General features: G+C 43.3%; 1 long non-coding RNA gene across 6 annotated transcripts; it reads left to right on the top strand.

Moving 5' to 3' along the window:
* Positions 1-48,827: 48,827 nt before the first annotated feature.
* LOC129646490 (uncharacterized) lies at positions 48,828-241,228 on the top strand. 6 transcript variants are annotated; one of them, XR_008711984.1, is made up of 5 exons: positions 48,828-49,544; positions 49,682-49,800; positions 199,224-199,348; positions 233,064-233,156; positions 234,882-235,350. It is a non-coding gene; the product is annotated as an uncharacterized LOC129646490 (long non-coding RNA). The 6 variants fall into 6 exon arrangements; XR_008711985.1 differs by lacking the exons at positions 233,064-233,156; positions 234,882-235,350 and adding an exon at positions 237,787-238,185 and having other exon boundaries at positions 48,833-49,544; XR_008711983.1 differs by lacking the exon at positions 234,882-235,350 and having other exon boundaries at positions 48,833-49,544; positions 233,064-234,835.
* The last annotated feature ends 47,130 nt before the right edge of the window (positions 241,229-288,358 follow it).

The following is a 288,358-nucleotide window of genomic DNA, read 5'->3' as shown; positions in this document are numbered from 1 at the left end:
GTCTGACACTGTTTCCACTGTTTCCCCATCTATTTGCCATGAAGTGATGGGACCAGATGCCATGATCTTCGTTTTCTGAATGTTGAGCTTTAAGCCAACTTTTTCCCTCTCCTCTTTCCCTCTCATCAAGAGGCTTTTGAGTTCCTCTTCACTTTCTGCCATAAGGGTGGTGTCATCTGCATATCTGAGGTTATTGACATTTCTCCTGGCAATCTTGATTCCAGCTTGTGCTTCTTCCAGCCCACTGTTTCTCATGATGTACTCTGCATAGAAGTTAAATAAGCAGGGTGACAATATACAGCCTTGACGTACTCCTTTTCCTATTTGGAACCAGTCTGTTGTTCCATGTCCAGTTCTAACTGTTGCTTCCTGGCCTGCATACAGGTTTCTCAAGAGGCACATCTATAATTTGTTTGTATCAACCTCTTGAGTCATTGATCTGAGCTGCACTGAGTCACTTTCTTTACTTACTCTGCTTTTTACATCTTTTCTTATATTTTAATTTTTGTTTCCTATTTTATTAAACAGGGGCTTCCCTGGTGGCTCAGAAGGTAAAGCGTCTGCCTGCAATTCGGGAGGAAAACCCTGTCTTACAATTATGAAAGTTTGGGGGAAAGCACATGTATTTGCCTCCGGACATTTCAGTCATACACAGACCCAGTAATTATGATGCAGGCTCTCTCTGAAGACTGCATCTGATGTTTGTCAGATGCTCAGTGCATGAGCTTACCACACTCAAATGTGAGACAGTTGGAGGTTGCAAATCAGGAGATAACAGCGAACAGATCCCTAGTCTATTCTTGGGTTTCATTTGGCTCTGAGAACTATTTATGTCTTATTGCCATATTCAGGTGTGTTTTTAAATATATAAAATAATGCATAATAGGTTTTGTTTTCCAATGAGTGAGGAAAGCCATTAAATGCTGGCAACAAATCAGCTTTTTTTTTTTTTTTGAACTCTTTACGCTATGGTTCAGTCTTAAAAATATCTGGATGCCTTATCCTTCACATGACCATGCAGGGTCAGACTGTCTAAAATAGGGACTGTATCAATGAGATATGTTCTGCAGCAAGTCATTTGAAATCATAGAAATGGTCATGAAGAAATTACTGCTTATTTTTAGATATTTATTTTACTTTTACAAAATAACAATTTTATTTGTTTTACTTTTACTTTATTTAAATTATTCCCCCCCCCCCCCCCTTCTCCACCCTCTGCCTCTGACAACAATCAATCTGTCCTCTCTATCTATGAGCTTGGCTTAAACTTTAAAAAGATTTTTTTTTTTTTAGATTCTACCTGTAAGAGACATCATATAGTATTTGTCTCTCTCTCTCTCTGACTTATTTCACTTAGCATAATGTCCTTAAGATCCATCCATGAAGAAATTACTTTTATCGCATCTCTCATTTCAAAATCTTCCTCATGAATAATCAACATTACCTATCAGTGACTAGTATCTATCAGTAACTATCAGTGTCTATCAGTATCTGTCAGTGTTATTATCTATCAGTGACCACAATTTCATCATGTTTCCAGTTTTCACCATTTCCTTTGTTGTGGGCTCTGTAATGTCCACCACCCAGGTCCCCTCTCCAGGAAAGACAGACTTGTTCCCCATCCCCTACCCCTCCTAGTTCCTGGGAGTATGACTGGGAGAGTGCTCCCAGCCAGCAGCCCTCTTTGAGGATGCTTCTGCTAAAGTAAAAGGCCCAATCCAAGGTCCTGTCTCCTTCCAGGAGCTGACAGATCAGTGAGGGGATAGACAGGCCCCAACACCTTACCTTCAGCTTGAGACAACTTTGAAAGGTTGTCCCAGCCTCAGAACTCTCCATAGGGGTTGGCATAGGACTGGATCACAGCTCAAATTCTCCCTCCTTCATCCTGCTTTCTTTCTCTATTTTTCATTAGTGTTGATTCTAAGAGTAAGTCCTAATAAATGTCCTGAATGTTAACATCTCTCTCAAATTTGTTTCCTGGAGAATCCAACCTGTGATAGCTGATGCCAGAAGAGGTAGGAGGAAGCAGTCACTGGGCTGGGAGTTTGAGTCTAGAGCACATGCTGCCTGATGGCAATGAGGGCCTCATCACTGGAGGTAGGGGGAGTGTAGATAGGCCCTGGCTCAGTGTGGCAACTCTTACCGTGGTTAACTGCCATGATACGTGGGTGGGAGACAGCGTGACAGCTCGTGCAGTGTATTAGGCTTTGGAGCAATATGTGGGAAATGGTGACTTTAAGGACAGTGAAGTTTGGTGGCTATAGGCTGTATATAGGCTATAGGCTATAGGCTATGGGCTTTATACTCCATTTTGGGAAAAAGAACTTAAGTCTGAGAGTGACTAACTGATAGTTAAAAATATAAATGTGAATCCAGAGGGCCTCCTTAGTAGCATATGAAAGGCCTGCATCATCTTCAGCAGGAGAGAAAGCTGAGGTTCAGGCCCGGGATTTAATTGTAAGAGTAGCTGAGCTCTAAATGAGGGTCTCTTGAGAGTCCCTTGGTTAGCATGGAGGACAAACCAGTCCATCCTAAAGGAAATCAACCCTGAATATTCACTGGAAGGACTGACGCTGAAGATGAAGCTCCAATACTTTGGCCGCCTGATGTGAAGAGCTGAATCATTGGATAAGACCCTGTTGCTGGGAAAAACTGAGGGCAGGAGGAGAAGGGGATGACAGAGGATAAGATGATTGGGTGACATCACTGACTTGATGGACATGAGTTTGAGCAAACTCCAGGAGATAGTGAAGGACAGGGAATCCTGGTGTGCTGCAGTCCATGGGGCCGCAGTGTCAGACACAACTTTGCTACTGAATGACAACAAACAAACAGAAAGTTAAGCTTCCTAAGGTTACAAGGTTAAGGCTTTGGTTGGGAAAGAATAGGATAGGGGCTGGGGGGCATCTGGGTTCCTGCATCCAAATATCTTGGCTCTGGGATTCAGACCCTCTGAACCTGCACAGGTGGCATGTCTCCTTGCAAGCACTGATGCTTCCCACTTGCCTGAAGAGGATGCAGAGACCTCCCCTGTAAGACAACATGTGTCTCTTTCTTCCTCTTTTTTTCTATCCATGAAGCCAATGTCTAGGGCTCAGTCACAATATAACTGAGCTGAGGACATGAGGTGCCTGCCCAGGGAGGGAGCTGCAGGACGTAGTCAACTTGTAACCAGCGGAACCCAGGAGAGAATTGAATTCTGAGGGTCCAGTGCTGGGGAGGGGGCAGAATATACACTCGATAAATGAGAGTTTATTGATACGAGAGCACTCTTCTGAGATACAGAATTTAATACCCTGGTAAAGATACCTAGGAAATGGTACAAACATGCTGCTAGGATGGCTCTTAGACACATGGGGAAAGTGGTGATCTACACCAACTGAAGCAGGAATTGCAGAAATTCCAGATGGTGGAAGAAGAAAAGGCTGAGAAGTGGTCACATGATAGGAGATATACTGCCTGTTCTTCGGAGGAGCCAAGAGGACACACCATTGACCAAAGCAATAAGGAATGTGTTGTAGAGAGGGCACCAGTGTTACTTAGAAGCTCAGTGGTGCTTGTGTTCTGTATTCTAGGCCTGACAGAGGAGATGCTGTTACAGAACTGGTTTCACAGATGGTACAAGGGTCAAAGGAACCCCAAACATTAGAGCCCGCTGGCACTGTGTTACTGTTAGCAGCCAGGTGAGGACAATTACAATGAGCACCAAGATTGAATGGCATCTAAGGGGGCCTCACCTACAGATTGCTCTAAAGATAGTTAACCATGCTGGGTTTTCTTAGGGGCAAAATAGATGGGCAGCTCATAAGTGTACTACTTTAAAGAAATCATGGGTGGATGATCAGGAGGCTGAGAGTCATTGTTCCAATAAAAATTCATGATCCCTTGCCTAGTTTCGAATGTGAGTCAATTTTTAAACCAGGCACATGCACCTCTAGTGGAGGGAGAGTTCAGATCCCCTCTCCATGTATTCAGGAATGATTTGTCCCAGGCCTGCCTCAGAGGGGCCCATGGTCACTTACTCTGGTAGCTTTACACTGGGAAAAGGGAAATATCCAAACATTTTCAAGGACTGTTGAACACAGAGTCAGAGTTGCCGCTGTTACCTGGGAAGTATGAGAGCTAGGTGATAAATGGGGTCCTGGTCCCTGTCCGGCTCACGGTGACTTCCCTAGATCTGTGGACACACTCAGTGATCATTTCCCAGTCCTTGAATAGGTCATTGGCACAATCCTCACACTGGATTCATGTGGTTGTGGGAAGATCAAATGGCAGGTCCTGAAATGACCTCTCTTCACCCTGCCCACCAATAAGACAGAAAATTAAAAATACTACATCCTGAGGGGTAAGAGCAGATATTACTACCACCCTTAAAGACTCCAGGTGGAAGTCCCCATCATATCACATATAGTACACCTGTCTGGCACCGGAACCCCACAGATGGATCCTGAAAAATGACAGTGGACCACTGCAAACTTAACCAATTAGTAGTCGCAAATGCAATTTCTGTATCAAACTGATTAGCGTGGCCTCGGGTATATGATACGTGCTCATTGCTCTGGCTAAGGCTTTCCTTTTCACCCTATTAGGAAAGAGGATCAGAAATAACTTGCCTTGACTTGGAAAGGACAAGAACATTTATTCGTGGTTTTATCCCATTAATTCTCCTGTCTTCTGTCATAAAATAGTCTAGTTTGGACATCCCATGGAATATCACATATGCTAATCAGATCAGGTAAAACTCACCTTGGTAAAGCACATACACTTCCAAGGTGGGAGATAAACACTACAAAGATTCAGAGACCCACCACATCAGTAACATATTTAGAGGCTTCTACTTCTCTGGGGTGGGTCAGGATATCCCCTCAAAAGTAAAGGACAACTGATTACATCATGAGCCTCCAGGCACCAAGAAGGAAACTAATGCACGACTCTTGGTAGGCTTCTTCTGATTCTGGAGACTGCTTATTCCAAACCTGGGGGTCCTGCTCTAGTTCAAATAGTGAACTATATCATATAGTGAACTATAGTCAAGGCTGTCAGCTCTGACCGGTGCCCGGAGCAGAAAAGAATTCTGTGGCCATTAGAGGCTTGGGCTATATGACCAGGTAAGGCCCATGGTACTGGTGGTATCGATGGTGGGAAAAGATTCCTTGTGGAGTTTATGGCAGTAGGAGAGTTACAGTATCAACACTTAGGTTTCTGTAACAAGGCAATGCTGTCTGCAGTGAGATTTATGTGTCTTCTGAAAAATAGTCTGTGGATTCTAGCAGAAAGACAGTCAGCAAGTTGATTGTATCTCAGTAAAAAAAGAGTCCTGTAGATAGAGGTGATGTTGCACAACATTGTAAATGCATCCAATGCCACTGCATTATGCGCCTAAAATGGTTAAAACGGCAAGTTTCATATTATATATACTTTTTATCATGATTTTTAAAAGACCCATAATATAATATATCAAAACCCAATGACTTTGTATACTATAAGTGGGTGAACTCTATGGAATATGAATCATATCTCAATAAAGCTGTTTTTTAAAAAAAAGATTTTGGGGGGAGAAAGTCATAAAGCATGTCTCTTTGCATACATGTGCCCCACACCAGAACTGAATTTTGTCCATATATAAAGTGAAAATGTCTGCACGGAGATGATACCAGCTTTCTCACACATTACATTCGGTTGACATTTTGCAACATTTACTGATGTTCTTTGATAAAGAAAATTTCCTGATAGTTCTGCTTTCTTTCCAAGTGTAATATTTATCATTCCCTTTGTAGCTGGTTTTAACCAACTTTTGGCAGTAGTGAAGCATATACCTCCTTTTCTATAAGGAGTGAATCCTTTATGATGCCTCTGGTAGTTTTGGCTACTTCATCGCTTTGAGCAATACAATTCATCAGGTGTGTACTGGGAAACACAGTGTTTGCACTTGTTCTGGAAAAACCTTATTATTCTATCAGAGAAGTCATTGTACTTTGTTGGAAAATAGCACTGAAGCTTTCATGGCTTCCTACTGTTACTGGAAAACATTTTTTATAAAAGAGGCCACCCTGGAGGTCTAGAGGAACATGTAGCACCAGTCGAATACAATTCGATTTTCAGGTATTTTTTTCTGGTCAAACTTCCTATTCTTGACTTACAGACTTAGATTTCTCTTAACTTGATCATCACAATCATATTTTCACTTCTCCTAGCACGTACTGCATCACCTCCCTTCGTTTGTCCTTAAGATGTTAAGATGTTATCCTGAGTCATGGTATTTGCATATTTAAGATGTTATCCTGACTCATGGAATGTGCATGACAATTTTCATCACCACCACTTTTGAGCCAGTGATCCATTTTTGGGGTCAATTATGGATAATCATAATAGTTGCAACTAAAAATACAAATTCAGTAAGCAAAAACAATGACATGTTAGCTGAGACAAAATCCACACCATGCAACTGAATATTGGCGGAGATGAACAGATGGGTTGCTGGGGTAACCCAGGCTCTGAAAATCCCATTTTGAGCAACCACACCTGTTTTTTTTCTCTCTTTTCTTCCTTTCTTTCCTTGTTAGTCATAGTTGAACTCCTCAGTTGCCTTCTTCCTCTTCTAGCCTTTCCCTTGCTCCTCTGTTTCCTTTTTGAGAGTTATGGCATTAAAATGGCAAGAGACATTGGAAATATTTAAGTCTGATGACTCCAGGAAGCTGAAGTCTAGAGAAATACAATGAATCAACCAGTCAAAGGGACCAGACCTAGTCCCCTGGCTCCTCTGCCTCAAGGCCAGCTGTTTCCATTTGCCTTGGAACCACTTAACGAGAAGAGCTTCTCTCCTTAAGCTCTTCTTTCTGGTCCTCTCTTGGACAGAGGATGAGATGGTTGGGTGGCATCACTGACTCAGCAGACATGAGTTTGAGTAAGCTCCGGGAGTTGGTGATGGACAGGGAAGCCTGGCATGCCGCAGTCCAGGGGGGTGTAAAGAGTTGGACAGGACTGAGCGACTGAACTGAACTGAACTGATCTTGGTGCTGACAGTGGTTGGACTCACAGTGATTAAGGTGGTTTGTTATCAGGGTGAAGGAAGCAGAGGCTTAATGGAGTCAAAGCTTCCCTCTTTTGTTTCCTCTAACTCTGTGCCCAATGAATAGTCACTAATTCAGTCTCTGCATTTTCCCTCCTAAAATATCCACCAAAATTACACACTCCTTTCTGTACTGTACCATTGCCTTAGTTCATGCTGTCATTATCTTTCTCCTGTACTATTTCAATGCCTCTTTTCTAATTTCTCTGCCTTTAAGAATTACTTCTCCCCTTCAAGGCCCAAACCCAAGTATTCATCCATTTATCCATTCCACTGCTGCCAGAATGGTCTCATATTCATCTCTATTCTTTGGTGATTCTTAAATCCCTGCAAGATAAAGTTCAATCTTTGCTCGAGGCACTTGGCAGACAAGTCTCTCTGTGGTCTGGCCCCTGCCCTTCTGTCATCTTATCCCCATTACTCTATATATTAGTCATGCTAAGTTATGATATTAGCAAACAACTTCAAATTCTCAGTGGATTATAACACAACAAAGATTTATTTCTTATTTATACAAGGTCTGTTGTAAGTTTGGATGATTCTCCAGAGGAACTATTCTCCATGCAGTAACTCAGAGATCCAGGCTACTTTAACATGTGACATTTCCATTTCACCGCATTTCCTCCATGATTGTCATGGAGGAGAAAGAGAGACCTGGAAGGTGGCCATGAACTCTCTGAGATTCATCTTGGAAGTCCATTTGCCCGAGTTTGTCACTTAGCTGCAAAGGGCCTGGGAAATGCAGGGAATGTTTGGTGATCACTACTGTTTCTATCATGGTCCCTCTTTGCAATTCAGTTCAGTTGTTCAGTCATGTCTGACTCTTTGCGACATGACCCCATGGACTGCAGCATGCCAGGCTTCCCTGTCCATCACCAACCTGTGATGCTTGCTCAGACTGATGTCTGTTGAGTCGGTGATGCCATCCAAACATCTCATCCTCTGTTGTATCCTTCTCCTCCTGCCTTCAATCTTTCCCAGCATCAGGGTCTTTCCAGTGAGTCAGTTCTTTGCATCAAGTGGCCAAAGTATTGGAGTTTCAGCTTCAGCATCAGTCCTTCCAATGAATAATCAGGGCTGATTTCATTTATGATTGACTGGTTTGACCTCCTTGTAGTCCAAAGGACTCTCAAGAGTCTTCTCCAACACCACAGTTCAAAAGCATCAATTCTTCAGCACTCAGCTTTCTTTATGGTCCAACTCTCACATCCATACATGACTACTGGAAAAAACATAGCTTTGACTAGATGGAGTTTTGTTGGCAAAGTAATGTCTCTGCTTTTTAATATGTTGTCTAGGTTGGGCATAGCTTTTCTTCTAAAGATCAAGCGTCTTTTAATTTCATGGCTGCAGCAATCATCTGCAGTGATTTTGGAGCCCCCCCAAAATAAAGTCTGTCACTATTTCCATTGTTTCTCCATCTATTTGCCATGAAATGATGGGACCAGATGCCATGATCTTCGTTTTCTGAATGCTGAGTTTTAAGCCAGCTTTTTCCACTCTCCTCTTTCACTTTCATCAAGAGGCTCTTTAGTTCCTTTGAATTTTCTGCCATAAACATGTCTTCTGTGTATCTGAGGTTACTGATATTTCTCCTGGCAATCTTGATTCCAGCTTGTGCTTCATCTAGCTTGGCATTTGGCATGATATACTCTGCATATAAGTTAAATAAGCAGGGTGACAATATACAACCTTAACATATTCCTTTCCCTATTTAGAACCAGTCTGTTGTTCCATGTCTAGTTCTAACTGTTGCTTCTTGAACTGCATACAGATTTCTCAGGAGTCAGGTAAGGTGGTCAGGTAAGGTGGTCTGGTATTTTTATCTCTTTAAGAATTTTCCACAGTTTGGGGTGATCCACACAGTCAAAGGCTTTGATGTAGTCAATAAAGCAGAAGTAGATGTTTTTTGGGAACTCTCTTGTTTTTCTATGAGCCAACCGATGCTGGCAATTTGATCTCTGGTTCCTTTGCCTTTTCTAAATCCAGCTTCAACATTTGGAAGTTTATGGTTCACATAATGTTGAAGCCTGGCTTGGGGAATTTTGAGCATTACTTTGCCAGCATGTGAGATGAGTGCACTTGAGCGGTAGTTTGAACATCCTTTGGCATTGCCTTTGTTTAGGATTGGAATGAAAACTGACCTTTTCCAGTCCTGTGGCCACTGCTGAGTTGTCCAAATTTGCTGGCATATTGATTGCAGCACCTTAACCGCATCATCTTTTAGGATTTGAAATAGCTCAACTGGAATTCCATCACCCTCACTGGCTTTGTTGGTAGTGATGCTTCCTAAGGCCCACTTGACTTCGAATTCCAGGATGTCTGGCTCTAGGTGAGTGATCACACCATCATGGTTATCTGGGTCATGAGGATCTTTTTTGTATAGTTTTTCAGTGTATTGTTGCCACCTCTTCTTAATATCTTCTGCTTCTGTTTGGTCCATACCATTTCTGTCCCTTGGTATCCCTAATTTTCTTAAAGAGATCTGTAGTCTTCCCCCTTCTATTGTTTTCCTTTATTTCTTTTCATGGATCACTGAGGAAGGCTTTCTTATCTCTCCGTGCTATTCTTTGGAACTCTGCATTCAAATGGGTATATCTTTCCTTTTCTCCTTTGCTTTTCACTTCTCTTCTTTTCTCAGCTATTTGTAAGGCCTCAGACAACCATTTTGCCTTTTTGCATTTCTTTTTCTTGCGGGGGATGGTCTTGATCATTCGCAATTGGAGCTCTGGAAATATCTGACTTCTTTTCCCCTGACTACAAACTCTTCCAGAGAGTTGGGTCTTTACATCAGGTGGCCAAAGTATTGGAACCTAAGCTTCAGCTTCAGTCCTTCCAATGAATATTCAGGATTGATTTCCTTTAGTATTGACTAGTTTGATTTCCTTACAGTCCAATAGACTCTCAAGAGTCTTCTCCAACACCACAATTCAAAAGCATCAGTTCTTCAGCATTCAGCTTTCTTTATAATCCAACTCTCACATCCATAGATGACTACTGGAAAAACCATAGCTTTGACCAGACAGACCTTTGTTGGCAAAGAGATGTCTCTGCCATAGCTTTTTTCCCAAGGAGCAAGCGTCTTTTAATTGCATGGCTGCAGTCACCATCCTCAGTGATTATGAGTTTGAGCAAACACCGGGAGATAGCGAAGGACAGGGAAGCCTGGTGTGCTGCAGGTCATGGGGTCACAGAGATTTGGACACGACTTAGTGACTGAGCAACACCACCACCAAACTGTTTTAAAGCTTCCATGTCTTTCTGAGACATTCAGCCTAGAATATCCTCCTTGCTGATCTGACAAACTCCTTAAACCTATGTCTCTATTTCTTCAAAGAATCCATGCCTGAATTTCCCAGGCCAAATTAGTGGTTTCTTTTCCAATGCCCCCAGTACATCTTGTAGTACTTCCATCACAGTTCTTTTTATACTGTTATAATCATTTTCCTGGTTGTTTCCCTTTAGATACAAGTCTCTTTTGGATAGCAAAAGTATATTTTCATCTTAAGATGTTGAACTTTAACACAGTGGTACACAGAGACTCTTCATTTCCGTGGTTGAATATATAAATGTACAAAATAAATTAAAGACATACTAAAAAACTATCTAGTTTTTTGTTATGTTCCATCCCCACCACCACTACCTTAGCCAGGAAACCACCTTCTCTTGCCCAGACAATTACAGAGGCTCTTTCTAATATTCCTCTCACATTTATGCCCCTGTCCAGTCATCCAATCCATTCTGTACTCAGCAACCACATTATCATGAAACATGAATCAGAGTGGGATTTCCTATTTCCTTAGAATAAAATCTAAGCATGCAGATTCCTTCCCATGACCCCCTGCTTGCCAATCTGGCTCCAGTTCACTCTCTTATCCTGTGGCTCCCACACTGGCCTCCACTTTTTCCCTGAACACACTAAGGTTTTTCTTTCTCCAGTACTTTCTTAGGGCTGGTTACTGTGCCTGGAATGCCCCTACATCCTCTTCTCTCTTGGTTAGTTCTTTCTCGGTTTTTAGCTTAAATATCACTTTTCTAGCAGTAACAATTGTTTTGATTGCGAGTGAGAAAATCCCACTCAGACTACCTAAAATATTATAATAAAAAGAATTTGTGCACGTGTGTGCCAAGTTGTTTTAGTCATGTCCGATTCTTTGTGACCCGATGGACTGTAGCCCACCAGGCTCCTGTGTCCATGGGATTCTCCGGGCAAGAATACTGGGGTGAGTTGCCATGCTCTCCTCCAGGGGATCTTCCTGACCCAGGGATCCAACCCTCGTCTCTTATGTTTCCTGCATTGGCAGGCGGGTTCTTTACCACTAGCACCACTTGGGAAGTCTCCTATATCTAATAAGTCCAGAAATAGTTCTGGCTTCAAGAAAGGCTTAACCTATGTCACTGAAGACTGTTTCTCTCACTAACTGTACAGATGCTCTTTCCTCATGATCACAAAATGTCTGTCACTGTTTCAGACTTACATCCTCATACCACAATCTCCAGGAGAAGAGAGAGGGTCTCTTCTGGTGGTTCCTGCTCAAGTCCAAGGATTCAGTTTCTCTCATTGGACTAAACTGTGTCACACACCCTTGTCTAAATCAATCACCTTGGGAGGGACATGAAGGTAGGGAAAGGATTAGACTTGTTTAAACCAGTCAGGACCTTTATTTGGAACTGAGGGTGGGACCCCATATGATCTAATAGCATGGCTGCATATGGGAGAGAGCTGAAATTTCAAGAATTACACAGAGTACTTTTGCTGGGAAAAGTAGGAAATTCACTTCAGAATACCACAGCATCGACAACAAGTCCATTACACGTTCTCAGAGGAGCCTTCACGGCCCACCCCCATCTAAGGAAGTCCCTTTGTTATCTTCTATCACTGAACACTATGTACTTCCCTCAGAGCACCTGCCACTGTTTGTACTATTTATTTTGTTTTTTACTTGTTTATAATCTGAATCTCACACTAGGCTCTAACTTTATAAGAGCAGATGCCATGTCTGAATTGCTTACCTAGGGCTAGAATATACTAGAAAATTCAAGAAACATCTTATTAATGAGAGAAAAATGAACCCTTTTTTTCTTTTCCAATTTAGCCCTGTTTTTTTTTTTTTAACCAGGAGATACAGGAGAGGAGGGGTTGGAAGGATAAGAGTGGCTGTGAGCACTGTGAGTGTTAATTTGGCCTTTCTTTGTCTAGAAGCTTAGTCCTCTGTCCCTTCCAATAATCCCTCAGATTCTGCATCCCAAGGCCTTTGCTTATTAACCCACCTGCTCCTGGCAGTCTGGTAATTTGATGTTTCTTTTTTTTTTGAAACCTACCTTGAATTCGTGTCTTAATAGAAGTCTTGACTTTAAAAAAGAGTTAGTTAAATTATGTTTTTCCAGAGAAGGCAGGAACCAAGTATTCTCTCTCTGTGTTTTCCTAACTCCTACAAATGTAATGGGTGTGTTTTACTGAGTGAAAATTCGATCTCCTTCATGGTGGTTCAGAAGGTAAAGAATCTGCCTGCAACGCAGGAGACCTGGGTTTGATCCCTGGGTTGGGAAGATCACCTAGCGAAAGGGAATGGCTACCCACTCCAGTAATCTTGCCTGGAGAATTCCATGGACAGAGTAGCCTGGCAGGCTACAGTTCATGGGGTCACAAAGAGTCGGACACAACTGAGTACTAACACTTTCACTTTTTTCACTTTCATGGAAATTGAGACTGAAGTCAATGCCAGGTAGTAGAAAGGAAAGTTGGGAGTGAGTCAGGAAAGAGAAAAAATTGCAGGGGAAGAATAAAATTTGGTAAGCAGTGCAGTGGGAAGTCTTTTGGGAAAAAGGGACATAGTTGAAGGAAGGAAAGTTAGAATAAACTTGGGAAATGGAGTAAAAACTCACAAAATAGAAATAGAGCCAGAGGAATATTCCTTCCTTCTTACATTTATTCATTTATTGGTCAACACTTAATTAGTATGCGCCAGACACTCTTCTGGGAGTGTCTGAAGATAGAGGGGTGACCAAAGCATTCCAGTCTTTGCCATCACAGAATGCATATTCTAGTGAGAACAAATAGACAGTAAACAAATAAGCAGATAAACACTACGGGTTCCTGGACACAAATGTCAGACTGAAAACACATATCTCGTTTTACTCCTTTCTGAGACGTCACAGAATGAAATAAACCCCCTTTTTACTTATTTTTTTTTGTGGCCATGCCATGTGGCATATGGGATGTTAGTTTCCCATTTAAGTGATTGAACCTGCGCCCCCCGCAGTAGAAGCATGGAGTCTTAACCACTGAGTGGCCGGGAAGTGCAAGGCATTTTTTTAAAGGCATAGATATTCATGGATGAGGAAATAAGGAAAGGAGGTTATAGGACTAAGCATGGGAGCTAAAAGGCAAACCTGAGAAAGTCGCATGCTCAGTGGGTAAAGGAGAAAGCTGAGAACCAACTTGGTTTACACTAGTCACCTCCCAAAGTGTGGGCAATGGGTGTGTCAGGGTGTCTGGAATGGTGTGTGTGTATGTAGAAGACAGAAGATAAAATAAAGAGGATCAGTTCGGAGCATCTTCTTTTCTACACAGAGGAGAGCTGGGTACCTCTGGCAGAAGACTGGGGCTCTAGTCCCTGGAGCAGACTGCCTGAGCAGCAGAGGACAGCAAACTGCCCGGACTCAAACAGGGGATTAAGTGAGTGCATGTGTACTGCGCGCTGAGGCCCTCTCTCCTTGTGAGTGGGGCAGCCAGGCCTATGTGCTCCAGCAGGGGTTTGGAGAAGTTTTCTCTGGAGAGTCTGACTATCTCAAGAAAGACCTGAAGACAGTGATGTTGGAGTTTTCCAATCAAAGTGTGCGGTCTGATCGTAGTATGTAGTGAAACTCTTTAGTCAGCAAGTCCCACCTGTGCACACAGAGCTTCCAATCAGCAGTTTAGTTCCCTGATCCTCAGAGGAGCAGATGGCCAAGGATTACCAGACATCTGAGGAAAAGTTCTAATAAGAAAGACCAAACAAAAGCCAAATGTGCAGGAAAAAACAACTTGGAGGAAACAGACTGTGCAGGGAGAAGAAAACCTGTAAGACAGAGGCAGAGGGAGGGAGAAAATTCTCAATGAATATTCAGAGAGATAAAAGATACTGCAACCCTGAGAAAAGAACAGAATGCTGTATAAAAAGTAATATTCAGAGAAAAAAGAGCTGTTGGAAATTGAAAATGTGATGGCAAAGGTGAAAACCACAGTAGAATAACTGGAGACTTGAAGAAACCTCTTAAGAACTAGAATAAAAAGACAAAGAGGTGGATATTATAGGAGAGAAAAGATAAAAAATTAGAAAAGTAGCCCAGGAGGTCCATATAATAGGGATTTCAGAAAGAGAGAAAAAAGACACAAGGGAGAGGAGGATTGTCAAAGAAAGAATTCAATAGACATTGCTAGAATTAAAAAAATACGAGTTTCCAGATTGAAAAGGCCACCAAGTGCCCATTACAATTGCAAAATGGATGAAAAGAGTCTTACACTTATATTGTCATGAACTTTCAGAACACTAAGCCAGAGAAGGAGCTTGAAGCTTCCAGACAGCAAAAATACATCACTTACAAAAGATCATTAATCAGTGCGGTTTCTGTTGAGAAAACTTTGGGAGCTGAAACACAGAGGTGCAATGCCTTCAGAATTCTGAAGAAAAATCATTTCTGAGCTAAAATTCTACTTCCAGACAAATTATCTGGGTTGTAAGGCTAGAACAGAAGCCTTTTCAGATTACAGATTCTTAAAAATAATGTGTCTTTCATGCAGCCTTTCTTAGGAAGCGTTTGCAGCATGTGCTCCACCAAAACAACAGAATAAACCAAGAAGAATAAAGATATCAGGGTCAGGAAAGAGAATATGACTAGAATGATAGTGAAGAGAAATTTCAAGAAGTCATCTGTGTTGCAGATACACAGGGAAACCATTTAGATGGACCATGGGGCTTCCCTGGTGGCTCAGATGGTAAAGTGTCTGCCCACAAGGCAGGAGACCCGGGTTCGATCCCTGGGTTGGGAATATCCCCTGGAGAAGGAAATAGCAACCCACTCCAGTATTCTTGCCTGGAGAATCCCATGGACAGAGGACCCTGGTAGGCTACAGTCCATGGGGTCACAAAGAGTTGGACATGACTAAGCGAATTCACTTCACTCACTATGTCACAAGATGAAGGGAGGAAAGTACTTCAAGAAACAGGCAACTCATGATGTTTGGTTGTTATTACTGATGTAAACAGAACAAAAGAAACAATAAAACAGGAAACTACACAGGTAGTAACTCCAGGAAAAACAGAGATAATTGGAAAGAAAAAGTAATAATATAACACTGCATGATTCAAGGCTTCCTAGGTGGTGCTGGTGGTAAAGAATCCACCTGCCAATGCTGGATATACAAGAGAAGTGGGTTTGATCCAAGGGTCGGGAAGATCCCCCGGAGGAGGAGGAAATGGCAACCCACTCCAGTATTCTTGTCTGGAGGATCTCCATGGATAGAGGAGCCTGGTGGGCCATAGTCCACAGGGTTGCACAGAGTTGGACATGACTGGAGCGTGCACGTGCACACACACATGATTCAAGCATTTGCATAGTTACATAATTCACTGTTGACCTATCCCAAAGTAGTATATATTAGGGGGAAAGAGACAGAAAGTATGTGGCATGTGGTAAGGGAAGAGGAAAGAGAGAAGCTAATTTCTCACCTCCCATGAAGTGAAGTGAAAGTCGATCAGTTGTGTCCGGCTCTTTGTGACCCCATGGACTATACAGCAGATGAAATTCTCCAGGCCAGAATACTGGAGTGGGTAGTTGTTCCCTTCTCCAGGAGATCTTCCCAATGCAGGGATCGAACTCAGATCTCCCGCATTCTAGGCGGATTCTTTACCAGCTGAGCCACCAGAGAAGCCCTCACCTTCCATAGTGGAAATCCATAGACAATGCTGAAATGTGTTTTTAAGTTTTTAATTAATTTATTTTTTGTTTTGTTTTTGTATTACTTTAAAAAATTGAAGTTTAATTGATTTGTAATATTTTCTGAAAGAGATGGGAATACCAGACCACCTGACCTGCCTCTTGAGAAATCTGTATGCAGGTCAGGAAGCAACAGTTAGAACTGGACATGGAACAACAGACTGGTTCCAGATAGGAAAAGGAGTACATCAAGGCTGTATATTGTCACCCTGCTTATTTAACTTCTATGCAGAGTTCAGTTCAGTTCACTTGCTCAGTCGTGTCCAACTCTTTGCGACCCCATGAACTGCAGCATGCCAGGCCTCCCTGTCCATCACCAACTCCTGAAGTCCACCCAAACCCATGTCCATCAAGTCGGTGATGCCATCCAACCATCTCATCCTCTGTTGTCCCCTTCTCCTCCTGCCCTCAATCTTTCCCAGCATCAGAGTCTTTTCAAATGAGTCAGCTCTTAGCATCAGGGGGCCAAAGTATTGGAGTTGCAGCTTCAACATCAGTCCTACCAATAAACACCCAGGACTGATCTCCTTTAGGATGGATTGGTTGCATCTCCTTGCAGTCCAAGGGACCCTCAAGAGTCTTCTCCAACACCACAATTCAAAAGCGTCAATTCTTTGGTGCTCAGCTTTCTTCAGAGTCCAACTCTCACATCCATACATGACCACTGGAAAAACCATAGCCTTGACTAGTCGGCAAAGTAATGTCTCTGCTTTTTAATATGCTGTCTAGGTTGGTCATAACTTTCCTTCCAAGGAGTAAGCGTCTTTTAATTTCATGGCTGCAGTCACCATCTGCAGTGATTTTGGAGCCCCAAAAATAAAGTCTGACACTGTTTCCACTGTTTCCCCATCTATTTGCCATGAAGTGATGGACCAGATGCCATGATCTTTGTTTTCTTAATGTTGAGCTTTAAGCCAACTATTTCACTCTCCTCTTTCACTTTCATCAAGAGGCTCTTTAGTTCTTCACTTTCTGCCATAAGGGTGGTGTCATCTGCATATCTGAGGTTATTGATATTTCTCCTGGCAATTTTGATTCCAGTTTGTGCTTCCTCCAGCCCAGGATTTCTCGTGATGTACTCTGCATATAAGTTAAATAAGCAGGGTGACAATATACAGCCTTGACGTACTCCTTTTCCTATTTGGAACCAGTCTGTCATTCCATGTCCAGTTCTGACTGTTGCTTCCTGACCTGCATACAGGTTTCTCAAGAGGCAGGTCAGGTGATCTGGTATTCCAATCTCTTTCAGAATTTTCCACAGCATCATGAGAAACACTGGGCTGGATGAAGCACAAGCTGGAATCAAGGCTGCAGGGAGAAATATCAATAACCTCAGATATGTAGATGACACCACCCTTATGGCAGAAAGTGAAGAAGAACTAAAGAGTTTCTTGATGAAAGTGAAAGAGGAGAGTGAAAAAGTTGGCTTAAAGCCCAACATTCAGAAAATTAAGATCATGGCATCTGGTCCTATCACTTCATGGCAAATAGATTTGGAAACAGTGGCTGACTTTATTTTTTGGGCTCCAAAATCACTGCAGATGGTGACTGCAGCCATGAAATTAAAAGACACTTACTCCTTGGAAGGAAAGTTATGACCAACCTAGACAGCATATTAAAAAGCAGAGACATTACTTTGTCAACAAAGGTCCATCTAGTCAAGGCTATGGTTTTTCCAGTAGTCATGTATGGATGGGAGAGTTGGACTATAAAGAAAGCTGAGTGCTGAAGAATTGATGCTTTTGAACTGTGGTGTTGGAGAAGGCTCTTGAGAGTCCCTTGGACTGCAAGGAGATCCAACCAGTCCATCCTAGAGGAAATCAGTCCTGGGTGTTCATTGGAAGGACTGATGTTGAAGCTGAAACTTCAATACTTTGGCTACCTGATGCGAAGAGCTGACTCATTTGAAAGCACCCTGATGCTGGGGAAAGATTGAGGGCAGGAGGAGAAGGGGACATCACAGGATAAGATGGTTGGATGCCATCACTGCCTCAATGGAGATGAGTTTGAGTAGACTCTGGGAGTTGGTGATGGACAGGGAAGCCTTGCGTGCCGTGGTCCATGGGGTCGTGAAGAGTCAGACATGATTGAGCAACTGAACTGAACTGAATATTTTTTTTAGTTTCAGGTATACAACACAGTGATTCAGTTTTTTTATAGATATATTCCATTATAGATTTTACAGGACACTGGATATAATTCCCTGTTGCTGTACAGTAGATCCTTGTTGCTAATCTATTTTACATATAGTAGTTTGTGTATGTTAATCTTGTACTCCTAATTTGTCCTTCCCCTTCTCCCTCTCCCCTTTGGTATCCAAAATTTGTGTTCTATGTCTGTGAGTCTGTTTCTGTTTTGCTATAGACATTTATATTATTTTTTAGATTCTACATATAATAATATCATATAGTATTTACCTTTCTCTGTCTGACATTTCACTAAGTATAATATTCTCTAGAGCCATCTACATTGTTGCAAATGGCAATACTTCATTCTTTTTTTTGACTGAGTAGTATTCCATTGTATATATGGACCATATCTTTTTAATCCATTCATCTGTTGATGGAGACTAGGTTGCTTCCATGTCTTGTCTATTGTAAACAGTGCTGCAATGAACACTGAACATTGGATGTATGTATTTTTTTGAATTAGAGTTTTCATTTTTTCCAGATATGTACCTGGGACTGAAATTGCTAGACCATACCTTTAGTTTTTTAAGGCATTTTCCTACTGTTTTCTATAATGTCTGTACCAATTTCCATTCCCACCAACAGTGTACAAGGGTTCCCTTCTCTCTATGCCCTTTCTAGCATTTATTGTTTGTATACTTTTTGAGGACAGCCATTGACCAGTGTGAGGTACTTCATTGTGGTTTTGATTTGCATTTCTCTAATGATGATCTAATAATGTTGAACATCTTTTCAGGTTCCTATTAGTCATCTGTTTGGAATAATGTCTGTTTGGATCTTCTGCCCATTTTTTGATCGAATTTTTTAAAAAATATTGAGTTGTATAAGCTGTTTATGTATTTTTGGATATTAACCTTGTGTCAGTTAATTATGCATTGTTTGCAAATATTTTCTCCCATTCTGTAGGTTGTCTTTTCATTTTGTTGTTATTTTCCTTTGCTGTGAAAAGATTTTATTAATAAATTTAATTAAGTCCAATTTGTTACTTTTTAAAAATAGATTTTAAAAATAGCAGTTGTTAAAGTTGTTGAAGGTGATGGGCTTGGGTAGGGACTGTGGAAGGGTAGGAAACCTGCTCTTCACAGTAAGCTTTGTAGATCTTGTTGATTATTTCATTCTGTGCACAATTAACAGTGAAAAAGAATAAGACCAAAAGAAATAAAAAGAAAAATACTAGAAAGAAATACAGCAGAATGTTAACTATCTCTGGGTTTATAGTAATGGATTTTTTTATTGTCTTATTTGTACTTTTTCATATTTTCTGCAGTCTCTGGAATGAACATGGCTTAGTTTTTAAATTATGAAACATATATTTTAGGTTGAGGAGAGAAAAAATTATAATGGAAAGAACCAGTTTTGATAGGGGGACTTGAGAAGGCTTCACTGATGGTGACATTGGCCATATGTTTGAGGGGGTAACAATGTGGATACTCAGAGGAAGAGCATTCCAGAAAGATGTGCAAAGGTCCATGTGCTTGAACATGCTTGGTGCCTGTGAGGAACAGGATGGAGGCCAGGTGTGTGATAAGTGTAGAGGGTGAGAGACAATGACATCAGAGTAAGAGCTTGGGGCCAGACCCTGTGGAATCTTGTGGAGCTTGTTAAAGACTTCAGAGATTATCCTGACCACTAAGGGAAGCTGTCAGAGTTTTAAGGAGAAAAGCAGCATGATTTGATTTGCATTTTAACAGGATCACTGTGGCTGCTGTTTCTTCTGCTCTGTGTGTGTGTGTGTGTGTGTGTGTGTGTGTGTTGGGAGAGGAGGGGATGGGCAGGGGGAGCGGGGAGAAGGGAGGTGGCAAGAGTAGAAAATGGGAGACCACTTAGGAGGCTTTTGCTATAGCTCAGATTAAAGGTGCTTCAGGGTTAATGTTCAAAAAGTTTTAGTTTCCTTTTATCAGCAGAAACCATTTTCAAAGGAAATCTTGTGCTGGTCTTTCATTTATAAAACATTAAAGTGGAGTATAAAAGCAAAGGTGCTTCAGTTGAAGTAGGAAGTGGGGGGTCCAAGGCTCCCCTTCCCACTTCATCTTTGCCTGCTCATCCTGGTAATCCCTGGGAGGTGGCCATTTGAAAGCTCTGACTCACTAGCTCCTTCCTTTTACAGAAGAGATCCAGTACAGGGAGGAGTTGGACGAGGAGTGAGGTTGGGTAGAAGATCTTCTCAACTGGGATTTGTGCTGCAGGAAAAGGTAGGGAGGTAGGGAAAAAAGGCCTGCACCGCACCCCTGTTGGGGAGAGCAATCCCCGGCGTCTTCCCTCCAGCGCAAGGCACTTCCCATCGCACTGGCCTGTAGCCACGTGTAGTATGTCAGGTTTCTGCTGTCTAGCTCTGTGCCCCTGTCTTTTCCCCAGGGGGACTTTCTTTACCCAAATTGAATCCATAAGAAAAGCTAGGGTGGGGGTCTGGGACAAGTAAGAAAAGTGGGTGAGGAAATGGGTGAGGATTTTCTGTAGGGGAGTCTTGGTTCTTAGAGCTTAGAGCCACGGTGTCCTGGTAAATGGATTTAATGACATCAACATGATGTCATTGAACACTAAGTAGGGACATTGTACATCACTGTGCAGTTTTCCCACCACATAGATACGATAGATATAGCAATCTCACAGCTTAGAGTATAGTAAACTGAACTAGCTTAATTAGAATATGACAAGCTTTGAGTCTTTATTACCTTTACTTTTGATTTAACTTTTTAATAGCTTGTTCAACAATTGGGTGGCATCATTTCTGAAAAGTTAGCACTCAACTTTCATGATCCAGTTTGAGCCAGCACCCCACGGCCTGACATCTCAAAAAACCCCTCTGAACTTTGAGTAAAAAACTTCAGTCTGTAAACAAACAGTAGTATATCCATAGAGAGGAAAACCATTCAGGAATAAAAAGGAATGAACTACCAATACACCAAAATCTCAAGTGATTCTTTCAGCTGCTATGCTACTTCTAAGATCAGATCAGATCAGTCGCTCAGTTGTGTCCGACTCTTTGCGACCCCATGAATCGCAGCCATCTCATCCTCTGTCGTCCCCTTCTCCTCTTGCCCCCAATCCCTCCCAGCATCAGAGTCTTTTCCAATGAGTCAGCTCTTCGCATGAGGTGGCCAAAGTACTGGAGTTTCAGCTTTAGCATCATTCCTTCCAAAGAAATCCCAGAAGCCTGTATTAAAGGTTACATCATGTATGACTCCACCCTTCTGATAGACTTGAAAGATAAAGCTGTCGTGATGGAGAACAGATCAGTGGTTTCCAGGGTTAGGGGTGGCAGGAGGGAGTGACAGTAAAGGGGTGATGTGAGCCAGATTTGGGGGATGATGGAACCATTCTATGTCCTGATTTGGTAAAGGTTACATGACTCCATTACAGGTGCTTCGTTGGTGGCTCAGATGGTAAAGAATCTGTCTGCAATGTAGCAGACCCCGGTTTGATCCCTGGGTCTGTAAGTTTCCTCTAGAGGAGGAAATGGCAACCCACTCCAGTATTCTTGTCTTGTGAATTCCATGGACAGAGGAGTCTGTCAGGCTACAGTCCACTGGGTTGCAAAGACAGACATGACTGAGAAACGCATACTTTCACTCACTATCACATGAATATATATATGCATTAAAATTTATGGAACTGTACAAAAAAGTCAATTTTGCTGTATGATAATTTAAAATAAGAAAGAAAAGTCAACATACTGTTTAAACATAATAACAAAAACAGAGTTCCAGTCTAAATTGATCAAGTCATTCTACCATTTTGAGCCTCCTTAGAGTCTGATGCGAAATGAAAGGCCTAGACAGGAGCTGCAGGTGCCAATTCCTATGAGAGGGATGATGGATAATGTAAATGGATACCAGTAGGGAGTGGTGGCGAGTGTGGAGAACTAGTGAGTTTCCATCCACCCGAATGGAGGAGCTCCAACTTCTGTCTCAGCTGACAGCTACCATGATGGATTATGCACTTAATCTGTCTGATCTTTTGAATTTCAAGATAAGTGAGGACTCTGGATTTTTAAAAGCTGAAATTTCCTTATTTGTAAGGATTACCAGAACCCAACAGAACATGTCTGTGAATCATAATCAGCTGAGAGGCTGCCAGTTTACAGCCACTGGATAGAATGCTTTCTACCATCCTTTTGAACACTCTGGGCCAGGACTGTACATCCTGATAAGCAGTTTCTTTGTCAAGAGATTGCATCAGAGATTTGAAGTAACTTTGAAGTTTCTTGCACCACTGAATGTAAAATTAAGCTCTGCTTTGCCCCATTTAGAAGTTGTGCAATTCGAGTACTAAGTGTTATTGTGGTTGTCAGAATCCACGCATGGGGAAGGGAGTCTAGTGCTGATGGGGACTCAAATGGCTCTGCTCTCCTCTTGGCAGCCATGTGGGAGTGACTGCAAATGTGTCATCTAGTCTGTTACAGATCATAGCCCCCCATAAATGGGCCTGACTTCTCTGCACACATTACCAATTTTGTGATGATGAGTGAGAATTGAGTTCATCTTTCATCCTCATTGCCAGACCATGATTGATGTGCTTGCACTCTCTGGTTTATCCTTGTCGTGCACGTAGCATGGGAAGGTCCATGATAGAGGGCTAGAAAATGGCACTGCGGTAGGGGGCAATATGCTCCTAGAGCAGGAAGCCAGGGAAATGGAGTGCAGATGTACTGAGTAGGACTGATGAGCTCAGGAGTTGGAGGGCCTTGTCTCCAGGGGCTGGAAGAATGGCATGTCTCTCCCACTGTACAACTGTGTTATATAGCTGCGTTGCACACCAAGAGAAGAGCCCCATTTGGGAGTCTGTGGAGGCAGGGCTAGGACTGGAAAGGGCCTGGAAAGGGGCTTGCCTGAAGGTACTTTGGTTCTCAGGGCTGCATCCCCAGGAAGCCTAGACCCCAGCTGAAGGAGGGTGATAGGAAGAAATCTGTAGATACAGGAGTCTGACTCCTGAGGCCTCAGATCCCATGAAAGGGAACTGGACCTTTTCTTGCTAGTGAATGTGGCAGCCAGAAATTTTGCCCAACATGGCTTCCCCTCCTGCTTCATCAAACAATCAAAACTTGTTTTTCAGAGAGAACTTATTTCATGTTATTTGGGAGGAAAAGTGATCTTCCTTTCAGAGAAGGGCATATAACCAGACCTCTCTAATCAGAGCACCAATTCCCTTAGCTTCATTATTAGTTCAGGGATGGACTTGTGATTCCAGCTGGTATAATCTTGAGTTCTTCCTGGTCCTTGTACTATAACTAAACAGAAAGAGGGACTTTTCTCTGTGAGTATTAGTTATAAGAATGATATAACCTAGAGCATCTTGTAACCATATGGAAGAGTCTATGAAAGGAAAATTTAAATGATAAATACATTTAAATGGTCTTGATGCTATTGACTGAGGTCCTGGATATAGCCCTACCTGAAGTCCACATTGGAACTTTATAGTGACATGCATTGCTTTCTTCCTTCTGTCCTGTCTTTACTCTTCTTTTTCTTCTTATCTTGAGCTAGTTTGTGCTCAGTTTCTATCATTTGCAACCCCAAAGTCCTGATTACTATGTCTCCTTATATATGCACTGAATGCAAAACAGATTGACACCACTTATTGAATATATTAATAGAAAATTAAATATTATATGAATATAAGATTTAGTTTATTTAATCAATGAATGTACACTAGATGCCAAAACTATGCGAGATACTAGGTAGGGATCTTATTATGAACAAGACAGATAGTATGTATTAGGTATTTTATGACTAAACATTCAAATAATTCATCCGACTATGTGCTAGGATAGTGCTATAGGATATGTGCTAGGATAATGCTATGATAAAAAAGGGACCAAGACAGATACAATTCTTTCCCTCATGAATTGTAACACTCTGCTTCAGTTTCCTCATCTGTACAATGGATATAATGCTTGTCCATACTTCCCAAGGTTGTTGTGATGAGATATGTAAAATGCTTAGAATAATATTTGGCATATGGCCAATGTCCAGTGAATGGTAGACTGTAATTTTTTTTTAAGTTTATTTATTTGCTTGGCAGCACCAGGTCTTAGGTGTAGCACCCGGGATCTTCCATCTTCCTTGTGGTGTGTGGGATCTTAGTTGTAGCATGCCAACTGTTAGTTGTGCCTGTGGGATCTAGTTCCCTGCCTGGGGATAGAACCCTAGGTCCCCTTCATTGGAAGCATGGAGTTTTAGCTACTGGACCACCAGGGAAGTTTCTAGGCTGTAGTTTCTAGTACCAAATTTTTTGAATATTCAAGGGTCCTTTTCTCTCTCTTAAGTTTGTTTTATTTTCTACTGCAATGAGAAGTAGTTCTGGAGGTCAGATAGAAATGTTTCAGTTCAGTTCAGTCGCTCACTCATGTATGACTCTGTGACCCCATGGACTGCAGCACACCAGGCTTCCCTAAGCCTACTCAAACTCATGTCCATTGAGTCGGTGATGCCATCCAACCATCTCATCCTCTGTCGTTCCCTTCTCCTCCTGCCTTCAGCTTCAGTATTGAAGCTGAAACTCCAATATTTTGGGCACCTAATGCAAAGAACTGACTCATTGGAAAAGACCCTGATGCTAGGAAAGATTGAAGGGAAAGAAATGGTTCATATCCTGCTTTTTCCAGTAACTAGCTTAAAGACTTTGGGCAAATCACTTAATTTCTTTGGGTTTCGATTTACTCATCTATAAAATATAAAGTGGAATAATACCTTCCTTGAGAAGCCACACAGCAGGTAGTTAATTATTATCATTATTAATCCATCCACAGACATATAATGAAAACATTGCTCGAGAAAAATTATCTCAGGGGAAGTAGTAATAACTATTATTATTTTTATAAATAACATTCAGAATCACTACCTAGTGACTTCTCATACTTTTCACCAAAATTCTTCTGGGAACAGAGAAAGGAAAATGATCCTGAGGGTGGGAGTCTGTGAGCGGGTCATGACCCAAAGTGGCCTCCTGCAAATGAGGAATCAGTTTATCTAAATTTATAGTTTTTTTGCATTGCAGTGTGTGATCAATTTAGGCCTTTTTTTTAACATGAAGATGTTCTGAATTACCTACTAGTTAAATTGCTTCCTGATATGTCAGTAGAAAACGACTTGTTTATCTTGTGGCTTCGTATGCACCCCTCATCCCATTCCCATACACCAGTCACTACTACCCAGGGTGGGGATCTGTGTCCCCAGTTTGAGAAGCACAACCTCAGAGAGCCCTCTGAGTGCCAGTGGGCATGGAAGTGATGTCCTTCTCAATGCTGTGTCACAAAGGAGTGCTCCCCCAAGACACCCACAGCACTGGGGTGGAAACAGGGGTGAGTGGACTCAGGTCAGCCTCTCCCTGCCTGATTTAGTTCATTTGTGCTAGAAACAACCTATACCATGGAATTCTATTGCCAAGATAAAAGTCAGGATAAAGATGTAGAAAAGTACATCACTTGGGCCAATAAATTCCTAAGGAATGTCCCTCCCCCACTAGACTCTCCCAGAAAGATGCTAGCAAAGAGAGACCCAGACACCGCAAACCAGGCACAAGAGTCAATAGATGGAGGAGAAGGGGACAAGAGAGCCAACAAGGAAGGCAGCACAATTATTGAGAGTGAATTGCATGCAGCCGGGAAATTGGGGTGATGAAACACTTTAGAATTGGGCACCCCACAGTCTTTTAATATGATCAGGATGGGAAGTATGAGCATCGAATTTGCTAGAGTTGACCTGGAGCTGCCTGCATGGGCCATATGGTTTCTCTGACCCATAAAAGTCACCAAGTGAGGAAGTAATTTATTGCTGGAGATCACTGTCTGTACCAGAATATCCTGGTGTGTTCGCTTCATTGTTTCCTTAATAAGGGAATGGGACAGGAGTGAGCAGGGAGGGGTGGGGGTGGGGAGCCAAGAGAAGAGCTTTGGGTTGTTTCTAACAGGCTGAGTTGGTGGGGGAGGAGGAGGGAAATTGGGAAGCCTGATGCTTCTGCTGCTTGGTTCACAGGGGTTTTTCCAACTGGGCGATTCGGTAGATTGTAAGAGAGGGAGACCTGGGAACATGGAGAGGAAAAAGGGGTCAGGAACTTCAAATGCTTAATTTGGCCATTGTGCAGTTTGAAGGGAGGACATTTCATAAATGGCAAATCATTCCAGAGCCCGGGGAAAGAGGCAGTGCCTTATAATGAATTGGTGCCCTAAAGGAGAGGACTGTTTCCTCCCCCGCACACTGCACATGGAGAAACATCAACACACTAGCTGCTGATAATCTTTCAGTGGAACCTGGAATTCCGGTCAGTGAATCCTTTGCTGGGGTGTTTACCCTGTTTAACAATGAGCTTCATACAAAGGCTCCGGAGCTGAGCTACAAGACCAGGCAGCAGGCAGCCCTGAAAGTCTGCTGGTACAGTTGCAAGTCTTCTTCTTCTTTTTTTAATAGCCCCAGGCTTCTCAGCAGCAATTATTTCAGTGATTGCATCCTGGGTTTCTTACCTCAGTCTTATCTGAAGATGTTATCGGATGAATTTGAAATAGGAACATTGCTCCAACTCCTTGTCTGATCTGCTTCTGCTTTTAGTATTGAAACACACGTACTGACAACGCCAAACACTTTTGACTTTCTGTTTTTCAGGCTGTGTGGAAACAGATTCTGCCAAATTCCTACCTGGGCATTAAAAAAGCTCTCAGAGTATCCTTGACTAGGCCTGGTAATTTTAGCTATCACATGGGCTAAGTGAACCCTGGGGTCATTGGTCAGCCTTTTAGTAAGTAGGAGTTTAAGAGTTAGGCCTAGTTAAAATGTGTCTAAATACTACCTCTGAATGAATATTTCACCTGGGCCTTTAGAGCGCACTCACTCCATAAGGCCTCTGTCTCCTCTCAGACTGAGTCATACCAGCCACATTTTCTTAGGCCCCTGCCCTGGAATTGTTCCAGTTTCAGGTATTTGAAGAACTGTGTACCTCTTGGAAGAGTTTGTATCTGGAAAGGAGGAGATAGAAATCTGGAGAAGAATACAAACTCCAGTCGTGTTCTTAAATGGCAATCATTTGTCCTCTGAGGGTGGTCTGGGGAGGAGGAACGCAGAAGAGAGAGAAGGGGGTGGGTGTGCTCTGTCCTGTGTGCCTGTTTTAGCCTTTGCAAAAGTACAACCTTAACCTTCTCAATGAAATTGTTTTGCTTTATGAAAAGTTCAGGGGCTGTTGGGTCAGGTGATTCAGCTTTAAATTGAAGCTATATTACTGTCTAGCTGTGTGTCTTTGGGCAATCTCTTAACCTCTCTGAGCCTTAGATTCCTAAGCATAAAAGCAGATCCCTTAATACTTCCTTTCAATGGGCTGTTGTGAAGATCAAGATCTGGATGAACCAGGGATCATGAGTAGTCCAGCAGAGAGTTTCCCTCTTTCTTCCGTAATTACAAGAAGCACTGAGGCCCCGCTCATTTAATCTAGCATCCCTCAATTCAAATTCATGTCCCTGAAACTTTCTTAACATTGTTCTTTCTGTGGATAAACTTCCAGGGCTTCCATTAATAAAACAAATATAGTCTTTAGAAAGCATATCATCCATTAACATGTTAGCTTGAATTGGTTTAGGGACTAGCTAGATTGATGATGACAAAGAAGGAGAAACACAACAGGGTTATGGAAATAAACTGATGGATTTTTCAGGGCAGGGAGTTCAGGGAAGCAGATAGTAGGGAGAGACTCAGGGAAGTGTTGAGTAGAGAGGGAGAAATTGAAAAAGAATCAAGAACCACGAGAAGATGGGAAGGGAGTACAGAGGAGGCCGTGGTAGGCATAGTGTGGTTATTAGGCTGTTAGCCCCAGATAGGAGGGATTGTTTCTCCTGAGATACAGAGGAGGGGAGAAAGCAAGGGGGCCTGAGGTGTAGAATCCAGGGAAAGAGAAGGAGACTGGCAGAACTGGTTCAGTGGGTTAGAGGGTAGAAGGTGAAGCTTTGGAGCCAAGTAGGCATAGATGTATTCCCTGTCTGGGACACTAGCCATCTGATCCTGAGCACTCCATGTATATCCAATGATATGTCAGTTACTACATATTTAAAAGGGATGATATCTAATTGGGAGCGCTGACTCAGTGAAATACTGCAGAGTGCCCAAAACATGTAGGCTCTCAATAGACCACCCGCTGCATATCATTGTCATCTTCATCCTCATTGTCTGCTGACAGTGGGGACTTTGGGTGGCCTAGTACTTGAGGAGAGGGACCAATGTATGGAGAGCCACTGTGGGACAGTAGTAGTAAGAGGCAGTAAGGACTCAGTGGAAGTGAAACAGAATGGACCAAGAGTGGACGAAGCTCATGAAGCCCGGTGATGTCCATTAATGTCCCCAGCCCTAGGACCAGAACTAGAGAACCAGAACAAGGTGAGGGGGATCTGGGACTGGGGCCTGGCCTAAGTCCTGGCCTTCAGACCTAGTAGATGATTAGGGAGACAGGGAACAGTTTGCTCCTGTGATCTGTACTGTCGACAGTTTTGCACAAGGGGAAGGCAGAAGGGTTGAGTCCAGAGAGGTCTTGGTGATGGTGCAGAGCTGACACCATGGTGGAGTGGAAGGATGCTGTCAAGAGGCAGAGGCCTCAGCTGGGCACTCATCAGGGAAGCAGCCTGGAAATACTAATGTGAAATAAAGCCCTGATGCAGGGACAGCAGCGTCAAGAGGTCTGATGTATTGTCAATAGGGGTGTTACAGTCTGGAGAATCTTTGGGTGCCCAGAAACAAATCCTTGGGTGCATTTGTCTAAGAATGAAGAACTGTGCTATGAGGAGGGTCAGTAGTCAAGAAAAGCCATGAAGTGAGGACATGGCCTTGCTAGAGCTGCAAGTCCACTAGCGAGAGGGATGTGCTTTGATGGGGGCTTGGAGGGCAAGCTCTTGAGCTGAGATATGCATATGGTGTTTGGTTTGCATATTCTTTTTTAAAAAGGCTGAGACAACATTTACAAAGTTTTATGAAAAAAAACACCACCACCTTGATTTCTGACTTTTGTAGAAAAGTAGGATTATCTGACAATCCTGTGTGCGTATTATGATATGTTAATACTTCACTCTTCCCATTAGAAGCAGGGGTGATTTTTCAGGTTGTCATATTCCTCACCATTTCCTGTTAATCCCCAACAGATTAAGTGTCATTTGTTATTTGTTCTTGAACTGTTCTTTGGTTTCTCTCTGGAAGGGAAGTTTATTATGTGCATATAGAAATATGCACCTGGAGGTATTGAATTTGTGACCTTGATTTGAAACAAGGGCTGAACCAATGAAGCTAGGTCTTGGTCCCTTGGCAGAAGAGGGACCCTAATTGTGCCATGAGCCATGACCATAGTGACAGGTAGAGAAGGGACACAGGGAGACAGAAGTCATGGGTCAGAAGGGACTAAAAGAGAGTGAGGTAGAAGTTACTCAGTCATGTCTGACTCTTTGTGACCCCATGGACTATACAGTCCATGGAATTCTCCAGGCCAGAATACTAGAGTGGGTAGCCTTTTCCTTCTCCAGGGGATCTTCCCAACTCAGGAATCAAACCCAGGTCTCCTGCATTGCAGGTGGATTCTTTACCAGCTGAGCCACAAGGGAAGCCCAAGAATACTGGAGTGGGTAGTCTATCCCTACCCAGCAGATATTCCCAACCCAGGAAATTAACCAGGGTCTCCTGCATTGCAGGCAGATTCTTTCCCAATTGAGCTATCAGGGAAGCCACTGAAAGAGGGTGAAGAAATGTTGCAAAATGAAGAAACCACTGTTCCTAGGGCTACTTGCTCGAATCCCTTGAGAATCTTGTTCATTCAAGGTGTTGTATCTAGCTTTGCCCTGAGGGCTGAGCCAATGAGACTAATGGCTTTGTGGCAGATCCTTCCAGTACCTGTCCTGTGGGAGGGCTGTAAGACCCCCCACTTATCTACTTCCTTCCTTTAAGAACTTACCTTCTACTACAGAAGCTTAAAATGTCAGATTTTCCATTTTCCAGTCTTCGCTGCAACTAAGGCTTGGGCAGGGTATTATTAATAGCTTGCTTAGGCTACTATAACAGAATACCAGAGACTATGTGGCTTATTCTCACAGTTCTGAAGGCTGGGAAGTCCATGATCATGGTACTGGTAGATTTGATGTTTGGTGATTGTAAAACCAAGTCCCCCTAAAACCATGTTCCCTTACTTACTTTGTGTTTAGACTCTCTATCCAAAACTCTATTTCCTTTCTTGTCCCACCCTCATTCCCCTCAGGATTGAGGAATATTAAAGAAAAAGGGGGATTGAAACTGAGCAGGATTCTGTGGGACCTTTCAGGTACAATAGGCTTTCTCTGTTCCTCATTTCTTGTCTACAGGAAAACAGGCTTTGGTCTCCTAGATCTTCCTTGAGTTCCAAAAAGCCATCTCAAGCAGTTAACGATTAGGGCAATAAAGTCAGAGGATTCCTAGTTCCTCCTGAAGGCCGTAGGTAACAATCTGATGCACATCTTTGAGTTGTTCTGTAAAATATGAGACCCCCATTCAAGTGGAAGTTAGCGACTGTGTTAGGACCACAAGCACATATACCCCAGACTGGCTGGAACCAGAAAGTTGAGATTTCTGAAATAGTACCCTGTTACCTCACCACCAACCAATCAGAAGAAGGTTCAGGAACTGATCTGGCATCCTATGACCCTCTCTCCTATGATGGTATTTAAAAACCCTTGCCTGAGATCCATCAAGAGTTCAGGTTTTTTTGTGCATGAGCTGCCCCTTCTCCTTATTTGGTGCCCTGAAGATAAATCCTTACTTTGCTGCCAGCTCCCACAACAGAGTTTGGCTTTCTGCACTAGGGGCACATGTCTGGTAACAAGGACCTCCTTCCTCACGGACAGCACCCTCTTGCTATGTCTTCCCATGGTGGATGGGACTAGAGGACTTTCTCAGGCCTTTTTCGTAAGAGTAATGATTCCAAACATGAGGGTTCTGCCTGCATGACTTAATCATCTTCTGAAGGGCCCCACCTCCTAGTACCATGATATGGGCGTTGGAATTTGAGGAAAATACAGACATTCAATCTATAGCAGGCATATGGTTCAGTCACATGGCCAGTGGAGCTTGAGGGGAAGTTTCCTTGGGCAGGGGGGCTTTGGGGAAAGATTTTCTTCCCTAATAAAGCATGGCTCATGAGAGAAAGCATTCATTTTCTTTAACTAGATGTTAATGTATTCTGTCTGAATGCCTGAACCATGACACTCATCTTGTGTCTGAGAGGACAAACTGAAAGTTCTTGTAAAGTGGAAAGTTGCCAGGAGCCTGGGTCCTTGATGACATTTTTGAAGCACTTAAGCAGTCTTGTACCATTTATCTTTGGAATTTTTTATATGTAGTAATACATTTTTTGGTCACCATTAAAAAAAAATTATTTATTTGACTGTGGTGGGTCTTGGTTCTGGCATGTGAGATCTTTCGTTGTAGCATGCAAACTCTTAGTTGCCGTTTTGTGGGATCTAGTTCCCTAAGCGGGGATTGAGCTCAGACTCCCTGCATTAGGAGCATTAAGTCTTAGTTACTGCACATCAGAGGAGTGCCTAGGCTACTTTTGATTGGATATGTTTTTATTTGCAGCCAAAAGCATTCTACTGGATAGAAAATGGACTTTTTAATGGGTTATATAGGCCAGAAGCTGGGCTTTTTAAAGGGGGTTTATGCCAGTGAGCTGGGAATATGCCAGAAACTGGAAAACACAGTGCATTTTCCTAGTGGATCTGTGAACTTGATGATAGCTTAGACGGCATTTTCATATGAAGACAAACTTGGATAATATTGGTATAGGGTTTAAAATTCATAAATAAAACAGGAGTCTTGAGACTTTTTCCGGGCAAAGATCCTAGGAGCTTGAGATATTTTATGATGTAAGTATACAGTTTCTTTTTCTATTGGATGCAAGACATAAGATAATTCAAATTAAACGGCAGTTGGAGGGATTAAGTTAGACACAAGGAAGGATTGTGTCTATTGTGATTATTAAAAAAGATTCTAAATTGGAAACACAATAGGACAATGGAATGTCAGAGCTTTGGATGTTTTCTTGAGGAGAGCATTGTGGTTTCAAATGAAGGTTTGCCTGGACTTGTTTTCTCAGCTTTCTGGGTCCCTGTCAATGTCTTGCCATTGTTTTGTATTTGTGAAGAATAATGATTTTTTTTCCTTAGGTGATGACTGTATTCCAGACCCTCCAATGTTTCTTTGGTGATTTATCCTTTGTTTTAATTCAATGTGCTACTCAAAATGCTGCCCTGGAGTTTTCCTCTAAGTAATTAATGTGAATGAAAGCAGAAAATTGCCAGGAGTCAGCCAAATGTTGAGACAGATTGTAAATACCTGAAAGTATTTAAGCATTTCCGATAGGAAGGATACTGTAAATTTTACATGCAAGGGCTCTGCATCAAAGTCTAAATCCCAGCTTTTCTTCCCACTTTGAGACTTCGACAAAGTCAGCACAAAGGATCTACTGTTTCCACAGGCATTTACATCACCACTCTATCTTGTTATTCCTGACTTCTTGCCAATCATATTGAGAATTTCTCCAGGGGAGCAAAGCAGAATAACCAAACCAGCTTTGCCTCCTTGACAGTGAAGAATAGAAAGAAAAGCCTGTCTTCCAAAGACAGGCTTTTCTTTCCTTTTTCTTCTTTATTTTAGCTGTATGTTTTAACTCGACATTCTGCCTTTGACAACCCCAGGAGTCCAAGCTGATGAAAGGCTGAGTTAATTTTCTCTTCCACAGCTCAACCTCACATTAATTTTTTTTTTTTTCTTAAACAGGGATTTTGGAGGGGTGTTGATTTAGGGATTAGCCCTAACAGACTTCTCCTCTGGGTTATAAACCCATAGTCTAGGGTTATAAACTGTATCACTAGACTGAGGGCGTGGTTACTCCCTTGGGTTCTGTCAGCAGTGGCGGGCATGATGGATGACAACTTGGGGGTGAAAGGAGGGCTGAGAAGGTCTGACAATTGCATTCCAGGGGCATCAGCTCCCCCTTTGAAAGAAGGTTTATCTTGTGCCAGCATGTTTCTCTGGACCAGACCTGCTCTGCTTCAGTAAATCTCTACTTCAGTCTTCAGCCTCTGGGCAAACTAGAGTGATCCTCCCTCCATTACCCACTCATTCAGTCTTTCAACAAATTGATTAAACATCTACTCATTACTGCAGTGTCAGAAAGCTAACATTCTGAGGACTTTCTACTCCCTTTCTCAAGAGGAGGAGTGGACTAGAGTGGTTAAGAGCAGGGAGTCTAAAGCCTGATTGCTTGGGGTTGAATCTTGGCTAGCTGAATGACCTTGGCTGAGTTCCTCAACCTTGGCAGGTCCTGGGTAGTAGCATTCCACCAGCTTCTTGTGAAGAGTGAGTAAAGTGTGGCATCCTCAGAGCTCAGCCTGGGAGGACAAAGCAAGCTAGCGGATGGTCATTGTTAGAATCCTTGTCATGTGTTCAGAAACGGACAAACATGGTGGCCTTCTCCTGGATCTCTTCTCCTTTCTTGGACATTTTCATGCCTTTTCTCCTTCTTGAGCCCTCTTTTTCCCACCTCAGCGATTCACCAAGTGAATAGCCAATGCCATCCAGGAGCTCTGCGCTGTGCTCAATGCTGTGGGGTGACAAATGACTTTATGTCACCAGGCCTCCTACAGGGTCTCATGTTTGAAGGGACATACGTAATGCCAGACTGGACCTGATATATGCTGATTTGTGTGCTAACCAGGAGTGGGGAGCTGTGGGTGGGGTGGTCAGCATGTCAGGAAGCGGGTCAAGAGGGGCTGGCTCCCCTCTAGTTGGCCATAGTACCTTGGGTAAGTCATTGACCCTCTTGGGCCTCACTTTCCCCATCTGTAAAACGAGAGGGTTGGTCAACCGTTTTCAAAATTTTTAGACCAGGACCCACAGTAAAAAGTGTCCATAATTTTACATCGTGATCCTCAGGATTACATCTATAACTAAAACAAAATTTTATAAAACAGAAATTACTCTTTCTATGTGGAATTCTCTGTTTTTCTGTCTTTAAAAATGCTGGTCATAACCCTTTATATTGACTTCCTGACCCTCTCATGGTTCAGTTTGAACAACACTGGACTAGATGATCCCCCAGGGTCCTTTCAGCCTGTACTTTCTATAATTTTGGATCTACATGGGCTGTATGGATTTAAGAGAAGAAAGAATAATTAATTTCCCAGGGTAATGACTGGCTAGAGCCCAGCTGGATCAATTTAAAAGAAATTACATATATGATTGGCTCCCATTCCAGTTTTCTGGAAGTCAAAGACATGGTCTGGAGGAAGAGAAGAAGCTAATTGTGGAGAATCATTTACTGGCATGGGGGGTGGGGAGTGAGGCTGTGAAGAGTTACCATGTGCCCTGCTCATCTGAACTGGGGTTTTGTTTTTGGAAAGAGAAGAAAGAATCGTTGTCATCCAAGTTTGCTCCTGCTCTCTAGAGTATGGGAATTCTGGAAGGAATCTACTCTCTTCAGGGGAAAAAAGCCAGCTTGTTTTAATCCCTAAATGGATACAGTCCTGTGAATTAGGGGACTTGGGAGAAAGACTTCCCTGCCTGTGTAAATGTTTGTTTTTGACCTAATGTGTTTGTCCATTTGCTTGACTGCTCAGGAGATAGTCATCTAGAAACACAAGCTTCAGGAGAAACTTAAAAAGCGACCAAAACAAATAAAACCCACCACCCCAACCCCCCAGACAAAAAAGCAACCTGCAACCTCCCACGTCAACATCCTCAGCCTCTCTTTAGTTCATTATTTGTAGAGAAAACTCACATCCCAGTGGGCCCTTTGGGAGCATGCTCTGTATTAGGGCTTACAAACACCCAGACATTTCAGTGACACACCTTTATGTTATCCTGAATCAAATCAATTAGAAGACTTCTTTTCTGTCTCTGTTGCAGGTGGCTTTCTTTGGCTCTTTGCACCCTAAGGAAATGTGTGGAACTTCCAATGACTTCTTTCTGAGATCAAATGCCCTTTTTAACATTTTGAGACTTTCAAAGTGCTTCCCTCAGTGCAGACTGAAGCCTGATCAACACCTGCAGAGACAGGCCCTTTGGGGAAAGATCAGCTGGCAGCCTCATGGGTGCAGATTTTGACTGGAAGAAGTAAACCTGCTTTTCTGTCCTTGTCTGGTTTAGATTTTGGTTAGGAACACTGGGATCTGAGTCAGCGGGTTGGGCAAGTTTCTGAGCCCCCCATGCCTCTATAAAATTAATAATAATATTACATTTATAGGATTACATTAAATATTGCATATCAGATTGTTTAGAACCACGTGGTAAGTTACTCAGTAAAGAGTAATCACTAGTTCTATATACACATTATCCCAGGAAGAAGGTGGAAAATTCTAAGATGGAGATGGAGAGAATGAACTAAAAGAGGTACCACTGGCCTTAGGTCAGATTGCAAGTCCAGAAGGTTGGAACCAAGTTGGTGTTTGGGGTTTCTGACCCAGCCCATCCATCTGGTGCATGAGAGGGGGGCAGCCAGGTAGTCCTGGTGTAAAGGGGATGAGAATAGGGTTTTGGGAAATGGAGATAGAGACACCAACCCTGCAGTGCTGCTAAAAAGATGAGCAAATCAGTGGATACAGCATTTGATTGGAACTTGGCACATAGTAGGGACTGGATAAACAGTGCCCATATTAATAGCCTTCCTTTCCCGCAGCTGGGCCCCTTCCTCAGAAGTTTCTGAATTCAGAACCTTCCTCAAGGTAAGGAAATGGCAGCTTGCTTGAATACAATGGTCTTTTTAAGGCTGCTCAGATGTTTATCTTATTCCAATATTTACCCTATTGAGTAGGATTTGGGGGTGGCTTACTTTTTATTGCTCTGGGGAGTGAGTGAGGTTTCATGGTGCTAAGTTGAATATCAACTTTTAAGTGAGAAATGTATAGAACTGAGAGGAAAACCCTCTTCTGACTGGGGGAGGAAAGGCTCTGGTAAAATCTGGCCTGGATTCTGCTCCACAGAACACTGTGGGGCCAAGGAGCCCAGGGGAATAACTGGAAGGTGTTAAGTTTGGTTCAAGCATCTGCAGAGGTTTAGCAGGAACCTTGTCCAGGTCTGGGGCCAGGAGCACCTGGGAAGTTCTAGCATCTGACTGCCTATCAGCAATGGTGCCTTGTCCCGAGCCCAGAGCAGCTGTGGACTGAGCCAGAGGTCTCATCCCCCTACCCTCAGGTGGCTCTAGGTCTGGCTAGCCTATGTTAAATCCTATATCGTTATTATTATTATTATTTTTCCATTTTGGCTGAAACCACCCATCAGGAAATAGAACTTATGATAAACAGCTTCTTCAAAGGAGCAGGACAGTGGCCAAATGAGCCTACACTGTGAGTGTTCTATATGTTCAGTCATCAATACTTCCTTTTGGGACAGAAGACTTTATAGTATCCTTCAGAACCACTACCAAAAGTTTTCCCTTCAGTAAAGACTCAAGACAACAGGTGTGTATTCAGAATATCCAAAGGTTTTGAGTGTTTCTTCTTTTCCAGGATTGTCAAGCAATGATATATTTTTATTCAGTTAATTTTCTCTCTCAATAGTTCTATAAAATAGGGCTTTACAGATGAAGAAACTGAGGCACATCAAGGTTAGGTCACTTTGGGGTTAAATAAATAATGAGTGATGGAGCCAGAGTCTGAAAGTGCGTCTGCTCACCTCCCAGAATGGTAGTCCCACTGGAGCAGTTCTTGGAAGCTAAGCTTCTGTGGGTGTGCAGAGGTGGTGGGCTTTATTTCCCTCAGTAAGCTTCCATTAGATCAGAGAGTGGGGACTGGCCAGATGAGGTGAAAGGATAAAGTATTGCTTGTAAGATTAGGTTTTCGGTTCTAGCACACGCTGTCTATACAGTATAAACTAAAATCCTTTAGATCGCCAAGATGCTGGGAGGCAAGGAGGACACTCAGTCCCTTCCACCTGGCCTGAGCACTTTCATTTCTTCTCTTCAGTGGGTGAGGGAGCCATATAGAAGGGGTACAGGGAGAAAAGAGGGAGCTGTGTAAGACAGTGGGCATGTTTCTTGTCTGGACCTTTCCTGGGTGCTGAGGCTGTGTGAAATAGGAAAAATAGTAGCTGCCCATGAGTGGTTTTTTTTTTTGAGAAAAAAATTCTCAAAGCAAGTGCTTATGCGTTGTACCAGCAAGGCTCTCCTCCTACAGACTTCTATCTCAAAACATGAGAATTTCTGCCAATGATATTTATAGAAGTTTCCTTTCAGTACAAAATTTCTTTTTATTTAATACTTATTTATTTGGATATTTAATATTTATATATTTATTTAATACTTATTTATTTCTTTAGTTGCAGCTCATAGGATCTTTAGTTGTGGCATGTGGGATCTAGTTCCCTGACAGGGATTGAACCTGGGCCCCTCGGCACTGGGCGCATGGAGTCTTAGCCACTGGGCCACCAGGGAAGTCCCATCCCTTTAGCACAAATTTGCTTACTCATTTTCTTCAATCCATCCATGTCTACTGAGCACTGTCTATGTACCAGGCATTTCTCTAGAAGCTGCAGATACAGGGATTGGAAGATGGACAGATAAGGCAGCACTGATGATTTTACCATCAATACTATCGTCATTCAAACTATTAATTTTAACTGATAATTTTCTTCTGTTAATGTTATAATCTATACTGTGAGGGGAAACAACATTACTTTTGGGGTTTTCTATCATGCCGTTGCTTTTCAGAAAATAATTGAACTAGAACTACATAATTTTTTTCATTATCAAATTCTCCATTTAAATATGAGCTGAACTACTGTAGAGAAAAATCATTCTCCTTCCAAAACACAGCACCTGTAACTGAGATTATTTTAGAAGATCAAATTTTGGGCAAACATTCTGAAGTATTCCAGAAGCTTAGAATTATGCAAGAAGTTTGGAAAGTCTTCAGACATTGGAAAGTCAACAAAATGGGATATTTCTTTGCTGGGGTTGGTGATGACAGATTATTAGATACTTGCCCAGCTATTTTCAAACAATCCCCTAAAGCATCAAATAGAAGAATGATAATCATGTACTTAAAAAAACTTGAAAATTCTTATTTTCCCCCATCAGTTATTTATTAGATTATGTTTTCAGAGCTTTTATAAAAGCATCTTTTGGAACTTCAATGTTGCCAGCTTTTCACAGTGTTTTCTTTCCTTTTGCTTGCTTCTTCCAAAGTTTCATTTCTGGGGTAATATTACCACCATAGTATCTTGCCAACACATAACAGCAACAAAATTTCTGATGTAGTGAAAAATGTTACAAACAACATTAAAATTAAATCGATAGAGTAGGAGAAAATAGTACTACCTATGTCAATTAACAGGTCAGTAGCCATACAGACTGGTGGGCTGCCGTCTATAGGGTTGCACAGAGTCAGACACGACTGAAGTGACTTAGCAGCAGCAGCAGCAGCCATACTATGTAAAGAGCACCTATAAATCAATATGAATAGGGAAAATGTATAATAAAGTACAACATGATAAATATCATTAACACTGCTATATGACATATACAAAAGTCAAGAGAGCAAAATCTTGAGTTCTCATCACAAGGAAAAAAATATATTTTTTTCTATTTCTCTTTTTAAAATCTATATGACATGATAGCTGTTCCTTAAACTTACTGTGGTCATCATTTCATGATGTTAGTCAAATCATTATGCATTACACCTTAAACTTTCACAGTGCTGTATGTCAATTATATCACAACAAAACTGGAAGTGATATAAACCAATAAGGAAGAGACCCATCCAATAGAAAAATGGGCAAAAAATAAGAACAGAAAAAGAGACTCTTGCCTTTGATTCAGAATCTAGCAAGGGGGAAATACTGATTCTCAAGTGATAAATGCTATAAACAGAAACAGGTGCAGAGGAGTCACATCAACTGTGTGTTAGTCTCTGAAGTTCGATGGTAGCAAAAGCCAGCTGAGTAAAAATTACCCTTACTAGATCCCTTAAATCCCATATGTATAGTATACATGATTTTGTGTACACAAGCTTTTACTTCTTGGTGTTAAGGAAGTACTGCGACAGACTGCATGCCTACCTGCAGAGGTCTGGAGATTCAGCTGTTTCTCTCCTTAGAGATAATGGAGAGATCTAGGGCCCATTTGGGGCCTGTTAGGTTGAAGGTGCCCCAGGACCTCTGATTGGAACTGTCTAGCATAGAGCTGTGAACACGGACCCAGGCTTAGCTCAAAACTGGGGAGAGAAAGGCTGGACATGCAGTAAGAATAAATGGCTCCTATGTGTAGAAGGGCCTAGACAGGCAGTGAGGAGACATGATATCTTTTGCTAAGTCCTATGGCTAGCTCTTCCTGTGAACTCATTCAGTTCAGTTCAGTTCAGTCGCTAAGTCATGTCTGACTCTCTGCGACCCCATGAATCACAGCACGCCAGGCCTCCCTGTCCATCACCCACTCCTGGAGTTCACTCAAACTCATGTCCATCGAGTTGGTGATGCCATCCAGTCATCTTATCCTCTGTCGTCCCCTTCTTATCCTGCCTCCAATCCCTCCCAGAATCAGGATCTTTTCCAATGAGTCAACTCTTCACATGAGGTGGCCAAAGTACTGGAGTTTCAGCCTCAGCATCAGTCCTTCCAGTGAACACCCAGGACTGATCTCCTTTAGGATGGACTGGTTGGATCTCCTTGCAGTCCAAGGGACTCTCAAGAGTCTTCTCCAACACCACAGTTCAAAAGCATCAATTCTTTGGCGCTCAGCTTGCTTCACAGTCCAACTCGCACATCCATACATGACCACTGGAAAAACCATAGCCTTGACTAGATGGACCTTTGTTGGCAAAGTAATATCTCTGCTTTTCAATATGCTTTCTAGGTTGGTCATAACTTTCCTTCCAAGGAGTAAGCGTCTTTTAATTTCATGGCTGCAAATCACCATCTGCAGTGATTTTGGAGCCCCCCAAAATAAAGTCTGACACTGTTTCCACTGTTTCCCCATCTATTTCCCATGAAGTGATGGGACCGGATGTCATGATCTTCGTTTTCTGAATGTTGAGCTTTAAGCCAACTTTTTCACTCTCCTCTTTCACTTTCATCAAGAGGCTCTTTTAGTTCTTCTTCACTTTCTGCCATAAGAGTGTTGTCATCTGCATATCTGAGGTTATTGATATTTCTCCCAGCAGTCTTGATTCCAGCTTGTGCTTCCTCCAGCCCAGTGTTTCTCATCATGTACTCTGCATATAAGTTAAATAAGGAGAGTGACAATATACAGCCTTGACGTACTCCTTTTCCTATTTGGAACCAGTCTGTTGTTCCATGTCCAGTTCTAACTGTTGCTTCCTGACCTGCATACAGGTTTCTCAAGAGGCAGGTCAGGTGGTCTGGTATTCCCATCTCTTTCAGAATTTTCCACAGTTTATTGTGATCCATACAGTCAAAGGCTTTGGCATAGTCAATAAAGCAGAAATAGATGTTTTTCTGGAACTCTCTTCCTTTTTCGATGATCCAGCGGATGTTGGCAATTTGATCTCTGGTTCCTCTGCCTTTTCTAAAACCAGCTTGAACATCTGGAAGTTCATGGTTCACATATTGCTGAAGCCTAGCTTGGAGAATTTTGAGCATTACTTTACTAGTGTGTGAGATAAGTGCAATTGTGTGGTAGTTTGAGCTAAGGTGTTAATGACCTCATCAACATTGTTCTGTCTCTGAGAACAGAACTGCTGAGACTCCTGGGCATCTGACTCAAAGCAGGAGGCTCTGAAAGGGCTGAGAGATGACCTTGGAGGATGCCACTTGACTTCTTTTCTCTGAAGTGATAGTATGCCTACCCAGGGATTGGAGACCTTGGATGGCTGGAGTGAAGAGTGAGGGTAAGGAGGAAGGAAACACACCATGGCTCCCACCTGCTGCTTGTGTAGTGTGGCCTTCTTCAGGGACCCCGGGAATGGAAGTGGAGCACTCTCAAACTTTATTGTTCATAAAAATCATCTCAGAGGTTTATTAAACTTCATAATGATGGACTCTATTCTCAAAGACTTTGAATATGCATTAGTTTAGCCTAAGGTCCTGGAATTTTAATTTTAATCAACACTCCAAGTGCACCCCACTCCAGTACTCTTGCCTGGAAAATCCCATGGATGGAGGAGCCTGGTGGGCTGCAGTCCATGGGGTCGCTGAGAGTCGGACACGACTGAGCGACTTCTCTTTCACTTTTCACTTTCATGCATTGGAGAAGGAAATGGCAACCCACTCCAGTGTTCTTGCCTGGAGAATCCCAGGGATGGGGGAGCCTGGTGGGCTGCCATCTATGGGGTCGCACAGAGTTGCACATGACTGAAGTGACTTAGCAAGTGCTACTAATGCAGGATTCAAAGTGGCTTGAAGGTACATACAATATGGACACATGTTTAAAAATATAGGAAAGATAAAGATTAGACAATCGTTTGAGAAATATTGGCCTTAAAGACAGTTCAAAGGTTGGATGCCACCTGTGTGGGTGTTTAGTAATGGGTGCGGCTTTGTTGACAGTAGGTCTGGTGTTTACCTTCAGCTGCATTGAGAAACCTTAACAGAAATTGCATGAGAGTCAGTATCATGTCTGCTGAAGGTCTGTTGGGGAGCACCCAGCCTGCCACATCACAAAGCTTGCACTTTGGGGATCCAGGGAACGGAGTTCGTGGGAGACTGTGCTGGAAGACCTGTGCTTCTCTTCACTACTGGCTTGCTCTTGCCTGATGGAATATGGGAATCTCCTCCTAACTGATCAGTTGGTTTCCTGGACTGTTCTGTCTGGGAATCACGGCTGAACTGGTGGCTCATCTCAGCAACTACGGTTTGCACTGTGGAGCAAACCATAGTGATTGTGGGGTAACAATCACTACCCCCAATCCAGGCTTCGTGTTATTCTCTTACCTTTTGTTTTCCCTTCATTCTTTGGTACTATTTTTTTAAAATATTTTTTTAGGTAAAATTCATATAACATAAAATTCACCATTTTAAACATTTTAAAGCATACAACTCAGTGGCTTTTAGTACACTCGCAGTGTCGTGCAACCATCACTGGTATCTCATTACAGAATATTTTCATCACCCTAAAAAGAAAACCCCTTATCCATTAAGCAGTCACTTCCCACTTCCTCCCCACAAGCCTAGGCAACCACTGATCTGGGTACTATCTCTGTGGATTTTCCTATTTTGGACATTTCCTATAAATGGAATCGTATGATATGTGGCCATTTATGCCTGACTTCCTTCACTTAGCACAATGCTTTCAAGGTTCATCCATGTATCCATATTTCATTCCTCTTTATGGCTGCATAATACTCCATTTAAATGGGGGCTTCCCAGGTGGCTCAGCAGTAAAAGAATCTACCTGCCAGCGCAGATGTTGGAGATGCAGATTCGATCCCTGGGTGGAGAAGATCCCCTGGAGAAGGAAATGGCTACCCACTCCAGTATTCTTGCCTGGGAAATCCCATGGGCAGAAGAGCCTGGTGGGCCACAGTCCATGGGGTTGCAGAGAGTCAGACATTTTAATAGATACAGCAAATTTTGTAAATCCCATGGACGGAGGAGCCTGGTAGGCTGCAGTCCATGGGGTCGCTGAGGGTCTGACACAACTGAGCAACTTCACTTTCACTTTTCACTTTCATGCATTGGAGAAGGAAATGGCAACCCACTCCAGCGTCCTTGCCTGGAGAATCCCAGGGACGGGGGAGCCTGGTGGGCTGCCGTCTATGGGGTCGCACAGAGTTGCACATGACTGAATTGACTTAGCAGCAGTAGCAGCAGCAGCAGTTCTTTTTGTAATAAAACAGAACACAGGCAGTTGAAATTCATGTATGAATAGCTGCATATGTGATTCTGTACAATGATCAATAAAAATAAAATATTGTCTTCATTTCTGAGCTCAGATAATAATGTGTGGTTTCTAACTATTCAGCCAAGTATTAATCTATCATTTGGACCCAGTTCTGAGTCTCTCCTGGGTCCTCTACATCTCACTCAGAACTCGAGGCAGTTTGGGGATGGGATCCCATTGCCCTGGTGATAGCGCCTCACCTGAGCCACTGTTCCTCACCAGCACGGACACTTCTTCCTTCTCAGAGGCAGGAGCAAGAAAAGGGAACTGGATTGGACTGCTCTTCCCAAGTCCATTTTGCTCTTTACAGTGATGGATGGGTTTCAATTAACATGAGGTCATGGGCTATTAAGATGACTGCACAGTGTGTGGGGGAGAGTGAGTCACCTGTGTGCATGTGAAATGCCCATGGCTGTTTGGTAGAACCTGGGCTCCTGTGTGTGTTTTATTCTGGGGGTGGGTTTAAGAATGGGCAGCAGAGGTGTCATTGGAAATGAATGAGCTCCATGCAGGATAAAGATCACCTCTCTGCCTCCACCTTTACCCTTGTCCACACTCTCAGAACAAAACCACGTGAAAACAAGAGAGAAAAAAAGTGGTCAATTCTGGTTGTATTCTTGGAGATCTCACTTCAGCATAGCACCCTGAACCAGAGCTTGATGGTGGGAAATGGGGACAGGATCAGGCAGGGATAGGCAGTGGATGTCTCTTTAGGCCCGTGCCCAGTTCAGCCATACTCTGCCTGGTCGGTAGTTGTGGTGGGCAGCTGAGGAGCCAAGGAGATTCTGCCTGGCTGTCCTTAGCTGCTGCTGCTGACGGCTGGACATACCAAGAGAGAGTCAGGGTGTCAAGCTACTTTCTGAAAAAGAACACCTCAAACTTCAGCATCTGAAATCATTTTAAGATGTACAAGGATGGGCCAGTTCCTTGTGGCCTTTTTTAGGGGAGGAGGTGAACTAACTAATCTTTGAACTCCTACCAGAAAGGGTAGCTATGCAGCCCTATGATGAGGTCCCTCAGAGTCGCTCTGGAGATGCAGAATTCCAGGCTGACGGCATTGGGCAACTGGCTCTGGTGAGTGAGATTCGTGTTCTGGTCATCTTTGGGACTGTCTGGCCTAGTCGCATGCACCCCCATGGCCCCATCCTTCAACTTTGTGAACAGTGTAGTGGTGGAAGAAGAGGGGCCACGATCCTGGCTGGATTGGTTAGGTTGGGTCTCTGACCAAATGGGAGGTGTCAACACTTGGATATTTTAGAGGATTGAGCCAGAACATGGATGTTTCAGATCTGGGTTGCAGATCTCATGAGAAGTAAGGCAAGTTGAGTTAAAAACCTTTAGAGACAGCCATGTTCAAGTTCCAGAGAGCTCCAGAGTAAATGCCAAGTGTAAAGGTCCAGAAGCAGGCCTGAGGGTTAAAGTTTAGGATCACAGAGCCAAGACTTAGAGGGTTAGCAGCCAGGTAGGGAACGGAATAAGAATGCATGTGAGTGTGTGTGTGTGTGTGTGCGCGCGCGCGCACGCATGCCGGTGGGCACATGCACACATAGGGTGTTTGTGTGTGAGCACACATGTAGGCTGAATATGGTGCATATACGTGCGTGTAGGGTTGTATGTACAGAGTGTGCTGGATGTGTTCATGTGTTGAGACAGTGTGTAGATACGAATGTGAGTGTTGAGGCCCTAAGCACTTGTATAGATTTTGTGTGAGTTCAGAGGCCAGCAGGTGTGTGACGGTGATTGGGTTGTGGTTGGTGTGCTTGTTAACTTGTACTTCACATACAGCCAAGGTCAGCTGGGCTCAGTACCTTGCCTTCTGAGGGTGGCTGTTCTTCAAAGGCTGCTGGGAGTAGAGAATCTGGGGTTGCATTTAGAACTTTATAGGACTGCATTTCCTAAAATTAATGGAGTAGTGAAATCTACTGATGAAGGCAAGGAGAATTACTGGAACCTTAATAATAATTGTGTGCTGACAGTTCCTGGGGAAACATTTCTGCCTCTAACCTCCGACGACCAGTTTTTAGTTTCTGAGTTCATATGCTTTCAATGGGCTATAAATTTAAAGGCCACTCATAGGTCTAAATTGCATCTTCAACTCTTGGTGCCTCTGATGAAAGCACTTGGTGGTGGGGAGAGGGGAATCAGAGCCCCCTTAGGGTGGCAAGGGGACTGTGGAGCTGCAGATGAACTTGGGTGCGAATTAGGGGTGCTGAGTTCTGGATTAGACTCTGCTGGTGATCACGGACAGTAGATGCTTCTGGTCCTAGTGTCTCATCACTAAAACCAGGGTGTTGTCGGGAATGGATTCTCCAAACCCCCTGAAAGTGTGGCAGTGTCAGGATTGCCGGCCGATGACTGGCAGTGGTTTCAGACTGGAGGGGGGATTGCCCTCCCTCTAAAGGAGCACTCGAGCTTTCCCACCAGTTTGACAAGTAAAGCAATACGGGTTTCTGGGAAAAAAAAAAAAAAAAAAAAGATCAGTTGCTCCTAATGGACATGGCCCTTTACTTTCCTTGACCAATCAATACATGATCACAAAATCAATAATTTTCCACAGAAGTGTGTGTTTTTTGGTGTTTCAGACTGAGTTAAAAGACATAATAAAATCCGTTGGCATTTTCCACAGGCTGAATAGCTGCTGACCTACATAATAGTGGGTTGTGTACTCTGGGTTAGTAGTTATTCAACCTCACGCACCCTGCCAGGCAGGCACTATCCTCTAGCTTTTACAGATGAGAAGCAGAGGCTCTGAGAGTCTAAATCATGGAAATGGGTGTGTTTCATCCCTCTGCTGGTTTCTCTTTTAGATTCTCAAGGTCTTGGTTACAGAGCATCCTTTAAAAAAAAATTATGCATTCATGCACTTATTTGGCTGTGTGTGGGTCTTAGCTGTGGCATGTGGGATCTAATACTCTGACTAGGGGTGGAACCTGGGACCCCTGAACTGGAAACACAAGTCTTAACCATTGGACCACCAGGGAAGTCCCCAGAGCATCCCTTTCTTATTTAAAAATAGGCTTATGGGAAATGCACAGAATTTGAAGCAAATTCCCAACAGATTCCACGAACTGACAAAATCCAGTTCCTCTGCTAGCAGGAAAAATCCGTAGGCAAGCAGCAGTCCCACCAGCCAAACCAGGAGCTGGCTTCCTACATCCGTAGCCTGCTGGTGGTGGAGGCGCAGAACCTTGGGTGGGGGCTCCCTGGAGTGCGCCCAGTGGAACCTCTGGTTTCTGGTCACAGTAGCGTAGTGCTGATCTAGTGATGGGTGGGAGGACTGCAAGTCTCCAGCAAAGACCTTTTTACACATTTATTAATGAATTATTAAGCATGATGTTTAGAGATATCTTCCCGTTAAAGAATGATCCTCAAGTGCATGAAAAAGAGTCAGCGCCCCTCCCAAGCCCCTTTCAAAATCTTCCTCCCCACCAGCGTAGCTGTGGGGCTCTGTGCTCCAGACTGAAGGAGGTGTCCTGCTTAGACCGCCTCTCTTTGTTTTTCCCTCCGCACAAGTTAATTTTCCCAGGGTCATGTGGCGACACTTCACTATGGACACAGCATTTTCCTGCAAGATATTTTCTGAAACCACCAACAGCCTTTTGGTTTTCAGGGTCCTTATATAAAGAAATTTGCATTAAGAGCTCATTGGGCCCCCTCATTTCCATACGTGTTTGAAAGGGCAGGAGCTTGGGGAATGCAATGAGAAAAATGTGAAAGTGCTGGCTGGCGGTGCCTGCTCTGCAGAGATGTCCACGACTTGTAAAAAGTAGAAATTTAACTTCCAGTTACCTTAAATATGTTCTTGTGCAGTTATGGAGTGTAGGAAAAGAATAAATGCTGTTTCTTTGTTCTTACCTTTGCTGCTATGATGGTTATTCGCTTTTGATTGTTTAGAAGAAAACAAAGGTTTTTTTTTTTGGAATGGTTTTTCCTGGGGTGGCCCTAACAGGACATTAATTAAGAACCAGTAGAGAATGGAGTGGAATGTGTTCTAAGGAGTCAAAAATGCTTTGCAGTGAGCACCAGACGGAATTTGGTGCAGCGCCCTACAGGCAAGATTTCTTTGGGTTTATGATTCTGAAAAAAATGGGCCCATGGGTCAAATACAATTTTTTTTAGGGGTTGAGATTTTTCAGGCAATATCCACACAAAAAGCCTACATATATTCTATTACCAACACTTATCTAGGAATTATTTTTTTATTTTTTAAATTGTGGTGAAATATACATAACATCAAATTTAGCATCTTAATCACTTTAAGTATGCAATTCCGTGGCACTGAGTACATTCATACTGTTGGGCCCCCATCACTACCATTCACTGCCAGAACTCTTTCCAGCTTTCGAAGTTGAAACTTTGAAATACAATTATTTTTAACCAATTCTGTTTTATATTTGGAAATTAGGTTGGATCTGTTACATTTGCTGAGACCTATTGAAACACAAATGTGAGTATGTTTTGTGTTTCATATAGTAGATTGTAGAGTAATTACTGAGCCGCAAGTATACTCATTCCAAGTTTTAAAATGAACAAGAGAGAAAAGAAGGCAAGGAAGTATGCAACCATGTTCTTAAAAGGACCATGAAAAATCAGATGAAAATACATTTGAGGCATGAAGATTTATTTAGACTTGTTGAACCTGACTTAAACTGGGGTCTATGTTTAGAATTCTGAATATCTCTAATTGAAAATTGGTGTTTCCTTTAATTCCTAATATAGGTGGCAAACTACAGCATTAGCCAACCTGTGACTGTCACCAGTAGAAATCACAGCCATTTTCTTAGCACACTGAAATTACTTCAGTTATATCAAAATATGGTTTGTTTCACTACAAAATGATGGCAGTTACTAGATCAGTCCCTAGATTTTCAGTATTTTAATATATAGTAATATCTTGTCATCACTATGTGTTATTGTAAAAAATATTTTGATAACACTATTTCAATGCAGTTGATTTTCTTTTTATCCTGGGTATTTTACATCAAGCACTGAAAAACATTATTCTGAGAAGAGGTTCAGAGATTCCTTCAGCTTGCCCCAGGGTCCATGGCACGAGAAAGTGAAGAACCTGGGGCTTCATCCCTTCTTTGTCATCAGCGAGACTGGAGGGGCAGTGGGGGTGAAGGCACACGAGGGCAGGTGGCGTTTCCCTACCTCCATTCCCGGTACACATGCTGCTGCTCACGCCCCGTGGTTTGGGGCAGCTGACCCTCTCTGAGGCTGTGTGTTCTGGTGTCTAAAATAGCAATGACAGTAGTAAAAACTTTGTTGTTTTTAGGAGGTCCGACTGCATCTGCACGTGTAAAGTACTGAAAATGACTTCTGACTTTTCTTTCTTGCTAAGCTGCTGCTACTGCTGCTGCTAAGTCGCTTCAGTCATGTCCGACTCTGTGCAACCCCATAGAGGGCAGCCCACCAGGCTCCCCCGTCCCTGGGATTCTCCAGGCAAGAACACTATAGTGGGTTGCCATTTCCTTCTCCAATGTATGAAAGTGAAAAGTGAAAGTGAATTTGTTCAGTCATATCTGACTCTTAGCGACCGGATGGACTGCAGCCTACCAGGCTCCTCCATCCATGGGATTTTCCAGGCGAGAGTACTGGAGTGGGGTGCCATTGCCTTCTGATCTGCAAATTTCTAAGACATGAACTGGAAACCATTGTAATTGTGTATTTAGAAGGAACAGAACCTGTTTTCATTCCTTTAATCCATGTGTAAACACCATCCATCAGCTCTTCTATTGAAATCCTCCTTTTCTTTTTTTTTTTTTTTGCTGGTAACTTGAACCATCTATGCCAGTGGTTCTCAGAATGTGGTTTCTGGGCCAAGAACACAGGCATTACCTGGGAGCGAGTGACAAATGCACTTTTTCTGGCTCCACTGCAGATGTACTAAGACTCATACGTGATGACGGTGGGGCCCTGCAATCTACATTTACCAAATTTCCCAGGTGACTCTGCTGCTACTGCTGCTGCTGCTAAGTCGCTTCAGTTGTGTCCGACTCTGTGCGACCCCATAGACGGCAGCCCACCAGGCTCCCCTGTCCCTGGGATTCTCCAGGCAAGAACACTTGAGTGGGTTGCCATTTCCTTCTCCAGTGCATGAAAGTGAAAAGTGAAAGTGAAGTCACTGTGAAGTCGTGTCTGACTCCTAGCGACCGGATGGACGGCAGCCTACCAGGCTCCTCCGTCCATGGGTTTTTCCAGGCAAGAGTACTGGAGTGGGGTGCCATTGCCTTCTCTGCCCAGGTAACTCTACTACTCCTTAAAATGTGGAGTAAACCATCCCTCCTCCCACCGTTATCTCTGGAAATGAATCAGATTAGAGGCAGCTGATCTCCACGGCTTGATTAGCTACTTGCTCTTGATTGTACCTGCGATAATCTCAGTTTCTGACCCATCTTGGCTTTTGGACTTTCCAGCTTTTTTTGAAATCTGTCTTTGTGACTGAATAAATCTTACTCTTGGACTGGTTTTCTTCACCATGGCTCCAGGTAAATGTGACCCTCATTAGCAGGATTCCAACAGTGGAGGGGGAAGCTGGGAGGTTGGGGTATGGGGAGGTGGGTTGGATGATATACTTAGAGAGGGTAACTCATTCTCAGCTTGCTTGGTTTCACCTTTGCCCTAGGTATTCGTCTGAGGCCTCCTCCGTGCTCCAGTCTACCTGTGTGAGGCAGGCTCTGAAGCTTGAAATTGGCCACAGAGGGAGTATTGACACCATGGAAATTGCAAATGCTACAGTTCCAGGTATTTTTTTTGTTTGTTTCTTTGTTTTTTAGAGAGTCTGTTCATGAGCATACTTCTTGAATGCATGGTTTAAAACAACATTGTACTTACCAGTTCGTGTGTACTTAGGAATGTTATTCAACCTCTTAGCTATCAGTGTACAAAATTGAGGAATCATGTGTAGATAAGAGAATGGAAATTAACCATGATTCTACCTCTCAAACATAACCATGATTAATGTTTTGATGCGTTTCTTTTATGCTGTGCATTTTGCTTAAATATTTGAGATTATACAGTGGGGCATCCTTTTTCTTGCCCACCATCAATCATATCATAAGCATTTCCCTGTATGTTATTAAAATTATTGAAAACATCTTTTTTAATGACTACGTAACATACCGCCCTTGGGATTAAATACTTTACTTGGTCTGCTTTATAAATAATGGTGCAAGGTCCTTTTTCCTGCATTTTCATTGTTTTCTTAGATCATGTTCCCAGAAGAGAAATTACCAGATCAGCTTTTGAGGCTTAAGTACATAGTTTTAAATTGTTTTCCAAAATGTTTGTATTAGTTTATATTCCCTCCAATGAAGAGGGTGCAACTTCTTTTAATTACTGTATTAACCAAACTAAGAGCTCTGTTTTAACTTAGAAACCAGCATTTTGGCATGTTGCATTTGGATGTCTGTTTGTTGCCTGATAGTTTTAGAAGGAGATGACCAAATTTGGAATTTTCTTTAAAGGCATGCTATATATGCTTTAGTATATTCTCATTTCTCCCTTTTACTCCCCTTAAACAGAATAGAATTTAAGTGCCTTTCCATGCCATTTAATAGCCTCCTAAGCATCTCTTAAAATGCTTGCCCACTATTCTGTATATGGATGTACTTTTTAAAATTTAAGCCATCCCTTATGGTTGGACCCTTCTGCATCATGTGTTTTCCATTATTGTCAATAATGCCTTTTATCCACTGACTTCTGGGTTTTATAGCTAACAGCCTTATTTGGGAACAATTCAGGGAGAAGCTGACTCAATCGTAGAAGTTCCCAGCTGACCGACTCCAAGATGGATTCTTGTGCCTGGCCTTTGCACTTCTTTCCCCCTGACTATTCCCCTCTCTTTGTTTCACAGACCTATAACCGAGGGAAGCACTGGGCACTCCATCTTCCCCAGCTCACTCGGTCTTGCTCTTCATCTCGGGAGCCTCACAGGGCCAAAGGCTGAGATGATTCTAACTGCACCAGGCTGCCTCCTCTCCTTGTTTATTTAACATAATTAGGGGCACAGTTAGAGAGTAAGATAGTACTATGAGGATTAGACAAGAAGTGACAGTTACCTGCCTGCCTCCTGACACCCTCCAATGACCTATCATTTCTCAGAGGTAACCAGTTACACTTCTCTACTTCTTGAGATGCTTACTTGTATATTTTGATAACATGCTTATATAGCAATTTCCCCCCATTTTCCATTTTATCTATTGTTTGCCTACTATAGATTTATAGAGTATTCCAATAACTTGAAAGTGAAAGTCACTCAGTCGTGTCTGACTCTTTGCGGTCCCATGGACTATACAGCCCATGGAATTCTCCAGGCCAGAACACTGCAGTGGGTAGCCTTTCCCTTCTCTAGGGGATCTTCCCAACCCAGGGCTCAAACCCAGGTCTCCCGCATTGCAGGCAGATTCTTTACCAGCTGAGCTATCAGGGAAGCCCATGACTATATCCTAGAGTCTCCAGTTCCTTTCCATACAGTCTATTGATGTAGTTATACACCAGTTTTAGTTAGATCAACATTTGGGTTTTGTGTGTATGTGATTAACAGGTCTTTTTTTGGTAGTAAAATAGAGCAAACAATCAGAATTGTGTATGTGCGGTATTCAGTACACATAATAAAATTAAAGAAATTCAAAACTTGTATAAAACAAAACTCTGGAGAAAAAATATCATGCAGCTCAAGAGATACTCAAGTGGGAAAGTCCTCTCCATCCTTCACTGCTTGTGCTCTGTACCCAATAGAACTTATCACACTTACCAAAATAATACAGCTGTTTTAGTACTGGATATATATATATATATATTTTTTCATTTATATTATCCATTTTATTTATTTATTTTTTATTTTTTAAATTTTATTTTATTTTTAAACTTTACAAAATTGTATTAGTTTTGCCAAATATCAAAATGAATCTGCCACAGGTATACATGTGTTCCCCATCCTGAACCCTCCTCCCTCCTCTCTCCCCATACCATCCCTCTGGGTCGTCCCAGTGCACTAGCCCCAAGCATCCAGTATCGTGCATCGAACCTGGACTGGCAACTCGTTTCATACATGATATTTTACATCTTTCAATGCCATTCTCCCAAATCTTCCCACCCTCTTCCTCTCCCACAGAGTCCATAAGACTGTATTTAAGAGGAGTGTCAACATTGGTTTTTACATCACTATCACTAATATAGACATTGTTCACAGCGGAGTCAAACAGTGTACCAGAGCTGTTATTCCTTTTCTGTGAAACATTTTATTTTCCTTATAGTTAATAATAATTGACTTTTTGCTTTTCATTTGCATCTGTTACTAATATATATCTATAGTCTTTGCCAGAGTTTTAAAGTCCCTCTCAAGGTGGTCAAAACTGTTAGATAATGTTTCAGTCTTCCTAACCCTCTATTTACTTTCTCCTCAGCTATCCTGGGATTTCTCTTCATCATTATCTTTGTAATTTACTTAGCTTTTTCTCCTAAGTAGCTTTGCTATTTCCAGGATCCCTTGTCTTTTTCTCTCTTGGTTTATTTCAGGGGTGTCTTGGTAAATGTTTCATGACCACCTGGGGCTAGGGGACAGTTGAAAAGGGGAGGAAGCCCTGGTTTGTAGTGTTGTTGATTTCTGTGGTATCAGTATTCCCTCCACGGCTGATTTTAGCTTACTAATATAATATCACTAAACTTGATATATTAGTCAGGGTTCTTCAGAGTAACAGAAACAATAAGATACCTATCTATCTGTCAATCAATCAATCAATCATTAAGAGACTTATTATGAGGGATTGGCTCACCAGGTTACATGGGCTGAGAATTCTTCCAACCTGTAAGCTGGAGGGCCTAGAAAGCCAGTGGTTTAATTCTAGTCTGAGTATGAAGGCCTGAGAACCAGGGGAGCTGATGATATAAATCCCAGTCTGAGGGCAGAAGATCAATGTTCCAGTTCAGCAGGTAGCCAGGAAGTGAAAGGGGCAAATTTCTCCTTCCTCTGCCGTTTTTTGTTCTCAGGCCCTCTACAGGTTGTCCACCCACACTGGGGAGGACAAGACACTTTACTGAATTGAATCCTCCAACTGAAATATTAATTTCCTCTGGAAACACTCTTCTAGATACTCTCAGTAATGATGTCTGGGCAGACATCAGTTGCACAGCTTTGTTTAGGAATGGGAGGAGATGCTCCTGTGGGCCAGTAACAGCCTGCTCACAGCACGCCACTGGGCAGTCACCTTACTTCTGAAGCAGTGTCTCTTCTAAGAGCTTCCTGAGAAAGAGTACATGGAAAGTAGATGTTTCAAAAACTCTAAAAAAAATGACAATTTTACTCTGCTACTTCATTGACATAGTCTTAAAATCTAGGTGGGAAATGGTTTTTACTCAGAAACTGGGGGGTGTTTGTTTCCCGTGTTGCTGGAAAGAACTGCAGTGCTGTCCTGGGGCTAATCCTTTGTATGTATATTATTTTTCTTCTTTGAACACCTCTAGGATTTTCTCTTTATCCTTGTCAATAGAAAGTTTCATGATGGTGTGTCCCTAATCCCCAGTTGGTCTGTAGCCTTAGCAGATCCTTATCAATCAGTGAGCTCACACCTTTCAGTTTTGGGAAGCTTTATTTCTTTGATTTCCTCTCTTTTCTTTAGTTCTAATAGTTTATTGCTACCAACCCATCTCCCTCTACCTTCATGCATGCATGCTCAGTCATGTAACCCCATGGACTGCAACCCGCCAGGCTTCTCTGCCCATGGACTTTTCCAGGCAAGAATACTGGAGTGGGTTGCCATTTCCTTCTCCATGATTTCCTCTCTTTTCCTAGAACTCTGGTTTGCTGGATATTAGATCTCTTGTTTTGATTCTCTAATTTTCCTTTTCTTATTGTTGGAAAATCTTCTAGATTTTCTTTCTCAGCTGTTTCCTAGGCCTTCTGTGTAACACTAGCTGTTCCTGTCAGGGTGGTGGCACCTTGGATTTGGGGCCGTGTCCTATGTCTATGTCTCTTCTGGAGTGCCTGCCTGGCGCCACGCTTGACATGACGGAGGAGTAGAAATAGCGCAGGCTTTTCATCCAGGTAGATCTGATTTTGAATCATACAGAATGGACAAATCATTATTTTTTAAAATTAATTTTTATTGGAGTACGGTTGCTTATAATGTTGTGTTACTTTCTACTGTACAGCAAAGTGGATCAGCTATAGATATACGTGTTGTGTTCAGTCACCAAGTTGTGTCTGACTCTTTGTGATTCCCATGGACTGTAGCCCACCAGGCTCCTCTGTCCATGGGATTCTCCAGGCAAGAATACTGGAGTGGGTTGTCATGCCCTCCTCTAGGAGATCTTCCCGACCCAGGATGGAACCTGCATCTCACACATTGGCAGGTGGATTCTTTACCACTGAACTACCTGGGAAGCCCATTCATATATGTATATTCCCTCTTTTTTAGATTTCCTTCCCATTTAGGTCACCACAGTAGGTTTCCCTGAACTATAAGTAGGTTCTCATTAGTTATCTATTTTATACATGGTATCAGTAGTGTATATATGCCAATCCCAATTTTCCAATTCGTCCCCCACTTTCCGCTCTTGTTATCCATATGTTTACTCTCTACATCTATGTCTCTGTTTCTGTTTTGCAAATAAGATCATCTGTACCATTTTTCTAGATTCCATATATATGAATTAATATTATGATATTTTTTCTCTTTCTGACTTACTTCACTCTGTATGACAGTCTCTAGACCCATCCATGTCGCTACAGGTGACCCAATTTCATTCCTTTTAAGGTTGAATAATAGTCCTTTCCAAAGAAGACATACAATGGCTACAAACACACGAAAAGACACCCAACATCATTAATTATTAGAGAAATGCAAATCAAAACTACAATGAGGTACCCCCTCACTCCCATCAGAATAGCCATCATTAAACAATCTACAAACAATAAATGTTTCGAGAGGGTGTGGAGAGAAGGAAACCATCTTGCACAGTTGGTGGGAATGTAAATTGATACAGCCACTATGGAGAACAGTATGGAGATTCCTTAAAAAATGAAAAATAGAATTACCATATGACCCAGCAACCCCACTCATGGGCTTGTACCCACAGAAAACCATAATTCAAAAAGACACCCCCCTCCCCCGCCACCCGGTGTTCATTGCAGCACTGTTTACAGTAGCCAGGACTTGGAAGCAACCTAAATGGCCATCAACAAAGGAATGGGTAAAGAAGATGTGGTACATATATGCTATGGAAAAATCGTTTAACTTCTCTATTCTGACTTTTTCTGTTCAGAGCAAAAGGCACGTCACCCCATGGGGAGGGAGGCCAGAAGCCTGAGGGGAGTGGTCTACCAGGTCTGGTGAAAGGTCTACTGGACCCTCCCATTTTCCCACTCTCCCCTCAGCCTGCATTCCAAATAATGCATTGCATCTTAAAAATGGAAAATCTCAGAAGAGATTACATTTTATAGTACTCAGTGTCACAGTTAAGTAATTCCATCTGAATACAAGGAAGATTTTGATACTTAAATAGAAGTAGTGCTTTTCAATGATGAAATGAAATTGTCTTCTTCCAGCTACCTTCCACATCCAGTCTCCCTTGACCATAAGATTTGTTGAGCATTTACCAAGTGCCAGGCCTTGTTCTAAGTACTTAGCCTGTATTATTTATTTCTACATCAACCCAATGTGGTGGGTGGTATTGTCATTCCTATTTACAATTGAGGAACCAGAGGCTCAGACAGGCCTAGGGTTACACAGCCAGTAAATGTAGGGTTGGGACTGAAACCCTGAAATTAACTGTGGATTGTATGCTACGATGAAATCTTCTTGGAGAGTTCCATTCATGGATTTATCACTTGAGGTAAGCCGGGGCCCAGAGAAAGTCTTTGTAATGGGGATTTTGAGTATCCCAGGACCCAGCTCTCATGCTGGGAAAGGACGACAAATACGCTTAGCAGATGTCCCAGCCCAGGAGGGAGGAGGCTTCTTGGGGCCGACACCCTGTGCAGCTGTCCCTAAGGCCCGGCTGCCAGTCAAGCGACCTCAACCAGTAACACACAGTTTCACCTCAGCAGCCAGGCCCAGCTCCTGGCAGGCCTTGTTTAAACAGGCAGCTTGAAACAGCTGGGGCTGGCTCAGTGGAGCGTGTTGGAACCCGAGCAAGGATGCTCTGAGTGCAGGTGCCTGTCTCTGAATGTGCAATCATGCAAATCCAAGGACCAGATTGACATGCACTGAAGACCTGCTGTTCTGTTCCAATAACTCAACCATCTATTGCCAGAGTAGCCCAGACACTGGCAGTCTCGACTCCAAATCAAGTGAGCAGTCCTGGCGATGGAGGAAAGAAGTGTGGGGTGAATCACAATCAAGGCTCACTCCCTTTGGGCAGATAGCATCCAGGAAAGGCTCAGCCACCTTTCTGGGGAGTGACTGTCATCGGAAATGGTTTGGAAGATAGGAGGTGTTGCCAGAGGAGGTGAGGGAATCCCTTTGCTCGTAGGATCTTGGTGATCACCTGTTCTTCCCTCCTCTTTCTACAGAGGAATCACGTGAAAGCCAGAGAGGGTAAGGGACTTGCCCACAGGCACACAGCTCACCGGAGGGCTGGGCCTGCTGCTTCTGAGTACTGGTTTCCTGTGAGCCGTTCCACCCATCACACCGTCTCCTTCAGCTCACTGCTTTGAGCCTCAGGTCATAAGGGAGCCTGCCACCCTCCAGTGGCTCTTCCCTGAAGCCTCTTTGGGGGACTGGTGATCACAAAGTTGGTGCAGTGCAAAGAACTGAAGAGGTTGTTTTCAGCATGGGAAAGGGGAAGCTGAGGGCAGGTTGTGGCACAAATGTCTGGCACTGTCTCGGCTACAGAGTGGCTGGCAGCCCACAAGACTTGTCACCCACTCTCTCTAACACTGTGTTTTCATAGACTCGCAAGGAGCCTTCAGTTTTGATCTTGACTGTTAGGTTTGCTGGGTAAGTTAGGGCTCTCGGGTTGCCGGTAATAGAAAACAACTGTTGCTGATAAAAAGAGAGCCTGAGGAATCCTTTCTCTATCAGCAGAGAAGCATTCTCTTCTCTGGCCCATCTAGCCAACCATGACTGCCCTTCAGCCCAGGAGCCGTGTTACACAGACCTATGACTACTCCCCACTTTCCCCCACTATATAGGGCTGCCCTACCCTGGCCTCTAAAGTCCATGGAAAGGCTCTAGAGAAGAGTCTCATTAACCTAAAAGTGCCAGGATCTTGTTATTCCAATGCCACACAGGCCAGTATAAAGGGAACACTTGGGATGGTAGCTTTGAACCACTACTTCAGGAACTTACCTGCAATGGCATCTTTAAGCTCACCTGCGAATTAAGTCTATACACTTAAGCCACCACATTGTCCCTCTGAGCCAGGAAAACCAGCAGAGAGCTATTCTGACACCAGATGTGGTTACACAATTCCAATTTTTCACCCCACCCCCACTCTGTGTATCATATTCAGGAGAAATGGTAAACATTGTATTGGGCAGCCACACCCAGGCAGTTGGAGCTCTGTAAGGGTGAACACCTCGGATTTTAAAGTTCAAATGGTAGAAGGAAGACTCGAGAATGAGCATATATTTTCTATCTTGATCCAAGAAGCCCACAAATACGTTATAGTTCCAGTTTTATGTGGAAACTGACTCGTAGTCTCACAGTTCCAACTCTGAATTCAGGATGAGAGGATCTGATGGGTTCCCTGCGGGTCCAGTGTCTGTCGCTGGCCAGTCGTCAGAAGGGGCAGGGTCACAAGCACTGCTGTTGAAAGCCCACGCACATGTATTGTTTGGGAGAATGTTTTCAAAAGAAAAGGGGGTTTTGGACAGGCTGTACAGACAGACACCTGAGAGATATCTCTCATTGCCAAATATTCAGGTTAAATGGCTTATCTGTCACCAAGTATTCTATCTGGGTTTGGGGACTGTTAACCAGGTTTTTTTTTTCAAGGCAAGACCACCCTGTATTAAACCAGCCCCTCAGGTGCATGGAACCCAGGGTGTTTGGAATGGTGAGGGGAGCAGTGTCCTTGAAGCCATCTTCTAACAGCTCAGCATGGCAGGCTTTGGTCTAACCCCTTCTTTTTTTTACATGAGGAAACTGAGGTTCAGAGAAGACACATGCCCCCCTCAAGGTCAGCCCACCTCCAACTCTGTAAAGTGGGGAGGCTGGTAGAGCCACTTTGTCAACCCTTCACCAGCCCTTAGCACACTGTGGAAATGCTGACTGGATAAATATTGAAGTTCCGTGGCAAGATTTGTGGCCCTCAGAAGCATTCCTGTAACAACACCTAAGGAGGTTTTAATGATCTGTCTGTGGTGCATTGCTGAAGCATTCATTTTAGAGAAGGCCAAGGGGCTCAGACTATAATTCTGAAGCTAATTTCTCCCTGGACTCTCACGGCCTGGCAGCATGAATAAGAAGAATGCCTAGGATTGCGCCGACCCTTGATTCTTATCCTATTGACCTTGTGCAGCAGAAAGACAATGGGCTTGGTGTGACTTTTTACACCTGCTTCAAAATGTTGTTTCCTCATGCCATCTGCATCAACACGGAAGGACCTAGAGATGATCAAACTAAATGAAGTAAGTTGGACAGAGAAAGACAAATAACATATGATATCACTTATCTGTGAAATCTGAAACATCACACAAATGAACACATAAAAAACAAATTTGTGGTCACCAAAGGGGAATGGGGTGGAAGAGGGATAAATTAGGAGTTTGGGGTTAACAGATACAAACTATTATATATAAAATAGATAAGCAACAAGGCCCTACTGTATGGCACAGGTAACTATATTTGATATAATAAAACATTATGGGAAAGAATATGAAAAAGAATATGTATATATATATATATTGCATATATATAGCTGAATCACTTTGTTGTGCAGCAGAAATTAACACGACATTGTAAATCAACTATACTTCAATTTTATAAAGCCATAAAAGTTGAAAAAATGTTTCAGAGGGCGTGGAAGGAGGTAATGAGCAAATCTGCCATCAAGTGGGGCCTCTGCCTGCAAAATATCTTCCTGTAGTTCTTATGCTCTTAACCCTGAGATCAGAGTACTTCCAGGAACCAGTGGAGTATAGTATTGAGCTGGGGGTGGAGGTGGGAGTGGGCTGATGTGAAGAGGGGGCATGGTCATAGCTTCCTTGAGCCCACTATATCCCAGGTGACAGGGAAGCTAATGGATTAGGGAGGAGTGGATGAAAGGTAAGCCAGGGAAACTAGGTGAAGGAAGTGGGTATTCAAGTAAAAAGTGAAATGCATGGAAGCATGCCCAGCGTTTTGTCCATGCCCAACTGGATTAGGAACAGCTGATGAAAGCAAGTAGATTTAATGGGGTAGGGATGATGAATGGTGTCTTGCGGTAGGTCAGGAAATGACTTTGTTCAGGAGGAGTGAGTGGTACAAGAGGAAATCGAACTTAATTCTTATCTCCTTATGATGTTTTAGTTGTTTGACTTCTCTGTACACACCTGTAAAACCAGAAGACAAAGAGGTCTAAGGTTTAATGTGTTGTTTGCAAAGTAACTTGAGATATGAATGTCTTGAGTATGTGCTTCAGCACTGTCAAGGACTAGAGTTTTGTTTCTAGCCATTATTGTAATAAGCAGATGTCCTGTCAGTGTTCCTGGTGACTGGTTAAAAGTCACTGGCCAGTGAAATGAAAGTACAGTTTCTCCCCATCAGCTAAGTCCAATCATTTGCTGGCTTTGTAGGTCAGAGGTGAAGTTTCATTCACACCATGAACTTTATGATGTATCTTCTTTCTTTGGGGTCTTTATAGTGCTTTATTTGCATTACTCATCTTTGTATTTAATCATGTATGGTTTGGCATTGCTAGTTCACTGTAGTAGGATTTGAATTTTTCAGACTGCTCTGATATGGGGACTTGTGGCAGGCCTCCTCCCAAATCCCTCACTGAAATAATAAAAAAAAATCCAAAATATCTTTCCATTTACTCTTTTATATAGCAACTTTCTTTATGTGTAAGACTTGTTTTCAGTAAAGATTTTTAGGAGTTTGAAAAACCTTAGAGACTTAAAATCTAGTAGAGAAGGGAAGAGTAATGGGATCCATTGAATCGTATCAGAAGACAGCAATGGGAAATGGGAGACTGAAGAGGGCTTGGGGTATTGAGAAGCATCTTTGGAGGAGATGGAAGGTAAGCCAGGCCTCTAAGAATGACTCTGCTTTAAAAAAATAGAAGGAAGAACTTCTGAGTACAAAGACCTGACATGCAATGAATCAGAGGTGCAAATAAGCATGCTGTGTTTGTGGGAAGGTGAGGGAACTCAGAGAGTGGTACCAGCTGTCCTCATTCCCTTTAACTAACAGTGATAGAAAGAGGCTTCATCTACGCAGCAATGGGAGTGCCGCCTGGAGTGCCCTGCTGACAACAGTATTAAGGCCACAGTGCTCAGCAGGAGAGAATGCTGTCATTGATTAGTGATGTCTGCCATAGGTGCAGGAGGGGAGAGGAGTGATGTGTGTTTCAAGACTATGTCACATTTACCCTAAAAACTGACATATGTTCCAAAGAACTTCTGGCATGGGGATTTTCTTTGTTTTTCCCCTCTTGAATTTAAGTCAATGGATACTGAGAGTGAAGCCTGTAATTCTGAATAACATCTTGTTACATCTCTGCCAAGTACTCAAACCTAGCTGGACTGACTCCCCAGTTGTTTTTCAAGCTTCTCAGAGAAGCCAGGGTCCTTGTCTTTGCTGCTGGGTTATAGGAGAAAGAAGTCTTTTCAACTGAGCACAGATAACTTTGGTTCAAGAGAAGATGATTAAGACACTGAAAAGTCAAAGAGAATAGGGGAAATTATGACTGTGGACACTTGCTAATATTTATGTAAGTGTGTTATTACCTAATGTGGGGCACTGGTCCTATATTGCTTCATGTTCCCAAGCCTTATCTCAGTATCAAGGTTATAAGTCTGTCTTTTTGAGGTCAGAGAGAGTGCTTTCTTTCTGTTCTAACTTTATTTATTTATTTTCGGTTGGGCTGGGTCTTCTGGGTCTTCCTTGCTATGAGGGCTTTTCTCTCGCTGCAGAGTGGGAACTCTTTCCTAGTTGTGGTGCACAGGCTTCTCACTGTCATGGCTTCTCTTATTGCAGAGCATGAGCTCTAGGATCCACAGGCTTCAGTAGTTAGAGCTTTGGGGCTCTAGAGCAGAGTCTTAATAGTTGTTGCACACGAGCTTAGTTGCTCTGTGGCACGTGGGATCTTCCTGGATCAGGGATAGAACCCGTGTCTCCTGCATTGGCAGGCACTTTACCGCTGAGGCACTAGGAAAGCCCAGAGAGTGTGCTTTTTTTTATCTCAGGGGTTAGAGAGACAGAAAGTTGGTCTGTGTTCTTTGTGTCTCTATGGTGCTCTGCATATGGTGGACATAGTGTCCTTCAGAGTGTTAGAGGCTTATAAAATGAGTGTTAAACTCCTTTGAGAGTCCTGCTAATGACTTGTTCAATTTAAAGAAAAAGTAGAAAAGGGGTTCAAAGGGGAAGATTATAAAATTCAGCTGTGATGCTTGAGTCTGCACAACTGGCAGAACGTAACAATGTGCCATTCAAATTCGTCCTTTCCAGACTTTTTCTTTGGGTCTGAGCCTCCTTTCAATTCATATGATCCTCCCTTGAGGGTGGAGGAGGATTGTGTGGGGACAAAGAGAGGACTGACTGGATGAGGCACCTTCATAAATATTTGTCCTGGAGCCTGCAGAATGGCATTTTTCTGTTTGCATTAAAGTTGTCCAACGGGTATTTTCAAAGGATAGATTTCTGGAAAATTGGAGCCTCAAGGGTGACTTTTCAGGAAATTGGCTTTGATCTTTGATCTATTTAAGAAACTGCACACTGGTAGGAAGATTGCATCACCACAGCAACAGAGTAACCTGGCAATCATGATGAGAATGGTTGGGGGCAACTCCGCATCATGGCATTCACAGTGAAGCAATGTGGTATCATTTTGGAAGGAGCAGGGGCTGCGGAAGCCACATCAGTCAAAGAGAGCAAGTCAGACTTACAGAGTATGAAAGGGAAGTCCAGGTTAATCCAAGTGCAAGATGCCTTATGAAATTAGGAAATGGTTTCAGAAGTGCATACACCTTAAAATGAGATGGGCAATGACATCTATAGAATATTTATAGGTATCATCATCTGGATTTTAAGTTTTCCTGCAGCCTCTCAGATGATCAATATTTAAATCTTTATTGAAAGAGCACTATAGCAAATAGGATTAGGAAAACCCTCTTTACCTTCAGATTTTGCATTAGAGCTGTTTTCCCAGGGGGTTTGGGGTTTGGTGAGAGGGCTTGGACAGGCTGTCCTGCCCTAAGAATGTAGAGCTTAAGGGAGCACCGGTGCAGGAACTGCTCCCACCTGCTTTGGGTTTTGGATGAGAACTGTGAGACCGAAGTGACTAACTGGCTTGTTCATGTGCTTCAGTTACTGGCCAGATGAGGCTCAAGGCTCAGGATTCCTCCTCTAGGTCTGGGCTCTGCCCACCCCACCTCCATGACCTTTTGGTGGACAGGAGCTCATCTGACTTTGGCTCTTCTGAGTCTAGGGTAGAGCCCTTGCCACCTCTCTGCTCTGAAATGTAGCCCCACCAAGCTTGAGTTGCCCTGCAGTCTATACAATGAGGGCAGCATCAGGCAAGCTGCTTAGCTTGAACGAGAGTCAAGCATGGAAAGAGACCATGACTAAAATCAGTCTCAGGCTCCCTGTGATCAAGGTGCTGAATAACATGGAACCGCATCAGTGTTAGTAGCAGCACAGAGGCTAAGCATGTGGCTTCTGGGCAGGTTATTTAACTTCTTCATGCCTCAGTTTCCTCATGTGTAAAATGGTGTTAATAATGGTGTCTACCTTATTGGGCTCTCAAACATACATGAGCATGTGTGCATGTGTGCACACGTGCACACACACACACACATACTTTATAGTCCTTATAACGGTGCCTGGTACATATAAGCACATGAGAACACTTGCTAATACAATGTCAGCGTGTTGTTACCTAATGTGGGGCACTGGTCCTGTATTGCCTCATGTACCCAAGATTTATCTCTCAATCAAGGTTTCAGTAACTTGAGGTCAGGGGCTTTGTTCTTTTTATCTTAGAAAGTTATATGGGAACTGGGTTGGCTATTAGCATATGAGTTGTAATATGTCTTTCCAAATGGTTTGGATTCTTGAAGCTACATAGCTCATTTAACGCCTCTGATATGCATATAAATGAGGTATTATAATCACCCTCTGCAGGGGTGCTGTTGGGCCCCTTGACTCCTCCCCTCAGCCTGGGCCATCAGTCTCTCTCATGAGGGCTTCCTGCCTCAAGTGCTTGCCGAGTCTCCCAGGTCTCTTTCTTCCTTAAGATTTTCTCCTAAACCATGGAGGACTGTTAGGCCTGGAAATGCAGGAGGGTACATGCTTCCTTGACCGATGAGTGACAAGAGCTTCCTTCCTTTCTGAAGTTCAGCAGAGAGATGCTTTCTACACTAGGATCTCTTAAACTTGAATCATCCAGTGATATAATTTAAATGCAAATTCTGAGTCAGGAGGTATAGGGTGGGACAAGATTCTGCTTTTCTGACTTGCTCCCAGGTGATTCGGATGCTGCCAACCATGGACCACACTTACAGGGGGAAGTCTCTACAGGGTTTCCTTTGAAAGTCCCTAGTGGGTTAGAATCAGAATTGCCCATAGCAGGACCCAGCTCAATAGCATGCTCTTATTTGTCTTCCCTCTTTCCCTGTCTCACCATCTGTCTGTGGCTCCCTAGGGTCACCTTCCAAAGAAACCATCTGTTCTGCACCCAAGATTTTGCTCAGACTTGGGAGCACCCACAGAAGACACTGTCCTTTACAGACAACTCTCACTAACACAGGTCACACACAATTATTACAGAGGTGGGGCTTGGGTCTGAGTCTGATCCCTGTGCTCTATGTATTAATATTATACCCCTGTACCTTTGTACCATACTGTCTCTCCAGTAGTCTGTGACTGATTCGAGTTTTGATTTTAGCCACAGATAACTGAAAACCCAAATAACAATGGTTCGAACATAATAGGAATTCATTTTTCCTGTGTAAGGAGAAATCCTTAGATATTGAGTTGATGATGTTAATTTGGGCTCAGAGATTTTTAAAAAATTATTTTTAATTGAAGGATAATTGATTTACAATATTGTGTTGGTTTCTGCTATACATCAACATGAATGGGCTCAGAAATTTTAAGCTGAGGGCGCTATGAATCTCTTGGTCTTTCCCTCATGGTTGCAAAAGAGCTGCCATACCTCCTGCCACCATGTCTGCATTTCGGGAATGAGGAAGAACAAGACTGAGGGGCAAAAGGGTACATGCTAGGTGACAATGTCCTTTCTCTCCTTTAGGAATTTTCTTTGAAGCCCTACCTAAAAACTTCCACATATATTCCAAAGATTAGAACTTTCATGTGGCCACCACAGTTAATAAAAACTTTGAAAAAAGAGTAGTTTTTTAAAAAAAATTGATACGTTGCTGTCCCCAAACAATCAACGCTAGCCAGTCATGCCCCTGGGAAATTAATTGGGGGTTTCAGGAGTTTTTTTTGAAGGGCTCTGATAATTTTTCCAAAGCACTCTGGGTTAAGTTGGTTGTAGAGATGGAGGAGGTGATGGCAGAGGAGGCATAGCATTGTGTCCCTGGTCTAGGTACCTCACTCCCTGGTCCCATAGAAGGGTGTAGTGGGTCTGGAGTATTTTGGTGAGTGGGAATATGGTGTGGCTTTAACTTCGGATTATGTTGGCTTTCTCCTGAAGTATAAGAATTCAAATTCCGTTCACAACCCCTGGGACTAATTCGTCCCAAAGACCCCCATCTGGTTAACAGGAGGAATTCATATTCTTCTTATCAACAAATCTTCACCCTAATTCTAGTAGACTGATAACCCTCATAATAACCCTGGTCATCTTATATCAAGAGGGCATCTGCCTCCTCCCTGCCTGGGTTATGGCCAAACGATTTCTAACATTGACTCTCTGAGATAGACAGCTAGCTTCAGTCATTTCTCCCAGATCTATAGTTTCTCATCTCCCTACTCTACCCAGCATATACTTCTATCATGCTCTACCAGGCAGTTACTAGGTTCTTTAAGCAGGTGTCTTTTCTACTGGCTGGTGAGCATTTGTACTACTTTGTCTTAATTCTTATTCTTTCAAATGCCTAGAACAGTCAGCATAATACAGGGAGAGCAGTGATTTAACCCAGATCCCCTTTCTCCTGGAACTCTGAGTCTTTTCCTCAAAGCAGGGACTTATGAATTTTGTTGAATTCAATTAGTTATTCAAAGAATAGTAAAAAATTAATTATAGGAGGGTTCTGGGAGATATTTTTCTGCTGGACTTTGAAATCAGTTCTACTATTAAAATTCACAGTTTAAATGTAGGCAAATCAATCTACCTCTCTGTCCTCAGATTCTAATAATAATAATGTGAGTGTATTGAGTACTAATTATATGCCAAGTGCTGTTCTAAGAGCTATACATTTATTAATTCATTTCATTTCTTATCATTGAATTCTCACTAGGTATAAATGATTTAATACATGAAAAATGCTTAGTGTGACATTTGGTATATGGCAAGCCTTCGTATTTGTTAGAAACTGTTGTTATAATCAGTTCTCAATTCTTGCCCCAAATTAATGTTTGGATTTAAGGTCTGTTTTATTGAATAGTATCTTTTTTTTTTCTTTTTTCTTCTCCCCCTCCTTCCCCCTGTCCCTTCTCCTCCTCCCCTCCTCCTCTTCCTCCTTTTGTTCCTCTGTCTCCTCCTCCTTTTAAATTCAGAGCAGTATTTGACCATCCTCTAGGCTTTGAGCACCTCTGCGCCTCACTCTCTTTCAGCTACCCATGTTGATTCTTCTGGGCTGCTTGCTGCAAATTGCCCTCTTATTCTTTGTTGCATTCCTTCTCTGAAACCATTCTCTTCTCTTGGTGGTGGAGACAGAAAAGGAGTGGATTTTCTAGGCTTTTCAATGCCTTCTAAATTGTACTGATAGTATCTTTTCTTTTCATACTACTACCAATAAAAAAAAGAAAGAAAAAGAAAACCCATAAGTGGTGAGAGTTGGATAGAAGATGGCCATTATAATATGTTGTATTTGAAGTGTTTTATAGTTTACAAAGCCCTAGTTCCTACATCTTCTTGAGTCTTCCAGCAATTCTAGGTGGTCCTCATTGGAATCCTTGTGATATAATTTGCTCGTAAGTTTCAAAGTAGGTTTTTAAAGGATAGGAGAACTGCCTATCCACAGTCATCTGATGGATTCATAGTTTAGACCCAGTGACAAGCTTAAATATGGCCGCTGTGGGTAAGGAAGGCAGACTGTATCCTGAATGATGAACTTCCTGAGGGAAGGGATGATATCCCATACAGAGCATCCCCAGGGCTCAGATCAATAAATGCTTGTTCAATGCATAAGTCAATAAATGATGAGCAACAACTTTAACATTCCATTGTTTGAATGACCACAACTCAAATTATTCAAATTTCAAAAATTTAAACCTGTTTGGTTTTCAATGAGTTGCTCACTGTAGAGATAATCAATTTCTGACTTGGAGTCTCTCAAGTCTCCCTCTTGAGAGGGACCTAGAGGTATCTACGTTAGGGCAGGAAGAGAGGGTTTTAGGTGAAGGAAGCCTCTTATCTGGGGTCTTTGAAAATCTGGATGTCCTTTTCAAACTGTACGTACAAAGGACTTACCAAGAAGGAGTTTCTGACTATGAGACACTGGAATGGGGACCATTGAAGGTGACATGTGAAGCAATGGAGCCACGAATCTCCACACTGGAAATGGACCTTCCGGTTGGTCAACTTTGGATTTCTTTCCTTGTGTGTTGTTTCACGTTTGACCTAGCTTTCTGGACAGCTTCCTAATGGCTCTTACATTTGTGGGGGAGAAGTAAAGGGGAAAAGGAAGGTTATGGGACCCTTTTGAAATTCCATTGACAGTTATGTGCTCCTTCTAGAAAATGCATATACCCACATGCAGACAACTTTGCTCCCTAAATTAGAAGACGTGATTGCATACCTCCTGTCTCTCACTACACTTCCCAGAAAAAAGGATTGATTGGCCTTGTTTATGAGTATTCCTAACATGCTCCCTTTGTTCCTAGCTTTGTCCTCTTTCTGAGAGCAATTGTCACCCCATGGCCCAAATCAGTCTTTGTGTTCTCTGGGGCTGCCTTCAGGTCAGCATTTTGGTAGCGAGCTCCGGCAGCCACTGGGGAGGGCACAACGATCTTACCTTCAGGCTCCATTATCTGGGAAGCACCTATTGATTGCCTACTCTCTACACAACTGAATGTAGTCCTTAAGTTGGGCTATATGTCTTGAAACATAAAGAAAGAAGGTGTGACTGATGCTTGGAGCATTTGTGGAGGGAATTAAAAAGTCAGCTCTTAATAATTGGGGTAGGAGGGCCAGAAGCAGGGGGAATGTGATAGGAAGATTGATTATATCATGATTGATGGCTGATGACATCACCAAATTCTTTATTGACTTGTCCTTGGAGGAGATGATTAATCAAAGATACTTGAGTTCCATCAGATTGTTCCATCCTTTGGCCCTCTTTTTATTTCTGCTATAGTGATTTATCAGGTTATCTTGCTCATGTTGATTCCCAGAATTGAGTATTTTGGGCCAGTAGAGACAAGGCATGAAGTAAACTTTTGTTACTTACTGTCTGCTGGGTCTCTTGTACAAATTTCCCCACATGGGCTCTTTCTTCTTGAGCTATTGATTGGCTGCCTCTGACACATGCTCAGTGATTTTGGATTTCCTGAAGCTGAAAAGGGAGAAAGAAATAAAGAAGAGTCTTTGGTTGGGGCCTTCCTCAGAGATACTTGGTGCTGTCCCCTGAGTTCACTGTTCCGACTCTTGTTTACCTTTATAAAAATAACATGAAGAAAGTAGATGCATCAGTGGAGCCACCCACATCTGCAACGAAAGCTTATTTCTAGTGAAAATCATCATACCAGAATATTCACTCAAGCAGTACTTAGTAGGATCCACCATAGCAAGGGCTTGTGTTTTTTTAAGGAAACAAGCTGTTAAAAATGTTCACGATGAGCTTTTCATGCTGTGTGAAGAGCTCTTGGAGAGTTCTGCAGATGCTCCCAAGCTTCTTTCTGCCTGTCCATCTTACAGACACTTAAGGGTCCAAAGGCCTGTTGATTTATGCATAACCTCTAAACTTGAACTACTTCCTTGTGTTGGTGGAAACCTCTAACTTTCCTATTTTCTGGCATGTTTTCCAGGTTGCTTGCTTGCTTCACAGATAGCCATTGGTCAGTCAGGCGCTTTGAGTTTTTACTTTGCTATCATACAGTGGTAGAGATATCATGTTTCTGATTTTTAGTGGGTTTTTTATTTTTTTGCTAGTGTTACCTCAATACCCAAAATGGTCTCTAAAGTTTATTGAACCACCCAGGGTCAGAAATATGAGCTCAGCTCTTTGTTGGGCTTGACCTATTGACCCAGGAGAGCAGCTGGGGTGGTTCCTACAGCTGCCCTCGGCTCAAGGAGCCTTTTACCCAGAGGAGCTCCCTTTGATGGACTTCTCTGGGAGGAGGGATGTTCCTGAATGAATTCCCCTCTGAAGCCTCTCCTAGGCCTGGCAGAGAAAACAATGTGGAGGAGACAGAGCTGAAGGATGGCTTCACAAGAGCAACACAACAATGAGGAAGACTGCTTTGAAGTGACGTGAACCCCTGAACTTTAGGAGTGATTCTGCAGCGACTGGAGGGAAAAGATGGAGGAGCATGAACTCTTTCGGTTGTAGGAGAAAGACTGTCTCACGGCAGAGTAGAGCTTAGCACGCTTGTGTCTGGCTGACTGTGGGCCTTTGTTAGGAATCGCCCTGGTGAATCACCCAGTTGTCCAGCAACTTCAACCCCTGGCCCCTTCCCACCCCAAACACACACACACACACACACACACACACACACACACACCTCCTCTGAGCTCCATTCAAATGTCCACTAAAGCCCTTATCTGCGGATCACATTGTGCTGAGTTCATCTGGTTCCCTGGCCACTGAGCTCCTCCAAGAGAAGGACCCCCTGCCTCCTCCCTCTGTATCCCAGGGCCTGGCCTAACATGGAGCCCAGTAAACATGGGTCATCCCGCGTCCGCCCCCATCCAGTACTCTCTCACGGTATTGTTGATTCTCTTCACTTCTCTGTTTCTGCTGCTCTGTGAGCATTTAGGAGACCAGGGACCATTTTTCAATGCCTGTGTCTTCCCAAGACCTAGGGGAGTACCCCAGGCCTAGGAGGCTAAACACGATGTGGTGTTTGCAGAGTGTACATGAGGCATAGCCTGAACTGGGTGCTGGCCCCGACTTCCACCCACCATGGCTGACATCTGAGGGCAGTCATTCCACTGCCCTGAGCCTATAAAATCACCTTTCCTGTTCTAGAAGTTTCTATAAAAGTTTGAAATTCAGGAAGCTATTACAGATATCCCTGGTGGGGTGAACAATACAAACAGGTAAGAGTTAGAAGGCCTGGGTTCTGGTTCTGAGCTAATAGGCCGTGTGGCCTTGGATGAGCTGTAGAACACAGTGGCAATAATATCATGGTCTCTACCTCACAGTTTTTATTTTTTATATTTCTATTGACTCTTTTAAAGAAATGGAAAAGCAATATGTTCTTGTGGTAAGAAGTGACACAGGATAGAAGAAAACAGGGTAAAAGATCAGAGTTCTATCCTCCAACCCCAATCAACCTCCCTGGCACCCAGGCTCTCATTAGGATCTTCTGGGAACTCTGGCGAGAACACGACTTAACATGGAGATGAAGTGGTATGTAAGTGTGTTATGCTCACAGAGATGCCAAGTATTGTTGTTATTACTACTGCTGTTCATAGTAGTATTGGTAGTTGGAGACACAAGATTTATATTGGAGGATTCCAAAGTGAACTAGCTGGGAGGTAGGGTAAGTGCCTATAACAGCAATAATGTGAATCCTCAGATCTACTGCTAAACCTTTCCAGGTTAGGAAGCAGGAGGAATTGGTGTCAATTCAGTGTGGGGCTCAGAAGGCCTGTGACTGACCTCATTGTGTCCCTCCACGCTGCGGAACCGCTGGAGAGTGCCTTTTCCTCTGAGTCCCACTTCCTACTTCTGTAAAAATGAAAGTAATAAATGCATTCTCTTCAAGCACTGAGATAGGGATTAAATGAGTGAGTATACTTAAAGCACTTAGCACCTGGGCCAATATACAGTGAGAGCTAAATACCTGTGAGCTTATGGTCAGTGAATCCCTGAACAGATGGTCATAGGAGAGCTGCCCAGAAAGATCTTTGCTTTTAAACTGGGATTTGGTGCCTTGAATGGTTTGGCAAGTATTCCGAAAAAGAGATTCCAGGTTTCTTGCATTTGAAAACAGCCCTCCCTGGATCAGTAAGGATCCTCTTGGGGTTTTCGCATCTACTGTACTTGATCATCTCGCTCTCCTGCACAAGTTATCACCACGCATCATGGCCAGTGTGAAACCCAGTGAAAATTCGCTTCTTCAGCAAACAGACCTGCCACCTGCTCTGGGGAAAGTCAATGACCACCTTGCAAGATGACCTCTTCTATTTTTATTTTTTTATTTAAAGGAAGAAATTAAATTGACAAGTGGATAATGCCATATATCAGTGTGATTCTATTCCTAATTAATTTATTGGCTTTGGTTCATACAACATGGGTTTTCTTATTAAAATGTTCAGCTTGGAGGCATGCCTTCTGCTCCTTGAAGTTCCCATTAGGTTTACAAATGAGACTCTTGTCCTGAGTGATGTTTTCTGGGGAAGCCTTCCTGCCTTTTGTCTGCTCTCTATCAATCTCCCTGCTGTCACACTGCTGCTTGAAGTTTCAACTTTCCCCACTGTAGTTTAAAGAAGTCTCTTTCCCTTATGGTTTAGCTATCAGGGGGTGTAGTCTTTGCCTAGAATTCAGGGCTGGGGGCAGTTCAGAAAGATGGCAGGGGAGGGGTGGGCTCTGCACCCTTCCCAACGCCCTGGCAGGAGTCCTGTGCTATGGCATGATGAGGACACTGGGTGTTTGTTTATTCTTGGTTTCCAGGCTTCAGTGAGGATTATTATCACCTTGTTTCCTGTGGGCTTCCCTAGACCTCCTATCACTTCTGCCTGATGCCCACACCTTTCAGGTTTGTTTTGACATACACCATGTGTCTGGGGACACTGAAAACACTGGTTTGATCTAACTGGACCATCCCCCTCTTTTTTGATGAGACAGGGCTTACCAGAGCATAAGGGCTGGAGGCCTCTGGACCTCCTCAGCACTGTCGAAGCTGAGATTCCAAGAGTCAGTCTTGGCTGCAGCATCCATCCCAGTTTCTCCTTCTTGAGAATCTGCTCTTCAGTTAACAGCTAAGGGCCAGTTGGTTGCTGGCCTTCGGAGTCTGGTCTGTGGAAATTTTAAATGGACTGTGAAGTACGTTCCTTCTAAAGAATAAGGAACAAAGCCCAGAAACCCAGCTTTGTAACCACAGCGGCTTGTGGTGAACCTTTGGGCTGGTTGGACAGGGATGCAGGTGAGAACTTGGAGAGGGGCCTATTGAGGATGTTAGCCTGCATTTCTTGGAAGGTGAAGCACAGAAGCCTTAGAAAACAGTCCAGGTTTGGATGCCAAACAGGTGCCAGCTCCAAGCCTATCCCACAGCTGCCCTGGGACTACACCCAAAGGAACTGGCATTAAAATGTGTGGCTTAGGCAGTGCTCCCCAACCTTGGGGAGTGGTCACAGGTCTCTTTTAGAAAATGGTTAGAAGTTCTGGACCAGATTCCCAGGAATGTGCATCAGCTCACTCAACACTTGCATGAGAGATTTATTTCCATCTCGGGGAGGCCGCCTGGACCAAAGGGTCTAGGATCATGTCTTGAACACAAAATCCAGGACGCAGGTTGTTTCCTTGCCTCTGACACTGTCTCTGGCCCCTGTGGGCCGTGTCTGTGCACTGTGAGCAGTCCTGGTTAAACCCCAGAGCCAAATGGTCATCAGATACAGGGGCACCAAGTCACTTGGCACTGAGGAAAACTTGATACAGCCGTAAACATTTTATGTGGGTCTTTACCACTGTTATTTAATTAAGTGTCACATTACTGTGCGCCGGGAGAGCTGTACTGTACAGCTGGGTGACAGATGGATGGACCAGCCGCAGAAAGGGACCAGGAGAATATCAGTGTGTCTGAAAGAGCACCAGCTTGGAAATTGAACAGACGAGGGCCTGAAGCTTGGCTCTGTCCTGTAAGTGACCTGACCTCTTGGATCCTTACTTTTCTCACCTGCAAAATGGCATTAGTTTGATAGAAACTCCAGTAGGTGAAGATTCATGAGATGAGATGCAGAGTTCATGCCCGGAGCTCTCCTATAGGGTTTACATGGGAGTTCCTGACTTGCACGGGGCCTGTGACTCATGGTCCATGTGTTGTCCTGGTTTGGATGTCACTCCTGGCATAAGACTGGCATTTTTGCTTCATATAGCTCATTCACAGGTTTGTTCCTCCTTATTCAAGTTTCCCAGTTTCATATTCAAGGTTTGGCAATGCTAAGAAAATGCTAGCCTCACTAAACCAAGAGGATTTTGTAAATCCACTGGGGGCATGTGGGTTGGTGGACAAGAGAGGTGGGTGGGTGGGTCCATCCTCTATTTCTTTCCTGGAGTTTGTTGTAATCAGACCCTGGAAGATTCTGTGTGAGAGGAACTGGTAAAACCAACAGACCTGTGTAAGGATCGAACCCTGCCTTGCTATTTTCATGTGGTAAGCAGCTGAGCTTGAGGTATATAGGCACAACTCAGGAAATCCCCATTTTCAAGTACTTCTTCCTATTCTAGTGGATTCAGATACAAAGGTCAAAAGACATTCAGAGGTGAAAATGAAATTCATAAAACAGATAAAGTATTGGGTTTACATTTTATCTTATGAATAATAATTTTATGAATTTTATGAATAATCTTTATGAATAATAATAAAGGATTTCGGTGTCTAAAAGAATGTCTGTTTATATAATACATCCCTTATCATGGAGAAAAAAATACTTTGTTGAATCTTCCCTCATTGAGATATGAAATTCCTTTGTCTCTATCCAACTGTTGTTCATTTATCATCCGTCAGTTCATCTATCTATCCTTCCTTCCATCCATCCATCCATCCATTTGAATCTACTATAGTCAAGTTTTTCTGAGGACTGAAAATTGTAAGTACCATAGGTGTCCTTTTTGTAGAGCCAGGTTAGGGTTTCACTTAAGTTCTTTGGTTTTAGAGTCCAATAGACTGCTTTGGATTTATTTATTTGGGGCTTCCCTGTGTCTCAGATGGTAAAGAATCTGCCTATGATGCAGGAGACCTGAGTTTGATCCCTGGGTCAGGAAGATCCCCTGGAGAAGGGAATGGCTACCCACTCCTGTATTCTTGCCTGGAGAATTCCATGGACAGAGGAGCCTGGTGGGCTACAGTCCATGGGGTCACAAAGAATCAGATATGACTGAGTGACTAACACTTCACTTCAAAATCTCTATGTGTTCTTACGGTTTACAGATTTGTGATTTTTCGTGGATAATCTCTGTGATGAAAAGTCTTTATTTATCTATTTATTTTTGGCTATGCAGGATCTTTGTTGCTGCTTGTGGGCTTTCTCTGGTTGTAGCAAGTGGAGATTACTCTCTAGTTGTGGTGTGTGGGCTTCTCATTGTGGCTTCTCTTGTGCAGCAGGACCTCTAGGGCACAAAACTGCAGGCTTCAGTAGTTGCAGTATGCAGACTCAGTAATTGTGATTCACAGGCTTAGTTGCCCCATAGCATGTGGAATCTTCCTGGACCAGGGGTTGAACCTGTGTCCCCTGCATTGGCAGGTGGATTCTTATCCACTGGACCACAAGGGAAATCCTGCTTTGGATTTATAGCCCTACTCTTCTTTCCCTAACAAAGGAAATGTCAGTAGGTTGATTAACCTATTGAAGCACCAGTTTCCTCATCAGAAAAATGAGGGTAAGACTATCCTCTTGTTGAGGATCCAATGAAATAATAAACATGCAGTGTTTTGCATTGGTTGGGAATGTATGAAATCCTTATAAAAAATAACTGGCACAATGTGTGACTATAGTTCATGCTCATTAAATAGAATACAACTGCATAATGAAGAAAAAGTACTTCTGAAATGCTTAAGTATTATTTACCTTGCAAAAATTCAATGTAGGTGAAAGTTTTAGGCCTATGCCTCATCAGCATGCAAGTGACTCTTCATGCTTTGTGTGAGTGTGTGTGTAAATCAAGGAATATATAGCTTATGGGGCAAGATTTCTCTACGTGTTTATGGTGATAAATTCTATATCCGTTTAGATTCTCATGTGGGAAATTTAGAAGGTAATGTCTTCCTCCCCAACACTAGTTTTTTTTTTTTTTTTTTTTAATATATAAAGCCTTTGGGAATATGTATTTCTGTTGTATGGTCTTTGCTATGTGTGGTTCTTTATGTTGTTCTCGGTTGTACCATTCTTTGTAAAGAATTTTGTCTTCTGTGCCTGGAATGCTAATGATTATAGGTATTAACAATTCTTTGCTCCTAGTTATTAGTTGGATATTCTTTCTCAATATCCTTATTCCTATTATGATTTTACTCAGACTTTCCACATGCATCTTATAAAGTAATTTTGAAAACCCTTAGTATTCAGGCAAAGGTGAAAAAGGAAATTTGACTTTCAGGAAACAAGGGGGAAATTTTAATATCTTGATAAAGGAGACTCTGGAAGAGGCTCTGTCTTCAAACAAAACCGATTTGTGCTGGTATAATTGCTGCTGGAGGGAAGGGCCTAGCTCTCATACCAAATCTTTCCCATTTATTCTTACCAACTTGGTTCTGACAGATATTTTATTTCAAGTGTCTTTACAGCAAATCCTAAAGGCATATCTCAAGGATTATTTAATAACATCTGGAAGCCCAGACCAAAGAGATGATACAGGAAATAAAACAAAGCAAGGGAATGGAACAAGCCTGGGACAGGGCACCCCAGACCCTGATGAGGAGTGGATAATGGTGCTTTTAGCCTGACTGTGGGGAAAGGGATTAGGAGAAACAGCGAGGGAAGCAGACCACCCAGGCTGAGATGTGTTCATTCTTGTTTCACAATTTGAAGTGGAATGGAAATCCAAATTAATTTCTCAGGAGAGCATCAACTCCTTTGTGTAAGGCAGCAAACAGCCGGTCGGATGTGCTATATAAAACCCAATAGCAGCAACTTGATTCTGTGCCGAAGTTCCCAGCATGGGAAGGGAATGCCATGTCCCCAGCTCGTAGGCATGTTGATGAGAGGCAGAGCCAAAGACCATGGGGGTTGGGGCTGGCATCTACTGGGGTCTGTCTTTTCAGCCTCACTGATCAAAGTTACCTGGCCATGTCCTTTAAGTTATGGATGAGACAGGAAAGGGCCAGAGTTCAGGCTGAGGCATACTTGGCAGTGTTGGGAGGAGTTTAATTGGCAACTTTAAGGAATAACTATTCCCTTAGTATCATTGTGCAGGTGAAGATCAAGAGGATATTGGATGTATATGTTTAGCTGATTCACTTTGCTGTACAGTAGAAACTACACAACATTGTAAAGAAACTATACTCCAATAAAGATTAATTTACCATATGCCAGAATGTTGACACTATTCGTAATAACAAAAACATTGGGATTCACTTAAATGTCCATTAGGAGGAGACTGGATAAATGAATTGGGCTGCATTGATGCAATGGAATAATAGACATTGATGACAAAAGAATAACTAGAGCTAGAGTTGTGAGTAATGTTCAACTTTACAGTGCTGAGCCAAAGAACATCCCAAAGAAAATATGTGGTACAAAACCGTTAAATAAAGCTCAAGAAAATATAAAACAATACAATATATTATGTTTGGATATTTACATATGTTGTAAATATGTTTAAAAATTCATGGGAATGATAAAAACCTGATTTAGTTTAGTGATAATCTGTGGGTAGGGTTTGTCATCAGAAAGGAAGGGGGACATGTAAGGTGTCAAGTATATTGATGTCTTATCCCTTAAGGTAGGCAGTAGGTACACAAGTGTTATGTTCTATTACTATTTACAGGTTTTTGGCAAGTCTGAAATATTTCATGATAACTTATGTACCTCTTTACTATGCACATAGAATGTATTGAGAATCAGGAGGGAAGATTTGCTTGGGGAGGAAAATGGGTATGGGCGTGTGACAGGGAGAAAGTGAAGCTGTGTTTTGCAAGAATAGATGCTTCGTCCATGTTTGATGAATTAGCCGAGTCAGGAAGTAAGAGATAGTGAATGAGATGAAAGGAGTCTGAGGAGAAGCAAGTTTGGAGCCAGTGATGTGTGGAAAATAGCAGCATATGCAATAAAGCAAAGCAGGAAGATGAGTGAAATGGAGGGACGCTGGGACCCTGCTGTGAAAGCCAGCCAAATGCTCTGCTTCCTCTGCTCCAGAGGTTGGAAAGAGCTCTCACTGTTTTGGGAATTCCTGCTGCCAAAAAGTCATCTTCTAGTGTTGTCTATTGTAATAATGCCTTAGAGGGTTTCTTTTCCTTTTTAAAATATTTATTTATTTGGCTGCACTTGGCCTTAGATGCAGCATGTGGGATCTAGTTCCCTGACCAGGGATGGAATCCAGACTCCCTGCTTTGAAAGAGTTGAGTCTTAACCCCGGACTACCAGGGAAGTCCCTTAGATAGTTTCTTAAATTATTCTTGCAAAGAGAGAAGGAGAAAGAAAATGCATTTGAGTTTGTCCCTACAAGAAAGTAATCAAAAGATGAATGGTCCATGATGTATTAATGATGGGCACATGATGGGTTTTTGGGAGGCACACCATATGTCTTCATGATGATTATTTCTTTGCTGCGCTGATTTATTCTTGTGGACTCTGAGAACACAAGTTGGGCTTTTAGAGTTAGCAGGCAGGAAAATGTTCAGGAAAAAATATTTTTTTTCTTACCCAACTTAAAACTGGTTACTCAACAAAGTCCACTGTGCTTTGAGCTCCTTTGATGTGGCTCAATAGACACTGCAAACATATCAGGCAAATTCATTTTTAACGGCTCACAGAGGCCTTTGTGATTATCATCTAGTTGTTGTTCTAACCATTTGGACCGACCTCTATTGACCAATGTGGAATTAATCACGCGGAACAGAGCTCAGCTCTGTCCACTCCTTTTGTCAGAATGGAGTGAGCCCTGGACTCAAAGTATGTGGAATTATGGGGCTGACAAAGTTTCTGCCCCTGCTTCCTTTTTGGTATTTAATTTTCAAATTAATTTAGTTTGCCTTCTTCCTCCTCTCTTGCCTCTAGCCACCATGGCTCAAACTACTCAAGGTAGTTTCGAGGAAGGAAATGCAAAATAGCAAGAGGCAGTTCTGCTTGCTAATAGCCCAGGCCCTTTGCTTTCTAGGTTAGAAGGACTGCTTTGAGGGAAATGAAGTTCTGCCTCCCTAATGACATTGTTTAGTTTTGCATCCCATTTCAGCGGGAGGGTAAAGTGAACCAGATCTGTTTCCAGCCACTCTTGACTCTTTGATTCCAGAGCAGGGCATCCTCGACAGGGCTTTATATCCTGCTGGAACGTAAGGCTGTTTTAGGAAATCTGTGTTGGATTGAGAAAAAGTTGCAGCATAATGACAGTGACCAAACCATGTGCCCCAGATTTTCCTGAATGGTCCTCAATTCGTATAGTTTGAGCCTTTAATTAAGGCAGTTTATTTTGTGTGTGTTAACACAGAATTTGATAAAGGGAATATTTATGTGTGTATGAAATACATATGTATTTATAAATGATATATAAATAATATAAATAATTGAAAATATGTATTGCATACACATACACTCACATATACGTGATTTGTGGGTTTATTTGCATGAAGTCTTCTTTAGGATCTTGTGGCTTCAAAACGTGTGTTCTAGTAAGTGTTGTGGAAACAGCTAACTACTTGATTGACCTTCTACAAGTCATTTCCTGTCACCAGGTCTTCTCAGTTCCCCACGGCTCTGACACACAGTAGGATCTCGATAACTGTGCTGGCGAGAACTAAAGACGGGCCCTTTTCAGAGTCTTTGTCCTTTCTTCTCTCTCTGTGTGGGAAGTTCCATAGCCTTGTCCTTTGCACTGTCCCTATCTTCATACCTTGTGACCCGTCTGTGATCCTGTTTCCCTTGCTCATCTGCAGGAGACTAGAGGGCTGGGACAGGTCTCTACTTTTGCTATTCCATTGTTTAGCACAGTGCTAGGCAGGTAGAGAATAAAACAACAACAACAAAAATGACTGGAAGGAAATATACCAGAAAGATAACGATGGTTGAGATAATGGATAATATGTTATTCTTTATACTTTTTTCATGTTTTCTTTTAAAAATAAACATGAATATGTGCTATGTAGAGAATCCAAAATTTTTTTAAAAATAGTTTTTGTTTCCTTCAAGTTCTCAGGATTGGAGAGGAGAGGAACATGTTGAACAGATGTCCAGAGTAAAGGCTGTTGCAGCATATCCTCTGCTTCAGCTTCTGACATGCAGGGGCAGCTGACTCTTCCTCGGAGTCTCCCACAAACTGGCCCACACCCCTGTGACAGGCGGCCACATGGGCATCACAGCTGAGGGCTGAGTCTGCGGTGCGCTGTCCCCTTCCAGGGACTGATTTGTGCTGCGTCATGATAACCAAGCACAAATTGACATTTGTTTTGAATGTTTCATGTATGAAATGTCCCAGCAGTTAGATGGCACTCAGGGTTCTTAACCCCAGACTGTGCCCTCACTGGGGGCTGAGCTGAGCAATGGGCCAGATTTTGTGCTAGGTGTGACGATGAATCAGAAGAGTCAGGATGTGATTACTACCTTCTAGAAGGATGCTCTATTAATAATAGTTGGGCTTATAATTTGTATGCTTTAGAAGCTAGGCAACATCACAAGGCAGTGTTTATGCTTCAAATGAATGGTAAAAACAAAACAAAAACAAAACAAAAAACCTCAATGGGTCATAGGAGTTTCTAGGAGGGAGAGAGACTGACAGGTGGCCACATGGGCATCAGAATATATATATATATATGTGGTGTTTTGAGGAACTTACCTGGTGGTCCGGCGATTAAAACTTCACCTTGCCAATGCAGGGGACCCAGGCTCTATCCCTGATCGGGGAGCTAGTTCCCACATGCTACATGCAACTAAGATTTGGTGCTGCCAAATAATAAGTTAAAAGAAGAAGAATGGTGTTTTGAGATGGGATTTTGGAGGTCTCCACTGGTGGAGAAGAGGAGGTAGCCTCATAGAGAAGGAAATGGCTTGCAGAAAGGTAAGGAAGTAAGGTCAGCTCGTGTGTTTAGTTTTACGGGCTAACAGGAAAGTGAGTGGGTTTCTCTGGTGGCTCAGGCAGTAAAGAATCTGCCTGCAATACAGGTGACCAGGTTTAATCCCTGGGTCAGGAAGATCCCCTGGAGAATGGAATGACTACCTATTCCAGTATTCTTGCCTGGATAATTTCATGGACAGAGGAGCCTGGCGGGCTACAGTCCATGGGGTCATAAAGAGCTGGACACAATTGAGTGACTAACACTTTCATTTTTTTCAGGGAAGTGAGTGATGGGTGGGAATAGGGGAGAAAATGTGTATCTAGAATGAAAAGTGCTTAGTTAGGAAGACTGGGAATTTAGGATGGAGAGGTGGGGGATCAGCCAGGTCAGGGAGGGCTGTAAGAACAGGACAGTGATATACCTTGAACTGGGAGGTGGTAGGGAGCTATTGTGGCTCGCAGGGAAGAGGTCATGGAATGTAAAGCAGCCTAAAATGATTAAGAACATGAGCTCTGGATGATGTTGCCTGGGTGTGATGCTTGGTCCCAAGTTGTGTTACCTATCTGAGACTCAGTTTCCTCATGTGTAAAATTGATATGGTGATGGCTTCTTCTCATAGAATTGCTCTGAGGATAAAGGAGATAATCTATGTAAAATATTTATTTAAAAAATTTTAAATTTTATATTAGAATATAATTATTTGTCAATAGTGTGTTTGTTTCAGATGTACAGCAAAATGATTCTGTTATGCATATACATATAACTGTTCTTCTTCAGATTCTTTTCCCATGTAGGTTACAGAGTACTGAGTAGAGTTCCCTGTGCTATATAACAAGTCCTTGTTAATTATCTATTTTATACACATGTAAATATTTAGCACTTTGCCTGGCACATTGTATGAGCCTAAAAATGATCTGTTATATGTAAATTAATATTAATACAATACTTATTTCATTAGCATGGTAAAATGGTAGTGAGTTTGAGAAGCCAAATATTAAAAACAACTAGAACTTGTTCTATTAAGGGGTGGAGCTTGAGAATACTTCAGGAAAGTCCCACTCCAACCTCACAGTTTGGCTCTATTTACTGTCACTTAGCTTTTGTGAAATATTTACACTGGTACGTTACTCTGCTATAATTTTTGTTCGTTATCCTCCCAAGCTTGGTGAGGAAGATTAGTTCGTTTATCTTATATTGCAGAAGATACACATAGATATAAACATGATGACATTTAGTTACAACATCTCTTCCGTTAGTATTTACCACCGTTATCAACCAGAGCTTCTCTAGGTGAAAGTGAGGGGTGGGAGTGGTGATCAGGCTATTTATTCTTCCCTCTGAAGAAGAAAGTAGTAAAAAACGAGAGAGAACCAGGATGATTTTTTTCTCAGCCAAACTTAACACCTCAGCCTTGAAGAAGATTCAGAGTGACGAGAATTGCTAAAACAGAGCTGGCAAAGCAAATGAAATAACACACACTGTTTAGGACCTTAGTTATTCTTTTGGATACAATAACTTAACTTATCTTTAATTAAAATGTAACTGCATTTGGAAGGGATGTTATTTTTGTGCTATTATCTGTGGACATCTTAGTGGAGAATTACATTCCAAGCCAATGAACAACATCCTCAAACTTGGCTGCCACTCTGACGTTCAAATGTGTGGGACATACGTGACTCTTTTTAATTAATTACAATGGTGCGCTGCGCCAGTCCCCAGAGGATATGACTCACAGCGAGTCAGGTGCACAAGGAGGCTTGGTCCATTCCTATTGTTTTTTACCAGCAGGTCTTTACTGTGCTCCAGCTGGAATATCAGTGCACTTGTGTGATGTGAATGTAATGGAAGGAAAGGCATTCAATACCAGGGCTCTTGCAGGATGCTTGGCAGCCATGGGTGGGCACTCCGGCAGTGACTGGCCTCAGAGCCACATGTGCTGGTGAACCAGACAAACGATGATGGCAGCTCAGGTAGCTTGTGATCTGCGGTCGCATTATTGGTCTGTGCGTCCCAGAGAAGCAGGTATGGAAGAGCGGCCTAAGAAAGAAGGAAGGGGACCCCCACAACTCTGTATCTATCAGTGTTCTACTCAGGGCATAGCCTTAACATAAGCTCCCTTCCTCTCTCCCTGGGACCAGGACCTTCCCATACAGGAAGGTTCACAGACAAGCTAAGCTTCCACTCCTGACCTATGGAACTGTACTCCTGTGTCCTCTTCCCTACCCCACGCTGTCTTCATTACTGGGAGAGAGGCCCTCTGCAGGAGGAAAAGAATGACTCCCTCTCCTTTTAGTTCTAGAAACATGTTGTAGAGAGTTGGGCCCTTGGCGTTTGGCCCCAAAGCTGGGTAGTATCTGTCTGTTGTTTTCCATGCACTTATTTCCTTTTCCTCTAGAAGTAGCATTTTAGTTTTCTTTTGGGTTGACAGCCCTCCCTTAGTCTGAGGCCATGTGGGTCAAATGAGGCTGACTACACCTCCTGAGTCCTGTGCTTGTGTACACACATGCGGTGTGTGCTCTATATTTGGCCAATGAGCATCACCGTACTTGTTGCAGAGATGGACACACATGAGTCAAGCTGGACTGATGGGTGTTAGTCCTGGGGTTTTCAATGGCACTATTGGCAAAGAGGTACTTTCTTTCTTGTGAGGTTGCTGACTTGGTAAATGGATATAAACTTGGAACAACTGGTAGAAATCTAAGAACTTCTCCAGAGAATAAAGTAAAACTAAGAGAAAGAGAGAGGCATATTCCTGAAGGTAGCAACTGAGCACCTGGATCCAGCTGTTCCTGAAGACATAATTTTTTTTTCATTTTATACAGGAGCCAAATAAGTTATCTTTTCTGTTTGTTTGATCCATTTTGAAATGGTCTATCTGAAACTTACTTTCTAAATAATCTTGACTGATACAGGTCACATTCTAGATCATCCAAAAGTTGTACACTTAAAGTTATAAGCTTATATTTCCCTGATGAATGTGCCTTCACATATCTCTGGTATACAAGCAGCCTGCCACATACCCAGGGATCACAGCAATCTTGGGTGACAGGGAAGGGTGGTACTTTCCCATCTCTAATACCTTTCCCATTTCTAATACCTGTGGTCCTTGCCCACCCAGACATAGAGAAGAGAGTCAAAGGCAACACTGAGTTGCAGAATTTGCCTGAACCAAGATTTTCCAGAGAACCTACATTTTTCTCTATTCTGCAACACTGAAAAATCCCCACACAAAAGTTGACCCTCTGGGCTATGCAGAAAAGATGTAGAAATCATCTGCTGAATTGGAAAGTCAAGTGTATCCTGGGTAGTGCTTTTAGGGATCTGAAACATTTCAGAGAATATTACAAAGTTCTGAAATCACAGTTTCAGCCCTTGTCTGAACCCTAGAATTCTCCTTGTTCAACTCCCTCATTTCAGAGGAGGAAAGACTCAGAGACAAAGAAACTTGGCTGAGGTCTCATAGCCAGTATGGTTGCAGACCACTATTGCCAAGAATTAGCAGAAGAGAGAAGGTGCCTCTGAATATCTCACAGAGACCAGAGACTAAACTCTTTGCTCATTGTATTAGGATCCTTCAGCTGCAAGTGACAGATCTCTGCCACTGAAATCAGATGTCTGTTCTCACAGCTGAAAAATCCAAGACCCTGATCTAACTTCAAGTAAGGATGGATCCAGGAGTTCATAATTATATTATGAAGTTTTGTTTTTTTTTCTTCTTTATTATGCACTGGTTTTCTTTGTGTTGGCTTTGATTCTTCAGCAGATTCTAGCCATATAGTGGCTTTTGGCAATAGTAAAATTTTATGGTATCAGATTAGTAATTCTACTTGATAAAGAGCTTCTATTTTTCAGGAGTTCCTTCAGAATTCCAAGGCTCACGTTCATGGGCTCAAAGAGGGTCAATGTGGACAGGGATTGGCAATGCAGTTTGCATTGAGGGGCTACCCCAAAGCCCAGCAGCTCGGGGAGGAATGGGGCTTCACTCAAGCTAGCTGAAGGGAGATTAAGAGTGGGTGAGAGGTGGCAAAAGTGAACTTGCTATTGTTATCTGGAGGAGGAATGACAATTGCCAGAAATGATGGTTGCCCACTACTTTTACTTTGAGCAGTGAGGGAGTCTCAGAGAGGCTAAGAGTTTTATTTTGGGAGCTAAGTCCCAGGGCTTAGTAATGGTATCTGGCCCTAGGCCTGTGAGTTGCACTTTAAACCCAGCAGTATAACTTCTGGAGTTTTACTCAACTGCAGAGATGAGGTTTTGCCAGAGAGGATGTCAGGGTGGCCATTTCTTTTGGTCTCACCTCTGATAAATACCCTCAACTTGGCTGCATTTTTATGTTTTCTGTCCGTGATAGGGCACCAGGCCAAACATATCTCAGACAAATATCTGTATTGTTTGTGGCGTGATTGTGACTTCCTGTCTTCCAATTTAAGTATTCTGCGTCGCTTTTCACTGTCTGGGTCATTTGATATTACATCTGGCGCTTCCTGTTTTTAAAAGTCTCTGACTCTAGTCATCCGACTGTAGAAACCAGGGTTCAACTTCTTCATCAGTGATGCCGGCTTTAGTCACTTGTTTTGGTATCCTAATTGAGATTTACGTAAGGAAAGCTGTCAGGTGTCCGCTGGTTTTCTCAGCTTCAGATACTTCCTTATTTGTGTTTTTGTTTTTCAGACTTTGGGACTTTCTCTCACTGTGTGGTTGTGGTCGTGGTGGGCTGATCTTCCCCACCCCTGCCACTTTAGTAGCTGTTCTCTTTCCCTAAACAAGCGCTCCTGAGCACCAGGGGTCTGGCTCTCAGAACGGGGCTGCTTCAGGGGTGACAGGCTTAGCTATCCTCCTGGTGCCTCCCCCCACCTGTTTTCCCAATCTGGGGTTCACTGGTCTCCCGTTTCCTCTCGTCTTCAAAGGGTTCAGTTCCGTTAAAATGCTTCTAGTCAGGCCCGCAAAGAAAAAAAAAAAAGCTACTAAATGCAGATTTACTTATTTTCTCCAAAGAAAGAGAACATTTTAAGCTCCTTAAAAAGGTTCACTTCATTTAAACTTTCTTTCCATGGAATGGCCTGACTTGGGAGGAAGCGGATAAAAGCCCCAAGACATTTATATCGAGGAATAGAATATTTATGATATATCACTTACACAGCTTCCTGACCCTCTGGGGAGAGGAGCTTTGCTGGCCTGAGCTGTACCAGACTTACCTTATTTCTTTTTTGGTTAAGGCAGATGGGTTCAGGGAATTTAAGATAATGGGGAGAGAGGAGATTTATTCTGCCCTAAAGGCAATGGCAGCTTTGTGGGGGGGAGGATTTGGGGGGTGGTGAGGGGGAGGAAGCAGGGCTGGCAGGGTAGGGAGTGGGAGGGCGGGGCTGGGGAATCTGTAACATTGGAACTCTCCCTTGATAAGTGACATTCTGCTCCTTCTCTGTGTGCAGCCTTCACTGAAGGAGGGAATGGTGGCAAGGGGCAGTTGTGAAGGGTCGGGATGTCACTGTGGGCAGGTCCACTGGGGTCTTCTGAGGCTGCAGTTGAACTCACAACTGAAGATGCAGTTGGACTCCATCTTCAGAGGAAGGGCCTGGATGGCTCTGCTTCCTGGGGCAGGAGGGGCAGAGACCAAATCTTTCTCACCCACCTTTCCTCAGGCCAAGGGACCCCAGGGCTGGGAAACATCTGGCCCTCTTGCATCTGTGCCAACACTGGCACAAGAGTGAGGAAATCCCCTCCTGTCTGGGTCCTCCGTTCACTGCCTCTTCTCTGGGTGATGATGGGGGAGGGCTGTGGAAGTCTGGCCAGTTGTGTAATTCTGCATGTGTGGGATGGGCTCTCTCAACAACGCAGTCCTTGATATTCCTCAGTCAGCATCAAGTGCTCCCCTGAGTCCAAGGAAAGAGAGGGCAATAGGCTGTCATGATTTAAAATGAGAGAAAAAAAAAAAACCCAGTAAAATCCCAAACCAAAAACCCCCCTTGTCTCTGTGCAATCTTTTAAATGACCTCATTTCTTCTCTGCTGTCACCCCGTGAGGTCAGGAAGACGGGCGTCACCAGTGGATAGGAGAGTTCAGAGAGGAAGGGAAGGGACCCGGCCAATGTCAGTCGGCCTCTGAGGCCGACGGGGGTTGGGAACGCTGGCCTTTCATTTTTAGTTGACAAAAGAAACAAAACCACACAATAAAAAACAGACTCTCACCCAGACAGACCAAAGAAAAAGATGTGACTGAAGTTGCTGGGGTAACATCCAAAGCAGATGAGACCATCCCCAAGTTATCAAGGCCGTGAGAAGGGGGCAGGCAGATGGCTGGGGCAGAGCTGGAGATTGTCCTAGAGGCTCCTTGATTCCCGCTTCCATGTGGGAGGGTGCCCTTCTGCACCCAGCTCCTGCTGCCCTGACAGACATCAGCCTTAGGTGTTTCCTCAGCTGCAAGGAAGGCAGCAGCTCGCCCTGGGCTGACCCCTGCTCTGTGCCCCCTGCCTCTTCCTTCTCGTGCTCTGCACCCAAACCAGGTCTGATTCCAACATCAGTGACGACATCCCCTGAGAAATACCTCATGTGTCTCGGAGTCCAGGGAGTCTTGTCTCATGGATGTTCCGCGGAGTGCTACCTTTTGAGAATCTCTGGTACACCAGCATGGTGACGTTCACAAGGAGTCAGAGCCCTCGGTTCAAAACTTGACTCAGCTACTCTTAGTTACGGAATGACCTCAGGCTAGCTTTTTAAACCTTTTACATCCCACTTGGGGGAATTACCTGGTGGTCCAGTGATTAGGACTCCATGCTGTAGGGGGTGTGGGTTCAATCCCAGGTTGGGGAACTAAGATCTCACATGCCGCGCAGTATGGACAAAAAGCAAAAAAACAACAAAAAAAGTCCCACTTGTTTTATCTGTAAAACAGTTGTTTTGTATGGATTTTTAAGAGTGCTTTGTACAGGCCTGGCACTCAATAAAATGAAGCTATCAATATGATTAACATCCTGCTGGATAAATACAGTCCAATTTTCTTAATCCGATGTGAAATTCTGGATGAACTGCCACTTTTGATTATTATGATAATTATTATGATTTTGAAACATCTTCCCTTTCAGTAATATATTTGCATACAGCTTAGCCTAAAGGTAGAGCCTCTGGAATGAGACTGGCCTGCGTTCATGTTCTGGCTTTGCCATTTCTCTTTGCTATGTGAAACTTGTCTGAGTCTGTTTCCTCCTCAGACTGGGCCTGACATCAGCTCCTTCAGCTTGTGTTGTATTTATGAAAATTGATGGAAGGGGCTCCATTAATGGTCGTGTTTATTACATTTTATTAAATACTGACTGTGTGCTCAGTGTCTCACACCTGATTTCTCATTTTGTCAACACAATAATCTTATGAAGCTACTAGTGTCGTTATCCCATTTCATGGATTAGGAAACAGGCTCAGAGAGGCCAAGCAACCTGTTTGAAGCCACAGAGCAAGTTAGTAGTAGAAACTGCATCCTTCCGCAATACGTTTGACTCTAAACCCGGGGGTCACAATTTTCCCTTTAGCTGTTGATGTTTCCAGGATTCATTCTGCCCTTAGGTATGTGGCTTTGTCCTCAGCTGGGATGTCCAGAGGCTTCCTGTCCTCACCTCTGTAACCTCTGTGTCTTTGCATGCTTGTCTCTCCTGCCAGCCTCAGGCATTCTTGGGGCTAGGGACTGGGTCATTCCTTCCTTTCTCAGTGCTGGTGGCTTGCCTGGCCTGTGTAGGCCTCCACCCAGCGTCTGCAAAATTAGTAACTGATGAATGCAAGGCAGTGACCGTGGGCGTTTGAGAGTGCAGGGCCATCCCCCGCTGTCTGCCTGTGTATTACCTGTCACAGACGGGCTGCCTGAGCTGCCACAAGCGTGTCTGTGGCCTGCAGACTCCACTTCCCCTGAGTCATCGGCACTCTGTGTACTCATTGGCATCTCCCTGGCAGGATGTCCCAAGCCCAGTGACCAGCATAGGGTCTCACATCCTACCCCCACCCTGCACACCTTTTCTGGGGTACTAACTCACCCATGGATTCCAGGCCACACCAGCTCCCCAGACCTCAGCCTAGGCCCCTCCCGCTGACCACAGCCACACACAACCTTCCAAACATGCATGCCTTTGTTTATTCGTTTATTTGTTTCCCCATAGATCCAAGTCCAATAGATATCTAGAAAAATAAGGAACAATTAAGGGTAGGGACCTCTCTGGTGGCTCAGATGGTAAAGAATCTGCCAGCAATGCAGGAGACCTGGCTTCAGTCTCTGGGTCGGGAAGATCCCCTGGAGAAGGGAATGGTAACCCACTCCAGTTTTCTTGCCTAGAAAATTCCATGAACAGGGGAGCCTGGTGGGCTACAGTCCATGGGATCACAAAGAGTTGGACAAAACTGAGAGACTAACACTTTCACTTTCTTTCAAGGGTAGCATCTCTTAAACTCAAATGTGCCTTACACTAACCTAGAACAGTGCTTACAAATACAGATTCCTAGGCCTCATCTGAGACCTCCAGAGGTGAATCACTAGGAGTAGTAAACTTGTAACTGTGCATGTGTGCTCAGTCACTCAATCATATCTGATTCTTTGCAGCCCCATGGACTGTAGTCCACCAGGCTCCTCTGTCCCATGGGATTTCCCAGGCAAGAATACTGGAATGGGTTGCCATTTCCTTCTCCAAGGGAACTTCCCAATCAAACCTGCATCTCTGGTATCTCTGGCATCGGCAGGCAGATTCTTTTCCATTGTGCCACTTGGGATGCCCTGTAACTGTAGAAATCTGTATATTTAAGATGTGCTCAGTGTGGTTCTGAGACACAGCCAGCTTGGAGAATCTCTCATGTGGGTAGTTTTCCCTGTATAGTGAATTTCCTGAAAAGGCCTGGGAACCAAGACTCAGGGCTGGTGAGGGGGATGTTGCCCTGCTTCATCCCTTCTTTGTATTTGGGCTCAATAGTCTCTAACCATCCTGCACTGCTTACTACTTCCTGGGTAGGAAGAGGGGTTCTTGCTTATTTTTATTAGTTTTATATATTTTTTGCTATACTGTGCAGCTTGTGGGATCCTAGTTCCTTGACCAAGGTTTGAACCTGTGCCTTTGGCAGTGAAAGCCTAGTATACTAACCACTGGCCACCAGGGAATTCCCAATTCCCTTCCTTGAAACTGCTGCCAAACGGTCTGCTCCCTGGGACAGTGATGATGTCTGTTTTTTGCACTGTTGCATCCCCAGTGCTTACACAGAGTCTGGTATCAGGTAGGGGCCCAGTGAATATCTGTGAATGAACTATCCATACACAAATGGATGAATGAATGAGTGAATTCCTGGTTTCCTTTAGGTGCATGGTGGGTCCCTCTGCTTGTTGTTTCCATTATCCTGTGACTAGGAGGCAGACAGGGAGGGCACCAGGCTAGGATGAGAGGCCGTCTCAGCTCTGCAGCCCCAGAGGCCTCCTTCCAGCCCTGGCCTCTGTGATCCTGCCTGGACAAAGGAGCGTGTTGGGACTGGAGTGAGCCCAGCCCTCCGGGAAGCATGGAGTTTGCCAGACACGAGATTGGCCTGGGCTGAGCTTCTGAGCAAATGAGAGGCGGCTGGCACGGGGCAGTCATTAAATGGTGGTTGACCTCCTGGCAGCTTGAGTGAGGCCCTGGAGCCCTCAGCCCTCTCTGCTGGCCCCCTGGGACCCTCAGAGAGAGGCCCATCCATCACAGGGGTCCCCAGAGAGGGCCACGGGCGTTTCGCTGAGAGTTGGTTATGGGGCTCTGTCTTCAGCACAGATCTTGTCAGATTCAAGCTGTCAACCACACAGACCCTGAAAGCCTGTCACAGACCCCTGGGGAGGTGTGTGTGGTAGGGTGACCTTGAGGGGGCTCTGCTGAGTGTGGCACTGTGGTGATAAGAAGGACAAATGGGAAGAAGCCACCTGGGCTGAGAGCCCATTGTGCTGGTCCACGTCACTGCCCTGTGTCTGTCTTTGAGGGGCGTCTGGGCAGCTGTGCTGAGCATGTTTTTGCCCTCACACCCTGTGTGTGTGGGGCCTGTCTGCCTCTGTCCATCTCTAACAGAGAATGTGGAAGGAGGCAGTGCATGCAGCTGGTTAAGGGTACCAACCAGCTGCCACCTAGAAGCTGTGTGACCTTGGGCAGCTTAATTACTTAATCTCCCTGAATGGGTTTCCTCAGGTTGTGGTAAGATTGCATGAGACGAAGCACTGCTAAATGCAGGGCCTGGCGAGTGGGGATTGCTCAACGATCATCCGCTATCATGAGTGTTTTTGTGGAGGTGATGCACAAGGAAGCTTGGATTCCTTGCAGATCTTTTCCCTCATTTTGGTAGCATTTAACTCCACGTGGCTTCATACCATCTGGTGCCCATGAAGGTTGAGTGTGTGGAGGCCAGTTTGGGATTGGGGGCCAGGTCTCCCACTGGGTTGCTCCTCATCTTGGTCTTCAGATGGTCTGCTGAGGGACAGGACAGGTCTGCCAGCCTTGTGTGTGGGCACAGCCATCCGGGCGCTTTTCTGAGGAGTGCATGCTGGGCTGTGTAGAGGGCTCTCTCCTTCCTGTGTGTGTGTATGTGGTGGGGGCAGTGTGGGCAGCAGCTGGTCTGATGGGTGAGTTCTTCTCAGGGCAGCTCTGGGGCAGGGGAGATCACATCTGCTCCAACTTCGGACCAATGAGTCAAAATTTGAAATCACATTAAAACTATGAAGAAGGCCAAGAGCAGACAGGAACTTTGAGGGATCTGGATGCTGAGGATAGGAAAAGCTGCTCTAGACAGTGGCGGGGGCACACACTGATGTCTATGAGGAGGTTATTTAAGACCTCTGGAAGTGTCCTTTTTGAAGGGTCAAGAATGTTCTAGAAGGTGCCTTTGAGGGGAAGCCGGGGTCCCTTCACTTTGGCTGCTGGGACCGATCCCAAACCTCCTGCCCTTCAGGAGGACATTTTCCTAGTTAGAGGCCACAAGATGGAAATGGCAGGATCACACTCACAGGCTGGTTCCTCACAAGCGTTTGTTAAGCCCCTGCTGGGTGAGGGCGAGATAGAAAAAGGTTGCAGGTCAAGGACTGCTGGCCTGGCCCCTCTACTTCCCTGGCGGGTCCCTACTGCTTGCCAAGGTGAGGGACTTGCCAGGGGGTTGGAGGTTGTCCTTTGATCCTGTGGAAGGAGGTTGTCCTTTGATCCTCTCCTGAGATCAGGAAAGGCTGCTGGGAGAGGGCAGCAGAGCCAGGCTGTGACCCAGAGGGGCCTTGAATTGTGGACAATGGCAGCTGCATCCCCCCTACTCCCCGGAAGCAGGGCTAGTGGGTAAAGGGCTCAAGGGAGAGACTGGTGGTTGATGTGGGCTATCAGGTTGCAGAAGGGCTCTGCTTGCCTCCATAATTACTCAAAGGCAGAAGCTGTGTTCCCTACAGACCATTTAAGAAAGGCACTGGGCAAGAGAAAACCCAGAGAGCGTGACTAGATACCAGTCCCTGTGTGCTGATGGTCACACATTTTCCAGTGCAGACCTGCACGTGTTCATGGGGATGTTGCCAAACAGCCCTGGGCTGCCTCTGTCCCACATAGTGACTGTAGACGGGTCATTTTCTTTCTCTCTGGATATCAAAGTCTTTGCAGTAAACTCATATTTCCTAAGATGTGGCTTTTTGTCCCACGGGCAAAACGCAAGCTGAATTTAGGCAGTATGTGGATGAGCTATTTTATATATTTATTTTAGTGCTTATTAGAAAAAAAAAACTGGCACAGTGAACTTGTGGTTCATAGTTATTATTAGCCTGGGATAAGGCTAAGTTTATTGAAGTAAAAAAGAAAAGTCAAATGTAAAGAAAAAAACCCAGTTAAGTAATAGTAGAGGTTAGTTTGGGCAGCTGAACTACTGGGAGGCAAACATGCAAACCACATATGGGATTTAAAATTTTGTTAGTCACGTTTAAAAAAGCAGATGAAAGTAGTTTTAATAATAGATTTTATTTAACCTGTGATATATAAAATATCATTTTAACGTGTAATTGATAGAACAGTGATAGAACAGTTATTGAGAGATATTTTATAGTAGTTTTTGGTGATGTCTTCAAAATCTGCTGTGTATTTTACACTTAAGTCACATCTGCATATGACCTGGCCATGTTTCAAGGGCTCAGTGGCCTCGTGTGGCTGTGGCTACCACCTGGCAGCGTAGCTCTGGGTGATAGGTAAGTGAGTGTCAGGGGGTCTTCCTGACCCAGGGATGGAGCACATATCTCTTGTGTCTCCTGCATTGGCAGGCAGGTTCTCTACCACCAGCGCCACCTAGGAAGCCTGGGGGATAGGCGGGGAAGCATTGTAAAGGAGGCACGTGGATTTCTGCAGTCTAGAGCCTCCAGCTCAGCTCGAGCCTCCAGCTCTGTTCTTCTTTCACACACCCATTCTCTGCCCCACTCAGAATTGCCCTCTCTCACTTTCCAAATTGCAGCCACCTTCTTGCCTACATCCTTCCTCCTTTCCTTCCTTACCCGGCAATGTAGTTGCCCATAAGAAATTTTATGTGTGGAAGTTTGTATTGCACATGTCCGGTGCATCTTTTGCAAGAGATAAATCAGAGACAAGCCCCTTTGAAAGCCAGATAGAAATGCCTTTTGGGTCATCTCTCCTGCTGTCTCTTCATCGTCGGCCAGTGGCTACTTGAAAATCTGTGTTCATCAGTGATGGATCTGCCTTCTCTGATTCAATTGGCGGGTGGCCTGAGGGGATGTGACAGGCTCTTTTGCTAGTCCTTTAACCTCATTTGTTTCCAATATTTGTATTCATCAGAATTATCTGCAGGACTTTCTAAAAATGCAAGGGTGATTTTGACATTATTGGGTATGGGGAATATGATTTGGTCTGGGCATGTTATCCTGATACACATGAAGTTTCAGACCCACTGTCTGAAATCTATTCCTACAGCCTATAGGCTGATAACAGCATGCTGGCGGACTCCAAATTAGAATTTCACAGGCCTTGTCATTTCAGACATAAATACTAGCAGAGGAGACATGGACTGTTTCCACCCCACAGTTATGGCTAAATGAATTAGAAATGCTCCTGAATTTGCCACAAAGGACTGAGCATCAACCTAAAATTGCCTTAGAAGAAATACCTACTACACTGTAACCAAGCTAGGCATTAGCTCCCTGGGCCCTTGGTGACTATTTTTTCCAGAAAGCATTCTCACTCTCATCTCCCATTTGTTATCCCTGCTATTTTATCCCCTGTAATGTTCTCCAGGGACCAATTAATATTATCTGAATGGAAGCATGAGTCATAAGTGGGAATGAGTTTGTCCGAGATCAGATTTCAATGTGTGTGCATGTGTACACCTGTGTGTGTGTGTGTGTACACGTGTGTGCATACATGTGCCCACAGCATTACTTAGGAGGGAAAACTGCCTGTATCCAAAATCTCAGGTGTCATCAAGAAAACCAGCTTCCCATCCCATTTTAGGAATAAAGCCCTCAGAATTCATGAATTCCAGATGGAGAGGCAAAGTGAACTCAATTCATGTGAAGGAGGGGGACTGGAGGATTCTCAGACCCAGATGCAATAATGTTAAGACTAGGACCCATGAGAATCCTCAAAGTAAGGGGAGAGAGAACTTATATTCAGTAAAGGTGTACCCTGTACCAGGTATTTAACATTTGTTACCTTTAAATGACCATGCTGAGTGATATTTTTAGTCTCATTTAACAGACTAGGATGTTGAGGCTCAGAGGAATAACTTGCCCTATATCCGCTGGTGGATAAGTAGTAGAACTGGGGTCTGATTGCTTGGAAGGCTGACTCCAAAGCTCATGTTTTTCTCTGAATGCAAAGTGCTTTTTTAATATAGCAATGCTGAGCCCATTTCTGGGTTCACTACAAACTGCTTGACTTAGCCCTCGTGAAAAGAGAAGAAGATGATGAAGTTAAGCTATGTCTTTGTTGATGCCAGAACCCTACTCTAGGTTGCTGTGTCCACAGAGAAGGCTGGTCCTTCCCTGTCTGCATCAGTTTCCATGGTGCACGTATGAAGGTGGCCCGCTCAGTCTGGGAGCTGTGGCATCATTAACACAGTTCACATACTTTGGACCAGCCAGGGAGCTGCTGGGAGGTAGATGGATCATTCAAAGGAGTAACGAAGAAGGTTTTAGTAAAAAACCAGGCTGGGTAAAGGGAACCAGCAGGGAATAGAAAGGCACCCAGGGGATAGCACTCTGGGCCTGGAGGGGAAACGGAGTATTTTCTCAAATTCTAGGAGAACTGTAGCCCTGGGAGAGGGACCTCTAGGCAGTAGCTGAGGGCATAGTTAGAGGCATACAGTTCCTGTTAAAGTTGGGGGGTTACGGAGCAGGGGAATCAGCCCCACAACTTTTGTCTTCTCACTCTGCCATCCTGTGCCTTGGAGACTCACCCGCACATACCCAAAGCCTGGAAAACCATGCCTGGCACGTGGTCAGGGACAAGTCAGTGCTGGCCATTATTCCGTCAGTGATAACTGCATCCTCTGGTCTGGGGCCTGTCTGATGCTGCTTCTCCAGAAAGTGAGCAGAGTGCTGTTTTTCTCCCTACTGCAAACTGTAGTGAGTGAGTTTGGAGATATGAATTAGTTGCTTGAGTAAAACCTAGTGTAGTTCCTCACCCACAAGTTGGCTGTGACCATGGTCAAATTATAAGGGTAATTCCTGCTTGGTTAACTGCTGAGGTAAATGACTCCAAACTGGACTATCTTTCTGCTAAGAAATTTGGAGACTGACCCTTAGGAGCTGTTTGATCAAGAGAGGATTTGTGCTGCTTTCTGCACGTGCCTTCGGACTGAGGGACACCCTCGTTCAAACTGGAAGCAGCAGGGGTTGGAGGGAGAGCCCCAGTGCTAATTACTTTCCATTGGTACCCCCATCCCCTCCAGACCTCAGCCAGACTCCTCTCTTCCCCACTCTGCTCTGTGCTCAATGGGGCCTGACTCGAGGATGCATGATGCAGGTCCCCGTATCAGATGCCCTCCAGCTGAGTTTAGCAAATGGGAGAACATAGTAGGAGGTCCAGGGGTGGGAAAAGAGAGAGGCTGGGTTGTGCCTGTGTCCTGAGTCTCTGGCAGTGGCTGAGCCATCCTTCAAGTCTACTGCCTCCTTGAGTTCCCTCAACCTGAGCGTGGTATGGCTTCCTGCTGGTGGCTGGGCCCTGGGTGCTTCGCCATCCTTGGTCTGTTCCCTCAACCTGGCCCACAACTCAATCAGAAGTCCTTTCATTAGGACCATCTCTAATGCTTGTGAACTGCCTACTGGCAGAATCTGACTTACTCATTTGTTGTTATTCAGTCACTAAGTCGTGTCTGACTCTGTGACTCCATGGACTACAGCATGCCAGGCTTCCCTGTCCTTCACTATCTCCTGCAATTTGCTCAAACTCATGTCCATTGAGTTGGTGATACTATCTAACCATCTCATCCTCAGCCTCCTTCTCCTTTTGTTGTTAATCTTTCTCAGCATCAGGGTCTTTCCCAATGAGTCAGCTTTTCACATCAGGGAGCCAAAATATTGGAGCTTCAGCTTCAGCATTAGTCCTTCCAATGAATATTCAGGGTTGATTTCCTTTAGGATTGATTGGTTTGATAGCCTGTACTCATCAACCCCTTCCTAGCTAGTGCTCAACTAAGAATCTTGAATGGACGAGTTCTCTGGCATTTTGAGTATCCCAGAGGGTATGACTGATGTTCTTATGTAAATACACTACTGTGTGTGTGTGTGTTGCATGAACATGAGTAAATGGGCTCTAAAACTTACTTCAAAGATGCAGGTATTTTATGGTAGATTTCAATGCCAAGAGATATGAGAAATGACCATCATGTCATGCATGGTCTTATCATTCAAAAGTCATCATAAATGTAGTGTATCTTGGTCATATTTAATCTTAGGTCAACATAGCAAGGATTAATCCTCATTACATCTTGGGTTTACAGAATAATTTCAGACACTCAGTGTTTCTAGGTTCTTATTCAATCCTGTCCATTTTGGACTGAAGACTTCACAGTTTATACTCCCATTGGGTCAAATGAAGAAAAGGAGATATTAGGGTCCTGGTCTTAGCCCCTCAAGATGCCGTTGTGCAGTCATGACTTGTTATTCCTCGCTTGTCTCTCTGGAGGCTTCCTTGGCTGTTGTTCTTAGTGTTTGGCTGTACTTGAAGCAAAGTGCTCCGAAGGGAAAGTTGGCTTTGAAACTATGGGCTTACTGACGTTAGAGTGGTTTCCTGTCCCCATTAAGAACCATATTTGTCACACACGTTGAGAGAGGATTCTGCTTCTCAGAGTTCTGCCTGGTAAGAGGACATGGAGATATATGGGATTCCCACACCCCCAGTGCCCCCCAAGGAAATGAGTTATTCCCAGAAAGCTTCAGCGTCTTTAATATGGGAGATATATTTTGGTCCACATGCCTTGAAGTCCATCCGTCAATCTGGCTTTGTTTAACTTCCCTGAGAAGCAAGGCTATGGGAAAGACTGTTAAATGTTTCCAAAACATCTTTTGAAAAGAAGCCACTAGAAGGAGAAACAATTTGCCAAAAATAAGTCACTTACCCATTGCAGCGCTTTTGTTGTTGTTTGCTCTAAAGAAACGAAAACCCCAAACCCTCAAACTCAAGTGTGGCCCAGATTTTATGATCTGACCTAAGGAGTTTCATTTAGAAGGACATACACAGTTATTTAGGGCTCTCTGGGATCACAGTGGAGACTAATGGTGGTCAAGGGTACAGCGGGGTGGCTGACTGAGCTGCCAGAGCACTGGTGACGGTTCCTCTCTCTTCCTTTCTGCCCAGCTGCCCCAACCCCAGTCTTGCTCCCTCTCCAGCTGCCAGCTGCAAACAACTGCCCTTGTTCTCAGGAAGTAATGTGGACCTTTTCCCGTTGATTCCAACGTCTTTTGCTCTTGTCTACGTCTCTGATTTCAGAGTTCATACTCTATCCCTTCTCTGGTTCCTTTCTTTGGCAATCCCTTGGCCTGTCCTTTTGAATTCATCCTTCAATTCTGACACTCATCTATGCTTGACCCTTAAATGAAATGTCCCTGCTCTAGCCCTGGGTCTCTGGAGCCTTACCATCTGGGCTCCCACACTCCCCTATGCCTCTACCAAGTGTGTGTGTGTTGGGGGATTGGGATGGGGAGGGGTTGGCTTCTATTTTTGGCCTCAAAAACTATGACTGGTTCCCCATGATAAGAGAAATGCAAATTGAGACAATGAACTACCATTCACATCTACCAGATTAGCAAAAATTAATTAAGCCTGACAACAACAGGGATGGTGAGATGTGGGCATAAAGGAACTCTGGTGGGAGTGTAAATTGGAACAGTTGCTTTGGAGAATAATTTGGCATATCTTTTGAAGTTGAAAATGTGCTTGTGCTATGAAATATCAATTCTGCTCCTAGGTGTAAAACCCAGAGAAGCTATCATCTGTGTGTGCAGATTTGTGTTGTGTGTTTATGTATCTCTATACTGTATATGTGTGTATACACACACACACATATGTATATACACATGCTTTTCCTGCATGGCCTGGAGAGCAATCCCGGGTCCTCTCTCCAAACGGAAGAGGAGGCTGGACTCCCTTGAGGCCGCTCAGGGGGCTCCAAGAGACCCGCGTCGCGACTCGAGAGGAGAGCGGAGTCCTTGGCTTCCCCTCGAGACAAGGCCTGACTCCCCGGGGGAGCCTGGAATGCAACCCCGAGATCCCTGCCTTCCCTGGAGAGGAATATTAGGTCCCGGACACACGCCTAGGTGAGGTCTCTTCGGCCCTGCAGTGACTCGAGCGCAACCCCCAGCTTTCCCTCGCAACCCGAGGGGAAGATTGGGCTTCCCAGGGCCAACCCAAGGGGAAGCCTGAGATCCCCGTCGTAACACATATACATATACACACATACAGAAAAGAGTGCTGATCACATAGCCCACAAGCTGTGGTCTATAAAATGTGTTCATGCAATTAAATATTCTGCTATGTGAAAGCTAAAATGGTGTACTAAGCTAACTTTTTATCAAAATGTATAAATTCTAAAACAATGTTGAGTGAAAAAACAAGTTGTAAAAGGATATATGTGTGTGTTACATACACATACTTAATATATATGGATGTAATTTATATTAAAATGTTAAAATATGATTTTCATTAATACATTCATGTTTATTAAAAAACAAAAATACACATGGGAATGATCTAGGCCAACTGCAGACTAATGGTTCCTTTGGGGAAGGGAAAGGGTAGGGTTGAAGAAATGGAACTATATCTGGACATTTTTACTTCTTTGGAAGGATAGAGAAAGAGAGATCTGAAGCAAATTTAGTAATATGTGTTTGATCTTGGTGATGGATTTCTAAAAGTCTAGTTTATTATTTTCTTTATTTGGTATGATTGAAATATTTCCAATTTGTAAATTTAAAACAGTAAGCAAACTATTTCTCAGACTTACTATTGTCTTGGATAACTGACACTAACTTGAAGATTTCATAGAAATAGACTACCAGGTAAGGACAAGATCCTTGAGAACATCTGGTCAACTCCTGTCTGGTTCCAGAATCTCCTCTATTACTTGTCTAAGGCCTTGTGTCAACACCTGTCCTGATGGGGACCTCCAACCACTGGAGCTTCCCCAGATGGAACTCTTGAAAAGTTATTGCCTACATTGAAATTGACCTCCTGCTGGCATCAGGTCATTGGTCCCAGGTCTAAGCCTCCACTGTCAAGATTCCCACCAAAGTTGCTTGGAATCAGGAGCATTGGGGGCAGGGAAGGAGAGGAAGCTGAAGGACTGGAGCCCACCCCCAGGCGTTCCTCTTTGGAAAGCTGGCTCGTGAAGGGACTTGCCAGGACCAGACCTCTGAGAGGAGGAAGCCCGGCTCTCAGGGCAAAATTCCGTTGATAAGCAGCAAACTCTGCCCCTACATTGCTTCTTTCCCAGGCTTCACTTCCCCAAATGTGGGCACGTGAACAGTTGCAGCCGCCTGGCTGCAGCACCCTGAAGTTTTTAAGGCCAGGCCAGCAAAAGGGTGGGATCTGAGTCAGTGACTCATGGGGACCATCCAGGGTGCCCTCCTCTTCCTGATCTTTTGTGAAGTCAGCTGGAAAAAGGGGTCACATGCCTTCTTCCCCACCCCCTATCCTGGGCAACCTTAAAAAGAAAGTCTGCTTCCAAAAATAGCTTCCTCTGTTTTTCTTGTGCCCTGTTAAAATACAGCCAAACTCTTGTGTCCTATTAAACTATAGCCAAACTCAAGCCCAACAAACAGGTAGGAAAATACTTCATAGGCACAAAGGAGAACCTATTCTCCATATTGCAAACAAAACAGTGACTTACCTTCATTTTTCAGGACTACCATCACTATACTTTTGATGACCTGGGTTTTTTAAATTCTTTTTTTTTAGGCACTCTTTCTTTATTTCTGTTTTTTTTTTTTTTTTCTGGGGGAGGCGGGAAATGGTAAAGGATTTGGTGCCCAAAAATTAGCTGCCAGGGCAAGATTTGGAATTAGCTTAACTTTGGCCTAATCGCCTTTGTTCTATTATTTTGGAATGACAAGCTTGAGATCGCCAAGAGCAGTTTCTTTCTCAGTAGTGGCCTCAATGAAGTAAGGAGACAGGCGATGGTACAGTGGCTCTAAGCTTGGCGACTTGGTGGTCCTTTTCTGACCTGGTCTCTAGTTACAGGTTCAATTCTGTCAATCAGTGGCTGTCAGATTTTGTTGTATGTAGGCTCCCTTTGGACCTAGATGCAGTGGGAGCCATGTACCAGGTGCACCCTGGACCAGTGGAACCAGAATCTTTGGGAGTAGGACCTAGGCATCTGTACTTTTAAAAACTCCCCAGGTGATTCTAAACAAGGGTGAGAACCAGCGCTGTGTCTTGAAACATCCAAGAGCTGTTCTTAGGGTTTTGTGAGAAAGCGCAAACACTAAGGATTTCATTATGTTCTTAATAACATTAAGAACACTTCAGGACTTGCCTGATGGTCCAATGGTTAGGAATCTGTCTACCAATGCAGGGAACACAGATTTGATCCCTGATCTGGGAAGATCCCACATGCCACAGAGCAACTAAGCCCACACGCCACAACTACTGAAGCCTAAGAGCCTAGAGTCCATGTTCTGTAATGAGAGAAGCCACCAGAATGAGAAGCCCACACACAGCAACTAGAGAGAATCCCCCCACCTCACTGGAACTAGAGAAAGCCCATTAGCACCAGTGAAGACCCAGCACAGCCAAAAATAAAATAAATAAATAAATAAAAACTTAAAAAACACTTAAGCATTCATCATTGACCAGGCAGATCCCAAATGTTTTCTGTAGATTATCTAATTCAAACTTTAAAACAGTGTGCTGAGGAGGTAGTTTATTTATATCACAGAAGAGGAAACTGACCTTCAAATAGGTTAAGGAACTTTCCCCAGGTGATGTAGCAGAAATCGATTCCAGGGACTGTGACTTCAGAGCCTGAGCTTGGCTCTGATGATATTTACTAAGATGGAGATCTCTCTCTCTCACACAGAAACTATTTAGTAACGTTTTCAGTAATAAGTATTTTTTTTTAAAAAAAAGGTCTTTCCAGTTCATTTCTTTCTAGTTGCTCTCCAGGCAAGTAAATTCTTGGGGGCATCACAGTTCTTGAGTATGGAAGTTTCACTGAGTTTACATATCAAGGCAAGGGAGACATCACGTCTGGTATTGGTGTACAAAAGTTGCTTTCATTACTGCCCTCAACTGAAGGGCAGAGGAGACAATGAGGCAAACACCTACTTCTAGGAGGCCTGAAAAGTTGATGCCATTTCTCATTTTTAAGACAATTATGATGTAAACGGCGGATGAGATCAAGGCTTGCCTTAGTTTTTCCACCCATGAGCTGCATTTTTGAGCAAGTCACTTCCTCTGTGTGGGCTTCCTCATCTGAAAAAGAAGAAAACCAAATCAAGTGTTTGCTAAAAGGCCTTCTAGCTCTAATTTTGATCCAAAGGATAAATATCATCATAGCAGCCTTCCCAATTCTGTGGTCTCAACACACTCGTCTGACATCATGGGTCCATTTAGTCCTGCTTGAGCATTGTATCTGAAGGACTGATGTCCCCAAGTGACTGACAGTCTTGCCAACTCACAGTGAAGGGTCTTTCTTCCCTTGGAAAGTTTGCATCTGCCCTCTGGAAAGAATCCTCTGCCCCTGCGCAGAGAAGGAGGATTGGAAGTGGAAGGGTAGCTAGGTGAGCATGGGGTCAGGTCAAAGGCCTTAGAAAGCACTTCCTCAGACCATGCTGTGGATATTGACTTGTCCAGTGATCATTCCCACTTTCCGGCAGCACTCTAGTTCTCTTCCAGGGGTTTTCCCTCTCCTCCATCCTGTTTAACCTTTGGGACTGGTTGGTCTAGTGCATCCCCTCCCGTAAGTGAAATGCTCCTCCTAATGGAGCCTTCTGCTGAGAAGGAAGCATTTGACCTCGTCCTGCTCCACTGCCCTCTCTCTCCCAGGGCTGTGCTTCTTGAAAGGAAGTAATGGTTGGAGTTCATTTATTCTGGGTTCAGGACCCAGATGAGGCTATGTAGTAGCTTCTATGACCAAGACCTTCATAGGAGGCTGGGCTCTCATCTGTTCCAAGCCTGGTTTGCCAGGCCCTGTGTTCATCCTCTGTACTTTTCTATATATTTTCCTTTCCAACAAAGCATACCCCTTCCCTACCTACCTTTTGTCCTGAAATGGTCCAGTGTCAGTTACTGTGCTTCAGTCAAAAACCATGAAAGCTGCAGGTCCTGGTTAGCCCCGCAGAGCCCTCCTTGCCTCACACAGCATGCAGCCCTCTCACGATGAGGCCTTGTCCATCGAACTGTCTCTCTCTCTCCCCTGGGGGTCATGAGTAAACACTGCCAACCTCTGACCCCACTGGTTTGCTTTTCTCCATGAACTCAACCTCTTTCTGTTTATACAGAACTTTCCCAGGCAGCATACAGAATGGCTGATAACTTCTCCATTTTCTAAAATCCAATTATATTTCAGTCCTGTCACCTTGAAGGGAGACTTAGGTGTCCTCAAACTCTGGGCAACACAGTTGCAGAAACTCTTTTAGGTTACTCCCCCCCTCCCCTTTCTCTTAGGATAATAGCTAACCTCATCCACTTGTGATGTGCTTTTCCAACCTAACTTTCCAAGGGCAACTGCCTTTCCAAGTTCTTGGAAGTCAGCTTCACTTCTCTTTCTCATGTACCATCCAAATGCTTACATTTGTCTTGAAATGATTAATAACCCTTTGCAAATTCTGTCTTCCACACTTCCTGAGCGTGAGTAGCCTCCTTTGTTCAAGCTCATGTATCAACTCTATTATACTCCATGTCCTGAATGACAAGCTGGATGGGGCAAATATATGGGAGACTGGTTTCTTGCCTTTAAGGGTTTAAAACCTATTGGAGGTGAGATTTGTGCCTGTGAAACAGTTATAGGACAACCTAGACTTTTGAGGACTCCTCAATGACCTGTGATCATGATTTTCACAGTGCGTTTCTGAAGCCCTCCTTGCTGTGTGGTGCCCCTCCCCCTGAGGATACCTGGGGGTGTGGGGTGAGAAGGGGGCCCACCTGTGGTTCTGCAGGATGTCTTCGGAACTGAGTTATCTGACAGTTATCAAGGCAGACAGTTATCTGCCTTGAGATTAAACACAATAATGAGCTGCTGACAATCTTGCTATCTTGCAATGAGGGATCTTTTCCTTCCTGGAAAGAAAAGTTTGCATCTGCCATTGGGGAGTAACCCCCCGCCCCCGCCCCCGCCCCCATGGAAGGCAGACTGTAATTGGAAGAGTGGCTAGGTGAGAATGGGGTCAGGTCAAAGGCAGAAGGACAGAGTCAGAGGACATTTCCTCAGATATGGGTTTGGGGACTGCAGGACTATAGGATCCAAGGTCCTTTCCAAGGTCCTTCTCCATCTCCCCATGGCAACAGATCCACACTCACATCCTGCTGCCCAAACCCTGGGGGCTTTCCTGGACCTCTGTGTTTCCTGCCCATCGCTGCCCCTGATGTTTGTGCTTTGTGTGCATCACCAGCACCCCAAAACCACACTGCACCTCAGTGATATCCCTGAAGACAGAACCTTGTTTCATCTGTTTGGACCCCCAGTAACTAAGTGAGGACCTGGCCCATGCTTGTTGAATTAAGAACCAGATTTAATATATTAAAACATGTTTCCATCCTCCCCCTTCCTCCTGTTAGGCTCCCCCTCTCTCCTCAATCGGTTGTATCCATTCAACCCTCCTCCCATCCAGGCTGCCACATAACATTTGAGTTCCATGTGCTGTACAGTAAGTAGGTCCTTGTTGGTTATCCATTTTAAATATAGCAGTGTGTACATGTATATGCGTGGCTGAGTCCCTTCACTGAACACCTGAAACTATCATTGCATTGTTCATCGGCTCTACCCCAATATCAAACAAAAAGTTCAAAGGAAAAAAAACAAACAGATTTTCAGGTGCCATCTGTCCGTGCTATCAGAACTGGAGATGGGGAAGATCTTTACTGGCTGGGGTAGTCTGGGAAGACTTCCTAAATAAAATGCCAGGGTTGTATTAGGCCTTGGGAAATGTGGCATGTTTAGATTTATGAAAAGGAAGAAGTAAGGCATTTCAGGCAAGGAAAGCATTGCTGAGCAAAGACTCAGAACAAGGTTTATGAATATCCCACAGAGCAGTAAAGAGCTGCGGAAAAGAACTGACCAGAGATTATTTAAAATATACCTTTGCCTGGACCTGCTGCAGACCCAGTGAATCAGTCTCTGAAATGGGTCTGCGCCTCTGGCATCTTAAAGCTTCCTCAATGAGTCTAATGTGTGAAAGGGACACATTAGACTGTCCCAGGACCGTCAGGTCATGTGGAAGGTGTGTAAGAAAGTCTGGGTTTGAGGAAAGAGGCTTCTGATGGAATTCCATTTTGGGCCAGGAGTTTTGAACTTGGGCCAGTGCCTACGAGAGTGCTTTCACCCTCTGGTGCTTTTTTTGCTTTGCAAACCAGTTTTTATGGCAGGTTAATCTGGTTCAGATTCAAAATGAGGGGAGGAAGTGGGAGGTTTGGAAAGCCAGAGAAATGGATGACACAAAGTTCCAGGAGAAAGGTCTGTGCTCTCAGGTGGGGGAGCAGAAAAGAGTAGATGAATCCAGAAACGCTGTACAGGAAGAGTGAATGGAACACAGTGGAATGAAAAGGTGAGGACCTGTTTTCTAAACAGCTTTGGCAGCCATGAGAAAAATCTCTCTTTACATGGACAGTTCCAAAGTTACATAGGCCAGGAAGTGGGAAATGGTATCAAATCTCCACACCCACGCTCCTCCCTGCCTCAGAGAGCCTCGAGAATTCATCCTTTCCTTTGATCTTACCATCTTCTGAACTGGCATTCTGTTCAAGTCCCTCATTCCTTCCTTGAGAAGCTTTCTGGAAGGGGAATCTATATTGCTGGCCTTACTCTCTCACCAGCCACATTCTCTCTAACCCACCACAATCTGTCATCTACCTACAGTCTCTCCTGATGGTCCCTATTGGTCTCCCACTTCCAAAAGTCCAGTGACTTTTTCACCCAGCCTCATCCCACTCTACCCTTTGGCTGCATTTTACTGTAAAAGCTTGCCACTTTTGGCTTCTGGGCTAATGGATGCTCCCGGATCTCATTCCTCCACAAAGACGCACTTTTTCTCATTTGCATTTTCTCTTCCACCTGTGCCAGATTCACCCAGGATCCATCCTTGAACCCATTCTTCATTTTCACTCTCTTGGCACCTCTCAACTCTGCCTGGGTTTCAGTTTTTCATTTCCACCAAGATATCAGCCATCTGGATGGCCCATCCATGCCCCTTACTCCCAACCATTGCTATTAACAGTATTTGCAAAGTTCTTTATTGCTTAGAAACTGCTGTACCCCCAGTGTTTCACTTGAGCTCCGTTGCCCTCCAAACTCTGCTTCTTTCACTTTGTTCTTCCCTGAAATGGAATCTGGCTATGTTGGAAAAATCAAGAGAGTTCCAGAAAAACATCTATTTCTGCTTTATTGACTATGCCAAAGCCTTTGACTATATGGATCACAATAAACTGTGGAAAATTCTGAAAGAGATGGGAATACCAGACCACCTGACCTGCCTCTTGAGAAACCTATATGCAGGTCAGGAAGCAAAAGTTAGAACTGGACATGGAACAACAGACTGGTTCCAAATAGGAAAAGGAGTACGTCAAGGCTGTATATTGTCACCCTGCTTATTTAACTTAAATGCAGAGTTCATCATGAGAAATGCTGGACTGGAAGAAGCACAAGCTGGAATCAAGATTGCCGGGAGAAATATCAATAACCTCAGATATGTAGATGACAACACCCTTATGGCAGAAAGTGAAGAAGAACTAAAGAGCCTCTTGATGAAAGTGAAAGAGGACAGTGAAAAAGCTGGCTTAAAACTGAACATTCAGAAAACTAAGATCATGGCATCCGGTCCCATCACTTCATGGCAAATAGATGGGGAAACAGTGGAAACAGTGGCTGACTTTATTTTTGGGGCTCCAAAATCACTGCAGATGGTGATTGCAGCCATGAAATTAAAAGATGCTTACTCCTTGGAAGGAAAGTTATGACCAACCTAGATAGCATGTTCAAAAGCAGAGAGATTACTTTGCCAACAAAGGTCTGTCTAGTCAAGGCTATGGTTTTTCCAGTGGTCATGTATGGATGTGAGAGTTGGACTGTGAAGAAAGCTGAGCACTGAAGAATTGATGCTTTTGAACTGTGGTGTTGGAGAAGACTCTTGAGAGTCCCTTGGACTGCAAGGAGATCCAACCAGTCCATTCTAAAGGAGATCAGTGCTGGGTGTTCATTGGAAGGACTGATGCTAAAGCTGAAACTCCAGTACTTTGGCCACCTCATGTGAAGAGTTGACTCATTGGAAAAGACCCTGATTCTGGGAGGGATTGGGGGCAGGAGGAGGAGGGGACACAGAGGATGAGATGGCTGGATGGCATCACTGACTTGATGGACATGAGTTTGAGTGAACTCCGGGAGTTGATGATGGACAGGGAGGCCTGGCGTGCTACAATTCATGGGGTTGCCAAGAGTCGGACATGGCTGAGTGACTGAACTGACTGATGTTGGTTGTTAACTGAAGTCTCAGTTTCCCAATCTTTAAAATGGGGGTGGCTCAGCAGTAAAGGATCTGCCTGCTAATGCATGAGATGTAGGTTCAGTCCCTGGGTTAGTAAGGTACTTGGAGAGGGAAATGGCAACTCACCCCAGTATTATTTCCTGGGAAATCCTATGGGCAAAGTAATCTGGTGGGTTACAGTCCATGGGGTTGCAAAAGAGTTGGACATGACTTAGCAAATAAACAACAACAACAAATAATAATACCTGTTACCTAATAATAATACCTAATCATTGGGGTGTTGTGAGTCTTAAACAAGAAAATGTATGTGAAAATGTCAAGCTCACTGTCTCAGCCCTACTTCTCCTTCTTTCTTGAAGGCAGGATATGCATATTGTTTTGTGTGTTTGTTTTCTGTCTAACCCCCAAGGGAAATGCTCCTGAAATAATGGAATGAATAAATTCCAAACACTAGAAAGAGAAGTTGCCTAAGTGATGATTTGAATAAATTTTGAGGAAGTGACAAATTTCAACTGAACTGGGTCTGAGCTTATTTTTTCCTTCCAAGTATCTTCTCAAGGGTCTGAGGAAACTACGTGTTTTGGGCAGTATCACTGGAAGTGTCTAGTTTTTGACAAGGCTGACTGCGATGTACACAGAAGGCAGTATGAATGCCTTTGCTATTGGTGGCTTTGCATGTCAAGGCAACGGTCTTTCTTATCAAGAGGTATCAAGTTTTTGTTGGCCTCTGAGTTGGAAGATTTGATGGCAAGATTTTTATTGTCTAGTCTAGTCTACTAATATCGTGTCAATTTTGATTTATGAGTTGTTTTAGGTCTGTGAATTGCTGGGCAACCCGATCCATGACTTGCTACTTGGATTTCTCCCTCCAAATATTTGGTAGGGGGAGGGAGGAAGTTGTAAGCTGATAAGGTTCTAAGGAGTATGGTCAATAATCAGACAGTTCCCATGACAGTTGACCTGCTTGTAATATGATGTTCTAGCATAACTGTGAAAAATTACCCAGACTTGAGACCTAAAATACGTCTAGAATCAGTCCAGAACAATGAACATCAGCTCTTTAAAACATCATTCTTAATTTACAGCAGCAGTTTGGAACATTGTCATCAAGGCTTGTTGGACTTGGTTCCGTAAGAAAATGCCTGATTATTTTCTTTTGAAATTCTTTGGTAGACATTGTGAAGATATTGGGTCAAATGTGTTATAAAATGAGGAAGTGAGCTATATATATAGTATATATACACATATATATGTATACATATATATACATTTTGCTTCATGTGTGAGAAAGCAAAAGGCAGTTTTTCAAAAACGGCTGAATCACATTCTGTGATTGTAGTTACGTATTTTCACAGTGTGGGTGGGTTTCCAATGAAATTGACCTGAATACCTGGTGACCAATGGACTGTGTAGATAAAAGCAGATAATGTCAGGATAAACTGCCCACAATTTAAGTTCAGTTTCAATGATCCTTGTTATTCCTTGCATCAAGAGGCAAAATCTATTATCTCATCCCTTGAATCTATGTGGCTCTATGACTTGCTTTTTTTTTAACTTATAAAATGCAATGGAAGATGTATAACTCTGGAGCCTGTACAACCTCTAATTCTTAAGAGGCTATAGAACTTCTGCTCTTTTCTTCTTGGAATGCTGCCCTGAGTCTGCCACATGAAGAAGCTACATAGAGCAGAGACAAGCCATCCCACCTTTTTCCCCCTGGGGTGAGAGCCAGTCTCAACCTGCAGAAATAGGAGCGAGGCTTCCTTGGGTCACCTGAGGCTGTGTCCAGCCCCACTCAAACTCCAGATAACTATAGCCACATGACTAACCAAAGGTGACATCAGAGGAAGAATCGCCTAGCTGAGACCAGCTCAGATTGCTAACTCAGAGAGAGACTCATGGGCAAACAAGAAAAAGTTTGAAGGCTGTTCTAAACCCCCAAATTTTGAGATTGTTTGTTACATAGTAGCAGATACCTGATACAGCAGAGAAAACTGAGAAAACAAGAAAGTGCTATTACTTTTATTTTTTAAAACTTTAATTGGAGGATAATTGTTTCACAATACTGTACTGGTTTTTGCCATACATCAACATGAATCAGCCGCAGGTATACATATGTCCCTTCCCTATTGAACCTCCCTCCCATCTCCCAGCACATCCCACCCCACTAGCTACTTTATATATGGTAATGTATGTGTTTCAATACTACTCTCAGCTTGTCCTACCCTCTCCTTCTGCCACTGTGTCCACAGTCTGTTCTCTATGTCTGCATCTCCATTGCTGCCCTGCAGATAGGTTCATTAGTACCATCTTTCTAGATTTCTCACACATATGTTAATATACAACATTTGTCTTTCTCTTGATACAGCCACTGTGGAGACCAGTATGGAGATTTCTTAAAAAACTAGGAATAGCACCCACACAACAATCCCACTACTGTGCATATACCCTGAGAAAGCCATAATTGAAAGAGATGCATGTATCCCAATGTTTGTTACAGCACTATTTACAATAGCTAGGACATGGAAGCAACCTAGATGTCCATTGACAGATGACATCTGGATACAGATGACAGAATGGATACAGAAATTGTGGTACATATATAAATGGGATATCACTCAACTATAAAAAAGAGCACATTTGAGTCAGTCCTAATGAGGTAGGACTGAACCTACAGGTAGGTTGGACCTAGAGTTCATCTACCTAGAAATAAGGTAGATGAACCTAGAGCCTACTATACACTATTACTTTTCAATGGTATCTTTACGAGAAAGACAACTTAAATACATTGGACAGTGATTGCTAGATCCCAAAAGTTAGAACTTCTGAGGTCACCCCTCTGATTCTTTTGATTCCTGCTGCTGTTTTCATGGAAGCATGTTTTGCTGTCCCCATGACATGAGCTGCTCTTGAGAGCTGGGGCCAGGTTTTCTGCTTCTTGGTGCCCTGCCAGGGAGCTCAGAGAGTAGGTCTTACACAAGATCTCAGTAAATCTCTGTCGTTTGCTGGATTATATGGGAAGTGGCATGAAGGTCCCAGGGTCATGAGTTCCCCAGGGGTATAACCCAAGGCTTGTCAGCTTCTTAGATTTGTTTGTAGTTTAGGTTTGTTAGGCATCTTACTTTTGCAGGGTGTTTTTGGCGATACTGGATTTGAGCCTGACTATGTTCATTGGTAGGTTGGTGCCCAGGAGCTCAGAGGAGGCAACCTTTAGCTTTAGAATCATATTTTATGTGTATGGGTATGTGTTAAACTGCTTTGGTCATGTCTGACTCTTTGCGACCCTGTGGACTGTAGCCTGCCAGGTGCCTCTGTCCATGGGATTCTCCAGGCAAGAATACTGGAGTAGGTTGTTATGCCCTCCTCCAGGGGATCTTCCCAACCCAGGGATCGAACCAGCATCTCTTATGTCCCCTGCATTGGCCGGCACATTCTTTATCACTAGTGCCACCTGGGAAGCCTCATATTTTATGTATCACTTATTTTTTTTGATAATGGTGGTCTTACTGATGCCTTAGTCCAAATGAAGGCCTTCCTGAAATTTTTCTGTATCCATGAAGAGCACTGAATCGAAACTCAGAAATCTGGCTGGTTTAGAGCCCAGAATCCTAGGCTTTGGGAACTTTTCTACTAGAGGGATCCAAACTGCTGGTTACCACATACAGTTAAGGAAAGTGTGACAGTCATCAGCCTGGGGGTGGTTAAAAGTAACAGTTCTTTGAAGACTCTTGGAAAGTGCTTTTAACTTTTCTAAGAACTCATATAGCATTTGACTGTCACTGCAGAACTGGGAGAAAGAAGGGGTTACTGTCTATATTTCTAGGGCAAGGAAACAAGGAAGCAAGTATCAGACCTGGGATGAATCCCCAGACCTTTTGACCATCAGTTTAAGATCGTTCCTATAGACCAGCCCATCTCAGTGACCTTTATAATAGAAAGTAGCATTTGGCCTTTAGAAGGTGGCTTTGGTGACTCTATGACATGCTTGGCCAATTGTGTTACAGTGAGTCTGGGATTTTGGTTCTGTACTTCTAGACATGAGACTCACTGTCCATATATCCACACCAGCCTTCAAGGAGGGACATTATGTCTAGCTGGGAAAGTCTCTAGCACTGAGCTCTTTCAGGATCAGCCTCTGTTGCTAAGAGCTGGCTCGCACAAGGTCAACCCCTTCCTAGGAAAATCTGTATCTGATGACTGAGTAAGACAAGATATAATAGTCCATCCATTGGGACTGATGAGAGACAGCTCTGACAAGCAATGTATTTTCATAAAAGAATATGCTTTTGTTGAGGTGTATTGAGGTATAACTTACATTGAATAAACCTCATCCATTTAAAGTATACCATCTGATGTGTTCTGACAATTGCATACACCTGTGAAACCACCACTGCTGAAGAGACCTTTTCAGTCACACCTCATGGTGCCTACCTATGTGTAACCATCTCTATGTCCTGAATGCCAGGCAATCACTGGGCTGCTTTATGGCACTATATATTAGGTTGCATTTTCTAGAATCTGACAAACAATATTTGAGCTGGAACTTTTTTCTCAGGTGGCATAGGCTTGGTCAGGCATGTCTGCTTCTCCCTTTGTCTAACTTCCTCTGCCCCCTTCCTTCCACAGGTGTAGATCCCCAGTAAACATTCTGTCCCTCATACCCCATCTTTGCATCTGCTGCTGGAGACCCAACCTGTGACAGTTCCCTCTCTATTTACTTTGATTTGACAGACATCACTGTCAGGGTTTATAGATATGGGAAGCTGTAGACAGCCCACTGACATATGTTTTTTAATTAAATTTTTTTTGATGTTCTATTTATTTGTTATAAACTCAGACTTAACATTTTACTTTCTTAAATTTTTATTGGAATATAGTTGCTTTACAATGTAGTGTTAGTTTTTGCTGTACAATACAATGAATAAGTTATATGTATACCACTGACATACTTTGACTAGCCTGTACAATGACTATAAAAGTGAGTCAACATACAAAATTGGGATGTCACACATAAACTCTGAGTTTCTGACTTCTATTTTGAAAAGTAGATGATATGGCGACATTGGCCCTTTGTTTCTGCCATATAGTTTGGGGCTGAACAGTAGCTGCTCCCTTTGAAAACAGAGTGATGACTCAGGCCCCAGAACTTCCCCCTGACTTGTACCTTTCCGCCTCCTTCATTTATGTTACTTGTCTGACCCCTATGGACATCTGTGTTTTCCCCTTGACAAAGATAAATGGATCAACAGGTGCAGAGAGAAATCTCCCCATCTCTACTGAATCTTACTGATCTACACAGGTGTTCAAGAATTGGATTCCCCTTGGTTCAAACCTAGAATAGCCTTTTTCATGGACCCTGGTGTTTAGCCAAGTAGTCAGGTTCCCCTGATAGCTCAGTTGGTAAAGAATCTGCCTGCAGTGCAGGAGACCCTGGTTTGATTCCTGGGTCGGGAAGATCCACTAGAGAAGGGATAGGCTACCCACTCCAGTGTTCTTGGGCTTCCCTTGTAGCTCAGCTCGTAAAGAATCTGACTGCGATGTGGGAGACCTGGGTTCTTTCCCTGGGTTGGGAAGATCACCTGGAGAAGGGAAAGGCTACCCACTCCAGTATTCTGGCCTAGAGAATTCCATGAACTAGTCCATGGGGTTGCAGAGGGTCAGACACGACGGAGAGACTTTCACTCACTCACTCAGGATCCACACTGATGGTCCAGCCTCTCCTCATCCTCTGCCACTGGCCACCCCTAGAAGAAGGCATTTTCATCTGTGAGGTTCCCGTCAGATAGCTCTCACATTTATTTCTCTTAAAAAGTATAATGTTTTCACTATAAAAGATGTGCCCATTACTGAATATTTGAGAGATATGACCTTCCAAGGGTATTAACATTTTGCCAAAAATAAATACATCTCTTAAAGTACGTGCACGCATGCTCAGTTGTGTCTGACTTTGTGACTCTGTGGACTACAGCCTGCCAGGCTCCTCTGTCCACGAGATTATCCCAGAAAAAACACTGGAATGAGTTACCATTTCCTTCTCCAGAAGATCTTCCTGATGCAGGTATCGAACCCACATCTCCTGCATTGGCAAGTGAATTCTATACCACTGAGCCACTTGGGAAGCCCCCATGTCTCAAAGAAGTCTTAGGCTAGCAGTCAGCTTCTCAAGCCAAAGGAAGAGAATAGGCAGGAATCCCTCAAACAACCCCCCTCCCCTCTCACTACCAATACTGCCTGTGGCCAGGTGTCCTGTGCTTAGTTGCTCAGCTGTGTCCCCATGGACTGTAGCCTGCCAGGCTTCTCTGTCCATGGGATTCTCCAGGCAAGAATACTGGAGTGTTGCCATGCCCTCCTCCAGGGGATCTTCCCAACCCAGGGATTGAACCCACGTCTCCCACATTGCAGGTGGATTCTTTACCAGCTAAGCCACCAGGGAAGCCTGGCCAGGTGTCCAGGGGCAACCAAAAGTCCCTTTGCCAGCCAAGTCTGATTCCCACCCCCTGAAATAAAAATTGCTGCTGTTTCTTTGAGGAGGTAGCAATTGTAAGACACTTAATTATATAGCAAATTATATATATATATAGAAAAGACTCAATTATATAACAAATTGCTTTGAAATAATTATTTTAATTGTGTGTTGGCAGGAATTGGATATTTGAATATAGTGAGTTTCATTGATCATAAAAGTGTCTTCTCTGTGCTGATACAATAACTGCTTCTGTCTGCTGATTGCTGCTGGAAATACCAGCCAGCTGAAAGACTCTATCTAGAAACGCAAGTTGTTTGAATCCCATTCAAATACATAAGGTGGTTGGTTTGCTTTATAGCTTCTGTTCCTGGGTGATAGGCTCCCTAGAATAGATCCTTGGCTCCAACATGGGGCAGCCGCTTCAGCATGGCTTCCTGCCAGAGCAGGCAGGGCTGGTGCCCAAGAACCAATCTGGTGCAGGGCTGGGGGCCTGTGGTCTGCAAACCAGGAGGTCCCCTTAGTATGGGGATCTGGAGGGTGCCCTAGACCTCCTGGCATTTACTTATCTTTTTTTCCCCCACCTGCTCTGCCCACCTGGGGAAAGAAGTGTATTTTCTGTTTGATGGGCTGTGTGTGGGGCTAGACTCTTCATGGCTTTCCTGAAGGCCTGGCTCTCAGGAGTGGTGGATGCTAGGAGTGTGTTGGAATGTCCATCTGTCCTGTGTGAATCATTACTGTGGGGAGTCCCTGAAGGTTGGCACAGACCTGCAAGGTTACACACAGAGGAGAACTATTAATAGGAGGGGTCCAAACCCCTCAGCCCTTAAACTGGTTGCTCTCATACCCAGAGAATCTGCCTAGATCAGGAGGGGACCTTGGCAGCCAAGCGTATTTCAGTTTTCCCAGGCAGACCTCAAGGAAACTTGTCAAATAAGGGTTACACTTTTGGCCACTGTAGTCTAGTCCAAGCATCAGCAAATTTGTTTCTGTAAAGAACCAGATGGTAAATATTTCAGGTTTAACAGGCCACAGATTTCTCTGATGCTACTGCCACTTCTTCCTCTCCCTCTTCTCTTCCCCACTCTCTTTCTTCCTCCCCTCCACCCCTTCCCCACCCTGTCCTCCTCCTCTTCTTCCTCCTTCTTTTTCTTCCTTGTTCAACATGTAAAAACCAATCTTAGCCATGTACAGTACCTAGGACAGTACCTGGTGGCTCAGATGGTAAAGAATGTGCCTGCAATGCAGGACACCTGGGTTCGATCCCTGGGTTGGGAAGATCCCCTGGAGAAGAGAATGGCAAAACCCACTCCAGTATTCTTGCCTGGAGAATTCCGTGGACAGAGGAAACTGGCGGGCTACAGTCCATGGGGTCGCAAAGAGTCGGACACGACTGAGCGACTTCACCTTCACCTTCACCTTCAGCCATGTACAGTAAGGCTGGATTGGCCCCGGGGTCATAGCAGCTATTCCTGTCTCCTGTCATGCATTTGGTGATAAAACTCTGGGTGTTTTTGCTTTCTACACTGAAGCCACCCAGATGTGATGGTGGGCACCCAGCAGCCAGTCTGGGTATTTTAGGGGGAAAAAAGGCTCTCAAATCTGGATAGCCCTTTTAGAAAAGTGAACATGCACTGAGCAGTCACATGACTCCTTTCACACTCTGAGAAGGCCCCCTACCTGAGGTGACCCTGTCCTACTGCAATACCTAGACCTCCTCTAGGACCTCCTTGGCAGTTAGCATCTACTGCCTGGCATTTGGAACAATGCTTTCTTGTGTTCATGTGTGTCCAGGCTGTTCTCCCCGCCTCCTTCCACACTCCCCACCTCCTCTGAGAGCCCCATGAGGGCAGCAACGGGGCAGGTTTTCAACCACCTCATCCCCTGCCAGCACCCACAGCAGTATCTGCTACCCAGCACAAATCATGTGTTAATGAGTGCATGCTTCATGGGCCACACTGGATTCCATATTTTTCCCTTCCCTGCTGATGAACCCTAACAGGTGGAAAAATTAAAGACATCCTGTGCTTTGTGAACTCTTGGCAACGTGTGACTGCTTGAGTGTTTCCTAAGGCTGCGCTCTTAGAGTTATCCTGTCCAAACCCTGCAGCAACCTTTGTTATTTGTTCACAAAGCATGGAATGTGGCTGCCCCTGGGTTCAGAGGAAACCTAGAGCCCTCCTGAACTAAGCCGGGGCTCTGGCCAGTACAGATCTGCTGCTCCTTGAGTTTCAGGATTGTTGGTCAGGAAGCCAGAATTTCAGCAGAATCAGAAAAACTGAGTACTCCTTCCTAAGACTGTACCTTTCTGGACTCCAGTGTATTATGATTGGCTTCATCCTGTGCTTGCAGAAGTATTTGTGTCTGAGCCTCAGACTATGGGTTCTTATTCAACTCAAGATATTTGGTTCTTGTCAAGGTAATTTAAGGATTACTTCCTTTCAGAGATTACCTTTTTTAAGATGGCAAATTTGCCAAATACTCTTTGGTGCTAGCAATAAAAATCATGGATTCAAGTGGCTTGAATAGAAAGAAATATTATCATCTCACATAATAAGAAGTCCCAAATGGGTGCTACAGAGTTGTTTAATTCAGTAGCTCCAGCTTGTTTTTAGGATCAAGATGTTCTCTATTCTGCCATATTTAGTGTGTTGGCTTTGTCTTTGCATCAGCTTTCCTCATGAGTACAAAACAGCTGCCATGGCTCCAGATGTCACATCATCATCACAGTATTCATGAAGAGAAAAGGGACTGCACACACACTTTTCATCCCTAAGGAAAATTCTTTCTAGAAGAAAATTCTGTTTTACTTTTTCTCATCTTCTATTAGTCATAATAACCATGTCCTGTGCCCATGTCTGAATAAATCTCTGATATACGAAGAGTTGACTCATTGGAAAAGACTCTGATGCTGGGAGGGATTGGGGGCAGGAGGAGAAGGGGAATACAGAGGATGAGATGGCTGGATGGCATCACTGACTCGATGGATGTGAGTCTGAGTGAACTCCGGGAGATGGTGATGGACAGGGAGGCCAGGCGTGCTGCAGTTCATGGGGTTGCAAAGAGTCAGACATGACTGAGCAACTGAACTGAACTGAACTGAACTGATGGGCCATGAACCACCATGATAGGTTTAGATCAATTATGTCTCAGACTCTGGGGCTGGAGCCAGACTTCCTGAGAGCATAAGACCCTACTAAGGAATGTTGCATGACATCATGATTCTGTTAGGAGGAAAGAGAGAGGGAGTTCCTAATCAAAGTGAAAAGTGAAAGTGAAAGTCACTCAGTCTTGTCCGACTCTTTGTGACCCCTTGGACTGTATGGTCCATGGAATTCTCCAGGCCAGAATACTGGAGTAGGTAGCCTTTCCCTTCTCCAGGGGAGCTTCCCAACCCAGGGATCGAACCCAGATCTCCCACATTGCAGGTGGATTCTTTATCAGCTGAGCCACAAGGGAAGCCCACGAATCAAATATCTTGTATAATAAAGATTCCTGAGAATCTTCCTTCTTTGAGAGTCTGAATCACTCAGAGCCTTCTAAAGTTCTAAAAGAGAACTTTCAGAGAAGGCTGCTTGAAAAACATCTATAATAATATCTTGAGTTATCTTGTCTTGCTCTATCTGGCTTTCAGGCAAGCACTTTGGGTATGTCCAGTCACACTCCTGACCCTTGGCATTATGGCTTTGAACGTAGCTGTGACAGCCATTATTCACTGAGCACCTACTATGTGCCATGTATAATGGGAGGGACTTTACACATATGGTTTCTAATCATGCAGCTACAGTGGGAGAGCTGCGTTATGCTCCCCATTTTATAGATTAGGGACCTGGAGCCCAGAGACATTCAGCAGCTTGCCTCTGTCTGCACAGTCTGTATATGTCCAGGCCAGGAATCAGCAAGGACTATTTGAACATGTGCTTTGAGGATGCAAAGAAGAATCAAACCTGGTCCCTGTCCTTGTGGAGCCCACAGCCTTCCCTTTTTGGAAGGTCACCTTGGATATTGTATAGCTTTTTTCCAGCCTGGAAAACAACTTTGGGCTAATGAGGAAATGAGAAGGTCAATTGCCTTCTACTTGCCTCCTGTAATGAAGCCCAAGAGGCCTAAAGCTTTGCTGAATGATCTGGCAGAGGGAGTAGCAGTGATGCGGGTTTTGGTGCCACACTGCCTGGTTTCAGACCTGAGCTTTCCTTCTTTCTGACTGTTGGCAAGAGACTCAACTCTCTATGCTCACCTTGTGGGCTGTGCTGCTCTGAGTTTAAAAAAAAGAGAGACCATGAGAACATAGAAGAGCTCAGTGAAAGTTAGCAGCTATTATTACCTAGTTATATTGCTCTTCAGCACACTGTTCTTATCAAGTAAAGATTATCATAGGCTCAACCTTCCTGCCTCCTGTATCTTGCAGCGTCTCACATCCTCCCCCAGGCTGGGCACAGTGTCACAGGCTTCAGCTTGCATTCTCTTCTGGGTGGCACCATGTCATTGAAGGTTTTTGATATGGGCACCTTAGTACGAAAGGTGTACTCATCAGCAAACTCTCCCTGAAGCTTTAATTTCCTCCTCGGTGCCTGCTGCAGTGGGAGGTGAAGGAACAGAAAGCCAGCTCTTCTCTGCCTCTCTGGGAGACCTTGGTCCACCCTTGGCTTCCCCAGGCTATTTGGTAATATGGCCTGTTGTGCTGAGGGTCCCCCGGAAGGAGTCATGAGAACTTGCGGGGCGGGGAATCCTCACACTGGGCTCTCCTGTCTCATTGCAGGCCTGGGCTGGGGCACTGGGAAGTCCCCGGCCTCGGTTTCCTCTTTTCTGAGCTGGGAGGACCTTCTCAAGCCTGCAGTCTCATTGAAAAACTCCTGGCTGGGGTGTGGAAACAAAGATAAGTGCCTGTTAGAAGCAGGGTAGTGCAGCCCGGCCTCCTGTGACACAGCTTCTCCATCTGGGAAAGCTGCAGGGGGTGCATTCTCCCCGGGGTGAGGGGCCCCATCCATCTCAGGGAGATAGTTAAGGCCCGCAGAGCCTTGCCAGGCTCTATAGGTGCAGAGTGCTCTTAAAAGCAAGATAAAAGTTCAGAGCTTTGATTATATCTTGAAAAGAAGGTCCATGTAGGCATTTTTCTTTCTCACCAGGGTGTCACGGGAAGAAGGAAGAAGATGAAGGAGTAGAGAGGAAAAAGCAGTTTTTGAGACAAGAGACCACGGAAAAAACGCCAAAACACCAGGAATTCCCTGTGCTTTCTGATTTCTTTTGGGGGTGGAGAGGAGCACCATGAGGGCCCCACTGTGTGTGTGATGATGATACCACACTGCCCCACTTTTATCTCCCTTGTCTGAGGCAGAAGTTCATCCTGACCTTATTCCTTGGGAGCTTGTTCAGAGGGTGATTCTGTGCTCTGCTCTCCTCCTGGGTGATGCCTGGCCTCGGGGTACCCCTGGCCCAGGCCCCTGCCTCCTTCCTCTTCTGTGGGCTTTGCTTGCCTGTGTGTAGGGGATGGGTCCTCTCAGAGGTCAGCCTGCGATGGAGAGGCTTTCCCTTTGGGCCTCAGAACTTTATTGAGCATTTGCTCCCTTTTTATTGCCAGCCTTTGGCAAAGCAAGCTCTCAGGGCTGAAATCCAGCTGAGGAGATCTGATTTCTCAAAAGCCATTTTGATCTTTTTCACTTCAAAGAGAGTTCTTTTCACGCCAGAGCCCCAGTCTGGTGGCCCCAGATCTGCACCTCTGGGCTGGGGGTCTGGACGGGGCCTCTGGTCTCCTCCTTCCATCCTGAGAGTAGAGCCCAGGAAATGGCACTGGGGCCACCAGGAGAAGCTTGTGAGAGAGCAGGATTTATCCCCTGAGACCCTGGTCTCTGGCACCGGCAGGTGCCCTGCCTTTTCGTCTTTCTAGTTCTGCCGCATTTAAATCCCAATATTTAAAGTCTTTCTATTGCCCTGTCAGCATCTTATCAAAACTTGCTCTGAGCCAGGGAGTGTGTGTGTGTGTGTGTGTGTGTGCGTGCGTGCGCGCGTGTGCGCACGTTCTTGTTGCTCAGTCATAGCCGACTCTTGGCAACCCCACGGACTGTAACCCACCAGACTCCTCTGTCCATGGAATTTTCCAGACAAGAATACTGGAGTGGGTTGCTATTTCCTACTCCAAGGGATCTTCCCAACCCAGGGATACATCAACTATACCTCAATAAAAAAGCCTTGCTCTAAAGTAGAGCCTAACTTTGGGGGTCTCCTCCTTTGACGAGCCTTCCCTGCTATTCTTCCCTCCCCCACCATAGCAAGGTGAGGTGCCTATCACACTTTGTGTAATTATCCCTTTCCTGTCCATGGCCCTCAAGAGAATGATGAGGTCCTTGAAGAAAGAGGCTGTTATTCCTGTACCTGTGGTCCTAGAATCTAGCACAAAGCCAGGCACACAGTGGAATTTCAAAGCATGTCCAGTAAATTAATGAATTCCTTCCTGCAGCTGTTACAAACTGTCCTAGGAGTTTGGCTGAGATGGCTTAAGGGTGACCTGGCTTGAGGGAAGGGCAGACACGGGGAGGCGAACAGGGGGAGTGGGGGATATTCTCTTCTCCCACTATCTTCTGCCCACCAAGAAATTTCCGATCTGGCCCTTGCTTTGTCTACAGTAAGTTTACTTTGATCTCCTTTATATTTATATACACATACATTAAATTATATATTATGTATATTACATGTAATAAACATACAATATAGTATATATGTAATAGTCACATTGCAGACATGTATATATAACACATCAAATGTAAAGTATAATATGACATATAGATGATCCATAAACATATACACACATATAAAGATATTTTTGCTGAAAGTGTTCTGTTTAAAAAGAAGTTTGAACACTTAAGACCTTGAGTTCTTAATCCATAGTCTTCTCTCGTCTAGGGGCTTTGGCTTTGAAGTCGTTACTAATTACCACTTAGAGAATAGAAAGCTTTGTCCCAGTTGAAAGTGTTTCAGGATTTTACTGAGCTGATGGAGGCATTACTTTTAGCATAGTGACTTCTTTCTGGTCTACCTTCTGCCCACTCCCATGCCCTCCCCACGTCAGCAATCCTGGCTGGTGGTAAAGAATGAGGAAGGAATTGGATTATCGGAAGCCACAAAGCTGTTAATGTCATTTATCTCAGAAGGTTTTTGTTGTCGCTGTTGTTTTGTTCAGCACTGGGCCAGCTGGGAGGGCAGTGCTGACTGGGTTGTTGTAGGGGAGATGGGAGTCCTCACAGATGTGGGCCAAGCGATAGCGTTTCTCATTGGCCTGCAGCTGGTTTTATCAACTCTTGATTGCTTTTCCTCTGAGCCATCTTTTCTTCCCCTCTTTACCCTAGAGTAATCACCCCACCCTTCCTACCATGAGGGTTTCCCCCCAGGCTTGTCATTCCTAGTGTAGGAGGCCCGCACTGGCCCTTCATTCCTTACCAAAATCCTGCTTGCCTCTGCCCCATGGTGGAAGTGGCCAGAGCACAGAATCAGGATGCCAAGAACCTGGTCTCCAATCACTTCACCAGCTGTGGAACCTCGGGTCATCACACGTTCTCCAGAGTCTCAGTTTACTGGTTGGTGAGTGGAAATAATCACCGCAGCTTTCCTACCACTACGTAGGGCTCATCTAAAACCCTTCATTGGTTTTTCTCTGCTTTTCCTGAAATTAGAATCTCCTGGGGGAGCTTTTAATATTCCAGTTCCTAGGTCATACTCTCAAACCAATTAAATCAGACTTTCTAGGGTTAAGACCCAGACACTAGTAATTTTTAAAGCCCCTCAGGTAATTCTAATATGCAGCTAAGGTTGAGAAGCGCTGTTAAAGGCCAAAGTCTTTTGGATACTCAAAATACAAGTGGATTCTGAACTTCTGTCTCAAAGCAGAAAATGTCTGTTAACTAATGCAGTGGTTCTCAGTCCTAATTTGGTTCAGTATCTCTTAAAAAAATCTCATGGTAGTTTTGTATCCATTTTCCCAGGAAGGGATATACTCACAAAAATTTGCATGTTATTCCAGCATATAGTAGTACCTTCTTAATGACATTACCTGCTGCCCTAACCCAAATTGCACATCACACCTGTCCATACCCACACACAAATCCTGTTTTCTTCCCTTACTTTATGTTTTCTCTTAGAGTTTCTCAGAGTGTGGTTCCAGGACTACCTTTGTGTAAGATATCCCTGATGAGACCCATGACATTTTAGAATCTCCCTGTTGCTCTCTCCTAGACCATCTACTTGCTCCTCCAGACCCTGCCCTGCAGACAGGAATTTTATCTCCCTCAGCATATCCATGGTCTTGGATAGAATCTCTGATATTTCAGAGAAATCCTAGCTATATTCTAAGTTACCCTGGAGTATGTGGGAATGTGATTATCTCAGTTGTGTGATTTGAGGGGCTTTGATTAAGGTCCCCTACCTCATGGGAGAGCTTCCCTGATGGCTCAGATGGTAAAGAGTCTGCCTGCAATGTAAGAGACCTGGATTTCATCCTTGGGTCAGGAAGATCCCCTGAAGAAGGTTGTCTCCTTCCCCTGCCAACCGTGGTATTGGAATTTCATCATGGTCCACCCCCTTGAATTCTTCAGTACTCATCTCTAATATGATGAATAATAAAAACCATGAACAGTGGTACACTGGAGCCTGGCTTGCTCTCTGCTCCAAGCTTTCCTGTGGTTTCCTCTTGCCTACAGAGAGGGAAGCATATCCCTGTTTTTGTTACCAAGAGGCTCGTCAAGCTCTGGCTCACCTTTTTCCCTGCCCGCTGCCTTTACCTACACACTCTGCTGCTAAGTCGCTTCAGTCGTGTCCGACTCTGTGCGACCCCATAGACGGCAGCCCACGAGGCTCCCCCATTCCTGGGATTCTCCAGGCAAGAACACTGGAGTGGGTTGCCATTTCCTTCTCCGATGCATGAAAGTGAAAAGTGAAAGTGAAGTCACCGAGTCTTGTCCGACCCTTAGCAACCCCATGGACTTCGGCCCACCAGGCTCCTCCATCCATGGGATTTTCCGGGCAAGAGTACTGGAGTGGGGTGCCATTGCAGGACTTAACTGCCTGTAGTCGCTACTACATTGCATACCGTTTCCTTCCCTTGCGTCCTCTGGGAGAGCTCTTACGTCTCTTTCCACATGTCACTTCTCTCCCCAAACTCTCAGATGCCTTGGAGAGCAAGCCAAGTCCTCACGTGGCCTCCGAGGCCCCACAGGATCCAGCCATCACCCTCCTTACTGCTCTGCCCTCATCTTCTGCGGCTCCCTGTTAGTTTCCCAGGGCAGCTGTAACGAAGCACCACAAGTTGGGCAACTTAAAACAACAGACATTTATTCTCTCATGGTTCTTAGACCTAGAAGTCCAAAGTCAAAGTAGGGTCACGCTCCCTCTGAAACTTGAAGGGGAAGGATCCTTTCTTGCCTCTTTCTAGCTTCTGGTGGTTGTTGCTGTTTTTAGCATCGTTGCCTTGCAGCTGCAGCTCTGTAACCTCTGCCTCTGTGGTCACATGGCCTTCTCCCTGTGTGTGTCTGTGTCGTCACGGGGCCATCTTCTTATAAGGACAACAGTTATTTTGGATCAGGGCCCACCCTACTCTAGTATATTCTCATCTCAACTATTATATCTGCAATAGCCCTGTTAACAAATAAGGTCACATTCTGGAGTCCTGAGGGTGAGGGTTTCAAAATATCTTCTACTGGGGGACATGATTCAACCCATAACACCCCCTCCTGCTTCTTCACTCTACTTCAGTCACACCAACCTAGAGATTTAGCAAACAAAAATAGAGGATACCCAGTTAAATCTGAATTTCAGACAAACAATGAATAGTTTTTTTTAGTATAAATATGTTCCAAATGTTGCATGAAACAAAATTGTTTTAGTGTTAATTATGGCCCATTCAACCTTTGGGATGTACTTATGCTAAAAAATTCTTATGTTGTTTATCTAAAATTCAAATTTTTTAATTATTTAATTTGGCTGTTTTGTGTCTCAGTTGTGGCATGAGGAATCTTTAGTTGTGGCATGTGGGATCTGGATCCCTGACCAGGGATCAAACCCAGGTCCCCTGCATTGGGAGTGTGGAGTCTTAGCCACTGGACCACCAGGGAAGTCCCTGAAATTAAAATTTAGCTGAACATTTCATATTTTATGTGGCAACTTGTACTCCTTGTGTTTTCTTAAACATAATAAGCTGCATGCTCCTATAACAAGACCTTTGTCTTGGCTGTTCCATCTGCTTAGAATACATTTTTCCCAGCTCTCTGGGATACATTCTCTGACTGCCTTCAGTAAGGCCTTTCTGGGTGCCCTTCCCTCATACACATACCTTCTATCCCCTTTCTTGCTTTTATTTTGTTCCCTTACCCCTCTTCACAGTCTAACTAGCTGTGTTTCATCAGCTTATTGTATTTATTAGCTATCACTGGCAGTAGAATTTAAGCTTTATGCTCTCATTCACTGCCATCTCTCCAGGGCCCAACACAGTGCCTGGCATATAGCTCAGTAAATATTTATTGAATAGAAATCTTTTCACTTTCAAGCACGGAGAGTGGGCATCTGTGGGTTCTGCTTACCTAGGATCCACTTCCACTTCTGGTGAAAGTGTTCCTCCCTCACTCTCAGTTTAAGTAGTTTGGGAAAGTCCTGCCCCAAACCCCAGATTCAGATCCAGACCAGTCTGTTAGTTTCATCAGCTTGGCCACCATCTTTGGTGTGGGGATGGGTGCAGAACCCAAGTCCGCTCATCAGGGCCTGTCTCACAGTTTCTGCTAGAACTGCTAAGACAGAGTCTTCTCTTCCTAGTGGTGTTTCTGAAAGGCATAGGATGTCGGTCTGGAGCTGCTGATGGTCATCTCACTACCATAGAGGAAAAGCGAGGGATCAGAGCCTAGCCAAAAACCTATGTGTCATCTTTAAGGCCTTACCATAGGCAATTTTACAAAGATTTTATGTCACATGGGGTGACTCGAACAAGGTACACTTGTTCTCGCAGTTCTGGGGGCTGGGAAGTCCAGGATCAAGGTGCTGGCAGATTTGAGGGCCTACTTTCTGGTCTGCAGACAGTTGCCATCTCCTTGTGTGCTCACATGACCTCTCTGTGCATGTACATATGTAGAGAGAGGGAGAGCCCTGGTGCTTCTTCCTCCTATAAGGACATAACCCCATCAATGGGGGCCCCACCCTCATGACCTAATCTAACCCTCATTACTTCCCAAAGTCTCTACCTCCAAATATTATTAGATGGGGGTTAGGGCTTCAGCATACAAATTTGGGGTGGGGGATGGGAGAACACAAACATTTAGTCCATCACACTTTACCTGGCAGGCCTCAGAGCGGAGAACTGTCCTCCCCACAGCAGCCAATGCATGGTAGGCTCTGAAGGGAGTTGCAGTCAAGGACTAGGCCCCGTGGCCAACCTGTTATTCAGATCTGCATTCCTGGCCCAGAAACCTCCATCAGAGGCCTCTGTATTGGGGATGTGCAGAGGCCTCAGCTGCAGCTTTCTTATGGGGGAAGTAGGGGGAAACTTGCAGATACTTTCCCCACTTGGACTCAGTACTCTGAACTTTTCTCATCCTAGGCGTCACCACCCTCTCACCCCAGATGCATAAAAAGGCAGGAACCTATTGTTTGGGGCTCCCTCAACAGTGAGACAGTTCCCCTGACCTGTGCTGATACAGTTGTCCCTCCCCAGGTGCTGACTCATGGGGATAAATGGAGCCCTGGGGGACAAGGGATTTATCTCTTTCCTATCCTATGTGTGCATGCTTAGTTGCTTCAGTGTTGTCTGACTCTTTGTGACCCTATGGGCTATAGCCTGCCAGGCTCCTCTGTCCATGGGGATTCTCCAGGCAAGAATACTGGAGTGGGTTACCATGCCCTCCTCCAGGGGATTTTCCTGACCCAGAGATCAAACCCACATCACTGTGTCTCCTGCATTGGCAGGCGGGTTCTTTACCACTAGTGCTTCCCTGATAGCTCAGTTGGTAAAGAATCCACCTGCAATCAGGAGACCTGGGTTTGATTCCTGGGTCGGGAAGATCCACTGGAGAAGGGATAGGCTACCCATTCCAGTAGTCTTGGGCTTCCATTGTAGCTCAGCTGGTAAAGAATCTGCCTGCAATGAGGGAAACCTGGGTTCGATCACTGGTTTGGGAAGATCCCCTGGAGAAGGGGAAGGCTACCCTCTCCAGTATTCTGGCCTGGAGATTTCCATGGTCTATATAGTCCATGGGGTCACAAAGAGTCGAACATGACTGAGAGAGAGACTTTCACTTCCACCTGGGAAGCCCCTTCCTATCCTATGGCAGCAAGTAAATAAAAGCTTGTTACTTTCATTTTGTTATGTTGTCTTAATCTACTCCTTTGACACCTGGCAGATCAGCTCAGCCCTTGTGAAAAAGTCTGCTTGAAAAGGAGCCAAGATAGCAGAAAACAGAGTCAGAGAGGGGGTGACTGGCTCTTTATAATATCATCTGGGCTGCCCTAAATCTAGCTCTGCCGAAAACCAGTGTGACACTTGTTGGAACTTTTAGTTATTGAACATAAGCCAATTAGAATTGTTTTTGTGTCGCTGAGTCCTGAGTCGAGTATACACTCAGAGATATCCCAGTGGACCTCAGTAACTCCTGTCCCTGGGTTCCTATTCTTCCTAGACTAAGCCTTCATCGTGGTCTGTGTCACCCTGTACTATTCTGTGTCACATGCCTTCTTCCTCAAGGGATATCTGCTCTTAGAAACCAGGGAATCAGACAAAAATCTCTGTAGAATGAGGACTTTACTGAATGAAACTGTGGTAGACTGTTTATAATTACTTCAGTTCAGTTCAGTTCAGTCGCTCAGTCGTGTCCGACTCTTTGCGACCCCATGAATTGCAGCACGCCAGGCCTCCCTGTCCATCACCAACTCCCGGAGTTCACTCAGACTCGCATCCATCAAGTCAGTGATGCCATCCAGCCATCTCATCTTCTGTCATCCCCTTCTCCTCCTGCCTCCAATCCCTCCCAGCATCAGAGTCTTTTCCAATGAGTCAACTCTTCACATGAGGTGGCCGAAGTACTGGAGTTTCAGCCTCCGCATCAGTCCTTCCAATGAACGCCCAGCACTGATCTCCTTTAGAATGGACTGGTTGGATCTCCTTGCAGTCCAAAGGACTCTCAAGAATCTTCTCCAACACCACAGTTCAAAAGCATTAATTCTTCAGCGCTCAGCTTTCTTCACAGTCCAACTCTCACATCCATACATGACCACTGGAAAAACCATAGCCTTGACTAGACGGACCTTTGTTGGCAAAGTAATATCTCTGCTTTTGAATATGCTATCTAGGTTGGTCATAACTTTTCTTCCAAGGAGTAAGCATCTTTTAATTTCATGGCTGTAATCACCATCTGCAGTGATTTTGGAGCCTCCCAAAATAAAGTCTGACACTGTTTCCCCATCTATTTCCCATGAAGTGATGGGGCCAGATGCCATGATCTTCATTTTCTGAATGTTGAGCTTTAAGCCAACTTTTTCACTCTCCACTTTCACTTTCATCAAGAGGCCTTTTAGTTCCTCTTCACTTTCTGCCATAAGGGTGGTGTCATCTACATATCTGAAGTTACTGATATTTCTCCCGGCAATCTTGATTCCAGCTTGTGCTTCTTCCAGCTCAGCATTTCTCATGATGAACTCTGCATAGAAATTAAATAAACAGGGTGACAATATACAGCCTTGAAGTACTCCTTTTCCTATTTGGAACCAGTCTGTTGTTCCATGTCCAGTTCTAACTGTTGCTTCCTGACCTGCATACAGGTTTCTCAAGAGGCAGGTCAGGTGGTCTGGTATTCCCATCTCTTTCAGAATTTTCCAGTTTATTGTGATCCACACAGTCAAAGGCTTTGGCCTAGTCAATAAAGCAGAAATAGATGTTTTTCTGGAACTCTCTTCCTTTTTTGATGATCCAGCAGATGTTGGCAATTTGATCTCTGGTTCCTCTGCCTTTTCTAAAACCAGCTTGAACATCTGGAAGTTCACGGTTCACATATTGCTGAAGTCTGGCTTGGAGAATTTTGAGCATTACTTTACTAGCGTGTGAGATGAGTGCAATTGTGCGGTAGTTTGAGCATTCTTTAGCATTGCCTTTCTTTGTGATTGGAATGAAAACTGACCTTTTCCAGTCCTGTGGCCACTGCTGAGTTTTCCAAATTTGCTGACATATTGAGTGCAGCCCTTTCACAGCATCATCCTTCAGGATTTGAAATAGCTCAACTGGAATTCTATTACCTCCAGTAGCTTTGTTCATAGTGATGCTTTCTAAGGCCCACTTGACTTCACATTCCAGGATGTCTGGCTCTAGGTGAGTGATTATAGCTAGGTAGTTATAAACAGGATGAAAACCTCCTCTTAATATTTTAAAAATAAACATTAAAAACATTTTTTATCCTCTTAGAAAATCAAATCTGTAGGAGATAACATCTGTATTAGTCATTTTTTGCTGCCTAATAAATTACCCCAAAACTCTTCAGCTTAGAATGACAGACAGTTATTATCTCAGTTTCTCTAAGTCTGGAATAAGGTACAAACTTATCTGGAGTCCTCTGGCTCTGGATCTCTCACAAGGCTAAGACCATGACGTTACTGACGCTGCAGTGATGGCGATGTTCAAGTGGGAAAGGAGCCACTTGTAGGGCTGTTTTCAAATCTCAGGTCCTCCATGGTTGTAAGCTGGGGAAGTCAGTCCTTTCTCACGTGGGCTTCTCCATAGAGCTGCTCACAATATGGTAGTTGGCTCCCCTCAGAGTAAATGAGAGTGCAAGAGAGAGAAATCCAAGATGGCAGCCATGATCTTTTTATAACCTAACCTCAAAGTGATATCATAAACTTTCCTCCATATTCTACTTTTTAGAAACTAAAGTCTATGCCAGCTCAAGAGGGTTTTTATACAAAGCCTGGGTGTATGGGGCAGGAATAATTTGGAGCTACCTTAGAGGTTGCCTTTCATAGTCTTTCCCCTGACCTACAGTGATTCACATCCCTCTGACATGCAAAATACACTCCTCCCCTTTAGGTCCCCAAAGCCTCATCTCATATTATTCCTGTTCAAAGTCTAGGTACTCTGCGCTCAGTCACTCGGTCATGTCTAACTTTTTGTGACCCCATGGACTGTAGCCTGCCAGGCTCCTCTGGCAGGGAGGACAAATCCATGGGATTTGTCAGGCAAGAATACTGGAGTGGTTGCCACTTCCTTCATGGGATCTTCCCAACCCAGGTCTCTTGAGTCTCCTGCATTGGCAGGTGGGTTTTTTGTTTGTTTGTTTGTTTTTTACCACTAGCGCCACCTAGGAAGCTCCTCAAAGTCCAGAATTGCATCTAAATCAAATTCCTGTGTGGGTGAGGCTTCTCAAGTGTAGTACCTTACATACAGATCCTCTTGATCTATAAACCTGTCTGACCAAAGAGATAAGTGATCTGGCCCCCATATATGCAACATACAGTTGTTGCTCAAGAATATATTCCTGTTTAACAAGGTGGAAAATTGGAGGCACAAGGGCTCATTGGTCCATAGAGATTCTGAAAGTCAGCCAAGCAAATGTTGGCTATTTCTTGATTGCATCCCAAGGCCTGGGGTTATTTCTGCTTGGTTTGTAGCTTTTCTCTCTGGGCTGTTGTTCTGCCCTCTCAATTGTCATTTCTTTTTTTATGGAAAGTAGTACATTTTTGCAGCTGAGTAGCTCTCTTAGCCTGCTTCCTGCCTGTAGAATTCTGGGAATCCAAAAGCATCTCCTCATTCCGTTCCATTTCTGTCTCCTACAGTCAAAGATGGCAATGTTTCCACAAATATAAGTCTTTTAAGAAGTTTGTATACCTCCTGTAAATCTCTTTGGGGTTCACTCCATTAGGCAAAAGTCATACTTACAATTTTTTTTTTTGACATAAGCCCCTTTGGCTCTTGCTGAGATGGCTGAGGTCCAATACCCTTGACTTTCTAGGAGCCCTATAGTTTGATTGAGAGGAATTTGTGAGACACATCTTTAATATCTTGTGATATTATAAGAAATATGTATTTAGTCTCCATCCCTAGCTCCTGACCAGAGCTTCATAGCTGTCCTGAATTATAATAGCATTGGGAGCATCCTTTGCTATATAGTATTTGGTTTTGTCCCTGGTTCCTGAAACAGCTCCAGAGTGCTGAAGATAAAAGGAGAATCTTCCGTCATAACAAGCCTCTTTCAATCACACCTGAGTTTATGATAACGAGACAACTTTTGGAAAACCCCTAGGAATTGGGGGAGGGAGGGGGAGCTGGTTGCCAGTGGAACCAAGCATATGATTAGAGAATTGGTACTTTCAGTCCCAACCCCTGTCCTCCAGGGGCCACTAATGATTTAATCAATCGTGCCTGTGTAATGAAGCCTCCATAAAACCCCTAACTAAAGGGGTTCAGTGGGCTTCCCTGGTGGCGCTAGTGGTAAAGAACCTCCCTATCAGTGCAGAAGACATAAGAGATGTGAGTTTGATCCCTGGATCAGGAAGATCCCTTGCAGAAGGGAATGGCTATCCACTCCAGTATTCTTGCCTGGAGAATCCCATGGACAGAAGAGCCTGGCGGGCTATAGTCCATGGGGTCACAAAGAGTTGGAAATGACTGAAACAACTTAACATGCACACACAAAGGGGTTCAGAGAGCTTCTGAGTTGGTGAACACCTGGATGTGCTGGGAGGTAGACGCTCGGAGATGAACCCCTGGAGGTGCTGGGAGGTAGACGCTCGGAGATGAACACCTGGAGGTGCTGGGAGGTAGACGCCTGGAGATGGCACAGAAGCCCAATGCCCTTTCTCTCATACCTTGCTGTCTGCATCTCTTCCATCTGACTGTCCCTGAGTTGTGTTCTTTATAATATTAATAAACAGGTAGTAGTAAGTAAAGTGCTTTCCTCAGTTCTGTGAGCCATTCTGGCAGATTATCAAACTTGAGGATGGGTTGCAGAAACCCACCATTTATGGCCAATTGGTCAGCAGTACAGGTGGTAACCTGGAACTTGAGACCAGGGTCTGAAGCTGTGGGGGAAGGGCAGTCTTATGGGGACACATTCTTAACCTGTGCGTGTTGTTGGTGTTCAGTTGCTCAGTCGTGTCCAACTCTGAGACCCCATGGACTGCAGCTTGCCTGCCTTTCCTGTCCTTCACTATCTCCTCTAGTTTGCTCAAATTCATGTCCATTGAGTTGGTGATGCCATCCAACCATCTCATCTTCAGGGTTGATGCCAACTCCAGGCAGTTAGTGTTAAAGTTAAAATATAGGACATCAAGCTGGTGTCCTCTGAGAACCAGAAAATTTCTTGATGTGGAAAATCTCCCCACATCTGGTTCTGGTGTCAATAATGTACATAGAGGGAAATAGGAGTTTTTCCTTTCCTCTTTAAGGGGGCTTCTATAAACTCTGGGGCTCCATCCTTGATCTTTCTGAGGTTTTAACAAAAGTTTTACTTTCACATCTTCAGTTTTATCTTTAGACTCTGTTTTCCTAGCAATGCTAGATTTAACGTTTGCTTGGAAGTCATTTCTGAATGTTAGCATTGTTTGCTGTCTGGAGAGGCTAAAAAATTTCAAAACCTGTTTTGTGTGTCACAGTATTTTCATCCATTTGTTTTTCTCCTCCTATATTTTACTGTGTCTCAGCAGGAGACCAGGTGGCACCTTCATTCCTTTGAACACAGTCCTTAATTTGACTACACAGTACATTAGGCATACTTTTTTACTTTCCACATCCCAGCAGGTAGCAGTGTTACTAAACTTCCCAATTTTATAATAAGTTTTCTCTTCCTGCCATTTCCAAGAGCATGTTTCTCATTTCCTTCTGAGCCCTCACCAGCAGTGTGCCCAAAGTCGAGATTTCTACTAACAGTTTATTCAAGGCAATTAGACTTTTTCTAACTCGTTCCTCAAATTCCTCCCAGCCTCTGTCTGCTCTTAGGTTCCAAAGCCACTCCCACATGTGTCTGTTACAGCATCACTCTGCTTCCTCCTGGAAGCAAAATCTGTCTTTATCCTTTACACATGTTACCTACAGAAGCAACCATTCTAATGTATTTAAAGAAATATCACTTCATGTAAACTTCTTACAAAATAACACTCTAGTTTTATGAGTGTGTATTTTTTAATTTCCTAAATGTTATTGTTTTATGTCTTATTCTGTTTCTCACTCTTTTCAACCATCTCCATGCTTTCAAGATCCATCTGTGTTTTTATGTGATTATCTAGTCAGTTGCTTCCCAGGTAGCTCAGTAGTAAAGAATTTGCCTGCCAGTTGAAGAGACACAGGAGACATGGGTTTGATCCCTGAGTTGGAAAGATGCTTTGGAGTATGAAATGGCAACCCACTCCAATATTCTTGCCTGGAGAATCCCATAGACAGAGAAGCTTGGTGGGCTATAGTCCATGGGGTCACAAAGAGTCACACATGACTTAGTGACTAAACAAAAACACACACTAGTCAGCTGCTTCCAACTGAGTAGTAGTACTCCATGAATTACACCCTTCCCCCCATCCCCATATTTTATCTGTCCAGTCTCCTGGGGTGGATACCCAGATTACCTCCAATTTCATGCCATCATCCCAAATAATGCAAACATGAGCATCCTACTTCATGGTCCCTTATGAATCTGTGTGAGGATTTCTTTGGGATATATGCACACCCAGAACTGGAATAATGATGTATAGGATACACATATGCTCATGAGCTGTGGCTCAGATCATGAACTACTTATTGCCAAAATGGAAGAAAGTAGGGAAAACCACTAGACCATTCAGGTATGACCTAAATCAAATCCCTTACAATGATACAGTGGAAGTATAGTTTCAAGGGATTAGATCTGATAGACAGAATCTCTGAAGAACTATGAACGGAGGTTCGTGACATTGTCCAGAAGGCAGTGATTGAGATAATCCCCAAGAAAAAGAAGTGCAAAAAGGCAAAATGGTTGTCTGAGGAGGCCTTACAAATAGCCGAGAAAAGAAGAGAAGCTAAGGGAATGGTGAAGGAAAGATACACCCATCTGAATGCAAAGTTCCAAAGAATAGCAAGAAGAGATAAGAAAGCCTTCCTCAGCGATCAATGCAAAGAAATAGAGGAAAACAATAGAATGGGAAAGACTAGAATTCTCTTCAAGAAAATTAGAGATACCAAGGGAACATTTCATGCAAAGATGGGCACAATGAAGGACGTAAATGGTAAGGACCTAACAGAAGCAGAAAATATTAAGAAGAGGTGGCAAGAATACACAGAAGAATTATACAAAAAAGATCTTCATGATCCAGATAACCATGATGGTGTGATTACCCAGCTAGAGCCAGACATCCTAGAATGTGAAGTCAAGTAGGCCTTAGGAAGCATCACTATGAACAAAGCTAGTGGAGGTGATGGAATTCCAGTTAAGCTATTTCAAATCCTAAAGATGCTGTGAAAGTGCTGCACTCAATGTGTCAGCAAATTTGGAAAACTCAGCAGTGGCCACAAGCCTGGAAAGGGTCAGTTTTCATTTCAATGCCAAAAAAGGGCAATGCCAAAGAATATTCAAACTACCACACAATTGCAATCATCTCACACACTGGCAAAGTAATGCTCAAAATTCTGTAAGCCAGGCTTCAATTAATATGTGAACCATGATCTTCCAGATATTCAAGCTGGTTTTAGAACAGGCAGAGGAACCATAGGTCAAATTGCCAACATCCACTGGATCGTCGGAAAAACAAGAGAGTTCCAGAAAAACATCTACTTCAGCTATATTGACTATGCCAAAGTCTTTGACTGTGTGGATCACAATAAACTGTGGAAACTTCAAGAGATGGGAATACCAGACCACCTGATCTGCCTCCTGAGAAATCTATATGCAGCTCAGGAAGCAACAGTTAGAACTGAACTTGGAACAACAGACTGGTTCCAAATCACGAAAGGAGTATGTCAAAGCTGTATATTGTCACCTTACTTATTTAACTTACATACAGAATACATCATGTGAAATGCTGGGCTGGAAGAAGCACAAGCTGGAATCAAGATTGCCGGGAGAAACATCAGTAACCTCAGATATGCAAATGACACCACCCTTATGACAGAAAGTGAGGAAGAACTAAAGAGCCTCTTGATGAAAGTGAAAGAGGAGAGTGAAAAAGTTGGCTTAAAGCTCAACATTCAGAAAACTAAGATCATGGCATCCGATCCCATCAGATCAGATCAGATCAGATCAGTTGCTCAGTCGTGTCCGACTCTTTGCGACCCCATGAATTGCAGCACGCCAGGCCTCCCTGTCCATCACCAACTCCCGGAGTTCACTCAGACTTATGTCCATTGAGTCAGTGATGCCATCCAGCCATCTCATCCTCTGTCGTCCCCTTCTCCTCCTGCCCCCAATCCCTCCCAGCATCAGAGTCTTTTCCAATGAGTTAACTCTTCGCATGAGGTGGCCAAAGTACTGGAGTTTCAGCTTTAGCATCATTCCTTTCAAAGAAATCCCAGGGCTGATCTCCTTCAGAATGGACTGGTTGGATCTCCTTGCAGTCCAAGGGACTCTCAAGAGTCTTCTCCAACACCACAGTTCAAAAGCATCAATTCTTCGGCACTCAGCCTTCTTCACAGTCCAACTCTCACATCCATACCTGACCACAGGAAAAACCGATCCCATCACTTCATGGCAAATAAATGGGGAAACATTTTTTGGGCTCCAAAATCACTGCAGATGGTGACTGCAGCCATGAAATTAAAAGATGCTTACTTTCAAAGAAAAGCTATGACCAACCTAGACAGCATAGTAATAATCAAAGACTTGACTTTGCCAACAAAGGTCCATCTAGTCAAAGCTATGATTTTTCTGCTAGTCATGTATGGTTGTGAGAGTTGGACTATAAAGAAAGCTGAGTGCTAAAGAATTGATTCTTTTGAGCTGTGCTATTGGAGAAAACTCCTGAGAGTCCTTTGGACTGCAAGGAGATCAAACCCATCAATCCTAAAGGAAATCAGTCCTGAATATTCATTGGAAGGACTGATGCTGAAGCTGAAACTCCAATACTTTGGCCACCTGATGTGAAGAACTGATTCTTTGGAAAAGACCCTGATGCTGAAAAAAGATTGAAGGCAGGAGGAGAAGGGGATGATAGAGGATGAGATGGTTGGATGGCATCACTGACTTGATGGGTGTGAGTTTGAGCAAACTCCGGGAGTTGGTGGTGGACAGAGAAGTCTGGCATGCTGCAGTCCATGGGGTCACAAAGAGTTGGTCCCAACCGAGTGACTGATGCTCAGTTTGACTTGGAAATGCCAGATTGCTCACAGTAAGGCTGCACTGGTCTTTGTTTCCACCAGCCATGCATAAAGGACCCCTTATCCCACCTCTAGGCTGACACTCAATATTATCATCCAGTTAAAAACAATTTTTTTCCATTCTATTTTGTATGAAATCACATCTAATTAATAAGTTGATTTGTACTTTTCCTGACAATTGATAAGTCTGAACATCTATTCATATATTTTTGACTTCCTGCTTCTACAGACTGCCTGCTCATATCTTTGTTTATATATTCTTTAAGGTCAGGGACCAGGTATAATTTCTTCTGCTTTCTCATTGCCCAAAGAACACTGCTGGGCCTTGACTGATGATTGATGAGAAGGTCAGTGTGGCAGCGTTATTGGAGCTTCTGGATCTTGAGGCTCCCTTTTGCTCTACAGAGCCTGAGGTGTTTGCCTTCATTCATCCAGAGCCCATTTATCAAATGATCACCCCATGCCAAGTCTTCCTGTGTAAGTCTCCCTTCCAGCAAAGCCCACATGACCTGTCAGTCACTCTATCAATTGAACAGAAGAATGAAACAGGTCACACTAGTCATCTAGCATTAGACAGATTCTAGTAACATTTTAAGTGCCCTTTTATAGACTCTACCATTCTACGAGTGTCTGATTCTAACTTATCGACAGATTGATTTTCTTCTTTTGTTGTTGTTTTTGACTGCCATGTGCCTAGAACAAGGCAAGACCCAAGGAACCTTGGTGATGTCTGCACATCACTAGGAGAATCAAAACAACCTTTTGTTAAGTTTCACTGCTTGTGAAGAGCAATCCCATGTCTTAGTGAACTATAACTGTTGAAAAGTATGAATTTCATAGTCAAAAAGTAAACTCCTTTCCTTACTTTATAAAGGTCCTAAGTTGCAGTACGACAGCATTTATCTACATTTCCAGAGAGAGGAAGTGTCCTTGTGCTGGCCTAGCTACTCCCATAGCCACACAGAGCACACAGATTGTGTTTTATTTATTTCTTTATTACTGTTCTTAGCAAGGCATTTGTCACATAGTAGATGTTCTATAAACATTGAATGAATGAACACATGAAAAAAAAAAATGAATGAGCACCTACTTGCCACATACTATGCCAGATGCTGGGTGTTCAAAGATGAATAAGATGCAGTTTAATTATAAAATAGTATGGACAATATACAGAGGAGGAGCACCACATCCTGTGGGGAGATGAGCTTCAGATAAGGAGGGAACGACATTTGTAGCACTTTCTTTTTCTTCCCCAACAGAGTCCTCCTGCCCTTGAATTTTAACTCTGACTTGTAATATTTTATTTGTCTTTATTAATTTTTATTGGAGTATAGCTGCTTTACAATGTTGTATTAGTTTCTATTGTATAGCAAAATGAATCAGCCATACACATGCATATATCCCCTATGAATTTCCTTCCCATTTAAGTCACCACAGTGCATTACATAGAGTTCCTTCATTTTAATCACAAGAAATAGGCTCATTCTGGGTGTGTATATATATGTGTGAGAGATGTGGCTGTGGATATAGAGGCTGCCTATTTGACTGTGCCCGCGCCATCCTAGCCTGCAGTCCGTAGAGGGGAGCTGAAGCCTCCTTGTTCACCACCCAAAGGGGCTTGGTCAGGTGGGTGGAACATCTAGGCAGCCATCCGGCACTGTGGTGCAGACAAACAAGTGAGTCTGATGATGCTGAACACTTAACTCTTTTGGTCTGTAATCCAACAATTGGGAAAATCTGAGTTGGCCCAAGAGTGAGATTTTCCAGCTTACTTCCACCTCCAATCCATGTCAATCTTTAACACTTTTGGACAAGCCAATTGGACCTGGGTCAAGTTCTGTCCAAAGGTTTGGGGTTTGGGGTGACCCATAGAAGTAAGTTTGCTGTGAGGTTTAGTTATGTTCTGTTTGGAAAATACAAGTTAGAACTCTGCAGGGACCTTGTCTCACTTCATATCAGACTCAGTAAGACGGTTTCAACAATGACTTCTAAAATGGCCAATAGGCATGGGGCAGAGTCAGGAAGTTGGCTAGATTTGGCATTATATATTCTTTTTTGTTAAATTTTTTTTTAAATTATAAATTTATTTATTTTAATTGGAGGCTAGTTGACTCATTGGAAAAGACTCTGATGCTGGGAGGGATTGGGGGCAGGAGGAGAAGGGGACGACAGAGGATGAGATGGCTGGATGGCATCACTGACTCGATGGATGTGAGTCTGAGTGAACTCCAGGAGTTGGTGATGGACAGGGAGTCCTGGCGGAGAAGGCAATGGCACCCCACTCCAGTACTTTTGCCTGGAAAATCCCATGGACGAAGGAGCCTGGTAGGCTGCAGTCCATGGGGTCGCTGAGGGTCGGAGTCGACTGAGCGACTTCACTTTCACGCATTGGAGAAGGAAATGGCAACCCACTCCAGTGTTCTTGCCTGGAGAATCCCAGGGACTGGGGAGCCTGGTGGGCTTCCGTCTATGGGGTCACACAGAGTCAGACACGACTGAAGTGACTTAGCAGCAGGGAGGCCTGGCGTGCTGCGATTCATGCGGTCGCAAAGAGTAGGACACGACTGAGCGACTGAACTGAACTGAATTACCTTACAATATTGTATTGGTTTTGCCATACATTAACATGAACCCGCCACGGTGTACACGTGTTCCCCATCCTGAACCCCCCTCCCACCTCCCTCCCCATACCATCCCTCTGGGTCATCCCAGTGCACCAGCCCTGAGCATCGTGTATCATGCATCAAACCTGGACTGCCGATTTGTTTCACACATGATATTATACATGTTTCAATGCCCTTTTCCCAAATCATCCCACCCTCGCCCTCTCCCACAGAGTACAAAAGACTGTTCTGTACATCTGTGTCTCTTTTGCTGTCTCGCATACAAGGTTGTCATTACCATCTTTCTAAATTCCATATATATGCATTAGTATACTGTATTGGTGTTTTTCTTTCTGGCTTACTTCACTCTGTATAATAGGCTCCAGTTTCATCCACCTCATTAGAACTGATTCAAATGTATTCTTTTTAATGGCTGAGTAATACTCCATTGTGTATATGTACTACAGCTTTCTTATCCATTTGTCTGCTGATGGACATCTAGGTTGCTTCCATGTCCTGGCTATTAGAAACAGTGCTGCGATGAACATTGGGGTACACGTGTCTCTTTCAATTCTGGTTTCCTCAGTGTGTATGCCCAGCAGTGGGATTGCTGGGTTGTATGACAGTTCTATTTCCAGTTTTTTAAGGAATCTCCACACTGTTCTCCATAGTGGTTATACTAATTTGCATTCCCACCAACAGTGGAAGAGGGTTCCCTTTCCTCCACACCCTCTTCAGCATTTATTGCTTGTAGACTTTTGAATAGCAGCCATTCTGACTGGTGTGAAATGGTACCTCATTGTGGTTTTGATTTGCATTTCTCTGATAATGAGTGATGTTGAGCATCTTTTCATGTGTTTGTTAGCCATCTCTATGTCTTCTTTGGAGAAATATCTGTTTACTTCTTTGGCTAATTTTTTGATTGGGTCATTTATTTTTCTGGAATTGAGCTGCAGGAGTTGCCTGTATATTTTTGAGATTAATTCTTTGTCAGTTGCTTCATGTGCTATTATTTTCTCCCATTCTGAAGGCTGTCTTTTCACCTTGCTTAAAGTTTCCTTTGTTGTGCAGAAGCTTTAAATTTTAATTAGGTCCCATTTGTTTATTTTTGCTTTTATTTCCAATATTCTGGGAGGTGGATCATAGAGGATCCTGCTGTGATTTATGTTGGAGAGTGTTTTGCCTATGTTCTCCTCTAGGAGTTTTATAGTTTCTGGTCTTACGTTTAGATCTTTAATCCATTTAGAGTTTATTTTTGTGTATGGTGTTAGAAAGTGTTCTAGTTTCATTCTTTTGCAAGTGGTTGACCAGTTTTCCCAGCACCACTTGTTAAAGAGATTGTCTTTTCTCCATTGTGTATTCTTGCCTCCTTTGTCAAAGATAAGGTGTCCATAGGTGTGTGGATTTATCTCTGGGCTTTCTATTTTGTTCTCAGATCAGATCAGATCAGTCGCTCAGTCGTGTCCGACTCTTTGTGACCCCATGAATTGCAGCACGCCAGGCCTCCCTGTCCATCACCAACTCCCGGAGTTCACTCAGACTCATGTCCATCTAGTCAGTGATGCCATCCAGCCATCTCATCCTCTGTATTCCCCTTCTCCTCCTGCCCCCAATCCCTCCCAGCATCAGAGTCTTTTCCAATGAGTCAACTCTTCGCATGAGGTGGACAAAGTACTGGAGTTTCAGCTTTAGCATCATTCCTTTCAAAGAAATCCTAGGGCTGATCTCCTTCAGAATGGACTGGTTGGATCTCCTTGCAGTTCAAGGGACTCTCAAGAGTCTTCTCCAACACCACAGTTCAAAAGCATCAATTCTTCGGCACTCAGCCTTCTTCACAGTCCAACTCTCACATCCATACATGACCACAGGAAAAACCATAGCCTTAACTAGACAGACCTTTGTTGGCAAAGTAATCTCTCTGCTTTTGAACATGCTATCCAGGTTGGTCATAACTTTCCTTCCAAGGAGTAAGCGTCTTTTAATTTCATGGCTGCAATCACCATCTGCAGTGATTTTGAGCCCAGAAAAATAAAGTCTGACACTGTTTCCACTGTTTCCCCATCTATTTCCCATGAAGTGATGGGACCAGATGCCATGATCTTCATTTTCTGAATGTTGAGCTTTAAGCCAACTTTTTCACTCTCCACTTTCACCTTCATCAAGAGGCTTTTTAGTTCCTCTTCACTTTCTGCCATAAGGGTGGCGTCATCTGCATATCTGAGGTTATTGATATTTCTCCCGGCAATCTTGATTTCAGCTTGTGTTTCTTCCAGTCCAGCGTTTCTCATGATGTACTCTGCATATAAGTTAAATAAGCAGGGTGACAATATACAGCCTTGAAGTACTCCTTTTCCTATTTGGAACCAGTCTGTTGTTCCATGTCCAGTTCTAACTGTTGCTTCCTGACCTGCACACAAATTTCTCAAGAGGCAGATCAGGTGGTCTGGTATTCCCATCTCTTTCAGAATTTTCCACAGTTTATTGTGATCCACACAGTCAAAGGCTTTGGCCTAGTCAATAAAGCAGAAATAGATGTTTTTCTGGAACTCTCTTGCTTTTTCCATGATCCAGTGAATGTTGGCAATTTGATCTCTGGTTCCTCTTCCTTTTCTAAAACCAGCTTGAACATCAGGAAGTTCACGGTTCACATATTGCTGAAGCCTGGCTTGGAGAATTTTGAGCATTACTTTACTAGCGTGTGAGATGAGTGCAATTGTGCGGTAGTTTGAGCATTCTTTGGCATTGCCTTTCTTTGTGATTGGAATGAAAACTGACCTTTTCCAGTCCTGTGGCCACTGCTGAGTTTTCCAAATTTGCTGGCATATTGAGTACAGCACTTTCACAGCATCATCTTTCAGGATTTGGAATAGCTGAACTGGAATTCTATCACCTCCACTAGCTTTGTTCTATATATATTTCTGTCTTTGTGGCATTATATATTCCATGGAAAAACAAATACCCATTTCTTTGTTCTCAGGTACTCCTTATGAAAAGGTTTCTTTGTGAAGAATCACTTAATGGTTGATATTTGGTCAAGCGATACAAATTTGAGACAAATCTCTAAAGAGATTTTTTTCATTTTCATATCTGTAGACTTTGGCTAGTGGAGTTTGATACAAAATAAACTTCAATAATTTTTTTGCACTGATATTCTACAAGGCAGAGTTCTTTAATCTTTATTTGCTCCATGATTTTAAAGCACTTGCTCAATATCCATAGTGTGGGTGTCAGTTAAATATATGCAACTCCTGCCTTGTCATTCTTTAAAAAAATTATTGGGTTGGTTTGCTTATGTGTAATCGTTAGTTCTATCTTTCATGTATGCAGCCACTTCAAAGAAGGACCTAGCACATATGAATTTCCTTTTTCTTTTTTTGGTAAGATTATGTGAGCTTTTCCATCATAAGCCAAAATAGTCAATAGCAGATGAATTGATGAATGTTACCATTAACAATCCAGTAGTTATGTATGGATGTGAGAGTTGGACTATTAAGAAAGCTCAGCACTGAAGAATCGATATTTTTGAACTGTGGTGTTGGAGATGACTTTTGAGAGTCCCTTGGACTGCAAGGAGATCCAACCAGTCCATCCTAAAGGAAATCAGTCCTGAATATTCATTGGAAGGGCTGATGTTGAAGCTGAAACTCCATTACTTTGGCCACCTGATGTGAAGAGCTGACTCATTTGCAAAGACCCTGATGCTGGGAAAGATTGAAGGCAGAAGGAGAAGGGGACAACAGAGGATAAGATGGTTGGATGGCTTCACTGACTCAATGGACATGAGTTTGAGTAAACTCTGGGAGTTGGTGATGGACAGAGAAGTCTGGTGTGCTACAGTCCATGGGGTCGCAGAGTCGGACACAACTGAGCGACTGAACTGAACAGAACCATTAACAATAATTGGGAGTTGTGAGAACAACCAATAGAGCAGGGATTGGCAAACCTTTTCTGTAAAGGGCCAGATAGTAAATATCTTAGGCTTTGTAAGTTATATAGTTTCTGTTGTAACTACTCACCTCTACCTTTGTGGGGGGCCAACACAGCCATAGGTAGTATGTCAATGAACCATCATGGCTATATTCCCAAAACTTTATTTACAAATACAGGCAACAGGCTATGTTTGCTGACTGCTAATCTAGAGCAAGTGGTAGAAACAGATAGCTTTAGATACTGAAAAATATCTAGTCTTTGAAATGCTACTTTTGAGCTGTCTCTTAGCATACAGCTCCTGCTGCCAGTTTTGTTTTTAGAGCTTTATGCTTATAGGTAAAGTGGAGGGTTTGAGTGAAAGTGAGTTTTTAAAAAATATTTATTTGGCTGTTTCGGGTCTTAGTTGTAGTATGCAGAATCTTTAGTTGTGGCATGTGGGATCTAGTTCCCTTACCAGGAATTGAATCCGGGCCTCCTGCGTTGGGAGCACCAGGGAAGTCCCAAGAGTGTTTACAGAGCTGGATGAGCTGGAGCCCTGAGTGGTTCCCTGCCCTCACATTTTCCAGGGGAAGCCTCTTGTTCTGTCTGAGCTGGACTGTGTTAATGGACTGAAACAAAGTAGGGTCTGGAATGGAAACCAGGCCCTCCACAGAGGATCTGTGTCCCCCAGGAGAGTTGGGATTTGCTGCTTGGGGAGAAAGAACGGATAGGCTTCCTGGAGTCAGCAAGGAGCTTTATTCTCTAGCAGCTCAGATATGAGCAAGAAGAGAGACTATTTTCTCCAAATTCTTTTGGGTACCAAGTTGGTTCTGATTTTGGAGAGGCCAGTATCAAGGCACAGCACCTAGGCCTAGAGTCCCAGGTTTAGGCTGGAGATTTGTATTTATTTCACTGATTCAGAAGGTCCTAGGGAAGTTAGGGGCTCTTTTTGCAGCCACTGACAGATGTGAACAACCCTTTGCCATGTGGACTCTTTATAATACTTCAGCATTTGCTGAGGCAGTGATTTCACTGTCTGTGTGTAATTTCAAAGGGAAACAAGGAAGACCTGAAAAGAAAGGCAAGAACCTGAACCTTAGATATCATTCTCTTGGAAGAGGACCAATAAATACATTAATGCATGGAGTGGGTGATGCAGCCAAGACCAGATTCTAAGACTGTGGTTAATTTTCCTTCTGCCTCGAGTAGATCTGTCATCTTGCTCTTTGCTCTATCTTTTTTTTTTTTTTTTACTCATGTTTGAGCAAATTCAAGCCATTATTGAGGTCCTGGCTCTGGGAGGCTCCCAAGTGAGCAGCATCTGTTAGACGGAGGAGTAGTTTCTGCTCAAGATGTTTTCAGAGGACTGACCCAGCACTGGTGTGAAGGCCATCAATTAGCCATCGGCAGAAGGGAAGGAAGAGGCGGCCATGAGGTTGGTAATTACACACTGCAGTTCTGGTGGCCTCCAAGAGCAGGTGGCGGGGGCAAGTGAAATTCCAGGCTCTGTCACTCAGGATTCATTTTCCCTCTTGTGTTTAGGCCTGAGGCCATGTTCACTGATCTGGAAGAGACTGCCTATACTGTTTTGTTAATCATAAGGACCATAATAGAGTAATGTATATAATATAGAAAGATATTTTCCTTCTTTTAGTTGCTTAAAAGTTCCTGTTATATCTTTAAAACCGCATTTCCCATTCTCTCTGTGTGTGTATACACAGATATATATGTATGTGTATATAGATCAGGATCAGGACCTAAATCTACGGCATGAGTTCAGTGTTTACTGCTTTCACAGAAATGGCCCTTGTTAAGGCCTTTGCATCCCTAACAGCTCTGTTTCTTCACAGCTGCCTTCTGGTTCATAGTTCTGTTCCACAGCTCTGCAGAGGAAGGCCCAGAAAAATGATAGAAGACCCCCAAGCCCAGGCAGGAGATCTGGTGATTGGCCTGCAGCCTTCCCAATTTTGCTGGCAGTTGTCAGTTTCACTCTGAGCCATGGCTCACTTCTGCCACTTCTGTCCCTGGTGTCCCTCTTTCCTGGGACCTTGTTCTGCTTTTGGCCTTTGCTGGGTTGAGGGTGTATGAGCTGTGCTGGGTGCCCACATTCAGCCCTGCATGGCCCAGAGCTGAGCAGGGGAATGAATGGACAGCAGTACAGAAGAGCTCTGTTTTCTTTCACTCTCAACCCTCTGAGAGACACTTCTTATAATGACAGACCCCAGCATGCAGTTGATGTCTTGGACAGACAGAGGTCTTGGCAGAAGCTGAGATGACTTTCCAGTTTCACTGAGAGTATAAAAATGACACTCTGGAATTTTAAATGAGCATTTTCTTCGTCCTTTTTTGTCACTCTTTTTTGATGACCAAGTCACCTGTTCCTTCAGCTTTTGAGACTATGTTTTGGGTGATAAGAAAAGACAAAATATCAGAAACCCCAGAGATGCCAACTACTTATTGCTTTCATGCTAACAACTTGTGTTTCTACTCACCAGTTTATAGAAAAGTAAATACCTCTTTCTCACAACATGCTGTGGGGGACTTTGTGCCAAAGTAGCAGGATCAGACTGTAATAAGCAAGCATCAAAAAAAAAAAAAAAAAAAAAAAAAAAAGGTAAATTGACTTTTTAGAGGGAAGCAAGTCGTTCCTCAAAATCTATTAAAGATTCTGTCATCCAGAATATCCCTATCCTGTTGACCTCATTTACAGATTTCATGAAAAATATATCATCGTAACATTGATATATGGATGCTGTAACATCCAATTTCTTGAAGGCATCTCTGTTCCTGATAAGGATGCCAGTCAGGCATTCAGAAACATGGGGGCCATAGAAATGACAGTGCCCCTCGGAATATAATACACACAGATGCTTTTCTAAAATGTGCTCATATCCTTTGGAAATAGGCAATTTGGCTCTCTACTTTGGCTCTGAATGAAATAATGTTCCAGGTGGGGGAGGCAGGTAATAAAAGCGACGATTGTGAAGTGTTACTGGCAGTCTTTTTTTTTTTCATTTCTACTGCAAGCTGAGCATACATTTGTCCCCATTGTCAGGGTGCTGGTGTTGTTTACACGTGAAAGAGAAGGAAACAGGAAAGCTTATTCAGTTCTCTTGGCTGGGATAGTACTATTTCCTCATCACGAATCCCAAACCACATCTTGAGCAGGAATGAAGCGGCCCATCGTGTCAGATTTGGTCAGATTTGGAAGGTTTCTTTGGTCCTATGCCCATATCTGCCTTGCAGTGTTGAAATACCTGGGGATAGCTGCTTTTAGAGCGTGATATCAAAACAAACATTGCCATTTCTGCCCCCCTAGGTTTTAGTTGGCTGGATATGGAGAAGAGCTGTGAGGTCCATGCCTTGACAGTTTGAAAAACCTTTACCAACTTTTCTCATCCTTCAGGGAAAAAAGATGGGAATAGTAATTTTGGAGGCAGGGGGGTGGTTGTTCAACTCCTCAACTTTGGACAGTGATGCAAGTAGCAAGCTTGATTCTATCCTTCTGCATCCAGTATCCACCATCAGTCCTGATTGTCAGGACAAAGCTCAGAACAGAGTGGCATGTTACTCTCAGAGTGGCTCTCACATGGGTTGGCTGAGGAGCAAGAAGGAACCTATAACCCTTTCTTGTGCTTTTGCATAAAACCAGCCCAACCCTTGCTGTTGAAGATATTTATTGGGCTGGGGGGTGAGGGGAATGAAGATGGAAGGGAAACACACCACACACACACACACACGCACACACGAAAATAAATCTAAAATGCAAGAAGGGACTTCAGAGGTGGGAACAGGGACTAAAATCCCTGCTCAGAGCCTGCAAATCTTCAGCCACCAAACCACAACCCTCTGCATGCCCTGTCCTCATTTATGAACAGCCAACAAAGCAACTGCAGGTGATCTGGGCTGATGCCGTGGAGGCCTCTCAGATGGCCAGGGCCGCTGCAAACTTATTCACCGCCTCATTAAAGCAATTTCAAAATCAATTCGGGATTTGACAAGCCGTCAGTACATTGTTGTGCCTCTGTGATGGAAGTGACATGTTAACAGCAATTAGACTTTTGCAATTGCGTATTGGAGCCTGTTCAGCATATTCTTTATTAGAAGAGTCTAAAAAAGCATTATTATAATCATCTAACCTGGGGTCATGGACACATGCTCTATGATCTCTGCCTCTGTCGGCAGACCCCTCGGTGAAATTTTGCCTATTGTCCGTAGAGATTAAAAGGAAATGCTTACCCCAGATGCGATATTGGAAAATCAAAGGTCAGAGCAAAGCCTGTGGTAACCTCCATGTTTTTTAATACAAGTTGTAGGAGCAATCAGATTAGCATGAACAGATATTGCTCCTTCTAACAGATGGAGCAGGATTCTTATTCAAATGAAGAAGGAGCTATAGTCATTTGGTGGCAACATTTGGGGGGCAGGAATGGGGATACTGTTATCCCAAGTGGGTTTGGCCAGCACTTGGATAGAAAGGAAGACAGAGCCTGGATTCCAGTTAGGCAGAGGTGTAACGGTCTTTTATTTCATGGAAAATAGTTCTGTCTCTAATAAAATCAGCTGATCTGTTTGGAATGGCCCCTTTTGCAGCCAACTCTGTTGGTCAGTGATAATCATCAGTGGGAATCTTCCTTTCTGTTTTGGAAGCCCAGCAGAATCTCTGAAAAAGAACGGTGTAACCTGATTTTCCAAAGACTCAACCAGCCAAATGGGATTCAAATAAGTCTCAAATCTCATCGGACCCTATTTGTTTCTCAGGGGAAGGTTCCATGGGGGAGCGTCTCATGTGCCCGCAGACAATTCCCTCTGGTCCTCTCTTCTGATTTCCACTTTGGTGGCTGCCTTCTGGGGGTGGTTTTATGTCTAGTGTCCAGTGTGAATAAAGCTGCATCTTAGAACAACTCTTCAAGTAAGTTGAGTCAGCCCTTGGTATCTACTGATGGTTGAATCTTCAGACGCAGAACTCCTGGATATGGAGAGGGGAGTGTACTATGTTATTTATATAACTGGCTTGAGCATCCTCGGATTTTGGTATCCGTGAGGAGTCTTAAACCAATCCCCCTATGCTGCCTCTTGAACAATAACATCTCCACCCAAAGGGGCAAGCTCCCCAAGTTTGTTCCAAGTGAATGTTTGTTGGTTGACTGACTATCTGACTCACTCAATGGATGAATGCCGTTTGACTTTCTGACTGTCATATTCATACAAAGTTATATAATATTTCAAATTCCAAGGCTCATAGATAGTATTTGCTTACAATGACTAGTTTATTTAAAATTGTGAACAACCTTCAACCCAGTAGCCCATATTCCTCTTTCCTGTTTTAAGTTTCTCTAGGACACATCACCACTGACATCCGATGCATTTTGTCTGTCTGTCTCTCCCCTATAAAGGCAAGAATTTTTCATTGTTTTAGTCACAGGGAACACTGAATATCACTTCAGTGACAGCACTATTTCCGTGTTAGAACAGTGCCTGCAACAAACTTGGGTCTTTATAGCAGTTGAAGAAATGAAAGAGTTATGTATTTCAGGCATAAATGGGATAGGAGCTGTGTCCTAGCTTTGGTTCAGAAATATATCCACAGATTTGTGTGCATTACTGGTAGGAAGCACAGAATGAAAGAGCTGCTGGAAGGAACTTTAGCATTTTTCTTATTCCCATTTGTCCTTTTCAGAAAAAGTCATTTGCTACCAACACCAAGATGGTAGTGCCCAAACTAAACCTCCTTGTTGGGCAGCCTTCCTATCTCATATCCCACCCAATTAGCATGATCAGATCTAAGGATTTCCTTTTCCACTTTGCTCTTTATGAAAGGTCTCCTCAGAAAGCCCCCAACTGGTCTGATGCTGCCCCCATCCCCACTTTGGGTTGCTTCCTGGCTGGCTGACTGCAGGGCTTTAGAACATCCCTGTTGCTTTGTTGGATGGTGGTGGGGTGTTGCTGGCTTTTGAAACAGGCCTTCTCATTGCTGATTTCCTCTAGGCATTTGTTTTTGAGGCCAAAGCTTCAAAGGCAAGCAACATTTGAAATTTCTCAGCTATTTATCTGGTTAGAGAAGCTAGATGCAGACCCTCAAGAAGCCATTTGTTATTTTCACTGGGTTCTGTCGATAAGCAGGAAGCTACCATTTGGAGGACGGGCTGACACCCTGCCTTGAGGAGAGGGATCTCTGCAGAGGGTCTGCTTGGGGTGGATATTTTGACTTGTGGTTTCTCTGAGAGAGGGTTTAGAAAAAAAGAGTGTGGAAATTGCCCTTGTATGGTATGTGTGTGTATGTGTGTGTGTGTATGTGTGTGTGTGTGTGCGCATGTGTTGAACATAATGTGTGCTTTTTGTTTTTTCCCATGGTGGGTAGTCAAAAGGTTGAGAAGAAATCTTGGCATTTCCAACCAGTATTAACAGAACAACAATTTTCAAAATGTGGTCCAGGGACCCCTGGGGGGTTCCAAAAAAGCTTTTAGGGTTTCTGTAAAGTCAAAACTGTTTTCATAATAACACTAAGCTGTTATTTGCTCTTTTCACTTTCATTCCCTCAGCAGTATACTAAGCAGTTTTCAGAAGCTCCCTGACATGTGGTGTTGCAACAGAATGAATGCAAAAACAGATACGAGAAACTGTCTCCTATTAGGCCAGACATAAAGAGAGTTGAAAAGTGTAGGACAACATCCCTTCTTTACTTTTATGTTAACATATAACAGGCTTATTACTTTTAAATGAACTAATAATTCATTATTAGTTCATATAATAAACTAATACTTCATAGAAATTTTATTTCAATTTCTAATACAATAAGGACTGATATATATATATATATGTGTGTGTGTGTGTGCATATGTATATATGCACACCTCTAAAACAAAAGGAATTTTCAGATCCTCAAAAATTTTTAAAGAGTAAAGAGGTCCTGAGACCAAAAAGTTTGAGAACCACAGTAACAGAGCTGTCAAAACTCAGTCTGAATAGAGGCACAGACAATCATATATTTCAGAACTAGAAGGGTCCTTGAAGAGTGATTGGCCCAGTCCCCTTCATTGCTCAGGTAGGCTAAATACCACCCCCATTTTACAGATGGTACAACTGAGACCCAAAGGGTTCATAGCCTTCCCCAAAGCTCTGCAGCTGTTGAGTGCAAAGTTAGGAGGAGGAGAGAGATTGAGAGAGGGCTGAAACCTGGGTCTTATTCTTCTGATACAGACATAGCTCCACCCACCTCCCCACTCTGCCAGGGACAGGAAGATCCTTATTAAGAAAATGGAAACCAACAAATAGACAAATTTATCTTCTTCCTTTTCTCTTTTCATTTGGCTATGAGGTTTATGTTTGGTAAGTTTGTTGGTGAACAACCTGAAAGTGCTGGAAAGAACCATGTATTTGCCTAGCTTATTGGGTTTAGAAACTGTCGACTGAAGTTGGTGATGTTGACAACACTGGTTACAAAGACTTGTGGAGCATCTGCTTCCAACCTCATTGGCATGGCTGCTGGCAAACCACGGCTGGCTGTTCATCAAGAGTTATTTGCTCCTTGCCACGTGGACCTGTCGGCGTGGCAGCTCACAGTATGGCAGCTGGCTTCTCTCAGAGTGAGTAGAGGGAGAGGGATAGTACACATTTCCTAAATGGAAAATACAATCTTCTTGCAACCTAGTCTTAGTAGTGATACACCATCACTTTGGCCGTATTTTAATTTTCAGACTCAAGACACTAGGTCCAGTCCACATTCAAGGGGAGGGGATTACATATGGGCCTGAATACCAGGAGTCATGAGTCCTTGAGAGGCACATTAAAGGCTGCCTACTACAGCCTCTAACCTAACCTCTGATCCTCTCATTCATCTAGTGAATCCGCATCATTACTGAGTACCTTCTGACTTTAAATAACGTGCGCTTACTGCCTCTGGGTCAATCTAGTACAGTAAGTCTCCTACATGCAAACAAGATCCATGCTGAGAGCATGTTCATAAATCCAACAGAGTTAGCCTAGGTGCCCAACGAACGCAATCGGCTATATAGTACTGTTGTTGTTCTTGTTTAGTCACTGAGTCATGTCTGACTCTCTTGCAACCCCATGGACTGTAGCCCACTAGGCTCCTCTTTCCATGGGATCTTCCAGCCAAGAACACTGGAGTGGTTTGCCATTTCCTTCTCAAGGGGATCTTCTTGATTCAGGGAAGAACCCATGTCTCCTGCTTGGCAGATGAATTCTTTACCCTGAGCCACCTGGGAAGCCCATATAGTACTGTATGATAGGATTTATAATACTTTTCACACAAATAATACGTAAATGAACAAATACCAAAAAAGTAACATTTTTAATCTTATAGTACAGTACCTTGAAAAGTACAGTAGTACCAGCTACATCATTGCTGCTTTTATGCTTGCATCCAGACATCTTGGCCTTGAAATAAAGATACTCTGTACTCTATAAAGTACACAAAAGCACAATCACTTGGAGAGGATACATGCATGTGACAATCTATGTAATCTACGTAAGACACCTGAGTTAACTCATGTAATAGGACATGTAAATGCATGATTGCATCTTTGAAAGTTCACAACTTGAAGGTTCATATGTAGGGAACTTACCATATAGAAGTTAAGAACATGGACTTTGCAGCCTATCTTCCTGAGTTTGAGTTCTAGCTCTACCACTTGATAGCTGATGAGCTTGGGCAAGCTACTTTTGACTCAGGTTCCCACTCATAAAATGGGGCTGATAATAGTTGCTCCTTGTTATAAAGATCAAGTCAGTGTGTAATATGGAGTGTTTAAGACGATAGGTGACATGGAATAGGCAGCATATAGGTACTTACAGTTATCACAGCTCTGCACAAGACATATTACATAAATTATCTTATTGTTATTGTTATTCAATTGCTGAGTCATGTCCAACTCTTTGTGTCCCCATGGACTGCTGCATGCCAGGCTTCCCTGTCCTTCAACATCTCCTTAAGTTTGCTCAAACTCATGTTCATTGAGTTAGTGATACCATCCAACCGTTTCATCCTCTGCCACCCTCTTTTCCTTTTGCCTTCAATCTTTACCAGCATCAGGGTCTTTTCCAATGAACTGGCTCTTGGCATCAGGTGGCCAAAATATTGGAGCTTCAACTTTAGCATCAGTCCTTCCAATGAATATTCAGGGTTGATTTCCTTTAGGATTGACTGGTTCGATCTCCTTGCAGTAGAAGGGACTCTCAAGAGTCTTCCACCACACCACAGTTCAAAAGCATCAATTCTTCAGTGCTCAGCCTTGTTTATGGTCCAGTTGTCACATCCGTACATGACTACTGGCAAAACCATGGCTTTGACCATACAGGCCTTTGTTGGCAAAGTGATGTCTATGCTTTTTAATATGCTTTCTAAATTTGTCATAGCCTTTCTTCTGAGGAGTAAGTGTTTTTTAATTTCATGGCTACAGTCACCATCCACAGTGATTTTGGGGCCCAAGAAAATAAAATCTGCCACTACTTCTACTTTTCCACCTTCTATTTGCCATGAAGTAATGGAACCAGATGCCATGATCTTAGTTTTTACGTGCTGAATTTTAAGCCAGCCTTTTTACTCTTTCACCCTCATCAAGAGGTTCTTTAGTTCCTCTCTACTTTCTGCCATTAGAGTGCTATCATCTACATATCTGAAGTTATTAATATTTCTCCTGGCAATCTTGATTCCAGCTTGTGATTCATCCAGCCCAGCATTTCTCATGATGCACTCTGCATATAAGTTAAATAAGCAGGGTGACAGTATACAGCCTTGCCATACTCCTTTCCCAGTTTTGAACCTGTCAGTTGACACTATCCCCAGGAAGCAGGTATGCTCACTCTATCGACCAATAAAAAGTAAGGCTGAGAGAATTTAGGGATCTCACCCAAGGTATCATCTGGTAATTGGCACCCTGGTAGTTGGTGGGACTGGGATTCTTCATCAGGTTTGTATCCGCCAATTATGTCCTTCTTCTACTCTGCTGCATTGGGGAATGCACCATGGAAAGAAAACCTCTGTTAGATTTCAGGGGGAGTAAATAAGAACATTGATATAATTATGAATTAAAAGGAAGACACTTTTTGATCATCCCTATGTACACCAATGGGAGTTTTTCTGGGACTAAATTTTACTTTGAAAAATGTAAATGACTGGTCACCATGAAGACTCAAAAATAACCAATCACATAGGCTGTAATTGTTTACCATGTGATTTTCTCATCCTTTCCATGGTACTCACCTTGCAATTAAATGATCAATAGCTATCCTGTAAGTAGCAAGTATGGCCATGAAATTTGTGACCTGGAAAAATCAACCATTATAAGAGTGGAAGTGTTAAATGGTCTGGAAATGATTAGGGCCATCAGATCCACACAAGTGGGAAGGTGAGGCTGCCTCCTCCCATTGACACATCTTATCAAGGCACTAAATCCAGAGATACCCAAATAAATTCCTCTGCTGTGAATTGGCATCAACAGCAGGCCTTTCCATGTGGGAGCTGGAGCTCCCTAGGGCAGTGTTTCCTTCCAGGCTGGGAGTTTCTCCTTCTTTGCACTTAGGGAGGGAGGTGCAGTTCTCTAGATCCATCAGTAAAAATACCATAATCAACTCTCAGACTGGTGCATGATTAAGCAAGGCCAACTGTGGCCCACTGGCCCACTGAGTTGGTTGCTCTCAGCAGGGCTGGGCATGTTTCCTTGTGTCTTCCTTGTGGAGAGAAACTTCCCAGAAGGCAAATGTCTGTGGATGGGCCTTGAGGAATTGAGAAGTCCACACTCATTTTAACACTGGTGCAGGCAGCCCATAATGGGGAGGGGACAGTCACTGCTGATCTCTGCATCGTCTCTAAAAAGAGATCATTAATTCCACAACTGCTCATTCATGGGTAAGGAAGAAGGGTACAATCAGTTCCTTTCCCATAAGAACTTGCATCTTTGTTGGGGGTTTAATGATTGATTCCTACAGGCCGATAAAGAATGTTTCAGGGCAATGGGACTCTGCCAATAGTAACTGTGAATATCAGAGAGCCTGGAACATGGACACAAGTGGGAAGGATAGAGTTTGAGGAACTGAGCAAAGAGGAAGGAGAGATCCAAGTTCTTTAGCTTTCTAGGATGTGGATATACAGATTTCTGTATTCTTCTTTTTTGAGTCTCAGATCTAAGCTTTGTTTAGAGAAAGTGGACAGTCTTTGAAGGTGGCAGATGTAGCTAAAATCCTGGCTGTGCCAGTCACTAGCTGTTGGCACCTAGAGGAAGTCACTTAATTTCTTTGAAACTCTGTTTTTCAACCCACAAAATAAGAATAGTAAAACCTATGGAGAGCAGTGATATAGACTATGTGATGACATATGGAGTTGCACAGAGTATATGCTCAATAGAAAAGTTGCTTCCCTTCCTTTCCACTGTTCCTTCAGATCCTTTCCTGGACCCATTAGACCTGCAGACCCAGCCAAGCCAATTCCTGTCTCCACATCATCTTATGCTAGTCTGAGTCTCTTGAAACCCTTTATCAGGGCTTCTGATATGCCACCTCCTCCATGAAGCCTTCCTTACTCCCTCTGGCCATAAGGGGTTACTCCTTTCTCCATAGTCTCCTAGCCACTCTAGTAAGCATACATCCCATCTCCCTGGATGTTTGCTACTAGAATTACTTGAGCATATGCTCCATCTCCCTTGCCAGGAAACAGGCTCCTTGAGAGTCTTGGTCATATTAGTTTTATCTTTCTAGATCCACAATACCTAGCCTGGTGCTGAAGCACAGAACATGTTCAGGAAATATTTGTTGCGTGACCAATTGAAGAACTGAAAAGAGGGCAGAAGGCAAGCCTGGAAAGGAAGTCAGAGAAAGAACAAAGTCACAGAGATGGGCATGACTGTGGCATGTCTGGGGCACAGCGTCAGCCTAGCTGAGCAATGGTTTGGGCCAGGGCATGTCAACACTTGGCAGCCTGGGAGCTTCAAGGCATTCATCCCAATTCCTTTTCCCTAGTTGAACACATCACCCCCTTCACTGCTTTTGAGGTTGACTTGATATAAATCTGAGTTTAGTTTGCTTTAATGTACTTAAATTGGAAACTCATTCCTGCCGAGACAATTGTATCAGCTCTCTGGAGTAGAGGTGATTATATCTGGGTCACAGTTTTAATTAGGACAGTCAACTCTAACGGAAAAAGTCTCAGAGAGAGGTTGGGTGTGCCCATCTCTGCCAATTAGGAAGCAGATCAGGCTGCCCGCAGTCGTAGGTGCCATGTTGGTGAAGACCCCAACCTAGTTCACACTGCAGCCACTCAGTACTCACTTGCTCACAAAATTAAAACTCAAGAGAGGGGAACAGAGCTGCCTGGCCCTCTGCTGAAACGTCCAGTGTCCTCCCCAAAGTCAAGATGCTTTCAGGGAAAAATTACAAATCAGACCTGAGATTACTACAGGAGAAAAGGTAGAGAAGAGGGTGGGTTTCACCACTAAAACTAGAAGAACTGACTCCATGTGATCAGGACCAGAGAACATACTTGTGTTGAACATCATATTAGCCAGACAGAAAGTAACTGACTGTTTAAAATGTTTCTTTGATCTTTCACAGCTCATAGCATTTTCAGAATAGCCTATAGCAGTTACATTCATAATCACTGAGATCACACAACCAGTTGATATCAGAGCTGAGCCTATCAATGATATCTTCCATTTACTTTGTGTTTTTTATATTTTTCAAGCCCCTTTACATATATTTCTCAAAACCAGTTATTTAAGAATTACAATCCCCATTTTAAAGATGAGGCAGCTAATGTTCAGAGTCAGAGTCAGCTAAATGGTACAACTGCCGGTTAACAGCTGCTTTTTCTGGTCCTCTTTCCCTCCTGTGATGACTTATTCCATTGAGGTTGAGATGAGTGCTGAAACCAGGATGGGTGGCTGCAGAGATGCTGCTATGAGCCTCTGTTTATATGACAGAAAGAGAACCCTGACCACTTGGAGACAGCGTTGGGAGCATCACTTATTCATTACTCAGCCCTGGAAATCCGCAGGCAGCAGACCCTGAGGGATGCTGTTTGCTCCTCAAGCGGTTCCGCTGGAGGCAGCATTCCTGGCAGGCGATGCAAAACCTCAGGCACACATTTCAGACAGCCAATTGCAGGCCACAGAAGTTTCCCCAAGACACTTGGTAAACCTTCCTCAAATCTGTTCCGACTTTGTGTGGGTGACTGGGTTTCATCAAGAGAGCGCTGAAAGCAGCAACGCCAGAGGGGCTGAACCTGGGAGGAGCAGCTCCTGGGGTCCTGCCTTCCCTGATCTTACTGCTTTATGACCCCCCTTCCTGAAATGCAAACACAGGCACCACGTTCACATTTATTTGTGAGCTCTGCCAGAATGGGATAGTTTGAGATATTATGAGATAGTTTCTTTAAATTTGTGTATAGCTAAGGTTCTCAAGTTCTGCAGAATTATGTGTGAAGAGGAATCCTCTGCCGGCTCTATTGGTTCTCAAAACACACTTAAGAGATGGCAGGCTCACCGAGCAGTGCCCCTAAGTTCAGTCACTTTTCCTAATGATTTCTGCCATTAGGACTGAAAGGCAGATAGAAGGTAGGTTTTATTTATTATTTTCTTAATGAATGGAGGAGAAGTTTGAAAAAATATCTTTACTTGTCCTCAATTTTCATTTATCATCAAGTTCTAGCTTTCCAAAAAGTTACTGGACCTTGCTGGTTTCATCAACTTGAGAACAACAACAAAAAGCTGCCCCCCACTTTTCTTTTGGTTCAGAGTGAGCTGCTGGTAGCTGGAGTTGGGGCCACCAGCACCGTGGCTTTCAAAGACTAACCAGATGGGTTCGTAAACAGATTCCCTGGGTGACGTGGGCAGAGGTGAGAGCAGACAACGAAGATGGGGTGTTAGAGCAAAGCTGGAACATTTCTTGACAACAGAAACAGGAAACAGGAAAGCAAAACATCTGACCTGGTGTTTAAGGAAGGCTAAAAAATGGGGCTACTGGTATCAGACTGTTTGTCTCTCCGGAGGGCCTCAAGAGACACATGTCTACAGTTCCCATAAGCTCAGATAGATACATCCTCTTGTCTTTCTTCTCCCAACTTTCAGAAACGGCCTGTATTACTCAAGAAAAACCGCAAAACTTTGAGCTGGTACTGGGTAGCCCAATTTAAGGTCAGATTTTGCATACAAGATTCAGACACAGGAAATACACTGGTGTAAAAGCCATCAAGAGGGCACTGAAATAATACCATCATTTCCACAGTCTTCACCCTGAGATATGCCATGTCATCTGCGGGCATTCTTCTTCTGATGGTTGGTTTGCAAAATGACTACAGTGCCTTAGCTCTGAAGTGAGCCTCAGTCGTGAAATCCCACAGGATGAAAGAGAAGGGAATCTTGCTGTAAACCTGGAGTCTGTTCCCAGGAGGGAGGAGGAAGAAGACGCTTCTGGTCCCACTTGTTTTCATGGTTAAACAAAACAGAATATTGGTCTCTTCTCTCATTAGAAGTGGTGTCAAAATTGTCCAGAAGAAACCACCACTGTCTTACTATGCACTGTAGTTAACAGATCTTTGGAGCTGAATCTTCACTGTGTATCTTTTAAAGCATCATTCATCTCTGACAGTTCTGCCAGGTTGGCCTGTTAAATTTTAAACTATTGAATTTTCATAATCCTTTTGTAAATGAATATACTCCCAACTGGCTATGACTCCTGAGAAAACTAGGAAGTGATTTGAAAAAAAGATGATAATTTATGATAATATAAAGCAGGGCCATTTGTTCCTCTTGGATTAAACAGTTCAGAGTTGAGCTGAAGTCCAGGGACTTGAATTTCTAATCAGTATTATCCAATGGTAAAACTTTCTGGGCCAGTTTTGCCATCGATAAAACTTTCATTTAATAAGTAATAGTATTTCCATGAGAAGGATTGATTTAAATATGTTAGTTGGCTATTTCACATGATTATTTTTTACATTTTAAAATTATAATAACATACATTAACAAGTTTGTTCTGATTTCAGGTTGAAGAAACAAAGATACTTCCAAAGATATTTTTATATAAAGTCAACATATCTATAAATTAGAATTAATGACATCACAAGAATGATAATATCAAGTGTGATATTTATAAATAAGACTTATTTAAGAATTTTATGGACCAAACTATTCCTCCCAGAGATTTCCCACTCTCCATCCAAGTATGCACATTACAAGGTACCCAGATTTCACATTAGACATACACACACATACCATTTTATGCAATTTTATAATTAGATTTTAAAATTATATAGTTATTATAATATTTATTTGTAATTGACTAGAACTACATGATTCATGAATAATTAAGAATCATTTCAAAGTGAGAAAAATCTAACCTACAAATTCTTTTCAAATATAATTCTGTTTTTACATGTATTAAATTTAACAGATACTGAGTGTCATGTTTGTTATATTTGTCAGTTCAGATCAATTGCTCAGTCATGTTTGACTCTTTGCAACCCCATGGACTGCAGCGTGCCAGACTTTCCTGTCCATCACCGCCTGCTGAGGCTTGTTCAAACTCATGTCCATCGAGTTGGTGATGCCATCCAACCATCTCATCCTCTTTCATCCTCTTCTCCTCAATCTTTCCCAGCATCAGGGTCTTTTCAAATGAGTCAGTTCTTGGCATTAGGTGGCCAAAGTATTGGAACTTCAGCTTCAGCATCAGTCCTTCCAGTGAATATTCAGGACTGATTTCCTTTAGGATGGACTGGTTGGATCTCCTTGCAGTCCAAGGGACTCTCAAGAGTCTTCTCCAAACCACAGTTTGAAAGCATCAATTCTGTGGTGCTCAGCTTTCTTTATAGTCCAACTTTCACATCCATACATGACTATTGGAAAAACCATAACTTTAACTAGACAGACCTTTGTTGGCAAAGTAATATCTCTGCTCTTTAATATGCTATCTAGGTCAGTCATAGCTTTTCTTCCAAGGAACAAGTGTGTTTTAACTTCATGGCTGAAGTCACCATCTGCAGTGAGTTTGGAGCCCAAGAAAATAAAGTCTGTCACTGTTTCCACTGTTTCCCCATCTATTTGCCATGAAGTGATGCGACCGGATGCTATGATCTTCGTTTTTTGAATGTTGAGTTTTAAGCCAGCTATTTCACTCTCCTTCACTTTCATCAAGAGGCTCTTTAGTTCTTCTTCATTTTCTGCCATAAGGGTGGTGTCATCTGCATATCTGAGGTTATTGATATTTCTCCTGGCAATCTTGATTCCAGCTTGTGCTTCCTCCAGCCCAGCATGGGCTGTACATTTCGTGATATACTCTGCATATAAGTTAAATAAGCAGGGTGACAATATACAGCCTTGATGTACTCCTTTCCCAATTTGGAACCAGTCCATTGTTCCATGTCTGGTTCGAACTCTTGCTTTTTGACCTGCATACAGATTTCTCAGGAGGCAGGTCAGGTGGTCTAGTATTCCCATTTCTTGAAGAATTTTCTACAGTCTGTTGTAATCCACACAGTCAAAGACTTTGGCATAGTCAATAAAGCAGAAGTAGATGTTTTTCTGGAATGCTCTTACTTTTTTGATGATCTAGCGGATGTTGACAATTTGATCTCTGGTTCCTCTGCCTTTTCTAAATCCAGCTTGAACATCTGGAATATCATGGTTCATGTACTATTGAAGCCTAGCTTGGAGAATTTTGAGCATTAATTTGCTAGTGTGTGAGATGAGTGCAATTGTGTGGTAGTTTAAACATTTTTTGGCATTGCCTTTCTTTGAGATTGTAATGAAAACTGACATTTCCAGTCCTGTGGCTACTGTTGAGATTTCCTAATTTGCTGACAGATTGAGTGCAGCTCTTCAATAACATCACCATCTTTTAGGATTTGAAATAGCTCAGCTGGAATTCCATCACCTCCACTAGCTTTGTTTGCAGTGATACTTCCTAAGGCCTACTTGACTTTGCACTCCAGAATGTCTAGCTCTAGGTGAGTGATCACACCACTGTAGTTATCTGGGTCATGAAGATCTTTTTTGTACAGTTCTTCTGTGTATTCTTGCCACCTCTTCTTAATATTTTCTGCTTCTGTTAGGTCCATACCATTTCTGTCTTTTATTATACCCATCTTTGCATGCAATGTTCCCTTGGTATCTGTAATTTTCTTGAAGAGATCTCTAGCCTTTCCCATTCTATTGTTTTCCTCTATTTCTTTGCACTGATCACTTAGGAAGACTTTCTTATCTCTCCTTGCTATTCTTTGGAACTCTGCATTCAGATGAATATATGTTTCCTTTTCTTCTTGGCCTTTTACTTCTCTTCTTTTCTTGGCTATTTGTAAGGCCTCCTTAGACAACCATTTGCCTTTTTGCATTTCTTTTTCTTAGGGATGGCCTTGATCACTGCTTCCTGCACAGTGTTATGAACCTCCATCAATAGTTCTTCAGGCACTCTCTATCAGATCTAATCCCTTGAATCTATTTGTCACTTCCACTGTATAATCATAAGGGATTTGATTTAGGTCATACCTGAATGGTCTAGTGGTTTTCCCTACTTTCTTCAATTTAAGTCTGAATTTGGCAACAAGAAGTTCATGATCTGAGCCACAGTCAGCTCCTGGTCTTGTTTTTGCTGACTGTATAGAGCTTCTCCATCTTTGGCTGCAAAGAATATAATCAATCTGATTTCGGTTTTCACCATCTGATGATGTCCATGTGTAGAGCTGTCTCCTGTGTTGTTGCAAGAGGGTATTTTCTATGACCAGTATGCTCTTTTGGCAAAACTCTGTTAGCCTTTGCCCTGCTTCATTTTATACTCTAAGGCCAAACTTGCCTGTTACTCCAGGTATCTCTTGACTTCCTATTTTTGCATTCCAGTCCCCTCTGATGAAAAGGACATCCTTTTTTGTGTTTGTTCTAGAAGGTCTTGTAGGTCTTCATAGAATGGCTCAACTTCAGCTTCTTTGACATTAGTGGTTGGGCCATAGCCTTGGATTACTGTGATATTGAATGGTTTGCCTTGGAAATGAACAGAGATCATTCTATCATTTTTGAGATTGCACCCAAGTACTGCATTTTGGACTCTTTTGTTGACTATGAGGGCTACTCCATTTCTTCTAAGGATTCTTGCCCACAGTAGTAGATGTAATCATCATCTGAATTAAATTCTCCCATTCCAGTCCATTTTAGTTCACTGATTCCTAAAATGTTGATGTACTAAAATTCTTCCTCTATGGTGGTTTGGCCGCTAAATTGTGTCCTACTTTGGCTAGTCCATGGACTGTAGCCTGCTGGGCTCCCTTGTCCATGGAATTCTCCAGGCAAAAATACTAGATTGGGTTGCCATTTCCTTCTCCAGGGAATGTTCCTGACCCAGGAACTGAACCCAGGTCTCCTGTATTGCAGGCAGATTCTTTACCGACTGAGCTTTGAGGGAAATCCCCAAATTCTTCCTTATCCGGCCTTATATTCACCTTTCAAGATCCATTCACCTGCTACCTCCTTCTGGCACATATAGTCAGCTTGTGCACATGTTAGAAAGACATGAGCCAGGGAGATAATGGTTCCATCAGAAGTAAAGATATAGACTATCCAGGAGGTTGGTGATCCTCCCCTAGGGATCTGAGCAGGTCTTGCAGTTCTTTGGTTTTATATGCTGTTTCATCCATCAGCAAGGGCTGGGTTTACTCACTTGGCTTGTGCTATAACCTGATTCAAATTTTTAGTATCAAGGCATTGAGGGGGAACAAGGTGATATTGAGGAGGACGAGCGCCATCCTACAAGAGCACTTTCCTCAGGTCAAATCCTATTGCTGTTTGAGGTGAGAAGAGGCTGCTTTCTTCTGTCAAGGGAGAGGGAGCCTCTTGCTAGGCTGAGAATTAAGAAAATTCTGAACATTCCAAATTTGCACACTCATCTACCCAAATGTCCCATTCCTAGGTGTTTGGAGCCTGCTCTTTGAGGACTCTGATCTAGTAAAGAAGTCGATTAAGGCAGTGCATTCAGTCTCCTTTGGAGCTCTGTGAACCTTATTATGAAATCCTGTGCATGTTTTTCAGTATGACCTCATCTCTGACTATAGGAAATAAGCCATATCTTCCATCATAAAAAATTGCAAAAGATGCGTTTTCATTTTCACAGCATATATCAAAGTTGATAGTTGGCTATCTTTAGTTGACCTCTCTTTTTTTTAATCAAAGTATCTAAAATCATTGACAAAATGTATATACTTCCACAATTCTTGAAATTACATTGCTTCCACCATTCAAGGACTACTACTGCCACAGAAGCCAATGCTTCACCTTTCATCTGTGCTTTATCCAGGATGACTACCAGTGAGAGTCATTGTGATGCTCCTGTACATCAGGGCTTATTATCACCAAACTTATCACCAGCCACAGAGTGTTTCTGACCCATAAGAGATCCAATTCCAAAATCCCATACCAAGAGTCTGTTTTCTAGGACCACTTCTGGTATCTGCTGTCTTAACCTGGGTTTTCCCCCAAATGTGTAAGCCTGAGAGAAGGGCTTGCATCAAGATTATTTTAGGAAGTGACCCCAAGGTACTGAGAAGAGTACAAAAGGCAAGGAGGGAAGTTAATTCAAGAGGGCATTATTGGGTGGTGGGAGGGAGGTTCAAAAGGGAGGGGACATATGTACACCTATGGCTGATTCATGTTTGATGTTTGACAGAAAACAACAAAATTCTGTAAAGCAATTATTCTTCAATTAAAAAGTAAATAAATTAAAAAAAGAGGAAATTATTAAGTGAATGAATTGCCAATTCATTCAAACCTTTGGGAGACTAAGGTTTGATTCCAGTGAGGTCCCTTTGAGGAGCTAGGCAGCATATGGCTAAGGAACGTCTGCCTGGGAGACACAAGGCAGGAGTGTTTGTCCCGTGTCCCCACTGTCTCTCTTCCTCCATTAGTCAAGATTTTCCCCAGGAGGTGTTAACTCCTCATACTTCCATGCTTGTAATCTGTTAGAAATGCATGATGTCCTGCATGGTGGGACAGGTAAGCTCTGGGGCAGTGGAGACAAGGTGCTGTCAGGTTATTCCTGCACATGGCAGTTGCCTCATCATTGATTAGAGTGGAAAGGTTACCCAGGAGGCCATGAGGGAGGGCACATGTGATATCCTATCAGAGAACCCATCTGTTAAGCTAAGACCAGAATCAGTTCAGTTCAGTTCAGTCACTCAGTCACGTCCAACTCTTTGTGACCCCATGGACTGCAGCATGCCAGGTTTCCCTGTCCATCACCAACTCCCAGAGCTTGCTCAGACTCATGTCCATTGAGTTGGTGATGCCATCCAACCATCTCACCCTCTGTTGTCCCCTTCTCCTCCTGCCTTCAATCTTTCCCAGCATCAGGGTCTTTTCCAATGAGTCAGTTCTTGGCATCAGGTGGCCAAAGTATTGGAACTTTAGCTTCAGCATCAGTTCTTCCAATGAATATTCAGGATTGATTTCCTTTAGGATTGACTGGTTTGATCTCCTTGCAGTCTGCGGGATTCTCAAGGGTCTTCTCCAACACCACGGTTCAAAATCATCAATTCTTTGGCACTCAACTTTCTTTATGGCGTTCAGCTTTCTTTCCATAAAGAAAGACCAGAATATAATGTAAAAAACCCATCAGTGACATATATCTTTGGAGTGTGTGATATTCTCTCTTTTCTTATGTTTGTGTAGAAAGATGGTCCAATTTTTTTCTTTCCTTTTATTTTACTTAAAAACATTTCAACCATGTTAAAATAGACATCGAAGAAGGCCTCTTGTGTATTCCAAAGGAAAAAAAAAAAGATAAAAAATAAAGGGAATCAAGGGAAAATCCAATTCCCCAAAGGACTTAGAAATAAAATCTACTCTCGAATGACTTGTCTCTAAGATACCTCACCCCTCCATCCTGTGAAAACTCCTGCTCATCCTTCAAGTCCCAGTCATTTCTCCTCTGTGGTTTGTCCAGCTCCTTTCACTTTCTCATGCTCAGCAGTCTGGACTCTCCCCAAGAGGGTCATTTGTTCTCTCCTCTGTGCTCTCAAAGCCTTTGTTACAAACCTCTACTCCAGCATCTGTCACATTGTATAGCAGGTCTTTGACTTTTCTAGTAAACAGGGACTTCTTCTCATTTTTAATCCCCAGTGCCTTTTTCCATAGAAACCGCCTGGAATGCAGAAGACCCCAGTTCTATTCCTGGGTCGGGAAGATCCTCTGGAGCAGGGACAGGCTACCCATTCCAGTATTCATGAGCTTCCCCAGTGGCTCAGACAGTAAAGAACCTGCCTGCAATGCAGGAGACTTGAGTTCAATCCTTGGGTTGAGAAGGTCCCTGGTGGAGGGTATGGCAACCCACTCTGTATTCTTGCCTGGAGAGTCCCCATAGACAGAGGAGCCTGGTGGGCTACAGTCGATGGGGTCACAAGGAATTGGACAAGACTGAGCAGCTAAGCACATGTGAACTAACTTTCTGACATTCACTCATTGAATCATTTAGCAGATGACCTTTTAGAGTCTGCTGTGTGCTGGGCACACTGGGGGAGACACCATGTTCTAAGACCTAGGTCCTGTCCTCAGTGGGAGGCAGAGAAACCCAGTGGGCAGTTAAGAAGTGACTGATTAAAAGTCCAACCCCATTATAAAGCCTGAAACCCTAATTTCAGCTGTTAGGCTGATGGTCCTGAACTGGTGAAATCCATGGAGTGAGTCAGGGAGATAAAGATTCCATCAGCAATGAAGACATAGAGTAGTCTGGAAGTTGGTGACCCTCCCCTAGGGATCTGAGCAGATACTTCCCACTTCATGCAGGGACGTGTGGGAAGGGTCCCAGAGCAACATGCTTCTGCCTGAGCCAAAGTGAGCCTGTGGTGGGTGGAGGGGGGAGGCAGTGGGGTCCAGGGCCAAATCAGATTGCAGAAACCTGTCCAGGTTTCTGAAATGGAGATGATTGAAACGGAGATGATTCCCCAGATCCAGGCAGGATGATGTCCTTTTTCAGCAGAAAGTAGCCAGAGCAGTTACTGCCCTATTTGTTCAAAGATGTGACGGAAATTAAAACTGGTTATGTAAAGTTTAAAAATAAAATAAAATTAAAAAAAAAAAAACTGGAATGGGGATGAACTGAGTTCTCCTTAAACTGAATTCCCTCACTGAGTTTATGATTAATCTCTTTATCCTAAATTTGAAAAATATTATCGTATTATTCATTGACATTCTGAGTTAAAAGCCTCTTGTAGTTTAAACTAACCAAAATATGTATCATTGTTTTGGATTTTTTTGTTTTTTTCCTTTTAAATTAATTTTTATTGCGGTGTCCTTATTTACAATGTTGTGTTCATTTCTGTGTGTGCATGCATGTGTGTGCTCAGTCATGTTCAACTCTTTGCAACTCCATGGGCTGTAGCCCTCTAGACTCCTCTGTCCATGGAATTTTCCAGGCGAGAATACTGGAGCGGGTTGTCATTTCCTACTCCAGGGTTATTCCTGACCCGGGGATTGAACCCGTGTCTCTTGCATCTCCTGCATTGGCAGGCAGATTCTTTACCAACTACATCATCTGGGAAGCCCATGTTAGTTTCAATTGTACAGCAAAATGAGTCAGCCACACATATACATACAGCCCCTCCCTTTTGGACTTTCCTATTCAGGTCACCACAGTGCATTAAGTAGAGTTCCCTTTGTCCAAAATGTTATCCCCTTTCTTGTCCTGCCCCGATTCCCCTCAGGATTGAGGAGTGTCAAAGAAAAGAGGGGATTGAAACTGAGCAGGACCCTGTGGAGCATTCCTGGGTACAAAAGCCTTTTTGTATCCCCCATTTCTTGTTTATAGAAAAGGCTTTGGTCTCCTGGGCCTTTCCTAAGTTCCAAAGAGCAGACTCAAGCAGTTAATGACTAGAACCACAGAGTAACAGGATTCCTGGTTCCTCCTGAAGGATGGATTGTTATCTAGCAGTCTGATGCACATCTTGGAGTTGTTCTCTAGAAACTAAGAACCCTACTCAGGTGGAAGATGGTGACTACATGCTGACTACAGGTGTGTGGTTCTTCAGACTGGGAACCAAAATGTTGAGATTCCTGAAACATTACCTCTTACCTCACCACCAACTAATTAAAAGAAGGTCCAGAGCTGATAGGCATCCTGTGACCCTTGCCTTAAAGTCATTGGGGAGTTTGGGTCTTTTGAACACAAGTGCCCCATTGTCCTTGCTTGGGACCCTGCAAATGAACCCTTATTTTGCTGCAAACACCTGCTGCTGGTTTGGCTTTCTGTGCCGAGGCCCTTGCTCAGGTACACAGTTGCACTGGGAAATGAAGAACTTGGTGCCCTCAGTAGAACAGAGTTCTTTAGAATGAGAAGCAGTTTAAACAAAATCTACATTGCCTGGTTCAACCCATATGCAGCCCCCTACCCTGACCCTACTATGCCCACCAAACCTCTACTCCCTTCCTACCTATTGGCCTTCTACTCAGGTCAATTCCTCTCCCAGAAAGGAAGCCCCCAGGTATGAATAGGACCCTTCTCTTTTAAGTTGAGCTGACTAGGTCTTCCACGCTGAGGCTGTCCTGCAGAGCAGACCTGTGAGTTCTTCAGAAAGAAACCCGGGGAGGAAAGAATGATTCAAAGAGGCTGCTCACAGTGTGAACACTTGTTCCCAGCCTGGTTTCAGTTCTAGGTCAACCTAGCTCAGACAAGTAATCTTCAACTCCTTCAAATTTAGGCACCATTGGACGCATCTGAGGTTTCTGGTTAGGCATTTGTAGAAGGTTGTCTGGGCCTCAACTTTGAAATGGTGGAGTGTTTTGTAAACTTGAAAATTTTCGTGAATTGTTTTGCAAACGTTCAGACTGGTCCAGCTTACCTGTGGAGAGAGAACTAGCTGCCCAATTTGTCACTTTTTTTTAAATTGGGGAAGATTTATATAACACAAAATTAGTCTTTTTAAAGTGTGTAATTCAGTGGCATTTTGCGCCATCGCAACTTTGTGCCACTACTACCTCTATTGTTGTTCAGGTGCTGAGTTGTGTCCGACTCTTTGTGACCCCGTGGACTGCAGCCCACCAGGTTTTCCTGTCCTTCACTTTCTCCAAGAGTTTGCTCAGATTCATGTGCATCGAGTCAGGGATGCCATCCAGCTAGCTCATGCTCTGCTGCCCCCTTCTCCTTTAGTCGTCAATCTTTTTGCCAGTGCAGGACATGTAAGAGCTGCGGGTTTGATCCCTGGGTCAGAAAGATCCCCTGAAGGGGTTTGGCAACCCATTCCAGTATTCCTGCCAGGAGAATCCCATGGATTGAAGAGCCTGGTGGGCTACAGTCCATAGGGTCACAAAGAGTCAGACACAATTTAGAGACTTAGCACACACCACTACCTTTATCTAAGTCCAAAACAGTTTCATTACCCCAAAAGGAAATCCCAGGCCCCCAGCAGACCCTCCCCCATTTTCCTCCACAGGCCCTGGCAGCTCGCCCACTGTTTTCTGTCTCTATGGATTTATCTATTTTGGATATGTCAAATAAATGTGATCATATGATGTGTGATCTGTGTGTCTGGTTTCTTACGTTTAGAATAACTTCAGATTTCATCTGTTGTAGCTTGTATCAGAACTTTGTTCCTTTTTATGGTTGAGTCCACTGTATGTTCATAACATTTTATTTATTCATTCATACATCATTTCTATTTTTTGTTGCCTCTTAAGATCTAGGATGTTGAGGAGTCTGAAATTAGGCAACAGGGACTTTTCTGCATTTTTCACAAGAAACAACTTGTAAAGGAAATGAAGACAGCCCAAGGTGTGATTCTTGGTGACAACTTCAGATAAAACACATTTAGCTGGTCAGGAATTTCTCCTTCTTCTGACTTGGTTGTTAATGAAATGTAAGAGAGATCTTTGCTATGTTTTAATTTTTTTCTTGTTCAAGAGAAAGCACTCAACTTGAATCCTCTAAATGGGGCTGCCCTTACCTGATTAGATAGCTTCTTCATGCTCTTAAAGGAGACTTTTTAGGCAAGATAAAAAGACAGTTGGTGAACACAGTTCTCCAAATACCTAATGTAAATAGAGCAGGGCTCTGTTGAGGAGGAGGCAAGATCCTGCCTGGTGGTTGGTGTTTGGGTTTGACTTGTCTCCCACCCTCGGGGGCCCAGTCTCAACTTATCTCCAGCCCACCATTTGGGCCAACAGAATTGGGACCAATGAAGGCAAGAGAGCTGCTCTTTCTATGACGCATTTCCTCACTCAGCCGCAAATTGCAACAGAGGAGATGAGATAAGGAAGAGGAACCTCAACCGAAAGGACCCAATAGGGAATGAATGTAAACAGGGGGTTTGTTGTGCAGTGACAAGAAACCAGCCTGAGAAGGGGAAACCGATGAACAGTTAGAACTGGCTGAAAGGCAGGGCAACCCTCCATCCTTGTGCTGGGGATCCTGTGAGACTATTAAAGCTCAGGTGTCAGTCAGGGCGAGTGCCCTTTTGATTTTATCCCCAAAGGATGGACTCCTAGATATCAAGGCTGAAATTTACTAGCAGATCTTTCCAGAAGAATCTCCCCCGCCCCCACATCCCTCCCCCCGAGTCCATTTACCTGAACCAAGTACTTAAAGCTGAGGTCTGAACCTGTTCATTAACAGTGATTAGTGGGAACAACAGCTTTCTGGACCTACAGTATTATAACTGAATTGGCAGTCACTTTCTCCATTCAAAATATCATTCTGTGTTTAATTTACCTTTGATGCTACTCTTAACTTTGACCTCCTACTGGAGTCTTAGCTCTTTTCTAGGGACAGGTAACAAGCTCTCCAGCATTGCTTTATCTTTACCCCCATCTAACACTGCAATGTGGTGTGGTGAGCAAGAGGCAAGAGAATTGAGTTTTAAGTCAGTACTTGCCATTGCTAAATCATTTACCACCTCAGTACTGTGGTCTCTGAAATGAAGGGGGCAGGGCAGTATATCCCAAAGTGTGTTCAGTATATGTCAGCTCCTGTCAATCATTGGTTGGTGGATGATTCCTAGGAGGCTTTGATTCCCAGCATTGCCAGCCTGCCTCCTGCAAGGGTAGAGAAAGTCCTCAGGCAAAGAAATGCAGATCAGTTAAGGCTCTGAAGTGGTAAGACTGGAGGGCATATGTATTGCATCAGTGATATAAATTTCCCTAGTGTTATACATTTAGGATGGTGTCAATTTTTATATGGAAAATAATAGTCCAATTGAAAGTGGATGTGTTAGTAACTCAGTCATGTCCGACTCTTTGTGACCCCAAGGACTGTAGCCCGCCAGGCTCCTCTATCCATGGCATTCTCCAGGCAAGAATACTGGAGTGGGTTGCCATGCTCTCCCCTAGGGGCTCTTCCTGACCCAGGAATTGAATCCACGTCTCTTACATCTCCTGCATTGGCAGGTAGGTTGTTTAACACTAGCCACCTGGGAAGCCTGATGAAGAGAGTTTCCCAAGTAGAGGTGCTGGGGATTGAATCTGGGGCCTTGTGCATGCTAGGCACATGCTCTATCACTTAGCTACATCCACCAGTCCAACTGAACAAAAGCTTAATTCATTATTATACTGTTGTTATTTGCTATTTTAGTGTTGTTTCCTCACCAGTGTGTCTAGAAGTAGAATTATTTGGCCAAAGAATATTTTAAAACTGGTAATGGTTAGGGCATTAAATTGCTGAAAGTAAAGGCTGATATACAGTGACAAAATATAGTGACTTAGTAAAGAAGGAAGTTTTCTTCTCTTTCACAAAACAGACCAGAGCTAAGTGGTTTGGGGCCTGAGGGGTAACTCTGCCATGTCTACAGCAGCTTGCACCTCTGGTCATGGTGGCTTCTCCAGTTCCTGTCACATCCCAGCCAACAAGGAAGGAAAACGTCAAGAGGACACACGTGCTTTCCTTATGAGGCCATGACCCAGAAGTGGCACATATTTTTCTACCCATATCTCTATGTCAGGGCTTAGTCACATGACCAAATAACAAGAAGGCTACAAAATGCAGTTTCCAGCTTCAGTTCAGTTCAGTTGCTCACGCACGTCTGACTCTTTGCCACCACATGGACTGCAGCATGCCAGGCCTTCCTGTCCACCACCAACTCCCGAAGTTTACTCAAACTTGTGTCCATTGAGTCAGTGATGCCATCCAACCATCTCATACTCTGTCATCCTCTTCTCCCGCTTTCAATCTTTCCCAGCATTAGGGTCTTTTCAAATGAGTCAGCTCTTCACATCAGGTGGCCAAAGTATTGAAGTTTCAGCTTCAGCATCAGTCTTTCCAATGAATATTCAGGACTGATTTCCTTTAGGATGGACTGGTTGGATCTCCTTGCAGTCCAAGGGACTCTCAAGAGTCTTCTCTAACACCACAGTTCAGAAGCACCAATTCTTAAGCACTCAGCTTTCTTTGTAGTCCAACTCTCACAACCATACATGACTACTGGAAAAACCATGGCTTTGACTAGATGGACCTTTGTTGGCCAAGTAATGTCTCTGCTCTTTAATATGCTGCCTGCTACTGCTAAGTCACTTCAGTCATGTCCGACTCAGTGCACCCCCATAGACGGCAGCCCACCAGGCTCCCCTGTCCCTGGGATTCTCCAGGCAAGAACACTGGAGTGGGTTGCCATTTCCTTCTCCAATGCAGGAAAGTGAAAAGTGAAAGTGAAGTCGCTCAGTCATGTCCAACTTTTAGCGACTCCATGGACTGCAGCCTACCAGGCTCCTCTGCCCATGGGATTTTCCAGGCAAGAGTACTGGAGTGGCGTGCCATTGCCTTTTCTGAATATGCTGTCTAGGTTCGTCATAATTTTTCTTCCAAGGAGCAAGCCTCTTTTAATTTCATGGCTGCAGTCACCATCTGCAGTGATTTTGGAGCCCCCCCGCAGAATAAAGTCTGTCACTGTTGCCACTGTTTCCCCATCTATTTCATATGAAGTGATGGGACCGGATGCTATGATCTTCGTTTTTTGAATGTTGAGTTTTAAGCCAGCTTTTTCACTCTCCTCCTTCACTTTCATCAAAAGGCTCTTTAGTTCTTCTTCACTTTCTGCTATAAGGGTGGTGTCATCTGCATATCTGAGGTTATTGATATTTCTCCCAGCAATCTTGATTCCAGCTTGTGCTTCCTCCAGCCCAGCGTTTCTCATGATGTACTCTGCATATAAGTTAAATAAGCAGGGTGACCATATACACCCTTGACATACTCCTTTCCTGATTTGAAACCAGTCTGTTGTTCCATGTCTGTTTCTAACTGTTGTTTCTTGACCTGCAAACAGATTTCTCAGGAAGCAGGTGGGTGGTCTGGTATTCCCATCTCTTGAAGAATTTTCCAGAGTTTGTTGTGATCTACACAGTCAAAGCCTTTGGCATAGTCAATAACACAGAAGTAGATGTTTTTCTGGAACTCTTGCTTTTTCAATGATCCAGTGGATGTTAGCAATTTGATTTCTGGTTCCTTTAACTTTTCTAAATCCAGCTTGAACACCTGGAAGTTCATGGTCATGTTCTGTTGAAGCCTAGCTTGGAGAATTTTGAGCATTACTTTGCTAGCATGTGAAATGAGTGCAATTGTGCAGCAGTTTACTCATTTTTCAGCATTGCCCTTCTTTGGGATTGGAATGAAAACTGACCTTTTCCAGGCTTGTGGCCACTGCTGAGTTTTCCAAATTTGCTGACATATTGAGTGCAGCACGTTCACAGCATCATCTTTTAGGATTTGAAATAGCTTAATTGGAATTCCATCACCTCCACTGGCTTTGTTCATAGTGATGCTTCCAAAGGCCCACTTGACTTTGCATTCCACGATGTCTGGCTCTAGGTGAGTGATCACACCATCGTGATTATCTGGGTCATGAAGATCTTTTTTGTATAGTTCTTCTGTGTATTCTTGCCACCTCTTCTTAGTATCTTCTGCTTCTTTTAGGTCCATACCATTTCTGTCCTTTATTGTGCCCATCTTTGCATGAAAAGTTCCTTGGTATCTGTAATTTTCTTGAAGAGATCTCTTGAAGAGTTTTTCCCATTCTATTTTTTTTCCTCTATTTCTTTGCACTGATCACTGAGGAAAGCTTTCTTATCTCCCCTTGCTCTTCTTTGGAACTCTGCATTTAAATGGGTATATCTTTCCTTTTCTTCTTTGCCTTTTTCTTCTCTTCTTTTCATAGGTATTTGTAAGGCCTCCTCAGACAGCCATTTTGCCTTTCTTTTTCTTGGGGATGGTCTTGATCCCTGTCTCCTGTACAATGTTACGAACCTCCGTCCATAGTTCTTCAGGGACTCTGTCTATCAGATCTAATCCCTTGAATCTATTTGTCACTTTCACTGAATAATCGTAAGGGATTTGATTTAGGTCATACCTGAATGGTCTAGTGGTTTTCTCTGCTTCCTTCAATTTAAGTCTGAATTTGGCAACAAGAAGTTCATGATCTGAGCCACAGTCAGCTCCTGGTTTTGTTTTTGCTGACTGTATACAGCTTCTCCATCTTTGACTGCAAAGAATGTAATCAATCTGATTTTGGTGTTGACCATCTGGTGATGTCCATGTGTAGAGTCTTCTCTTGTGTTGTTGGTAGAGGTTGTTTGCTATGGCCAATGCATATTCTTGGCAAAACTCCATCAGCCTTTGCCCTGCTTCATTTTGTACTCTAAGGCCAACTTTGCCTGTATTCCAGGTGTTTCTTGACTTCCTACTTTTGCATTCCATTCCCCTATAATGAAAAGGAGATCATTTTGGGTGTTAGTTCTAGAAGGACTTGTAGTTCTTCATAGAACCATTCAGCTTCAGCTTCTTCAGCATTACTGGTCAGGGCATAGACTTGGATTACTGTGATATTGAATGGTTTGCCTTGGAAATGAACAGAGAGTATCCTGTTGTTTTTGAGCTTGCACCCAAGCACAGCATTTTGGACTCTTTTGTTGTCTATGAGGGCTATTCCATTTCTCCTAAGCTTGGCTATGCCTAATTAAAATTCAGCAATCTAAAGATAGGGAAAATGATTGTTGGTGGGTGATCATAGTCTCTGCTTGAAGACTTATACCAAATTATTTTCCCAAAATTATTAGTGCTAAAAGTTAAGCTCTACCAAAATTGCATGGGCATGTCCAGTAAATGAGTGTTCATTAAGGACCTTTTATTGTGTAAAACCTTCAGACACCATGGAGATATTGACACAGAAGACCGATGAGACAGTTTTGTACACAGGAAACAGCTAGAGACAGGGGTTAACTGAAGTGCTGAGATGTGGGTGTCAGACTCCATGGGAAGGATTGGTTAAAGTTAGGGTGTACAGGTGTTCCCTGGAGGAGCTGACTTCAGGTGGAGCTTGCATGATGATGTTGCTAATCATCTTTTGATCATCCCTGCCTGGTCAGGGATCATAAAGGAAGTCTTCTCTTGACTATCAATGCCATTATAGCCAACTCTTTAACTTTTTCCCAAAATTTTTGACTGCCAAGTAGCCAAATGGTAGGGTTTTGAAAGGTACTTCCTTTTCCAGATCTTTGATGGAATATTGAGTTGGAGTAAAGAGATCAAAGGGATGGTGGGAAAAGAGAGCTCAAAAGTTCAAGGTTATTTACAGGTTCAGAGATTGCAAGTCTTCCAGCTGCTGAGGGTGTGTGCTTCTCCCAAGCCACACAACAACCCTGTGGACAATCAAGTTCCCTCTAAAGATCTACCCATGGGTCCGGTTACTAAATATCCTTAACTAGACGATCTTTCCTCTGGGGCCTTTTCCTCTACATTCTGCGAGTTGGAGAAGGGATGGTACTAGTGTAGTCGTTGGACGAATGGCTGGAAGGAAGTGATGGTGAATGGCTCTAATGCAGCTGATTCTGACTGTAAAAAACTTGCTCAAAACTGTGAAGAAGATAATCAATTTTATCTTACTCTTCTCAGATTTTCACCTCCACTATTTCCATTTCCATCTTCCATTCTCTACCAATATTATCATGGTTTCCATGTCCTCTCCTCTCCCAAATGGGTCCTCTTAGGCAGTCTCTCATGTTCTCTGTTTTTCTCTTCTCACTTTCTTACCCCTACTGATGTGTCTTAGTCTGCATTTTCTAGAGAACCTAAGCCTGCCTTCTCTCCATCCCTCCATTCCTCCTTCTGTTAGTTTATACTTTTATCCACCCATCGATTCCATCATCCAACCAACCAACTAACTGACCATTCAGGAAAGTTAATTTAAACTACAGTGCTAATGGCTTTAACAGTCTTAACATTAACTTTCCCCAGTTGAAGGGATTTCTGGCATGATAATAGGCCAACAGGGTAAATATTTGAGGAGGAACATATGGTGAATTTAGCTGTTCTGTTCTCTACTTAATTGTAGAGCTACTTAGTTTAGATCTGTTATGTCAGGATGAAAGCAAATTTGAAGATGATTCAGCTTAGTCCAAAGTCACCTCTGCCTAATTGCTGTCATTATAGAATGAAATCACCCTGTAGCGGAGACCACAAAGGCTCTATTGCTGGGAAGGCCCAGGTTTGCAGCAGGTGTAGAGGCCTCTGCAAGGCAGCTGCCTTGGGTCCCACTGCTGACCTCCTTGGAGGGTTTCAGTGGTGGGGCTCCTTCTGTAGTCAGGGTACTCAGATTGTGGTTAAGATCTGTCCTGTCATCACTTTCACTCTGATTAGTCTGACTTGGAAGAACTTTTGATAGCCTTTCTCAAGCACAGGTCAGCGTGGGAAAACCCGTTCCTCTGTATGGGACTGATTTAATCTCTGTGTGTAGAGGCTGATCTTGGGGTAAAAATGCACTCTTTCTCACGTCAAACACTTGGGACATGACAGCCCACAGCTGCTCCTGAGGCATCTTGGGTTTTCTTACTGGGGACAGCTAGCTAGGAGGTGTCTGCCTGGCTTGGGCCCCGGTGCATCATTCAACGCTGGGCTTGATGCCACTCGGCTCCGGGTGTAGTCAAACAATCTGTAGCTTAGTGGGACATCCTGCTTGCTTTGGGTGACTCACAGTTCCCCAGCAGCTGCTTGAAGTTTTGTTTATAGCAATGTCTCCTGCTCACTCCACACCCCCAAGTCCCTATAAGCTACTCCACAGGTGGCCTGACTTTTGGTGCAAAAAAAGTTTATCAACTGTTCCTTTCTTCCTCTAATGTGTGTGTGTGTGTTTAAACTTATCTAAACAAAATTAAGCTGTGGGGAGTCCATTAATAAAAGGTTTTTATTACAAAATTATTGGCACTCTGCAAGGCGCTTTTGAGGAGAGCAGGAAGATCGATTATACCTGAAATAAAAGAGAAGGACAGACAATACTCAGGGGGAAAGGCTCTTAAGTATGAGAAGGAATATAGATTTCTACCTGGGCAGTCAATGTTTGAATATGATGAAAAAGCATGTTAGAATCCACGGTCTGGCAATTATTTGAAAAGTCTTGGGGAGACTCTAAATGTGCTTTTAAAAAAAGAAAAACAACCCCCCCCCACCAAAAATTCAGCTAAAGCTTCTCAGAAATAAAGAGCAGCTATTTCAACAGAAAACTAGAAACCCAAAAATGCAGAGCCTATGATGAATTTGTGGAGGTTTCTAAGGCCACAGAAATGGTGAGCCCACTGTGTTTGCTGGGGGGCATGGGGGTGAGGGAGGGGACAGGGAGCCCAGGCCATCTTCCAGAGCAGTCAAGCTAATGAGAAACCATTCCTCTTTTTTAAGCCCCGTGCCTTCACTTGTTTCTCGGAAGCTTTGTGAAAACAGATGGGGAGTACAACGGATTGTTACCCAGAAAGGATCAGTTCAATGGGGGTGCAGTTTACTTTCCATCTCTGTCGTGTGAACCAATTAACCTGAAGCAGGCTGGTGAAATGCAGCTGGCAGTTAATAGGGCCATTGTTGGAGCAGTGCCTGCCTTGGGCAAACTGCTGAGATAGGGATCTCTGGATGGCTCTGGGGATGAGAGGAAACCAGCTGAGCTACAGCTGTGGTGGGATGTTCACTCTCAGGACCAAGGAATGGCTATGCATTGTCAGGGAAGGTGGGCAAGAAAAAGAAGGAAGTGAAAGGGAACCCCTGGGTTAAGAAAGGGAAGGTAGGTAAAGAAGGAGAGAGGAAAAGGGGGGAATAAAGGAGGGAGGGAGGGACTACAGCCCTTCATCTGTATGGGTGCAGGGATAGTTTCCAGGACCCCCTCAGACCCAAAAATCCTTGGATGCCCAAGTCCCTTATATAAAATGCAGAGTGTTTGCATATTCCCTGGTGGTTCAGACCAAAAACGATCTGTCTGAAATGCAGGAAACATGGGTTCAATGCCTGGGTCAGGAAGATCCCCTGGAGAAGGGAATGGCAATCCATTCCAGTATTCTTGCCTGGGGAATCCTCTGGACAGAGGAGCTACAGTCTATGGAGTCGCAGAGTCAGACATGACTGAGCAATTAACACTTCTGCGTATAACCTACACACATCCTCCCATATACTTTAAATCATCTTATAATTCATAAAACAGTGTAAAACTATGTAAATAGTTGCCTGCACACAGCAAATTCAGGTTTTGCTTTTCAGAACTTGGCAATTTTTAAAAAATATTTTCCATCTGCAGTTGGTTGCATCTAGGGACGGGAAACCTGTAGGTATGGAGTATTGACTGTGTAACACTTGTAGGTGCTGCCTTTAATCTTCACCAAAAAATAGCTGAAGGGATTCTGTTCTCAGGCCAGCTCTCCCCAAAGTGTATTCAGAGGAGGGGTCATGTTCTGTATGGTATTAATTGGTGTTTTAGGGGGGATATCTTTTAATGGATGAGAGATAAACTATGGTCTCATCCATTTGGGAAATGTTTTTGGTTTAACAGGTTTCTTTAATGTGTTCCTTCCCAGAACTTTCAATAAACTCAAGTGTGTGACAGGGCTCCATCACTAGACCATGGTATTATAGCGCCTCCTCAAATTATTTTATTTATTCAACGATGATATCCTGGGACAAGCAATCTGAGAAATGGGGTTTTGGAAATAATGATCCAAGCCTGTGCTCTACTTGCAGGCAACACTGAACCACTTCCACACTGGTTCTGTCTTAAAGCTGGACAAGCCCCTGACATCTTTCTTTGGTTGGAGCCCAAAATCTTTCTGCCAGGTCACATTCCAGCCTAGTTCCTGTGACACTGTTCATTCGCTCACTGATGTTCTCATTCATTCAAACTCCATCCTTGCTTGCTCTTGTTTTGCTGATTCTGACTCTGGACACTTACTTTGTCCTCAGATTGAGACCCTGTGCCTGGCTCCCATCCATGCAGAGCCAGAAACATCCTGACCCTTCAGGCATTTTGACATCCAGTGCATCTGTGTAGTCCTGGATATGTTCTTTGGCTTTGCCTTCTCCTATCAATTTATTGTCTCCAATTATCTTCAAGGTCAAGACCATGGGTCAGGGCAGTCCCTGGCCTTGTATAACCCTCTTACTCAGTTTTCTCAGCCAGGATAACCTGAAACCCTTACCTCTTCCTCTTGAGGGTGTGGATTTGAGTACCATTCATCCTTTGAGCCTTTCCCAGCATCTCAGCTGCTCCTGGAGTCAGAAAGCTTTTCTCGTAGTGACTTAAATGTTTCTTGCAATTGATGAGTAAGTTACTTCCTCTTGTTTTTCTACAAGAGCAATGGAGGATGGAGGGGCATTGGACATTGGTGTGTTTTAGTGCTGTGAGCTTGCCAACTCTGCTTTCTTCTTCCTGGAAAGGAACCGTTCCCACCCACATGCAGTCCCTCAGAAGCTCTCTGAGGACTGGGGGTGGAAAGGAGCCAGCAAAATCTTCTCTGGCCCTATCCTCACCCCATGGTGTCATTTAGATAGTGACAACCCTCAGAATCCTGATCCTGGAGAGAGCTCCTTTTAGAGACATGGCATCACTGGCATGTGACCAGAGGAGGCAAGACTAATGTCCCAAGTGAAAGTCGCTCAGTTGTGTCGACTCTTTGTGACCCCATGGACTATACAGTCCACGGAATTCTCCAGGCCAGAATACTGGAGTGGGTAGCCATTCCCTTCTCCAGGGGATCTTCTCAACCCGGGCATCAATCCCAGGTCTCCCATGTTGCAGTGGATTCTTTACCAGCTGAGCCACCAGGGAAGCCCAATGTCCCAAAGGTCTTACTTTTGTGTTGACCATTACTTCCTTTAGACACCCTCAGGGTACAGTTCTGCACCTGTTTTATGGGAGATCAACATATCAGGAAAATTGTTCCTACCCAGAAGCTCTGGGTAAACAAATAAAGGAACTGAAGAACTGGAAATTCCCTCATACCCCATCCATGAAGTCTGGGAGGGATTAGACAGTGTCATTAACTACTCATAGCAGCTTCTTAGATCTATTTTCTTTCACTTTCTGCAAATGGCATTCTTTACCCCACCAACAAGTGGGACCAATCAGGAGCATACAATGTGGGGAACACATGCATATTTCTGTCTCCAAATTAGTAGGAAAATAGGCAGTGGGGAAGTGAGGACATGAAGAAATCATGTTTTTAGACAGTTAATTTACCCAAAGTACAACTGCTATCTGTTTATTACAGACATTTTGGAACATACATAAAAGTAGAAAGAAGGAACATTTGTCTATGAAGATGAATGGCGAACATTTCACCCTGGTGCCAGCAACCAAAATGGTTGTGTTTTTTGAGCAACTGCCTGATTTTTACCCACAAACATACTAGTTCTTATATCTAGTCGTATCTCCAACTTCGCACCAGTTTCTAGGAAAGTTTGCACTCCTCATTCATGGAATAACAAATTAGCCTTTGAACACTGTTTATGGAATACCTGCCATGTGCCAGGAACCCTGCTAGGCCTAGCAGGGTGTGAGCAAACCAGACATGGGTCTGCCGGTACACATATGCCATTCCTAGGCGGTGTGATCTGATGGATGCTGACAGGTATTAATAGGACTCACGGAGTGTGTAGCCAGCACCGTGTTAGCAGTTTGCACATGTGCATGTGTGTGCTAAGTCGCTTCAATCATATCTGACTCTTTGCAACTCTGTGGTCTGTAGCCTGCTAGGCTCCTCTGTCCATGGGATTCTCCAGGCAAGAACACTGGAATGGGTTGCCATGCCCTTCTCCAGGGGATCTTCCTGACCCAGGGATCGAACCTGCATCTCTTATGTCTCCTGCATTGGCAGGCGGGTTCTTCACCACTAGTGCCACCTGGGAAGCCTAGCAGTTTGCATGTGTCAGGGAAATTTAGTTTCTTTAATTTTGTGTGTGTATTCTTTCAGAGATTTTCCTTCTCCCTACTCCAAGGGTGCTGGGCTGCACTGATGTGCTTCTGCCAGTGGTGAAGTTCATGTTACCAGGGACACCTTCTTGTTTTGTGTTTTGGGTAGGCCTCTGGGCACAATCTCAGAGGAGATCCTGGCTGGGGCCCCAGAGGAGGAGGCAAGAGAGCACTGTGGTTGGAGGAGGCAGAGGTGGGAACTAAATTTCTACAGAACTGAACAGGGGACAGATGGGGCTGGCTGAGATCGGTGGGGATCTGTGTCCTTCTCCCTGGGTGAATCAGAGGGGAAGGCTGGCAGCACATCAAGGAGGAGGAAGACTCCAGTTACTTATGCTCAAAGCAACAGCCGTCAAATCCATATGTACAGAGAACACTGAGCCTCTCGGACACAAGAGCCTATGAAGACCTTGACAGTGGCACCTGCTTGCTGACCAGTGTGGAGTGATGATTGTAGAGTCCCTGATGTTTCAGGATTCATGTGGTCTTTAGGGCCTTTGTAGAACTGATCTAAGTTACTTTGATCACACACCAGTCTTTAATTCTCTTGCAAAGGTGAGAATGAAACCAAATTCAGGTCAAATATTGCCACACAACCATCACTGAACGAACATTTATTATTGCTATTATTTTTAACTTTTGGGAGAAAATGTTATTAATTTAAGCAATAAAAAATAAAATCTTTTAACTTTGGAAGGAATATCAACATCCCTTTCTTTAGGAAAGTGATGCTTTAATTGTCCAGAAATAAAAAGTGAGCTGCTTGAAAAGACGTCCATCAAAGGAGTTTCCACAACATCCTGATGTCTCATTAAGGAATTCTTTCTTACAGCTCACTTAAAATCCACTTTCTGTGACAAATTGTTTATATTCCTTACTGTTAAGTATTCACATCTGCATCTGCTAGCTTATATATGAAACACAGGAGGACCAAATCTTTATGTTTAGCATCTGGCCCAGCATATTAAGAGCTGGTCTGAAATACTCAGAAGAAAAATGTAAAAGAAACACCAGTAGCACCAGTAGTAAGAATAAGTGAATTTCAGAGATGGGGAGTGTTGAGTAGCTTGAACTAGCATTTAGTAATGAGTAGTTTCATGCAAAGATGGGCTCGATAAAGGACAGAAATGGTATGGACCTAACAGAAGCAGAAGATATTAAGAAGAGGTGGCAAGAATACACAGAAGAACTGTACAAAAAAGATCTTCACGACCCAGATAATCACGATGGTGTGATCACTGACCTAGAGCCAGACATCCTGGAATGTGAAGTCAAGTGGGCCTTAGAAAGCATCACTACAACAAAGCTAGTGGAGGTGATGAAATTCCAGTTGAGCGACTTCAAATCCTGAAAGATGATGCTGTGAAAGTGCTGCACTCAATATGCCAGCAAATTTGGAAAACTCAGCAGTGGCCACAGGACTGGAAAACGTTAGTTTTCATTCCAATCCCAAAGAAAGGCAATGCCAAAGAATGCTCAAACTACCGCACAATTGCACTCATCTCACACGCTAGTAAAGTAATGCTCAAAATTCTCCAAGCCAGGCTTCAGCAATACATGAACCGTGAACTTCCAGATGTTCAAGCTGGTTTTAGAAAAGGCAGAGGAACCAGAGATCAAATCACCAACATCCTCTGGATCATGGAAAAAGCAAGAGAGTTCCAGAAAAACATCTATTTCTGCTGTATTGACTATGCCAAAGCCTTTGACTGTGTGGATCACAAGAAACTGTGGAAAATTTTGAAAGAGATGGGAATACCAGACCACCTGACCTGCCTCTTGAGAAATTTGTATGCAGGTCAGGAAGCAACAGTTAGAACTGGACATGGAACAACAGACTGGTTCCAAATAGGAAAAGGAGTACTTCAAGGCTGTATATTGTCACCCTGTTTATTTAACTTATGTGCAGAGTACATCATGAGAAACGCTGGACTGAAAGAAGCACAAGCTGGAATCAAGATTGCCGGGAGAAATATCAATAACCTCAGATATGCAGATGACACCACCCTTATGGCAGAAAATGAAGAGGAACTCAAAAGCCTCTTGATGAAAGTGAAAGAGGAGAGTGAAAAAGTTGGCTTAAACCTCAACATTCAGAAAATGAAGATCATGGCATCCAGTCCCATCACTTCATGGGAAACAGATGGGGAAACAGTGGAAACAGTGTCAGACTTTATTTTGGGGGGCTCCAAAATCACTGCAGATGGTGACTGCAGCCATGAAATTAAAAGATACTTACTCCTTGGAAGGAAAGTTATGACCAACCTAGATAGCATATTCAAAAGCAGAGACATTACTTTGCCAACAAAGGTCTGTCTAGTCAAGGCTATGGTTTTTCCTGTGGTCATGTATGGATGTGAGAGTTGGACTGTGAAGAAGGCTGAGTGCCGAAGAATTGATGCTTTTGAACTGTGGTGTTGGAGAAGACTCTTGAGATTCCCTTGGACTGCAAGGAGATCCAACCAGTCCATTCTGAAGGAGATCAGCCCTGGGATTTCTTTGGAAGGAATGATGCTAAAGCTGAAACTCCAGTATTTTGACCACCTCATGCGAAGTGTTGACTCATTGGAAAAGACTCTGATGCTGGGAGGGATTGGGGGCAGGAGGAGAAGGGGATGGCAGAGGATGAGATGGCTGGATGGCATCACTGACTCGATGGATGTGAGTCTGGGTGAACTCCGGGAGTTGGTGATGGACAGGGAGGCCTGGCGTGCTGCGATTCATGGGGTCGCAAAGAGTCGGACACGACTGAGCGACTAAACTGAACTGAACTGAGTCGGCATGCACTTCCTACCACCTCCTCTTGAACTCTTATGAAGTCCCAGTTCTCTAGTAGAGGGTTCAACCACTTCCTTACATGTAATAGTCACTTGATACAGATATAATAGTACATCAGAGCTAGGGTCTAGTCCCTGTATAGTTGATTTCAGGCATCCAGAATTTTCCAGATCAATAGCTCAACAAGGGATTGTTTGTAGAACAAGTCTGTGCATCACCCCTACATGTCCAGGGTAAAGGCCTTGCTAGGTTCTTATGCTAGGTGTGTGCAGAGATGGGGAGTATCTCTCAACTATTTTTCTTCATATATGTAGATTCTGTTTTTTAGATTCTTTGCCATTGTAGGTTATAACAATATATTGAATATAGTTCCCTGTGCTATACAGTAGGTTCTTGTTTACTTATTTTATATATCATCGTATGCATATATTAATCCCCAAATTCTAATTTATCTCCCTGCCACATCCCACCCCGCTTCCCCTTTGGTAGCCTTAAGTTTGTGTTCTATGTCTGTGAGTCTATTTCTGGTTTGTAGATAAGTTCATTTGTATCATTTTTTTAAGATTAAACAAATAAGTGATATATAATATTTGTCTTTCTCTGTTTGACTTACTTCACTCAATATGACAATCTCTAGGTCTATCCATGTTGGTGCAGATGGGATTAGTTCATTCTTTTTTTGTGGTTTAGTAATATTCCATTGTATACATATGTACCACATCTTTTTAATCCATTCAACTGTTGATAGACATTTAGGTTTCTTCCATGTCTTAGCAATTGTAAAGTGTTGCTATGAACATTGGGTGTGTGTATCTTTTTGAAATAGAGTTTTCATCTTTTCTGGATATACGCTAAGGAGTGGGTTAGCAGGGTCATATGGTAGCTATATTTTTAGTTTTTTAAGGAACCTCCATGCTGTTCTCCATAGTGGCTGTATCAATTTACATTCACACCAATACTGTAGGAGGGTTCCCTTTTCTCTAGCATTTATTGTTTGTAGATTTTTTATTATGTCCATTCTGATTGATGTGAGTGATACCTCATTATAGTTTTGATTTGCATTTCTCTAATAATTAGTGATGTTGAGCATCTTTTCATATTGTTGGCCATCTGTATCTTTCTTTGGAGAAATTTCTATTTAGGTCTTCTGCCCATTTTTTGATTGGGCTATTTGTTTTTTTAATATTAAGCTGGATGAGCTATTTGTATATTTTGGAAATTAACCCCATGTTTGTAGCATCATTTCTCTCATCTATTTCAATCAGTTCTCATAGTTGACCAATGAGAACCTCTTTCTAGCATCTTTATATACACCAGCGTACTATTAGTGTTATCAATGTATTAATTTCCTGTGAGAGCTGTAAGAAATGACCACAAACATGGTTTCCTAAAACAATAGGAATTTATTCTTTTATGCTTCTGGAGGCCAGAAATCTGAAATCAAGGTAAGCCAGGACTGTACTCTCTCTGGAGACTCTAGAGGTCTATCTGTTCCTTGTCTATTTTGGCTTCTCATGGCTGCTGGCGTTCCTTGGCTTGTGGTCACATCAGTCCAATTTCTACCTCTGTCTTGACACTGACAGGGTGTCAGTGTCCTCACTTCTGTCTGTATAATCTCCCTCTGTAAGGACAGTTGATATTGGATTTAGGGTCCATTTGGATAATCTAGGACAATCTCCTTAAGATCTCTAATTTATAATCTAGGATAATCTCCTTATCTTCTTATGTTAAGATCTCTAACTTAATTATATCAACAAAGATCATTTTTTCCAAATAAAGTCACTTTCACAGGTTCTGATGCTTCAGACATGAGCATATTTTGAGGGTCACAATCTAACTCATCGTATCAATGATTCTGTTATTTAGGATGCTATACAGCAAGTTTTCTGGTGATCACAATGTAGATAACAGGTCAATGAGCAGTAGCTACCTCTGGAGGGTGGTCTTTCTTTTGAATATTAGCTGACCACCTGTAGGCCTTCAGGAAAGAGCAAGTGACAGCTCCTGGAGCTCAACTTAGAGAAACTAACACATCACAGTTCAGGAGAGAGCCCTGATAATGCTTGTGATTGAATTTGCTAGTAACTTTTAGGATGGGGATTTAAGGTTAGGTTTACTTTTATCTTAATGAAATATTTCTTGCATCCAAGGTTTTGCTGGACAATTCCTACCTTATACAAATTATCATAGTTAATTTTCATAGCATTGTCAAGGTAAAAGTGATTACACACATTTTGTAGGTAAGGAAACTGAAGCTAAGAGATACTAAAATGATCACGCTGATAGGGTAGGGCTAAGACTTGGCCATGTTTCTGTCTGACTCTAAAGTCAGAACGCCTTGCTATACAGCTAGACTGCTTTCTCCAAGGTAGTCCAACCCACCTGGAAATACCTGCCTCTGACCAGTTTCTGGTGGTACTTGCAGTTCTGCCTGCTTTGGATAAGTACACTATGGAAGAAGTAACATTAATGAAGAGGAAGACAGAGAAAAGAGTATAAAGATAAGAAAGGGGGCAGGAGAGAGGTGGGGGTTTAGAAGAAATCCTCTAACTGTTGCAGTTTATAAAGAAGAAAGTTGAGGGCATGGACTGATATTTTAGTCAGTTTGGGCTGCTGTATAACAAAGTACCATAGACTGTGCATCTGACTTACACATAATAGAAATTTACTTCTCACAGTTATGGAGGCTGAAGATCAGGATGGAAGTCTGAGATTAGGATGCTAGCATGATTGGGTTCTCGTGAGAGCCCTGTTTTGTGTTGCAGATGGCTCGTTGTATCCTCACATGGCAGACAGCAGAGGGAGGAAGAAAACTCTTCTGTGACTCTTAGAAAGGCATTAATTCTATTCCCAAGGATTCACCCCATAACCTCATCTTATTTCAATGACCTCCCAAAGTCTCCATCTCCTAATACCATCTCACTGGGAGGTAGGGTTGCAACATATGGATTTGGGGGGAATATAAACATTCAGTACATAACAAGTGGCTGAGAGATTTTCCAGGGCCTCCACCAACCAGCAGAATGGCAGACCCTCTAGGCTGCCAAGGCATAGAAGACTCAGGACAGCCAGCACTGGGGGTCCAGGCATTGGTGTGTCCTGGCTGCCCCTAATCCTGGGGTGATTTTACTCAACTGGTCCCATACTTTTCCCCTGGCTCCCTACCACCTTGTGGTCCTATTTGAATTGTTGCAGATGTTTGATGTCTATGCTGGTGGCCTATCAGCTATGTGGTAGATTGCACTATTCTTCTTCCATTGCTATGTGAGTGTTTGGTCCCTCCCTAGAAGCAGAATATCTCCTCATTTCACTGATACCGGGTTTGGTCACATGACTTACTTTGGTCAATGGACTGTTATCAGATGTGATGTAAACCAAAGCTTGAAATGTACCTTGAAATCAAGTTTATGTTTGTACATGTCTGCCATTGGCATGAAAACATAATCTAGCTACTCCATTGCTCCAAGGTTGATTAGAGAGACATGGAGATTATACCTTTTAGCAGTTTGAAACCTAGCCGAGTGGAGCCTGGCCTAGGTCAGCTGACCCCTAGTTAAACCAATAGATGCCTAAGTAATAATAACTGATCATTGTTTTAAGCTACTTTATTTTGGGATGACTTGTCATACAGTATTATTATGGCAAGGTCTGACGGATACATTCTGTCTTACAATTGTCATATCCACCCCTTCCCACCACTGTCTCCACCATCACCGCCACATTTCTGTTTTGGGGTGCCAGCAACACTGGCAGTAGCTATAGCCCCAGGTACTAAGGCAGCTTCTCACCACAGAGCTGGATTCCTGAGGGGCACCATGCAGAGCCAGACCTTTCATAGAACATACAGACCCTGGAAAGGGAGGAGTTGGGTCCTCTTCCTACCTTTTACAATGCTGTTACTGCTCTCTCCTGCAATCTCTCTTGTGGGTGAGGTGGTTCCCAGCCTCTGCCTGAAGTCACATTTCTGAAGGTGCACCTGCATGTCTAGGAAGCCTCCTCACTCTGTCTATAGGTTCAGCATCTGCCCAGCTGGTTACAGACACGGATGTTTGCAGCTTAAATTGAATCGGCCAATTTATGTTGATCTCCATCCTTTCTACCTTTGTGGTTATCCACATCCAAGCCTTTGCTTTTAGCATTCTTGAGGGAAATGGCATCATGGCAGAAAAGCTTATGGAGACACAGAAGATGATGATCAATCTGAAGTGAAGTGAAGTGAAGTCACTCAGTCATGTCCATCTCTTTGCGACCCTGTGGACTGTAGCCTACCAGGCTCCTCCGTCCATGGGATTCTCCAGGCAAGAATACTGGAGTGGGTTGCCATTTCCTTCTCCAGGGGATCTTCCCGACCCTGGGATGGAACCCAGGTCTCCCGCATTGCAGGCAGATGCTTTGACCTCTGATCAATCTAAATGTCTACAATTTTAATAATGAGTAGCCAGCCAGGCTGGACACCAATGGTTTTCTCTAGATGATGGGATTATGGATGTTCTGTAAAAACCTATTCATTCTCTTTTGTGTTTTCTATATCTTCCAAATGGGGTATTGTTTGAATCTGAAAAACAATAACCTCTAACTTAAAACAACAACAACAATGAAACAACCTCCACCACTTTGGAGGTAGGGTGAAGTGGGAGAGGGCAGAGTGGCTGTAACAGCAGCTAAGACAGAAGCTGGGGGCCAGCACCCAGTGCTCTTGGCACTAGAGGCCCCAGACTGTGGAGTCCAGCCCAGACTGTCACTTGGTGCTGGCTCCCACTAAGGGTCATGCTTCTAACCTTAGCTGGCAGCTGGCAAAGGACACTGGATAAGGAGATGTGGGGAGACCCTAGGACCTGAAAGGGAGTATGGCTGGCTCAACCCTAAATCCATCTGCTTTATAGGGGTTCCTAGTTTTGTGCGATAAATAGGCTTTTGAAAAATTGTGAGAATCACAATTTTAAATGCAAAAACCATTTTATACGTGCTAGGGGAGTTTCCTGAATAAAAGGCTCCTATTGTGAAGCCCTGGGTAAAGTGAATAATCTCTACCCATTTTATCTTTGGCATAAATCTGTATTTTCACTTAGGATGTTTTGGGTTTCCATGAGAAAATAGATGACAGGTGTTCTGGAAAAGCATATCCTAGAACTTCTGCTGAGGGTTAATGGGCAGTGGCATCATCTCTAATTGGAAGGACAGCTTGGCCCTGCTTTAAGTCCTAGTACTGGTGCCAATGTATTGCGTTCTTCCCAAGTCCTGCTCTTCTTGCCTGGAATTCTCTCCTTCTAAAACTGTATATGGCTCCCTCCTTCACATCTTTTGAGCTTGTGCTTAAATGCCACTCACCTTCCTCGAGGAGCCTTCTTCATCATCCCACTTAGAATTGTGACTCTTCATCACTGCCTCTCCCCTTTGTCTTCTTGATTTTTCTCCATGGCACTTAACCACCATCTGTCGTACTGTATATTGTCCTGATCTTGTTCACTGCCTGTGTCTTTCACTGGATGTCAGTCCTATAGGACCAGAACTGTAGGTTGCTGTGTTCATTGTTGTGTCCCTGGTGCCTGGAATAGTACCTGGCACAGTCTGTGCCTCAATAAATGCCTGTTAAATAAATTGAATGAATGAATGACCATGGGCATGTTACCTAAATTTTCTGCAAGTCCAAAGCATAAATGAGTAAAGCAGAAGCTGCCCGTTGGCTTGAGAGTTGGGGAGACAGTTGTGGTTGGGGAGGGGGCTGCGTTAAACTTCTGGGAGTGGCTCCCTTGTGTCCGAGGGAGCAGCTGCTCTACAGCTCCAGCAACTCTTGTCCCAGGCGTGCTGGCTCAATACTGCCAGATTTTAAAGCTGTTCTTTTAAGAAAGGCCAGAAAATGACTTTAAAAAAGTGAATTCACTTGAGTTTTAAGTGTTGGTAACCAAGACTCATTTTTACAAAACCCTTGTAATTGTGTAATTCAGACATCTGAGAGTCAGGTCCGAGAGGCAAGCACCAGGATGGGATTTCTGGACTAGACACTCTCCCTCTAGAAATCTATTTTATTCTATCCTGTTCTGTTCTGAAAGCATAGAGACTCATCAAACTCAAACCAAATTATGTGATTTAAACAGGAAAGACTAGGCCATCATATTTTGCCTTCCCAACCTGACAGGGAAAAGTTTACTCCCCAGAAAACCACTAACTGTCTCTTGAATGACACAGAGAAAATTAACACACAATGTGGGAATATTGGTTCAAGTAGCAAGGCAATGGGACTCCCCTCATGTTTTTTTTCAGATTTATAGGATTTCCTCTATACATGATAGTAACTCCACTGGGCCTCAGCTACAGGTCACTTGGAGGGGAAAAAATTCACCCTTTTCCAGTCTACGATTCCAAAAGTGCATTTTATGCAGTTCATTTTATTCTCACATAATGGTTTCTGCTCCTTGGCTGCTATTAACAGGCCTCAACGCATGTATCTGATAACTTGTGAAATGTCCCAGTGAGTCCACTGGGATCTGTAAAGGAGTGTGATGAAGGGGTGCCTGAAACAAACAGGAAAATGTCCAACAAATGGAATTGCTCTGATGACCTCCTATACCACGACCATGGTGATGAATGACTCTCTTTTGCCAATTATATGGGTGGTAATTGGACTCCTTCCTGCCACAGAACAAGTCATTTTATGACTGTGATACACTGTAAGATATGGAAATATGGGCCTTGGGACTAATAGGGAGCTGAAGTTGCTGGACAGGATCAGACAATATGAGGTGTGAGAGAGGAGACAGGAAATGTTGGTATGTGCTAATGCAGAGGGAAAATGGGTGGTGAGGGGGCAGAAGAGGTGAGAAAAGATTAGAGATAAGAAAAAGCAGTCATCATGGTGGGCAAGTATGGTCATGAAGGAGCATAAATAGACTGGTTTTAAACCCACAAAAATCTGGGTTTGAGTATCAGCTCCATCTTTTAACAGCTATATGTGCCTGTGGGCAAGTTACTCAACCTCTTTGAGCCTCAGTTCCACCGTCTATAAAATGGGCCTATTAAAGCCTCAGGGCTTCCCTGGTGGCTCAGACGGTAAAGAATCTCCTGCAATGCAGGAGACCTGGGTTTGATCCCTGGGTGGGGAAGATCCCCTGGAGAAGGAAATGGCAACCCACTCCAGCATTCTTGCCTGGAGAATTCCAGGGACAGAGAGGAGCTTGTCAGGCCACAGTCCATGGGTTTGCAAAGAGTTGGACACAACTGAGCAACTAACACGCACAAAAAGCCTTCCTCCAGGGTTGAAATGAAAACTGAAAGAAATAGCATAGGTGTGCTGCCAGGTACAACGTAAAACCTCAGTACCACCCATGCTACCCAAGATTCTAGGACTCAGAATCTTCCATCATAAAATGATAGCTGGTATTGAACTAGACTAAGGTGCATAGGGCAGACAGACTGAAACACAGTCACAGACAACCAGCCAATCTGATCACATGGACCACAGCCTTGTCTAACTCAGTGAAACTAAGCCATGCTGTGTGGGGCCACCCAAGATGGATGGGTCACGGTGGAGAGGTCTGGCAGAATGTGGTCCACTGGAGAAGGGAATGGCAAACCACTTCAGTATTCTTGCCTTGAGAACCCCATGAACAGTATGAAAAGGCAAAAAGATAAGACACTGAAAGATGAACTCCCCAGGTCGGTAGGTGTCCAATATGCTACTGGAGATCAGTGGAGAAATAACTCCAGAAAGAATGAAGGGATGGAGCCACAGCAAAAACAATACCCAACTGTGGATGTGACTGGTGATAGAAGCAAGGGCCAATGCTGTAAAGAGCAATATTGCATAGGAACCTAGAATGTTAGTTCCACGAATCAAGGCAAATTGGAAGTGATCAAACAGGAGATGGCAAGAGTGAACATCGACATTCTAGGAATCAGTGAACTAAGATGGACTGGAATCAGTAAATTTAACTCAGATGACCATTATATCTACTACTGTGGGCAGGAATCCTTTAGAATAAATGGAGTAGCCCTCATAGTCAACAAAAGAGTCAGAAATGCAGTACTTGGATGAAATCTCAAAAATGACAGAATGATCTCTGTTCATTTCCAAGGCAAACCATTCAATATCATGGTAATCCAAGTCGATACCCAGATCAGTAACACTGAAGAAGCTGAAGTTGAACGGTTCTATGAAGACCTACAAGTCCTTCTAGAACTAACACCCCAAATGATCTCCTTTTCATTATAGGGGACTGGAATGCAAAAGTAGGAAGTCAAGAAACACCTGGAGTAACAGGCAAATTTGGCCTTGGAGTACAGAATGAAGCAGGGCAAAGGCTAATAGAGTTCTGCCAAGGAAATGCACTGGTCATAGCAAACACCCTCTTCCAACAACACAAGAGAAGATTCTACACATGGACATCACCAGATGGTCAACACTGAAATCAGATTGATTATATTCTTTGCAGTCAAAGATGGAGAAGCTCTATACAGTCAGCAAAAAAAAGACCGGGAGCTGACTATGGCTCAGGTCATGAACTCCTTATTGCCAAATTCAGACTGAAATTGAAGAAAGTGGGGGAAACCACTAGACCATTCAGGTATGACCTAAATCAAATCCCTTATGACTATACAGTGGAAGTGAGAAATAGATTTAAAGGACTAAATCTGATAGACAGAGTGCCTGATGAACTATGGACGGAGGTTCGTGACATTGTACAGGAGGCAGTGATCAAGACCATCCCCAAGAAAAAGAAAGGCAAAAAGGCAAAATGGCTGTCTGAGGATGCCTTACAAATATCTGTGAAAAGAAGAGAAGCAAAAAGCAAAGGAGAAAAGGAAAGATATACCCATTTGATGCAGAGTTCCAAAGAATATCAAGGAGAGATAAGAAAGCCTTCCTCAGTGACCAATGCAAAGAAATAGAGAAAAACAATAGAATGGGAAAGATTAGAGATCTCTTCAAGAAAATTAGAGATACCAAGGGAACATTTCAAGCAAAGATCAGCTCAATAAGGGACAGAAATGGTATGGACCTAAATGAAGCAGAAGTTATTAAGAAGAGGTGGCAAGAATATACAGAAGAACTGTATAAAAAAGATCTTCATGATCCAGATAACCATGATGGTGTGATCACTCACACTCACCTAGAGCCAGACATCTTGGAATGTGAAGTCAAGTGGGCCTTAGGAAGCATCACTATGAAAAAAACCAGTGGAGGTGATGGAATTCCAGTTGAGCTATTTCAAATCCTGAAAGATGATGCTGTGAAAGTGCTGCACTCAATATGCCAGCAAATTTGGAAAACTCAGCAGTGGCCACAGGACTGGAAAAGGTCAGTTTTCATTCAATCCCAAAGAAAGGCAATGCCAAAGAATGCTCAAACTACCACACAATTGCACTCATCTCACACACTAGTAAAGTAATGCTCAAAAATCTCCAAGCCAGGCTTCAGCAATATGTGAACTGTGAACTTCCAGATGTTCAAGCTGGTTTTAGAACAGACAGAGGAACCAGAGGTCAAATTGCCAACATCTGTTGGATCATTGCAAAAGCAAAAGAGTTCCAGAAAAAACATCTATTTCTGCTTTATTGACTATGCCAAAGCCTTTGACTGTGTGGACCACAATAAACTGTGGAAAATTCTGAAAGAGGTGGGAATACCAGACCACCTGACCTGCCTCTTGAGAAACCTGTATGCAGGTCAGGAAGCAACAGTTAGAATTGGACATGGAACAACAGACTGGTTCCAAATAGGAAAAGGAGTACGTCAAGGCTGTATATTGTCACCCTGCTTATTTAACTTGTATGCAGAGTACATCATGAGAAATGCTGGGCTGGAGGAAGCACAAGCTGGAATCAAGATTGCCAGGAGAATTATCAATAACCTCGGATATGCAGATGACACCACCCTTATGGCAGAAAGTGAAGAAGAACTAAAGAGCCTCTTGATGAAAGTAAAAGAGGAGAGTGAAAAAGTTGGCTTAAAGCTCAACATCCAGAAAATTAAGATCATGGCATCCGGTCCCATCACTTCATGGTAAATAGATGGGGACACAGGGGAAACAGTGGCTGACTTTATTTTGGGGGGCTCCAAAATCACTGCAGATGGTGATTACAGCCATGAAATTAAAAGACACTTACTCCTTGGAAGAAAAGTTATGACCAACCTAGACAGCATATTAAAAAGCAGAGACATTACTTTGTCAACAAAGGTCCATCTAGTCAAGGCTATGGTTTTTCCAGTAGTCATGAATGGATGTGAGTGTTGGACTATAATGGAAGCTGAGCACTGAAGAATTGACGCTTTTGAACTGTGGTGTTGGAGAAGACTCTTGTGAGTCCCTTGGACTGCAAGGAGATCCAACCAGTCCATCCTAAAGGAGATCAGTCCTAGGTGTTCATTGGAAGGACTGATGTTGTAGCTGAAACTCCAGTACTTTGGCCACCTGATGTGAAGAGCTGACTCATTGGAAAAGACCTTGACGCTGGGAAAGATTGAGGGCAGGAGGAGAAGGGGACGACAGAGGATGAGATGGTTGGAGGCATCACCGACTCAGTGGACATGGGTTTGGGTGGACTCCGAGAATTGGTGATGGACAGGGAGGCCTGGCGTGCTGCCGTTCATAGGGTTGCAGAGTCAGACACGACTGAACGACTGAACTGAACTGAACTTAATTGAAGGGTGTATGTAGGGCTTCCCTGATGGCTCAGATAGTAAAGAATCTGCCGGTATTGCAGGTGACCGAGGTTCAATTCCGGGATCGGGAAGTTTCCCTGGAGGAGGGCATGGCAATCTACTCTCCTGTTCTTCCCTGAAGAATTACAAGGACAGAGGAGTCTGGCAGGCTACAGCCCATGGGGTTCCAAAAAGTTCGACACAACTGAGCAACTAACACTTACTTATGTAAGTCTGTAAACGTAAATGCTTACAGAATTGATACAGGTAATGTAAATGAGTGAAAGCATCCGGGTATAAACACTGCCGGGACTGAGAATTAGGGCCCCTGCTGAGTAGAGGCTATTAGCTCTGCTGTGTGTTATCAGATCTTCAGAAGTTTTCAAGGGAAACCTCATTCTGGTCTTAAGGTAAAACCTCCTGATTAATAAATGTGGGCACCTAACTCCTCCCCCACTTTTTAGAATGTATTATTTGGGTTACCAGTGTATATGCAAGTCAGATAAAAGTTGGGTTATTTTTAGCTTGTGGGCTACCATTTCACAACCTCTAAATGAAGAATTTAGAAGGATCGTACAAGGATTGTTTATCAGGGCCCAAGTAAATAATTCTGGGGTCAGATGACCACAGAGAATGTAATTTTAATTTGGAACCCAAACTGTGCCTTGAATTTAACAGAAAAGTCAGAAAACTAATGCTCCAAGGTCTGAGATTCAGAGAGGGTGCATCCTCTGTGGACTGGGGGCAGAACTGAAACAGCTGGACATACACCAAATAAATGATTTTCCATCCTCAACCAATTGCATCAGCATCTCCAGGGGCTGAAGCTTCTCTACGAGATTTAATAACAGCCAGTTTGAGAACCGCTGTAGCAAAGTTTTGCAAAGGTAATCTGTGGTTAAATAGAATAATAATTCTAATTTATCTAGAAACACAAATTTTGGGGAAAAACAAACAAATTTTCTTTCTGCTGCTGCTGCTGCTGCTGCTAAGTCGCTTCAGTCGTGTCCAACTCTGTGCGACCCCATGGACTGCAGCCCACCAGGATCCCCTGTCCCTGGGATTCTCCAGGCAAGAACACTGGAGTGGGTTGCCATTTCCTTCTCCAATGCATGAAAGTGAAAAGTGAAAGTGAAGTTGCTCAGTCGTGTCTGACTTAGCGACCCCATGGACTGCAGCCTACCAGGCTCCTCTGTCCATGGGGTTTTCCAGGCAAGAGTACTGGAGTGGGGTGCCATTGCCTTCTCCAAATTTTCTTTCTTAGACTGTTTAATTTTGTTTTGTAGTCTTAGCTTTCAAATTGGAAAATAACTAATATACCTGCCTTCCTCCTTTCCTTCCTTTTTAGTCAACATATTTGTATTCATGAACACATTAACATATATGTAGCTCTGTGATCAGTGTATAGAACTAAAATTTTTTTTTGTTGCCGTTAGAGAATTGTATTTACATTTCTGACAATTTTAAACTATGGGGACTGCAAGTGTCTTGGGTGATAGATTAAACTTGGCCAGAAATTAATGAAAGTTTCTTTCATCAGGAGGTGGAGCCTATTTCCAGACATCCTGAAGCTGGGCTGGCCTTCTGACATGTTCTAGCCAATAGTGCAGGAAAGTTATGTGTGACTTCCATGCTCAGACCTCAGGGGCTTTGAGTCTTACCTTCTTGGAATTCAGTGGCCATGTGCAGAAGCTGAGCTGCCTGCTTGAGAGGCCATGAAAGAGAACCAAGTCATTCTCACTGACAGGTCAAATCTCAGACATGTAAGCAAGACCGTCCTGGATCAGCCAGCCTTCAGCTGACCTGTCAAATGAGGGTTAACAATGGACTGAAAATGCAGAGTGAATGACTCCAGCTGACATCTTAGAAAGTAGTATCCATAAGCTGTCCCAGCTGAGCCCAGCTCAAATTACTGACCTAGAGAATTGTAATTCATTGTCATTCTAAGCTATTAAGTTTTGTGATGGTTTGTTACACAGCAATAGGTAAAAGATACACTATGGTTGTCTTTTAGACTTTTTTTTTTTTAAATCACAAGAAAGCTTTCAGAGAGTTGGGGAAATGCTTGTTCATTATTTTCTAGGAGGCCCCAAAATTGGTGAAGTATTTCAAAAGTTATTCGTAAGACTGGGAAGTTATTTATGCTTTGAATAATGGAAAGTCATTTGAAGGAGGGGAGGAAGGCTCTGAGGTCTGAGGGGAATGTGGAACTTTTTGGGTAGAATGCTTTCAGCTGTAAATGGCAGAACATGCAAATAAAAGTTTTTTGAAAAAATATAGACACTTAACATCTCACTTAAAAAGTCAAGAAGTAAGTGAATACAGGGTTCATGCAGTAGTTCAAGTTCCCAGGCTCTATCTCTTTTTCTGCCCTCCCATCCACAGTAAATTAACAATGTTTCTCCTCATGGCTTAAAGATGGCTGCTGCAACTCCAAATTGTCCTACAATTATGTCCTCAGAAGGAAGGGAACCTTGTGGGGGAAAAAGCTCTCCTTCTGTGTGACTCTTCTTGTAAGGGAAAAAATGCTTTTCCCAGGAGTTCTCAGCAGAATTTTTCTTACACTTCTGGCCCAAAATGGGATCACTTGCTCACCCTGCTGCAAGAGAGGCTGACCAAGCTGCAGTCTCTGCTGTGGGAGGCAGACTGCCTATAGGAAAGAAGGGTAATGGTGGGAGTTGGAAGGCAACAAATAGAGGTGGAACCAGCCTTTCCCCTTCCACAGAGGACAATGGCAGAGAGGACTGAGTGCCCTGGGATCCTGAAATTGGGCTATGAAGCCAGGAGACCATTTGGGCTATATAACAAATGTGATATAGAGAACACATAAGAACACCCCCAAATTATCCAAGATCTTAGGTCTATGAAAAGTGACCTAAAAAAAGAGAACTATTTCAGAGTTTCCATTGAGATGTCAAGATGTGGATATTTCATAGCTATTTGCTTTTTGTTGTTGTTCTCCACTGTGCCAAGAAGAAGCAAGTTTTACTTATTACTATTACAGAAAATTCATTTGTCACCCATGTACATGTAGAAATGCAGGTTACATATATCAAGTATACAGCACTTTTTGTGACATACAGTAGATATCCTTTAATGATTTTTATTTTTATTTTATTTTTAAATTTTATTTTATATTGAAGTATCTACACATTAACATACATTTTGTTGTTCAGTCACTCAGTCGTGTCCGAATCTTTGCAGACCCCATGGACTGCAGCATGCCAGGCTTCCCTGTCCTTCACCATCTCTCCAGAGCTTGCTCAAATTCATGTCCCTTGAGTTGGTGATACCATCCAGCCGTCTCATCCTCTGTCATCCCCTTCTCCTCCTGCCTTCAATCTTTCCTAGCATCAGGGTCTTTTCCAATGAGTTAGCTCTGCATCAGTGGCCAAAGTATTGGAGCTTCAGCTTCAGCATCAGTCTTCCCAATGAATATTCAGGGTTGATTTCCTTTAGGATTGACTGGTTTGATATCTTTGCAGTCCAAGGCACTCTCAAGAGTTTTCTCCAATACTATAGTTTGAAAGCATCAATTCTTTGGTGCTCAGCCTTCTTAACATACATTAAGTATCTACATTAACAATGTTCTGGTAGTTTCAGGTATACAGTAAAGTGATTCAGTTATACATATACATGTATCTATTCTTTTTCAAATTCTTATACACACTGCTGTATTTAAAATGGGAAGCAAACAGAGACCTACTGTATAGCACAGAAAACACTGCTCAAATCAGAAAAAATTTGCATAATAATTTTTTTTTTGGTATAATGATATTTAAATCGAGACTTTCAGCCTCTGATTTCCATCCTCCATTTCTGATCTCTGAGTATGAGGTTCTTGAGGGCAGGAATATACATGTAGTTATATCTTTGTTTCCTTAATGCCTATCATGCTTCCTGATATATAAAAGGTGTTTTTATGAAGTGCTTATTCTGAAATTACTCTAACGGTAACACAGAGCCGTTAGCTGTTGTGGTAAATGGCATTAAGAGTTTGAATACCTAGCTGACCACGTTAGTGGACTGTGGAGTGCAGTCACAGCCTGAAGTAACAACTCCCTTTTGCTCCTTTGTGTCTTTGTGGCAGAGGCAGAGAGAGAAGGGGGAGTCTCTAATGATATATGAGATGCGTTGGGAGATTGTGTCAAAACCAAGATGGTGTCTTCAATAATCTGTGGACCTTGAATTATGTTAAGAAAGTAATTCTTCACATCTTTTGAAACAACCTCTTGTTTCAGTATGCCTGGTGATAGAGCTGAGAATGGATTTGGAACCTGAGGGAGACGTAATTCCTCATTTCTGTCAGACCTGCTTTAGGCCACCAAGGTGGTAATGCTCCTTCTAGACAGACTAGAGACTGTCTTCAAATCAATACCTTTTACTTGCATCTGACTAATTTTCTTATTTTTAAAATGAGTTAGCAAAGCTTTACAAATCACCTGTTAACTCTGACCAGTTACGTTTTATACCTATGCCAATTCTTTTACTTTTTTCTTCCCTCTCACTTTTTTTTTTTAAACCAAAAACATCTGCTTGTCAGATTAAATTATTTGGAAGTCATCTAAACACAAAACTCGAAGAGACACTGAAAAGTTGGAGAAATCATTCTATTACAAATCAAGACGATGATGAACAGAAATAAGACCAATAGCAATTTTTAATCTCTTATTGTTAAATCCCTTCAATTTATAGACTTTTCTCTGTGGACTCTTTCTCCACAGCTTTGTGCATGACAATACCTGACATCATCTGAATGGCCTTCTCAGAGTGTAGTTAAGGATCAGAAAGTTCAGTCCTGGGGGATATTAACAGCTAACTGAGATCTGCCTGGGAACAGTCAACATAATCAACTTAGACATTCTGAGGCCAACCCAATGGTAGGCTTTAAAAAAATTCTCTCTTTTTAAACTTTAAGGGATATGGACCAATAAGAAAATAGAATAAAAATAATTTATAATTGTAGTTCTCAGAGATAACCATCCTTTCTATTTTGGTGAATATCCTTCCAATCTTTTGGGGAGGGGGAAATAGGTAATATATATTTACAAAATTGGAATCATACCAGACATACTTTTCTGTAAGATTTTTTAAATTAACAATCTCATGAACACATTCCATGAACATTTTTCTAATGAACATTTAACTATTCTTTAACCATATTTTTATAATGATTATGCCATAATATATTGAATTAATCTTTTATTTTGAGACATTTCCATTGTTTCCATTTTTTTTTCTATTGTAAAGAATACTATGATGAATAGCCTTAGAGCTAAATATTTGATCATTAAACATTGGTGGTAATGTTTTTAGACTAAATGCCCAGAAGTGGGGTTAGTGGTTCTCCAACAAACCTACTGGCCTAGAAGTGCAGTGAAGCAGCGTTCGTGTAACGTGGCCAAGGGCTTATCATTGAGGGGCATTTGTATGGGGGCTACATTGGGGATATTAGGCATGAAAAGGCTGCCTGGAATCCTCCAAAAAGGTCAGTTTGAAATAGTCAAAACTCAGTGAACAGGGGCTGTGAATGTTTTTAAAGTAAATTTTGCTAAACTAGTTTCTATTTAGTCACAATACTTGCTTGGTCTCGGCTTTGTGCTGTGGTAAACAGCAGAACAAAAATCATATGGTGGAGTAGAATATAGATTCCCCACCCCCCCGATAGTCTCATGTGTATGGTTGGAAAGAAGAAGAAGAAAGAGGAAGCAGGGGAAGCCATCTGTTCTAGAACAAGAGTGGGAAGATTAAATGCTCAGAAGGATGGCTTGGTGAAATTTTTGGCCAGTCAAGCTTCTGTTTTATGATTTTAGGTTTATAATCTAGGATCCATGAAATCCAAAAAGTCAGTAATTTAATCAAATAAAATAGACACTCAGTCAAAGTGGTGGTGAATTCTGCTCCTGATTGTTATTTTGCCAGAATTTTTTTTTTTTTTTGCCTTTTCCGGACTGAACCACTGTTTGCATGTCTTTGCCTCTTTTTTACTCGATCATGTGTTGTAATGTAATACATAATTTAGTAAGAGATTTGCAAGTTAGTTCCTTGGGACATTTAATAGAAATGGATAAAATTAACATTTAGGTCTCTGGGAGCTTTTAAACCTTTTTAAACCTATAGAGTGTGGGAGTTAATAGTAACTTTTAAATTTCTCTTCATACCATTCAAAGCATATATATGTATTTTTTAAAAGTTCCCTTCCTTTTCCTCCTCTAAGTTTTCTGAGCTCCCAGGAGGATGGAAGGGGTACAATATCACACGAAGCCACACATGCTTGGCTGTGCATCTGCTTTGCCTTCTTATGGCTGTGGAGACCTTGGGTCAATCATTTACTTCCACTCAGCCCTGTGCCTATAAAATGAACACTTCATTAACTTCGTATTGTAATAAATGAAACTGACTCTGATTAATGTAATCCAGAAAAAGACCTATAGGTAGCCTATTGGGTAACTCATGAAATGAGAAAAAGAACAAAACCAAGTTTTAGGAAAAGCTGGCTCACACATTCAGCTCTGGGAAAACAGGCAGCACCTGCGCTTGGCCCTAACCTGTCTCCACTCAAGGCTGGCTCCCAGAAGGAGGAACCTGATTGGCTGGGACTGATTCACATATCCTCCTCTGACTCCTCCCTCTCCCCGTGGGGGAGGTACTGGCAATTTGATTGGCAGCCTCACTTGAGTCACATGAAATGGGGGAAGCACACTCTTAGCAGAGGTAGGGATGCTGGGAGCACATGCATGAACCCAGAATAGCATGCCACAGCTCTTAGGAAGACTCCAGACACTGTCCTTATGGTCCTGGGGTATGGTATGTGCTCAATAAACAATAGTTACTGTGGTTATTCTTGCTGACAGAAGGCTAAGATTACTCATTGTTTTAGTAGGAACACAAACAAAAGATTTGAGTTTTGAGTTTGTTTTTTTCACTTTTGAGTCCAATGAATTCTCGTTACACTCAGTTCAGTTCAGTCACTCAGCTGGGTCTGACTCTTTGCGACCCCATGGACTGCAGCACACCAGGCCTCCTTGTCCATCACCAACTCCCAGAGTTTACTCAAACTCATTTCCATTGAGTTGGTGATGCCATCCAACCATCTCATCCTTTGTCGTCCCCTTCTCCTCCCACCTTCAATCTTTCCCAGCATCAGGGTCTTTTCAAATGAGTCAGCTCTTCACATCAGGTGGCCAAAGTACTGGAGTTTCAGCTTCAACATCGGTCCTTCCAGTGCATATTCAGGACTAATTTCCTTTAGGATGGACTGGTTGGATCTCCTTGCAGACCAAGGGACTCTCAAGAGTCTTCTCCAACACCATAGTTCAAAAGCATCAATCCTTTGGTGCTCAGCTTTCTTTATAGTCCAACTCTCACATCCCTACATGACTACTGGAAGAACCATAGCCTTGACTAGATGGACCCTTGTTGGCAAACATGTGTTTATACTATATGTGATTAAATGGAGATTTCCTGAGTTACTTCTCAGACTGACTGAATCAGAACCTCTGTAGGAGTGGTTGGGGGTGGTTAGGGTTAGGCCTAAGCCCAGGCCTCTTCCTCTTGAACAAGTATCTCCGGTGTGTCTTTCACACACTAGATTTTGAGACCCAGAGCCCTTTGTGATTAAGTGGAAGGCTTTGACTGTTAAGAAAGTGTTTGGGAAGAGAGATATTCCTCTACCATGGCAACTGTGGAAGGAAGTGTGTTTCGGTGAAGGAGTCAAGCAGCCTGGTCAGTTTGGCCTATAAGCTGTGCTTCTTAACTCTGGTCTCACAGTGGAATGACCTGGGCAGTACTGACAACACACAGAACCCAGCCAGAGAGTTCAGGCAGTCTGTTCCCACCAGCAACTGGACACTTTCCATGTACACTCACGCTGGGACTAGGGAGATATCTTTGCACTTCCACCCTGGGAAGCCCAAGAGCCTTGCCCTTCTGGAGGACCGCTAAGGGTGTGTAGAACTTTGGGGTCTCAGAGCGTGTTCTCTTCAATTGCCCTATTTGATAGTAAGGCAGATGGAAGTGGATCATAACCTGCTCTTGATTTCAGAGATGAAGGAATCAATCCCTCAGAAAGATTCATTGACCCGGGATTCCACCAGAGTTGCCAGCTTAGAAAAGGCAGAGCCAGAACTTGGGTTAGCTCCTCTGGCTCCAAGCTCACAGCTCCATCCACATCCCTCTCAGAGACTGGCACACTCAGATTTTCCAAGCTTTCGTTCACTTACAATTTCAAGAAAATCTGAAGGTGAGCTCTGAGCCCTTTCCAAGAGAGCTTCTGGCTGTCAGCCACTTTCTGGGAGGTCTTTTAAGTCATTTCTGTCCCTCATGCTTTGATTCAGCTACCAGTTCTGAGTACTGTGCCTCCTGGGGGTTAGAGGATCGAGGGCCGTGATTACAATTGCATCACCCCTGCCAGCCTCCTGGGGGGTGGGCTCATCTTCTGAGGAACATTCCCAAATGAGCTGTCAACTCCACTGCAGCAGGAGCCTGCCTTAGATTTTTGTCGCTCTCTGAGCAGAAAACCAAACCCAGTAAATTCTCGATGATTAGACAGCAGCATGGAATGGATTTTCTCACCCTTCTGAATTCCTCAGCGTTTGCTGCCTCTACTATTTTTTAAGCCGATGTTTTCAGTTTAAAACTAATGTATGGTCACCGAATGGTGTAAAGAAATACAGAAGTGGCGAAGGAAAGCGCCCAATCTAAGAGTGCTAAGTGTCTGTTCTAAATAGTAGGTATTTAATGAACTTTATTTTATTTAATCTTAATGAATAAGATTTAATCTCAATAAATAAGATGTTGTGTGCAGTCAGTCTACACATGAGGACTCTCAGAATCTGAACTCTAAGCCACTATCCACTGGCATGTGCACAACTGCCAGGAAACACACAGCCCTCCTGAATGCTGTGGCATTTTCTTCTGACCTCTGTCCTGTGTTTCCACTCATCAGAACTCTTGCCGCTCCCCAAAGGAGACAGGTATTTAACTTCTCTGGGTCTTTGCTCTGCTGAGCTTGACATCAAGAGTAGGTCCCTGTTCTGTGCATCTGGCTATTTCCGGCTCTGCTTTCAAGGCACAAAGACAGCCTCTCAGTTATGGAATGAATTGTGTCTCCTCTGAATTCCTATGTTGAAGCTCTAAATTCTGGTGCCTTAGAATGGAACTGTATTTGAACATAAGATCTTTAAAGGGGTGATTAAATTAAACCTGAGAACTTAGGGTGGGCCCTAACCCAGTCTGACTGGTGTCCTTATATTTGGATATACGTAGAGATATCGAGGATGTGTATACATAAGGAAAGGCCACTTGCGAGGTAGGGAAAGAAGCTTTGGGAGAAAACAACCCTGCCTAACCTTGATCTTTGACTTCTAGCCTCCAGAATGGCAAGGAAATACATTTCTGTTGTTTAAGCCCCCTGCTGCTGCTGCTGTTGCTAAGTCGCTTCAGTCGTGTCCGACTCTGTGCGACCCCATAGACAGCAGCCCACCAGGCTCTGCTGTCCCTGGGATTCTCCAGGCAAGAACACTGGAGTGGGTTGCCTTTTCCTTCTCCAATGCATGAAAATGAAAAGTGAAAGTGAAGTCTCTCATTCGTGTCTGACTCTTAGCGACCCTATGGACTGCAGCCTACCAGGCCCCTCCGTCCATGGGATTTTCCAGGCAAGAGTACTGGAGTGGGTTGCCATTGCCTTCTCTGTTAAGCCCCCTAGAATGTGCTATTTTGTTATGGAAGCCCTAGCAAAGCAATACACTCCTTAAACCCTTTCCTGATGCTGAGCCCCACTTTCAGGAAGAACTAACCTTCTTCCCTTGATGCTCTCACCAGGTCACCTTATTGAGCTGTTTCCCTGCTTGCAGTGCCCCCCGGTCCACTTGTTGCTGAGGGCCACACCTGGTTCATGTCTGCATTTCTGGCCTCTAGCACAGGGCACATCCTGAACTTGGAAAAAGGTAGGTGAACAAATGCATGAATGAACAAGAGGTCTGATAACTGCTTGTAGATTGACTCTTTGTAGAAGTTTTGGAAGGGTTTTGGAAAGGTTGAGGGATCCAGAGATGGAGAGGGACAGAGAGAGGTGTAGGACCCAGGAGTGATGGTCGCCTGAATCCCACCCACTGCACCACCCCCTGCAGGCTAACGGGTCTTGGCACTGTCCTGAGCCTTGCAGACTCCTGGCCAGGCCTCTCGCTGTCAGCTCTCCCTTCAGCCTGTCGGATACTTAATCACACGCAGGAAATGTAAATTCCCTGAGGCCTCCATTGTGTGGTCCTCTCCTCAAAGTCTGTCTCCCCACCACAGTTTCTAGAAGTCCCTTCAGAGGGTCTGACAGTCTCCCTTTCCCATCCCTCCAGATGGAGAGGCTCAGGGAACAGAAGGAGTTTTCTGGGAACAGACTGGGGAGGAGGAGCCAGGAAAAGTGACAAAGGCACAAGTTTGAGCTTCCTGTGCCTGCTGTCCAAGCAGCGCTCTGCAGGGCCTCCAGAATGGCCCGTTGGTGACAGAGGAAGCCAAAGAGAGTTGTTAGCGGTGGCACATTTGCTTGTAAGCTGGCCCACCCTGGGATTCAGCCCCATGGTGGACATCCTCTCTGCATAAGGAAACTCTCTGGAGGGAACGGTTGTTAAGTAAGAAAGAGACCAGGCAGACACTCCTGGCCTGAGATCAAAGCTCTGGGCCTTGCAGGGTGAGCTGAGTCGAGGATGAGTTGCATCTAACTTCTGGGTCAGTGCCATGAGCAAGGCTGTGGGGAGCAGGGTGGACCGGCATGACACGGTGGTGGGCCTGGGCGGGTGGTGGCTGGCACTTGTTCACTCTCAGGACCTGGCCCTTTGGGCACCTGCCCAGAAGGTGTCAGAAACTGGCAGAGGCGTGTGTGGTGGCTGCAGGGTTGGCCCTGCTCCAGGGGGTGGGAGGTGGGGCCAGTTTCTCCCACAGACTCAGTGCCTGGGGCCCAGGACACTTGTTGGAGCCACAGTGATGTGGTGCTTTATTTCAAAATCAGAAGGAGGGAATTTCCTGGCAGTCCAGTGGTTAAGACTCCTCCTCACTTTCACTGCTGAGGGATAGGGTTAGATCTCTGGTTGGGGAACTAAGATCCCTCAAGCTGTGGCCAAAAGTAATAATAATAATCATGATAATAATAACAATAATTGATAACAGAAAAAAATGAAACTTTAAGACAGAAAATTTGCATGTTGCCTAATTCTATTTAATGAAATGTCCAGAGGAGGCAAATCCCAAGAGAAAGAAAGTAGATTAGTGGTTGCAAGGGACTAGGGAGAAGTGGGGATTGAGGAGTGACTACTAATGGGTTTGGGGGGGGTATCTTATTGGGGTGATTTAAAATGTCCTGAAATTAGTGATGAAGGTTGCACAACCTTAGAAATATACTAAAAATCACTGATTTGTACACTTTAAAGTGGTTTATTTATGGTATGTGGATTATATCTCAATAAAGCTGGTTTTTTTTTTAAGCAGACGAGTCAGGGGCAGAAGAAAAAAAATCAAGAATATTAGTGTACTATGTAATCTTTAGCAAATAAGTAAGAAATGTGTTAAAATAGAAAAAAATCAGATGAAGTTAGACAAAACTTAAATTGGAAAACAAGTTTTATCTGGTGTATTGACTGACTCTCTTGGTGGCTTTTGGAATGCTGAGCTAAAGCGAATTCTGAGGTTGCATTTAGGGTCAAAAAGATGGAGCAATGTATCAATCAGTGATGTCTGATCTGGGCACCGGAGGTGAAAGAGGAGGCGCAGGGGCAAGTATTTGCCACCCGCAACTGCAACTGATCTCTGTGGTCCCTTCTGGATTTCCCAGGCCCTGGCCTGAGACACTCAGCATGGAATTGGGGGCGGAATGTGGGCCACAGGGATCTGGGTTAGAAGACAGGGGTGGGGTCAAGGCAGTTGAGCATCCAGTATAGACCCTGCTGCATTCGTGTCTGCCAGGCTTGCCTGCATCTTCTCCACACCAGCTTCACTCTTGTACTAGCTGCCTCTCCTGAGAACAAGCTGCCCGCCTCCCCCCTCCCCCCCAACAAAAGTAACAGTTCTCAAGGATGACTCTTAACCTGCTCTGGGCAGCTCAGCAGTCACACTGTCTTTGCTAATCACACCCCTGCTCCCCATATTCTCCATGACACAGAAAACTCTCCTTGGAGAACAGGCAGTTGAGCAAAGTGTTTAGACCAACCCTTCTTGGTGGCACAGACCCTCTCATTAAAACATGTGCGTTGTTAGCACTCTTCTCTTTTTCCAATGGGGCTTAGCAATTAACATCGCCTCATCGTGAGTGTGTCAAGAGATGTGCACTCTGGGAAGCAAAGAAAAATACATTTGTCATCCAAATGACAGCCGCAGCTGTCAAAGCCATTTTTATCCAGTGGCGGTGGAGCTGGCCTTAATCCCTTCTGGGAAAAATAATGAATTTTAGAGATTCTGTTTACAAATATGCACCTTTTGCTGATTTCTCTCACCGCCCAGCAATTTTTCAACAGGACAGCTTTCTTGGAAACTGTCCACAGCCAAAAGATGATAAAATATGGTATCCAGAGAGGTGCCTGGGGCTCTTTTTGTTTAACTGGGTAATTGGGCATAGATTCTGAAAGGTCATCTTCCTGTATCTGGGTCTAAAAGCACCCCCTCCTTCACCTGTTTCACAAAGGGCAGCCCTCTAGGTTGGGTTTATAAGCCTGCTACTGACCTTTATGTAAGCAAATCTTGAACTTGCTGATTCGCACAGAACTTTCTAGAGAGTCAAGTGTGTGAGACTTGTTTTCCCCATCCCTTTGCTAGTTGGAGTGAAACCTACTTTCCCTCCCAGACTTACTAATACACTTAAGCCCTGCACCAGCTAATGAGATCAGAAAATGATTAGCTGTCAGTCCACAAGTGAAATTGATCAGTGATGGTTTCAGGCTAAGGAAAGCAAATGCCCCCAGTGACAGTCCACAGACATTTCTGATCCTATTTGTGCTCCTGTTTATCATCTCTGACATTTTTTATGGTCTGTTGTCTCTACAAGGTCGTCTGCAGAGCCTCCTGGTAGTCCTGCCCACATTTAAGTGCATGCACATTTAGGAAAGCCCACGGTGACTGTTTTCAGATACTGAGCTCAGGGTAAGGCACAACTTTCAGGGTTTGCTATAGCTGGGATGCTTTTGTGTAAGAACCAAATACCCCTTTGTAAGAGGCCGCATGGTATAGTAGAAAAAGTCAGACACACAAACTTGGATGTGATTCCTTGGTTCTTGCTGTCCCATGCTCTGTGACTTCGGTAAACCATGTACCTTCTCTTAGCAGCCTCACTTCGCATATCTGTAAAATGGGGAGGCCTCCTTTGTAGGCAGAATGTCTAGCAGTATCCAGATGAATAAAGAAAAGAGGCTGACTGAAAAATTAGTAATTATTACTGATTTCATTTGTTTTAGTTTCTAAGGGCCATCCCAGCCTGATGTTAAAATAAGGATACTTTGTTTCAGTTAGTTATATTTCTATGTGATGGATCCCTTTCTAGTGGGACAGTCAGCTTCCACTCCAAGCAGGGCTGCAGAAAGTTTTTGGGGGCCCTCCTTTCCACTAAAAATGTATTAAAATGATATTTTATGACTCTGTAAAAGATTAATCTAGGCTGGGTTAAAAAAACACTTCTTCAACTGAAAGGTTTTTTTTTTCTAATTGAGGTAAATTCACAGGACATAAAATTAAGCATTTTAAAGAGTATATTTTACTGTGTTTAGTATAGCCACAGTGTTGTGTAATCATCTCTAATTCTGAAACGTTTTCATCACTCCCAAAGATCTTGTACTCATGAAACAGTCCCCATTTCTTCTTTCATTTTGCATAGTCTTCAAGTTTTATCCATATTGTAGCATGTATCAGTACCTTGTCCCTTTTTATGGCTGAATAATATTTCATCATACGGATATACCACATTTCATTTATTCATTCATTGGTTAATTCATTAGTTGTTTCTACATTTTTTGGCTATTATGAATAATGCTGCTATGAACATTTGTGTACAAGTTTTTGTCTGGAAACATGTTTTTATTTTTCTTGGGTTAGTACCTGGGAATGAAATTGCTGAAGACTCTCATTTCAACTTTTGAGGAACTGTCTCTATATTCCAAAGCAGCTGCACCATCTGACATTCCCACCAGCATTATATGGAGGTTCTAATTTCTCCATATCCTCCCTGACACATTATTGTCTTTTTATTATAGCCATGATAGTGGGTGAAAAGTGGCATCCAGCTCATTTTAAGGATGAGTAAGTTGAGGACCAGATATGATTTGTACAGTCTTATGTGTTGCAGAGTTAGACTCTGGACAGCAAATCTGTTTAATGTCCCATTTGATGTTTATTCTCATCAGACCAGATGTCCTTTATCTCCAACATTAAGAGAAAAGTAGAGTCAGACTGGCAGAGTGATGCTACAATAGAGTCAGGCACCCCTCACTAGCTATTAAAACTCCAGCAGCTTACCAAGACTAGAGAGTAGCAGCTGTGGGCTTCAGAGGGGGCAGGAAAGTCTCCCCACCCAGCCAGCCTCTAGCTGGGATTGGTCAGGCCCTTGCAGGACTAGCTTTACTTTCTGAACTTTCCTTTGATGGGAGAGAGCTTCAGCAGTGACATACATCTGCTTCACCTACATATTTATTGAGAACCTATTTGATGCTAGTCATAGTTTACACATTGGAGGTACAAAGATAAATAAGATGCAGCTTCAACCTAATATATATTCACCTATTATCCTCATATTACTCTGTTGAATGTTAATAATAGAGGTGGATACAGGACACAAGGGGAGTACAGATAAGGGCACCAACTGGTCTGGAAAAAGGGATCAAGAACTGAGTATTAAATGCTCAGAGTGACTGTGGGAAGCTCGCCAAGCCTGCTCTGCACACAGAGGTAGATGAAGTGTGCAAGCAACTTCTCTGGATGGGTGAGAACAGCTTGAAAGTCACATAGAACACTCAGCCCAGGGCTGAAGCCTTTTGGAGCGTTTTGACAGAGCTATGCACAGGTGAGAAACCATTCTAGGGCAGGCCAATCCACTTCGTGGGCAATGCAGCCCATACGATCCAAGCCGAGGATTTTTGCACACGTGGTCAGAGGCAGAGTGAGAAAGGCAACCATCAACTAGCTGAGCTAGGTTCACAGCCACAAATCAAGTTCTGACCTGGAGAGTGTACAGTCTACAAAGTGCTGGGGCAGCAGGCTGCTCACCGTGTGGGTCACACCTCCCCCACACACAGCCTGAATGTTGTTCTCATTAGGTCCTCAAACAGTCATATAAATAGAGGAAAAAACATATACCTATTCATCTTTTCCATCTTGGTTTGTGTAAAGTACTTCTTTTTTATGTTAGGCTTTGGCTATGTGGTTTCTGCCCAGGCAGTCCTCTGCAAAATTCTGAAACAGGTGAGGTTTCTTCCTTAGGACCATCTGAAGCCATTGCAAATCCCCCTGTTAATGGTCTAGACTGGACAGTGATGCATGACAGGCAGAATGTCACAGGTGCTGTTGACTGTAGAATTGAATATGTTCTTGGTTTAAAATCATGGTTTGGAAATTCTTTACTCTTCAAAGTTGTGTTTCCACTTCTTTGGGCTGATCGAAATATGTGCCATGTTAGCTTGATATTTTCTTCTGTTTGTTTCTTTATGAAAAGCTCAGAGTTCAGGGAACCAGTGGAAATGGCACACAGATATGAACGTATTTTGAAGCAAATGTCAGCCAATATTTATAATTAGTCATCACTGTGGTAAGAACCCTGGCAGGCTCTAGACTTTATACCTGGTAGCATGTATGAATAGTAATCTTATTGAGCAGTAAGAGAGTGGAAGAATAGGGACCTGTTTAAAGTTTAAATAAACAATCGTTAGATTATAAAATACTGATCAGTGAAGAAATAGTATTTTTCCTAAGAGATATTTAATCACACTTCAAATGAAAATAAGATGACAGCTGTCCATGTCACAGAATGTTATTGTTCTAAAAAACTGGGGTTTCTACGTGAGAGCCAGAGGCCTGTAAAAAAGCATCACCATCGTGGTGCTTTGTTTCTTTCTCTAAAGAGAATGAGGGTGACTTTCTCCTGGTTTGGAAGGAGGATTAGTCTCTGGTGCGTTAGAATAGACACTTGTGTGACCTGGTCTCCCTCCCTGTTCTCCAGAGGAGAAGGAGGTTTGTGGAAAGCCTCTAGGGAGGCTCTAGCATCTTAGTTTCTCTCTCACCAGTGCTGGGCCATGGACAGCGGTACAGGAAAACCAGAGGGAGGGTTGGGTGCAGACTTCAGGAGTCTGGTCCATCGGGGAGGAGATGGGCAGGACTGTGTCCTGGGGACCTCTGAAGTGGGAGTCGGGCTGACAGTGGCTCATGGGATGAGCGTCAGAGTGAGGATGAGTAGTGGTCCCTGAAGTAAGCTCAGAACTGAGGGTGAGGTGTGAGGAAGATCTGAAAATGGGTGTTTTCCCCTCCTTCCCTCCTTCTGTTCCTTCCCTCAACAATTTTAACTGAGTACCTACTACCTGTCAGAGGTTTGTAACATACTGTTGTGTGACAGACGGGTGAGCCAGGACTCCTGCATTTTGCAGCAGGTCAAGCCAGGGATGTCCTGGAGGAGCATCTGTTCTGGGGGAAGGCATAGACAGAGGAGCCTGGGAGGCTGCAGTCCATGGAGTCCCAGAGAATCCAACACACCTGAGCACACACACGCATGCAGGGCACGAGACTTACCTGTTGTTTTCAGACCATGTGGGGTGGTTTATGGGGGATTGTGTTCACAAGAGCCCTGCACTGCCTCATACGTCTCTTTTCCTGGGATTTGGTTTGCTCCACAGACGTCTGCTAGTTTTTCCAAATTCAGCTGGAACATCATTTCACTGGGATGATTTGCTGACAGGAGACATAGTTCACAGCACTCCTTGTTTCTGTTGCTGCCTCCTGTGTCTAGATGGGGAGGGCCTGCAGTCCTCGGCCATGCCTCACTCACCTGGTGTGCCCGCTGTCTGGCGCAAAGATGGTGCTCAGCTACTGTTCTCAAGTGAATGAATGAGTAACCCTCAGGTCTTAGAATTTCCTTCTCAAGCACCAGTTCTTAAGGTCATTTTTCCCTGTGTCACCACTCAGTCATCCGGTTTAGCCAGGGACACCCGAAGAAGAGGACTTGAAAACCTCTGGTTATACAAGCATTTGTCCTGCTAGTTTTCTGCTGTTGCGGTTACCACAGGCTTAAGGTGGGCACCCCAAGTGTGACCGACTGTCAGAGACTATGAAGTCTCAGGGGAATTTTGGTGATGTATACTGAGCCAAGGTGATAGACTATACATTTAAGTAGAGACGTAAGAGGAAAAAAAGTGAAATGGAATCAGAAGCTGGAAAAAAACAGTTATCATAAACAGTACTTAAATCAACACAGGTTTATGATCTGGCAATTTTGGAGGTGAGTGGCCTGATACAGGTCTCGATGGGGTCAAATCAAGGTGTCAGTGGGGCTGCCTCCCTTTGGGAGCTCCAGGGAAAGTCCGTTTCCTCACTTGGTAGCTTCTCGAGGTCACCCACATTGTTCACTCACAGCTGCTGTGTTCTTCCTGTAGCTTCTTCCAGCAGAAGTGGGTCCAGTCCTTCTTGTGATGCCATCTCCCTAGTTTTCTCTCCTCTGCCTCCCTCTTCCACTTACAAAGACCGTCTGATGACATTGGGCTCATTCCCAGTACAAGGTCATTTCCTCATGTTAAGGTCAGGTGGTACACAGACTGAATGGCCTTTGCAGCCTTAATTCCTCTTTGCCAGGTAACCTACTGTATTCACTTTGTACTCACTAGTGGACTACTTTGGGGAGTAGATATGGATGTCTTCATGGGCTCATTATTCTGCCTATGCCAGCCTGTGATGCATTTTCAAATCCCCAATAGGCAATCTTTTGGTTACTTACCTGTTTTAGTCCATTTAGACTGCTGTAACAAAACACCATGGGCTGGGTGGCTTATCAACAACAGACATTCATTTCTCACAGTTCAGTAGGCTGTAAGTCAAGGTCAAGGCACCAGCCCATACGATGTCTGGTGAGGACCCCCTTCCTGGTTCATAGATGGCATCTTCTTTCTGTGTCCTCATGTGGGAGAAGGGCTGAGGGAGCTCTCTGGGGTCTTTTTTATAAGGGCACTAATCCTAATCATGAGGGCTCTGCACTTATGCGAAGTCAAGTGGGCCTTAGGAAGCATTACTATGAACAAAGCTAGTGGAGGTGATGGAATTCCAGTTGAGCTATTTAAAATCTTAAAAGATGATGCTGTTACGGTGCTGCACTCAATATACCAGCAAATTTGGAAATCTCAGCAGTGGCCACAGGACTGGAAAAGGTCAGTTTTCATTCCAGTCCCAAAGAAGGGCAGTGCCAAAGAATGTTCAAACTACTGCACAATTACACTGATCTCACACACTGGCAAAGTAATGCTCAAAATTCTCCAAGCCAGGATTCAACAGTATGTGAACTGTGAACTTTCAGATGTTCGAGCTGGATTTAGAAAAAGCAGAGGAACCAGAGATCAAATTATCAACATCCTTTGGATCATAGAAAAATCAAGATAATTCCAGAAAAACATCTACTTCCTTCTTATTGATTACACCAAAGCCTTTGACTGTGTAGATCACAACAAACTGGAAAATTCTTCAAGAGATGGGAATACCAGACCACCTGACCTGTCTCCTGAGAAATCTGTATGCATGTCAAGAAGGAAGAGTTCTAACCAGACATGGAACAACAGACGGTTTCCAAATTGGGAAAGGAGTACATCAAGGCTGTATATTGTCACCCTTCTTATTTAACTTAAATATAGAGTACATCATGTGAAGTGCTGGGCTGGAAGAAGCACAAGCTGGAATCAAGATTGCTGGGAGAAATATCAATAACCTCAGATACACAGATGACACCACTCTTATGGCAGAAAGTGCAGAGAAACTCAAGAGCCTCATGATGAAAGTGAAAGAGCAGAGTGAAAAGCTGGCTTAAAACTCAACATTCAAAAAACTAAGATCATGGCATCTGGTCCCATTACTTCATGGCAAATAGACAGGGAAACAGTGGAAACAGTGACAGACTTTATTTTCTTGGGCTTCAAACTCACTGCAGATGGTGACTGCAGCCATGAAATTAAAAGACACTTGCTCCTTGGAAGAAAAGGTATGACCAACCTAGATAGCATATTAAAAAGCAAAGACATTACTTTGCTGACAAAGGTCCGTCTAGTCAAAGCTATGGTTTTTCCAATAGTCATGTATGGATGTGAGAGTTGGACTATAAAGAAAACTGAGCACTGTAGAATTGATGCTTTTGAGCTGTGGTGTTGGAGAAGATTCTTGATAGTCCCTTAGACTGCAAGGAGATCCAACCAGTCCATCCTAAAGGAAATCAGTCCTGAATATTCATTGGAAGGACTGATGTTGAAGCTGAAACTCCAATACTTTGGCCACCTGATGCGAAGAACTGACTCATTGGAAAATACCCTGATGCTGGAAAAAATTGAAGGCAGGAGGAGAAAGGGACGATAGAAGATGAGATGGTTGGATGGCATCACTGACTCAATGGACATGAGTTTGAGCAAGCTCCGGGAGATGGTGAAGGACAGGGAATCCTGGTGTGTTGCAGTCTATGGGGTTGCAAAGAGTTGAACACAACTGAGTGACTAAACTGAACTGAACTGCCCTTATGAGCTAATTACCTCCCAAAGATCCCCCACCTCCTAATACTATCATACTGAGAGTTTTCAACATACGAATTTTGGAAGACATAAGCCTTCAGTCTGTAGTACTAGCACTAGATGTTTTCCATTCCTTTGAATAACCGAGAATTAACTGTTTAAGGATTTGCTATCCAAGCCAAAGCCCGATGTTTGATCCAGAAAGAACAAGATAGGTGCGGTGGGACATCAGCTTCTTCCACAAATGTGGGTGTGGCTGAGACATGCCAGACTCTGGCTTCTGTCTGGTTCTGAGTCAGCACCACAAGGATGCACTTGACCACAGATGAGCCATTCCTGGGGTCCAGATGACTGTTGATAATAGCCACGTGGTAGGCACTCTTGAGTGCATCATCTCAATTACTACCATCACCGAGAGATAGGTATTATTGTCTCCATGTTTGAGTAAAAAAATAGGGGTTGAGTCAAATTGCATAACTGGCCCCAGGTCATATAAGCCTGGACTTACTGATTTCATTCTTTTTATGGTCAGGCCTGAGGAAACCATTTCTCTTAAATTATTGCTGTTAGTTGTTAGGGGAGAGGCTGCACATTAGAATTACCTCGTGTGCTTTTAAATAATAACAGTGAGCTGCTTCAAGCCAATTGCATCAGATTGCTGGGGGTGGGGCTTGGTCATCTGTATTTTATTTTTTTAATTTAAATTGACTTAAATTTAAATTTAATTTTTGTGTTCCTTAGTTATGATAATGTGTGGTTTGAGTTAAGAATCACTGCCTTGGGCATGTTGTGTGTGCTCCCAGAACCCAGCTCTGCATCTCTCTGTACCGTTAACCTGGTACCAGAGCTACTCCCTCATGTTCTGACACTGAAGAAGAAGAGCTAGGCAGGTGGGCTTTCTCTAGTTTCCTTGCAGCTTTTGGCTCCCTTCTTGCTATTGGCAAGCTGTTTGCTGAAGGCCCAGTTTAGCGGGAGGTGCTCTAAATGTGCTTTTTCCCAGTCCTGACTTGGCAGCTGCAGGTGGATGCCCTTGTCTGGGCATCTGTGTTCCCACAGGTGAGCAGGGAAGCAGAAGAACAACCCCATGGAGCGCAGGAGTAATACTCTGAATTTCAGAGGAATGAAAGTACTTCATTTTCACTCCCTTACTCCCTCTGCCCTCATTGATTTTATGGTGGAATAAGTCCTCAGGACTAGCACCAAATAATGATTTGCAAAGGCAGTGATTTAAGTTTCTCCCCTGACTTCTTTGGTTTAGTAAATCCACATAACACTTTAAAGTGGAAAGAACTTGAACGCTTGCCCAGCATGGCAGACATGTGCTGTTTCCAGAAAGAGCAGGCAATTGAAGTATAGTGTAGCTGGGCTTGAGCCCATTTCTATCACAAGTTTGCTCTATAACTTTGTGAAGATCATTAACATTCTATGCTTTCACCACAAAAATGCTGATCCTGGAAAGGCAGGAGGAAGCATCTGGGGATTTCAACTTTCTAGGCAAGGTAGTATGTTAATATGTGGAAAAAAAAAATCTTATTTCCCCAAACACTTCAAAAATACTGAATTTTAGAGGAAACAGACCCTTATATATTCATCACAAAGTTTTAACAATGGTTATTATTTTGCTACCTTTATTCATAGAGTTCTTTAAAAAAGAGAAATATAAATTAGTACCCACACAGTTATTGCTCACCATATCTTTTTCTCATTTCTCCCTCCTTCTTCAAAGGTAACTGCTCACTTGAACCTGATGTAAGTTATTCTTATGAATGTCTTCCTATTTTAACTACAGTGTAGTTATTCATAAGTGATCATACTATGATTATTTTATGTTTTAAAATTGATTGTATGTTTCTTTTTCCTTTTTTTGTGGCTTGTGAGGTCCTTTCCTATCCCAAATTCATGAAAGATATTTTACTATATTTTATTTTATAGGTTTTACCATTTTGATTTTTCACATCCATATCTTTAATCCATTTGGAATTAGTTTTGGTGAAAGTATGAAGAAGGAACCTAGTTTTTTTTAATTGTTGCTTCAGTAGTTCCTCCTTTCCCTGTATATATCACCTGTGCCATAAGTCTGCTTGTGTGTATGTAGATCCCTTTTATGCTATGTATTTAGTTCTGTGGGTCAAGATGTCTGCTTCCATACCAACACCACATTGTTTTAATTGCTATAACCCCATAAGTTATTTTTATTGAGATATATGTACCATAAAATTTACCTGGTTGAATATAAAATTTGGTGTATTCCCAAAGTTGAGCAACTACAATCACGGTCTAATTCTAGAACACTTTCATCACCTCCAAAGGAAACCATCTTCACAATAGTAGTTACTCCCTGCTTCCCTTTAAACCCTAGCTCCTGGCAACCACTAATTTTCTATCTCTACAGATTTTACCATTCTGGGCATTTTATATTAAAGGAATCATACAATAGGTGATCTTTTGTGTTTGACTTATTTCTCTTAGCACTTTTCAAGTTTTATCCATGTTGCATGTATCAGTACTTCATTCTTTTTATGGCTAAATAATATTCTATTGAATGGATATATAACATTTTATTTATCCATTCTTTAGTTAATGAACATTTGGGTGGTTCCCATTTTTTTTAAGCTTCCCTGGTGGCTCAGACGGTAAAGTGTCTGTCTACAATGTGGGAGACCCGGGTTTGATCCCTGGGTTGGGAAGATCTCCTGGAGAAGGAAATGGCAACCCACTCCAGGACTATTGCCTGGAAAATCCCATGGACAGAGGAGCCTGGTAGGCTACAGTCCACGGGGTCACAAAGAGTCGGACACGACTGAGCGAGTTCACTTCACTCCATTTTTTTTGGCTATGATGAGTAATGCCTCTTTGAACATTCATGTGCAAGTTTTTGTGGGACATGCTTTCATTTCTTTTGGGTAGATGCCTAGGAGGAGTATTGCCGGCTGAAATGACAGCTCTGTGTTTAGTATTTTGAGGAACGACCAAAGTAACTGTACCATTTTACATTCTCATTAGTAATTTATGAAGGTTCCAATTTCTCTGCATCCTCACAAACACTTGCTATTGTCTCAGTTTTTGTAGTCATCTTCATAGGTATAAAGCCATGTCTAATTGTGGTTTTGATTTGCATTTCCTTAATGTCAAGTGATGCTGAGCTTATTTTCATGTGCTTCCTGGCTATTTGCATATGTTCTTTGGAGAAATGTTTGTTCAAATTCTTTGTTTCATCATGTGTTTCGATATTCAGTAAATGATACCTTCCTTTTACTTCTTCAAAATTGTGTTGCTATTTCTGGACCTTTACTCTTTTATATGGATTTTATGATGAGCTTATCCTAGACAAAGATTCATTGAGATTTATAATGGAACTTGAATTTAATATTGGAAAACTGATTTCTGCAAATACATATGAATATGGCATAGTTGCCCCAGTTTCCATACCAGCTCTGGAATACCTACCTCCAAATTACAACTGAGAGAGAAAGAGACTAATAGTTTATACTGCTGTTATTTCAAAATCTCTATTATACCCAATTGAATCCATATCCCAAATAACAAAATGATCTGTCTCTCCATTTGTTTAGTTTCTCTAAGCATATTCTTAAAATTTAAAAAATTTTTTGTTCATAAATATTTTCACCTCATTTGTTAGATGTATTTCTTTTTTTTTTTTTTTATTGTTCTTAAAGTATAATACGATTCCTTTATTTAAGTGGAGGGTACAGGAAGTGAAAACCCATTGTGTGGATCTACCTCTTACTTCAGGGATGAGGGTACTGAGGCCCAGAGAAGGGCAGTAACTTGGCCAAGGTCAACCCAGCAAGGTCTCTGATTCCCAGTTCAGAGAGACCTGGGGCTCTGGGATGGTCCTTTCCCCCTGAGTTATAACAATGTAACAGACTTGCTCTGGATGAGTATGTAGAAGTTTGGAACTGTTAGATGTATTTCTATGTTCTTCATAATTTTTGCTGTTATTGTTACATGGATCTTTTTCAAAATCACATGTTCTTGAAAAGATGCTCAACATTGCCCATTATTAGAGAAATGCAAATCAAAACTACAGTGAGGCATCCCCTCACACCGGTCAGAATGGCCATCATAAAAAAAACTACAAACAATGAATACTGGAGAAGCTGTGGAGAAAAGGGAACCCCCTTGCCTTATTGGTGGGAATGTAAATTGATACAGCCACTATAGAGAAAAGTATGGAGATTCTTTAAAAAACTAGGAATAAAATCACCATGCTGCTGCTGAGTCGCTTCAGTCGTGTCCGACACTGCAACCCCATACACGGCAGCCCACCAGGCTCGCCCGTCCCTGGGATTCTCCAGGCAAGAACACTGGAGTGGGTTGACATTTCCTTCTCCAATGCATGAAAATGAAAAGTGAAAGTGAAGTCGCTCAGTCGTGTCCGACCCTCAGCGACCCCATGGACTGCAGCCTACTAGGCTCCTCCATCCATGTGATTTTCTAGGCAAGAGTACTGGAGTGGTCTAGGCATATACTCTCAGGAAACCAAAACTGAAAAAGCTACATGTACCCCAATTTTCATTGCAGCACTGTTTACAATAGCTAGGACATGGAAGCAACCTAGATGTCCATCAGGAGATGAATGGATAAAAAAGCTGTGGTACATATATACGATGATTCCTCAGCTATAAAAAGGAATGCATTTGAGTCTGTTCTAATGAGGTGGATGAACCTAGAACTAATGCAGAGTGAAGTAAGTCAGAAAGAGAAAAACAAATATCATCTATTAATGCATATATATGGAATGTAGAAAGATGGTACTGGTGAACCTATTTGTGGGGCAGCAGTGGAGACACAGACATGGAGAACAGATGTGTGGACACAGTGGGAGGATGAGAGGGTGGGACGAATTGAGAGAGCAGGATGGAAGTATATGCATTACCATGTGTAAAATAGATAGCCAGTGGGAGTTTCCTATATGACTCAGGAAACTCAAACTGGGGCTCTGTGACCACCTAGAGGGGTGGGTTGTGGTGGGAGGTGGGAGGGAGTTTCAAGAGGGAAGGGACATATGCGTATCTGCAACTGATTCATGCTGAAGTTTGGCAGAAACCAACACAATATTGTAAAGCAATTATCCTCCAATTAAAAATAAATAAATTTAAAAAATCACATGTTCTACTTGTGAGTGTGTGAAAATATTATTGACTGTCTATATGGTTTTGTGCCAGCAACTTTACTGAGTTTGTCTCTAGAGGTTTTTGACTTTTCTGTGTTCATCAAGCTTATCTGAGAATTATGACTTTTTTTTTCTAATTCTTACGTTAAGATTTTTCATTTTCTTATTTTACTGCACTGATTAACAGTACAAGTTTGCACAGAAGTAGTAATAGCTGACCTCTTTATATTTTTCCTCATTTTAAAGGGGAAACTAATTTTTCACTATTGTTATATTGGCAATTTGTTTTTGTTAGATTTTCTTTATCTAAAATAAATTCCTTTTATTTCAACTAAGAATTTTTCCCCCAAAATGGGAATTGAATTTTATCATTTGCTTTGATTTGCTTTTATAACATCTCTTTTTCTTATTTACTTTTTATTGGATAGATTATATAAAAAGATTTTCTAATGTTAAATCTTCCTGGGAGGCAGCCTATAATTGAGATTTTTTTTGTTAGGCTCACTGAATTTAGTTTGATAATAGCTTATAAAAGTTTCCTGTTGCTTGTGTTTGTGAGGTTGACCAATGGTTTTCGGTTTCTGCACTGCCCTGTCTGATTTGGTATCAAGGATATGCCACTTTCATAAAATGAATAGGGGGCATTTCCTCTTTTTCTGTTTTGTGAAACAATTTGAATAAGATTGAAAATATCTGTTCCTTCAGTGTTTGGTAGAACTTACTCATGGAATCATCTGAGGTTGCATTTGTTTTTTGTGGGTATATTTACGTATGTGTATGTCTGTGTGCTTGTGTGTGAATAAATTTTATACTATTGGCTCATTGTCTTTACTGATAATAGATCTATTCAGATTGTGTACATCTTCTTGGATAGTTTTTAGTAAATTATATTTTTCTGAAATATTGTCTATTGAATCTATTTCGATGTTGTTCATAGTTTTGTTGTGCATAGTATTTTCTTATGATTTTTGACAATCCCTACTGTATGTCTAACTAGCTTCCTTTTTATTTTACTTTATTAGTGATTTATGTGTATGAGTGTAAATTTTTTGTTGCTGTTTTTTTTTTCAGCAAAGTTTTATTGCAAGGTCATGCAATGAGACAAGTGTAATTTTTAAATCCATCACTGTTTTCATACTCAATCTTGTCAGAGGTTTATTTAGTCATTTTTCAAAAAAACCTTCTAGTTTTGTTGTTTTTCTATTGTTTCTTTTCTGTAGTTTATTAATTTCCCTCTGATTTTTTTCCTAGAGAAGGAAATGGCTACCCATTCCAATATTCTTGCCTGGAGAATTCCATGGACAGAGAAGCCTGGTGGGATACAGTCCACGGGGTTGCAAATAGTCAGACACAACTGAGCAACTTTCGTTTTAAAATTTCCTTTATTATTCAGTTTTTGATGGGGGGGAGGTTTACTTTGTTGCTCTTTTCCCAACTTTTTGAGTTGGATGTTTAGCTTACTAGTTGAATCTTTATTAAGTTGTTATATGCATTATAAAACATTTCCTTTAAGTACAGCATAGCTGCATTCCCCACATCTTGATGTATGTATTTTCATTTCTTGCAGTGCAAAATATTTTATAATATTTATTATAATTATTTTATTGATCCATGAATTATTTCTGAACACAGGAGAGCTTGAAGGGTTACCATTGTTGGGAGTAGATTGAGATCTAAAAATGTCCTTTAGATTAAGCTTACTAGTCACACTCTTTAGAACCTCTACTGTCTGCCTGCTATGTGACTTTTCTAAAGGTTGCTTTTTAAAATTTGGATATTTAATTATCTTAAATACTACACAGTGTTTTTAAAAATTCTTTTAAAGATTTTAATTCCATTACTTCAAGTTCTTGAGTGTCTAGTCTTATATTTATTATGGGTTCTGCCTTTTGCATATGGTAGGTTTCTCCTTGTGGATTTTGAAATTTTTAATTGGTTAGTCTATTTTTCTTCCCTGAATGCCTGTGGCATTAATGGTTTTGTTTTTTCTTGGACCCTCAGATTTATCATTGGTATAGGGTCAAACTTCGCTAATCTCTCAACTCTAGGAGTTCCTAGAAAATGTGAGTAATTTAGCCCTGGGTCTGTCTGGGCCTTCTATTTCCCCAAGGAGATATTTTTACTCATCTAGAATTCAGAAACAAACTTCTTATTTATCTGTACTTATAGATTTTTATCTAGTCTGTCTTTTTAGTGGCTATCACTTTTTGAGTGTTCCAGTTTGAGGGTTCTTAATTCCAATTCTCCAGTCTTGCATTGGGTCCAGCATCTTATTTCTTACAGTTTAAAAACTCAAGCCATTGTATTATTCACCATGTGGTAACCACAGCATCACTAGATTCTAAGCTACTACTCTGGTTGTGTGCTCCTTTGTGGCATCTTAAAATTTCCACCTTTTTTTTTTCTTGTGAGTCTAACAATATATTTTTGAAATTGTATTTTATCAGCAATTCTTGGTTTTTGAAGCAAGTAGTTTTGTTATTTTTGGTTGTTATTTTAATCTCCTATATATCCAGAACTGGAATCGTCCTTAGGATACCTTTGTTGTGAAAGATGGAAGTTTCAGGACTCCAGAAGACAGATGCCTATTTATTTTCTATTGAGTTTAACATTCCAACAATATTTAGATAGGCCTGTCATTGCTGTCGACCTGAAGGAGCCATCATCACTGCTGGTCTGGTTCTTGTGGAAAACCGTGGTTGGGGCCAGCAGCCTATAGTGGGATCACTGGAAGGAATTTCCAGGCAGTGATGGTGGAGATGTTTTCAGATCAGATCAGTCGCTCAGTCGTGTCCGACTCTTTGTGACCCCATGAATTGCAGCACGCCAGGCCTCCCTGTCCATCACCAACTCCCGGAGTTCACTGAGACTCACGTCCATCGAGTCGGTGATGCCATCCAGCCATCTCATCCTCTGTCGTCCCCTTCTCCTCCTGCCTACAATCCCTCCCAGCATCAGAGTCTTTTCCAATGAGTTAACTCTTCGCATGAGGTGGCCAAAGTACTGGAGTTTAAGCTTTAGCATCATTCCTTCCAAAGAAATCCCAGGGCTGATCTCCTTCAGAAAGGACTGGTTGGATCTCCTTGCAGTCCAAGGGACTCTCAAGAGTCTTCTCCAACACCACAGTTCAAAAGCATCAATTCTTCGGCGCTCAGCCTTCTTCACAGTCCAACTCTCACATCCATACATGACCACAGGAAAAACCATAGCCTTGACTAGACGAAACTTTGTTGGCAAAGTAATGTCTCTGCTTTTGAATATGCTATCTAGGTTGGTCATAACTTTCCTTCCAAGGAGTAAGCGTCTTTTAATTTCATGGCTGCAGTCACCATCTGTAGTGATTTTGGAGCCCAGAAAAATAAAGTCTGACACTGTTTCCCCATCTATTTCCCATGAAGTGGTGGGACCAGATGCCATGATCTTTGTTTTCTGAATGTTGAGCTTTAAGCCAACTTTTTCACTCTGCACTTTCACCTTCATCAAGAGGCTTTTGAGTTCCTCTTCACTTTCTGCCATAAGGGTGGTGTCATCTGCATATCTGAGGTTATTGATATTTCTCCCAGCAATCTTGATTCCAGCTTGTGTTTCTTCCAGTCCAGCGTTTCTCATGATGTACTCTGCATATAAGTTAAATAAACAGGGTGACAACATACAGCCTTGATGAACTCCTTTTCCTATTTGGAACCAGTCTGTTGTTCCATGTCCAGTTCTAACTGTTGCTTCCTGACCTGCATACAAATTTCTCAAGAGGCAGGTCAGGTGGTCTGGTATTCCCATCTCTTTCAGAATTTTCCACAGTTTATTGTGATCCACACAGTCAAAGGCTTTGGCATAGTCAATAAAGCAGAAATAGATGTTTTTCTGGAACTCTCTTGCTTTTTCTATGATCCAGTGGATGTTGGCAATTTGATCTCTGGTTCCAAACTTTTAGGGTGGTGAATTTGTTTATTATCCTGACTATGGTGATACTTTCAGGGGTGTATACCTATGTCAAAGATGTATGAAGTTATTCACTCTATTTTACTTTTTAGTTCCCATGCTATACAGTAGGACCTTGTTGGTTATATATTTTATATTTGGTAGTATATATATGTTAATCCCAAACTCTTAATTTATACCCTCTCTTCACCCCCGGTAACTTTAAGTTTGTTTTCTTTGTTGTGATTCTATTTCTATTCTGTAAATAAGTTCATTTGTGTCATTTTTTAAAATATCATATGATATTGCTTATATGTGGAATTTAGAGTATTTATTTTAAATATGTGCAGTTTACTGTAGGCCTCAATTTGTGGTGTTCACTCACTAAGTCATATCTGACTCATTGAACCCCATGTAGCACACCAGGCCCCTCTGTTCTTCACTGACTCCCAGAGTTTGCTCAAATTCATATCCATTGAGTTGGTGATAATACTATCTAGCCACACTAAGGTTCCTTAAAGATAAAGTGCCTTGGAAATGGTGAGTTCAGAATTCTATCAATAGACATTACACAGGAAAGTCCGGAAGATGGGACGCCTGACCTGAGGTTTGAAATTTGAATCTGTTATTCAAGGTAGGGTGTGAAGAAGGGCAGGAATAAGGGGAGCTCTCCATGTGGAGGCTACACCATATGTGCAGGTTCTAGCGCACATAAGCGTGTGATGTGTTTAGAGACCTGGGAGGTGGATTGCCTCCGGGAGACTGGGTCGGGGTGGGGGACGGGGCTAGAGTAGGGGATTGACAGGGTGTTTGGAGAGGAGAGCCAGGCAGTGGCTCTCAGATTCCTTTGCAGTGCTAGGGAAATTAGAAATTCTCACGAAATTCTCACTATAATAGGCCACTCACTGGTGTGACCAGCTTGTCCAGGCATCCCCATCCCTGAACACAAAGTGGGTCACCTTTCCATTTCTGTGCAAACTGCAGTGGTAACCCCCTGCATGCCCACAGTGTCCCCCAGTTTTCCAAGGGACTCTCAGATTGTGCTTTCATTTGTTTGCTCCTGGAAGAGTCTTCGTGTTCTCCCTTTTCTTCCCAAGACACTTTTGACATGTACTGCCCAGCAAGCTGACCTGAGAAGCTGCATTCATTTTTCTGTTCTTTTTTGGAGTTCTGTCCACTGGGAGAACTCCAGAATTCAGTCCAAACTTACTGAAAGGCTGTTGTTGTTGATTAGCTGCTCAGTTGTGTCTGACTGTTTGTGATCTCATGGACTGTAGCCTGCCAGGGTCCTCTGTTCATGGGATTTTCCAGGCACAGGCATACTGGAGTAGGTTGCCATTTCCTACTCCAGGGAGGGGAGGTGGTGGGTGTCTTCTCAACCTAGGGATCAAACTTGTGTCTCATGCATTACAGGCAGGTTCTTTATTGCTGAGCCACCAATGAAACACTGGGTCTGCCCAAATCAGTCTCAGAGCAGGGAGGAAACCTTACTGTGCTTTTGCAAGAACGCCCTTCCACAGAATCTCCCTTTCTCTATAGGATCAAGTTAGTGTTGCTTACGAGAGACATTTTGCCTGAGGTTTAGAAGGCAGGAGGGAAACAGCAGCCATTCTTCCCACTCCAATGGTGAGCATCACTGGTCTGCTGTCTGGCTGGGGCAGCTCCCTCCAGGTCCTCTGCTTCTGGGCATCCCTGGCCAGGTGCATATGCAGCTTGGAAGTGGAGGTGTCTCTTGTCTCCTGCAAATCACCCAGGGCATGGAAACTGGAGGTGATGGAAGATAGATGCAGGTCCCGTTAGTTCTTGTACGTTCCAGTTTGTCCTTGTTCTTCTCCACATACGGTTTTTCTTCTAGCCGATCCGATCAGCAACTTCAAGTTTAGCACCAGACACAGAGGCAACCCATGGAAGAGGCCACGGCAGCCCACTCCAGTATTCTTGCCTGGAGAATCCCATGGACAGAGGAGCCTGGTGAGTTGCAGTCCATGGGGTTGCAACGAGTCAGACATGACTGAAGCACCTTAGCAGGCACTCACAAAGGCAATATCTCTCCTGTTTCGCAGTCGGATGAGGTCTGACCCCTGTAATAAATGCCTTATTCCACATCACTCACAGTGATTCTGCTTCTCTGGACCCTAAGACAGGTTTCCACCCAACATGGAATTACCTGGGTCTAGGAGCAGCTCTGCTTTGCTAAAACCTTATAAAAGCCTCTGGTGAGAACAGGGTCTAGTGTTTGACCATCACCTTCATAACCAGAGTCTCAGACCACAAGGCTGATGGGGCTAGAGGTGCCAAGACAAACTGTTCATTTTCTTCTCTTTTCCCAGCCCCACCCCAACCAAATGCCTTCTTCTCCCTCCCCCTGCAGCCCCCCGCCACGCCACCGCCCCCTCCACCCCGCCCTAGTTAGTCACAACAAAAGCTCCCTGCATGTCCATGGGCGTGAACAGATGTTCCGTGTGGGCGTGAGTACTGGTGGAGGGTGCTCGGCTTGCCACACCAGCTGCCTCGGGCCGGCTCCCACCACCCCCAGTGCCCTCCCAGCCGTGAGCAGCTCCTCCCCAAGGCTTTGATTCTCCTGTTCAAAGAGTCCCAGCAACTTGACCCTTTTCTCATATGTCTTTGTTTGCCCTCATTTCCTGTCCGTGGTGGTGTGCCAGAATTCTGGGATGGATTACAAGGCCTCTGTGCAGATGGAGTAGAGTAGGGAAGCGAGTCATTTCCCAGCTTTGGAAGGCCCATGCAACTGTGTATCTGGTAAACTTGAGTCTACGTGCCTACAGCAAATGAGAAAATTCTGAGGATAGGAGAGGATGGATTAGAAACAGATCATTAGAGGACCTGCTCTTGACTCTTCCTGTGTGAGCCTCTCAGATTCTGGACAAGTCTCTTTCTGTCCTGTCTCTGTCAAGAAGGTCTTTCAAAGTTATTTACTTCACTCTGTAAATAAAACAGAGAATGTGCTCTGAGACCTGGAAAGCCATGTTATCTGGTGCAGCCATTTCTTTTTTTTTTTTTTTTTGGCTGCACCACAAGGCATGTGGGATCTTAGTTTCTTGACCTAGGATCTAACCCGTGCCCCCTGCAGTGGAAACAGAGTCTTAAGCACTGGACTACCACGGAAGTTCCCTGGTTCACCCATTCCTAAACCTAACTGGTCAGGGCACCCCCTCAGTTGGGTTACTGTTCCTGCATATGTGTTAGAAGCCAGCACAGCTTGCTGGCTCTCTTCCTCTCCACAAGATTTTAACTCCGCAGTCTGGACTGGGACCTGGAATCCCTACTGGAAAAACAAAACAAAGAAACAAAACTCTGAAGGTTATTCTGAGCAAAAGCCAAATTTGGAAACACTGGATCCAGTGAACTAATCCAGTGAAGGCAAGGATCGTACAAAATTTGGGGTTCTGTCGCCAAGGCCAAGGAAAATGGAAATAATTATTCAGATAATTCCAGCACAAAAACACGTTTTAATTAGAATTATGTGAATCACGAGTAACTCTTTCGGAGACATTTGGGTGGAAAACGTACCGGTGAAGCAAAATCTTACCTATTTCAGCTCTAACCAGGTTTCTGGAAAAGGTGATAGTGGCGGGAGGTTGACCAGAGAAGGATGAATTGCATTTTCTGAGCAGTTTTGCTCTCAGTGTGGTCTCCATGTGTTCTGGATGAGCTGTAAGTTTCTTCATGTGTGCTTATTGCTAAGTACTCATGTTTCACTAACCACAAATCCCCATTTCTGGCATGCAAAATGATGCTTGCTGCTTATAATGCACCCTGCTTTGGCTAACCACAAAAGGATAGATTTGGGGACACCTTTCCATTTGTGTAGGATGTAAAACTTCTAATGCACCTTTCAGTGTATAATTTTAGGTCACCATCAGTTGCCGTGTAATTAAGATGGCTACATGTCCCAGATGCTTTGGGGGGAACCAGAGATCTTATTATGCTGCCCCATTGTCTCTCTGCTCCCTTCTGAGCAGACAGCAGCCCTGTGTTTCTTGTCAAGTGTGAGAAATTGTGGCTCTGTCTTTAAAGACTGAACAGAATGCCCGCAGCCCTACTTTGGGTCTGCGCTCCAGGGTTTGCATTTGCTGGCTGGAGAATGTCTTCAGTGCCAGGTTTCCTGGGAGGAAGAGCTGTAGCCTATTTTGGTTTCATGAAATATATTAGTTTGTGGCTTATTGTCCTGCTCTGGGTAGTCAGTCCCCCAGAGGATTGGATCCAGCATTTCCTGACTGAGGCCTGCCATCAGGCAGCTGGGCTGGGCGAACCCTGATGGCTACCAGCGACTCTAGAGCAACCTTCCTTTGAACCTCGTTCTAAAAGGAACCAGACATTCAGAATGCGTGTTCTCTACCTGCTCAGCAGAGAAAACTGACCCTGACCTCCTAACAACTGTCCATCCCTGTTTCTCTAGTTCCTGAATGAAGAAAGCAGCTGTTGCATTTTGAAGGTCTCATTTGTTCTTTGAAAGATAAAGAAATTCATTCTTGCTTTGATTTTAGTTCTTTGGGGATCAGGCAGTATTTTGAACCAAAGTTTTAAAAGTTTAGGGCTGCTGCTGCTGCTGCTAAGTCGCTTCAGTCGTGTCCGACTCTGTGCGATCCCATAGGCGGCAGCCCACCAGGCTCCCCCGTCCCTGGGATTCTCCAGGCAAGAACTCTGGAGTGAGTTGCCATTTCCTTCTCCAATGCATGAAAGTGAAAAGTGAAAGGGAAGTCGCTCAGTCTGACTCTTGTCCGACCCTTCGCGACCCCATGGACTGCAGCCTACCAGGCTCCTCCGTCCATGGGATTTTCCAGGCAAGAGTACTGGAGTGGGGTGCCGTCGCCTTCTCCAAAAGTTTAGGGAGATGGCCTTAAAAACAAGTCTGGTATCCAAAGCCTGAAAGAGAGCCTGGAATTGGAAATAGGCAAATCCTATCTCTGGGACAGAGGTTCTCAAAGTGTGGTCCCCAAACCAGCTCCAGCAGCAGCGTCTGCATCAGGAAACTTGTTATCATGTGTGTTCTTGGCCCTCAGCCCAGACCTGCTGAGTCAGAAACTCTGGGTTGGGGCACAGAAATCTGTTTTAAGATGACTCAGAGGCAGGCTGTATTAGAGCATCACTGTGCTGGGGAATAGAAGCCTCCACTGGATGGATGGGAAGGAGGTGACATTCAGCATCCATTCGTGTGGCTCTCCATTGTACTCATCCCTCTCCCTGCGCTCAATGAGCATATTTATTCAGTGGCTACTAATGGGTGATGTGGATGTAGGGTCAGTCGGAGTGAAGGCATGAGAACTGGCATTTCTAACGATTTCCCAGGTGATGACGATGCTGCCAGTCTGGGGACCACATTTTGGGAACCCTGGCTTAGACAAAAGAGCAGCAGACCCAGTAGCCCTTGTAAATTCCAGCTGGAGGAGGCAGTTCAGCCTTTTCAGGATCCTTGTGGCAGGCAGTAAGACCTGCTTCTGGACCCTTCCTGCCTCTTGGTGTGGGCACTCAGGAGACATATTTATTTGAATTCAACTTCAGTCCATTATAAAAAGATTAAAATAACATGCTATGATTTCATCACCCAAAGGTTAGGCAGTTCGAAAGCCAAAACACACAAGCTATTATTAAAAAGCCTTAGAGAGAATCATCAATATTCGCAGAAATGTTGGCCATATGTTTAAAGGCCTGCTTCGTGCTCTGCATTGTCTCTGCCTGATCAATAGTGTGTGCATGTAGTACATTGTCCTCTGGTTTAATTTGCCATTTATAAGTTTGGTTGGTCCAATGAAGCTAAACAATCCAAATTTAAAGAATAAATAAGAGGAGCAGCAAATCAAACTGGGTTTGTGGGAACAATTATACAGGAAGAAACCTCAGAGCTGGGAGCAGAAGTCTTATTGCAGATTAGAACACAAATGTCTGCGTGTATGTCATATGCAGTCTCTTCTGTGTGCTGTTTATACACAGTGCCCCGGATTGATCTTCTAGCCAGCATTGTCTGGGAAGGGGAGAGCTGGATTTTGCTTTGCAAAATCTTAAGAGAGTGGATGAAGCAGCTTAGTGTGGTGACTGATACTATAAGTTCTGGGGTCAGGCAAAGCTGACTTCCAAATCCTTTATACCTTCTGGGAAGCTATCTTGATCTCTCTGGATCTCATTTTCTTCACCTGTAAATTTAGGACAGTACTGTCTACTTATGGAGTGTTTTTAGGGGTCAAATGGAAAAAGGAAGGAAGGTATACAGTAGGTGCTCAATATATAGGAGCTATTTCTAAGCTCTTGGTTTCAGAGGGCTGGGCAGGACAATGCAAGGAGGAAAACATCTATACCTACAGCCTTCATGCTCTGGCCTTCTCTGTTAAAATGTGAGTACAGGAGCCACAGGTAGGGGGCGCCCCCAGGGCTGTGAGAGTTTTGTTACTCCCAGGATGACAGAAATGCTGGCCAAGAGCAGCAGCATCAGATAGTCGTGTTGGAGAACCGAATGAGACTTTACTGCAGAACTAACAGTAAAGACTTGGCTGAAGTGAGATGCACTTGGATTGTAAAGAGATTGTGAATAAGATGTGCTTGAATTGTGCACCTACCATGATCTATATGCAGGGCAGGCATGTGCTAGTTACAGGTGCTAGGTTTGCTGAAGGCACTCCTCCTGGAAAACTGACTAAGTTCAAGAGTGGTGGGGAAACAATTGGAAGGAAGAAGGGAAGACCTGAATGGAGGCCTCTGCAGAGGCATCAAAGGTCCAGTCTCTGATGTGAATAGGAGAGCAAGAAAGAGAGGCCATGTCTGGAAAAAATGGGGAGAGTGGATATGGGACACTGGAGACTGGATTTATAATTTTTCTGAAGAAAGACCCCTCTGCATGAATCCTCCCACCCAACACTTTTTATCATGGGTCACTTTTCCTATAATGTAGCCCCATTGCTTAAGGAGTTTGTAACTGAGTGAGTGAGTGAGAAGCTAGGGAAGATGTCATCTCACTATCTGTGTGATGAATATGCAGGGGAAAGAGTTTAGGCCATGGGGTCAGATTTGGTCCTGAGTTAGAATCCAGGATTTAGAAGCCTGAGTTAGGAGCCATTGGTGGCTCAGATGGTAAAGAATCTGCCTGCAGTGTGGGAGACTGGGGTTGGATCCCTCGGTCAGGAAGATCCCCTGGAGAAGGGAATGGCAACCCACTCCAGTATTCTTGCCTGGAAAACCCCATGGACTGAGGAGCTTGGAGGGCTGTAGTCCAGGAGGTCACAAAGTCAGACCTGACTGAATAACTAACAGTAGAATCCAGAGCTTTGACTTCAAGCGGAATGATTTTGGGCTGGAGATGTAATGAATCTGTGACTTTGGTCTTACTATAAATTTGGATTAGTGATAGATGTATCTCACAGGGTATTGTAAGGATTCACAGGATCAAAGTAAGGAAGCCTTTAGCAAAATGACTGGTTGATGGTGAGCATTGCATAGTAACTCATGTGATGATAAACAGCTTTGCTTTTTTCCGCTCCATTGTATGGGTTTTTAGCTGTGTGAGCTTCACAGGGTCACCTCTGCTTTCTGAGAATGAGTTGCTTCAGATCTTTTAAACACAAATTGCTCCAGGGATGTGCAAGGCTTCTCAGGTGGCTCAGTGGTAAAGAAGCTGCATGCCAATGCAGGAGACACGACTTTGATCCGTGGGTCATGAAGATCCCCTTGTGTAGGAAATGGCAGCCCACTCCAGTATTCTTGCCTGGAAAATTCCGTGGGATGAGGAATCTGGCGGGCTACAGTCCATGGGGCCACAAAGAGTCAGGCATGACTGAGCGTGCATGCATCCACTTGTGCAGGTGGGGGTTTGGGTGTGTACAGACAGTGTCATTTACTACAGGATGAGTTGGAGGCAGGATGCTTCATTTAGTGCAACTGAGGAGGGCTGGGAGGGGTCTGAAGATCATCAGACGTTTGTTTGGAAGGGAGTGTAATCTTCTGTTTTGACTGAGAGGAAATGGGGAGGGGATGTGGTGAGCAGCCAGAGACAGGGGTTGCTGATGAAACCGCATGGGAGTGTTTCTCCAGCTGCTGGCCCAGGTCCAGGTTTGCAGGGCAGGCTGAGTTTGCACCTGTCAGTAATGTCCTCGCTTGACTTGGGGATAAGCTGCTGAGGCAGCCACAGCCACTGGGGCCTACAAAGCAGCCCCGCCATTTAGACAGGGACCCACTTTCCAAATTTGGCCAATTTTCATTTATTAATTGCACATTTATTATAAGTACTTAACTATATTCTAGGTTTGGGGGGGATTCAACAATGAACAAATAGGTCAAGTCTTGCTTTCAGAGACCTCTTAATCTCATAAGGAAAAAAGGCAACAGACAAACAATACCCTACATACGGGTATAATTGAGATTTTTGCCATAAAGTAAAAGTTCAGAATGGTATGAGACTGTACAGTGGGGTAAAACCTAATCTAGATTTGAGGTTCAGCAGCAGGTGGCGCCAGTGGTAAAGAACCTGCCTGCCAATGTACGAGATGCAAGAAACGGGGGTTTGATCCTTGGGTTGGGAAGATCCCCTGGAGGAGGGCATGGCAACCCACTCCAGTATTCTTGCCTGGAGACTCCCGTGGACACTCGAGTCTGGTGGGCTACAGTTCATAGGGTTGCAAAGACTCGGACATGACTGAAGCAACTTAGTGTGCAAGCAGAAAGAAATGAAATGGGAGTGAGTTCAGATGCGAGACATTGAACAGAAGTGGAGACAGCTTTTTTTTTTTTTAACATAAATTTTCTTTTCACAGACAGGCATTTACTGTGGGAAAAGCCGTTCCCCTGCTTCCTGATACTATTGTCTGTCCTCTGAATACACACTCAATGGACTTCCTTCTCGATTCATTTACCTCCCTTCTCAGTCACTCCTGACTCACACGCTAGTTCGGTTTGTGTGCAGCCTTCTGTTCCCTGAGCTCTTGTCTTCTAGACATTTTTCAAGGTGTCTGGTCTGCTCTTTCCACCTTGATTCCTCTTGGCAATATGACATATTGTCTTGTTACACCGGCGACACCTGTGTCTGTTCATCTGTGTGCAGTGCATCTATGCAAATGTACGTGTAGCATCTGCCCAACAAGAATATTGATGAGGGAGGGCTTCCCTGCTGGTCCAGTGGTTAAGAATCTGCCTTGCAATGCAGAGGACACAGGTTCAATCCCTGGTTGGGGCACTAAGAACCCACATGCCCCACAGTGGGCCAAAATATAATAATAAAAGAACATTAATGGGCTATTGAAGAAGCCAGATACATGGATACATCTGTGTGAGCCTTTATAGATCTTATCCTCCAAACTGCTCATCCTGAATAAGTTAAAGCTGAAACCCACAGAAGTCAAAGGACCACACTAATCACTGAATGGAAATCTAGGACTTTGATCATGTCTCTTTATTAAATCTTCTGCATTTATCAGGATGCTTGTTCTAAAGTCAGCATCCAATGCATATTTTCTCACTGATTGTTTATTCCTCTGGTTGGACCAAATGTGTGCTAATGCAGGTTCTTCCTTACTCATTTCAGGCAGTGGATATGGCATGTGGTACACCTGCCCCCTCCCCCTGGGAGACTGATAACCTTAATTGTCAAATGAGTGTCATATTTCAAATGAACATTTATTCAGTACTAATTGTATGTCAAGTACTGTGCAAAGCTTTTGAGATAGAAAGATGGTAAGACAGATCCCAGGTGGCACTAGAGGTAAAGAACCCACCTGCCAATGCAGGAGACATAAGAGATGCAGGTTCAATCCCTGGGTGGGAAAGATCCCCTGGAGAAGGGCATGGCATCCCACTCCACTATTCTTGCCTGGAGAATCCCATGGACAGAGGAGCCTGTGGGCCATGGTCCATGGGGTCACAAAGAATGGGACACGACTGAAGCAACTTAATATGCATGCCAGATAGATCTGGTCCCTGCCTTAGGGAAGCACTCAGTGGTAGAACCTGGTAAATAAACAATGACAACAGAGTGAAAACATTTATCATAAAGGGATGTACAATATGGGAACACAGAACAAACCAACTGATTTTGCCTCGGAGAACTGAAAAAATTCACGAGTACTCTCTCACCTCACCTCCACTTTGTATTATGAGATGTCAGTGTGATAATGCAATGAAAATATGTTGAAAACCAGAAAGAATTACATAGGAGCACACTGCGCACTGGTTGCTATTGTGACTTGGGAGGCTCCAGAGAGAGATCAGAGAGGAAAATGATGGCTGAGAAAAGAAGGGAAGCTGTCATCCATTCTGATGGACCAGTAAGTTTTACACAGAGAAAACTCAGGTCTGTGGCCATAGACCAAGGGCGTTACAGACACCCAGCTTATAAATTGAGATTTTTGTTGCAGGAATGATGAAACCTGTTCATTCCCTTAACACGGCTGAAAGCTCTCTGTGACCCACGGTGTTAGGCATCATTATCTTCCCATTAAAGGAAGATGGCTGGGAAGACCTGTGATAGAAGAGCAGATAGGATATTGGTGGGGATCAAACCTGTGGGATGGAAAACCCATAGAATGACCGTCATGTCAGAGCTATGAGCCCTGAATTAGCTGGTAAGAGGGTCACTTCTGTCCTTGTTCTCTGGCATCCTAGAGTCACAGAGGTTTGAATAGTGTACTGTTTTGAAATAAGTGGTTTGCAAACATGAGCAGCTGTTGCCATGAAAGCACAATGTTCAGAGAATAATTCCTTGGTTAGGGTACACAATAGCATGGGTCAAAGGGCATTGCCAAAAGCAAAATAATTATGTATGGTGAGACTCAGACATCATCCCAAGAGACATTCTTAAGAAAACAAAAAAACAAAAAACCGTTAGTATTAATTTATGTGATGCACTTGACATTTGGTTCTGTCCAGATTCAGGAGGGACGCCAAGCTAGAGCTGAGGGAGAGGGAAAAGTGACCACAGGGCACCCTCTGGTGGTCAGGCTGACCCACTACAAATCATGGCTGGAGCCTGTGCCCCTGGGAAGGAAACCTGACCGTCTCAGGGTTTTAGCCTCCCAGATGGGGAGGGAAATCTGTGGAGAGAGTGTTCCACGGGTCTTCTTGCTGGCCAGTATGGCAGTAAAACAGGCAAGCATTGTGGAATCTGCCATAAATGACTCATTATTGGAGTGAAAATGCTGTAGGAACAGCCCCTCTATAAATCATTGGGACAAATGACTAAACTAGATCGAGGGGCCCTCTGCCTCATACAAGCGTTTCTCTTTCTTTCTTTGCTTCCTCTGCTTGGCTGTCATGAGCCAGTAAGGGGCACTCTTCCTTGAAGCTGAAGCTGTGTTATTATGCTGTGTAAACAGCAGTCATTGTGATCCCCCACCCCAAACCATTATTGGGTGCTCCTCTTCTTGGCTCTGTGAGATTTCGGGAAGTACAGATGGACAGAGAAAGGCTGGAAAGGAGATAATTCAAATGATCCCTTGTCCTCTCATCCCGGGAGAGATGCCTTTGATATTGATCAATACACAGATGTCACATCACTGTTGGCATAAGTCCCTTGAGTAACAAAAGCTCTGTGTTCTCTGGGAGTCCACCTCAGATCAATTTCACGGTGGTGCCACATGTTACCGTAACCGCAGCACCTTAAAAATAAGGAGAGATAATATAAACAATGGTGCTTCAGTACTCCTGGATTTTATTTTTCTTTGGCTAAAACCGATTGAGACACCCAAGGCCAGCTGGAGATGACCACACTGGCAGCTCAACAATACAGACTTTCTCAGTCTATGTCCGGATATCCTTGATTAACTGTACCATCCTTTCAGGCTGATCATCTGTGGGTCATGACACAATAGCAAAACCAGGGCAGAAGGCATAGTATCTGGCAAGCCCCACTTTGCAAATAACTGCGGCAGACCTGGCTCACTGCAGCAGAAGTTTGACACAATTATTGACTGGGTGACAGCTTGGTTCTGTGCTGGGAAGTTTTGTCTGCCTGTGTTTTCTTTTTTACTTAGCAAGTCCCTCAAAATCATTCATTGGGGAATTCAAAGATTGCACAGTGGCCAATGGTGGTCTTACCCTCACAGCAGCTTTGTGGCCATCATCCCTTGATCCTCTGAGCAGCCCTGGATGAGCAGGAGAGGAGGATGGGGAGGAGGAGTGGGACCCTTCCTGATGGTGGGGTCTCCTGCAGCAGACACGGTCCAGGCAGACCTTGGCCCCCCCGAGGACTCTGTGGCTTGGTCCACATCCCCTTCTAAGCCCATTTAGTCAGTTCCTGCCCAATATATACCACAAATCACTACATCGGAACAATTGTTTATAATTTAAAGGCCTTCCAGAATCATCAAAGAAAACATAAAGTGACCTTCCAGGAATGCACTGGTCCTTAAGGGGATTTTCCTACTGTGCACTTGAAGAAAATTCTATCACCATCAGAAGTTCTTTTCCTGAAAAATCCTCAGGAAAATCATTTATTGTGAAAGCTCCTTGATCAGTGCCCATGACCAGATAGGGGAGTTGGGCACAGTAGCTGAGTGAACTGACCTGTGCTGTAATCTGTTGTAGACATTTGATTAGGCGTCGGGCCATCAGGTCAAGTTGCTAGACAGCTCTAGATAACAACCATTTCCTTTGACTTCTCTGCGCAGATCCCACTGTGGGTACATTACTCATGTTGACAGCTCTGAATGCTGCTGTTCAGCTGGGTACCTGGTCCACACCCAGATCAAGTATGGGACTTACGCTAGGGGATACGGTGCAACACTGGGACTCAATCACCTAGAGGAGATACTCTTCAGATGTCAGAATTTCAACTTGACAGCTGCTCCAAATTGCTCTTCTAGGCTTGTAAGAGGCCAGGCCCAGACTGAGAGTCCAGAGAGGATGACATAGGCAGCCCCACATCTTTCCACCTAAGAAAGTCCAGAGTTTCATCTCTGGGGAGTGAAGCGCAGCTTTGTCACATTCTTAGCTGGGTGCTTACCACATGATTGCTCTCACTGGGGACAGTTCATTGTTTCCTTCAACAAACAGTTGCTAAACACCTATGTGTCAGTGAATGTGAATGTGAATGTGAACAACAGTTTATTTTCTCAAGTTTTTTTTTTTTTTTCAGTGTTTTATCAGAGAAATGGTATAGAAGAGCTTGTAGCGGCAAGCAGCAGTCTTTTGCCTGGGTGTTACCTCTCCCCAGCCCCTGATTTGATCTGTTTAGATTTAATTCTTCCGGTTGTTATCTCCTTATAATGTTATACCTCTGTTTCTTGAATTAGGAGTGTTAGATAATATTTTTTTAACTCCCATTATGAAAAATGAAGACTTAGTTCATCCCATGTCCAGCACTCTCATCTCTCATCTTCCCCCTTCCTTTCAATATTTGATAATTACTAGTGGAGAGTGAAAAAGTTGGCTTAAAGCTCAACATTCAGAAAACGAAGATCATGGCATCCGGTCCCACCACTTCATGGGAAATAGATGGGGAAACAGTGGAAACAGTGTCAGACTTTATTTTTCTGGGCTCCAAAATCACTACAGATGGTGACTGCAGCCAGGAAATTAAAAGATACTTACTCCTTGGAAGGTAAGTTATGACCAACCTAGATAGCATATTCAAAAGCAGAGACATTACTTTGCCAACAAAGGTTCGTCTAGTCAAGGCTATGGTTTTTCCTGTGGTCATGTATGGATGTGAGAGTTGGACTGTGAAGAAGGCTGAGTGCCGAAGAATTGATGCTTTTGAACTGTGGTGTTGGAGAAGACTCTTGAGAGTCCCTTGGACTGCAAGGACATCCAACCAGTCCATTCTGAAGGAGATCAGCCCTGGGATTTCTTTGGAAGGAATGATGCTAAAGCTGAAACTCCAGTACTTTGGCCACCACATGCGAAGAGTTGACTCATTGGAAAAGACTCTGATGCTGGGAGGGATTGGGGGCAGGAGGAGAAGGGGATGACAGAGGATGAGATGGCTGGATGGCATCACTGACTCGATGGACGTGAGTCTGGGTGAACTCTGGGAGTTGGTGAGGGACAGGGAGGCCTGGCGTGCTGCGATTCATGGGGTCGCAAAGAGTCAGACATGACTGAGCGACTGATCTGATCTGATCTGATCAGATTATTATTATTAAAAATAATAATTCTGATTGTTATATGTTTCCTTCTCACCTCAAGACACATGAAAGGATCTTTAAGATGACCACTCAGAAAAAGAGGAAATCTCTTCTAGGAAAAGAGACTGGCACATGTCTCATCCTTTAGGTACCCCACTTCTCTGAGTGTCCTTCATGTGACCGTTGCTTGTGGTAGCTCTCTGTGGTCCTGAATTCTAGATTTCTGGCTGTCTCTTGACCTTTCTTTTGCAGGCTAATGACCGATTTAGATTCCTTGCTTGAGAGTCTGCACATTGACTTGAGTTCTTGCCAATAATATGAAACCACGACTTCTCCTGACTTGCATCACATTCACTGAAAACTAATTTTTCCCTTTTTCTTCTTAAGTTTAGGTAGGTTGTGCCAGGTCTTTTTGGCCAGGGAGCATGGGCCTTCTCCTCAGTGCCAAGAACTCAAACTCTTCACCTCCTTACTCCCTCACCCTTACTGAGTCATATTCTCTAGTTCTTCAGCTGTTGAGTCTTCTCACAATCCAAGCATGACCAAGAGATGGCTATCTCTGTTGCCAGCTTGATCAATAGCTAGTTGTTGGTTCCATGATGCTATGAAGAATTAGATTTCCATAGAGGATATGATAATTGATTTCCCAACATTCATTCCAACATAGTTGGATAAGTCTAAGTCAGGTAGGATTACCTTCCTTGGGCTAGGAAATGATTTAGAAAAGGACAAGCAACCCAGCTCTGAAGACTGACTTGTGAGAAGAAGCTTGCTGGGGACTTCTCGGAAAGTTAACTTTTCCTGCAGGTAGAGTGTGATGATCTCTGTCTGTCCTCAGGGCCTTGTTCTTCTGGATATGATTTCTGCTGCAGCCATTTTGCAGCACGGATGACTATGAAGCCAACTGTGAGGATGGCAGAAGAGACAGATGGTGAGAAACTGGATACTTAACAACTTCATTAAGCCACTGAATCAAGCAACCCTTAAGTCCACCTCTACTCTGGCCTCCCAGACTTCCTATCAGTTGAGGTAATGCCTTTCCATACTGTTGAAGCCAGTTTGAGTCAAGGTTTCTGAAGTCAAACTCACTGATAGGATTTTTGAAGTCACTTCTGGAATCAGCATGGAAGGGAGCAGGGATCGACTAGCTGTGTCTGTCAGGTGGAGGTGTGAATATTTGCCAGCCTGTGCCCCTTGACTCCTCCCCAGCATCTTGTATGGGGTTTCTCTATTGTGCTTGTTTTGCTTTCACTACTTCCCAGAATTGTGCTTTGAAGATACCCATGGTGATTATTGCTTAAAGGGAGTCCCCTGCTTTTATATCTTGTTTTGTGCTTTTCATCCTGAACTGCCCAATCCAGTCTATACCTCACTTCTGTTCCTCTTGACTCTCTGGTTATGGACCTTTTGCTTAGAGAACGTCTATATGACGTTCTCTCTTCATCAGTGGCCATTTAAAAGTCCACTCAGGAGATGGGACAGGAACACAGAACACTGCAGCCCATCAGAAGCACTAGATGGCTGTTGGTGATAAGAACGCACATGCGGCCCATTTGGCTGTTGGCTATATGACTCCAGCAATGGCTTGGTCTGGGCTGGCTGATTCAAGAGGCTAGGCTAGTGACCCCTTCATCTTGCCTAAGTGATCTGTGGGCAGCTCCTTAGGGGCTGTGTGCTTGGTCAATGAGGAAGAGCTGTCCTTTGGTCGAGGTATACTGACACTGTCCTGATGACCCAAAGAACACAGCTTTTGAACTTCTCCACTGACACTGTGCACGCATGCTCAATCGTATCCCATTCTTTAGCAACACCCTATGGACTGTAGTCCACCAGGCTTCTCTGTCTATGGAATTTTCCAGGCAAGAATACTGGAGTGGGTTGCCATTGTACATTTCTTAATTCCTGAAGCCCTCAGTCCCTTTTGCCAGATAAAAATGAGGACAGGTGGCGTGGAAGTGATGGGGCTGCCATTTTTCAGCTCCCTTATTTTTGATTTAACTTGGAAACGGTTTGCAGGGGTTCAGCCTGTGTTGCCTGAGAATCAAAATGTACCATGCACATAGGTGGCTGATGGAAGAGTTCATGGTGGCCCTTAGCAATTGACTCACATTCCACCCTCCCCCTACCATTTGCTAATTGATTAAAAATATGTATGTATTGCAAAGTTTATTTATCGATCGAGAGGAGAGCGAAAAGGATAGCGTCCCTAATTAAAACCCATCGGAGCTGTGAAAGTTTAATTAATTGGATGCATGTCACTTCATTTCCATGTTATGTTGTGCGCAGTGCTCTGTTTTCATAATAAACATGTTGTGTCAGGATGGCGGGTGTCTCTCTAATTAACAGTCTGAGGGGAAAGTGATGTATGGGCCTGTGGAGCAGGCAGAGTGGGTGGAAAGAGAAGTCTCAGCCAGAACCCACAGTTTCTGTTCCCTGTGGTCTGTTTCTTGCCATTTAATCACCCTTTGTTCAGTTAATGAGGTTTTGGTGGATCTTCCCAGAGACTGCTCTTTGTGTGATTGTATCCCTGGTGTTTCTCCGTTGGAGGACAAAGGGGCTGGATGACACTTCCAGAGATAGCAGGTGGGGGAGAGTCCCTCTGTCCCCTCTCTGTCCTCTGAGCTGCCTCAACAGTCACTGCTTTTGTTTCTCACAGGGCAAACAACACTTGCCCACTTGGCCAAGGCAAACTTTTACTGACTGGCTGCTCTGCGCAGACAACTGGTGTGTGGGTGGCTTTGAATCCAGCCTGCAGCTTCTTGCTAGACCCATGACCATTGGGAAATTCCTTAACTTCTCTGTGCCTCAGTTTATAAAATGGGAATATTTGGTAAATGTGTTGTGAGGATTAAATGAAACCCTGTAAATGGCACTCTTAGCACACAGTAGTATCAGCCTAGATTTACTGAACAGTCTTCTCCTTTTTCCTTTATCAGTTCAGTTCAGTCGCTGAGTCGTGTCCGACTCTTTGCTTCCCCATGAACCGCAGCATGCCAGGCCTCCTGTCCGTCAACAACTCCCGGAGTTTCCGTATTTGAATGGTCTGATTGCAGATTGTAACCGAAATGACTTTCACTCCACTGTTGTCTTCCTCAAATCCATCCTTTGCTTTGGCAACAGAATTCTTGTTTCTAAAATGGAAAGTTGATTTGATTCTTTGCTTAGAGATTTAAAGGCCCCCTCTTGCTCAGACCATGTTTTAAGTCTATGGTATAAGAATTCTAGGCCTTGAACAAGCCAGCCTTCCCACCACTGCCCACCCAGCCCAACTACAAGTCTCCCTCACACCTGAGCACACCATGCTTTTTTCTCTTCTGCCCAGAAGGCTCCTTTTCTTTTTTTAGAAGACTCTTTTTGTTTTTTTTTTTTTGGAAAAGCGAATATCCTACCATTTTTTTTCACATTCAATTCAAATACTTTTTTGTTTTAAGTGACATATTTTTTGTTTGGAGTCTCTCTTCCCAACCAGAGAGGAAGTTCCTACAGGCTGGGGCTATGTCTTGGTCATCTTTGAGTTGTAGTGCCTTGTAAGAGTGTAGTGGAGAGAGGGCTTTTCCTGATTGCTGCATGATGGATAGAAAGAGAAAAGTTTTCTCCATGTGGAATTACTATTTAATATCTACTTTCCCACAACACTGTTGGCTTCATTCCAGCAGGGAACATTTCTGTTTTGCTCTACATTGCTCCTTGTTGCCTGGTGCATGGTAGGTGCTCAATAGAGAAATAAGATTGGCCTGGTGCATAGACCTTATAGGTTTGTTGCATGGGCAAATTGGTGATGAATATAAAGGTTCTTCAAGTTCAAAGCTGATTGATAAATATAGCAAGATTATTTATAACAGAACAGTCAGTGCCATTGATGTTATTACCTGAAACATTTTATTAGTACTGGAAGGTGGATTCTTTCCTTTTAGGAGTAGATTTCCTGAATAGCAGTTGCCTCTGGGTCCTTCTGGACATTGTCATTGCCATGTGTGTAGACCGGAGGCTGCCCAACATAACCCTCAGAGAGGAGCCCCATAGCCTTTGCTCAGAAACACTGCATCTGAGCTGCTTGCAAATCTCATTCTAGCCCTTAAAAAAAAAATCCTAACCCTCTGCTTTTGCTAATATGCTATTCTCCTGCCTCAGTGACATGTACAGTAAGTAATGCATTCTGGTAAGTTTAGAAAATAATTTTATTTCCAGGCACCTGTATAGAATCTAATCAATATTTATACTTACTCAAGGGTTTTTTTTTTTTTTTTCCATTAAGAGAGGTAGAGAGGTTTTCTTCTTGTGACTGTTTGACCTTGTCTGAAACAGAAAGTCTTTTTTTCTAGTGTAAAACTGAAAAAAAACAAAACCCAGCCACAAGGATTTTCACCATGCCTCTTCTCACTAATTAGGGAGTGCTTACAGGAAATCAGGCCCAATCACGTGTTCCAGTTTTGCTAGCTTTTCATGATTGAATAGAGTTCAGAAAACTGGATCATAGACTGGGCCTGCCATCTCAGGCCCAGTGTGGTGCCATTCTGTCAGCAATATTCACAGAACTGGGTGCTGGAGATGACAAAGATCCAAGGTGGTTAAAAATAGCTCTGGTATTGAAATGACTAGCTTGTTTCAGAGGCTCTCTTCCTCTGCACCAAAATGTAATGTTAATCTTAAAAAAATCAGTCCCTGAACTATTTCCCCAGGTATATCTTGGATCAGATAGAAAGTCAATGAGTGGGGGCCATGGGGACTTCAGGTGGGTGTGAGGCATGGTGGGGGTGGGGTGGGGGTGGTGGTGAAGACGCTGGGGGTCTGAGGGTCCAGTTTCTAGGCTGGTTCTGCCACTGGTTGGCCATGTGATGTGGAAAAGTCACTCAGATTTTGAGGGCTTCAGTTTCCTGGCCAGTTGAATAAAAGGGCTGGATGATAATTCTGGGGGAGTTGGCAGGTGGCCTGTCCACAGGAATAGTGATTGAATTCCTCCCATTTTCCACCACGGGTCTGGGTGCTGGGGAAATACTCATGAAGGAGACTTGCTAGCCAAAGCATGAAGCAAGACTCAGATGTGCTCGGCCCTTGGTCCCAAAGAACAGCCTCCATGCCCATGTGAATGGCTCAGGCCAAAGCTGTCTTTTCCTGTGACCCTTTAGGCCTGTACGTGTACCCAGGCTGGGTCACCAGTTCAGGCTCCCACCCCTCACGGCATCCGTTTCCTTTCCTGGTTCCCTTTCCTGCTGGCTGACTTTGGCCCATTGCAGAGCAGAAGAGAACTTCTGAAAACGTTGACTCAGAAGAGGAAGCAGGCAGCACACAGCTCTCTCTCTTCTCTGGGGCGCTCTGACCCCACTCATCTGCCAGCGACAGTGCTGGGTTCCCAGGGCCCAGGGTGGGGGGAAGTTGAAACCAGTTCCACAAAAGCCCCTTTCAGGGCCATTGACACTTCCTCCCTGAAGTTATAGAAAGAGGAGGACCCCTCTAGCATCCCCTACAGGAGCTTATGTGCACTCCTGCAATTTATGTGCTCTGCCCATGGAGAAAGTGGAGGCAGCTGTTCTTACTAAAAAAGTTCCTCTTTGCCTCACCAGGTGAGAAGTGTTAATGGCTCATTGTGTCTGCAAAGACTGTAGCCCACCAGACCCCTCTGTTCATGGGATTTCCCAGGTGAGAATCCTGGAGTGGCTTCCCATTTCCTTCTCCAGGAGATCTTCCTGACCCAGGGACTGAACCTGGGTTTCCTGCTTTGCAGGTAGATTCTTCACTGTTTGAGACACCAGAGAGAGAGAATAGCAATTAGGAAGGTTTCAAGACACATTAGAGCCAGAAATTTAAAAAGACACATTAGAGGGCAGGGGCTGAGGGACAGGGGATGGATGGTATGTGCGCACATGTGTGTGTGTGCGTGTGTACACATACACAGACACACACAGACACAGACACACACACACCTTCTGTTGTCCTAAGACAGTGGGTCTCAAACTCAAGCAAGCACCCGAATCACTTATAGGACTTTTTCAAATGTATTCATTGTTCCTGATTCAGTAGCTCTGGGTGAAAGCTAAGAATTTGCTAATACTTTCCAGGTGATGCTAATTCTGCTTTTCTCACCACTGTGCTAGGGAGGGTGGCTTAAAGAGAGAATGGTCTTAATGAGCACAATATTGGCTCAACCAACCTCTTCCTTAGAATATTAATAAGCCGAGACAAGAGCCCTGCATGTACTCAATGCAGAAGAAAGCTCTTTAGCAATGAGACTTTAGAATGATGTTTCTCAAGTGTAGCTGAAGACAACCCATCTTCATCAGAACAACCTAGGACCCTGCTGCTCAACATGTAGCTCCCAGGCCAGCAGCCTGGGCACCTCCTGGGTATTGGTTAGAAATGCAGAATCTCAAGCCCAACTCCAGACCTACTAAACCAGGACCTACTTTAAATTTGTAGGCACATTATAGATGGGGATGCATTGCTCTAAGGGTTTCTCAAATGTGTCTCTGGGGTGGGTATCATTGGGGGTGGGGGTGGGGAGGTGGGATATGCCATTTCTGTAATCCAGAATTGTTGCATGCTGTTGAAGCTGAAACTCCAATACTTTGGCCATCTGATGCGAAGAACTGACTCATTTGAAAAGACCCTGATGCTGGGAAAGATTAAAGGAAGGAGCAGAAGGGGACAACAGAGGATGAGGTGGTTGGATGGCATCACTGACTCAATGGACATGAGTGTGAGTGAACTCCAGGAGTTGGTGATGGACAGGGAGGCCTGGTGTGCTGCAGTCCATGGGGTCCCACAGAGTCAGACACGACTGAGCGACTGAACTGAACTGAACTAAGCATAGCCTAGGCACTGGGGTGGGGACTTTGCCAGAGTCAACAGCTCAAGCCTTCACAGAGCTTGCTGCTGCTGCTGCTAAGTCACTTCAGTCGTGTCCGACTCTGTGCGACCCCATAGACGGCAGCCCACCAGGCTCCACCGTCCCTCACAGAGCTTATGATCCTAGAAATAAAGCCTGCAGAAGGGAAGGTGGTTTCAGTGTGTCGTCTGTCAATTTTGACAGTGTCTTTCTGAAGATCAGTATACAATGTCTTCTTTAGCATCTCTATGGCAGAGAAAGTATGGAAGGCTTGGGAATAGATCATGGCTGCAAGGGAGGAGCCAGGAGGGGAGCAGGTGGCTCAGATCAGGCTCCTGAAATGTGAAGCCCAACTAGAATTGCCCAGTATTGTATTTCTTGGGGTGTAGGGGGGTGAGTGAAATGAGAAAATGTGCCAAGTCCAGCATCACTAATGGTATCTCTTCCAAAAGGCCCAGAACAGTTTTTTTTTAATGGTTTATTAAGATATAATTTACATACCATTTACTCATTTAAAGTGTACAATTCAATTGTATTTAGTATATTGATAAAGTTATGCAACTCTCACTGTAATCTAAGTTTAGAACTTCTTTATCACCCTCAAAGAAACCCCATACCTACTGGCAGTCACTCCTCATCTCTTTCCTCCTCCTACTATAGGCAATTACTAATCTGCTTTCTGTCTCTATACATTTGCCTATTCTGTACATTCAGTATAAATGAAATCATATTATAGTGGTCTTTTGTAAGTGGCTTCTTTCACTTAGCGTATGTTTTCAAGGTTCATCCATGTTGGTAGCATGTATCAGTGCTTTATTTCTTTTTATTGCCAAATTGTGTTCCATTATATGGATATGCCACATTTTGTTTGATCCACTCATCAGGAGATGAACATTTGCATTTTTACTGTTCAGCTATTGTGATAAAGCTGCTAGAAATACTCATGTGAAAGCTTTTGTGTGGACCTATGTTTTCATTTCTCTTAGGCATATACCTACCTAGGAGTGGAATTGCTAGGTCATATGGTAAATGCCAGACTATTTTCCAAAGCGGCGACTGCATTACATTCTCAGCAGTAACATGTTGGCGTTCCAGTTACTCTACGTCCTGGCCAACATTGGTCATAATTACCCTAGTGGGTGTGGGTATCTCACTGTGGTTTTGATTAGCATCTTCCTAATAGCTTTTGATGTTTGAGCCTCTTTTCATGTACTTATTGGCCATCTGTAAATGTTCTTTGAAAAAATACCTATTTAGATCCATTGCCCATCTTTTGCCCAGTGGGTTTTTTTTTTTTTGGTATTTCAGTTATCAGGTTGTAAGAACTCTTTGTGTACTCTAGATACAAGTCCTTTATCAGATATATGATTTGCATATATTTTCTCCAGTGTGTGGGTTGGTTTTTTTTTGTTTGTTTGTTTTTTACTTTTTTGATGGTGTCCTTTGAAACACAGAAACTTTTAACTTTGATTACTGGGTTTTCTTTTTGTCCCCTATGCTTTCAGTGTCGTGTTTAAGAAGACTTTGCCTGACTCAAGGTCATGAAGATTTACTATCTTTTCTTCAAAGAGTTTTTCAACTGTAGATCTTATCTGAAGGTCTGTGATCCATTTTGAGTTAATTTTTGTATTTGGTGAGGAATGGATTCAGCTTCATTGTGTTTCATGTGGACATCCAGTTGGAAAAGATACCACATATTTTGTGTCAAGAAAAAAAGCCCTCAGCTGGATCCCTAGACAGTTGTTAGCAGAAACAAGGTTAGTGGAGGCTGAGGATCAAAAAGCACATCGCCACTGCATTCTTCCTCCCTGGCTGGTTTCAGATCTGCCTCTTCTTGTAGACTGATGAGTTTGATAGGCCACCACCCTCCTTCCAGTCTGGGTCACAACAGTTGAGCTGGGAAGTGGTTTTAGAGTTTGATATAGAGAATAAAAGTTAAAATCTATAGTTGCTGAGATGTAAATGGACGTAACTTTTATTGCAGATAGTTTGGCACTTTGTAGTACCTTAAAAAGGTACATATCCTTTGACCTAGTAGTCTTAAAATTGAGGAATATTTTCCTAGGGGTTTGATCTGGTATGTAGATCCATTTTTAAGTAAAACATTATCTATTGAACATTATTTATGTTAGTGAAAACTGACTACCAAAAAAGTTGAACACTGTGGGATTGATTAAATAAAGTTCAGTATAACTTTTGGATGGAATGATACGTTATCACTGAACATTATTAGGAATTTAAGTCCATAGGCAAATAATATATTTGCATACATGTATGTATTAACAGTATATTAATGCTATTCATTTAGAATATCATCCAAATTAGGGGCTTCCCAGGTATCTCAGTGGTAAAGAATCTGCCTGCCAATGCAGGAGATGCAGGTTTGATCCATGGGTCGAGAAGATCCCCCGGAGAAGGAAATGGCAACCCACTCTAGTATTCTTGCCCAGAGAATCCCATGGACAGAGCTACAGTCCCTGGGGTCGCAAAAGAGTCACACAATACACATCATCCAAATTATATCAACTAGGCTTTATTAAGATTGGAAACACATATACCAATAGAACAGTGTTACCTTGGTAGTAGTGTAATTGGTGTTTGGATTCTTTTTCTTATGTTTCATCCTTTATTTCTGGATACTTTTATAAATAATGATGCTGTCACTGTGTCTAGTCTCCAGAGTAAGATCCAGGAGGGCAAGAAATAGAGTTCTTTTATAATCAGGAAAAATGTTAATGAGACAATTCCTCAGCAGTGCCTTCCACATCAGTTGAATTTGACTGTGGTCCTTGTAGCTGTGGGGAGAGTCAAGGGAATGAGAGTTTACGGGCTGCATTGATTTTGCTCTCCGCTTCTCTCTTTCTTGTCACCTGGAACCCACTGAGGTACCCTTCTGCCCTGTGCAGTGAGCCCTCTTAGGAAGCACTGGTGGGAGGTACAAATCAAAGGCTGGGATGGTGGGACAGGGCCTCCCGCTCTGTGGAGGAGTGCCTTGGAACCAGCAACTCCCCTGGATTAGCTCTGTGTGAGTGAAAGGCACCCTGTGTCCCTCAAATCTGGGAAGTGTAAACTTTTATCAGTTGGGCACTTGAACTTAAATCACTGCTGAGAACAGTGGGGCCTGAGAGATTTTTCCAAGGTCAGTACATGCAGCCTCCAGCTTCTTTGGAAGTCTGCACTCTTCTAAGGCCAGGCCTAATAGAGGGTGAACTTAGAGAAACGTCTCTTGATCTTCTTTTTCCCCTGCCCTCTCTCAGTGAATGCTCAGTGCTTCTGTCTTTGGGATCCTACTGTATTCCCTCGCCCTGTTGTTCCTTTATTTCTTTGAATCTGATGGCTTCAGTGGTACCCCCAGGCCCTGTGCCTGTGCCTCCTCTCAAACTTACTTGCCCAGGGTCCTACATCTCCAGCAGCTCAGATCTGTGCTGATCTGGCAAACTTCACGCAGTTCTGGGAAAACTGGCATAGAGACTCTACCCCTTTCTGGATAGTGCTTGAATTTGGGTTGAGCTTGTGACCTAATGACTAATGACACAGAAGGACCCGAAGAGCCCTTTTCTAGGTTTTTCACGGCAATCCTGCTTAACCTATTGTAAGGATGGTGTGCTCATTTCCCCGTGAAATCAGTCCTGTCCGCGAGATTCCAGGCTCTTCTCTTGGACATTTCTTCTTTCATCGTTCAGGAGTACTGTCTTTTTTTGCCCTTTCACTTTTTAAAGTAGGTAATATTGTTGAGTAGGTCCAACTTTAAAACTTACAAGTTTATAGGGTAAGAGTCTCTGGCCCAACTCTGTTCCCCATCTGCCCAGTTCACTCTTTCCTCATCAAAGGAGATAGAGGGCTAGAGCCAGCTTTTCCAGATGGCAGCCAGCTTTTCCAGGGTCTCAACTCCATTTTCCTCCACTGATTGGAGAGACGGTCATAGTGTCCCATATACATTTGGATCTATTTCTGGACTTCGTATTGTGTTTCGCTGTCTGTTTATATGCCAGCAGCCCTGAGAACTGAGGGCAGGCAGCAGTCCTCACCTTGCTCTAGACTTCTGTTTTTCTCCTCTTTTCAGACTTTACTGCCAATGTTTCCCCAAAACTGGGTTCGCTTCTTCGTGGGTAGAAGCCAATAGACACAACTAAGCCAAAGATGGGGAGAAGGAAGGCTTTATTATTGCTTACTACAAGTTAAGAGAACACCAGAGATCTTCCTCAAAGCAGTGTCTCCCTGAATACCTAAATTAGAAGTTTTAAGCTAGGGGTACATACATATTCATGAAGGGACTGGAGCAGAGGAAAATTCAGCATAGAACTGGGGCAAAGGTTGGCTGAGTCCAAACTTCAGTTGATTGAATTGAGGAACGTCAGTTCAGTTCAGTCGCTCAGTCATGTCCGACTCTTTGTGACCCCACAGACTGAAGCATGCCAGGCTTCACTGTCCATCACCAACTCCCGGAGCTTACTCAAACTCATGTCCATTGAGTTGGTGATCCCATCCAACCATCTCATCCTCTGTCATCCCCTTCTCCTTCTGCCTTTGATCTTTCCCAGCATCAGGGTCTTTTCCAATGAGTCAGTTCTTTGCATCAGGTGGCCAAAGTATTGGAGCTTCAGCATCAGTCCTTTCAATGAATATTCAGGACCGATTTCCTTTAAGATTGACTGATTTGATGTCCTTGCAGGCTAAGGGACTCTGAAGAGTCTTCTCCAACACCACAGTTCAAAAGCATCGATTCTTTGGCGCTCAGTTTTCTTTATGGTCCAACTCTCACATCCATACATGACTACTGGAAAAACCATAACTTTGACTAGGTGGACCTTTGTTGGCAAAGTAATGTCTCTGCTTTTTAATATGCTGTCTAGGTTGGTCATAGCTTTTCTTCCAAGGAGCCAGTGTCTTTTAATTTCACAGCCGCAGTCACCATCTGCAGTGATTTTGGAGTCCCCCAAAATAAAGTCTGTGACTGTTTCTATTGTTTCCCCATCTATTTGCCATGAAGGGACGAGATCAGATGCCATGATTTTAGTTTTCTGAATGTTGAGTTTTAAGCCAAATTTTTCACTCTCTTCTTTCACTTTCATAGACTCTTTAGTTCTTCGTTTTCTGCCATAAGAGTGGTGTTATCTGCATATCTGAGGTTATTGATATTTCTCCCGGCAATCTTGATTCCAGCTTGTACTTCTTCCAGCCCAGCGTTTCACTTGATGTACTCTGCATATAAGTTAAATAAGCAGGGTGACAATATCCAGCCTTGATGTACTCCTTTCATGTATTGGAACCAGTCTGTTGTTCCATGTCCAGTTCTAACTGTTGCTTCTTGACCTGCATACAGATTTCTCAGAACGTAAGTCATGTAGTCTGGTATTCCCATCTCTTTAAGAATTTCCCACACTTTGTTTTGATCCACACACTCAAAGGCTTTGGCATAGTCAATAAAGCAGAAGTAGATGTTTTTCTGGAACTCTCTTGCTTTTTCAATGATCCAAGGGATGTTGGAAATTTGATCTCTGGTGAGGTCAGGAAGCAACAGTTAGAACTGGACATGGAACAACAGACTGGTTCCAAATAGGAAAAGGAGTACGTCAAGGCTGTATATTGTCACCCTGCTGATTTAACTTGTATGCAGAGTAAATCATGAGAAACGCTGGGCTGGAAGAAGCACAAGGTGGAATCAAGATTGCCGGGAGAAATATCAATAACCTCAGATATGCAGATGACACCACCCTTATGGCAGAAAGTGAAGAGGAGCTAAAAAGCCTCTTGCTGAAAGTGAAAGAAGAGAGTGAAAAAGTTGGCTTAAAGCTCAATATTCAGAAAACTAAGATCATGGCATCTGGTCCCATCACTTCATGGGAAATAGATGGGGAAACAGTGGAAACAGTGGCTGACTTTATTTTTTTGGGCTCCAAAATCACTGCAGATGGTGATTGCAGCCATGACATTAAAAGACGCTTACTCCTTGGAAGGAAAGTTGTGACCAACCTAGATAGCATATTCAAAAGCAGAGACATTACTTTGCCAACAAAGGTCTATCTAGTCAAGGCTATGGTATTTCCAGTGGTCATGTATGGATGTGCAAGTTGGTCTGTGAAGAAAGCTGAGTGCTGAAAAATTGATGTTTTTGAACTGTGGTGTTGGAAAAGACTCTTGAGAGTCCCTTGGACTGAAAGGAGGTCCAACCAGTCCATCCTAAAGGAGATCAGTCCTGGGTGTTCATTGGAAGGACTGACGCTGAAGCTGAAACTCCAATAGTTTGGCCACCTCATGCGAAGAGTTGACTCATTGGAAAAGCCTCTGATGCTGGGAAGGATTGGGGGCAGGAGGAGAAGGGGATGACAGAGGATGAGATGGTTGGATGGCATCACTGACTCAATGGACATGAGTTTGAGTGAACTCCAGGAGTTGGTGATGGACAGGGAGGCCTAACGTGCTGTGACTCATGGGGTTGCCAAGAGTGGGACATGACTGAGCGACTGAACTGAACTGAACTGAGGAGGGTAATCATCAGCATTCTGTCCTCTGCCTGGGTGGGGCCTTAGTCCCTCCAGAACTCAAAGATGTATTATTATGTATATCCCTTGAGGAACCAGGACCCTACCCCAAGACTGTACTATTGTTTCTTGACTGTTCCTCCCTTGTTTCTTCATTCTGTAAGATCATTAATTACTGAGATCTGTTCAAGGGCAAACATTTGTAGCTAGGCTTAGATCACAGATGCTTTTGGCCCCAAATGGTTCTTTTATGTCAAACAAGCCATTCCTGGGTCTCTTTCTTTGGGGACCCCCTACCATATCTGCTGTCTAGGTTGTCATAGCTTTTCTTCCAAGGAGCAAGTGTCTTTTAATTTCATGGCTGCAGTCACCATCTACAGTAATTTTGTCTGTGACCAACCTAGACAGCGTATTAAAAAGCAGAGACATTACTTTGCCAACAAAGGTCTACCTAGTAAAAGCTATGGTTTTTCTAGTAGTCATGTATGGATGTGAGAGTTGGACTATAAAGAAAGCTGAGCACTAAAGAATTGATGCTTTTGAACTGTGGTGTTGGAGAAGGTTCTTGAGAGTCCCTTGGACTGCAAAGAGATCAAACCAGTTAATCCTAAAGGAAATCAGTCCTGAATAAAATGGAAGGACTGATGCTGAAGCTGAAACTCCAATACTTTGGCCACCTGATGCAAAGAACTTACTCATTGGAAAAGACCCTGATGCTGGGAAAGATCAAAGGCAGAAGGAGAAGGGGACGACAGAGCATGAGATGGTTGGATGGTATCACTGACTCGATGAACATGAGTTTGAGCAAGCTCTGGGAGTTGGTGATAGACTGGGAAGCCTGGCATGCTGCAGTCAATGGGGTCACAAAGAGTTAGACACGACTGAGCAACTGAACTGAGCTGACCATATCTGCTGGTATAAATAATATTTCTCACAGAGATGTGTGTGGTACCCACTATTACCCCCATTTTATGGATTAGAAAATGAGGAACAGAGAAGTTGAAGTAGTTCACTCAAGGCACACAGCTGGCATGTGGATCAGCAATAGGAATCCTGAGATAGATATCTAACATGTCATCTATTTTTTTTTTTTCAGAATATGATGATAATGAATACTGGTAACTACAATTAATTGAGCATATGCTAGGCATTGTATTCAGTGCTTTGAGTACCTGGTATATAGTATCTCATTTAACTTACTCTCCATAATAACCCTGGAAGTGGCTATGATCATCAGATTTGTCCACATGGGAAACTGAGGCTCAGAGAGGGTTAATTTAAATTGGTAAAGGCCAAGGGGCTCTGTGTTTCTCCAAAAACCATGCTCTTTACAATTACACTTTACTGATCCTCCATTTTCATGATCTTGATCAAATATGCTTCCATATTCCTTTGACCTCACCTTCTTTGTCAGTCACCAGGCATCAGGAGGTTTCCAGAGGTGCAGAGGCAGAAATGCACAGACCCACTCTCCTTACACTTTCTGACACTTTTTTGCTTTCTTAGGTTATGAAATTCTCTCAAACAGCAATTAAACTCTCACTACAGGGTCTTTGTCTTCTAAGGCAATCCGTAAGTGTGTTGATATTGAGAAGGCTGATCAGGAGTTCCACATTAGGTGAAAGAAGGAAAATAAGAAGTGAGCCAGCTATGGGAGAGCCTTAAAGCTCAAACAGGGAAACTCAGACTTGATGAGACTGTCAGTGGGGAGGCTCAAAAGGTTCTTGAGTGGGGAAATAAGAGACAAAAATGCTATTTAAGGAAAAGTAGCCACGACTGATATTACTCTGTGTAATCTCTGCAAAGAAAGGAAAGAGCCAGGACAACAGCTAAACCCAATGAACATTGTTTGTAAAGGCTTTGATCTGCAGGGCACTTCACTTCATTCATATGATCAAAACATTGTATCACCTGGTTGACCTCACACCCCAGGATTTTTCTTTGTGAATTGAGTCCCAAGAGTCTAGGAGAATAGGGAAACACGTCCTTCTTTAGATCAGCCTCTTTATTCCAAAGACTGAAAGGAACATTAGGCACACTGCAGAGCCTTCAACTCAGACGATAACATCCTTCATCATCTGGCTCCTACCTTATTTCTCTGGCCATCACCTTCTGGCTTTCTCTGCTATGCTCTCACCCAAACTGAACATATTCAGTTCCCACATGCACTGTGTTCCATTTTGCCTCTTGGCAGTTTCCTGGAATAGTTTTTTCCCTTCTTGTCTAATTCCTCCTTTTCCTGAAGTCGTGGCTGAGATGCCACTCCTTTTTTATTTTTTGGCCACACCAAGTGACATGTGGGATCTTAGTTCCATGACCAGGCATCAAACCGGTGCCCCTTGTGTGGAAACTCATAGTTTTGACCACTGGACTGCCAGGGAAGTCCCAGTGCCACCCCCTGAAGGAAGCCTCCCTCATCCCTCTGAGGCAGGTTGGGTGTACCTACTATGGTTCCCCACTGCATCCTGCCATCTCCTGGTCTTTTCTGCTGGCTCTGATGGTCTGATAGCTCACTTGTTCTCTGGACTCTGAGGTCCTAATGGGAAAAGGCCATGTCTCAGTTGTCTCCAGCCTGGCACACAACAGCTGTCCAGAAAGTGCTGGCACGTGAATAATGAAGGAACATTGCCATCGGCCGGCTGTCCCCATCTGTTGCACCAACTGACTGGTTGGTGGTTTTGGCTTCTTGAATCCCTTTGTTATCCCAAAAGGAAAAACTTTGCTCCCAACTCAAAAGCAAAGGAACTTCCTTCCCCAGAAGAAGACCTTTCTTTCTGGACCCCCGAACTCCTGCACTTCTGGGTCCTGACTCTCTCAATGAACCCTCCATCCCCCCAGCCCTGCCAGCAGTACCCTCACAGCCTCTTTTCCTTGGGTCAGTAAACCAGAACGCACTACTTCCATTGGCCACATCACTTCCTTAAGCTACCACGCCTCTCTGACAAAGACTGTCTTTGTCCAAACCTGAGTCAGGCTCCTCTGAGCCCTCCTCTTTTCTAAATCCTTGACCTTGGGCTCTGTCTTTGACCTGCTTAGTCCAGTCTTAGCAAGAATTCTGCTGAGTCAGTTTAGCAAATATCTCCCCACCCTTGATGTCTGATCACCCTGGATATCTGATCAAACTCCTCATCCCACACTTTTGGTATCTTCTCACTCTGGCCTGCCTTGGGCAAGAATCTTGCTAGCTCGGTTTAGCAAGAATCCCCCCACCTTGGATGTTTCCTCTTAGTGATCATCCATCCACTGACCCCTGCCCGCGCCGCCCCCCCCCCCCCGCCCCACCGCCACTCCTTAGCTATAAATCTCCACTTATTCTTATTGTATTTGATGTTGAGCCTGATCTTTCTCCCCTACTTACAAAACTCCTATTGCAGTGGTCCCTCTTGAATGCAGTTTTCATTATCATTTTTTTTAGAGTAAATCCAGGCTGAAGGTGGGGGAACAGATACTTGTTTATTTGGCTGCGGCATATGTGGGATCTTAGTTCCTTGGCCAGGGAGCAAACCCACGTACGTCCCCTGCCCTGAGACCTTGGAGTCTTAACCACTTGAGCACTAGGCAAGTCCCATTACCATTTTAAAAGCATCATGAATCATTTTTCTTAACAGCGTCTCCCCTGCCCCCACCCTATATGCCTTGTCTTGAGCCTCAGGACCACTTCTCTATCATTTCCCACAGCTTTGTTCTCCTCCCCCTCCTATTCGTACTTTAGACTTTTCTTCTCTCTCGGCTAATTATTCCCTTCCTTTAACCTCTGTGATCTCTCAGCACTTGATTTCCTCCCTCTCTATTTTCTCACCAAGGTGCTACTTGTCCACCCACTTCTTTAACAGAGATTGTTTTCCTAGTTTGTTTTTAACCTTTTGCTCCTCTTGCTCTGAGCACACTGCCTCTCCAGAGAGTGAACCTTCAAAGCCTCCAAATGGATATTGTCTCAGGATGCTTGAAACCTCTTAGGAAATGCACACAGGTTATCTGGGAGTCTAGACACAGGAGGTGTTAGTAGGTATTGGCACAGTTTGTGCCCCCTAAGATCAGAATCCCTTGTGCCTCAGAGGAGTAGGCTGGCCTTCGGGAGTCCCTCAGAAGACGTCTGAATGAATGGAGGGGGTCTGCCATCATGGCCCCCAGTCCTGCTAGGAGACCATCTACCTCTTGCCCCACTCCCTGGGCATCAGCAGGGGCAGCCAGTTGTAGGGCCCACCACTGCCCATTGAGGACAAGAGCCCAGGGACCAGTAGGAGGAGTTAGTGTTCCAAATGCCCAGGAATGGGGTATGTCATCCAAGGTGTGGGTCAGTCAGCGCGTCCTGGTGGTCACCACTCCTGGTGTTTTCACATACATCCCTTCATTGTTTCTACAGCTGCTATACCTTTTAGTAGTGGTCAAGCCAGCTGTACGCTGATCATTGTAATCATTTATGTACATTTTGCAGATGTATGTGTTATCATTATTTTGAAATACTTGGCATAAAAAGTTGATTGAATTGAAATCTTTACATTATAAAAAAAGTCAATATTACTTATCTGTCAATAAAGGAAAAGAGTTATTTGATTATTCCAATAGAGTTCCAAGGCTGATTTTTGAATAGTTGTAAAAATGATTAAAAATCTGTATCACTTCCTCATGGGAACAAAGTTTCTTACTAATGGAAACCAAGAATTTTAAGAATTGCCATTACAGTGTTGTTCCTGAGTTACAGGTAACCATTTCTAATCTGTGTGCCCCCGGGAGAATGGGGAGAGGTTATAAAAAGTATGTTCACAAACACAAATTCAAGCGTATCACTTAAATATTTGAAAACATTTTATTTGGATATTTTATATAAATTCAATATTTAATATCTTTCTGCAGTGTAGCATTTTATTTTTCTTCTATTGATATAAATAAAATATAATGCTTTCTTCCCCCCTAAACTCTAAATATTCTTTGCTTTACCCCAGGGCATGACACAAATGATATCATTTTCTCTGAGTACTATACCATAAAAAATGTTGGGAATTTTAAAAAACAACTTTATTGAGGTATAATTTACTGACTACACAGTTCACCATTTTAAATGTGCAAGTCAGTGACTTGGAGTAAATTTATCAAGTCATGCAACCATCATCATCCATTTTTATTTATTTATTTTTAAAAATATTTATTTACTTGGCTGCATAGGAGTCTTAGTTGTGGCATGCAGGATCTTGTTGGATCTTGTTCCCTGCCCAGGGATTGAACCTGGGTCCCCTGCACTGGGAGTGCAGAGTCTTAGTCACTAGACCACCAGGGAAGTCCCTCACCATCCATTTTTAGAATGTGTTCCTTATCCCAGTAAGATGGGAAGTAAGTTCTGAAGGTGAGAAGGGACCAGAAGGTATTCCTTGGGGAGGGCAAACCTTTGAGTCCTAAGGTGCTTGCAGCTTGAGGGCAGATATTAGGTTGGCCAAAAAGTTTATTTGGGTTCTTCTGTAAGATGTTATGGTAAAACCTTAATGAATTTTTTGGCCAACTCTATATATAGGTGCTGATTTCCTAGGAGAAGCATCCCAAAGGTATGAGGAAGGCCAAGAAGGCTGGCTGCTGCTCTGGGAGGGTTTGCAGCTCAGCTTAGATGCCAGCTCTTCCAGGAAGGCATTTCTAGCTCAGTGCAGCCTGCTTCTTCTCCTGGGCTCTGGTACCCACTCCCACGGTACATTACAGATAAAGATTTTTGGTTCATGACTCTGCTCTTCCTGCTGGACTGTGAGTCTGCTCTCCCAGAACTTAGCTTCATCTCTGGCATAGAGCATGGCCTCAATGATCAGTCTGCCCAATGGATAAATGATTTTCAGCCCTTTTTGGTCTTCTCCAAAGTCCTGGGAGCTGACCAGAAACACACAGGGTGATGCCCCAGCAAATCACAGTGACTGGAGCAGAATCCAACTGTCTCCGTGAATGGGACCGTGGCATGGGCCAGGTGTGGAACCCTGGTTTTCAGCTGGCCCTGCTTCTGACCATTTGTCCCTCTGTGCTATTACTGCAGCTTTCAGCTGTTCTATTGCCTCCAAAATGAGAGTGTGGGATCATGCATTGTTCGGTGATTCCAGCTGTAAATCCCCAGGATTCTGATGGTGCATCTGTCTCCCTGTGTCTAATGGAGCTGCCTGCATTTGAGGGGACAATTTCCAGGGAGCAAGGGAGATGATTGCAAGGGTTCTGGCCCCTGGCTCTGTCTGGGGACTTGGCGCCATTGTGTTTGCCAGGCTACTGCAGCCGTCCCCGGACACTCTGAAGCTGACAGATTGCCTTCACCACCTCAAGAAGGTGTTGGCAAGGTGGCTTCTTTGGGTGCAGGAAATGTGAAGAGATTGAAAGCAAGCACATCAAGCTGTTTTTGAGTATACTTAATGGACACCTAGATGTGCAATCTGCTTTGTAAAAGCAGAGTTGCTTCACTAATAGTAACACTCCATTTTGCTTTATCACGAGACTCTCATCTCTGCTCCATACTCCCCCTCAGTGTTCTGCCACTCACTAACCCATTTATCCTCTCTTATAAACCTGTGCTTAAAGCCAGCAGAAAACACAGCTGTGACACCACAGCAAAGCTTTCTGGTGATGCCTCGAGCTGGCAGAGTGCTTGTGCCCATGACACAGAAGCCTCCCCACACCCCACACTGTTTGTGGTCCCAGGTGCTTCAAGTTGGTTTCTGAGGTTGGCATGAGAGCTGCTTCTTGGTGCCCAGTTGAAGAGATTTTAGGACTCCAAAGCTGAACTCTTGGTGTTGGGGCAAGAGGGGCAACCAGAGGGGAGGCAATGACCCCCTGCCAACCCACACACATCCCCACAACTCCCTCGTGGGCATCACAGGGCTAGTCTGGGCACCTAGGACAGATCAGACCTGACTGGCTTTCCTGTCTCATCCTGTTGTTTAATTAACATAACAAATCTTCACAGCTGGTGGCTGCCCTCTGCTTCTCTTCCCCCTCCTCCTCCCTTCTGTACACTAATTAGTGCAAAAGCAGGGAGCAAATCTTCAGGCATTGATTTGCCTTTGCAGTAATGATTATTCTGGGAACAACCCAACCTCTCCAAACAGATAAACACCCCCACCCTGAGTTTGAACCACACGCTTCCTTCCTTATAGATTTTTGGCTTTGCTAAGGCCAGGATGGAGAACCCAATTATTGAAGAGCATAATACCACATTTGTTTCCTCTGGTTCTAAAAGACAAAAGGGATTGTGAGAAGGGAAGAAAACACCTTCAGGGGATGTGACTCATTTAAAGGTGCTGACTCCTCTTTGTAGAAAGTCAACCCCTCTCTGCAAAGGTGGAAACCTAGTCTGGCCAAGTGTCAAGTGGAATGTCTCAGGAAAGCCTTTGCTAACATCTCCCCATCTGTGAAGTGGTTCCCACGTCAGACAGCTCTCAGCCTTGTCAGAGCATCAGGTCCTCAGGGGCCAGGGACCTACAGAAGTCTGTGCCTGGGGTGTCATCCACAGCAGTAGACTGGAGAGAGGTCTGGGACAGGGGGATGGAGGGGGTGCTCCTTGAAGGGTCAAGGGGTAGACAAATGTTCAACCCCATTTCTGGGTCCTCACTGGGTCATTTACTAACAGACCCTTGTGGCTAGTTAGTCTCCTAGTAAGATTATATGGTAGCATGGCAATGGAAGATTTTTTGTTCTTCTGCTCATTAGGTGGTGTTTTAAAAAATAGTGCATAGTAAGCAAAGATATCACTTTGCTGACAAAAGTTTGTATAGTCAAGGGTATGGTCTTTCCAGTAGTCGTGTACGGATGTGAGAGTTGGACCATAAAGAAGACTGAGCACGGAAGAATTGATTCTTTCGAACTGTGTGCTGGAGAAGGCTCTTGGGAGTCCCTTCTACTGCAAGGAGATCCAACCAGTCAATCTTAAAGGAAATCAAACCTAAATCTCATTGAAGCTGAAGCTCCAATATTTTGGCCACCTGATGCGAAGAACTGACTCATTGGAAAAGACCCCGATGCTGGGAAAGATTGAGGGCAGGAGGAGAAGAGGACGATAGAGGATGAGATGGTTGGATGGCATCACCGATTCAATAGAGATGAACTTGGGCAAACTCCAGGAGATGGAGAGGGACAGAGAAGCCTGGTGTGGTGCAACCCATGGAATCGCAGAGTTGGACGTGAGTTGGCAACTGAACAACAACAAAGTGTGCTTGTGGGGATTTCATTTATTGTGTCTTTTTTCTCCTTAGTACTCCCTCCCAGGCCTGGAGGATAATCTTCATTTTGCCCCCATTTTTACTCCCTCTGCCAAACGCGTAGACACAGAGCCTTAATCATGTCACTTTTTCCCCATCTTTTCTCACACTGTTCTCACCTGCATCAGGGGTTGGGAAGATCTAGGCTCAATGTGGGAGTATTCAGTAATCAACTAGCAATGTTTGCCAGGAGAGGGGTGTGTGGATGGTGCCAAGTAAGGTACTTATTGTGCAGGTCTAGAAGCAACAGAACTGAACATTGAACAACAGACTCGTTCAAAATTGGGAAAGGAGTGTGTCAAGGCTGTATATTGTCACCCTGCTTATATAACTTATATGCAGAGTACATCATGTGAAATGTCAGGCTGGATGAATCACAAGCTGGAGTCAAGATTGCTGGGAGAAATATCAATAACCTCAGATATGCAGATGACACCACCCTTATGGCAGAAAGTGAGGAATAAAAGAGCCTCTTGATGATGAAGGTAAAAGAGGAGAGTGAAAAAGTTGGCTTAAAACTCAGCATTAAAAAAACTAAGATTATGGCATCTGGTCCCATCATTTCATGGCATATAAATGGGGAAACAATGGAGACAGTGAAAGACTATTTTCTTGGGTTCCAAAATCACTGCAAATGGTGACTACAGCCTTGAAATTAAAAGACATTTGCTCCTTGGAAGAAAAGCTGTGACCAACCTAGATAGCATATTAAAAAAAAATGCTGTCACCTGAAACACTACCCTAATTAAATCTAACTGTCTAGGGATAAAGTCCATTGATCAGAATCAGAGGTGCTTGTTAAAAATAATGATTTTCTGGTGTCTGTGATTCAGTTGGTCTGGAGTAGGGCTGAGAAATCTTTACATTTGAAGAACCTCAGGATATTTTCATGATTGGGCATTTTAGAAACTACTGTCTAAATCATCAGTTAAAGTTCACCCTAACCTCCACAAAACTTTTATCCTTTGGCCATGAATGACCTCAAATTGTTCACTAGTTACCTTGGTCTTATATCCCCACCTGCATTCTAACTTTATAAAATTGTAGAATTTCTGAACTCAAAGGGGCCCTAGGGACCAAATAATCTGTTCCACCAGGGCCACATCTTGGTTAGTTTTGGGGCTAGGTCTAGAATCAGTTCAAAATTCCCTCCATTCAACAGTAATTTAAATTTTTGTTTTCCCACAGCATCGAGGCAGGCCAGCACCTCTGCTTTTAAGAAAGATTGAGCGTGAGTACTATCATTCTGGTGAAAGGGCTGGTGCTTACATTTGTACCTTTTGCTGCTCTGAGAAATCCCTGCCAATGGATAACTGATAAGGTGTCATGAAATGTAAGGGATCAAATGACAAAATGGTCTAAGCTATGCCCACCATAGCACCAGGTGCCTATATAACTGATTTGACTTTTAGGCCAGGCTCAAATCCATATCCACTGGGAGACCCTGGACCAGTATGGAGTAATTACACTTTCTTAATTCAGTTATGAATCATAAGAGTTCACATTAGTGAAACATTGGCTGTTCACCAGGTGCTATGCTAGATGGATCACATGGAAAATTCGATAGGTCTAAGGAAGAAACTAAAGCTTAGAAAAAAAATTTAAGTGAAAATGGAAATATCTCCATGTTTATATTTATTTATTTTTTAAACTTTTTATTTTATATTGGGGTATAGCCATTTAACAATGTTGTCATACCTTCAGGTGAACAGCAAAGGAATTTAGTCATCCATATACATATATCCATTCTCCCCTGAACTCCACCCCATCCAGGCTGCCAAATAACATTGAGCAAAATTCCATGTGCTATACAGTAGGTTCTTGTTGGTTATCTACTTTAAATATGGCAGTGTGTACATGCATAAAACTTAAAAATTTCAGTGACCTGTCCAAAGTGAGTTGCTAGTGGTGAGGCTTGGATTTGAAGTTGGTATGATTTTTCAGTCCATTCTCTTAATTCCTGTGCTATTTTGTGTGGATGAAAAGAGATAATGTGAATAAAATGCTTAGGTTAGTGTCAGAAGCTCAGTAAGTGGCTGTAGTCATCGTCATCATCATTGCAACCCCAAGTAACCCTGCTGCTGCTGCTGCTAAGTCGCTTCAGTCATGTCTGACTCTGTGCGACCCCATAGACGGCAACCCACCAGGCTCCCCCGTCCCTGGGATTCTCCAGGCAACAACACTGGAGTGGGTTGCCATTTCCTTCTCCAATGCATGAAAGTGAAAAGTGAAAGTGAAGTCGCTCAGTTGTGTCCGACTCTTAGCGACCCCATGGACTGCAGCCCACCAGGCTCCTCCATCCATGGGATTTTCCAGGCAAGAGTATTGGAGTGGGGTGCCATCGCCTTCTCCTACGTAGCTCTTATTAGGTACCAGGAAGGTACTATTTTAAGCACTTCACATAGGTTTATTTGCAAAACACCCCTGTGAGGTAGTACTAGTATAACAGATTTTATAGGTGAGGAAACCGAGGCACAAAAATGATTATATTACACAAAGTTATACAGCTAGTAAGTGACAGAGGTGGATTTGAACTAGAGAGTCTGGCTCCAAACTGAATGCCACTAACCAGTGCACCCTGCTGCTTTTCAGGTGAAAAATGGTAAATACTGCTGCTACTAATGGTTAGCAGAAAGGCCCTCAGTTCCTTTCGACACAGTATTTCCCTACATGCTTTCCTTGTAAGAATGCCCTTTAGATAAAAATAAATATGCTAATAGATTCAAGTGTCCTTTTCATGTCTCCCCTTTCTGCCCTCTCAAAAATTCTTATATGATTCAATCTAATACTATTTCATGGCACCTGTTTTCTTAGTCATTTTGGAAGTGACCTCTGGGAAAGGAATATTCTTGGTGTTATTACATTTTTTTTTTCAATCTGGAAGAGACCTTTGAAATTCTCTTAGGACAGAAGTCTCTACAATAAAGTACTTGTACCCTACAGGATGCACAAGGTTATCCACTGGGATTGGGGAAAAAAAGTCCTAATTTAAAACCAAAGAAATTAAGGGCCATGGTGATCTTCCTGTTGTTAAGTATAACAGAATCTCCTAGACATTATTATTATAGTGACTCCTTGGCTGGTGCCTGCCGACCCCCCATTCTTGAAGCATTCATCTCGCTAAATTGAGTGAGGTCACTCTTGTACCTTTCCTTCTCTCTCTCTGACTGCTCTTTCTGTTTCCCAGTCCCTGTATTTAAACAAGTTAAAAAAATTAATATATGGATTGACACAACATCTTCACTTGCTCCAGGGATCACACATGGTAAATAGGCCCCATGTCCGAGGCAAGGGTGGAGGCTCTACAGCATGGACAAAGCTGCATCCTTGTTTCATTTCCTTCTGGCATGTTAATGCATGCTGTTATGGGTTGAATCATTCCCTCAAAGAGGGATGTTGAAGTCCCTTAGAAAGGGATTTATTTTGAAGTAGAATTATTGTAGGAATTATTTAAGTTAGATGACGTCATATTGAATGAGGGTGGGACTCCTAATGTAGCTGGTATCGTTACAAGAAGAGAAGAAGAGACACAAAAGAAGGCAGCCATGTGATGATGGGGACAAGTTGGAATGGGATGAATGAGGTCAAGGAAGCATCAGTAAGGCAAGGAATACCAGGAATTGCCAGCAAACGCCAGCAGCTAGAAGAGGTGAGGAAAGAGGGTGCCTGCTGATGCCCTGATTTCAGACTTTTAGCTTCCAGAACTGTAAGCCAATACATTTCTGTTATTTTAAGCCCCCTAGTTTGTATCAGTTTGTTATGGCAGCCACAGGAAACTAATACAGGTAACTGTGTAGGTATTGGGTTGGCCAAAAAGTTCATTCAGATTTTTTCCATTACAGCTTACAGAAAAATCTGAACAAACTTTGGCCAATGCAATAGATTTACAAATTGTGTTTCTCTGTTTAAATAAAGCTATCCCCCACCAAACGGGCAGTCTGCAAAGCCAGCCCTGATTCAATGTCAAGTGGACCTTAGGGATGTGGCACCACGGCCCCTCTCTCCATCAGCTGCTGTTGCGAGGGAAGAATAATGACAGTGCCATCAAACCTGGGAGGAAGTCAGCCAAAATGTCTTGAAATTATCAAGGCATTTGATCTATTGATTATCATCTACTGTTTTTATGATAAATCATTCCTTGTTGTTTCCGTTCAGTCACCCAGTCGTGTCCGACTCTTTGCAACCCTGTGGACTGCAGCACGCCAGGCCTCCCTGTCCTTCGCCATCTCCCAAAGTTCACCCAAGTTCATGTTCATTGCATCGGTGATGTCATCCAATTGTCTAATCCTCTGATGCCTTCTCCTTCTGCCCTCAATCTTTCCCAGTATCAGGGACTTTTCCAATGAGTCATCTGTTTGCATCAGATGACCAAAATACTGGAGCTTCAGCTTTAGCATCAGAGAAGGCAATGGCAACCCACTCCAGTGTTCTTGCCTGGAGAATCCCAGGGACGGGGGAGCCTGGTGGGCTGCCGTCTATGAGGTTGCACAGAGTCGGACACGACTGAAGTGACTTAGCAGCAGCAGCAGCAGCTTTAGCATCAGTTATTCCAGTGAATATTTAGGGTTGATATCTTTGAAGATTGACTGGTTTGATCTCTTTGCTGTCCAAGGGACTTTCAGGAGTCTTCTCTAGCACTACAGTTTGAAGGTACCACAGTTCAAAGGGATCAATTCTGCCTTCTTTATGGTCCAGCTCTCACAACCGTATGTGACTACTGGGGAAGACCATAGCCTTGACTGTATGGGCCTTTGTTGGCAGAGTACTGTGTCTGCTTTTCAACACACTGTCTAGGTTTGTCATCACTTTTCTTCAAAGAAGCAGTCATTTGATTTCATGGGTGCAGTCACCATCTTCAGTGATTTTGGAGCCCAAGAAGAGAATATCTGTCTCTACTTCCACCTTTTCTTCTTCTGTTTGCCATGCAGTAATGGGGCCAGATGCCATGATCTTAGTTTTCTTAATATTTAGTCTTAAGCCTGCTCTCTCACTCTTCTCCTTCACCCTCATCAAGAGGATCTTTAATTCCTCTTCATTTTCTGCCATTAGAGTGGTATCATCCTCATATCTTAGGTTGTTGATGTTTCTTTTGCCTATCTTGATTCCAGCTTGTTAACTCGTCCAGCCCTGCATTTCTCATGTTGTGCTAAGCATATAGGTTAAACAGACAGGGTGACAGCAGACAGCTCTGTTGTACTCCTTTCTTGATCTTGAACCAATCAGTTGTTCCATACAGGGTTTTAACAGTGGCTTTTTCACCCGCATACAGGCTTCTCAGGAGACGGGTAAGATGGTCTGGTATTCCCATCTCTCTAAGAGCCTCCCACAGTTTGTCATGATCCACATAGGCAAAGGCTTTAGTGTAGTCGATGAAATAGAGATAGATGTTTTTTCTGAAATTCCCTTGCTTTCTTTATAATCCAGCACATGTTGGCAATTTGACCTCTAGTTCCTCTCCTTTTCTAAACCAGGTTGAACATCTGAAAGTTCTTGGTTCGCATAACGCTGAAGCCTAGCATGCAAGATTTTAAGCATGACCTTGCTAGCATGGGAGATGAGTGCAATTGTTCAATGGTTAGCACATTCTTTGGTACTACCCTTCTTGGGAATCTGGATGAAGATTGACCTTTTCCAGTCCTGTGGCCACTGCTGGGTCTTCCAGATTTGCTGACATAATGAACGCAAAACCTTGATCAGTTCAGTTCAGTCACTCAGTCATGTGCGACTCTTGGTGACCCCATGGATTGCAGCACACCAGGCCTTCCTGTCCATCACCAACTCCCATAGTTTACTCAAACTCATTTCCATTGAGTCGGTGAAGCCATCCAACCATCTCATCCTCTGTCGTCCCCTTCTCTTCCTGCCTTCAATCTTTCCTAGCATCAGGGTCTTTTCTAATGAGTCAGTTCTTTGCAGCAGGTGGCCAAAGTATTGGAGTTTCAGCTTCAGCATCAGTCCTTCCAATGAATATTCAGGACTGATTTCCTTTAGGATGGACTGCTTGGATCTCCTTGCAGTCCAAGGAACTCTCAAGAGTCTTCTCCAACACCACAATTCAAAAGCATCAATTCTTTGGTGCTCAGCTTTCTTTATAGTCCAACTCTCAAAAAACCACAGCTTTGACTAGACGGAACTTTGTTGGCAAAGTAATGTCTCTGCTTTTTAACATGCTGTCTAGGTTGGTTGTAAAACCATGATGGCATCATCCTTTACAGATTTCATCAGCTGGAAAAGTTCTGCTGGAATTTCATCATATCCACTATCTTTATTAACAGCAGTGCTTCTTGACTTCACACTTGACTTCACACTCCAGAATGTCTGGCTCTGGGAGACTAACCACACCATTGTAGTAATCCGGTTCATTAAGATCTTTTTTTATACAGTTTTCTGTGCATTCTTTCCATCTCTTCTTGATCTCTTCAGCACCTACTAGGTCTCTACCATTTTTATCCTTTATTGTGCCCATTGTTGGGTGGAATGTTCCCTTGATGTTTCCAGTTTTCCTGAAGAGATCTCTAGTCTTTCCCCTTTTGTTGTTTTCTTCTATTATTGAGCATTGTTCATTGAAGAAGGCATTCTTGTCTCTTCTAGCTATTTTTTGGAACTTTGTATTTCATTGGATATACCTTTCCCTCTCTCCCTTGGTTTTTGCTTGTCTGCATTCTTCTGCTATTTGTAAAGCCTCCTCAGATAACCACTTTGTCTTCTTGCTTTTCTTTTTCTTTGGGTTGGTTTTGCTTGCCACCTCAATTCTTACCTCAGTTCTTATTAGGCCCTGATGTATTAGGTGATGATGGTATGAAGCCATTATAATCAAAAGGACATTTGATATTCCTTATTTAATCTTTCTTTCATCCTATTAAATATTTTATTTTTATACCTTTTAATGATAAATGAAATATTTCTTCATTAAAGCCCCTTATAAATGAAAGGATAAATAAATGCATATATATATATAGGCAGTATGTGCTCATTTTTTAACATTGATTGGGTACATGGCCAAGTCAACACCCACCCCACTTTGATGCATGAGGAAGCAGGTCTGGGATGGTTATGTGAATTAGCTACCCAAGATCACAACTTGAATTTGGTTCTTCTGCATTCAGACTGAGGTCAAGCTTCTATACCATTTTCTCTCTCTCAAGGGTGTAGTGAGATGCATACTTTGCCCAATTTTAGTATCAGGAGGCCTTGGGCAATTTTAACTAAGATGTTTCTGTTTAGCAAACCTTTTTTGGAAGCAGAGGTGTTTCAGCAGGGGCAGGCAATGGGGACTTGGAATTCTGGCTCTGCTTCCAACTAGTTGTGTGGCCTGGGACAGGTACTCTGACCTCTCTGATCCTCATTTTCTTTAATTATAAGATGCTGACAGTTGTGTTTTGGGCATAGGAAATAAAGAATAAGTTATATATGATTGTCAAAGTGTAAAGTACATGCTAGTGGTAAAGTCTAGTAGTAAGAGTTGATGTTACTGTTGAGACTATGAAGGTATAAGAGATACAGTTCTGTCTTATATATGGAGAGGTTCCTGCAGAACAGTGGGTAAGACTCATGTCCAGATGTGAATATGATTCTCCTAACTGCTCATGGGAACAGAGGTGGCATGGGGTTGCAAGTGGCACCCCAGTTCAGGGAGCCCAGTGATGGCTTCTGTGGACTGACATTGGCTGGGTGGGAGACCTGTAATTCCTACTCACTTTCCTCAAGTTCTGGTCACATTCTTGGTGCTAAGAAATCTGCATGGCTAAACAGGGGTCACTTATTGCTCTTGTCTCGGTCACAGGCAAGTGTCTTGATAGAAAATTCCTCTCTCTCACCTCTGTCCACTCCCTCCACTTTTGCCTATCAACTGCCCAACCAAGAGCCATAGAGACCTCCTCATTGTCAGGTCCAGTGGATTCCTCTTAGGAGTTACCATGACCTCTTGGCCATCTTGCCTCTGTTGGTTACTGTTCGGGATCATTTGATCCCTTCCTTCTTCTGGAAGCATCCTCTCTCAATTGAGGAACACCACGCTCTCTTGAATTTCCTCCTTTCTGTGCACACCACTTCTCACTCTCTTTTGCTGGCTCATATTCTTCTACTCTGCGTATCCTGGGACTTCTCTCAGTGCTACCCAGGCCTCTGTTCTTCCTGAACAATCCCATCTATGGGCTTGGCTTCCAATACCCTTGGCATCACTGATTCTCGAACAGAAGGAGGGCTGTCAGAAGTTACCTGCCAGGAGAGAGGCTTTTTCAAATTGCTCATACCACTGCAGGGGTTCTGAACGTACAACCTCTCCCTGACATTCACTCTCACAGTGGTCCTTTTGGGGATGGTGGTTCCTCATTTGTATGTGATGTGTATATATGTTGAGAAACTCTAATTTCATGCTGACAGATCCCAATTCATCAGCTACATCATGTGCATGTAGGTTCCAATACACATATCCACTTGGATGTCCACTAAGCACATCACACTCAGTCTGACCCAAGTGATACTTAGCTCTTCCATAATCTTGCTCTTTTCCTTGCATCTTCACTTTCAGCGAGTAGTACTACCATTCAAACCGTTGCTCAAGCCAAAATTTGGCTATTATCCTTGCTCGTCTTATTCTGTTACTCCTGATCCAGTGCCCACAATAACCAAGCCCTTGTGAATCCACCTCCTAAAAATCATTTGCCTCAGATCATTTCTCCTCTTTCCCATGGATGTTACCCTCCTCACTTCTGCCCCCCAGTCCATTATTTACATAGTCTTCTCAATGCAGTCTCGTTGTGGCATTCCCCTGACTGAATGCCCTGTTGCCCTCGAGCTTCAGCTGGGCTCTGCCCACCTCTCTGGCCTCATTTCTTGCTTCTTCTCACCATGCTCCACACATTCTGGTCATACTTAGGGAGACCTATAGTTGATTGTCCAGACAAAATAATACTTGCAAATGTAAGAGGGTATTGTTAATGATGATTCTGGGACAGTAAGAGAGAACTAGAACTCTCCCAAGAAAAGCAGGAGGTTCAGTTAACGCAAATCATACTGAAATTTTAGTTCCTCACACATGCTTTTTTTGTTTTCCATCCATAGACCTTGATTTTTATGTCCCTTTGTGGCCTTCCTGGGACCCCCATCCCCTCTGTGTGTTCTCCTAGCCTCCTGTGCCTAACCCATTTGGCATGTAAAAGACTGAGGTTTTAGCTGTCTCTCATCCCACCCTCATCTAAGAGAAAAAAAAGAAGTCAGATTCTATCTCAGATTGCTTTAATACTTTTACCACTCTGTAAACTGCTTTTCCCAGCACAACCCTGCCCTCTTTTTAAGTAAGAAAGAGTTGATTTCAGGCTTAGATTCATCATGTGATTGACAGACTCTAGCCAGAAATTTAAAACATCATCTTGTTTTCATTTTATTTACTGATGTTTATGTTCTCTTTATAACAAGTAATGTTGATTTTCTATTTGTGCTAATGACATAGTGTTTTCTTTCCAAATGAACTTGCTAAAGAAAAGGAGTCAACTGAAATAAAAGCAGTAAATTAATAATAGCCCTGTTGATATATGAATATAGACAGATTTCATGACATCTGGGACCTCTTTTAAGAATAAGGACATTTTCCTATCTTGAGATAATAAATTCTATTATCATACCTAAGAAAATTAGCATAGCAAAGTCTATAACTTTTATTCTAAACACTGACATTTAAAAATAAATCTCCCACATTATTCTCTTAAATCTGTTCAGTGGAATCTAAAAACCCAAGGAATTTGATACTCATCACTATCTATTTTTAAATACATAAACAAACTTCCTTTTAGCATTTGAATATTTTACATCTTTATTTTCTATATATTCTGCTTATTCCACAAAATCTTATCCTAATGTATGGTTGTTTATGCTTGAAAGTTTTTTATTGATCATTCTGTCATGTTCTTCTAAAACAAATAAAAAATGCACTGATTAAAATTGAGTCCTTCCTTTATATCCTGTGATCATAAAACTCCAAGTGCTAAAAACTTCTTCATGATTGAGTTATCATTATAATTATTATTAGTAGTACACAGATGCACTATTAGTGTGCTATTGACCACAACATCATAATAACATCCTAATTTGAATATTAGTCAAAAACAGTATAAAAAAAGTTTTGGAAAGATACTTCCTAAATGACATGATTGGGCTTCTAACAATGAGTTCCTGTATTCATGGGTAAGTATGACTTATAGCTGGGAAGAGGCAGGGTGCTGCATCAATTCTATTCCTATTTTTTATAGATGCAAATAAAAAATTTCACATATAAAATAAATAGTTATGGAAGAAGATTTATGATATCAGTTTGAATTCCTTCACAGTTATATGACAACAATCACACAGTGATATACCACAAAATTTATTTTAATAATGATACATCATTTGCCAGCTCAGTTTGGTCCTCTTCCAATTTTATTAAAAGCAAAGAATTGGAAATAGCCTGAACTGCAGAAGATTTGTTATCCAGCTCTTAGACTTATTCACTCTCTTGAGTTCTTGGAAATACACTGAAAAGTATATATTAACCTTTATCAAGTTATTATTAATGATACTTATTTTTTTCACCTAAAGCCATCATCTTTAACCTGCTATACTTATAAGTTACTGAGAAAATAAAATAATGGACATTGCAATACACTTGCCAATACATTTTTTTAATCAAATGACAAAGCTTCAAATGTGTTTGTGTGAAACTGTGGAGTTATGAGTTTTAATTTATGGAAAATGTCCACCGTGGTCAAGCACATCAGCCGCATCTACTTGCTTCCTGCCAGAAAACATCTGACTTCATTTTTCAATTCAAGTAGACATTTCTGTGTCTCCTCTCTCACTTCTGGTCTAATTCTAAGGAAGAGAGAGAGAGAGTGGAGTGATACCTGGATCCTGGAAGCTTGCTGCCTGGTGACATAAGGTCTGTGCTGACTCTGCCTTGCTCCCAGCCTCAGGACCCTTGTTTTCTTTGATGCATGTTGGGGATCAAGAGGAGAGGACGTTAAGTAGAAGTTTTGAATGTTTGAATCGAAACTTCCTTTGTTGCTTCTACTCAGTCATCGCCTTGTTTTGATGTCTGACTCTCTCCCTTTATTTAGGGCCTGAGCCAAGGACCACCTGGGATAAATCCCATGGAAAAAGTCAGGCCAGGTGACAGGGCTGAGGTTGGTAGTACGCCTTGGGTGACGAGGCAGAGAGGTGGCAGAGGGGTACAAACAGACTGGCAAGAAGCTTCTAACCTAACATGGCCACAGTGGAGATATGAGTGGGAAATCCGAAAATGGATTTTCCTTAAAAGTACTAATGGTTGTGTTTCCCTTGGGGAGGTTTCTAGTCCTCCCCACTGACTCCCACCCTCTATGCATCTACCCTCCATGAAGCCTGCTAGGCTAGCAGAATAGCTTTGCTGGAGTCTGGGTTGAGGATGAGATGGGGGAAGGGGAGATGGAAACAGATGGGTCCAGTGAAAGTCCCTGCTGGTCCTGGGTACGCTGACTCTGACTAACCCAGGAAAACCCTAGGATCCTGCCCTGCACTTGAGAATGTCCACGTGGCTGGGAGGAGTGTGTGTCCAGCCAGGCTGGCCTGGCTAGTCCTCTCTTCATTATTGAGAATACCCTTTGTCCACTGAGGCAAAGCTTTTGACTCTTATTTTCTTGGGAACTGTCAATAGTTTTAAAACTCCCCTGCCCTCAGTTTTATTGAGATATAATTGACACATGGCATTGTATAAGTTTAAGGTGTGATTTGACTTAAAAATCATACCTTGAACTTATGATTTGACTTATATATCTTGCAAAATGACTACCATAATAAGTTCAGGTAATATCCATCATCTCATTTAGATAGTGCTGAGACCTCTTAGTATTTACTCTATAACAATTTTCATATGTACCATTCAGCAGTGTTAAATGTAGTCATCTTATTGTGTATTATGTCCTTAATTCTTCCTTATAACTAGAAGTTTGTGATTTTTGATTACTTTCAAATGATTCCCCCTTCCCCCATCTCCCAGTTCTGGTAACCACAAATCTGATTCTCTTTCTATACATTCAGTTTTTTCTTTTTTTTTTTTAATTAAGATTCCATATATATGAGATCATGCAGAGTTTGTCTTTCTCTGATTTCTTTTTAACTTAGCATTATACCTTCAAGACACCACCCTTATGGCAGAAAGTGAAGAGGAACTCAAAAGCCTCTTGATGAAAGTGAAAGTGGAGAGTGAAAAAGTTGGCTTAAAGCTCAACATTCAGAAAACGAAGATCATGGCATCTGGTCCCACCACTTCATGGGAAATAGATGGGGAAACAGTGGAAACAGTGTCAGACTTTATTTTTCTGGGCTCCAAAATCACTACAGATGGTGACTGCAGCCATGAAATTAAAAGACACTTATTCCTTGGAAGGAAAGTTATGACCAACCTAGATAGCATATTCAAAAGCAGAGACATTACTTTGCCAACAAAGGTTCGTCTCGTCTAGTCAAGGCTATGGTTTTTCCTGTGGTCATGTATGGATGTGAGAGTCGGACTGTGAAGAAGGCTGAGCGCCAAAGAATTGATGCTTTTGAACTGTGGTGTTGGAGAAGACTTTTGAGAGTCCCTTGGACTGCAAAGAGATCCAACCAGTCCATTCTGAAGGAGATCAGCCCTGGGATTTCTTTGGAAGGAATGATGCTGAAGCTGAAACTCCAGTACTTTGGCCACCTCATGCGAAGAGTTGACTCACTGGAAAAGACTCTGATGCTGGGAGGGATTGGGGGCAGAAGGAGAAGGGGACGACAGAGGATGAGACGGCTGGATGGCATCGCTGACTCAATGGACGTGAGTCTGGGTGAACTCCGGGAGTTGGTGATGGACAGGGAGGCCTGGCGTGCTGCAATTCATGGGGTCGCAAAGAGTCGGACATGACTGAGCGACTGATCTGATCTGATCTGATACCTTCAAGGTCCATGTGGTCACAAATGGCAAGATTTCCTTCCTTTATGGTTGAGTAATTTCATACACACACGTGTGTGTGTGTGTGTGTGTGTGTGTATGTATTTCATTTGATTGATTGTTTCCTTTGCTGTGCAGTTCATCAATTAATCTCTTGGCTTCTTAGGCTAGGTAAAACTTGTCTGTTTCTCTTTCTAAGGAAAAACCTATCTGTTCCTTTTTTCTCTCTATAATAACTTCTGTCATAAATAATGTTGCTAGTGACTATGAGGGTGCAGATATCTCTTTGACATAGGGTTTTTGTTTCCTTTGGATATATTTTCAGAAGTGGAATTGCTGGATCACATAGTAATTCTATTTTTAATTTTTAAGGAACCTCCATACTGTTTTCCAGAGTGGCTGCAGCAATTTACTTTCTTACAGCACACAGAGGCTCCCGTTTCACCACATCCTTTATAGCTCTTGTTATCTGTTAGCTTTTGGTTGATAGTCACTCTGACAGGCATGAGGTGATTTCTCATTGTGGTTTTGAGTTGCATTTCCTTGATAATGAGTAACGTTGAGTACCTTGTCATGTACCTGTTGACCAGTCATGTGTCTTCTTTGGAAAAACTTCTGTGTGTGTTCTTTGTCCACTTTTAATTGTATGATTTGTTTTTGTTATTTTCATATTGAGTTGTATGAGTTTTTATTAAAATACATATTTTAGATATTAACCCCTTATCAGACATATTGCTTGCAAATATTTTTTTCCCATTTCACAGGTTATCTTTTCATTGATTGATTGTTTCCTTTGCTGTGCAGAAGCTTTTTCATTTTAATGTAGTCCCACTTGTTTATTTTTCATTTTATTGCTTATGCTTTAGGGGTCATTACCTAAAAAAATCATTGCTAAGACTCACGTCAGGGGGCATTTGCCTATGTTTTCTTCCAGAAATTTCATGGTTTCAGGTCTTACATTTAAGTCCTTAGTCAATTAACTTTTAATGAAGACTTAGCCAAGCCTGTGGGAACAGAGTGGTTTTCATGAAACACACATTGAGAAACCTCTTGGGTTTGTTCCTTCTGAGAGACAGACTTTCTGATCTAATTGGGGAAATTCTGAGGTGCAATGATTATTCTGAACCTCCATGAACCAGTTCTTCAATTAATCTCTTGGCTTCTTAGGCTAGGTAAAACCTGACTGGCTGTTCCTCTTTCTAAGCTCTGCAGTGACACACACAGGAAAAGGAGAAGCTTTTCTGAGGTATAACTTCTTCCCCCACCCCTCCCTGCCCCTGTTCCAACCACTTTCTAGTTTGGGTCGAAGAGAGGTCCTAAATCGGTACCGTTTGAACAGTCTGCCCAGTTTAAACAGTATGCTCATTATTTAATTAAAAAAAGTTTTTCTCAGGAATTTCCTGGCAGTCCAATGGTTAGGACTTTGAATTTCCACTACAGGGAGCACAGGTTTGACCTCAGGTTTGATCTCTGATTGGGGAGCTAACATTCCACAAACTATGCAATGCAGCATTAAAAAAAAAAAAAATTCTCATCTGTAAAAATCAGTAGATTTTACTTTTTATCTCCAAATCCCAGTTTGTGGTTTCCCTGTAGAAAATCAAAATAAAAACAGTAGTGTCACATGGCAATGATACACTTGTGCTGAGTAATGCTGGCCTTTTTAGGTGGTAGCATGAGATCTCTGGTTTGCCATTGTCCCTACCCGACCCTCGACATTTCCTGCCTGTTTCCTATAGAAATTTGGATTTGTGATCTCTAGATGTAGGCTTGTTGGGGTAGATTGCTCATTTTGCCAATAAATATCCATTGAATATCTGTGATGGCTAGCCAATTCACAAATTCCCCGACTACATGCAGCTTACATTCTAGTGTAGGAAGAGACCATAAGCAAGTAAGTGAATTATAGAATACGTTGGAAGGTGATTGTTCTATGAAGAAAATATAACAGAAAAGTGGATAGCAAGTGTGGATGGATGCAATTATAAAACAGGATAGGCAGGGAAGGGCTCACTAAGACATTTCAATTTTGAAGGAGGTGAAGGAATGTGCCTTGCAACCATGACTTGGGAAGAGCATTCCAGACAGAGGAAACAACAAATGCAAGAGCCCTGAGGCAGAGGGATGTTGTAGAAAGAGCCATAGAAACACGGACACTGTTGTGTACTCTAGGCGATCACTAGCTCCTTCTGAGCATCATGTGAAAAAGAAGGTTTGGGTTGGGGGACTTCCAAAGTCCCAGTTAGCTCTAACATTTGATGATCTTACTGTAAAGCCATTCCCATAGGAAAAACAGGAGGCTGTTTGTCAGTGTGGCTGTGCTTATGAAAATAGACAGTCTTCTATTGATTTTCTGAAGAGAATGAAATTTAGAAAGGTGGCTTTCACTATAGACTTTTCTCATAGGGGAGAGAAGAGTCATGCTTGGGTTTAATGACTGAAACATGCACGTTCTTGCTCTCTGAGGGATGAATTTCTGATGTACACGGAGTACAGATGGATTGGAAATGAATGGCATTGGCAGAGTTGATCACTATCTTTTTTATTACTGTTCAGTGTTTGACTTCTGCTGTAGCTCTGGCAGATGACAACAGATTGCAGGGCATGACCAAGAGTAGATTATTTCCTATCTGATCATTCTTTGTGTGTACCTCCGGTGACCAAGGATTTTAATATAGGGAAGTCAAACAGTGTGGACAGTTTCACCCACCATCAGCTTAGCCTGTTACTTGCAGCCTCATTCCCTTAACTTTCCAGTTCATAAAAAGAAGAAAAAATCAGCTGTCAGCAACTCAGCCTGATAATGTTAGAGGATAAAAGCTGGAGATAAATGCACATTCATTTAACTTTGGGTTTGATACAGAACCCCTTTCTTCTGACTCATGTGGTTGATCCATACAGGAAATGTCCATTACTATTGTTAAATATTCTTTTAATATTTTATGCTGAGGGTTTAACCACAGCATGGAGCTAAGTGTTGGAGGGATTATTTCTGCAACCAGAAAGTTCTTAAAAATACACAGGGAAGTATTCTGAGATTTCTATAATTTAGTGTAGTGTTAAAATATTTATATTTTCTGGGAGATGATTATAAGCTAAGGGCCCTTTGTTTACATTTGGGAGGTAGGTCAGGGAAGCTGGCTGGGGAGGTGATAAAGAGGAAAGGGATGCTAAGACTATGAAAGATCTGGGATTTTACTCTACTTGCAACTTGCAAGCCCAATCAATTAGCCCACAACAGTTTCATGGATGCTGTTGGACTTCTGTTTCAGAGAAAAAAACCTCATTACTTCCCACAGTAGCAGTAGCCAGAGTATCAGTATTTGTGACAGTGCCCTGTCCCCTTTCTTCTCTCCGGATGATATGAAGCAAGCCACGTGATACAGACATGTAGTGGACTGAGTTATAAGAGGGGCATCCTGAGCTTGGGGAACCAAAATCTTTTATAATGGGCAGTAAGCGTGCCTGCCCTTAGCTCCAGAGGAAGACATCTCTATTTTATGGACAGTTAGCACACTTGCCCTTTGCTCTGGAGAGAGATACTATCTCTATCTTCCAAGACTATTCTTTATACAGACATGCTGGGGCAGGTAGTCTGGAACAAAAGCAGTCAGTATCTGTGCTTGTAGTATGAGCAGAGATGCATGGAGAATTGTCTTTCAAAGATGTTTTTGCCCTGAAGTTTCAATTTCCCCTCCTTCCTCCCTAGCTCCCTCAGGTAAGTTCACTCCTGGTTTTGCATCCTAGCAGCTTTCTCTCTCTAATTTCTATTGAAATTCAGGCAGACAGATTTCTACCTGAGCTTAAGGCACAATTCAAGCCTATCGCTGCAGGTAAAGGCTGAGAAGAATTTTACAAGTCTTACTCACTTTATGACCAGTGTCTCTCTTTTACCTTGGTGCCCTTGGCAGGGCTGTTAAACACTCTAACTATTGGAAAAGTAAATTTCACATCATCTTTGAACTAAATGGGACTGTAGATTGTTATCTAGGCCATGCATGTGTGCCGAGTCACTTCATTTGTGTCTGACTTTGTGTGACCCCCGTGGACTGTAGCCCACCAGGCTCCTCGGTCCATGGGATTCTCCAGGCAAGACCACTGGAGTGGGTTGCCATACCCTCCTCCAGGGGATCTTCCTGACCCAGGGATAGAACCCATATCTCTTGTGTCTCCTGTATTGCCAGGTGGGTTCTTGACCGCTAGTGTCACCTTGGCAGCCCCCATTGTCTAGTCCAGTCTTCCTTAATTGAAGCAAGTTTTACATTTGAGGCAACTAAGTTCCTCAAGAGTCAACTGTCTTGTTCAAAGTCATTCACTAAAGATGTGGTAGAACCAGAATTCCAAGTCAGGCTTATGGATATGGACAGTGTCCTATAGTTTTTCTCATAACTAGAGTTTAGACTAGGGAATCTTTTCAGGCAGGCTTGACCAAGGAAGGTTGAGGAAAGATGGATGGGAGTACTCAGCAACTTCAGCAAAGAAAGCAGGGCAGGACTTCCCTGCTGGTCCAGTGGTTAAGACTCTGTGCTTCCACTGCAGGGAGCATGGGTTCAATCAGTGGTTGGGGAACCAAGATCCCATAATGCCATGTGGTATGTCCCCCCCAAATAAAAATTAAAAAAAATTTTTTTTAATTGAAAATAAAAAAAGCAGGGCATGAAAGACATTGGATGTGGTTCCTGTGAGTGTGCTCACTCAGTTGTGTCTGACTCTTTGTGATCACATGGACTGTAGCCTGTCAGGCTCCTCCATCCATGGAATTTTCCAGGCAAGAATACTGGAGTGGGTTGCCATTTCCTCTTCAATCCCCCGACCCAGGGATTGAAACTGCATCTCTTGCGTCTCTTGCATTGGCAGGCAGATTCTTTGCCACTGAATCACCTGGGAAAGAGATTGCTAGCTGACTACTCTCTATCCATTTTCCCTTTTGAAGGACAGAGTTCTATATATTTGAATGTGGCAACTTGCCCAGTTTAAAAAAAAAAAATACTTCATTTGCTAGCTTTCCTTGAGGTTGGGTAGTCAATGAAGTTTGGGTAGAAGTTACTTCCAGCAGAGTTCTTTCAAGGGAATTCACTCACTCTGACATTTTCCCTGTATCCCCTTCCTGCCTGGAACATGGCTAGGATGACAAAAGCCTCAGTGATCATCTGGTAAGAAAACCTTGTAGATGGATGCATGTATTAGTGACGGTGGAACAGAAACACAGGAGATGCCTGAAACAGTACGAACATCATGGAACCACCATACCAGCCCCGGAGTACCTACCTCTACACCTCTGCAGTGTGAAAGAAAAAGAATCCCCCCCACCCTTTTCTTGTTATTTTATTTCTAGAGAGCAGAGGCATGTATGTAACTCCTTACAGATTTTAGGTGCTTATTGATACCTAGCTGTAATCCTTGACTGTTCATTGTTGAACGCAATGGTTGGGTTTTTTTTTTTTTTTTAATTGCAAGCAACAGAAACATTAGCTAATTTTAGCATAAAGGGACTGATTATCCTTTGAGAAGTTTATGGGGTTGCTCCTAACATGAAAGTAAGGGCTGAAGTCCTAGACCTGGAGCAGATGGGTATCAGGTTGCTCTAGAAAGTCCTAGTAGCAGGCTCTGCTCATTGATCTCATCAGCAAATCCAAATTTCTTGCCAGTTCCCTTGTATCTTTCTGTTGTGATTCAACATCTCAGGGAAGCAAGTATTTGATTGGCTGAGTCAAGGTCACATAACTGATTTGAGCTAAAGTAACATGGCCATCCTGTACCAACTTGGTGGAAAGAAGGACAAAGCAGAAGGAGCCTCCTGGGAATACTCCAGCTCCCACTATGGCAGGGCAGGCACCTGGATTTATTGTCCGATAAGGGGAGCATCCCGTGGGGCGCCAGAGCAAGTCCCCACAAGGAAATCAGAGTGCTGTGGGGAAGGGACACTATACTAAGTGTCCTAGTCAATAAAAATGAGACAAAACAAAGCAATTCAGTATAGCAGAGGATTTAGACCTTTCGGCATTGAAGTGAACTGGTCATTATAAAAGACAGAGATTGACACAAAGGCTTCAGGGACGAGCCATTCCTAACAATTCATTGTTCTACCTTGGAACAAAGGTTTACAAAAATGGTATGTTAAAGAGCTCTTTTGATCTTCTGGGGTTTATGTAGATGGAGAGATATCTCATGGTAATTCATACTAAAAATACTAACACTTATCTTTCTTTGGTTGACTCTTCTTCTCTTGGTGGACTATAGTTTCTAATTCACACTCGTTTACATCCTGCTGCAGTTGTGGATCTTCATGGATGTCCCAAGTGGGGGCAAGTTATCTTGTCCTTCTGTAGTGAAATATCATAACTCCAAAGAGATCAAGTACTGTTTGCAGAGCTATGAGGTATGATGGTAGCATAAGGGATGAAAACAAAGTATGGAGTCTGCAGTTGAAGTGGACGTGGGTCATCAGTTAAGTTATACCTAACAGGGAGAGCTGGCCTCAGTGTGAAGATGCTCATGAGAAATGGATGGGATGCTCTAGCCTCAGACATTCTGAGTGTGCACAGAATATTGGTGAAACATGTCTGAGGATACAGAAGCTTTGAGACTTGGACCTTCGGGGTTCCCACCAGACTTTGGTTTCTTGTTGAAACTGTACTTAATGTACATCATGGAGGAAGCCTATCAGCGGGAAAGCAAAGCTGACATCTGTTCCTAGCTCTTATTTCTTTAGTGACTTCCCAGAGTCAGTAGAGTAAAATGCAGCCTCCTCATTCCAGCCAGTGAGACCCTTTTATGATCTGCTCTTGCCTTCCTGTGTACTCCCCTCTTTTCCTCTGACTCCACCTACTGCTTTGGCCACTTCAGTCTTCTTTCATTTTCTGGGAGCTGGATCCTGCCTCTTTGTATTTGTTGTCTGGGGATGCTCATCCCAGAACTATGCTTGGCTGACTTCTCCTCTGGTCTCATGTCACGTGTTTCTGGCCCTTCACAGGGATTCCAGAGCCCAGCTGCCTGGCTTCCATTCTTGGCTCTATAATGTGCTGGTTTGTAATAGTCGACAATTAACTTCTCTGTGCATCATTTTGCTCAGCTCTAAGTAAGGATTATGATATCCTTAGATCATAAGATTTTTTGTGGTTTATGGTATAAATGAAGCCTTTAGGACAGTGCCCGATTGCAGTCTGTGCTGCATAAGCAATAGGAGTCCCTACACCAAGTCACTCTGTCACTAACCCTGGTTTGTTTGCTTTATATCAATAATCACTGTTGGAAGTTAATTTATTTGCTTACTTACTCTGTCTTCCAGGCTGTATGCAGGTTGAGTAATTGGAACCACACAGAACTCAGTTTATTCCTTAGATAGGAGAGGGTGGGGCAAAACCTCCTCAGTGGCATCCTCAAGTGTCCCATCCCCACCCCCCAGGGCCCTGGTTCCCTATACTGTATGGTGAAGGTGTGGGACCACATTTGTGATTCTGCTGTGTATCCAGACCATCCAGGGAACCTGTGAAAACTAGAGGTGCCCTGTAGAAATCCCTTATGATTCCAAATCTCACTTCTGGTTTTATAGTGAAAAAAATTGAAAGCAGGGTCTTGAAAAGATATTTGCAAACTCATGTCAACAGCAGCATTGTTCACCATAGCCAAAAGACAGAAGCAACCTAAATGTCCATTGATAAATGAATGGATAAACAAAATGTAGTCTTTGCATACACTGGAATGCAAGTCAGTCTCAAAAGGGAAGGAAATCCTGTCACATGCTCCTGTGTGGATAAACCTTCAGGATGGGATGCTAGGTGAATTAAGCTGGTCATGATGGGAAAAGTGCTGCATGATTCCACTTATGTGCAGTAGCTAAAGGTTACTTCACAGAAACAGAAAGTGGAATAGTGATTACCAGGGGCTGGAGGTTGGGGGAAATGGGGAATTGTTTAGAGGACAGTTTTAGTTTTACAGGATAAAATATTCTGGGGATCTGTTTCATAACAGTGTAAACATATTTAAGACTACAGAACTGTATACTTAAGAATGGTTAAGGTGAAAATTTTATGTTATGTTGTTTTACCATAATGTATTAAGTCGCTTCAGTTGTGTTCCACTCTTTGTAACCCCATGAACTGTATAGCTCTCCAGGTTCCTCTATCCATGGGATTTTCCTGGCAAGAATGCTGGAGTGAGTTGCTATTCCCTCCTCCAGGGGATCTTCCCAACCCAGAGATTGAACCCGCATCTCCTGCATTGCGGGCGGATTCTTTACCGCTGAACTACCAGGGAAGACCTTCACAATATAAATAAACAAATCAACCATTACTGGACCTAGATTCTGAGTAAATAGATTGGAGTGGGGTGGGAATTTATAGTTTGAAACTCTCTCTGGGAGATTCTGACACCCACCAGACTTTAAGAACCACTGGATCATATTTTAGAGATGCATCTGTGGTTTGGATTTAGAGCATTTAAACTTCACACAATTCCTAATATAAAACGTTAATTAAATGGAGGAAAAATTATCCCCGAATCCTCCTCATGGGTTCTCTTTTAATTTTGCCACATTAATCTGCAGCTCATCTGAATTTTCCATCTCTCTGCCTGCTCTCTCCCGGTGGAGAGTGATAATCTGCAGGCAGAGGGCATTGGAATCTGGCCCATCATGGTGTTTTCCTTCAAGTGTCCATAAGGTGGCAGGCCAGGCACTTGGATTTCGGCCGCCAAGGTACTCGCAGCTCTGAATGTCCAACAGTTCCTTGAAGGGTATGAGGGACCCCATGCCTTTGCATGGTTTGGGGCTGCCTGCAGGAGGTTGTGGGATTCTCGTTGATGCCTAGGCTAGAACTGAAGCCAGCAGGTCACTTTCTCCGGAACAGGCATGCATTTGTTATTAAGGGAAGGGGTGAACTCCTGCTGCCCCTCCCCTCAGGGAGTGGCATAGCCACGGTCAGGTCTGGAGGTCAGAGCATCTCTCCCAGGGAGTCTGGTGTTTGAGAGTGTGCCACTGCGTAGGAATCATTTTCACACGCTGCTCTGCTTCTTCATACGGAGAGCAGTGTTTTTGTTTTGGTTATATTTTCTTTTAAATAATTAAAAGGCAGGAGGCAGAATAGATGCTCTGTGTTGTTCAAAAACTCCTGCCTGATGGGGGAGGATCAGGACAGTTAACACGCACCAGCCGTTGGGTATTTAATAGGTATCTTAAAAATACTGATTTGCTGACCCACTTCAGACCTTGACCCAGCAAGGGGTCACAGGCCACAACAGTAAATAGTTGGTGAGTAGTTTGGTGACACATTGAGCTGAAAAGTGGAGGGCTTTTGACGTGATTTTTAAAACGTGCTGTTTGTCTCTTAAGTCAAGACTATGGCTTTCAGTAGGTGCAACATGTTGGCAGGTGAGGAGAAATATGCCGTGGAGGAGGCAGTGGTGTTGCCCAAAGGGCACAGTCTTGGATTTGGGAGATGTGGTGGGAACTGGGGGTTTGGGACAAGTCCTTAGGCGGGTCTAAGGCTCAGTTTCCTCATCTGTATGCTGGGAATAAGATCACCAGCATGTGGGTTAGTGGTGAGGAGTAAATGAAAGGTGGATTCATTCATTCAGTCATGCAACAAACATTCATACATTCAAGACCTATATGCCAGTCACAAGCTGGGTACTGAGGGTGCCCAGTCCCTGGTCCCTTCCTGGCAGGTATGGTTGCCAATATGTCCATGAAAGCTTTCAGTGCAGTAGAAGGCACTTTGCCACCAGAAGTTTGTTTGGGGTGCTCTGGGAGCCAGGGGGCTGATTAAAGGATATTTGGGGAAGGAGTAGAGAGAGATTGATATACAAGCAAGACAGCAGATTTCAATCCAGGGTTGTCCAGTCCAAACATACCTGTATTTTAAAATGTAGTGTTTGCCACCACATTTTTTTTTTTTCCTGAAAATGAAATTCTTTACCACCATTTAAAAATGGAGAGATTTCTCTTGGGATTCTAGGTTTGCAGCTTCTATGAAAAAAATAGATTTGGCTACATGAAGCCAACATTTCTGCAGGAAAGTATGGTCTAACACTTAAGTCATGGCTGCCTTCTTGAGGCCCAAGTGCATGCCCAGCTCAACTTGCTTCCCTTGTTCTTTTTCCATCCCTGACCCTATGGATGTTGGGAGTGCAACCTCTACTATAAAGTGTCTGGAACAGCGGCACACGCTGGGTTCTTCATACCTTCTATTTTCTTTGCCTTTTTGAGGCTCAGACAGCCTCACTCTGCTTCTCTAACAATGACCAACAGCTATGAAGGGCTTAATTAAAGAAGAATGAAGGAAGGAGAACATTCTTGGAGCCACAGGTATAAAGTCAGGATTCAATTTGCTGGGTTTTCGGTTTCATTTTGGGGGTTTCCTCACATTCTGGCCATAGCTAGGCATTAGGTTAATAACATCCCTTCCCCCCATTTTGGGGGTAATAGAGTTGGTAAAAGGGACATACAGTTGACTCACCTATCCTGGTTACTTGTTCCTTTCCTCAGTGTGACTGGAAGCTGGCTGGAGTTACAGTTGTATGGAGGCCTTTGACTGTCAGCCATGCTTGGCTCGTTTTAGAGAACCACATGCAAATCCCTCTCCAAAGTACCATTTCCTCACAAATAATAGAGAACTATTGTAGGGAGGATGGTGAGCCTGGAGTTCTATAATAATAGCATTTTCATGAAAGAAAATCACATCCCCACCGTGAGCACAGCTGAGAACATGAAACCTACTATTGAGATCTTCTGGTTAAAAGAAAGCATTATCCCATCAGATGGGCCTGTCCATGGGGGTCTTTGGGAAGCCAGGGGAGAGGGCTTTGCAGGTCCTGCTAGAAATAAGTGGGTAAAAAGCATCCATCCATCCAGGGATGATTAAGCTCAATCATGGGGCTGTTAAGAAGCCCTGAGCTTCCCTTCCTGGCAGGAGATAAAAGTGGATGATTCACTGTTGCAAAAGAAGTGGCCCAGGGAGAACGGTGTGGGAGTGGCTAAGTGGAAGGGAGGGGTGAAGAGGAGGCTGCGTTGGGAAGTCCAGACTCCCATACTCAGGTTTCTTCCTTTTCGGGGCTTGAGGGTGGAGCTCGTGGGTTGCTGTGGTTGCACATGTTCCTCAGGTTCCCACCCAGCTTTGAGAATGAAGAGGTGGGGAGCTGGCTGCAGGTGGAGGGGGGCTGGGATTAAAGACTCAGAGCCGCACTAGGGAGTCCTCAGTCCTCAGACAAGGAGGGGCAGGGCCCCTCCCCTCACTCATATGCTTAACTATCTTTCATTTCCATTGCATTACAAAAAACAAACAACCACTTTTGCTCTGCAAATAATCAGATATACTCAGAAGTATAGAGAATAGTAAACCCAATGGTTCCTGCATATTAGAATCACTTAGGGATCTTTTAAAAATTCCAATGCCCAGGGATCCTCCCAGGCCATTCAATTCACAATCTCTGGGAATTAAAATAGCCATCAGTATTTTTGAAGCTGCCTGGCTGCTATGGACAAGTCTGGGACCCACTGGTGTCCCCATCACCCAGCTTCTACAATTTTCAGTAAATGGCCAGTCTTGCTGATTTTGTAGCTCTTGTGTCGTAGATCACCACCGATTTTTCATTGCCCCCAGATTACTTGAAAGCAAACACCAGACTTAATCTTTAAATGCCTCAGAATACATTAATAATTTGAAAACAAAATATAAACATAATTTCTTAATAAGATCTACTATCCTGTCTGTCTTTGATGCTCAAGTTTAGCTTTTGAGACATTTCTTTTTTTAAAATTAATTAATTTATTTTAATTGGAGGCTAATTACTTTACAATATTGTAGTGGTTTTTGCCATACATTGACATGAATTGAGACATTTGTTTCTCTCCTTTATCTTTGATTTTAATTCAGTTCCAAAGGGCTAAATAATATCCCTTCCCCCCATTTTGGGGGTGATAGAGTTTGTAAAAGGAACATACAGTTGACTCATCCCACCTGATTGCTCATCCCTTTCCTCAGTATGACTCTGGGTTCTCAGTCTCTTCAGGGACAGCCCTTCACACCTCTGTGGGTGAGAGAACAGCCATAGAGGCAGAGATGCTCATATAGTCATTCAGTGACTATTGATCAGGAGTTCCTGTCTGTCCAGGCACTGTGTTAGGTGCTGGATCACTGGGCTTGTCTTTTGTCAGCATAATATTCTGTTTAGCACGGAGTCTGGCACATCATGGGGACTCGGATTTCTAATTCGGTAATGAAAGCATGTGTGTTTGTTACCAGAACAGTCAGATGACCATTGCTGGTGGATTGGGTCCAGTTATGTAGTATCCCTTTATAAATCTCAGAAGCTTGAAACTTGCACATCATCCCCCTTTTCTTGAGGATCTGAGAAGATTTTTTTCTTTTAAGTAATTTTCGTGAGAACATCATATGGATTCCCCAAATGAAATGAAACAGCATGGCAGAGTGAAATCAGTAGCAGGATGCGAGGACAGCCTGAGTAGTGGAAATGCAAGCCTGCCGTCTAAGTCTTATTTCGGCTGGCTGCGAGGTTTCAGCCTTCTCTTTCCAGCGATTCCTTTCAAAGGGGTGAGAACATGCTGCAGAAATTGACTGGTTTGAAGCTGACCTTCTTTTATTTTCTTTGCCTAGCCTCTAAGTGAAACGCTTAGGAACAGAACAATAAAATGTTCAGAAGGCAGCTAGCATAGCCAAGGAAGAAAGTAGAATCTCACTGACCCACATATTTTTTAAAGATTTTTCAGCTTATCATACTTTTATTTTAGACAATTTGAAAAATATAGGATAAAAGTATGAAGAAATGAAAATCACCCACATCTTACCATCTGGAAATAACTGCCATTATCTAGCAGCGATAACTGGCCATTTTGGTGTATTTCCTTCTTTTTTCCCCCCTATACCTAAATACAGACTGTTTTCTGATTCATTATGATTAAAATTGTTAATTTTGTTAAATTTAAACATGCTTAGGACTTTGTGCTTTTACAAGCCATTTAAAAAATCTGTTTTCTTCTCTGTTGTTCATTAGAATTCAAAAAAGGATGTAAGAAAGATCTTATTCTCATATTACCAGTGAGAAATCAAAGTCCAGAAGGTTAAGTAAGTTTTTTCAATGTCACACAAGTGGCCCAGGAGTCTCATTTCTCATCAAGGGGTCTTAATGTCTGATCCTGGTCCTCAGTGTGTATAGAGGCCTGGCCCATCCAGGGATAGCCTTATGGTTGGGGGACTGGTATTTCTTTCCCCATCTCCAGAAGGTTTGATTCAGAGGGTAAGGACCCACACAGCTCCTTATAAGTCTAATTATGGATGTAGAGAAGGAGGGTGTAGAAGATAAAGTGCCATCATTTATGGGGCAACCCAGCCTGCATTCCAGATAATGTACTGCTTAAGCATTTGTGGACTCTACCTATATTATGACCTTTGGCCTCTACATCCTTACCCACCCATTCCCCCTTCCAAGGGAAGCTGCCCAGCCATCACATCTCTGCTGCCTCAGCTGCCAGGCTTAGTCCCAGGGTGCCCTGGGCCTCAGCCCTGGTTACTCACCCTGCCTGTTTACTCGTCCCTTTCCTCAGTATGACTCTGGGTTCTCAGTCTCTTCAGGGACAGCCCTTCACACATCTGTGGGTGAGAGAACAGCCATAGAGGCAGAGATGCTCAGTGACTATTGATCAGGAGTTCCTGTCTGTCCAGGCACCGTGTTAGGTGCTGGATCACTGGGCTTGTCTTTGTCACAATAATATTCTATCTAGCCCAGAGTCTGGCACATGGTGGGGATTCAGATTTCTAATTCAGTGATGAAAGCATGTGTGTTTATTACCAGAACAGTCAGATGACCATTGCTGGTGGTTTGGGTCCAGCAACCCAAATCTTCGGTGGCCCAGGGGTGGATTATGGTGACGATCTGATGTAAAAAGATTATTGAGGACATCAGATGTTCTTTCTCAGCAACTACTAAATACGGGAAAGATTTACCAGTGATCTCCTGAGGCAGAAGTCAGGACAGTCATGGCCAAAGCCATATGTGAAATGAGATTATGAGGGAGCATAAAATATATAATATGTTAACAGAAGAGAACTGTGTGGATTACAGAAGCAGAGAGCCATGGAGGGAGGGAAGGAGGCAGAGACCAAGAGACCAGCCCCAACGCTGCTTGTTCCTGGGGTCTCTCATTCATGTCCAGCCCCTGTGCACCCAAGAGTAACTTTCTTCACCTGCATACTTCCTGGAGGTAACTTGCCATCTTTGCAACTAGTCAAGGCAGCCTGTCTGAATGGTCACATATCCACAGTCCCATAGACTGGAAGAGACTTTCCAGAAGGCCTTGCTTGCCCTCCCAGTTTTGCAGATGGAAGAGGTGAGGCTGCAGAGGGGAGAGGACTTGGCCAAGGGCAGCACATTTCCTAAATCTAACACAGGCTCCCTCCTGACTTCAGGCTATATGCTTTCTTGATTCCTTCTTGCATCTCAGCCTTGGGTTCCTGCTATATCATTAGACTTGAAAACTGGGCTTGTGGCCTTCTACATCCATTTCTTCCACTTCCTTTTGCTATGTATATTGCTAAACACTGAGTAGGTGCTCAGTGAACACTTGTTAAGTTGAAGGGGAAAGATGCTCTAGGTTTGAAGTAGTGATGGAGGTGGCCGTTGGTAACAGCTCCTATGACTGATGGACCGGCTGGCACTTTGGGGGAGTTTGAAACAGGTCTTCCTGGGTCCCATGCAGTCACTAATAGTCTTTGAGGTAACTCTTCATTCAATGGATTTGCAATGGGAGAACCGAACAAAGAGGATGGCTTCTGCTGAGTCTGATAGCGCAGAATCCATCACCAGCAGTGTGGATCTGAGAGAAAGCAGGTTCATAAAACACACGCACATCTCATTAGACTGTATATCTGCTGTGCAAAATTGAATATGGTGTGTTACAGTTATTGGTGGTTTGAATTCTCTGAATCATTTTAAAACAATATAACCAGGATTTAACTAGAGTAAGAGGGAGGGAAAATAGTTCAGAAATGGTATTTTTGACTTATGTTATATATGTCTTCATTTTTTTTCCCCCAAACAATTATTTACTGAATGCCATCTCTGTACCAGGCACCATTTTAGATGCTAGGAATACAGCTGTGATCTAGACTTTGAAAAATTCCTGCCTCCTTGGAATTTGCATTCTATTGGTGTCACAAAGTTAATTAGAGGAAATGTGACATGTACTAGTTTTCCAGGGCTACAGAAAGAAAGTATTGCATACTGGGTGGCTTAAGAAATAAAAAATGTATTGTCTCTAAGTTCTGGAGGCTGGAAGTCTGAGATTGCCGGCAGGTTTGGTTCCTTCCATGGCTTCTCTCCTTGGCTTGCCGATGGCCATCTTTTCCCTGTGTCTTCACGTTATCTTTCCTCTGTGTCTGTGTCCAGATTTCCTCTTCCTAGAAGGAAACTAATTGTGTTGGATTAGGACCTTGCTGTTGTTGGTTAGTAGCTTAGTCATGTCTGACTCTTTGTAACCCCATGGACTGTAGCCTGCCAGGTTCTGCTGTCCATGGGATTTTCTAGGCAAGAATACTGGAGTGGGTTGCTGTTTCCTTTTCCAGGGGTTCTTCCCAACCCAGGGATCAAACCTGGGTCTCCTGCACTGGCAGGCGGATTCTTTACCACTGAGCCACCAGGGAAGCCTGAATTAGGGCCTACCTCATTTTTAATTAGCTCTGTAAAGACCCTATCAATGGTTAGGACTCTGTGCTTCCATTGAAAGGGGCCCAGGTTCACTGGTTGGGGAAGTAAGATGTCAAAAGCCACTTGGCATGCCCCTCTCCCCCAAAAGACTCTATCCCTAAATGCAGTCACATTCTGAGGTACTGAGTATTAGGGCTTCAACATATGGATTCTAGGAAGGACACAATTCAGCCCATAGTATGGCAGAAATAAAAAAAGTGACATTGATACATTATGACTCACCAATTTAAAGCATAAAGGCTTTGATGCCTTACCAAATTGAAGAAGGGTTGCTTGTCTACCCATAATGCCTGTGGTCAGTGCTAGCTTGGAGGAAAGGCTGACCTGAGGCAGCAGAGAGATCCGAGGTGGTGGATGGAGTCATCCTCTGTAAAACTAAGCAGGCCGCCTGAGTGGTTTAACCACTGCTCTTGACTTCATTAATACAATAGTCTAAACAATCGAGAAAGAGGCCCAACACCCCCACCCTACCCCCACACATATATTTAGCATACTTGTTGGAAATAAGTAAATTTATTTTCATAAACGATGACTTGGGGAAAAGCTGTAACCATTCCACATGAAAACATTAAAACTGTTTGTTTTCTCCCTTTAATCTCCTCCTATTTTCCTAATGGGACTGGAGTGTGTGTGGTTCCTGCTGTTTTATATACTTTGTTGGCATGTGGCTCATTGGTTTCTCTTTTCATTTATGCTTTTGTGGTTTTACTGAACAAACCACCTTCTATGTCATAATGAGCTCCTGGATCTCCTCCTGCTGATAAGCATAAATCCACCCAATCTGGAATGCTTTGGTTTGCTTTGGAAGGTTCAGTTTGGCTTTTGAAATAAGATAAAGGTCCTGAGATTGTTGGTCAAGCACACAGGAGGCCTCAGGGTCCTCCAGGGGCTTTGATGCAACAGATGCCTGTCTTGAGCAGTAGCGTATGGGCTGGATCCATCCATCAAATCAGAAAGCCATCCATCTGCTGGTCTGACAACGGGGACTTCTCTCATGGGTACTCTTGGAGTAATTTATTAGTAAAGAGCTCTGCAGGCCACCAGGTCCCAGGGAGAGTTAATGAAGCAATAAGAAGGGTGCAAAGTCTGTGTCAGTTTTTGCCAGAGCAGCCAGTTGAAGAAGGAAGGATTTAAATAAACAGGGTAAACAGTTGGGCTGACTAGAGGCCTGATTAGGGAGAGAAGGTTTTCTTTGTGATTTCTTTGCTCTTGAGTCTTATTGCCTTAAAAAAATCTTGGTAGGAACTTTTATGTCCATTGATCGATTCCCTTGTTTCTGTATTTGTTAGTTTACTGAATACCCATTGGGTAACAGGGCCTGGGATAATATAGAATCCTTTCCTTCAAAAAGCCTGTGTTAGGGAGATGAGTCACCAAGATGGCAGAGTGGAAGACCCCAGCCAACATCCCTCCCAAAAGATCAATATTTAGCAATACAGAAACAAAAACAGCTTGGGAGAGCTCTGAGGTATGTTTCAGAAGCTTCAGCAATGCAGTAGAGCAATGAACAAAACAAGCCCCCCCCACCCAAAAAAAAAACCCAAAACAAAACAACAGAATAACTACACAAAAGTGAAGGAACAATAGCTTCGTTTTGCTGCATCATCCCATCCCACAGGCTGACCCTGCTCCCCATTGAGAAAGAGTTCCCCTTGCGGGGAGAAGGAGAGTGGGACCAGTGACCAGATTTCAGAACACTAAACAAAGAACCCACTTTGATTTCACTGAACCCAAAACCTGGAAAAGCCAAGATGTGCACAGATGGCTGGGGGCAAGGAAGAAGAGCAGAGAAGGCCAATATCAGCCACAGAGCAAGAAAGACTGGGGTTCCCAGTGACCTACTCTGCAGAGGACACCGATGGCTTTTGCCACTGGAGAAGTCACTGGTTTTCACTCTATGGGTGTAGCATTCTCTAGCCTGAGTTTGGTACCCTGCCCCTCTGGTTCCTGGAACCTGCACTGGCAACAGCCCCAGCCTCTGTGTTGTACAAGTGTAAGACAGCAGGCTGGATTCCCGTGGCTGCCATCACTGCTGTGTGCATGCTCAGTGCTAGCTTCTCCAGATATGCACTTGCACACCTCTGGCCTGACTCTTGTTATTGGCCTCCACTGCTATGTGTGCAAATGTGGTGAGACCTTGAACCCACAGGAGTACACACACAATCAGGGCCCCTACAGCAGCTAGTGCTAACCCAGAGTTGGACCTGACCCTTGCTGGTTGAGGCCTTTGCCACTGCGTATGTGTGAGTGCACATCAGCTTCTGCCATTACACTGGGACCTGCAGCTGGGTCCTGCTGCTGAGCGTGCACATTCTACCCTCTCTGGCCACTACTGCTGCCTACCCTGGTCCCAGCTGCTGGACCTGGAGGCACTGCCAAGGACCCTCAGCAGCCCTTGCAGATGCTGTGGATGCCCACAGAACTCACCAGACACCACACAGTTGTAAATGTTGTGGACTCCAGTGGCTGAGCCAATGAGACATCGTGCCCTTCTGTATCTAGAAATGCTACATGCCCTATGCCTTGACACCCTGCGCCACTTAACCTAGAATCACAGCATACTCCAGCGTATCCCCATCTTCAGATGAACTGCTTTCCTTACTGAAGTCAGTCCATAAGGCTGGAATTTTTGGACTACTTCAGATGTGCAGACACTTACACAAGGCTATAAAGAATCAGCAAACACATCTCCACCAATGGAGATCCAGGCTTTGCCCAATGAAGTTATCAAAATAATTGTTCCATAGATGCTCTCTGGGAATACACGTAAACAGTTTAATGAAATCAGGAAAACAATGCAAGGAGAAAATGAGAAGTTCAACAAAGAACAGACCAAAAAAAATCCAAAGAAATTCGGAACTGAAGAATACATTGATAGTTTAATAGAATTGAACTATCTATTGAAAAATTCAGTAGAAATTTTAACAGAAGATTCAACCAAGCAGAGGAAACTTGAAGACAGAGCATTTGAAATTATCCAAAGTAGCTAAAAGAAAAAAAAGAGTGAAAAAAAAAAAGCCTACAGAATTTATGAGATGCCATTAAGTAAAACAATCTAAGCATAATTGGAGTCCTAAAGAAGAGAGTGATAAAGGGGCAAAAAACTTACTTAAAGAAATAATGACTGAAAACATAGCAAACGTGGGAAGAGATATGGACATCCAAATTCATAAAGCTTACCCCAGAATTTCAATCCAAAATGATTTTCTTGAAGACATATTATAATAAAACTGTCTAAAATCAAAGACAAGGAATTTTAAAATCAACAAGAGAAAAACTTTTTTCTCATAAAAAGGAAACCCCATAAAGATACCAGTGAATTTCTCAGCAGAAACCTTGTAGGCTGGGAGAGAGTGGGATGATATCTTCACCGTACTGAAAGAAGAAAACTGCTAACTGAAATACTTTATCCAGCAAAGTTGTTCTTCAGAAATGAAAGCAAGATAGAGACGTTGCCAAAAAAACAAAAACTGAGGGAGTACATCACCATTAGATCTACCTTACAAGAAATGCTGAAAACAGTTTTTCAAACTGAAACAAAAATATGCTAATTAATAACATAAATACTTACTAAAATATACAACATAATGGTAAAGATAGATATACAGTCAGATTTAAAATACTCTAATACTGTAAGGTGGTGTGTTACCACTTAACCCTTACTGCTACTGCTAAGTCGCTTTTGCTGCTGCTGCTGCTGCTGCTAAGTCGCTTCAGTCATGTCCAACTCTGTGCGACCCCATAGACGGCAGCCCACCAGGCTCCCCTGTCCCTGGGATTCTCCAGGCAAGAACACTGGAGTGGGTTGCCATTTCCTTCTCCAATGCGTGAAAGTGAAAAGTGAAAGTGAAGTAGCTTAGTTGTGTCCGACTCTTAGCGACCCCATGAACTGCAGCCTACCAGGCTCCTTCGTCCATGGGATTTTCCAAGCAAGGGTACTGGAGTGGGGTGCCATTGCCTTCTCTGACTTAACCCTTATATGAGGTTAAAGGACAAAGTTATTAAAAATAACCAAAACTATGAAATTGTTCATCAATATACAATATATAAAGATGTAAATTGTGACAATAAAAACATAAAATGTGTTTGGGGTTAGTAAAAGGGTGAAGTGAAAATGAAAGTCACTCAGTCTTGTCCAACTCTTTGGGATCCCATGGACTATACAGTCCATGGAATTTTCCAGGCCAGAATACTGGAGTGGGTAGCCTTTCCCTTCTCCAGAGGATCTTCCCAACCCAGGGATTGAACCCAGGTCTCCCGCATTGCAGGCAGATTCTTTACCAGCTGAGCCACAAGGGAAGTCCAAGAATACTGGAGTGGGTATTCTATCCCTTCTCCAGGGGATCTCCCTGACCCGGGTCTCCTGCATTGCAGGTGGGTTCTTTACCAACTGAGCTATGAGGGAAGACCAGTAGAAGGGTAGAGTTTTTAAAATTATAATTGAATTTGTTATCAGCTTAAAATAGAATGTAATATCTATAAAATGTTTCAAATAAGCCTCAGGGTAACCACAGAAAAACCCATAGTAGATTCACACAAAGACAAGGGAATCCCAAATATACCACTATGGATAACCATCAATTCATAAAGGAAGACAGCAGGAGAGGAAGAATGGAGCTACAAAACAGCCAGAACACAATTAACATGATGGCAACAGTAAGTACTTAGGTATGAATAATTACTTTAAATGTAAATGGATTAAATTCTCTAATACAAATGAATAGAGTGGCTGAATGGATAAAAATCAAGATTCAACTATATGCTGCCTATAAGACACTCACTTTAGCTTCAAGGACACACACAGGCTGAAAGTTAAGGGATGGAAAGATATTCCATGCAAATAAAAACCAAAAAGAAGCAAGGGTGGCTATACTTATATCAGACAAAACAGGCTTTAGATCATAACTGTAACAGGAAAAGAAGGTAATTATATAAAGATAAAGGGATCAGTTCATCAAGAGTATATGACATTTATAAAACTTTATGCACCAATATAGGAACACCTAAATATATTAAACAAATACTGTACATTTGAAGTGGGTAAGAGACAGAAATCCAATAATAATAGAGGAATACGATATCCCACTTTCAACAATGGATAGATCAACCAGACAGAAAATCAATAAGGAAACACTGGACATGAACTACACTATTGATCAAATAGACCTAACATGTACGTTCTATCCAACAGTAGCAGAATACACATTCTTTTCAGACACACAGGTAACATTCTCTAGGAGAGATTATATGTTAGGTTACAAAAAAAATTTTAGCAATTTAAAAAATGGTTGAAACCATACCAGGTGTCCTTTCTGACCAAATGATTTCTAATGAAATTATAAATCAGTAACAGGAGGGAAACTGGAAAATTCACAAATGTATGGAGATAAAATATGCTCCTGAGCAAATAGTAGTTCAAAGATTAATTAAAAAGAGAAATAAAAAATATCTTGAAACAAATGAAAATGGAAATACAACATTCCAAAACTTGTGTGCTTCTGGAAAAGGAGTGCTGAGAGGGAAATTTATGGTAATAAATGCCTGCCTTATGAAAAAAGAAAGATCTCAAATAAACAACCTAACTTTACACTTCAAAAAACCAGGAAAAAAAAATGAAGAAACTAAGCCCAAATTTAGCAGAAGAATGGCAATAATTAAGATTAGAGCAGAATTAAGTGAAATAGAGAAATAATAAAGAAGGTCAATAAAACTGAAAGATAAACAAAATTGACAAACTTTTACCCGTACTTCCAAAGAAAAAAATGAAAGAAAACTCAAAATTGTAAATGAAAGATGAAACATTACACAGAAATACAAAAGCTTATTAGAGACTACTGTAATAAATTGGACATACTAGAAGAAATGATTACATTTCTAGAAATACACAACTTACCAAGAGTGAAATTAAAAGATGCTTACTCCTTGGAAGGAAAGTTATGACCAACCTAGATAGCATATTCAAAAGCA

This window comes from Bubalus kerabau, chromosome 3, assembly GCF_029407905.1.
Source record: "Bubalus kerabau isolate K-KA32 ecotype Philippines breed swamp buffalo chromosome 3, PCC_UOA_SB_1v2, whole genome shotgun sequence".
Taxonomy (NCBI): Eukaryota; Metazoa; Chordata; class Mammalia; order Artiodactyla; family Bovidae; genus Bubalus; species Bubalus kerabau.
The sequence above is the reverse complement of the archived record's forward strand: the minus strand, read 5'-3'. Positions and strand labels throughout refer to the sequence as shown.